We start from the raw sequence: 274,164 nt of genomic DNA, 5'->3' as shown, positions 1-274,164 counted from the left end.
CGTGCACTGTGGGACTCCTTAGCTGAAGAGTTTTTACTAGAGCCCACAACAGAGAGGTGGATTGAAATTTCAGAAAAGTTTCAACAGATATGTCAGTTTCCAAACTGCTTGGGCGCTGTGGACGGGAAACATATCCGCATTGTAAAGCCAGCTGGATCGGGATCGGAATATTTCAATTACAAGAAATATTTTTCAATTGTCCTCATGGCCATCGCTGACGCGGAATACAAATTTATTGCTGTTGATATTGGGGCCTATGGCCGCTCCAATGACTCTCAAGTTTTCAAACTGTCTGCCATGGGGCGTAAACTGTATGGAAACACCTTCCAGTTCCCACCCCCTAGACCGCTGCCGCAAACATCTGGTCCACCTATGCCATTTGTCTGTGTAGGGGATGAAGCCTTCCAGCTGTCAGAACACCTTTTGAAACCGTACGGTAGCAGAGGATTGTCAAGAACAAAACGCATTTTTAATTACCGCCTCACAAGAGCAAGAAGAATGGTTGAATGTACCTTTGGTATTCTGACAGCCAAATGGCGGGTCCTATTGACTGTGATCAACCTCAAGACAGAAACTGTGGATGAGGTGATCAAAGCTTGCGTGGTACTCCACAATTTTGTTATCTGCAAGGAACCCATTTCCATTGAGGACACCTCTGAAGAAACCACCTTGCAAGATTACCATGACATTACCACTAGAAGTTCTGTGACGGTTTCAGTAATGAGGGACAATTTTGCACTATACTTTATGTCACCTCAAGGCAGAGTACACTGGCAGGATGACAGAGTGTGAAAGATTTGTGCCCTAACCAAACTTGTGTACCTTCTGGACCAACAGTATATACCTTTGCCAACCAAAGTTGGCTATCTTGTCATGGTCTCTATTTTTAGCTTTAGGCCACAGGTGTGTACCTGGTTGTGTTTTATGCAAAGTATTTCACCTTGTAACAAAAGTTGTGTACATTGTTAGGAAATCACCAACAATAAACACAACTTTTTAGGTGAAATACTTTGCTTCAAACACAACCAGGAACACAACTGTGGCAAAAAGCTAAAATTTACCCACAGTTATATACCTGGTTTTGAATACCTTTTTACCTTTTAAATACCCTGTATTTAACCTTTTTTTTAAACATATTTCGCCGCAGAAAGAAATGACAGACAACCATTGTAAAACGATAATTTAACTTTTATTTTATTTTTTTTTGTAAAATGTTTTTAAAGTTAAAAAAACTTTTTTAATAAAGGTTTGAAACCAACTGGGCATTTTTATTACAAAACACACATTATAAATCGGTGTAGTGTGGGGTGGAAATACTGCTGGAGGGGCTGCGGGACACTTCGACACTGGGAGTGTGGAGAGAGGACTGGGATCGTGGTGGGGAAGGAACAGTTAGAGGTGAAGGTGTGGAAAAAGCTACAGAATGGGTGGACATGTGGGAGGCAGAACAGGTGGTGGGTGGTGGAGTGGAGGGTTGGGCAGGGACTGTAGGAGCAGATGATGTTGATGAAAAGTTGTATGGGGAAGGAGTTTGGTACGGGGAAGGAGTTTGGTACGGGGCAGGTTGCTGGAAGTGGGGAGATGTCTGGTACTGGGGAGGTTGCTGGTACTGGGGAGGTTTCTGGTACTGGGGAGGTTGCTGGTACTGGGGAGGAGGCTGGTATGTAATAGGAGGGGGAGGATGGAAAGTGGCTGGAGGGGGTGCAGGTGGAGGAACTACTGGGGTGGGAGGAGGAGGTTGGGAGGTAACGTGCTGGAGAGCACCGTGGCACGAATGCATTACATGCATCTGCTGGCTAGGAGAGAGCGTTTCCATGCGCTCCACAAGAGACCTGAAAAAGGTGTGGTTTGGCGAAGATCTTGCTTCTGAATGCATGGTTTGCAGAAGTGTCTTCACCTCCAGAATGCTGGAGTTGATCTGCTGAAAGCCTGCGAAGATTTGCTCTGACAAGACTTTTAGACAGTTCTGGAAAGATGCATTCAGATGCAAGAACTCTGGCGCATAAGTCTTTTCCTGACCCCTCTGCCGCTGCCGCCCAGTACCCGCAGGTGTACTAGAGGTGGCAGGGGCAGAAGGGTGGGGTAAAGGGAAAGCGATCTCCTCACCAGCAGCTTCATGTAATGTAGGCGGCCACGATGCTCCTGTGCTGGTGGATGGGACAGATGGGTTGAATGTGTGGGAAGGCTGGGAAGGTGCAGATGTACCGGGGCGGTCGAAGTGTCCCTCGGTGCCGGTCTCCTCAGGGATCGCCTCAGAAGGGTCCAGTCGTGCAGGCTCCCGAGTGCTGCTCACCGTGCTGTGGAATAAAGAGAAAAAAAACAATTAAAATAGTGACATGGCATGGCCCTGGCTGAAAAAAAAATGTTACATCTAAACATTTTTTTTTCACATGTGCTGTGTAATATTTACCTTCTGGTGACCATTGTATCCCGGAGGAACGACAGGGCTCGTGCGTACTTGTACTTGCTCCTGCGTCCTCCAGATCCACTCGGGGCCCGCATCTCTTTATTGAACTCCTTCTTGAAACGATCCCTCACAGACCGCCACCGCTTCACAATTCTGTCCCCTGAAACGAGAAAGGACAAAGTGGTTAGTATACAACATCAGTGTTTCCCAAACTCCAGTCCTCATGGTCCCCAGGGGTCATGTTTTCAGGATTTTCATAGTAAATAGAAATCCTGAACACATGATCCGTGGGGACCACGAGGACTGGAGTTCGGGAAACATTGGTTTACATCAAGCAACCGGTACTGTATATACTTACGCTCTTTAATCTGGGCCCGAGAATCGAGGTCCTCCCAGCGGCCCACAAGGAGCGAACAGATTTCCTCCCAGAGTCGTCGGGTAACAATCAGGTCAGCATGGCGGCGGTCAGCCATATTCCATAGCGGCTCCCTTTCTCAGACGAGATCGATGAGGTGGTCCACATCAATTCCTCCATCCTCACCGTCCGAGTCGGAAGCACGCTGTGAAGGCTGTTAAAGTAAAATAGAAAAATAGCAAAATTAGTCACCACACTTTAAGACATGAAATAAAAAGTGTACCAAAATTTAACTTAAATATTATACTTACACGCTGGTGACCGCCGCGTTGCTGTCGCCGACGACCCTGGGAGGCACTGCGAGGACCTCTTGGCCGAGCACCAGATTGGGAAGACTAGAGAAGAAAAGAAAAAAATTTATGTGTTTGGATGTTGGCATATTTGTTTGCTGTGTGATGTCTGCGGTACATTGTTTTCTATGTGTTGTGTGTAGTGTGATGTTGTGTTTCTGCGTTTGATGCCAAAAACTTACCAATTGTGAGCCCACTCCAGGTGTCTGTCCACCCCTTCCTTCTTCTTCTGGGAGCTCCTCTTCAGCTTGTGACTCCTGTTTTGAAATAAAAGCCAATGAATAGACATATATTACAGAGATGATGGATTTTGGAAATAAAAACTTACCGTCAAACGCTGACGATGCGAGGGAGGGCTCCCAGAAGAAGATGTGCTGTCCTGTTGCTGGCCAGACTCCATGGCTGTGGGTGCTGCTGCTGCTGCCAGTGCCGCTGCTGCTGCATCTCTTGGGCGGCTGTTGAATAAAGAGAAACAAAGGGCCAATGAATATCTTGATATTCCTTGGCCCTAGTTTTGAGGAATGGGGGATTTGATAATTACCGTCTCTCATCTGCTGCTGGACTCCCCTCCCGTTGTTGAGCATGTTCCCTTTGCTGCTCCATTTGGGGTGGTGGTGCTGATGGTGCTGCAGTGGTCTCCTGCCTTTTCCTGCGCCTGGTTGCTGTCTTGGGTGGCATGTTGGGTGTGGCTGAGGGTCCCACTGTCATGCTTTTATATATGTGTGCTGTGGGCAGAGCTACTGAGCATGCTCAGACCCAAAAAAACGGGTCCGGCCACCGGTTCTGGTTTTCGCCGGTTCCGGTGCATTGCGGTGCTCATAGACTTTCATTGTGTGAAAAAGCCGGACGCGCCGGATCCGGCGGGTCCAGCTTTTTCGCCGGAGACAAAAAACGTTACAGTAGCCATTTTTTCCAGACGCCGGATTGCGACACATTGCCGGATCCGGCGAAAACCGGATGAAACGCATGGCCATCCGGCGCGATCCGGCGCAAATGCAAGGCAATGGGGGAGAAACCGGATCCGGCATTGCATTTCGCCGGATCCGGTTTTTGTCAAAAGAGCCGGATCGTGCCTGACGGCGAAAACCTGATGTGTGAAAGAGGCCTAAAGGTGACAGGAGCGATGAGGCCGCACAGTGTGCTGTGCCGTGTCTCCTGAGTGCCGATACCCCACAGGCTCGGAAGGGAAGGGGTGCTATTGTGGCTGGGATAGACGGCGGACGCCGTGTGACGTGTGAAGAGCTCTGACACCAAAACAGCAGAGACCCCACAAGTGGCCCCATGTTACCCCCTCCACCTCTGGGGGCTCATCTAGGGGGCAGGGAGGATTATTAGCCCTCAGTGGGTCACAGAATTGTGTAACATTGAGCGGAGGAATGAAATGTTCCCACTAAAATGTCGCTCCGTCCCCAAGTCTGTAATTATAAAACGGGAGAAGAGGAGAAAACAGAAACCACTTGTTCCACAATTTCCCCTGAGTGCCGATACCCCATAAGGGGCCGGAAACTCCTCAGGAGGGAAGGAGCGCCGTCTGACAGGGCAGATTCTGCTCTTATGGTGTTAGGGGCCATGTCACATTATCAGAGCCCCCAATAAGAGGCGCCATGTTACACCTCTCAATTACTCATCTTTCTCCCAGAATTTCATACCATTGGGCGAAGAAGAAAAAATAATTACATTTCACCACAAAAAAATAGTTTTCTCCCCAGAGTTTACCTTTATACAAGGGGAAATAGGTAAGAATGGCCCCAAAATGTGTCCGACAATTCCCGATGACTGTCCAGCGCTTCATGCCCACCCGGCGAGGCTTGGGAGGGAAGACGCTATTGGATTCCTGGAGAACACATTTTCTTAGGGTACAGTAGGGAGAATAAGTCTTTGATGTTCTGCCGATTTTCCAAGTTTCCCCCTACAGAGAATGGGGAGTTCGGTAATTGTTATTGTAGGAATACTTCACCTTTGAGAGACAGAATCTAACAATTAAAAATCAGAAAATCACATCCTATGATTTCTAAGGAATTAATTTGCATTTTATTGCATGAAATAAGTATTTGACACAGTAGACAAACAGGATTTTTGGCCCACTCCTCCATACAGATCTTCTCCAGATATTTCAGGTTTCGAAGCTGTCGCTTGGCAACATTGAGTTTCCGCTCCCTCCAAAGATTTTCTGTTGGGTTCAGGTCTGGAGACCGGCTAGGCCACTCCAGGACCCTGAAATTCTTCTTTAGTAGCCACTCCTTAGTTTCCCTGTCTGTGTGTTCCGGGTCATTGTTCTGCTCTAAGACCCAGCCTCGACCCATCTTCAATGCTGTTACTGAAAGAAGGAGGTTGTTGGCCAAAATCTCCCGATACATGACCCCATCCATCCTTTCTTCAATACGTTGCAGTTGTACTTTCCCCTTTGCAGAAAAGCACCCCCAAAGTATGATGTTTCCCCCACTAGGCTTCACGGTTGGGACTATGTTCTTGGGGTTGTACTGGTCCTTCTTGTTCCTCCTCACATATGTATGGAGTTGATACCCAAAAATTCTCTTTTGGTCTCATCTGACCACTTGACCTTCTCCCATGCCACCTCTGGATCATCCAGATGGTCATTGGTGACCTTCAAATAGGCCTGGACATGTGTTGGCGTGAGCATGGGAACCTTGCGTGCCTTGCAGGATTTTAATCCATGACAGCGTCCTATATTACTAACTGTAATGTTTGAGACTGTGGTCCCAGATCTCTTCAAGTCATTGACTACGTCCTCGTCCCATGTAGTTCTGGGATGTTTCCTGACCTTTCTCAGAATCATCCTTACTCTACGAGGCGAGGTCCTGCATGAAGCCTCAGACTGAGGAAGATTGACAGTCATCTTGTATTTCTTCAATGTTTCTAATAATTGCACCAACAGTTGCCTCACCTAGCTGTTTGTATATTTTCCTGTAGCTCATCCCAGCCTTGTGCAGGTCTACAATTTTGTCCCTGGTGTCCTTACACAGCTCTTTGGACTTGGCCATTGTGGATAGGTTGGGAGTCTGATTGAGTGTGTGGACAGGTGTCTGGTATACAGGTAATGAGATTAAATAGGTGCAATTAATACAGGTAATGAGTGCAGAGTAGGAGGCTTCATAAAGAAAAACTAACAGGTCTGAGAGCCAGAATTCTGGCTAATTGGTCGGTGATCAAATACTTCTTTCATGCAATAAAATGTAATTTAATTATTTAGAAAATATACAATGTGATTTTCTGTTTTTTATTTTTACATTTTGTCTCTCACAGTTGACGTGTACCTGCAATAAAAATTACAGACCTCTTCATTCTTTGTAGGTGGGAAAACTTGCAAAATTGGCAGCATAACAAATACTTATTTTCCCCACTGTAGTTTGTGGACTCCATATACAGTATGTGGGCCGTGCTATATACTATGTGGGCTGTGCTATATACTATGTGGGCTGTGCTATATACTATATGGGCTGTGCTATATACTATGTGGGCTGTGCTATATACTATGTGGCTGTGCTATATACTATGTGGGCTATGCTATATACTATGTGGACTGTGTTATATACTATGTGGGCTGTGCTATATACTATGTGGGCTGTGCTATATACTATGTGGGTTGTGCCATATACTATGTGGGCTGTGCTATATACTATGAGGGCTGTGCTATATACTATGTGGGCTGTGTTATATACTACGTGGCTGTGCTATATACTATGTGGGCTGTGCTATATACTATGTGGGCTGTGCTATATACTATGTGGGCTGTGCTATATACTATGTGAGCTGTGTTATATACTATGTGGGCTGTGCTATATACTATGTGGGCTGCGTTATATACTATGTGGGCCGTGCTATATACTATGTGGACTGTGTTATCTACTACGTGGGCTGTGTTATATACTATGTAGGCTGTGCTATATACTATGTGGGCTGTGCTATATACTATGTGGGCTGTGTTATATACTACGTGGCTGTGCTATATACTATGTTGGCTGTGTTATATACTACGTGGCTGTGCTATATACTAAGTGGGCTGTGCTATATACTATGTGGGCTGTGTTATATACTATGTGGGCTGTGCTATATACTATGTGGGCTGTGCTATATACTATGAGGCTGTGTTATATACTATGTGAGCTGTGCTATATACTATGTGGGCTGTGTTATATACTATGTGGGCCGTGTTATATACAATGTGGCTGTGCTATATACTATGTGGGCTGTGTTATATACTATGTGGACTGTGCTATATACTATGTGGGCTGTGCTATTTACAATATGGGTTGTGCTATATACTATGTGGGCTGTGTTATATACTATGTAGGCTGTGTTATATACAACATGGCTGTGCTATACTATGTGGGCTGTGCTATATACTATGTGGGCTGTGCTATATACTATGTGGGCCGTGCTATATACTATGTGAGCTGTGCTATATACTATGTGGGCTGTTATATACTATGTGGGCCGTGTTATATACAATGTGGCTGTGTTATATACTATGTGGGCTGTGTTATATACTATGTGGACTGTGCTATATACTATGGGCTGTGCTATATACTATATGAGTTGTGCTATATACTATGTGGGCTGTGTTGTATACTATGTAGGCGGTGTTATATACAACATGGCTGTGCTATACTATGTGGGCTGTGTTATATAGTATTGGGGGGTATATTATATTCTATGGGGGAGGCTGTGTTATATAATATGTGGCTGTGTTATATACTATGGGGAGTACACTATATTCTATGGGGGAGGCTGTGTTATATACTACGGGGGCTACATTATATTCTATTGGGGGCTGTATTAGATTTTATGAGGTAGGATTGCTTCATACTCTTTGGGGCTACATTATATACTATGGGGAGGTAGTCTGTATTATATTCTATTCAGGTCTACATTATATTCCATGGGGGCTGTATTATATTTATTATATTCTATGAGGGGTGATTGCATAATACCCTATGAGGGGGGCTACATTATACTATATGAGGAGTGCTGCATTATATTCTATGGTGGGTTATATTATACTCTGTGGGGTGGTTGCATTATACTCTGTGGGGTGGTTGCATTATACTCTGTGGGGTGGTTGCATTATGCTCTATGTGGTGACTGCATTATACTATATGTGGGCTGCATTATACTGTATCGAGGACTATGGGGGAATACATTATACTATATGAAGAACTATGGGGTGCATTATACTATGGGAAGTGAATTGTACTACATGGATGACTATGGTGGTACGTTATACTATATGGAGCACTATGAAGAGTGTATTATACTATGTGGAAGACTGAGGAGTGTATTTTAATATATGGAGGACAATAGGGAGTGTATTATACTATATAGAAGACTATGGGGCACATAATAATATATGGAGGACTATGGGGTGTGCATTTTACAATATGGAGGACTGTGGTGCACATTATAATATATGTCGGACTATGGGGTGTATTATACTAAACAAGCAAAATGCTGCATATTCATCGAGTGATTGGATTGTTTATGCTGGAAGAAAAATCATTGTTCTCGGCAGCAAATCGCTGGTGTAAACTGTAGATATGCTGCTGATAACATCATACTGTCTGGGGACAGATTCATCTAATAGTCATTGTTCCGTTCCCATCATTATTCCTCAGCCGGTGTAAAGAGGCCGGGTAACAAGTGTGGAACGATTTCAATATTGTCGTTCACGCCTCTTTAGCGTCCTGAACTCAGCAGATGTAACTACAACCGAAATGCTTCTGTGTGATGTGCAATATGTCAGCATTTGGGCCCCATTTTAAACTTTGCCTAGGGACCCACTTTGCCTAAAACCGGCCCTGCATGTCATTTTAAGTTTGTAAAACCATTTAGCTCCAGATAATTGTAAAAACAGGTCAGGTATAAGGGGTAAAGGATAGGGAAGGTGACCCGTGATTCACAGGCACAGCCCTCCATCCTTCTACCAACCCCCCCCCCCCCGGTGACTGGAGAGGTGCATGGCCGCATATGAGCCTTAGCTGGATTCTGGAAGGGAGGAAATAAACGAGATTTGGGCATTTTAGTTTCAATAAATTTGTATTTAGAAACTTATTAAACCAAGTCCAAGTTATGAACTCCCATGCAAGGGAGCGTAAACTAACAATTTAACATTCAATAAACTTCAAATAAGATAAGGGGAGACAGGACATAGACAGGGGTACTGAAAGGCACAAAGGATATAATTATACGATATCCAATAATCTATAATGGTATCATCAATAACCAATCCAGGGCGATTAAAGCGGTTATGCAACCCACTATTGTAGGATCATATATGAATCCCGTCCCAGGCCGTGACCAGTTCTCAATTGGCTACAGAGAGAGCCTCCGTGCCTGATCCAGTCGAGTATCTGAGTGAAGCTCCATCCAGGGATGCCAAACCCTGAAGAAAGAATCCCACCTGTCGGTTCTAGTTGCTTCTATTCTTTCATATAACATAATGTCGTTCATCTTCTCTTTTCACCATAGATATTGACAGTGAGGGCGACTTCCACTTAGTGGCCATACATAAGTAGTTTACTAGCTTCTGAAAGCTTTTTGGAAGCCAGGAAGGCCTGGTTCCCAGTAAAAAGCTGGAAGGTTCCAGAACAACCAGTCCACCATACATCTGTGCTATCAGACGCTTCACCTGGTGTGCCACCTAGCACGTATCAAGCCTTGGACCTTGGCGTGCCCATGCACACACCTTGCTATGTTTCACTTTGTCCTTGTAACTATGTCTTGTTCCTGACTAAACCCTGGGACCACGCTTTATTGAAGAAACACTGTGACCACGCTTTGTTATGTCTTGTACCCTGCACGTTCCCTGTTGCCAGACACTCACACCTGTGTCTTCCTTGAGTCGGCCGTCTGGTTCCAGCAGTCGTGGTGGATCACCCCCTTGGTCTTGCCCCTGACACTCCCTGTATAGGGGGTGATCCCTCACAAGGTCAGCTAGCCCTAGGTGGGTGGGTGCCACTCTAGAAATCGACTCAGCTGAAGCTGACTCCGTCACAGTATACAGTACGTCACCTCACCCTATATACTGAACTTTGGGGTACATGTTTTTTCTATTAGTCACCAACTGACTAACCTTAAGGGGGTGAATTATGGGTATAGTTTTACATTTGGAATTAATAAAGTTAAGTTTTATCCTTTTGTCAGCAAACATGAGAAATGACAAGAGACAACCCATTTAAGAAGATTATATTTTGGTTAAAACATTATGAACATTATGAACATAAAAAAGGCTTCTCCCTTTATGACGTGTCTGATGTTTATTAACAGTTGATTTCCAAGCAAAATATTTCCCACATTAAGAAAATGCAAATGGCTTCTACTCTGTGTGAGGTTTCTCATGTCTAACAAGAATCGCTTTCCGGTTAAAACATTTCCCACATTCTGAACAGGAAAAAAGGCTTCTCCCCTGTCTGCGTTCTTTGATGGTGATCTAGATCTATTTTCCATTTAAAACATTTCCCACATTCTGAACATGAATATGGCTTCTCTGCTGTGTGAATTCTCCCATGTGTAACAAGACTTGAAATCTGAGTAAAACATTTCCCACATTCTGAACATCAAAAAGGCTTTTCTCCTGTGTGAGTTCTTTGGTGCTTAGCAAGATCCCCTTTCTGGTTAAAACATTTCCCACATTCTGAACATGAAAAGGGCTTCTCTCCTGTATGAGTTCTTTGGTGCCTAACAAGATCCCCTTTCTGGTTAAAACATTTCTCACATTCTGAACAGGAAAAAGGCTTCTCCCCCGTGTGAGTTCTATGGTGATCAACCAAACATGATTTCCGGTTAAAACATTTCCCACATTCTGAACAGGAAAAAGGCTTCTCCCCTGTGTGAGTTCTATGGTGAGTAACAAAATGTGATTTATCTGCAAAACATTTCCCACATTCTGAACAGGAAAAAGGCTTCTCCCCTGTGTGAGTTCTCTGGTGTTTAACAAAATGTGATTTCTGGTTAAAACATTTCCCACATTCTGAACAGGAAAAAGGCTTCTCCCCTGTGTGAGTTCTTTGGTGCTTAACAAGATCCCCTTTCTGGTTAAAACATTTCCCACATTCTGAACAGGAAAAAGGCTTCTCCCCCATGTGAGTTCTATGGTGATCAACCAAATTTGATTTTTGGCTAAAACATTTCCCACATTCTGAACAGGAAAAAGGCTTCTCCCCTGTGTGAGTTCTCTGGTGGTTAACAAAATGTGATTTCCGGTTAAAACATTTCCCACAATCTGAACAGGAAAAAGGCTTCTCCCCAGTGTGAGTTCTCTGGTGATCAACCAAATTTGATTTCTGGTTAAAACATTTCCCACATTCTGAACAGGAAAAAGGCTTCTCCCCTGTGTGAGTTCTATGGTGAGTAACAAAATGTGATTTCTGGTTAAAACATTTCCCACAATCTGAACAGGAAAAAGGCTTCTCCCCAGTGTGAGTTCTCTGGTGTTTAACGAAATTTGTTTTCTGGTTAAAACATTTCCCACATTCTGAACAGGAAAAAGGCTTCTCCCCTGTGTGAGTTCTATGGTGAGTAACAAAATGTGATTTATTTGCAAAACATTTCCCACATTCTGAACAGGAAAAAGGCTTCTCCCCTGTGTGAGTTCTCTGGTGTTTAATGCAATTTGATTTATTGCTAAAATATTTCCCACATTCTGAAGGTGAAAAAGGCTTCTGCCCTGTGTGAGTTCTCTGGTGTTTAACGAAATTTGATTTCTGGTTAAAATATTTCCCACATTCTGAACAGGAAAAAGGCTTCTCCCCTGTGTGAGTTCTATGGTGAATAACAAAATATGATTTATCTGCAAAACATTTCCCACATTCTGAACAGTAAAAAGGCTTCTCCCCTGTGTGTGTTCTCTGGTGTGTAACAAAATGAGATTTCTTGTTAAAACATTTCCCACAATTTGAACAAGAAAATGACTTTTTTGCTTTAGGAGCAGTTTGTTTTTTAATGCCTCTTTTGTGACTTTGATTTTCCTTAGTAGTTAGTAATGAATCAGAAGATGGGACCTGTTTCATAGGATCAGATGACCGATCTTTACTGTGAATGGATGATGATATATCTGGATTAATAGCAATCACTTCAGTCGTATTTTGTAGGATCTCAAGATCATCAGATTTAAAAATTAAAGATGTCAGCTGTCCCTCTGATCTCCTGGAGCAGTCATCTGCCAAGACAAAAAACAATTTTCTTTAATAAAATATCATTGAGTTTTATATTTTTGAACATTTCTACTTAAAGAAGTTGTCCACTACTGTAACTTTTTTTCATAAATCTTGCTATTATGTGCCAGTAAAAACATCCACTGTGTTTATTTTAGCAATATTACCTTTTATCATGCTCTAGCAACACATTTTCAGTGCTGGCTTCAGCTCTCATCGGGTTAATCGACAACTTCCTTTCTCCTAACTTACTGTGCTCTAATACTACAAGTTCCATGATGCATTGCACTGGCCTGTAAGCCAGCACCTAGCACACCCACTCCAAAACACACCCAAACCCCTCCCTCCTCTCTCTTCAATCTGAAGCATCTTATTGTAAGGGTCTGTGCACACATTGTGGATTCTACTGTGGATCCGCAGCAGATTCTCCTGCATTGTACAGTACCATTATATTCAATGTAAAACAAAAACCGCTGTGCACATGGTGCAGAAAATCAGCAGCATAAACGCTGAGGGTTCATTTCTGCAGCATGTCAATTCTTTGTGCAGATTCCGCAGCATTTTACACCTGCTCCATTATAAGAATCCGCAGGTGTCAAAACGCAGGTGAAAGCCGCACAAAATCTGCAGAGAATCTGCTGGTAAAACACCGGTCATTTTACCTGCGGATTTAGCAAAATCCGCGCGGAAAAATCCGCAGCACAATCCGCCACGTGTTCACATAAAACACATTGCAAGCATCATGAGCGCACACACACAGGAGCGCGCACAGACACAGACGTTCTTAATAATAAGTCCCCATGTACACACCGTTATAGTGCTGAGAGCTATAAGGCTGTGTGCACACCAGGCGGATTCCAGGGCGGATTATTTCACACAGAATCCGCAGATCTTGGCAGAAAATGCAGGTGCGTTATTGATGCGTTATTGATGCATTTTTTATGCGGTTTTTGCTTGTGAATTGTATGCGTTTTTGTATCCTAAATAAAGATATGTTATTTGACAAAAAAAAGATTTGTGATGTAATTTCTGTCCGACCTCCTCTTTTACACTTGTCCAACCCACACTCCATTACACACATAGATGGATAGAAATATAGATTGATATGGGATAGATAGATATTGGATAGATAGATAGATAGATCTATCTATAGATATATCCATAGATATATCCATGGATATTTCCATAGATATTTTATTTCCATAGATCTTTCCATAGATATATCCATAGATATACTGTATCTATAGATATATCCATAGATATATCCAGAGATATTTCCAGATATTTCTATAGATATTTCTATAGATATTTCCATATCCATGTTTATTAATGAACGTTTCATTTTAAAAAATAAAAAAAATGGCGTGGGCTCCCGTGCAATTTTCTGTGCCAGAGGGGGAAAGCCAACTGCCGGGGGCCAATATTTGTAGCCTGGGAATGGGGCAATACCCATGGCCCTTTCCCAGGCAATGAATATCAGCCCGCAGCTTTCTTCATAGCCTTTACTGGCTATTAGAATAGGGGACCCCCCAAAAAATGACATGAGGGTCCCCTAAATTTTATAGCCAGAAAGCTGCTGGCTGATATTCATAGCCTAGGAAGGGGCCATGGATATTGGACCCCCCGGCTACAAATACCAGCCCGCAGCCACCCCAGAAATGGCGCATCTATAAGATGAGCCAATTCAGGCACTTAGCTCCTCTCTTTCCACTCCCATGTAGCGGTGGGATATGGGGTAATAAGGGGTTACTGTCACCTTGCTATTGGAAAATGACATTAAGCCTGGTTAATAATGGAGAGGCGTCAGCCTCTCCATTATTAATCTTATAGTAATAAAGGGTTAAAAAACCACACACATAAGAATAAAGTATTTTAATGAAATAAAACACAACACCGATATCATATTTTTGTTGCACTCCCAGATCCAAGCGACGCCCTCAGTCTCCTGTAATAAAAAGTAAAAAAATAAGCAAACCGTATATTCCCTGTCTGACACATTCCTATTAATAACGAATGTCCCACGACGATCTCCCCTATATGTCACTGCTCTTTAGGGCCTCCCAGTGATGAACTGACAGGAGACAATGGCTCCTGCAGTGCATCACTGAGGTTACATGAGTTCAGGCTCTCACTTTACAGCAATGCTGCGTGAGAAATAGGGTTAGGGCTTGGGTTACGGTTACGGGACTTCTTTCCCGGTGGCGGAGGGATACACAGCGGAGGATTACCTCCGCCTATCATTTCATTGCTGGGGCCCCTGGAGAGCGGTCGCATCAGCTGATGCGGCTGCTCTACACGGGAGATCGTCGTGGGACCCTCGTTCTTATCTGGACTACAGCGGAAAGGTGAGTATAGGTTGCTTTTTATTTTATTTTTATTACAGGAGATTGATGGCTTTGGGGAATTAGGTGATTGGTAAGTATGTACTGTAAGTATGTTATGTGTTGTATGCACTTCAGGCGTTTTCTGTTTTAAAAGAATGCTTTGCGTCTAACCCAATATTGATTCAGCCTGATCTAGACCGCCCCTTTGTTGTAGAGGTTGATGCCTCTGAGGTTGGAGTAGAAGCAGTGCTATCACAAGGCACGGCATCCCTCACTCAACTTCGTCCATGTGCCTTCTTTTCCCAAAAATTCTCTTCCACTGAGAGAAATTATGATATAGGGAATGGGGAACTGTTGGCAATAATATGGGCCTTCAAGGAATGGCACCACTTCCTCGAAGGTGCGGAACATAAGATCACAAGAACCTGACCTACTTGGAATCAGCAAAAAGACTGAATCTGTCACGGGGTTACCGCTACAGAACAGAGCCAGAGAACCGCAGCGTCTTGCGGCTCCTGCATTGCCGCTGAGAAGAAGCACTTCTCCGGCGTATTAAGGGTGTTTGTTTCTTTCAGCAGGACAGGGGTTAATCGGTCATGTGGAGATCCCTGCTTTCAGCTGTGTGGTTTGCACGCTTGGAGATTCCTCATCCATTCCTGCATTGTTTTCTTCCCCCATCCTTCACACCCTGGTGTATACCTCTGTTGCTTGTGAGAGTATTATTTGTGAGTGGAATTTTCTTTTACCCTTGTCTCATTCCCCTGTCTGTCGGGTTGGTGTACTTCGGTACACGGTAGCGCCTCTCTTCCCCGGGAGGGGGACAGAGGCAGGTCTAAGCTAGGAGACAGGGCTAGGGCGGAGGCCCCGGCATCCTCGCCATCTGAGGTATCCCGGGGAACAGGGCGAGTAGAGTGCCCCCTAGTGTCAGGGCCAGGAAAGGTGCCCCTGGTCTCAGTTTACTCGCCAGTCCAATCGTGACATTATCTCAGACCTTAAACCTTTTTCTGATCCATGATGGATCCCATCACAGCGCTGACAAGGAAGTTGCAGCAGCTCAGTTTTGAGGTGGCGGATTTACGCACAGTGGTTTCACAGCCCCCTGTTACAACTGGTGTGGGGATTGCGTCATCCAGACAAATCATTGTTGAACCCAAGGTCACACTGCCAGACAGGTTCTCTGGTGGGCGGGACAAGTTTGTTGTGTTCCGTGAGGCCTGCAAACTTTATTTCTGGCTGCATCCGGTGTCCTCCGGTACGGAGGAGCAACAGGTGGGGATTGTTATCTCGCTCCTGCAGGGGGACCCGCAAGCAAGGGCATTCTCTCTCCCATCTGAGTCACACCCACTCCAGACAGTAGAGGATTTCTTTCAGGCTTTTGACTTGGTGTATGACGACCCTGATCGCGTCTCCTTGGCTGAGTCATCTCTGCGCCAATTTCAGCAAGGAGACCGTCTAGCTGAGGAATACTGCTCCGAGTTCCGGTGGTGGGTCACCGACACTAGGTGGAATGACCCGGCCCTCCGTAGTCAGTTCTGTGAGGGTCTCTCTGAGAGGGTAAAAGATGCCTTAGCTCACTATGAGACTTCTAACTTCCTAGAGGCGGCCATGTCTCTGGCGATCCGGGTTGATCGTCGTCTTCGCCAGAGAAAAAAAGGAGTCACCTCTGGGGATGGGAGGTCCAAGTTTGAGCGTGGTCTGTACAGATCCCACTGTGGAACCCATGCAGGTGGGTGTGGCTTCCCAACCTAGCAAACATACAGTAGTTCGGTGTAAGGGGGAGTGTGTTTCTGTTGTGGCAAAAGAGGTCATTTTGTTAACACATGTCCCACCCATCATTTGTTTAAACAACCGCCGGAAAACTAGAGGGCCCAGGTTGCGGGGAGGTTGGTGTGTACTCGCAACCTCGGTGGGAAAGACGCAGTTTTTTCTTCCAGCTATTTTGTACATGGGGAAAAAAGGTAGACGTATCTGCCTTCTTGGACAGTGGGGCAGGGTTTAATTTGATAGACGCCAAGTTTGTCTGGGACCAAGGTCTTGTCCCACATACCTTGTCCAGACCGATACCATTATAGCCATCGATTCCGGCCCTCTAAGGCAGGGGCATTTCACGCAGGTGGTCCATGACTTGCGACTACAGGTGGGAGCCATACCTTCTGAGGTGTTAAGCTGTTATGTGCTTTAGGGCCTGCCCTCACCTGTAGTACTGGGACTTCCTTGGTTCGCCGAGCACAATCCGGTAATTGATTGGCAGACACGGGAGGTGATAAAATGGAGTACTGTCAAGGACACTGCTTGGGTATCCGGTTGGCAAGGGTATGTACTCCGTCCGTGCACCATTACCTGTCAGACTTCGAGGATGTTTTCAGAGCAGGGGAGCCAAGAGCTTCCTCCTCATCGTCCTTATGACTGTGTCATTAATCTGGTCCCTGGTGCCAAGCTGCCCAAGAGCAGACTTTATAACATCTCAGGTCCAGAGAGGCAGGCCATGAAGGACTATATTAAGGAAAGCCTGGCTAAGGGTCATATCAGACCATCCTCTTCTTCCCTTGCTGCAGTGTTTTTTTTGTCAAGAACAATGGGGGGGATACATCCTTGCCTGGATTTCCGGGAACTGAATGCTATCACTATCCGTGATCCGTATCCGCTACCTCTGATCCCCGACCTTTTTAATCAAATTGTGGGAGCAAAATGGTTCTCTAAGATGGACCTCAGGGGGGCATACAACCTCATCCTCGTTAAGGAGGGGGATGAGTGGAAGACTGCGTTCAATACGCCAGAGGGGCACTACGAGTGTCTAGTGATGCATTTTGGATTGGCGACTGCGCCCGCCGTATTTCAGCACTTTATTAATGACATCTTCAGTCACCTAGTAGGCAGGTTTGTGGTTATTTACCTGGATGATATCCTTGTATATTCACCTGACCTTGAATCACACCAGCAACATGTCAGGCAAGTTCTCCACATTCTACATGACAATAAGTTGTATGTCAAACCGGAGAAGTGTATGTTCTCAGTTGAAGAGATCCCTTTTCTTGGATATGTATTATCCTCCACCGGTTTCGCATGGGTCCAGCGAAGGTCCGGGTCGTATTGGAATGGGATCGTCCTGAGAACTTGAAGGCCTTACAAAGGTTTTTAGGTTTCGCCAACTAATACCGAAAATTCTTAAAAAACTTTTCGGTAGTAGCCAAACCACTCACTGATATGACCAAAAAGAGGACAGACTATTCCAAGTGGCCCAGTCCAGCCAGAGAGGCGTTTGACACACAGAAGAGGTGTTTTGCTTCTGCGCCGATTCTTATTCAGCCTGATGTCACTCGGCCTTTTAGCGTAGAGGTGGATGCATCCGAGGTGGGAGTGGGGGCTGTTTTGTCGCAGGGTGTGTCTCCTGGTAAATGGCAACCATGCGCATACTTCTCTAAAAAACTTTCGCCAGCTGAGAAAAACTATGATATTGGTAATAGAGAACTCTTGGCTATCAAATTGGCATTTGAGGAGTGGCGTCATTTTTTGGAGGGAGCGGTTCACCCTGTGATGGTGATCTCTGATCATAAGAATCTGGTTTACTTGGAGTCGGCAAAACGTCTTACACCGCGTCAGGCAAGATGGGCGTTATTCTTTACCAGGTTTAAGTTTTTTGTTGCTTTTAGGCCGGGGAGCAAAAATGTTAAAGCAGATGCTTTGTCCCGCTGCTTTCTGGGGGGAGGCGATAAGTGCAAACCGGTACCTATTCTACAAAAAGGGGTAGTGATGGCATCAATATGCTCTGATCTTGAAAGAGAGGTTGCTGATGCTCAGGGGGACGCCCCTGCTACCTGTCCTCTGGGTAAACTATTTGTGCCGTTCAATCTTCGTCTAAGAGTCCTCAGTGAACACCATGATACAGTGCTGGCTTGACATCCGGGGAATAAGGCCACCGCAGATCAACTTACTAGGCGTTTTTGGTGGCCAGGTGCTCATAAGGATGTTCGGGAGTATGTGGCCGCCTGCAATGTCTGTTCGCGTTCTAAGACTTCGCATGCGCGACCATCTGGGGCTCTCCAACCATTGGAGATCCCCAACAGACCTTAGACTCACTTGTCGGTTGATTTTATTACTGACTTAGGCCTGTTTCATACCTCCGTCGGCGGCGGTCAGCTGAAATCCGCCAAAGGATGAAAGAAACTGATCCGTCTCCGTTTAGTGATGTCGGATGACATTGGACCACGTAGGAGAACGGATCCGTGGAGCGGCGTGATTTAAAGGGACCGCAGTCGTCATGGCGGCTAGCGGGAGGTCGGTGGTGAGATCGGTGGCCGCGATCTCACGGGAGGTCGTTGGTGAGATCGGCGGCAGCGATCTCGCGGGAGGTCGGTGGTGAGATCGGCGGCCGCGATCTCGCGGGAGGTCGGTGGTGAGATCGGCGGCCGCGATCTCGCGGGAGGTCGGTGGTGAGATCGGCGGCCGCGATCTCGCGGGAGGTCGGTGGTGAGATCGGCGGCCGCGATCTCGCGGGAGGTCGGTGGTGAGATCGGCGGCCGCGATCTCGCGGGAGGTCGTTGGTGAGATCGGCGGCCGCGATCTCGCGGGAGGTCGTTGGTGAGATCGGCGGCCGCGATCTCGCGGGAGGTCATTGGTGAGATCTCGCGGGAGGTCAGTGGTGAGATCGGCGGCCGCGATCTCGCGGGAGGTCGGTGGTGAGATCGGCGGCCGCGATCTCGCAGGAGGTCGGAGGTGAGATCGGCGGCCGTGATCTCGCGGGAGGTCGGAGGTGAGATCGGCCTCGTGGGAGGTCGGTGGTGAGATCGGCGGCCGCGATCTCGCGGGAGGTCGGTGGTGAGATCGGCGGCCGCGACCTCGCGGGAGGTCGGTGGTGAGATCGGCGGCCGTGATCTCGCGGGAGGTCGGTGGTGAGATCAGCGGCCGCGATCTCGCGGGAGGTCGGTGGTGAGATCGGCGGCTGCGATCTCGCGGGAGATCGGAGGTGAGATTGGCGGCCGTGATCTCGTGGGAGGTCGGAGGTGAGATCGGCCTCGTGGGAGGTCGGTGGGGAGATGTCACAGGAGAGGTGACATCGCGGGAGGTCGGAGGGGGACATTGGCGGCCGCAAAATCGGAGAGAGAGAGAGAAAGGTATTTTATGGTTAAAAGAGCTTCCGGCCGGGCATGCGCAGCTACAAATAGCGGTCCGCCAAGCCAAAAAAAGTTGCAGGGTCCCGTTTCATCCACTCGGGAGCCGCTAAAATTTTGGCGGATCCGTCAAAAAGCGGGTGAGACGGACAACCATCAGTCACAATCCGCCACTAATGTTAGCCTATGGAGGAAAAAAATGTATCCGCCCCTTTTTGGCGGATCCGTTTTTTTAAAAAAATTGGCGGATTTTGACTGATGACAAAAACGGAAGTGTGAAACAGGCCTTACATGCGTCTGCAGGGAACACTGTAATCTTGGTGGTGGTAGATAGGTTCAGTAAAATGTCTAATTTTATTGCGCTACCAGCCTTGCTTAACGCCAAGACTCTGGCGCAAGTCTTCATCAGGGAGATAATTAGACTGCATGGGGTTCCTACCGATATTGTCTCAGATCTGGGGGTGCAGTTTGTCTCCAAATTCTGGAGGGCGTTTTGCAACCGTCTTGGGCTCCATTTGTCAATCTCGTCGGCTTTTCACCCGCAGTCTAACGGGCAGACTGAACAGACTAATCAAAATTTGGAAACATATCTAAGACGTCTTGTGTCTGAGAATCAGAAGGACTGGGTGACCTACTTACCGTTGGCTGAATTTGCAGTTAATAATCGCTGTCAAGAATCAAGCGGTAAGTCCCCGTTTTTCGGGGCATATGGGTTCCATCCACAGTTTTGTTCGTTTAATGGTGAGCACCTCTCTGGTTTACCAGAGGAGGAACGTTTTTCTTCTATATCTACCATATGGCAGGGGGTGACTAATAATTTGCGAAAGATGGGTTCCAAGTATAAGAGTGTGGCTGATCGGAGACGTATGGTGGGTCCGGACCTGTGTGTTGGTGACTGGGTGTGGTTGTCCACAAAGAACATTAAGTTGAAGGTTCCATCTTGGAAATTGGGCCCCAGGTTTATTGGTCCCTATAAAATCTTAGCCGTCATCAACCCGGTAGCATTCCGCCTTGCTCTGCTACCGACTTTCAAAATTCATAATGTTTTTCAACGCTCACTTCTCAAGAAATACGTGACATCGGCTGGACCTTCACCCCTGCCACCTTCTCCTGTTATGGTCGATGGTAATCTGGAGTTCCAGATTGCTGAGATCTTGGACTCTCGTTTTGTTCGCCGATCACTGCAGTACTTGGTGCATTGGAGGGGTGGTTTGTACGCTTGGAGATTCCTCATCCATTCCTGCTTTGTTTTCTTCCCCCATCCTTCACACCCTGGTGTATACCTCTGTTGCTTGTGAGAGTATTATTTGTGAGTGGAATTTTCTTTTACCCTTGTCTCGTTCCCCTGTCTGTCGGGTTGGTGTACTTCGGTACACGGTAGCACCTCTCTTCCCCGGGAGGGGGGAGGGGGACAGACGCAGGGCTAAGCTAGGAGACAGGCCTAGGGCGGAGGCCCCGGCATCCTCGCCATCTGAGGTATCCTGGGAAACAGGGCGAGTTAGGGTGCCCCCTAGTGTCAGGGCCAGGAAAGGTGCCCCTGGTCTCAGTTTACTCGACAGTCCAATCCTGACAGAATCCTAGACAGGCAAGGTGGGCCCTGTTCTTCTCGAGATTTGACTTTGTGATCACGTTCCGACCAGGTATTAAAAATGTAAGGGCTGATGCCCTCTCTCAAAGTTTTTGCCCCTCACAGGCCGAGGACTCTGAACCAGCTCTAATATTGGCCAATGGGATTGTTGTTTCAGCTGTGTCCTTGGATCTTCTGGAGGAGATCCGTAGATCCCCAGAACAAGCCCCTGACACTACGCCTCCCCAAAAATTGTTTGTTCCGGCCACATTCTGCCTGCAAGTTCTGAAGGAATCACATGATTCCGTCCTTGCAGGGCATCCAGGTATAAATAATACCATCAGACTGGTGACCAGGAATTTTTGGTGGCCAACTGTAATAAAGGATTGTAAGGACTATGTACTGGCTTGTGAAATCTGTGCTCGCGCTAAGTCTCTCCATAATTGCCCTGCCGGCTGGCTACAGTTCTTGCCTAACCCTGAGGGTCCATGGACCCACATCTCCATGGACTTTATTACTGACCTACCGCCCTCAGAAGGGAAGACATGTACCTGGGTGGTGGTGGATAGGTTCAGTAAGCAGTGTCATTTTGTTCCTCTGTCTGGACTACCTAATTCCGAAACCCTAAGTAAACTGTTCATTATTCATGTTGCACGACTGCATGGCGCTCCTGTGAATATTGTGTCCGACAGGGGTACCCAGTTCGTTTTGAAATTTTGGAGGGCGTTCTGCAAACGCACTGGTATTGAATTGTCCTTCTCCTCTGCCTACCACCCTGAAACCAATGGTCAAACCGAGCGCACCAACCAAGCTCTGGAACAATATCTCCGTTGTTATGTGTCTGAGCATCAGTCCAATTGGGTGGAACATCTGCCGTTAGCAGAGTTAGCCCTGAATAATCAGTACCAGGAGTCCATCAAGACTACCCCTTTCTTCTGCATTCTTGGGCTGCACCCACGCTTTGGTTCATTCTCTGCTAAGATGTCAGAGCTCCCTGGGATAGAAAGATCTATACATCAGTTAAAGACGATTTGGTCAGAAGTGAACACAAACTTGAAAGGGGCTCAGGTTAGACAAGCTTCGGCTGCTAGCAGACGGCGATCCGGCCGCACCTGGGAGTTGGAGACAAAGTCTAGCTTTCTACCAGGAATATTAGGCTTAAAGTGCCGTCTGCAAAACTGGGTCCCAGGTTCATTGGTCCGTACGAAATTATTGAGGTGATTAACCCTGTAGCTTTTCGTCTAAAACTCCCTCAGTCATTCAAACTGCCAAATGTTTTCCACAAGTCTCTCCTCAAATTGTACCGCTCCCCAATTTGTCCTGTCCGGTCCCCTCCTCCTCCAGTTTTGGTTGGGGGTGCCTTGGAATGCGAAGTCCAGGGTATCCTTGACTCCCGCTTAGTGAGAGGGTCCGTGCAGTCTCTGGTGCACTGGAAGGGCTACGGTCCGGAGGAGAGGTCCTGGGTCCCTGCTGGTGACATTCATGCAAAGGGGTTGATCAGGAAATTTCACCTCCTTCACCCTAACAAACCAGGTTTTGAGGGTCCAGAGGCCCCTCTTAGAAGGGGGGGTACTGTCACATCGCCGTCAGATACAGGGACTGCTGTTCCTGCCACGGCCACTGGGAGGCGCCGGACTGTCACGTCGCCGTCAGATACAGGGACTGCTGTTCTGGTCTCAACCACTGGGAGGCGCCGGGTGGTCACGTCGCCGTCAGATACAGGGACTGCTGTTCCAGTCTCAACCACTGGGAGGCGCCGGGCGGTCACGTCGCCGTCAGACTCGGGGACGGCTGTTCCTGCCTCGGCCAATAGGAGGTGCCGTGGTTCCCCCGTGGGTGGTGGTGACAGAGAAGGGGTTCCTGAGCAGACATCTGGTGGGCGCAGGCTCCGCTCCTCTGTCAGTCATGAAAGGGTTGGTGCATCACCATCTGACCTGGTCCTGGGGGCGGTCCTAATGACATCATCAGACTGTGAGCCTGTGAGGGATAGCCTGATCCTTCAAATACCTTGGGGCCTGTCTTGCAGGCCGCCAGATATAGTCTTGGTTTCCCCTGTGTGCTAGTTTGTTATTTGCTTTCTTTGACTCTGACCTTTGCCTGGATTTCTGACTCTGTTCCTGCCTGACTATTTTGTACCTCTGCCGCCCTCCTGGTTTACGACTCTGACCTTGGCCTGGATTTCTGACTCTGACCTTGGCCTGGATTTCTGACTCTGACCTTGGCCTGGTTTCTGACGCTGCGACTGCCTAACGATTTTGTACCTCTGCCTCCCTCCCGGTTTATGACTCTGACCTTGGCCTGGATTTGACTCTGCTACTGTCTGCTGTTTTTGTACCTCTGCTGCCCGCCTGGTTTAGACTTGGATTCCTGACTACGCTTTTAGTCCCGTCTTTTAGCCCCTTTCTGGCGACCGTCCTGCTCTGGTCCGCTGCTCTTATTCAGACAGCACCTCCTGGGCTCTGCTGTAAATCCAGATCCCTGTATAGGGGGAAAGGGTATCGGGGTTGCTCTGGGTGCTGTCTTACTGCCGCCCAGACTCGCAGACGGACGTCACAGTAATAAAACAACTTTACTTTCCGTTTGTCATCAGTGGGGGCCACTGTGAGATCCACATACAGTGTAAACTCTTCCTTCCAATGTCTACAAGTCTGGGACAGATTACATGAAGTGATATCCAGTCCCTGAGGGGGCTTCAACCCAGTCTCCATGTTGCAGTAATGTCAGGGAATCTGTACTTACAGGTGCTGGGATCCTCTGTCCAGTCCCAGCCTCACACAAGCTCTGAGGGTTTGCAGGTTCTGTGCCCAGCTGCCACCATGATCTGTTAGTTGTTTCCTGTCATGGATCGCACTCTGTGGATATCTCCAGGCTTTTTATTACATGAGAGGCAATCCACCATTACAAGATGTCTCCTAACAACTAACCAACAAGATCCAAAGCTCTATAGTACACACATAACGTAGTGAGACCCCTAGAGGCCACATCATCATGTAACATATTGCTACAATACCCGCTATTATTACCCACAATGCCCATCATTGCCAGCCTTATGCCTCCATGACGGCTTTACAATCTTCCACACAGAACCACGTTTTTGAACTGTTTTGACATTCAAGCATTTGGTTTATTTAGTGACAGACACATTTGAGTAGAGCTGATGTAACAATTTCCGGGGGTAGGTGGGGGGAGGTCTCCAGAGACACAAGCTGGGCACAATATATTGGGCACTACAATGACATTTTTGCTGTGAAACTTCTACTATGAGTTTCTGGAAATCATCCATGTAGTGAAAATGGTCACTATATCCATAGATGAATTCCCAGAGGGGTGTCATTTCCAAAATGGGGTCACTTCAGGGGGGATTCTGTTATTCTGCCACTTAGCGGCTCTCTAAAGTGCCACAACAGCAGAATCCCCCCTGAAGTGACCCCATTTTGGAAATGACACCCCTCTGGGAATAGGAAATGACCCCCCTCTGCAATTTCATCTATGGGTGTAGTGACCATTTACCTATCTACCTATTTTCCAATGTAAAATCTGGGATTAAAACAATATTTTAGTGGTAAAAATGTACGATATTTCTCGGACTATAAGATGCACTTTTTCCCAAAAAAATTTGCGTCTTATAGTAGGAATATACTTACAAATGCTGCGGTGTAGCTCTGTGCTGTGTGGAGGGCTCTGCCGGCATTTTGTCAAAGCCCGGAGACCCCCACAGTTCCATTGCTGCGATGCGCTGAGAATGTCTCATGCTCAGATTCAGATCTCGTCCCGAGATCTCGTTGCCGAGATCTGAATCTGAGCATGTTCCGCCCCCAGCTGCCATCGCATCACAGTAATGGAACTGCAGGGGCCTCCGGCTTTGACAAAATTGCGGTGGAGCCTCCTACGCAGCACAGAGTGCTGCCTCCCCAGCACAGAGCGCTGCTGCCACCTCAGGTGGAGCGCTGCCACTCCAGCACAGAGCGCTGCTGCCCAAGCACAGAATGCTGACGCCCCAGCACAGAGCGCTGCCACTGCCCCAGCACAGAGCTCCCCTGCCGCACCACCCTGGGATGGGATTTTCCGGAGGCCACCGCCCAAGCCTGGACTACCGAACAACCTGTGTGACTACTCTTGCACCTGTGCTGATCCCCCCCGGTAAGCTGAATTCGGACTGTAAGACGGACCCCCATTTGGCACATTTTCTTCCCCTATTTTCCTTTTGAAAATTTGGGGTGCGTCCGAAAAATACAGTAATTATTTTTTCTTCACTGGCCAATGGTATAATTTTCTATGGAACAGCAGTGGTGTCAGTATGCTCACTGCACCACTAGAAGAATTCATTCAGGGAAGTATTTGGTAAAATGCAGTCACTTTTGGGGTCTTATGTTTTTCTGGCACCTCAGGGGCTCTGACAATGTGACATGTCACCCACAAACAATTCCAGCAAAATCTGCTCTCCAATATGGCGCTCCTTCCTTTCCAAGCTCTGCCGTGCACCAAAACAGTAGTATTCTCCCACATATGGGGTATCGGCGAGCTCAGGAGAAATTGCACAACAAATTGTATGGAGCAATTTCTCCTGTTACCCTTATGAAAATGCAAAATATGGAGCTAAAATGATTTGTGAAAAATGTTATTTATTTCCACGGCTCTACGTTATAAACTTCTGTGAAGCAGCTGTGGGTTCAAGGTGCTCAATACACATCTGGATAAGTTCCCTAAGGGGTCTAGTTTCCAAAATGGGGTCCCTTGTTGGGGGTTTCCACTGTTTAGGTACATCAGGGGCTCTCCAACATGGCAACCACTAATTATTCCAGCATATTTTACATTCATAAACTCAAATGGCGCGCCTTCCCTTAGGAGCCCTGCCGTGTGCCCACATATGGGGTATCGGCGTGCTTAGGAGAAATTGCAAAACAAAATGTATAGTCCATTTTCTCCTGTTACTCTTGCGAAAGTAAAAAAAATTAGGTCTAAATGAAAGTTTGTGTGAAAGAAAAGTAAATGTTTATTTTTTCCTTCCACATTGCATTCATTCCTGTGACGCCCCTGAAGGGTTAATAAACTTCTTGAATGTGGTTTTGAGCACCTTGAGGGGTGCAGTATTTATAATGGTGTCTCTTTTGGGTATTTTCTGTCATATTGACCCCTCAAACTCACTTCAAATGTGAGGTGGTCCCTAAAAAATGGTTTTGTAAATTTTGTTGTAAAAATGAGAAATCGCTGTTTAACTTTTAACCCTTATAACTTCCTAACAAAAAAAAATTTGATATAGTTGACATAGATGCTACTGCGCAGGCGCCACCATCGCCGGTGACATTTTGCTGGATGTAATTTTTTTCTACGCCTCACAATATCCACAATATTATAGGCATTATCAACAATAATATCAATGCTATTATATGCATTACGTAATAATGGGGGCAGGTCAGTGAGGGGTCAGTGACCTGTCATAAGCCAATACAGATGAATATGTAATCAGAGCACCACATAAAGCCCCTCCCACAGCCCCACCCACAGCCCCGCCCCAGAGCACGAGAATCTCATTAACTGAAAACTACAAATACAGATTACACAACAGTAAACCAGAGTTGCCCTCATTTATGGTGGACCATTGGAGCTACTATGGATCCTGAGCAGAAGATTAGAGAAAATAATATTGCTCCCCATTTCAGGAGAGATTGTGCAGTAATCTGAATTCCTTAGGATCAAAAACAATGTAATTGGTTGTAAGTTCTATAGAAAAGGGCTTTCACTGCCCAAAGTCATTTGAACAGTTTTGGGTGGAGGAGAATGTTGTGGTCTAGAGGCAAAATGGTGATCATGGTAATACGGCCGGACTACACCACCGATAAAGCAGCCACAGCCGGTGACTGAGAGGAATCTGTGACTTCTCTGCATTCAGTGGTTACTACTCACCTGGGTAGTCATATGTGGGAATCTCCTCGTTACACCACTCATCACCCCTCACATATGTCTCTGTAGTATTAATATGGGTCAGATCTTCACCCTGAAACAAATATTGTAAAAGTCACAGACAGATGGAGAAGTCCCATCTATGATCAGCCCTAATCCTGCCATCTCCACCGCTCTCATTACACAAGTGTAAAACATATAATACTGGTGGATAAAACAAGACTGAGCACAAGACCTTCACAGCCGTCTACACATCACAGGCGAGATCTCCTGACACCTTCTCTCCATCTACCTGATGATCCTGAGGAGCATTGGGATCTTCTTGGTTACAGTCCTGTGGAAGAAGAGGATGGGGACATCTCTCTGGTGTTGTCCTCTTACTGGATAGATCTGGAGGAAACACATACAGGGACTGAATTCATTCTCTACATACAGATAATTATAGGCCGTGTGTATTTAGTCCTGTCTATTACCTGGAGATGTGAGGGGCTGGGGAACCTCCATTATGACGTTCTTGTAGAAATCTCTGTGTCCTTCTAAATACTCCCACTCCTCCATGGAGAAATAGACAGCGACATCCTGACACTTTATAGGAACCTGACACATACAATGATACCGTAACATAGTAACATAGTTAGTAAGGCCGAAAAAAGACATTAGTCCATCCAGTTCAGCCTATAAAATTCTGTCAGAATAAATTCCCAGATCTACATCCCTCTAAAGAACCTAATCACTGTAAGATACAATATTGTTATGCTCCAGGAAGACATCCAGGCCTCTCTTGAACCCTTTGACTGAGTTCGCCATCACCACCTCCTCAGGCAGGGAATTCCAGATTCTCACTGCTCTAACAGTAAAGAATCCTCCTCTATGTTGGTGGAAAAACCTTTTCTCCTCCAGAAGCAGAGAATGCCCCCTTGTGACCGACACCTTCCTTGGTATAAACAGATCCTTGGAGAGATATTTGTATTGTCCCCTTATACACTTATACATGGTTATTAGATCGCTCCTCAGTCGTCTTTTTTCTACACTAAATAATCCTAATTTTGCTAATCTCTCTGGGTATTGTAGTTCCCCCACCCCCTTTATTAATTTTGTTGCCCTCCTTTGTACACGCTCTATTTCCATTATATCCTTCCTGAGCACCGGTGACCAAAACTGTACACAGTACTCTATGTGCGGTCTAACCAGAGATTTGTACAGAGGCAGTATAATGCTCTCATCATGTGTATCCAGACCTCTTTTAATGCACCCCATGATCCTGTTTGCCTTGGCAGCCGCTGCCTGGCACTGGCTGCTCCAGGTAAGTTTATCATTAACTAGGATCCCCAAGTCCTTCTCCATGTCAGATTAACCAGTGATTTATCGTTCAGTGTGTAATGGTGATATGGACTCCTTCCCATGTGTATAACCTTACATTTATCATTGTTAAACTGCATCTGCCACCTTTCGGCCCAGGTTCCCAACTTATCCAGATCCATCTGTAGCAGATCCCTTCATAGTGTTACTGTATAATGTCCCAGCATTCCCAGCAGTGTCACCTCTCCAGTCAGCAGCTCAATCATCTTGTAGAGGAGTTCTAATATCTTCTGGTCATTGATGTCCTCATGGATCAGGGGGTGAGGTGGAGGCCCCGCGATTGGGCTCAGGGGTCTTCCCCATCCCTCAGACACAGGGTCCTGACAGCGATCACTAGAGGTCTTTTTCATCACTGTGTAATCCTGGTTATGGAGAGACACATTAATAAATCTCACTACAGACATTTCCAGAGTCCTCACCTCTCCAGTTCTGTCCATCTGTTATTCCCATAGATAAGAATGATGTAATGTGACGTCATCAGAATCTCTCACCTCTCCAGTGAGACGGAAGAGGATCTCTAGGGTGAGGTGTAACATCCTCTCCGCCATCTTGTCTCTGTCCATATCCATCCTTGATGGGTAAATCAGGAAAATTCTCTTATGTAGAAGATCTTCACTGAGAGGATCCGATATTGTAGAGACCTGAATGAGAAGAAGATGATCCGATGTAACATCATAAGAATCCTGTGTAATAATACAATTACTGGAGATAATAAGGGAAACATATGAGGAGATTTATTATCTTACAGGGTTTAGTTTTCTCCCCTGACATCTACTAATAAAACCTATATATTTAGGCCACAGACAACAAGCAGTTTCCTCCTCGGAGTCGGCAGCTGAACACGTTCCTCATAGACTCATCTTCCATAACGCTAATTCTCGTCTCATTACCGACACTGGAATCGGCATTAGCAATACTGCAGGAGATATTCATTACACGCGACATGAGAAATAACTCCTTCATGATGAGGACGACATCTTCATCTTCTACTACGGCTCTAGAGACAGATTTGGCCAGAGTCGGTCACTGCCTCCATCCCCACCGGCCGTCTATATGAAGGTTTCCCGTCTTCCCCGCACTGGAATCTTCTATCACGTTAGATCTCAGCTCTGAGTCACACACAGAAGTTTGAGGGTTTTAGAAAAAAATTTTTGTTTCCACAAACACAACGGACAGAAATGATCTGATGCCAAAGTCTCCATGTACAGTGATTTATGGGGATTATTTCTGGCCTTAGGCTTTCCTATATTACAAGAAAAACTCCAGAAAAAGCCGATATTAAAATGTTTCTAAAGAAAATTGGCTCCAACAATTCTTGTAAGAAGAAAAAAATATGCAAAAAGCAGAAGACACATTGTTTAATTTTTAACATGTTAAACATTTATTAAAAAGAAATGAATCTTTTGTGCCCCAGAACATAGATGTACACCGCAGGGACGACACAGATGAGGCTTCACAAAACCACTTGCTGCTGTAAAAAGCAAACATGACATCTAAGGCCTGTTTCACACTTCAGTTTTCTGCGTCAGTCAAGGTCCGCTGTTTTGACGGAATGACGGATCCGTTGTAATTATTGAAAAAATGGATGCAAACGCATACAACTGTCAGTCATGTCCTGCTTTTCAATTTGGCGCGGCTTCCTCAGCGTTCATTTCTTTTTCTCGCTCCTGCGCTGTAATATTCTGACATCATCACAGGTCCTGCTGCACCACTGCTCTGCTGAGCTCCGCCCCTCCTGGTCACATGGTGCTGATGACATCACAGGTCCTGCTGCACCACTGCTCTGCTGAGCTCCGCCCCTACTGGTCACATGGTGTCACATCATGTGATGTCATAGGATGGGTAGCGCTAACTGTGCATGCCCAAGAAAAAATATTACAGCGCAGGAGTGAAAAAGAAATGAACGCTGAGGAGGCTGCGCCAAAATCAAAAGCAGGACATGACTGACGTATGTGAGGCATCTGTGTCCGGGGGGAAAGACCTAACCCACTGTCAAACTTCAGATATGTCTGACCAATGTTAAAAACGATTATTTCGGCAGTGGAAGGGACGCTAAACAAAAGAGCCACCATGACAGAATGCTACATTAGTGCTGGACAAGGTGGCTCTTTTACTTAAAAACACCGGGGGGGGGGGGTGTGACAGGATCCCTTTAATCAGTTGTACCCGCTTTTTTTCCATCAGTTTATTCCATTTTTGTAACGGATCCGTTGAAACAGCAGATTTTGGAATGGAAAGGGACACGATGAGAGAGAGTGAGAATTTCGTTTGGTGCCAGAAAGGCTTCTGGGATTAAATTAAAGGAACAGAAGTGAAACAACGGAATCCGACAACGGATCCGTTTTTGAACGGACAGGGACTGATCCGCCGCCCATAGGTGTCCATTCTACCAGCCGACGGACGGGGACGGATCCGTCATCGTCCGCCTTTTTGACGCAGACAAAAAAAGTTACTATGGATGTTTTTTTTCCTGACGGATCCGCCGCATGACGGACACAACGGAAGGCCATCCATCACAATCCGCTGCCAATACAAGTCTATAGGAGAAAAAACGGATCTGCCAGGCAAATCTGTCAGATCCGTTTTTTTCCCCAAACGCCGAATTGTGACATGCCTGAAAACAGAAGTGTGAAACAGGCCTAAGAAGATGTAAGTGAATTAGAGTCAGTAATGAGCGGTCATAGAGGAGCGCTTAGGAAGCAACCCAGGGGCAGATTAGAATGTCAGGTCTCCACCGCAGCTCCAGCCGAAAACCTCCAATGGAGGATAGGAGCAATGAGAAAATGGAAAACAGCCTTAGGACCGCAGGAAAGAGGCCCAGACGAGAGATGAGGTTAAACCACAACGCGTTTCGATGGAGAATCTGTCTTCGTCAGGTGGATTTTTATTAATGACATAGGGGATGGGGTATTTAAATGGGAAGCAGCCTATCACAATAGTCACATGTTACAATGATAGCCACATGTTGCAAAAAGAAAATGACATCATATATTACAATCAAAAAGAAGATAAAAACCACCCATATAAAACATAAGATAAAACAACATGAGCTAACCATGTTTTAAGTGTATAAAATATGCAAAAAGGAGCAAAAAATAAATATAAACAAATAGATAAACATTAATAGCAGGTTAGTAGACCAATAAAAGACCAATAAAAAGCGAAGATGTATATCTTTGTACCGTGTTAGCCAGTAGATAGAAAAATATTCAGAATTGAGAGTCCTCAGTGGTTGATACCTTTTAATGGCTAACTGAAAAGATGGTAACACATTGCAAGCTTTCGAGACTACTCAGGTCTCTTCATCAGGCTAGACTAATACACAATCTGAAGAGTCACATATTTATGCACAAACAACACAGAAAAAATGCAATAGATAAGACAAGTGATGTGAAGCAGAACTATTAATATGGGAGAGGGAGAAACATAAATATTGGACCAGTACATAGATAAGGAGTCCGGATGTTTTACAGTCCTCTAATTGGGGTATCCTAATGTGTTGTGATGCCCCCACAAGGTCTTGTGTTATGATTGAGTCACCATAGGAGGCAAAAACAGAAATGCTAGCTAAGTCCAGAAAACCAGAGAGGTTGGCAGCTATCAGATTGCAGACCCCTGAACCTATCAACACAACTAGCAGTAGCCGTGGGGGGTTCCTACGATGCCCTAGACCCCTCAATCACAGCCGGAGAACTAAATAGCCTAAAGACAGAAAGGGAAATCTAAACTGCCCCAGAGCAGACCCCAAAGCAAAAGGCAGCCCCCCACATATAATGACGGTGAAGCCAGAAGAAAGAACACAACACAGACAGAAAGATAGACTGAGCAAAGACGGGGCCCAAGCTAACTAGATAGGAAAGGACAGGAAGGCTGCTGTTTGCAATCCGTGAAAAACCCTATGAAAATAAGAGCCAACAGACTGACAGTGAAAAAGGCCCTGAAGACACTAGGCTTCAAAAGACTATGTCAGTACTCAGGAATATTCTGAAGACAGAGCAACCGGCAAAAGGAGATTCAGCTCACCCCAGCAGGGAATGGCAGAATCCAGAAAAGCAAGGCAAACAAAAACAAAACACAAATGCTAAAAGGCAAAGCAGAAAACTTAGCTTTAGGGAGCAGGAATCAGACTGGTCTCCTAGAAGTCCACAGAGAAATCACCCGCAGGGCAGAAGGGCGTCGGCAGCCTTATATCCAGTCCGTGACTCCACTCAGCCAGTCATCATCATTAGGCTCAGGTGCCTGATAATCAGGCTCATTACCTTCCTTTACCAGAATAGGGAGTTCACCAGACCTCAGTGATGAAGGGGAAAATGAACTCACAACAGTCTTGGAAGCAAATTCCTTAATTGATGTAAAAGGACATAAATCCATGCGACACATTCATTCCAGCACTTTATTAATAATAAAAGCATGTAAACAATAGCACATAAATAAAATGCACTGATGATAAAAAAGGCAAATAAAGTTATCTGGTCACCTTACCAATAGTTAAATTCAAACCTTCAGGGGCAAGTGTGCCAAGCTTGAATATCCAAAAGCTTTCTCTATTGATTAGGCTATTGAAGCGATCAGCCACGGTATCAGGTATGTGGTCAATAATCGTTAGTTTCAAAGTTTTTAGATTTTTTTTATGCACAGCTAAAAAATGTTTAGAAAGACTGTGCCAGAGAAAGCCATTTCGGATATTCTGTCGATGCTTGTTCAGTCTAGCATGCATCGTTTGTATGGCTCGACCTACGTACTGTAGGCCGCAACCACATTCAATCAAGTATACCACAAAGATGGATTGACAGTTAAGATAAGATAAGATAATCCTTTAATCGTCCCACCATGGGGAAATTCAGTTGACATGAAAATTGATTTTGTATGAGGTACCTATAGTGTTGGATTTAAATTCATGTACACCATTTAAAATGGAAGTGCAGCAAAGACATTTGGGGGCTCTACATTCATAGCACCCAGGGTTCAAAGAAATTGGGAGAGAGGATAGGGAACCTGTACTCAAGGTGGTGGTGCTTGGTGCAACAAGGTTCTGTAACGTGCGGCTACTCCGGAATACCGTTCTAGGTCGGGGGGGAATATGCTTGGACAAAACTGCGTCCCCTTTCAGGATAAACCAGTACTTGGTAAGGAGATTCTTAATCAACCCATAGGATTGGTTGAAAGTGGGAACGAAACTCCATCTACCTAGATCTGTACCAGAACAACAAGCGGTTTTAATACTCATAATTCTACTTATACAGTCTTTCTGGGTGAAAGCTTTGGCTCTCTGGAATGCTTCTTGAACCAATTTTTTAGGGTACCCTTTCTGCTGAAACCGCTGTTTCAAAATTTTTGCCTCATCAATGAAATCAGTGTCCTCTGTGCAATTTTTTCGTATACGCCAATATTGCTCATATGGGATGTTCTGAATCCACTTGGGTAGATGACCACTGCTGAAAGTGAGGTAGCTGTTCACATCAACTTCCTTAAAATGTGTGGTGGTGAAAACCCGGCCCAATTTGTCAACATGTACCAACAGGTCCAGAAATTGGATGGACGCAGTGGAGGTATTAGCTGTGAAGCGGAGGCCCCAGAAATTCAAATTTAGATTGCGGATGAATTCAAGAGCTTCCTCCTCAGTGCCGGTCCAGATGATGAACAGATCAACTATAAAGCGTCTCTAAAAGACTATTTTGCCCGACACCAGGTCGGACTGCGCGATGAAGAGAGATTCAATTGCCCCCATGAAGAGATTAGCATAACTGGGGGAGAATCTCGTCCCCATCGCGCAGCCCTTGACCTGGCGGAAGAAGGAACATTCAAAAGAGAATACATTATTATTAAGCACAAAACGAATAGCATTTTTTAGAAATTCCCTTTGGAGAGGGGGCAGTAATGCGTCAGTGGAAAGAAATTGGTCTACTGCCTCTGTGCCTCGATCATGAGATATATTCGTATAGAGTGCTTGAACATCCATTGTGACAAGAAGGCAATTAGGAATAGGCGGTAATCTTTGAAGGGAATCAATGAGGTGGGAGGATAACTTTTATTATGACTCATGGATATGTAGAACGTATGGTGCCTGGATAGACCTCTCTTTCTGGGCCCTTTCCGTATCGACCTGTACTCACGTTCATACCGATTAATCAGACAGCTTAACTCAGCCACGATCTCATGTAAGAAGACTCCAGGAAAAGAGGGATGCTTTAACTGAAATTCTTGTATTATGATGAAAGCAGCAGGTAAAAAGGAATATTCTTCAGAGGACATGTAACAGGATGCATACAGATGGAGGGGCGATCACAAAATGGAGAATAAAGGAGGGAACAAACATACATCACAAGACTACAGGGAGAGAGTTCTGCCTAGCAACAGAGATGCAACATAAACAATGCAAATATTAAATGATTTCCCAAGTCGTGGGACATGACACTCCTCGTCTGAAATCCTTGGATTTCACGATGTCCGTAATTCTTCAAAGTTGTTCGAACCTGAAAAACAAGAGAAAAGAGAAAAACATGTATGCAATAATAAACATCAAACATTTTTAAAGTCCAACTCGTTGCTGTTGACCCGTAGATCACACCGGAAGATAAGTCCAAGACTATAAACCTATCTTCGGATTGGGGAAGCCGGAAACATGCCAACTCTTCCACCAACCCAGCAATCCAATGGAAAATGTCAATGTTCAATAAAAAACTGGGGAATGAGGAGGAATGCTCCCCGCCGTGAGCAACGTCCAGGGGCAATGTTCAGTTCATGTGACGTCCTCCTTTGGCAGTAGCAGCACGAGATCGGTGACCGGACGGAGGAAGGTTCGGGTAGAGCCCCCTTTTGTCACCTTAACTTCTGTCTTACGAGTCTTTCCGTCCTCGCTGGGTATGACCTTGGTGATAAGACCCATTGGCCAGTCGTTACGATGAGCCTCTTTGTCTTTTAAGAGAACAAGGTCTCCTTCTTGGAGATTGGGACTGGGTGTCTGCCATTTGTGACGGTTTTGAAGCAGGTGCAAGTATTCGGTCTTCCAACGGTGCCAAAACACGTTGGCTATGTGTTGTACTTGCTTCCACTGACGTTTGTAAATGTCCTTGTTATCGAAATTCCCGGGAGGAACTGTAGCAGCTCCAATCTTCTGTGTAAGAAGTGTAGCTGGGGTAAGAATCATTGGAGAATAACAACGTGGGACTTGGAGTTGCTCTAAGAACTTCAAGGACTTCTTCCATGTCTCCCACCTTTGCTGTTTCTGAGTCGGAAGAGGGGTGTCCCAATCAGTGTTCTCGGCAGTGAGCTGTCTTAACAGTATCTTGCCTTGAATAGTGATGGATGCTACAAACCCGAGAGGATCGTAGATGCTGTTTATGACAGATAGGACTCCTCGTTTGGTAAAGGGTTTGTCACAGGGCGACACTTGGAAGGTGAAGGTGTCCTGTTTGATATCCCACAGTAGACCAAGGCTGCGCTGTGTGGGAGGAACATCAGAACCTAGGTTGAGGTCCTTTAGGTTCGTGGCATGGTCCTCAGATGGAAACGCGCTCATTACTTCTTGACTGTTAGAGATGATCTTGTGGAGTCTGAGGTTTGATGTGGATAGCATTTCCTGTGTCCTGGAGAGTAGGTCAATTGCCTCTTCACTTGTGGGCAAGGACTTGAGCCCGTCGTCTACGTAGAAGTTCTTCTCTACGAATTGACGAGCATTGGATCCGTACTCTCTCTCACCTTCCTGGGCTGTCCGTCTCAGTCCGTAGATCGCCACAGCAGGTGAAGGACTGTTGCCGAAGACATGGACCTTCATCCGGTAGTCTATGACTTGATTGTTGACATTGTTGTCTTTGTGCCATAGGAACCTAAGATAGTTTCTGCTGTCTTCCTTCATGATGAAGCAATGAAACATCTGCTGGATGTCGGCCATTATAGCAACAGGTTCTTGTCTGAAGCGGATCAATACTCCAAGGAGGCTGTTGTTCAGGTTGGGTCCAGTTAGTAGCAGGTTGTTGAGAGAAAGGCCTTCATACTGAGCACTGGAGTCAAACACCACTCTGATCTGGTTAGGCTTGCGAGGGTGATAGACACCAAAGGATGGAAGGTACCAACATTCTTCTCCTTCCTTCAGTGGTGGCGCAGGTTCAGCATGATCTTTGTCAAAGATGTTCTGCATAAAGTCAATGAAATGCTTCTCCATCTCTGGTTTCCTCTTTAGGGTACGTTTTAAGGATGAGAACCTTGCAGTTGCTTGCTGCAGGTTGTTTGGCAACCTCGCTCTTGGGAAACGAAAGGGAAAAGGAGCTACCCAACTGTTGGAGTCATCTTGAACAAATTCTTTGTCCATAACCTTTATGAATTCTTTATCTTCCCTTGTGGGTGCTAACTTGTTGTCTTCACTTGTGGAATCGAACACTGTTGACCCGAGGTTTTCATCCCAGGGCTGGAGCATGTTCATGTTGTTGAAGGATTCCTGTTGCCTCTTGGTGTTGCTCACTTTCTCTTTCACCCAGTAATGATGTGGACATGGCTGAAAATGAGTGCTGTGACCATTTGGCAAGATGTGTGTTTTGTAAGAGGAGATGTTATTAGGTCTCTTCATCTTGTGTATGCAAACATCGCCTATAATTACCCAGCCTAGATCAAAGCGTTGGGCAAATGGTGCGTCGTGTGGTCCATTAATTTGCTGACGTACCTTGTGCAGCCGGAGAATGTCTCTGCCAAGCAGAATCAGGATATCTGCGCTGTTGTTGAGGGCTGGTATCTTGTTTGCTATCCCCTTGAGATGTGGGTGATGAAGAGCAGCCTCTGGCGTTGGGATCTCTTCTCGATTGGATGGAATCTGGTTGCACTCGACAAGTGTGGGTAAGGGTATCTCCACGGTGTTGTCGAGGGATGTCGCTATAAGACCACTGGCCCTTCTCCCAGAGACCTCTGTAACACCGCTGCAGGTACCTAAGGTGTAAGGGTAAGCATTTCCCTTTAAGTTAAACATATCAAAGAGTTCTGACCTTGCAAGTGATCGGTTGCTCTGATCATCCAAGAGGACGTACACCTTCGCGGCTTTCTCTGGGTGACCGTTGGGATATACGTTCACCAGGCAAATCTTCGCACAGGACTTGTCCCAGAGACCTTCTCCGCAGACTTCTGTGCATGAAGAAGATATTGTGCTATGACTTGCAGTTTGAGCTGCGTCCTCCCCGCCATGGCTCGTGGTGGGGGAAGGAGTACGTGTAGAGTCAGGACGGTATGGGTGGAGTGCTTTTACGTGATCCTCACTGTCACACTCCATACACTTAATTGTAGTTTTACAGTCTTTAGCAAGGTCCTCAGTAGAAGCACAACATCTGTAGCATACCCCGAACTTCTTTAGAAGTTCCTTGCGTTCTTGGAGTGGTTTCTTCCTGAAGCCGATGCACTTTTTTAAGGGATGTGGCTTCTTGTGGATGGGACACTCACGATTTGGGTTCTCTATCTTTTCACCCTTGTTGCTCTTGCCTGGGGCTGATGTTGGTAAGGGAAGAATATCCGTCTTCTTCACTGACACTGGACCCCTGCGGTTTCTGTCATTCGAGCGTGTGCTCACGTATTTAGAGGGAGGTGAAGCTGGGCCACTGGATTCTCCGTAGGAAAAGCTTGGGTTGTTCTTACACTCTGCAATGTCTTTTATAAACTCAAAGAAGTAGGAGAACGGAGGAAATGACACTTGATGGTCTTTCTTGTATTTTGACCCTATTGCAGTCCACTTCTCTTGTACATTGTATGGTAGCTTGGAGATAATGGGGTTTACTCCACGAGCAGTGTCCAGGTAGCTAAGGCCAGGTAGGTGGGTGTCTGCCTTGGCCAGCTGGAGCTCTAACAGCAGGTCACTGAGCTCTAGGAACTTTGAACTGTCCTTGCTGGATATCTTTGGAAAACTCTGTAGTCGCTTGAACAGTGCATCCTCTATGGCTTCTGGACTGTCAAACTTTCTCTCTAGTCTTTCCCATGCAGCCATGAGACCAGCCGTTGGATTACTGATATGTACAGACCTGAGTCTCTTGACACGCTCTGTGGATTGTGGTCCTAACCATTTGATTAGCAGGTCCAGCTCTTCCGCAGCAGTGATGCCGAGGTCACCAGTTACGGTTCTAAAGGCACTTTTCCAACCTCTGTAATTTTCAGGTTGGTCGTCGAACCTTGTGAGACCGGTTTTAGTAAGTTCACGGCGAATCATGTACCTTGCGAAGTCGGACATGTCTGTTCTTTCTGACTTAGGATGCACAATTGTAGGCTGAGCGGTGTTGTACATAGAGGTGGAGACGTCTTGGCCTTGAAACATGGGGAAGTATGGAGTGGCATATGCATTTAGTCCAGCAACTGGTTTGGTGGGTATAGTTTCTGCTACATGTGGAGGTGGCACTGTGTGGTTGTCGAGGGTATAATGACCTTGAATGCAGGATTCTGTAAGTGGATCGGCATCCTGGTGCTCTAGAGAAGCGTCAACACCATCAAGAGTGTTAGTGATGATCTGCGGTTCGCCATCTTGGCTTAGCACGTAGTCTCTTGTGCGTTCAATAGGGTCTTCTGCCTCCATTTCACACAAACTGACGCTGTCTCTTTGACTCCCACTGACAGCCTGCTTGAGTACCTTTAATTCTGCCATGGCTGTTGCATGCTCACATTCCTTCTCTAGAGCTTCCTTTTCTGCTTTCACGCGTGCCGCTTCTGCATCCATTTCTGCTCTATTTTGTGCAGCAGCTGCATCCATTTCTGCTCTCTTTTGTGCAACAGCTGCGTCCATTTCTGCTCTCTTTTGTGCAACAGCTGCGTCCATTTCTGCTCTCTTTTGTGCAAAGGCAGCTTGTACCTTAGTAGTTTCAGCCTTAGCACGTGCTCTTATAAGCTGCTCAGTAAGAGTAGAATATTTTGATGAACTTGACCTAGATGAACGTTTTGAGTGCTTACACGATTTGGATGAGCGAGTTGATGCATCTGGTGTTCGTGCGATTCTAGCCTCTATCCTGGCTTTAATGTCACGTACAGTGCAGTCTCTTTCAGAATTAAGCTGCTGGAAACCTTGCAATTCGTTTAAAGTCTATGGGAGATTCAGTTTCTTCAGGAGAATAATGTATTGGTCACTCTTCTCCATATACATTTGGTATGCTGTGCATAATTGTTCTAGGACTCCCTCTGGTGGTAACTCATGAGAAGCAGGCCTTGATGCAGTGTCTATATGACTCAGCACTTTCTTCCATACTGAAGACACATCACTATATAATTCACATTTTGCAGTCTCTAAATTCTCCATGACTTTCCATGTGGGTTTGACTGTACGTTTTCCCCTTTCGCTAGATGGTGGATGGGGGTCTGGGTCTCTTTCCTGTGCTTGTAAGTCTGGTAGGGACATTGTATTCCTTGCTTCAGACATGATTAGATTGCAGGCAGGAAGAGGGATGCTTTAACTGAAATTCTTGTATTATGATGAAAGCAGCAGGTAAAAAGGAATATTCTTCAGAGGACATGTAACAGGATGCATACAGATGGAGGGGCGATCATAAAATGGAGAATAGAGGAGGGAACAAACATACATCACAGGACTACAGGGAGAGAGTTGGAACAAAATACAGGGAAAGGCAAACTTCTGCCTAGCAACAGAGATGCAACATAAACAATGCAAATATTAAATGATTTCCCAAGTCGTGGGACATGACAACTTTATTTGCCTTTTTTTATCATCAGTGCGTTTTATCTATGTGCTATTGTTTACATGCTTTTATTAATCTGCTTTTTATTATTAATATGGGTTCTTGCTTGTTATTGGTCTTTTTATTGGTCTACTAACCTGTTAATAATTTGTATTTTTTTTTTATCTATATTTATTTTTTGCTCCTTTTTGCATTTTGTATACACTTAAAACATGGTTAGCTCATGCTATTTTATCTTATGTTTTATATGGGTTGCTTTTAGTTTCTTTTTGATTGTAATATATGATGTCATTTTTTTTTCTAACATGTGACTATCATTATAACATGTGACTGTTGTGACTATTGTGATTGGCTGCTTCCCATTTAAATACTCCATCCCCTATGTCATTAATAAAAATCCACCTGATGAAGACGGATACTCCGTCGAAACGCGTAGTGGTTTAACCCCATCTCTCGTCTGAGTCTCTTTCCTGCACTCCTAAGACCGTTTTCCATTTTCTCATCTAAGAAGGTGTGACAGAGTTTGGTTGAATGCCCCCCCGCCTCCAAGTACTCGATAGTATGGGGCGGCCTAGTTACTCCGATACTTACATGCCTAATAATGGGGTCTGGGCTGCAATGTATGAAGGTCTATTAGGCCGGGCCAGAGGCAGCATCCAATAAGTTACCTTTTAAAGCCCCCATATACATTAGGTTAAAGTTCCATGAAAGCACTGATTTCGGGGGGTTTGGCCGACCATATAATGTATTTGGGGGCCTCCCGACAGATGATGTCAGGGCAGAGAAGGATCCGGCATCCTGAATTTCAGAGGATAATCCGTTTGTTCTTCCTGTAGATAATCCTCCTCTAGAGGAGTCTGGAGGCGACTCTCTCATACAGACCACAGGAAAGCTGGAATATTTGTGTGTATGGGGGAGTCAGGAGAGATCGCCGTCTGCCAAATGACCGTTCAGCAAAACTCTGATCTCATGTGTATGGGGCCGTTAGTATTACACTGACAGGCAGTGATGATACACGGCACTACAGTAGTACAGGGCATCACCGGAGCCATCAGAGGCTTGTATGTTGTATGATCGCACTGATCAGAGGGGTTTAAAAAAGGTTTAAAGTGAAAAAAAAATCACAGTTTCAGCAACAAGAAATATCCATCACAATATGGAAAGCAGAGTCACTGCACAATGTTCGTTATGTCACGGCCATAACTACTTTATTATACTCTATTATCCTGTACCCAGTGGAGTAGATAGAAATCACAGGTCCCACAGCAATAGCTGGAATTGGACCCTCCAACGTAAAGAAAAAAAATCTATCTATCTATATACACTGTTCAAAAAAATAAAGGGAACACTTAAACAGCAGAAAATAACTCCAAGTAAATCAAACTTCTGTGAAATCAAACCGTCCCCTTAGCAACACTGATTGACAATCAATTTCACATGCTGTTGTGCAAATGGAATAGACAACAGATGGAAATTATTAGCAATTATCAAGAAACCCTCAATAAAGGAGTGGTTCTGCAGGTGGGGACCACAGACCACATCTCAGTACCAATGCTTTCTGGCTGATGTTTTGGTCGCTTTTGAATGTTGGCTGTGATTTCACAATCGTGGTAGCATGAGACGGACTCTACAACCCACACAAGTGGCTCAGGTAGTGCAGCTCATCCAGGATGGTATATCAATGCGAGCTGTGGCAAGAAGGTTTGCTGTGTCTGTCAGTGTAGTGTCTAGAGGCTGGAGTCGCTACCAGGGGACAGGCCAGTACACCAGGAGACATGGAGGGGGCTGTAGGAGGGCAACAACCCAGCAGAAGGACCGCTGTTATGAATGAGTCACCGTAGGAGGCAAAAACAGAAATGCTAGCTAAGTCCAGAAAACCAGAGAAGTTGGCAGCTATCGGATTGCAGACCCCTGAACCTATCAACACAACTAGCAGTAGCTGTGTGGGGTTCCTACGATGCCCTAGACCCCTCGATCACAGCCGGAGGACTATATAGCCTAAAGCCAGAAAGGGAAATCTAAACTGCCCCGGAGCAGACCCCAAAGCAAAAGGCAGCCCCCAACATATAATGACGGTGAAGCAAGAAGAAAGAACACTAACACAGACAGAAAGATAGACTGAGCAAAGACGGGGCCCAAGCTAACTAGATAGGAAAGGACAGGAAGGCTGCTGTCTGCAATCCGTGAAAAACCCTATGAAAATAAGAGCCAACAAACTGACAGTGAAAAAGGCCCTGAAGACGCTAGGCTTCAAAAAGCTATGTCAGTACTCAGGAATATTCTGAAGACAGAGCAACCGGCAAAAGGAGATTCAGCTCACCCCAGCAGGGAATGGCAGAATCCAGAAAAGCAAGGCAAACAAAAACAAAACACAAATGCTAACAGGCAAAGCAGAAAACTTAGCTTTAGAGGAGCAGGAATCAGACTGGTCTCCTAGAAGTCCACAGAGAAATCACCCGCAGGGCAGAAGGGCGTCGGCAGCCTTATATCCAGTCCGTGACTCCACTCAGCCAGTCATCATCATCAGGCTCAGGTGCCTGATAATCAGGCTCATTACCTTCCTTTACCAGAATAGGGAGTTCACCAGACCTCAGTGACGAAGGGGAAAATGAACTCACAACAGACCGCTATGTACGTCCAGCTTTGTGCAAGGGGAAAAAGGAGCACTGCCAGAGCCCTGCAAAATGACCTCCAGCAGGCCACAAATGTGCATGTGTCTGCACAAACGGTTAGAATCTGACTCCATGAGGATGGTCTGAGTGCCCGACCTCCACAGATGGGGGTTGTGCTCACAGCCCAACACCGTACAGGACACTTGGCATTTACCACAGAACACCAGGATTAGCAAATTCACCACTGGCGCCCTGTGCTCTTCACAGATGGAAGCAGGTTCACACTGAGCACGTGTGACAGACGTGACAGAGTGTGGAGAGCGATCTGCTGCCTGCAACATCCTTCAGCATGACCGGTTTGGCAGTGGTCAGTAATGGTGCGGGGTGGCATTTCTTTGGAGGCCGCACGATGTTGGGCTGTGAGCACAACCCCCATGGGGACACAATTGTGCCTTTACCTGGAGATAAATTCCCAGTGGGGGCAATTTCCAAAATGCAATAACTTAAGTGGGGAATTCAGCTCTTTTCACACTTAAGGGATCTGTATATGGAGTCTACAGACTACAGTGGGGAAAATAAGGATTTGTTACGCTGCCAATTTTGGGGTAAAGTCACATTTTTGTGAGGAAAAAAAGTAAAATTGTCATTTTTTCCTTCCACATTGCTTAAATTCCCGTCACACTATCCGGATTCAGATATTGTCCTGGTCAGAAAGGAGAATACAGGGAGCGAAAGGGTTAATAGGACTCACAGGAGGAACCGGCCCAGAAAGCAGAAGATCCAGGAGTGTCCGCCACATATATGGCTGCTCTGTGCACACAGGACCTGTGATGAGGTCACAGGAGGGGAGGAGTCAGGGGTCACATGATCAGGGGCCTCAGTGTGTGCAGTTCTCAGTGTGCTGGAGCGCTCCCGATAATCAGCTGCGTGTGTCGCGCTGTGTGATAGTCACAGCACCTGCATGGAGGGCGACACATGCAGCTGATTATCGGGAGCGCTCCAAGGATCCGGGGTCCCGATGCAGCTATTCGGTAAGTGATATTAGCCAATAACAACTTCTCCGACGATATTCGCTCATCTCTAGTAATAACAGCTCAAAGAAATTCACCAAACTTTTCATTAAGTTTAATAGCGACACCCTATTAAATAATGAGCACCAGCGGGACGAAGCATTGACAGCGGCATGTAAAAGTGTGGGCGCCCCTGGTCAAAATGACCGTTATTGTGAGCAGTAGTAAGATGAAGATGAAATGATCTCTAAAAGGCCGAACCTCTAAGGCTAGTTTCACACTAGCGTTTTTTGCCAGCAGCAAAGCCCCGCCCCCTCCAGTCATCTCCGCTTAGTATCGCACACGGCTGCATGCGATCTGCACACCCTATTTTTAGCATAGGGTGTGCAGACCGTGCGCTGACCGTGCGCTAGTAGAATTTTGCGTGCGCTGCGCCCTTTTGACGGTGCTCCGAGCGCGCCAAAATGCAACATGGTGCGTTCGGCGCACATCGGCGTACCGTCAAAAGGGCGCAGCGCACGCAAAATTCAACTAGCGCACGGTCTGCACACCCTATGCTAAATATAGGGTGTGCAGATCGCATGCAGCCGTGTGCGATACTAGGCGGAGATGACCGCAGGGGGCGGGGCTTAGTGGCAGCGTGCGCTGCTGGCAAAAAACACTAGTGTGAAACTAGCCTAAGATGACACATGTCCTTTGTATTTTAGGCAAAAATAATAATAAAAATATATATATAGACTTTTTTACAATTTTATAATTGCAAAAAGGAAAAAGGGGCGATGCAAAACTTTGGGCACCCTTGGAGATTTGTGTACTGAGATAATTTTGACCAAGATTTCACACTTTAAATGGCTTGTTAGGGTAATAAGATAAGATAATCCTTTAATCGTGCCACCATGGGGAAATTCAGAGCATTACAGCAGCAAGACAGGAACAAGTACAGATACAGATGCATAAAAGGCATCACACTGACATTATATTGACATTATATTTACATATACGAAAAAAAAAAAAAAAAAATGTAACCGGACTGTCACAACTTTGGATTTATGAGTTCTGTGTTTGGGTCGTTCTCCGTTTTGGACAGTGCTGGTTATACAGCCTAACTGCAGCAGGAAGGAAGGACTGTCGATAGCGCTCCCTCTCACATTTAGGATGAAGTAGCCGGTCACTGACAGTACTGCACATCTTTGTCACGGTCTCATAAATGAGATGGGAATCATTCTGCACCACGTAGCTCGCCTTGGCCGGTATCCTCCTGTCGCCTACTTCTTGAACTGGGTCAAGGGGGCATCCCAGGACAGAGCTGGCCCTTCTAATCAGTTTATGGTGAGATCACATGGTGACCAGGAGCTACAGTCTGAGGAAAGGGCTAAAAAGTCTTCACTAGACCCCTGTACAGCTGTATAATGAGGACCAGGCTTTATAGTGAAGGGACAGGAGTGAGGGTCTGTTCCCAGGAGCTACAGTCTGAGGAAAGGGCTAAAAAGCCTTCACTAGACCCCTGTACAGCTGTATAATGAGGCCCAGGCTTTATAGTGAAGGGACAGGAGTGAGGGTCTGTTCCCAGGAGCTACAGTCTGAGGAAAGGGCTAAAAAGTCTTCACTAGACCCCTGTACAGCTGTATAATGAGGCCCAGGCTTTATAGTGAAGGGACAGGAGTGAGGGCCTGTGCCCAAGAGCTACAGTCTGAGGAAAGGGCTAAAAAGCCTTCACTAGACCCCTGTACAGCTGTATATTGAGGCTCAGGCTTTATAGTGAAGGGACAGGAGTGAGGGCCTGTTCCCAGGAGCTACAGTCTGAGGAAAGGGCTAAAAAGCCTTCACTAGACCCCTGTACAGCTGTATAATGAGGCCCAGGCTTTATAGTAAAGGGACAGGAGTGAGGGCCTGTTCCCAGGAGCTACAGTCTGAGGAAAGGGCTAAAAAGCCTTCACTAGACCCCTGTACAGCTGTATAATGAGGCCCAGGCTTTATAGTGAAGGGACAGGAGTGAGGGCCTGATCCCAGGAGCTACAGTCTGAGAAAAGGGCTAAAAAGCCTTCACTAGACCCCTGTACAGCTGTATAATGAGGCCCAGGCTTTATAGTGAGGGGACAGGAGTGAAGGCCTGTTCCCAGGAGCTACAGTCTGAGGAAAGGGCTAGAAAACCTTCACTAGACCCCTGTATAGCTGTATAATGAGGTCCAGGCTTTATAGTGAAGGGACAGGAGTGAGGGCCTGTTCCCAGGAGCTACAGTCTGAGGAAAGGGCTAAAAAGCCTTCACTAGACCCCTGTACAGCTGTATAATGAGGCCCAGGCTTTATAGTGAAGGGACAGGAGTGAGGGCCTGTTCCCAGGAGCTACAGACTGAGGAAAGGGCTAAAAAGCCTTCACTAGACCCCTGTACAGCTGTATAATTAGGCCCAGGCTTTATAGTGAAGGGACAGGAGTGAGGGCCTGTTCCCAGGAGCTACAGTCTGAGGAAAGGGCTAAAAAGCCTTCACTAGACCCCTGTACAGCTGTATAATGAGGCCCAGGCTTTATAGTGAAGGGACAGGAGTGAGGGCCTGTTCCCAGGAGCTACAGTCTGAGGAAAGGGCTAAAAAGCCTTCACTAGACCCCTGTACAGCTGTATAATGAGGTCCAGGCTTTATAGTGAAGGGACAGGAGTGAGGGCCTGATCCCAGGAGCTACAGTCTGAGGAAAGGGCTAAAAAGCCTTCACTAGACCCCTGTACAGCTGTATAATGAGGCCCAGGCTTTATAGTGAAGGGACAGGAGTGAGGGTCTGATCCCAGGAGCTACAGTCTGAGGAAAGGGGAAAAAAGCCTTCACTAGACCCCTGTACAGCTGTATAATGAGGCCCAGGCTTTATAGTGAAGGGACAGGAGGGAGAAAAGTGGGGAAAGGAGCAAGAAGAGCCGGACTGCCCATCACTAACCTGCAGAGCCACACTCCACATATATGGCTGCTCTGTGCACAGGACCTGTGATGAGGTCACAGGAGGGGAGGAGTCAGGGGTCACATGATATCCGGAGTGAAGACGCTCCATGGAGCCTTCTCCTCAGTCAGTGACATTCCCGCCATTATTTGCCCCTCACTACTGGCACAATTACCCCGCGCCGCCTTCTCTACACAGTGTTATGTGTGGAATGTAACGTGTGATTTCTCTGGAGGGAAATAGACCCCACACAGGAGGGATTTCTCACCAGTTACCGGCCGTCTACTATATGGCGGCATATGATTGTGCTATCGACTCCACACCAGGAGCTAAAATGCCCAAATCTCAGTTATTTCCCCCCTTCCAGAGTCCGTCTGAGGCCGGGGTCACACTTGGGAGAAACTCGCCCGAGTCTCGCTCCTCAGTGCCTTGTGGATTAACCTCTGTAGGGGAAACGACACCGGCTGTCAGGGACAGGGGGTCCCAACATAAATCCAATATTCGTTGTAAGAAAACCCAACCTGATGCTGCCATTCGGGGTAACCAATGCTCCGGCAGTCTGTGACAATGTCAGTAATTATATTTTTTTCTCACTGATTGGTAGATTTGTGGTAATTTTCCTGGATGATATAGTGAGTTACTCGCGTCCTCTGGAGGAGCATGCTGAGCATGTCAGACAGGTTCTCCAGGTTCTACGTGACAACTATTTATTTGGTAACCTGGAGAAATGCCAATTTGTGGTCCAGCAGGTCCAGTTCTCAGGACATGTGGCTTCTGCATTGGGGTCTCAGATGCACCCCGTTACGGTGCCAGCAGTCCCTTCATTGGTTTTATCCAAGTAACCTGAAAGTGTTACAGAGATTTCTTGTAGTCGAGATACTGAGGAACAAACAAGCGAAAAATAGGGTCTTACCTCATAACCAGATGTAATGAGAGTAGGGGAGTATTACACTCACCTGATGGAGTGGCGCCTTTACACCATGCTCAATGCATAAATCAGCTGCTGCAGGACCCGGGGCCAAAGACCGAGCAGAAGAGCTGATCCGGGTATAATGTGTCTGTACCTGCGCTGCTGATGGAGACGATCGGAGATGGAGAGTTTCATTAAAAATGTTTATTCAAACAGGTTTTCAAAGTCAACGCGTTTCACAGTCACGCAGGACGTCTTCCTCAGGACGAAACCTGAGAGCGGATAAACATGTCAAGCCTGGAACGTTTTAAAAGCAGTCTTTAAAATAATAATAATAATAATTTTTATTTTTATATAGCGCCAACATATTCCGCAGCACTTTACAGTTTGCACACATTATCATCGCTGTCCCCGATGGGGCTCACAATCTAAATTCCCTATCAGTATGTCTGTCGAATGAAAAAAAACCCACCAACAAAGCACAATACGTCAAAGTTCATGAGAAAGTCCGTCACACAAAGATAAATTATAGTTCATGTAAAAACAAAACACGACTTCCGGTTCCGGCGCCGCCATGTGCAAACACATGTGAGGGAGCTCCTGCTGACTGCCGCAAATACTCTGCATTTACACAGAGCCCTGACTCACAAAAGATACTGGGATAATCGTGAGACCATCCGGGACCGTCCACAACATGGATCGGTTTGTCATGAGAGGCGCAGGGAAGGAGCAGAGGGAGGAGGAGGTCAGAGGAGGCCGGCAGAGAGGGAGCACAGTCATGGCGACGGAGACACAGGCACAAACAGGGCAAGCACATGAGGAGATAGAACGGGAGGAAGAAGCCCCAGAGAAAGAAGGAAATTTCAGCCAGGGGGAGACAGTGGAGACAAGAGGCACACTGGAAACACAGCTACATGCTCATGGCTTATTAAACTTTAAACAGCTAGCAAAAGAAATGGCATCATACCTTGCTGAAGACTTTAAGCAGGCAGTGGCGGACATGATCCAATCTACCACTAAAGAGCTGCAAAGCAAGATGACTCATCAGGAGCAGAAACTGCAGGAAGTCGAGCAGAGAATCTCTGAGGCGGAGGACAGTTATTCAGCTAGAAAAACAAGTCAGTGACTTAAAGAAACAAGCCTCCTACACTGTGGATAAACTAGAGGATCTGGAGAACAGGTCCCGCAGAAGTAATCTGAAAATGATAGGCCTCCCAGAGACAATAAACACATAGCAGATAAATGATATCTATGAGGTGGAATTGCCAAAAGCACTGGGACTGTCCTATAACTGCAGAGTGGAGCGTGCACACAGGATAGGCCCCCCAGAGAGGCATCCGAGGCTGAGAGGGGCAGGAATAAGCAGAATAGCAAGGAAGCTCAGAGACCAGCCAGGCAGCGGCAAAGTACTTGAACTAAAGATAAGGAAGAAATACTAATTGCTTATAAAGGAAGAAGACGACCGCTGATAATTCAGGGACATAAAGTCCTTTTATTTGGAGACTATTCAGCAGAGGTGACACGGAGAAGAAGGGCATTCAGCGAAGCATGCACTCTGCTGTTTAAACGCAACATCAGATTCCTGCTAAACTACCCAGCAACTCTGCATGTTAAGACAAGAGATGGTGTGATGAGGTCATTTACAGATCCCAAGGAGGCCATGAAAATTATGTCCCAGCAGCAACCTTCATCTGACCAACAATCACCTGAAAATACCAGCCCGGCGAGAGAGGAGACAGGGGGAGATGCTGAGGACGAGATGGGGAGACCCTATCTGTATAGCCTGAGGTCGGATTTGCATTTGGAAGGAGATAATGAAAGAGAGACAATGGCTAAGGAACAAAGAACCCCAATGACAAGGGCGTTCAGGAAGAACCTAACAAGACAGAATACTAAGTGACCTAATGCTTATGAGATTGTGTCAAGATATATCCTGGGGTCAGCATAAGTGAAAAGTATGACTGGAATACCTCACATGATAATATGAAGATGGAAGGGAGAAATTTTTGTGGTCCAGGTTGAGCTACAGAAAGACTACTTACACTCCCAATCACCTAAAATAGGAAGACGTACAGTAATAAGGGATATCATCTGTGAACCACATGGTCGTGGACTTGCCACAACAGGGCGGGAAACAGCGGGGGCGGCTGTATGCGACCATATGAGGGGAGCGGTCACCGGTGGCTCTCAGGTCTCACGTGTCAGTGAGTCCGCAGCTTTCCTTTCACAGGCCCCTGTCGGTTTCTCCACAACACACCGTCCGCTCCCTCGGTTCTCTCTGTCTCACACGGCTCCCTGTCTGCTGTCCGGCTCTCTGTCAACTGCCACTTCAGCGCGCCCCCTGCTCCCTTTAAACTTGCCCCGCCCACTGTTTCCCTGACAACTTCAGTCAAGTCTTTCCTTTTACTGCCCTCCCAGTATCGTTTCCCTGGGTACCTGCCCATTTACTGTTTGGGAGTCCTCTTCCCCACACTCCCCCGCCCTGTAAGCTCGCCAGTCCTCGGGCAAGGGCCTTAGTCTATTGAGCTAGGTCTGTAGGGGTTTCAATGTTCGTTGCCATATGAATTGATCTTGCTCATATCGTTCGGGGGGTTTGCCGGCTGTTGACCGCTCGGAGCATCTAAGTTCAACTGGGGTAGAGTCGTCTGGGGTGGTGGACATCGGTGGGCTGGTTGGTGCGGGTAGGCTAATTGTGTCAGATGATTCATTACTGCGTGGATAGCCTCCGGATCCTGGGAGACAATCTTCGTCGTCGTCCGGGTCCCATCATGCGGAAGATGGTTCGGATGTCGACGGGGTAGGCTCCGGTTGCTTCGGATCGGAGGAAGTACATGGGCGTAACATATTACGATGCACAACACGAGTGGGCAGTGTTTCATCCTCCTCAGGTCGTATTTCGTACACCGGTCCGTCTGGATGGATACGGCGTAAGACCAGATAAGGACTTTCTTCCCAACGTGGCTCCAGTTTGTTTTGGGGGCGTTGATCTAGCACAAGCACCCGGTCCCCGCTTTGGAGGTGAGGAGGCAGGGTTGTATTCTTCCCTGGGTGCTCCCAGTCTCGGAGCTTGGTGTGTACAATTTGGTGAAGAGTTTGCAGCCGATGACGATGATTTTGGACCCAAGACGACACCCCAGTCCAGGGCTGAGGTTCTTCGGGGTCTAACTCCACCTCTGTGATCCCTTTACCTTCTCGCCCAAACTACAGGGAATAGGGGGTCCATGCTTTCAGAACGGTGTCTCGGTCTTCGAGGTTAACGCAGCGTACCAGGACGGCTCCTTTTTGCATGGAAGCCAGGGAATGGGCCACCAGTATGCCAGGAGGTAAGCTCTCCGAGTGACACGGCTCCACCTGCACCTCCACACCCTCCAAGGGTATCGAGGCTCAAATGGGCAGGGCCCCCACAGTCTGTCCAGGAGGTAACACAAGCAGGGGAGTCGCTGGCGTGATGACCTTACTCAGAGCCTCGCCCTCCTGGCGGTCCTGATGTACCCGTGCTCCCCGCACCAGCTGCTGGAATACCTGTCCCTGGGCTGTGCGAGAACTCCACTGCTTCAGTATCCTCTGTGTAGGTTGCCAAACTCGAACATTCATGCCTAGGGTGACGGGGTGTTGCCTATCAGCTTCTCCTTGAGTCAGTACCACCCCTCTGCGACCAAGGGATTTACCGCACAGCATCACTTGCACCCACACCACCCCGGCAACTGGGACCGGCAGTTGGTTGGCAGCTACTAGTCTGATCACGGGCCCCCACTGAGGCCTTGCTGCTTCCGGGAAGTTCTGTTGAAAGTACGTTGCAGGCATAGTGGTTACTTGTGACCCCGTGTCCACCAGGCACCGGACAGCCCGGCCCTCCACTTCTGTCCAAACCACCGGATATTTTGCTACCAAATCTTCGGGACTTCCACCACCCCTAGTTGTGGTTTTCGGCTCCGAGCGGCGTCCCCCCAGCCCGGAGCCCTTTAGTTTAATGGCCGCCGGGGTGGGTATCTCCCACACCGTGGACACTCTCGGGCAAAGTGGCCTGGTTCTCCACACTCAAAACACCGGGCCTGTGTTGGCTGACCACCCCGCGGGGAGCGTGATCCCCAAGAGCCGGGGTTAAAGCTAGGTCGTCCAGTCCCAGTCTCAGTTCTTCTCTTTACTTCGGCCAACTCACCCTTAATACTTTTCAGCTCTTGCTTCATCTCTTCCACCCACTGAGGCTCCTCGACTACACTCGCGGAGGCCTCCACACTTCGGACTTTCCCCACGGGGACCGCCATCCCCTGCTTCTGCTCTCGAGCACGTGCCTGACTCCCCACCTGTGAAAAATCTATTCGGGGATTCATTCTGATCTGTTCCCGCAGTGCCTGTTTGACTAATGGATCTCGCAAACCAGTCACCAGTAGGTCACGTAGGGTAATGTCAACAGGTCCTGCCCCTACCCTGTCCTTTCTTTCTATAGCCATATGCAATTCTTGAAGGACATTCATATACTCTGTGATCGTCTCCCCCTCTATTTGCATCCGACTAAACAAATCGGTTCTTAACTCTCCCACATTATTAGGGTCCCCATGGGTCTGTTCTACTATCTGTAACACTTTTTCAAAAGTGTTGCGGTACCCCGGAGGTTTCAACATCACTGACCTCCGCGCCTCCCCATCCAGTGCCATGAGTGCCACCTTGGCCTCCAGATCAGGGGTCATTGGGTGCACCCGAAAGAGCCCCCCCATCCACTCTATCCAGCTCCATAACATAGTATTGGAGCCAGAAAATCTAGGCAGGTTGTTCAGCATGGCCCCCAATGATATGCTGGTACGGGGACCCTCATCATTTGTTGACTTTACAGCTCTACCCTGATCTGGGGCACCACTGTCTGCGCTCGGAGACTGCATCCTGCCGACTAAGCCACATGTAGGGTTCAGCAGGTTCGCAGGATGCAGTGACGAGACACGAGACTGAGCGTGGTTTGTGGAATACACTTTTATAAAACTGTAGCCGCTGGGGCTATATTAAGCAAACCAAAAGTGTTAACAACAAACTAGTCCACGCAGGGACTCAACAATCCTAACAGCACTTCCTTATTGTAATGCGATTAACCCGGTTTGCCCCGGTGCTATAGGCCACGTATGACCAAACTACGGGTCCTTATCTCCTATATTAAACTTATCCTTCCAGGGTGTCTGTTAGGATCATCACAAGCGTGGCCGCGTAGGGGTCGCTGATGCGGCTGCCTTGATGCCTCGATATTCCGGGACGGAACTGGGCTCGACAGGCCCTGAAGAGACGATGCCGGTGGGGCCAAAAACAATTTTGAAGAATGGGCAGAAAAAAGAGAGCAATTACATAGAAATCACTGGGTGGTAGAATTAAATAGGTATGGTGACAAAGCAGGGAGAACACTGGCTAATTTGTATAGGGGAAGATATGTGGGTACATCTATAATGGCAATTAGAGATAAAAAAGGACAGCATAGTAACATAGTAGCATAGTTTTGAAGGCTGAAGGAAGACCTTATGTCCATCTAGTTCAGCCTATTTTTAGTGCAGCTGTTCTGCATTGTTGATCCTGGGGAAGGCAACAAAAACCCACATAGTAGAAGCCAATTTTCTCCATAGGGAAAAAAATTCCTTCCCCTAAGCTGGGTCAACCATCTACGTATAATATTCTGTTATTCGTAACCTTCTATACTGTTACTCACAAGAAAAGCATCCATTCCTTTCTTAAATTCATTCAGTGAGTTGGCCATCATCACTTCCTCAGGAAGAGAATTCCAGAGCCTCACTGCTCTTACCGTGAAGAACCCTCTTCTATGCTGGTGCAGAAATTGTCTTTCCTCCAAACAAAGAGAATGCCCCCTTGTTCTTGTCACAGTCCTTGGTACAAACAGTTCATTGGCGAGATCTCTATATTGCCCTCTGATATACTTGTACATATATATTACATCTCCCCTAAGTCTGACTATTCCCAAAGATATAAACAGAGTACTGGGCAAATTCTATGCTAGGTTATACAAGGATGAGGATCATCAAGATGTAGTGGGAGAGACGTGGCTGAGTAGAGTTGATATCCCTAAACTGACAGAGGAGGAATTACAGGATTTAAATGGTTGCATCACGGAGGAAGAAATTAGTATGGCAATAAAAGGACTGGGGGCCAATAAGGCTCCAGGGCCCGATGGATTTAATGGTTCATTTTATAAGGCGCTGAGTGAGAAAATAGTCCCCACGCTTAAAGATTTATATAATCACATTTTGCATGGGGAAGCTATGTCAGAAGGGATGAATACGGCCTACATAAAGCTTCTCCCGAAGGGAGGGAAGGATTTGAAAGACCCTTCGGGATATAGACCGATATCATTAATAAATCAAGATGTTAAACTTCTCTCAAAAACAATGGCAGACAGGCTGGCTAGGATACTGCCTAGATTGATATCAAAGCAACAAACAGGTTTTGTGAAGGGAAGATCAGCCGTTACTAATATAAGGAAAGCCATGTTACTGCTAGACAAGATTAGAGGGAAGCATCTGGATAAGGGAGAGGATCCAGCTATGGTCACACTGGACGCAGAAAAAGCCTTCGATAATGTGAGGTGGCCATGGCTGGGTCAAGTGTTGGATAAAATAAATCTGGGAGGTCCGTTTAGACAATTTTTGGCGGTTCTATATCAGAATCGCAAAGCAAGGGTATACACGCCGGGGTTTCTCTCAGATGCCTTTGAGCTGAAAAAGGGAACGAGGCAGGGGTGCCCGCTTTCCCTTACTGTTTAATTTGGCAATAGAACCTATGTCAAGATATTGAAGTGATTGCAGTTCCTACAAAGGGATAAAGGTGGGAAATGAGACAGTCAAAAATGCCCTATTTGCAGATGACATAATTCTGTTCATGAACAACCCAGAGGAAGATCTCCCTATGTTGCTGCTTGAAGTTTGGAAAATTCTCAGGCTTTCGTTTAAACAAGTCTAAATGTGAGATTCTGTTCACGAGGAGTGAGGTAAAACGTGGCCAGGAGAGTAATATAATGGGTATCCCGAAAGCGACAACATCTATAAAGTACTTTGGAATTTATTTGGGGAGAACGCTGAAACAGATTTATGATCTCAATTATAAGCCTATCATAGACAAAATAGAGGAGTTGGAGAGGTGGGGAAATCTACCCCTCCCGCTGCTGGGTCGCTATCACCTAATCAAGAGGACAAGCTCTGCGGGATTACTGTACCCAATGCAAACTATCCCAATGTTAATTTGTCACGCAGATGTTCTCAGATTAAACAGTGCCTTTTCTAATTCATCTGGAGGGATAAAAGAGCGAGATTGGCTATAAGAACTCTAATGCACACAAAGGAGGGAGGGGGAGTGGGATTGCCAAATATTAGGGGATATATTTATCGTGTTTAATGAGGAATGTAATAGACTGGATTAAAAAAACGGGGAGATATACTGACTACAAATTGGAAACGGAATTTTGTGGTTTGTGGGACCTGACGGCGCTGCTACATACGCCGCTGTCACACATACCGCCTAACATTAAATATACGGTAATATGTAAAGATACCTGTAACGGGGTCATCCAAGCTGGGGTATCTCTTTCAGTACCACCCCGTGTTTTCGGAGGTCCACTCTGCGTTGGCTGGAGTCTGAATGAAGGACGCTGGCTGGAATTCCTCTGAGTGCATGGGCGCATATAAGAGATCACTGCTTCTCCACGTATTTCCAGTCTGACAACACTTTACTCACAGGACACAGAATATATCACACAGATATAGAGGGCCGGCCAATAGACAAGCATCAGGCCAGACATGCATTACAAAAGCCGCAGGTGGCCGGAGCCTGCGGATGTTTACTGTAGGAATTACAAAGGTGGGGGGAGGGCGGACACTGCTGATACATTAGGGACATGCATCTCACATGGAACCTATTATATATACTTATAACTGCACAACATATTCTGGGTGCTGAGTGGTTCTGTAACACGGCTCCCCCTTTTCAGCGACGCGTTCGGCATACACAGTCTGATCCTCAACGGATCGGTTTGGGGATGACCGAAGTTTATGGGGTTGGTACGAGTTCCGTTTGTCGACTTAGTCCATCGGCGTTACCATTTTGTTTGCCGGGTCTGTGGTGGATGGTGAAGTCCAGAGGTTGTAGGGCTAAACTCCACCGCAGCAATCTGGCGTTGTCTCCGGAGACCCGATTAAGCCAGACTAGAGGATTATGGTCCGTTAGGAGGGAAAACTGTCGTCCATACAAATATGGTTGCAACTTCTTGAGTGCCCATACTACCGCCAGGCACTCCTTCTCGATGGCCGCATAGCTTACTTCACGGGGCAGTAGTTTCCGACTCAGGTAAGCTACCGGGTGTTCTTGGCCGTCTGGCCCGACTTGGCTCAGTACTGCCCCCAATCCAAACATAGAAGCGTCTGTGTGAACCAGGAAACGTTTAGTTGGATCGGGTGCAGCCAATACAGGGGTATTGGTGAGGGCGTCCTTTAGTTGGCGGAAGGCTTCCTCACACTCTGGGGTCCAGGTTACCTGGCGGGGTTGGTTCTTACGGGTCAAATCAGTGAGGGGCTTGGCTACGCTGCTGTAATTGGGAACAAATTTTCTGTAATATCCCGCTGTCCCTAAAAACGCCATGACCTGGGTTTTAGTGCGTGGGATGGGCCATTTGGCTATGGCCTCAATCTTGACTGGTTCTGGTCGCTGTTTCCCACTTCCCACCCAATGCCCTAAATACTGAACCTCTGCTTTGCCCACGTGACACTTGTTTGGGTTCAGGGTGATTCCGGCCTGGTGGATCCCGTCCAATACTGTCTCTAGGTGATTTAGATGCTCTTCCCATGTCGCACTGTAGATGGCGATGTCGTCCAGGTAGGCACAAGCATAGTCCTGGAGACCATCCAGAAGCTGGTCAGCTAGCCTTTGGAAGGTCGCCGGGGCATTCTTCACCCCGAATGGCATAACTCGAAACTGGAATAAGCCGAACGAGGTGACAAATGCCGACTTGGGAATAGCGTCAGGACTAAGGGGAATCTGCCAGTAGCCTTTGCATAGATCGATGGTGGTCAAATACTTTGCCCCCGCCAGCCGGTCTAACAACTCATCCACACGCGGCATGGGATATGCATCCGTCACTGTTTTCTCATTGAGTTTACGATAGTCTACACAAAACCGTGTAGTCCCATCCTTCTTGGGCACTAACACTACGGGGGATGCCCAGGGACTGACTCTTCAATGACCCCTAAACGCAACATCTCTTGTATCTCTTGTCGCATCCCCTCTCGTACAGACTCAGGGACGCGGAAGGGGTTTTGTCGCAGGGGGGTCTGATCCTGGGTCTCAACCTTGTGTTGTGCCAGGCGAGTGTACCCCGGTCTCTCTGAAAACATCCTCTGTCGCAGCCTCAACAACGCCTCCGCCTGCTGTCTCTCCCGGGAGCCTAGGTCTTCACCCAAGTGTACCTGGTCCCATGTTTTAGACTGTCCTTTCCCCTAAGACATCCGGCAAGGGAAGTCCGGCTAAATCCTCTGCTTCAGGTGCACAGATGGCCACTACCTCTTCAGGGTGCTCCCGGTAGGGCTTCAGCATATTCACGTGGAACATGCGGATAACCCTGGGATCGTCACAATCGGCGACATTATAGGTTGTGTCGGCTATTTTCCCCACTACCTGGTAGGGCCCCTGCCATGCAGCTTGGAACTTGTTCTGCTTAGTGGGCTCTAACACCAGGACCTTCTGTCCTATTTCCAAGGTGCGCTCTCTGGCCCTCCGATCGTACAATACGTGCTGGCGCCACTGGGTCGCCAGCAGGTTCTCACGTACAACCTGGGTCAGCTCCTGTAGGCGGTCCCGGAATTCCAGCACATAGGGTACAATAGGTATCCCTTCTATGAGGCCCTCCCCTTCCCAGTGTTCCAGCACTAAGTCTAGGGGTCCCCTTACCCGTCTCCCGTATACCAGCTCGAACAGGGAGAACCCCGTGGATTCTTGGGGCACCTCCCGATAGGCAAACAGGAGGTGTGGCAAGAATTTCTCCCAGTCCCTGTAGGTCCGGGTAAAAGTCTCGATGAGCTGTTTTAATGTCCCGTTAAAGCGTTCACACAACCCATTGGTTTGTGGGTGGTACGGGGCGCTTCTAATGGACTTTACACCGCACAGCTTCCACAGTTGGTTGGTCACCTCTGCTGTAAACTGGGTACCCTGGTCCGAGATAATCTCCTGGGGAAATCCAACCCGTGAGAAAACCTGGAGCAGGGCGGCTGCCACCATCTCTGCCAGTATGTTAGGTAACGCAACCGCCTCTAGATACCGTGTGGCATAATCTACCACTGTCAATATATACCTTTTCCCTGACGGACTGGGTTTGGCTAACGGCCCTATCAGATCGACCGCTACTCGGCTAAATGGTTCCTCGACAATGGGGAGGGGGCGTAATCTGGCCTTGCATGGATCCCCCCTCTTTCCAATGCGCTGGCAACTGTCACAGGTGTGGCAGTACTGACAAACATCATAGGTTACCCCCGGCCAAAAGAAGTTTTGTGTCAGACGATGCCTGGTGCGACTGACGCCGAAGTGCCCGGCCAAGGGTATATCATGAGAAATTCGCAGTAACTCCTGCCTATACTTCTTGGGAACTACCAGCTGTCGTTTTATAGTGGGACTCGTCCCTGTGTGGTGCTGCTCTGTGATCCTGTAGAGGAGTCCCTGCTTCCATACAAACTGTTCCCCTTCCAGTATCCCTCTCCCCTCCTGTGCCTTCCCACGATATCCCTCTAATGAAGGATCCTCAAGTAACTTCCTCTTAAATTCATCTGGGGTGGCCCAAGAAATGTGTCTGGCTATGGGAATACGTGTAGGGCTGGAATGTCTTACCTGGGCCTCTGAGTGTGATTCCGCCTCCGCAGCTCGAGCTTGTCTCCGGGTGGTCACAGGATATGTCTCAGCCAGAGGGGCCACCGAGAATGCAGACAACATGGACCCCAAGTCATTTCCCAGCAAGACGTCTGCAGGCAAATCCTCCATCAAGCCGACCTCAACAAGGCCATCCCCGACTCCCCAGTTCAGGTGAATCCTGGCAGTGGGTAGTCGATGTATGTCTCCCCCTGCTACACGGACTGCCTCTGTCCGGTCCATCTTCTCTTGGTCCCGGACGAGATGAGGCTTCACAAGGGTCAAATTTGCCCCGGAATCTCTTAGTCCCTGCATACGTTTCCCATTAACCCACACGACCTGTCGATGCTGTTGTCGATTATCTGCCTAGGCTGCCTGCACGGGGTCTACTTCATGCAGCACTTCCTCCATCTCTTCCACCCCTTGGTTAATCGTAGCCCCAATGCCGGGTCAGCGTCGCCTTGGTAGCAGTGTACAGCAGCCTGGCTGAAGGTAGCTGTTCCCGCCTTTGGCAACTGGGTATGCTGAGTCCGGTTGGGGCATTGTCTTTGCAGGTGGCCCAGCTGACGACAGGTGTGGCATCACGCCCCAGGGGGACTGTAGTAGGCCAGGTTTCTAGCTGGTCCCCTTACAATCTTTGGTGGTTTGGGGCCCTCCAGGTCCATGGGCGGGCACCTAGTGACCACTTTTGATCCGGACAACTGCGGCCTCCTGGCATCATGATGTTCATCGGCCAGACGAGCGGCTTCCTCAAGAGTCGTTGGCCGCCTGTCCCGAAGCCATTCCTGTGTCTCGGGGTTTAGTCCATTAAAGAATCGTTCTAATAGGAAGAGCTGGAGGACGTCCTCCTTAGTGGTTGCTTGGCTCCCTTGTACCCACTGTAGCAGTGACCGCCGTAATTTACAGGCCCATTCAGCGTGGGTATCGGTTACGCGTTTTATAAGTCTGCGGAACTTTTGGCGGTAGGCCTCTGGTGTCAGCGCATACCGGGCCAAGATCACTTCTTTGATCCGCTCATAGTCCATACAGTCCTCATCAGGTACCGTGCAATAGGCGTCCGCTGCCCGGCCTGTCAGCTTGCTGGCCAGAATCTGAACCCGTTCCTCCGGCTTTACTTGATGAAGGGCACACTGCCGCTCAAAGTCCTGCAGAAAGCCATCAATGTCTTCCTCTGCCTCCCCCCAACTGTCGGAAGGCATTGTACTGGATCTTTTTGTGGCTTACTGTTGAAGGTACCTGGTCGAAGGCCAGAGCTCCCCCTGCTCGCTGACTCTCCTCTCTCCGCTCTGCCATCTCCATCTTGGCCAGCTCCACTTTGGTCCGCTCTGCCATCTTCATCTTAGCTAGCTCTATCCTGGTCCGCTCGGCCATCTTTTCCTTCAGATCAGTACGCACATCAGCCATCACCTCTCATATGATCTCTACTGCAGGGTTTGGGCCATAGAACGCCAGTCTGTTCTTTACCTCCCTCTGGAATTCGGTCTCCTCCACATTCACATTGGGGGGAGCTGCACTGTCGTGTTCCATGATGGCTGCTATCAAATCCGCTTTTGTTTTGTTGCTGGCGATCAACCCTCGGGCTTCCATCAGGTCTTTTAATGTAGTCCTCTTTAACTTCTGATAATTATTTTCCATTCATTCCTTTCCTCCTGTAGAAGGGGTGTCAAATCCCACTGGCTGCCACCAGTGTAATGGGGGTCATCCAAGCTGGGGTACCTCTTTCAGTACCACCCCGTGTTTTCGGCGGTCCACTCTGCGTTGGCTGGAGTCTGAATGAAGGACGCTGGCTGGAATTCCTCTGAGTGCATGGGCGCATATAAGAGATCACTGCTTCTCCACGTATTTCCAGTCTGACAACACTTTACTCACAGGACACAGAATATATCACACAGATAAAAAAACTTAAAATGTCGTGGAGAGTGTCGAAACACCTGAATCCTTGGGCATCTCCTGCCTTTAGATTAGGAAGAGAAAATAAATTATACACAGAGTGGTTGGGGAAAGGTATACAGACATTAGGGGACTTACTACATCTACAAGAAGGCCGCTGGTTGATGGGATTGGAAGGGATAGACAAATCTGAGCTGCCGAGATTTCATTTGATGTTATGTAGTCAATTAAAGCATTATGTATTAGACCTCCTTCAGGATGTGAGGAAGGAAATCGATTCAGAAATATGGGAGGACTTGGTTACCAAAGACATCGGAGAAATATCTATCACCTCAATATATGGGATGCTGAGGGACATATTACGCCCTTCAGGGAAGGGCAAAATATTTCACAAATGGGAATGAAGAACTTGAGCATAAGATTCTGCTGGGCTGGGAATTGGTAAGAAAGCATATCATCAATGAACAATGGAGAGATAGTCAGTTCAGAATAATGCATAAAACAATAGGTGGCTTCAATATACCTCCGACTCCGCAGAATCCTGATAGGCAGACAAGCTGCCCAAAATGTACAATGCCCAAACAGACACAGAACATGGATTGTGGTCATGTCCCAGGACACAAGAACTCTGGTTAAAAGTCCAGGATATGTATCTGAAGATCTGTGGGATACGGGTAGAAGTAGATCCATTGTGTTGGTTGTTTCACTTTACGACGGGTAAAACAAGAGGCGGACGGCTTCATGACTTGTTTCACACCATTGCAATGGTGACAAAACGTCTAATTCTGCAACACTGGCTAGCTAAAACACTCCCAGGGATAAAGAGATTAAGGAAGGTTTAACATCGGTCTTATTTTTGGAAAAAAGAGAAACAAAAAGAAATAAAGATAAAATGACGAAAAAAATGTTTTAAAAACGTCACTGACCACCAGAGAAATTCAAGATTTAATGAGCACCTTTGTGGATTCGGATTGGTATCTATTAGAGGATTTGAGTGGTAATCTGGGAAAACTAAAATGTGTTATAGGAGCTATATGGAGGATAAGGTGGAGCTGGAGATAGGGTGTCCGATTTCAGTCAATGTAATCTATGAAAATGTGGACGTAAGGGGGTTTGATAATTTTATATTTGTTGAGTTTATTTTTGCTTCTATTCAGGCTTAGGTGATAAGCATGTTTAAATATGTTCTTTGTAACAATTCAATGCAACGTTTATAACTTGTAATATGCAACTTCATTACAAAATCAATAAAAATGATGTTTCAAAAAAAAAAAAAAAGATACAATGCTGTATATCTTCACAATGCCAAAAGTAAAAAAAAGTTTTTAAAAATATTAAAAAAATATAAAAGTTCAAAACACCCCCCTTTCGCCCCTTTTAAAATAGAACAATAAAAAAATCAAACATACACATTTGGTATCGCCGCGTTCAGAATCGCCCGATCTATCAATATAAAAAAGAATTAGCCCGATCGCTAAATGGTGTAATGAGAACAAATGTCAAAACGCTAGAATTACTTCTTTCATTAAAATGCAATAAAGGATGACAAAAAAAAATCACATCTGCACCAAAATGGAATCTATTAACCCCTTCACCCCCAAGGGTGGTTTGCACGTTCATGACCGGGCCAATTTTTACAATTCTGACCACTGTACCTTTATGAGGTCATAACTCTGGAACGCTTCCATGGATCCCGGTGATTCTGACATTGTTTTCTCGTTACATATTGTACTTCATGTTAGTGGTAAAATTTCATTCAAATAACTTGCGTTTATTTGTGAGAAAAACGGAAATTTGGCGAAAATTTTGAAAATTTCGCAATTTTCCAACTTTGAATTTTTATGCCCTTAAATCACAGAGATACGGCACACAAAAAACTTGATAAGTAACATTTCCCACATGTTTACTTTACATCAGCACAATTTTGGAACCAAAATTTTTTTTGTTAGGAAGTTATAAGGGTTAAAAGTTGACCAGCGATTTCTCATTTTTACAACACCATTTTATTTTTAGGACCACATCACATTTGAAGCCACTTTGAGGGGTCTATATGATAGAAAATACCCAAAAGTGACACCATTCTAAAAACTGCACCCCTTAAAGTGCTCAAAACCACATTCAAGAAGTTTATTAACCCTTTAGGTGCGTCACAGGAATTTTTTTGAATATTTAAAAAAATGAACATCTAACTTTTTTTCATAAAAAAAATACTTCAGGTTCAATTTTTTTTATTTTACCAAGGGTAACAGGAGAAATTGGACTGCAAAAGTTATTGTGCAATTTGTCCTGAGTACACAGATACCTGATATGTGGGGGGGAACCACTGTTTCGGTGCATGGCAGAGCTCAGAATGGAAGGAGCGCCGTTTGACTTTTTCAATGCAAAATTGGCTGGAATTCAGATTGGACGCCATGTCACGTTTGGAGAGTCCCTGATGTACCTAAACAGTGGAAACCCCCTACAAGTGACCCCATTTTGGAAACTAGACCCCCCAAGGAACTTATCTAGATATGTGGTGAGAACTTTGAACCCACAAGGGCTTTACAGAAGTTTATAACGTACAGCGGTACAATTAAAAAATCATATTTTTTCCACAAAAATGATCTTTTCACCCCAAGTTTTATTTTCCCAAGGGTAACAGGACCCTAAAAGTTATTGTGCAATTTGTCCTGAGTACGCTGATACCCCACATGTGGGGGTAAACCACTATTTGGGCGCATGGCAGAGCTCGGAAGGGAAGCAGTGCCATTTGACGTTTTTGGCTGGAATTGAGATCGGACACCATGTCGCGTTTGGAAAACCCCTGATGTACCAAAACAGTGGAAACCCCCCACAAATGACACCATTTTGGAAACTAGACCCCCTAAGGAACTTATCTAGATGTGTGGTGAGAACTTTGAACCCCCATGGGCTTCACAGAAGTTTATAACATAAAGCCATACAATTAAAAAATCATATTTTTTCCACAAAAATGATCTTTTCACCCTCAATTCTTATTTTTCCAAGGGTAACAGGACCGTAAAAGTTATTGTGCAATTTGTTCTGAGTACGCTGATACCCCACATGTGGGGGTAAACCACTATTTGGGCGCATGGCAGAGCTCGGAAGGGAAGCAGCGCCATTTGACGTTTTTGGCTGGAATTGAGATCGGACACCATGTCGCGTTTGGAAAACTCCTGATGTACCAAAACAGTGGAAACCCCCCACAAATGACACCATTTTGGAAACTAGACCCCCTAAGGAACTTATCTAGGTGTGTGGTGAGCACTTTGACCCCCCCAGTGCTTCACAGAAGTTTATAATGCCCGGGCGTGAAAATAAATAATTCGTATTTTTTCCACAAACATGATCTTTTAGTCACCATTTTTTTTATTTTCCCAAGGGTAATAGGAGAAATTGGACCCCAAAAGTTGTTGTCCAATTTGTCCTGAGTATGCTGATACCCCATATGTGGGAGAAAACTACTGTATGGGCACACGTCGGGGCTCGGAAGGGAAGTAGTGACGTTTTGGAATGCAGACTTTGATGGAATGGTCTGCGGGTGTCATGTTGCCTTTGGAGAGACCCTAATGTACCTAAACAGTGGAAACCCCCCACAAATGACACCATTTTGTAAACTAGACCCCCCAAGGAACTTATCTAGATGTGTGGTGAGCACTTTGAACCCCCCAGTGCTTCACAGAAGTTTATAACGCCCGGGCGTGAAAATAAAAAATTCGTATTTTTTCCACAAACATGATCTTTTAGTCACCATTTTTTTATTTTCCCAAGGGTACCAGGAGAAATTGGACCCCAAAAGTTGTTGTCCAATTTGTCCTGAGTATGCTGATACCCCATATGTGGGAGAAAACTACTGTATGGACACACGTCGGGGCTCGGAAGGGAAGCAGTGACGTTTTGGAATGCAGACTTTGATGGAATGGTCTGCGGGTGTCATGTGCGTTTGGAGAGCCCCTGACGTACCTAAACTATTGAAACTCCCCACAAGTGACCCCATTTTGGACACTAGACCCCCCACGGAACTTATCTAGATGTGTGGTGAGCACTTTGAACCCCCAAGTGCTTCACAGAAGTTTATAACACTCGGAGGTGAAAATAAAAAAATCATTTTTTTCCACAAAAATTATATTTTTGCCCCCAATTTTTTATTTTCCTAAGGGTAACAGGAGAAATTGGACCCCAAAAATTGTTTTGCAATTTGTCCTGAGTAGGCTGATACCCTATATGTGGGGGTAAAACACTGTTTGGGCGCATGGCAGAGCTTGGAAGGGAAGGAGCACCATTTGACTTTTTCAACTCAGAATTGGCTGGAATTGAGATCAGACGCCATGTTGCATTTGGAGAGCCCCTGATGTGCCCAAACAGTGGAAACCCCCAATTATAACTCCAACCCTAACCCCAACACACCCCTAACCCTAATCTGAGCCCTAACCCTAAGGCTGTGTGCACACGCTGCGGATTTTGCTGCGGTTCCGCAGCGGTTTTGGCTGCTGCGGACCTGTACAGTACCATGATTCCCTATGGAATGTCATTTCTTTCTGCGGATTCTTCTGCGGTTTGCCATCTCCACTATTGAGGAGATGAAAAACCGCAGGACAAAACCGCAGAGCAATCCGCAGGTAAAACCGCAGGTCTTTTGACCTGCGGTTTCACCTGCGGATTTTACAAAATCCGCGCGGATGAATCCGCAGCGTGTGCACACAGCCTTACCCTAACGGGAAAATGGAGATACTTTTTTTTTAATTTTATTATTTTTCCCTACCTAAGGGGGTGATATCGGGGGGTTTGATTTACTATTTATGGCGGTTTTTATGTTTGGCAGCTGTCATACGCTAAAAGACGCTTTTTATTGTAAAATAGTTTTTGCATCACCACATTTTGAGAGCTATAATTTTTCCGTATTTTGACCCACCGAGTCATGTGAGGTCTTATTTTTTGCGGGACGAGTTGACGTTTTTATTGGTACCATTTTCGGGCACGTGACATTTTTTGATCGCTTTTTATTCCTATTTTTGGGACGCAGAATGAACAAAAACCGGCGTTTCATGAATTTCTTTTGGGGGGGTGCATTTACACCGTTCCGCGTGCGGTAAAATTGATAAAGCGGTTTTATTCTTCGGGTCAGTACGGTTACAGCGATACCTCATTTAGGTCGTTTTTTTATGTTTTTGTCGGTTTTATGCAATGAAAACTATTTTATATAAAAAATAATTATTTTTGCATCGCTTTATTCTGCGAGCTATAACTTTTTTATTTTTTCGCTGATGATGCTGTGTGGAGGCTCGTTTTTTGCGGGACAAGATGACGTTTTCAGCGGTACCATGGCTATTTATATGCGTCTTTTTGATCGCGCGTTATTACACTTTTTGTTTGGCGGTATGATAATAAATCATTATTTTTTGCTTCGTTTTTTTTTATTTTTTAAGGGGTTCGCTAAAAGGGTTAACTAATGGGACAGTTTTATAGGGAGGGTCGTTACGGACGCGGCGATACCTAATATGTGTACTTTTATTGTTTGTTTTTTTTATTATTTCCAAAAAATGGATTTATTGGGGGAATATTTTTTTTTTTTTTTCTAATTTATTTGGCGATTTTTTTAAAATTATTTTTACACTTTTTTTTACTTTATTAAATAGTCCCAGGTGGGACATCACTGTCCTGTGACAGATCGCTGATCTGTCACATCACAGATCACTGTGACAGATCAGCGATCTGTCACAGGCAGTGCACAAGGCTTCCTCATGCCTGCGCTTTGCAGGCACTGAGGAAGCCAGCTTCCTCAGGCCCCCGTCGCCATCTTGGATTCGGGGGCCTGGAGGAAAGGAGTCCCCCGCAGCAGCGCTGCACATTGCGCTGCCGTGGGGGGCTCAGGGAAGCACGGAGGGAGCCCCCTCCCTGCCGATGCTTCCCTTTAACTCCCGGTACACCACGATCATGTTTGATCGCGGTGTACAAGGGGTTAACGTGTCGGGGGCGGTCCGTGACCGCCCCTGACACATAGTGCCGGGTGTCAGCTGTGATAATCAGCTGACACCCGGCCGCGATCAGCGGCGTTCACCATGTGGGCGCCGCTGATCGCATCCGACGTACTATCCCGTCCATGGGCATAGGGGCCCAGGTCCCATGGACGGGATATACCGTCGGATGTCGGGAAGGGGCTAAAAACGTCAGCTCGGCACGCAAAAAATAAGCCCTCACCCAACCTGAGATCATGAAAAATGGAGACACGACGGGTATCGGAAAATGGCGCAATTCTTTTATACTTTACCTAATAAAGATGAGTTATTTTTACTGATACAGTGGGTATGGGAAGATTTCAGAACCTTTTATATATTTCACTCTTTGTTTCATCGCAGCCATTTGGTAAATTCAAATTCATACTATCTATTCCTGACACGGGACGAGCTTATAAACTTATGAAGTATATAGTTTGAGGTCTGGGATCTGCCAATATGTGGCTAGTTTTCTGACTGTTTCGGATAATACATGATTTTAGGTTTTTTTTCCCTTTAGTCTCGTTCGAATATAGGTCAATATTAAATAGTCTCCTGATGTGTTGCCTTTGGTGAGGACGATGAAACCCATAGAAATGAGAGGCTTGGAGAATGAGTGTGTATACGTCACCTCACCCTATATACTGAGATGTGGGGTATATGTTTTTTCTATTAGTCACCTTCTGATTAATCTTCAGGGGGTGAATTATGGGTATAGATTTACATTTGGAATTAATAAAGTTTAGTTTTATCCTTTTGTCAGCAAACATGAGGAATGACAAGAGACAACCCATTTAAGAAGATTTAATTTTGGTTAAAACTATTCCAAAATTATGAATATAAAAAAGTCTTCTCCCCTATGTGACGTCTCTGATGTTTATTAACAGTTGATTTCCAAGTAAAATATTTCCCACATTAAGAAAATGAAAAAGGTTTCTCCTCTGTGTGACTGCTTTGATGGTGTTCAAGAAGCGCTTTCTGGTTAAAACATTTCCCACATTAACATGTAAAAGGCTTCTCCCCTGTGTGGATTCTCTGGTGCTTAACACAATTTGATTTCTTGCTAAAACATTTCCCACATTCTGAACATGAAAAAGGCTTCTCCCCTGTGTGAGTTCTCTGGTGCGTAACGCAATCTGATTTATTGTTAAAACATTTCCCACATTCTAAACAGGAAAAAGGCTTCTCCCCTGTGTGAGTTCTCTGGTGCTTAACACAATTTGATTTCTTGCTAAAAGATTTCCCACATTCTGAACATGAAAAAGGTTTCTCCCCTGTGTGAGTTCTCTGGTGCGTAACGCAATCTGATTTATTGTTAAAACATTTCCCACATTCTGAACAGGAAAAAGGCTTCTCCCCTGTGTGAGTTCTTTGGTGGATAACAAAATATGATTTCTGTGCAAAACATTTCCCACATTCTGAACAGGAAAAAGGCTTCTCCCCTGTGTGAGTTCTCTGGTGGTTAACAAAATGTGATTTCCATGTAAAATATTTCCCACATTCTGAACATGAAAATGGCTTCTTTGCTTTACGAGCAGTTTGTTTTTTATTGCCTCTTTTGTGACTTTGATTTTCCTTAGTAGTCAGTAATGAATCAGAAGATGGGACCTGTTTCATAGGATCAGATGACAGATCTTTGCTGTGAATGGATGATGATATATCTGGAGTAATGGCAATCACTTCAGTTGTATCTTGTAGGATCTCAAGATCATCAGATTTAAAAGTTGAAGATGTCAGCTGTCCCTCTGATCTCCTGATACAGTCATCTGCTAAAACAAAAAAACAATTTTTTTTATAAAATATCCTTGAGTTTTATATTTTTGAATGTCTCTACTTAAACGGTCCATAAAAATGGCAAGCTATGTAAAAAAACTTTAATTATTTACCAAGGCAATGGCAGTTCACAGTCTAATAGAAAACCTTGTTGGATGAACCAGTAGTGTGTGGTGTTCAACTGTTTGTTCATTCTGCCTCCCAAATATCGAACAAAAAGAAACCAATCAATGTTATGTAGGCGAAAATAATACCAATTCTCATCTCACAAAAAACAAGTCCCCACTCAGGTCCATCATCTGTCAATGGAAAAGTAGAGGTTCCCACACTATTAGTGGCTCAAATGCTGTTGAAAAGCAACAAGGTTTCTATAAAACAATCCAGCAAAATCCGCTCTCCCTTCGGAGTCTTGCAGTGTGCGCAAACAGCATTTTGGATCCCTGTATTTAGCAATATTACAGTGAGAAGAATCCACTTAATTTTTGGTGTTTGTCTCCTGGAGCACAATCTGGGCACTATGTGCTGGGTAATGACATGGCAAATGTGTAATTTTCACTCTCCAACATCCACTGCGTGTTAATTTCCATAAAGTGGCTGTGGAGTCAAAATATTCACTCCTCCTAAGGATTATAACCCTCAGTGAATTAATTTATAACATGGAATCACTTTATGGGGATTTCGACTATTCTGGTTTTCTGTCATTTAGTTATATTAGGGCTTCTGCATATGGTGTGTCCAATCTCATCTGGGATCTGTTCCTGCTGCCCAGCTGGAGTAATCTGCTCCCTCCTTCAGCCAATTGGAAAGTACCACACCCTACTAAAGCTCAAAGCACATGGCCGGAATCTGCCAGATACAGCGCTGTTCTCCTCTGGTTCAGTCCTCTGTGCTCAGCTTGCGGCTTGTGTATTTGTTTCCTGCTGTGACCGTGGCCCGTTTACTGACTACTCTTGTGTCTTCTGATTCTGTCCTTCTGGTTCTGACCCAGCTACCTGGCTATTCTTCTTGCCATCGAACACCACAGAATAGCAGGTAACACCATGGTCCAAGCCTAGGGGTCCCAGTGTAAGTCCCGATCCATGTAATGGTGTTATAGGGCGATGAGCAAGGCAATCCTTGGGATATGGAAAGCATAGAATGTTAATGGTGGACATCTTTTGATCTGCCAGGTGACCATGAACAGTGCTCCCAATACATTCAAAGAAAAAAAAAGGGGGGTTTCCAGCTTCCAAATGTACAAAAAATTTATTAAAGGCATACGTTCTCCACGTGTTTGCGTGGGTTTCCTCCGGGCACTCTGGTTTCCTCCCACACTCCAAAGACATACTGATAGGGAATTTAGATTGTGAGCCCCATCGGGGACAGTGATGAAATGTGTGCAAACTGTAAAGCGCTGCGGAATATGTTAGCGCTATATAAAAATAAAGATTATTATTATTATTATTATTACGAACAGAGATAAACGGACATGCCCCATAATGGCGGAAAGCAGAGCAACGCGTTTCAAACAATACGTTCTTTTTGAGCTTGAAAAAGAACGTATTGTTTGAAATGCGTTGCTCTGCTTTCCGCCATTATGGGGAATGTCCGTTTCTCTCTGTTCTTATACCTTTAATACATTTTTTGTACATCTGGAAGCTGGAAACCCCCCTTTTTTTTCTTTGGATGTATCTCACGTTTGGCTTGACTGAAATCCAAGCTTCCATGCACCACTATTAGCCGGGACAGGTGAGCTGGTTACTCTTTTTTCATTATACTCCCAATACATTGTGTCTGCAAACTATTCCACCTAGATCTGCATTCATATAGCTAAATGGCGCTCCTTCCCTTCTGAACACTGCCATGTGCCCAGACAGTAGTGTACAACCGTATATAGGGTACAGTGCGAAGCTGGAAAATAATTTGTAAGATCCATTTGTTTTCTATTATCCTTGGTGAAGAATTCCAAACTTACCACCACATAAAGTGACACACGTCAGATATTAATAATGGGGCCTGATTAGGAACTACTGAAATGATCAAACTCCACAGTCTCCATCAGTAATAAATGAGTAACTAGTGGTGAAACCTCTCTGGGGTAATTAGCATATGGGGCTCGGAGACTTCACAATCTATACTATCCTAAGCTCCAATATTTTCTGTCAGATGAGTTTCAAGAAGAAATATTAGGCATTTAAAGAGAACTGTGTATAAGGCCGGTGTCACACGTCCTGATATTTCCGGTACCGGAGATGTCCATGTGTGTAATACTTGTGGCACATGTGTGACAACCATGTCCCGCCCGAGTGCAGCATCAGTATCACATGGACGGCCGGCAGGGAAGAAGCACTACAGTAAGCGCTATTCCCCGGTGGCGGATGCTGAAAACGCTCTCATCATTCTCCCCTGCTGTGCCGGCAGGGAGAATGATAATCGTTAATAAAGTCAGAATGATGATAGTAGGTGCGGGCGTTTTGGACTATTACTACCATCAACCTGCACCCACTGCTGCTAAGAACAATGACAGCAGGAGTGGATTACGGGAGTATTCCTCACCCACTGCCTGTGCTATAACTAAATAAATGAATGAAAAAAACGGTGTGGGTTTCCCCTATATTCTATAACCTGTCTGGCAAAAATCACAACTGGGGGCTGCAACCCTCAGCTGTCAGCTTCAGCAAGGCTGGTTATCAAGAATAGAGGGCTTCCCACACTGTTTTTTTATTTATTTAAATAAATAATTTAAAAAAACGGCGTGGCGTCCCCCCATTTTTGACAACCAGCCTTGCTACAGCTGACAACTGGGGGGCTGGTATTCTCAGGCTTGTAAGGGGCCATGGATACTGACCCCCCAGCCTAAAAATAGCAGCCCTCAGCTGCCCATCTATTAGATGCACCAATTCTGGCGCTTTACCCGGCACTTCCCACTTAGGTGTTAGTTGAGTATAACTGTGTTTGTTATTTTTGAAAAAGGAAAACTGTTTTGTTTTATTTCTAATAAAATACTTTATTCTGACTGTGTGTTTATTTACCATGTAACTATGGGGTTAGTAATGGATAGACACCTTTCCATTACTAAGCCATGGGCTTGATGTCACCTGACAATACAAAAGTGACATCAACCCTCCAAATATGAACCCCACTTGCCACCACTACAGGGCAAGTGGGAAAAGCCGGGCAAAGCATCGAAATTGGAGCATCTAATAGATGTGCCTTTTCTGGGCAGCTGCGGGCTGGTTATTGTTTAATCTGTATTTGTAGTTTTCAGTTAATGAGATTCTCGTGCTCTGGGGCGGGGCTGTGGGTTGGGCTGTGGGCGGGGCCTTATGTGGTGCTCTGCGTACATATTAATCTGCATTTGCTTATGACACTGATCCTTCAGTGACCTGCCCCCTATTTTACATAAAAAAATTACATCCAGAAAAATGTCACTGGCGATGGCGGTGCCTGCGCAGTACCATCTATAAGTAAGAGATAGAGGCTACTGGACAGGTGCCGCCAGTGTCATGTGTCATTTTTTTTTTCTAAGCCTCACAATAGCCACAATATTATAAGCATTATCAACAATAATATCAATACTATTATATGCATTATGTAATGGGGGCAGGTCAGTGAGGGATCAGCGACCTGTCATAAGCCAATACAGATGAATATGTAATCAGAGCACCACATAAAGCCCCGCCCACAGCCCCACCCACAGCCCCGCCACAGAGCACGAGAATCTCATTAACTGAAAACTACAAATACAGATTAAACAACAACAAGACGGATTTCATCACCAGGTATCATTGTAATCAGTATAACGGCGCCGACCTGAGCACAATCCTGCTGACAGGTTCCCTTTTATATTTAGATCTTAGGCATTTGGAAGCGGCAATGGAGAGCTTTTTTCCAAGACTATCAGGGAGTTATAGACTCACATTAGGCAGGAAGGCCGATCCCACCACAATCAAACTCTCGTACAGAATGAACAGGTTAAAAAAAAAAAGACATAGAATAAAAAAATATGTTACATCCCCAACAACGTATGTACAAGGGGAGAACACTAAACTGGAGCTGCACTCATTTATGGTGGACCATTGGAGCCACTATGAGTCCTGACCAGAAGATTAGAGAAAGTATTAGCGCCCCCATTTCAGGAGACATTGTGCAGTAATCTGAATTTCTTAGGTTGGAAATCATAATGTAATTTATGACGTGGAGTGAATCCATGAAACCAGGGCTGGAGCCAACACATCTCCTGCAGGCGGGAATAACTGTATATTACAGCCATCAGCCACGCACAGCTTAGAGATCTATCATGGCACAGGTGGAATGTTTGTCCTGTAGATTATCACAATCCTCCTTGAAGTTAGTTGGTTTTAAAAGAAATTGAAATTTCAGGCTAAAGGGAAACTGTTATTGTACAGAAAATTCACACTTGCCATATTTTTTGGACCATAAGACGCACCTAGGTTTTAGAGGAGCAAATTAGGAAAAACAAATTGAAGCAAAAAATGTGGTCAATTCTGTACTTAATATCCCCTATCCTGGTATATATGGCCCCCTCACCCCCATCCTGATACAAATGTCCCCCTCATCCCTACCCTGGTATGCAAGGCCACCTCATCCCTATCCTGGCATGCATGGATCCCTCATCCCTATCTTGGTATGCATGGCCCCATCACTATCCTGGTATGCATGGCCCCATCCCCATCCTGGTATGATTGGCCCCCATCCTGGCATGCATGGCCCCATCATCCCTATCCTGGTATGCAGGGCCCCATCATCCCTATCCTGGTATGCAGGGCCCCCATCTCGTCCTAGTATGCATTCCGCCTCATATCTATCCTGGTATGCATGGCCCCATCATCCCTATCCTGGTATGTAGGGCCCCCATCTTGTCCTAGTATGCATGGTTCCATCCCTATCCTGGTATGCAGGATCCCCTATCTCATCCTAGTATGCATGGTACCATCATCCCTATCCTGGTAAGCATGGCCCCATCCTTATCCTAGTATGCATGGTCCCATGTCGTCCTGGTATGCATGGCCCTGTATGAGGAAGGACCGGAACAATAAAGGCAACAGTGTCTCTGGGCCGTAACCATTGGGTCTGCCACTGGTGTGGCAGGGGGACAGAGAACCTGACCGGGACAGACCTGTGACCTCTACTGCAAAGGGCAAGTCTGATATAAAAAGTGGGGTGCGCCGGAACCTGGGGCTTCTGGCGGGAAGACAGGAGGTGCAGCGGAGGAAGGTTTGCTCCCTCCCTGCGGATAACACTACTGACGACAGACTGCGCTTGAGTGCGCACCCCCCAACATCCAGCAACAGCACCAGTGACTGCTTACCGCTGCCGGACACCGACCCTACGCAACCGCAGGCAGGAAGCGCTGACCGTACTCTGCAACGCTTGACAGCAAACAGTGTAGAGTGCATGGCTCCCATCGGAGACTTTGACTTTACATCCATGGCTGCGGCCTTAATAGCAGAACCCTCCGCCTCATCCGCTGAAACAACAGCCACTGGTACCCGGACATAGAGCAGCCCACCAAAAGGTCCCGGACTCTTCTTCACCGCTAAGAGACAGTGCCTCCGGTACATCCAGGATCGCTTCCTCAATGTGACGCGCCGTCTGCGGCGCCATCGTGGAATCTTCCAACCACCTCCCTTCGGATGACAGAGTCTGATAAGTTGAACCCTACGTTTTTTCCTCTCCCGTCGTTAGCAATTCTTTTTTCATTGTTACCATTGTTGACAGCTGAAGTCAAGCTGTCACTGCATAATATTGAACTTCCACTTATTTGTCCGCGCAATACTTCTGTGCATCTTGTACATATTAACTCCCTGCATGGAGAAAGCGTTATCTTTTTCTCTGGTTATAAAAAGACACCCGTTAACACTTGCTCTGCCCCCTGCTAGTCACTGCATCCAACGCACCTGCTAGTAACCTAAAATTGGTGTAGTTGGCAGGATGCAGTCTACCAGCACGGTGGCGGCAGACCAAGGACTTGGGGACGGCCCAAGGTCCAGCATATCATTGAGGGCCATGCTGAATAATCTGCCAAAGTACACCTGTAGTAACACCATGCTGCGGAGCTGGACAAAGCGGATACGGGGCATGATGAGAATGCACCCGATGACCCCTGCTTTAGAGGCTGAAGTGGCCATTATGACCTTAGATGGGGAAGTCCGGGACTTGGTAATGTTATGGACCCCTAGGTAACGCGATACCTTCGGCAAGGTTCTGCAGATCCTAGAGGAGACTCATGGGGACCCGACTGATGTAGAGGAACTGAGGACTCACCTATTCAGCCGTATGCAGAGGGAAGGTGAAACAGTGACCCAACATATGAACGCTCTGCAAGAACTTAATACCGCCACTGTTATAAAGAACAGTGTGGGAGTGGGCCCCATAGACATAACTTTGCGAGACCTCTTAGTGACTGGACTGCGTGATACCCTGATGAAACAGGCCTTGCGGGAGCGCGTACGGGTGAATCCTCGCCAGACGTTTTCCAAAATAGGGAGTGAGGCGCACACACGGGAGCAGGAGCAGGGGTGGCAGTCCCAGTGGGGAAGGCTCAGTGCACTAAAGCATCTGTGAGTGCGGTGGCCAAGCCCCAATGGGTTGAAGAGATGAGAAAAGAACTGCAGGACATAAAAGGAGAGTTGGTGAAAGTTAAGAGAAAGGCTGAAGCTGCTGTGACTCGCTCTGGGGCAGAGCCCTGCCATGATTCCAGAATGTACCGACAACAGCGACCCCTCACCTGTTATGAATATGGGGAAACAGGACAAATGTCCAAGGCGAGAAACCAACCTCGCCGCCCGTTAAACTAGAGGGCTCTGAGCCGGGGGGACTCTGCTTGGAGCCAGAACAGATACGGGGGAGTAGTGGAAGTCCCACAAATTTAGTGTCTACGTCCCCGTTGATCTGGGCAGAATTCGAGGGGCGTGCTGTGCAATGTTTGGTGGATACAGGGTCCCAAGTGACTACCATGCCTGAGGCCTATTTCCAGCAACACTTCCCTGAAGCTATGAGACCTGAATGGGGAACCGTGATAAAATTGATGGTTGCCAATGAGTTGCCAATCCTGGTTGCAGGGGTAGCTTGGATGCAGGTTTCTCTCTGTGGCAAAGACCTAGGACGGAGGGGTGTGGTGCTGACTAAAGGGGAGGAGTGCTAAAAGAGTTCGGAAGTCTCCTTTTCATTGAGCCCTCCCAAGAAAGCCTGAAGCAATGGAGCTCCCACACCCCCCTCAGAGGAAAATCTTCCAACAGCTGGTGCGGGTAGCCCAAGCCCAGAAGTCGTGCCGAGAGGGAGAAGTACTGGGGAAAGTGATTGCACCCTCGTCAGCGAAGCTAGTGTTACTACCCGGACAAACATTAATCTCTCTGCCCGTCCGGGGTCGCATTCCCTTGGAAGGGGTGGAGATACAGATTGAGCCTTCTTTCTCAGAGCAGTTACCCTCAGGATTCTTGGTAGCCTGCTCTTTGGCTACAGTAAGAGGCGGGGCTGTTCCCATTCCGTGTGTAAACCTAGAAGATCGAGATATCACCTTGTGGCCCCGAAGTGAAGTGGCCAAGGTAATGGGTTTGCCTGAAGACATTCTGCCCTCCTAGATATTGCAACTGGAAGCTTGTTGGGGGACCCCTGGACAGTGACAGTGATTTCAACCATGGCTACAGAGCCGGAAACTACCATAGAGGGGCAAGTAATCCTGGAGCAGATGTGGGCCGAGCTCTTGGAGCTCACTCTGTCTCAGGTGCAGCAAGTAAAAAACTTTTTGGGACGATATAGAGAGGTGTTTGCCTGTCATGAGGATGATTTCGGTTGTACCACGGCCATTACTCACGAAATTCCAACTGGAGACTCCGCACCCATTGGGGAACGATACCAGCAAATTCCCCCACAACTGTATCAGGTGAAGACGATGTTGGGACAGATGTTGCAAAAGGTTGTCAACCGAGAGAGTCAAAGCCCATGGGCAGCTCCAACCTTTCTAGTGAGGAAAAAGGACGGCACTCTGCATTTCCGCGTGGATTATCGGAAGCTTAATGCCTGTACCATAAGGGATTCGTATCCGCTTCCCAGCATTAAAGAGTCCCTGTCTGCTCTAGGAAGAGCAAAGTACTTCTCCATGCTCGACCTGGCCAGCGGATACTGGCAGGTGCCCATGTCAGATCAGGATCGGGCGAAGACAGCTTTCATACTACCCATGGGGTTATTTCAGTTCAATCGGATGCCCTTCGGCTTGGCCAATGCCCCCGAGAAGTTCCAACGGCTGATGGAGAGATGCCTGGGCAACCTGAACTTTGAAGCCACCTTGATCTAGCTGGACGACATCATTGTGTATGCGGCTTCATTAGAAGAACATCTATGACGCAGAGAGCAGATACTCAGTCGTCTCCAGAAACACGGATTAAAAGTAAAGCCGCAGAAATGCCATCTATTTCGTACCCAGATCGAGTACCTGGGGCATGTATTCTCAGCAGAAGGCGTGAGGCCATCACGGGAAAAGATCGCAGTCATACAGGACTGGCCTACTCCAGAAATGGTGAAGGATGTTCATGTATTCTTTGGCTTGACAGAATACTACCGTCGATTTGTGAAGAACTTTGCCCACCGAGCCCAGCCACTGCTGGATTTATTCAAAGGGGCGCCGTCCAGTGCAAAGAGTTGGAAGATCCACTGGCAAGAACGGCAAGAGAAGACTTTTCAAGATCTCAAGAAGGCATTAACCGAGGCCCCTGTCTTGGCTTACGCGGATTTTACTCAACCGTTTATTCTCCACACTGACGGGAGTTTGCACAGACAGGGAGCTGTGTTGTCTCAGGTGCAGGGCGGAAGAGAGAGGGTGATCGCATACGCTAGTCAGTCCCTTCACGATTCTGAACGTAATCCTGACATCTACAGCTCCTTTAAGTTGGAGCTGCTCGCGTTGGTGTGGGCTATGACAGAGAGGTTTGCGGAATATTTGTCTAAGTCATAGTACACATGGACCTCAACCCATTGGCACATCTAGAAAATGTCAAATTATGGGCATGAGAACAGCGATGGGTGGCCAGAATGGGCAATTTAGGTATAAAATCGCCTACAAGAGAGGAGTAGAGAACAGCCATGCCGACTCTCTTTCCAGGATCCGCCATGCTGCCCCTGGACTGAGCAGAGATGAGGAGTTGGAAAATGAAGAGATTCCATGTTTCATGGAGCCCACCAGGACTATAGTGGCGACGCAGGAACAGCTGCGAGCAAAGACAACGGAAGGCATTTTGGGTCAGTCTAGGGACGAATGGGTTCAGTTACAGCACAAAAATACGGAGCTCACCCTACTGCGACGGTGTGTAACTCAAGGAAGACTTCCCAGTATGGCCCAGAGGGGTGCTCTCTCCACCGGAACCCTCTGGATCCTTCGCCAGTGGGAGTTCCCACAGATGAAGAAGGGGCTATTTGTCATGATCTGCTGTTTGTGTGATCAGGTAGTTCAGAGGTTAATCTGGACAGCCTCACTCTGAGACTCTGGGAGGTTTCTTATAGCCTCATTGTGGGCTCACTCCTTGTCGCTTATACTCAGACCCTTGGCCGAGTGTGTGACCCTAGTGTGCTTTGTGACTCTGATACTTTGTGCTTGCTTGGTTTTGATCCGGTTCTGTCCCTGTTACGAGTTCTGCCTGTTCCTTTTGTATTGCTCTGATATTCCCGTGTATGACTCTTTTGCTTTGGACCTGACTATTCTGACTGCCCCCTTGTACTGCGTTGCTATCTCTGTGCATGATTCATTGCTTACATTTTGACTATTCTCTGCTTGTCCCCCTGGTACTGCGCCGCCCCCTCTGTGAATGACCCTCCGTTTGTCTGATCTGAGTTTTCCTAGCCTGTACTCCAGGATTCCTGTAATAGAACTCTATTGCCATCACCAGCAGCAGGATGCTAAGCCACGCCCCCTGTGGTCACATGATCGTAGGTCCTGGTGCTGCTAAACTACTTTCAGTAGTGTCGCAGGTCCTGGTGTCAGAATTTTCCCTGCAGTATCGGACCCCAGGTCCCCCCGTAGTCTGGGTGAGTTATCCTGTTCAGCCGCAGCAGTCCGCCAGCACTGACAGGATCCTGGTACTATTATATCGGAAGATACAGCTCCAGACGGAGCTGGCTGCCACATGGCAAGTAGTAACACCTGAAACCCTACTTCCTGAAATTGCCCGTGAAGCACATGAAGGAGGAGCACATTTTGGCCCGGAGAAAACTTTCCGGTGGTTACAATGATTCATCTACCACCCTCGACTGCGGACAGAGGTTGAGAAGGCCTGCAGGAAATGCCGGCTGTGTGAACTGGTGAAGCCGCCTGAGCAAAGGGCTCCCGTCCAAACCATAGTGACATCCGCCCCCTGGAACTCCTGATGATAGATTATCACACCATTGGCCCAGCTCACCAGGGTGACCACTTCACAGTTTGCCGTGGTGACTCCCACTCGTGACCAAACCGCAGAGTCCGCCGCTTACTCCATCTGTAAGAATTTTATTCAGATCTACGGCTGTCCCAAACGGATTCATTCGGATCGAGGTGTCTGCTTCTTGGGGAAGGTAATGGAGCAGTTGCATCACCTGTATGGCATAGACATGTCTCAGACCCCTCCGTACCACCCGCAGCTTGTGAGAGATTCAATCGGACTCTGATTCAAATGCTTCGAACCCTAGAGGAAGACCGAAAAGCCCGTTGACCTGAATATGTCTCCAAACTGGTTTGGGTGTACAATAATTGTGTACATCGAGTTACTGGCTACACCCTGCTGTTCAGTCGTGAAGGAAAAGAGATCACCGAGCTGGAATTGGATCCTGAAGAAAAATATCCAGTCCAGGAGAGGGGGGTCTCTTCTTGGTCCGAGATCACCGGCATTGTTTACAGACACTGCATCGGCTGGTGCAAACAAGACTACGGGAGCTAGAACACTCAGTCAGGCCCCTTGCCAGGCAGCTGAGCTTCAAGTAGGAGATCGAGTACTGGCGAGAGAGAAACGTCCTCAAAACAAACTGGAACACCGTTGGGAGAAGGAACCTTATTGGGTGAAGTGACGAGTCAGTTCTGAGGGACCTGTTTACGAAATCCAGAAACCCTGTTTACGAAGTCTAGAGACCCGATTTGACCAGAGGAGGTTCCCGAGGCCCTGGAGCCGACTCCAGCAGTTCTAGAAGAAAAAGAGGTAGAGGACGTCCTCACACCAAGTGACGGCCCTCCAGAAGAGTACATCTCTGCATCCCCCATCATACAGCCGGATTCCACCTCCCCAGAGAGCTCCACTATTCCTCCCAGCTTACGACGCTCCGAATGGTCAACAGCTGGCAAACCCCCCCCGAACGTTATGAGCAAGACCAATTCGTATGGCAGAAGCGAATCCAGAGAAGGAAAAAGTTTTCTAACGCTCCCCGCAAATCTTCACCCGTGGAATGGCGTTGAAGGGGGACAGAGAACCTAAGCGGGACAGACCTGTGACCTTTGCTGCAAAGGGCGGGTCTGATATAAAAAGGGGGGTGCGCGGGAACCTGGGGTCTCTGGCCAGAAGACAGGAGGTGCAGCAGGGGAAGGTTTGCTCCCTACCTGCGGGTAACACTACTGACGGCAGACTGCGCTTGAGTGCGCACGCCCAACATCCATCAACAGCACCAGTGACCGCTTACCGCTGCGGGACGTCGACCCTACGCAACCACAGACAGGAAGCGCTGAACGTACTGTGCAACGCTCGACAGCTGACAGTGTAGAGTGCACGGCTCCCGTCGGAGACTTTGACTTTACAGCCGCGGCTGCGGCCTTGATACAGGAACCCTCCGCCTCATCCGCTGAAACAACAGCCACCGGTACCCGAACATACAGCAGCCCACCAAAAGGTCCCAGACTCTTCTTCACCGCTAAAAGACAGTGCCTCCGGTACATCCAGGACCGCTTCCTCAATGTGACGCTCCATCTGCGGCGCCATCGTGGGATCTTCCAACCACCTCCCTCCAGAGTCTGATAAGTTGAACCCTATGTATTTGTCCGCGCAATACTTCTGTGCATCTTGTATATATTAACTCCCTGCGTGGAGAAAGCGTTCTTATCTTTTTCTCTGGTTATATAAAGACACCCGTTAACACTTGCTCTGCCTCCTGCTCGTCACTGCATCCAACGCACCTGCTGGTAACCTACAGCCCCATTTCGTTCTGGTATGCAGGGCCCCATACTTATAAGTGGCCCTCCAAGACCATTGGCGTGGAATGCAGTGAATATTCATTTCTCTTTAGCAGCGGGAACAGGAGTTAGCCGCAGCCACCTGCTCCAGCCTCCTGTGACCCGCTGCTCCGTTGATGCCATTCCCCCACCTCCCCACCACAGCCAGAGCCGGTACATCCGGATAATAAGACACCCCCCCCCCCATTTTCTTCAAGCATCTTATAGTCCGAAAATTACGGTAGTTTAATTGAAAAGTGAGGATAAAGGGAAATTAGTTATTGTACAGAAATTCACACTTGGCCTCACTGCAAATTTAATGTTGTCGCTCATAAAAGCAAGGTTTGACTGGAACGACTGGACCTGGTCTTGTACGGACCATGAGACATTCAGCAGCACAGAAGGGAGAGAAGATTCATCCGATAAGATCTCAGGGATCTAGGAAGCATCATTACCCTCCGCTTTCTCTTACAGGCCCAGCATAATATTCTTCTTCAAGTGATTTTCTAACCTGTTAGCACATTCTACGTACGCTGTCATTTGACTTCCAGGGAGTAGGTGGATCTACCAGGTTGTAAATTCTATAGAAAAGGGCTTTCAATGCCCAAAGTCATTTGAACAGTTTTGGGTGGAGGAGAATGTTGTGGTGTAGAGGAAAAATGGTGATCATGGTAATACGGCCGGACTACACCACCGATAAAGCAGCCACAGAATCTGTGACTTCTCTGCATTCAGTGGTTACTACTCACCTGGGTAGTCGTATGTGGGAATCTCCTCTTTACACCGCTCATCACCCCTCACATATGTCTCTCTAGTATTAATATAGGTCAGATCTTCACCCTGAAACAAATATTGTAAAAGTCACTGACAGATGGAGACGTCCCATCTATGATCAGCTCTAATCCTGCCATCTCCACCGCTCTCATTACACAAGTATAAAACATATAATACTGGTGGATAAAACAAGACTGAGCACAAGACCTTCACAGCCGTCTACACATCATAGGGGAGATCTCCTGACACCTTCTCTCCATCTACCTGATGATCCTGAGGAGCACTGGGATCTTCTTGGTTACAGTCCTGTGGAAGAAGAGGACGGGGACATCTCTCTGGTGTTGTCCTCTTACTGGATAGATCTGGAGGAAACACATACAGGGACTGAATTCATTCTCTACATACAGATAATTATAGGCCGTGTGTATTTAGTCCTGTCTATTACCTGGAGATGTGAGGGGCTGGGGAACCTCCATTATGACGTCCTTGTACAGATCTCTGTGTCCTTCTAAATACTCCCACTCCTCCATGGAGAAATAGACAGCGACATCCTGACACCTTATAGGAACCTGACACATACAATGATACCGTCATCCTCCGATCCCTTCATAGTGTTACTGTATAATGTCCCAGCATTCCCAGCAGTGTCACCTCTACAGTCAGCAGCTCAATCATCTTGTAGGTGAGTTCTAGAATCTTCTGGTCATTGATGTCCTCATGGATCAGGGGGTGAGGTGGAGGCCCCGTGATTGGGCTCAGGGGTCTTCCCCATCCCTCAGACACAGGGTCCTGACAGCGATCACTAGAGGTCTTCTTCACCACTGTGTAATCCTGGTTATGGAGAGACACATTAATAAATCTCACTACAGACATTTCCAGAGTCCTCACCTCTCCAGTTCTGTCCATCTGTTATTCCCATAGATAAGAATGATGTAATGTGACGTCATCAGAATCTATCACCTCTCCAGTGAGACGGAAGAGGATCTCTAGGGTGAGGTGTAATATCCTCTCCGCCATCTTGTCTCTGTCCACATCCATCCTTGATGGGTAAATCAGGAAAATTCTCTTTTGTAGAAGATCTTCACTGAGAGGATCCGATATTGTAGAGACCTGAATGAGAAGAAGATGATCCGATGTAACATCATAAGAATCCTGTGTAATAATACAATTACTGGAGATAATAAGGGAAACATATGAGGAGATTTATTATCTTACAGGGTTTAGTTTTCTTCCCTGACATCTACTAATAAAACCTATATATTTAGGCCACAGACAACAAGCAGTTTCCTCCTCGGAGTCGGCAGCTGAACACGTTCCTCATAGACTCATCTTCCATAACGCTAATTCTCGTCTCATTACCGACACTGGAATCGGCATTAGCAATACTGCAGGAGAGATTCATTACACGCGACATGAGAAATAACTCCTTCATGATGAGGACGACATCTTCATCTTCTACTGCGGCTCTAGAGACAGATTTGGCCAGAGTCGGTCACTGCCTCCATCCCCACCGGCCGTCTATGTGAAGGTTTCCCGTCTTCCCCGCTCTGGAATCTTCTCTCACGTTAGATCTCAGCTCTGAGTCACACACAGAAGTTTGAGGCTTTTAGAAAAGATTTTTAGTTTCCACAAACACAACGGACAGAAATGATCTGACCACAAAGTCTCCATGTACAGTGATTTATGGGGTTTATTTCTGGCCTTAGGTTTTCCTATATTACAAGAAAAACTCCAGAAAAAGCCGATATTAAAATGTTTCTAAAGGAAATTGGCTCCAACAATTCTTGTAAGAAAAAAATATGCAAAAAGCAGAAGGCACATTTTGTTATATTTCAACAAGTGAAACATTTTTTTTTTTTACAAATTAACTCTTTTGGGAACCATAACATAGATGTACACCGCAGGGACAGCACAGGAGCGGCTGCAACAAAAACCCTGGCAGTTTAAAGGGAAGGTGCCATCAAAGCCGGATGTGGCGTTGGCGCGCGTTCCACTTGCCGGATGTGGCGTTGGAGCGAGTTCCACTTGCCGGAAATATTAGGCTGTGGACCGCGCACCATCAAGCCAAATTGGTTGCATATTCTACTTCTATGTGGTTCAAGAAACCGGAAGTTATTTTGGCGTGCATTCCACCTAGCGGAAACACTAGGTTGTGGAGCGCACGACTCGGCCTCATTGGACACAATGGGTGTCGGATTTTTTTCCTTGCGGCTCACGAGCCTTTATGGGTCACTAGCGTGCGTCTCAACCACCGGACGTACCATGGTATGTTTTTCATACCCCCCCTTCTCTGGGGTAACACGTGTCTGTAGGATGCTCTATTGATTGGAGACATAATGGTCTGCACACCATACGTTCAATGTTAACACCTGTGGGAAATCCTAATGGGAAGTGGTAATTCATTTCTCCTCATCTCTTTAGTTAACCCTTTTTGTCCCCTCCCATTCCTCACAGCTTCAGACAGGGAGTGTAAGGGATCCATTCCTCTCTAGCTCAGCACTATGGCACCTCACCTGCTATCACAAGGATAAGTCCCCTGATGACTCAGCTTGGAAGAAACGCGTTGGGCCCTTCCATGGGGGGTGCAGGGCTTGTTTAGCACAGGGGGAGCTGTGGACTGTCAGGGGGGAGATTTGGGGATAGACTATTGTTCGCCCTTTAGGGTCTTGTAGGGCATTTTCTTCCCCTTGTCCTGTATGGATCATCCTGGACCCAGGATCTCCTTTTCCTCCCGCACCGGCTTCATGAAATGCTGAGCTTGTGCCTTTCTCTCACTTATTGCTCTGGCATATTTCGGGTGGTAACTCTATTACTGTCATCCAGATTCCAGTCATTACTGTTATATGCAGCCAGAATCTGTCAGTCGCTGTTTGCAGGTTCTGTGGGATTCTCCCAGATCCACAACGAGAGATTCTGGGACTTGCTGGTTGCAGTTCAGCCATTGCAAGTGGGAATTATTCCTCCTGATCGGGCTGTGCTCCTCACACCTTTATTTGTGACTTCACCCAAACATTTATATTCATTCACTCTGGGGGACACAACATTGTATTTATTCTACTATCTTACTAAAGGGTATGTTTTATCTCCCGTCCACCACACACCAGCTCTGCCCCCGTCCACCACACGCCAGCTCCGGCTCCGCCCCCGTCCACCACACGCCAGCTCCGGCTCCGCCCCCGTCCACCACACGCCAGCTCCGGCTCCGCCCCCGTCCACCACACGCCAGCTCCGGCTCCGCCCCCGTCCACCACACGCCAGCTCCGGCTCCGCCCCCGTCCACCACACGCCAGCTCCGGCTCCGCCCCCGTCCACCACACGCCAGCTCCGGCTCCGCCCCCGTCCACCACACGCCAGCTCCGGCTCCGCTCCCGTCCACCACACGCCAGCTCCGGCTCCGCCCACCACACGCCAGCTCCGGCTCCGCCCCCGCCCACCACACGCCAGCTCCGGCTCCGCCCCCGCCCACCACACACCAGCTCCGGCTCCGCCCCCGCCCACCACACGCCAGCTCCGGCTCCGCCCCCGCCCACCACACGCCAGCTCCGGCTCCGCCCCCGCCCACCACACGCCAGCTCCGGCTCTGCTCCCGTCCACCACACGCCAGCTCCGCCTCTGCTCCCGTCCACCACACACCATGCTCAGCCTCTCCCCCCCCAGACTGGCAGCCTCTGCCTGTTCCCCCATGCGCAGTCTCTGCCCCCACACTTTGCCCCTCCATGCTCAGCCTCTACCCCCCATGCCCAGCCTCTGCTCCTCCCCACGCCCAGCCTCTGCTCCCCCCCACGCCCAGCCTCTGCTCCCCCCCACGCCCAGCCTCTGCTCCCCCCCCATGCTCAGCCTCTGCTCCCCCCCCCATGCTCAGCCTCTGCTCTCCCCCCCATGCTCAGCCTCTGCTCCCCCCCCCATGCTCAGCCTCTGCTCCCCCCCCATGCTCAGCCTCTGCTCCCCCCCATGTCCAGCCTCTGCTCCTCCCCATGCTCAGCCTCTGCTCCCCCCCATGCTCAGCCTCTGCTCCCCCCCATGCTCAGCCTCTGCTCCCCCCATGCTCAGCCTCTGCTCCCCCTCCCATGCTCAGCCTCTGCTCCTCCCCATGCTCAGCCTCTGCTCCCCCCCATGCCCAGCCTCTGCTCCCCCCCATGCCCAGCCTCTGCTCCCCCCCATGCCCAGCCTCTGCTCCCCCCCATGCCCAGCCTCTGCTCCCCCCCATGCCCAGCCTCTGCTCCCCCCCATGCCCAGCCTCTGCTCCCCCCCATGCTCAGCCTCTGCTCCCCCCCATGCTCAGCCTCTGCTCCCCCTCCCATGCTCAGCCTCTGCTCCCCCTCCCATGCTCAGCCTCTGCTCCTCCCCATGCTCAGCCTCTGCTCCCCCCCATGCTCAGCCTCTGCTCCCCCCCATGCTCAGCCTCTGCTCCCCCCCCCATGCTCAGCCTCTGCTCCCCCCCCCATGCTCAGCCTCTGCTCCCCCCCCCATGCTCAGCCTCTGCTCCCCCCCCCATGCTCAGCCTCTGCTCCCCCCCATGCTCAGCCTCTGCTCCCCCCCATGCTCAGCCTCTGCTCCCCCCCATGCTCAGCCTCTGCTTCCCCCCATGCTCAGCCTCTGCTCTCCCCCATGCTCAGCCTCTGCTCCCCCCCATGCTCAGCCTCTGCTCCCCCCCCCATGCTCAGCCTCTGCTCCTCCCCATGCTCAGCCTCTGCTCCCCCTCCCATGCCCAGCCTCTGCTCCCCCCCATGCTCAGCCTCTGCTCCCCCCCATGCTCAGCCTCTGCTCCTCCCCATGCTCAGCCTCTGCTCCTCCCCCCCCCCCCATGCTCAGCCTCTGCTCCTCCCCCCCCCCCCATGCTCAGCCTCTGCTCCTCCCCATGCTCAGCCTCTGCTCCCCCCACACTCTTCCTCCCCCTCCACACACCGCCAGCCTTCTGTCCTCTGCGGGGTGTCGCCGCTCCCTCCTCCGGGCTTCTCGGTGTGTTGTGTCGCGCTCTTCCCCGCTGACAGCTCCGCTCCTCTGCTGCGCGCTCTCCACACTTCTCTCCTATGGTGAATGCTGGACAGTGTGGGCGGGGCCACAGCTTCCTCCTGTCTGCTCTACTCTATGGAGGAGGAGGCACCACCCCTTCTGGTCACATGGCATGACGTCACCACAGGTCCTGTGCACAGAGCTGCCAGATATGTGGTGGACGCTCCTGGACCTTCTGCTTTCTGGGCCGGTTCCTCCTGTGAGTCCTATTAACCCTTTCGCTCCCTGTCTTCTCCTTTCTGACAGGACAATCTCTGAATTCGGACAGTGTGACAGGAATTTCAGCAATGTGGAAGGAGAAAATGACAATTTTACTGTTTTCCTCACAGAAATGTGACTTTCCCCCAAAATGTATCATTGTCCTAAAGGTGACAGGAGCGCTGAGGCCGCACAGTGCGCTGTGCCGTGTCTCCTGAGTGCCGATACCCCACAGGCTCGGGAGGGAAGGGGTGCCATTGTGGCTGGGATAGACGGCGGACACCGTGTGAAGAGTAGAGTTGAGCGAAACGGGTCGAAAAAATTCAAAAGTTGCCGACTTTCGCCAAAGTCGGGTTTCAAAAGATGCTTTAGCGCCCTTTTTCAGCCATTCAGAAAGAACGGACACTGTGGGCAACGTGATGACACAGGCAGCGGTTACCACCATCTTGGAGAAGGGCATGCAAGTGATTGGCTTGCTTTGTGTGGCGTCACAGGGGCTATAAAAGGGCGTGCACGCCGACCGCCATGTTACTCATGCTGATCTCAGAATAGGGAGAGGTGCTGCTGCTGATTCTGTAGGGAGAGCATTAGGAAGGCAAAAAGAAAAAAAAACCGCTTCTGCTGATAGCACTTTTCACTGTAGTTACTGTGCAGTGAAAGGGGAGGATTTTTGCTTTTGTGCAGCAGCGCTGGTGGTGATTAGCCTGCCTTTTAAGGCTACCTGCATTGCTGTGTGCACACTGGTGTTCAAACTGCTTTTTTAAAAGCAATCCAAATTGTATTGTTTTGTCCTGGTGAGGTAGTGAGCGTTCATTTTTTCACACACCGTACAGCGGTGTACGCTCCTCACACAGCACCGTGTACCGGCTGTTATCACGGCCAAATTGAAGCTCTCTGTGTGTGACTCTGTAAGGAAAAGCCGAGGAGTTTGTCCGTTCTTACAGACCTACCCTCTAGGGAGATTCCAATTCTATATACACCTTGTAGTTTGTCATACACAAGGCAATTTCTGACTGTGACATTGTGGTGTAATATACACAGGGCCTGAAAGAATCCAACTGTGTCCTGAAGTCTAGAGAGATTCCAATTCTCCCCAGTCCTCTATACACCTTTCTTACACCATCCAGAATCTGCCTGTCATGTTGCGTTGTAATATAAGCAGGGCCTGACAGAATCCAACTGTATCCTGAAGTCTTGAGAGATTCCAATTCTCCCCAGCCCTCTATACACCTTCCTTACACCATCCAGAATCTGCCTGTCACATTGCGGTGTAATATAAACAGGGCCTGACAGAATCCAACTGTGTCCTGAAGTCTAGAGAGATTCCAATTCTCCCCAGTCCTCTATACACCTTTCTTACACCATCCAGAATCTGCCTGTCACATTGCGGTGTAATATAAACAGGGCCTGACAGAATCCAACTGTGTCCTGAAGTCTAGAGAGATTCCAATTCTCCCCAGTCCTCTATACACCTTTCTTACACCATCCAGAATCTGCCTGTCACATTGCAGTGTAATATAAACAGGGCCTGACAGAATCCAACTGTGTCCTGAAGTCTAGAGAGATTCAAATTCTCCCCAGTCCTCTATACACCTTTCTTACACCATCCAGAATCTGCCTGTCACATTGCGGTGTAATATAAACAGGGCCTGACAGAATCCAACTGTGGCCTGAAGTCTAGAGAGATTCCAATTCTCCCCAGTCCTCTATACACCTTTCTTACACCATCCAGAATCTGCCTGTCACATTGCAGTGTAATATAAACAGGGCCTGACAGAATCCAACTGTGTCCTGAAGTCTAGAGAGATTCCAATTCTCCCCAGTCCTCTATACACCTTTCTTACACCATCCAGAATCTGCCTGTCACATTGCGGTGTAATATAAACAGGGCCTGACAGAATCCAACTGTGTCCTGAAGTCTAGAGAGATTCCAATTCTCCCCACCCCTCTATACACCTTTCTTACACCATCCAGAATCTGCCTGTCACATTGTGGTGTAATATAAACAGGGCCTGACAGAATCCAACTGTGTCCTGAAGTCTAGAGAGATTCCAATTCTTCCCAGCCCTCTATACACCTTTCTTACACCATCCAGAATCTGCCTGTCACATTGCGGTGTAATATAAACAGGGCCTGACAGAATCCAACTGTGTCCTGAAGTCTAGAGAGATTCCAATTCTCCTCAGTCCTCTATACACCTTTCTTACACCATCCAGAATCTGCTTGTCACATTGCGGTGTAATATAAACGGCCTGACAGAATCCAACTGTGTCCTGACGTCTAGATAGATTCCAATTCTCCCCAGTCCTCTATACACCTTTCTTACCCCATCCAGAATCTGCCTGTCACATTGCGGTGTAATATAAACAGGGCCTGACAGAATCCAACTGTGTCCTGAAGTCTAGAGAGATTCCAATTCTCCCCAGTCCTCTATACACCTTTCTTACACCATCCAGAATCTGCCTGTCACATTGCGGTGTAATATAAACAGGGCCTGACAGAATCCAACTGTGTCCTGAAGTCTAGAGAGATTCCAATTCTCCCCAGTCCTCTATACACCTTTCTTACATCATCCAGAATCTGCCTGTCACATTGCGGTGTAATATAAACAGGGCTTGACAGAATCCAACTGTGTCCTGAAGTCTGGAGAGATTCCAATTCTCCCCACCCCTCTATACACCTTTCTTACACCATCCAGAATCTGCCTGTCACATTGCGGTGTAATATAAACAGGGCCTGGACAGAATTCAACTGTGTCCTGAAGTCTAGAGAGATTCAAATTCTCCCCACTACTATATACACCTTGTACCTTGTTTTACAGTACCATATAGTTGGTGGTTTTTTGGGTACATTTTCCCCAAAAATGAGGAAGTGTCGTGGAAGAGTCCGTGGAAGTGGGCAGGGGTTGGCAGCTGCTAATGTTGGTGGTGGATCTGCTGGTAGTGGCAAAATAGCACCTAATGCAGGAGGTGTTGAGCCTGCGTCATCGTCTGGCTCCACAAGGCCTCGAAGGCTCCCTTTTCTGGGAGTAGGCAAACCGCTTTTAAAGCCGGAGCTTCAAGAACAAGTTTTGGCTTACATTGCTGACTAATCCTCCAGCTCTATCGCCTCCTCTTCTGAAGTTTTAAAAAATAAAAGCACTGAGTCGTCATTGGAGGCTCATGGTCATGAACCACACCTTTCCTTGTGTCCTTCACCCCAACCAAAATTAAAGGATGCGGCAAGCCACACTACAGATTACTCCATGGAGCTGTTTTCACATACCATGCCTGGGTTATCAAGTCAAATCGTGAATACCCCAGTCCAAGATGATTCTGACATGGAGTGCACTGATGCACAGCCACTGATAGATGATTCTGCTGGTACATTCACTCAGAGCACTACATTGTCCTCGCAGTGTACTGAGCCAGAATCTGACCCTGATGAAACTCAGGTGCCCTTTCCCGCATACTATACCACCAGACACGGTGACACAGAGGAAGATGCACATGACATTGAAGAGGAGGTGATGGATGACCCAGTTGTTGACCCAGATTGGCATCCATTGGGGGGAGAGGGTGCCGCTGCCAATAGCTCAGAAGAGGAGGAGGAGCATCTGCAGCGGGCATCGACATCACAACAGCTGTTATCTGGCAGGCCCGGAGCAGTCGAAAAATGGGTTACAAAAACCAAAAGAATTGCAGGACAGCTTGGCCAGACGGTCAAAATAGCACAGCGTGCAAGGCCTCAAAATGTCTTCCATAGTAGGAAGAGTGCAGTGTGGCACTTTTTTGAACAAAATACTAATGATCAGGCAAAGGTTATCTGTAAGAAGTGAGCAAAGACCTTTAGCCGAGGGAAAAATCTGAGAAATTTGAAAACCAGTTGCATGCTAAGACATTTAACCACCATGCACTTGCAAGCGTGGACGGACTACCAAAACTCACGTACCACATGTGCTACTGCTCCCAAAGAAGGTAGTCAGCAACACTACATAGTTTCCCCCACTGTAAGCCCACCGGTTAGCACACCACTAGCAGCAAATGTTGAGTTGTCGTCGCAAGGGCAAATCAGTCAGGGAATCCCACTGTTATTGCAACGAAAGACTGAATCTAGGCCATCAGAAAGAACACCAACTCCATCACCATCATCAACCCTCTCTCAGTCCGCCATGTCCACCGCTAGTTCGACCATATGCAGCTCTCAAAGTCCCGCTCACCCTACCAGAGACTATGAGTAGGAAAAGAAAGTACTCATCCTCTCATTCGCGTACACTGGGTTTGAACGCCCACATTGCCAAACTAATCTCGTTAGAGATGATGCCCTATCGGTTGGTTGAAAGCGAAGCTTTCCGCGAACTCATGGCCTACGCATGGGAGCTAAATTCTCCCCATCCCTGGCTAATTTGTACATGAACTGGTGGGAGTCGAAATTTATTTATTCTGAATTTAATCCTTATTCAGATTATATAGAACAATATTTACGATTCATAGATGATATTTTGATAGTGTGGAAAGGCTCAAATGATTTAGTGTCTAGTTTTAAAGATTACATTAATGATAATAATTTAAATTTGTCCTTCATAGTGGATACTAATAGGGATATGATTTCCTTTCTCGACATACAATTGATTGGTGATAGTTTAAACAAAAAAGTAGATTGTCAGCTTTTCCGTAAAAAAATTTCAGGAAATTCCATTTTGCATGCTTCTAGTGAACACCCACAACATGTGATCAGGAATATCCCCACAGGGGAATTCATCAGGGCTCGTAGGTGCTGCACCGATGATAGAAAATATAAGAAAGAATGTGATAATATAAAAAAAGGCTACAACATAGGGGTTATAATTATAAAATGGTCAAAAAAGCTGAAATAAAGGCTAATGAAAAAAGTAGAGATCAGTATTTACTTCAGTCAAAAAAATCACATAGGAAAGATTTTTCCAATGAAATGATTTTTTCCACTACATATCATAGTAATTACTACAAAGTAATCAATGTTGTTCGAAAACATCTACCATTATTAACTACTGATAGTACGCTGAGGGAAATTCTAAAAAATGGTTGTAAATTTGTTCCAAAAAACAATAGGAAATATAATCTCTCCCAGTGAACTCAGTGAGAACACAGGTAAAACAGGTTGGACATGGTTATTTACGAAAGGCTCATTCAGATGCGGGCAGAAGTCATGTGGTTTATGTAAATTCATGATAAATAATAATAAGTCTGTTACAAGCAATGAGGGTCAAGTATTTAATCTCAAAACTTTTATGAATTGTGCTACTGACTACCGTGTTTATATTATTTTTTGCACGATATGCAGAAAACAGTATGTAGGATCCACTAGTCGTAGTATAAGAAGAAGGTTGTCGGAACACATTTACGACATCAATAATATCACTACCTGCAGTCTTTCGGGGGCTTCTAAGCATTTTTTGCATAAACATAAGAGAATTAAGCAGCCTGCGAGTAAGTGCTTTGGAATTTGTTCCTGCTCCTCGGCGTGGTGGTGATAGAATTAAATTACTCCAGATGATTGAAGCTCGATGGATTCTAAAACTTAACACCAGATATCCAGCAGGATTAAATTTGAAGCATGAATTGATGTATTTATACTAAAATAGTTGGAAACATAGAGATACATTGAAAGGAAGAGGAGGGGAAGGGAAAAAAGAGAAAAAAAAGAAAAAAAATTTTTATTAAATTTTTTTTTTCAAAGGATTATTAACCCCTTACCTACAATTGACATAATATTCCATCCATGTGACCATGGACCTAATTACCATAGACGGAATATTACGTCATCGCGATCAGCGGCGCCCACGTGGTGAGCGCCGCTGATCGCGGCCGAGTGTCAGCTAATTATCATAGCTGACACCCGGCACAATGTGTCAGGGGCGGTCACGGACCGCCCCCGACACGTTAACCCCTTGCACACCGCGATCAAACACGATCGCGGTGTACCGGGGGTTAAAGGGAAGCATTGGCAGGGAGGGGGCTCCCTCCGTGCTTCCCTGAGCCCCCCACGGCAGCGCAATGTGCAGCGCTGCTGCGGGGGGCTCCTTTCCTGCAGGTCCCCGGATCCAATATGGCGACGGGGGCCTGCAGGAAGCTGGCTTCCTCAGTGCCTGCAAAGCGCGGGCATGAGGAAGCCTGTGCAGTGCCTGTGACAGATCGCGGATCTGTCACAGTGATCTGTGATGTGACAGATCAGCGATCTGACACAGGACAGTGATGTCCCACCTGGGACATTGTAATAAAGTAAAAAAAAAATAAAAAAAAAGTGTGAAAATAATAAAAAAAAAATCGCTAAATAAATTAAAAAAAAAAAAAAAATATTCCCCAATAAATTCATTTTTTGGAAATAAAAAAAACAAAAAACAATAAAAGTACACATATTTGGTATCGCCGCGTCCGTAACGACCCGTCCTATAAAACTTTCCCAATAGTTAACCCCTTAAGCGAACCCCTTAAAAAATAAAAAGCGAAGCAAAAAATAATGATTTATTATCATACTGCCGAACAAAAAGTGCAATAACGCGCGATCAAAAAGACGCATATAAATATCCATGGTACCGCTGAAAACGCCATCTTGTCCCGCAAAAAACGAGCCGCCATACAGCATCATCAGCAAAAAAATAAAAAAGTTATAGCTCGCAGAATAAAGCGATGCAAAAATAATTATTTTTTATATAAAATTGTTTTCATTGCATAAAAGCGCCAAAACATAAAAAAAGACCTAAATGAGGTATCGCTGTAACCGTACTGACCCGAAGAATAAAACCGCCTTATAAATTTTACCGCACCCGGAACGGTGTAAACGCACCACCCAAAAGAAATTCATGAAACGCTGGTTTTTGTAAATTCTGCGTCCCAAAAAACGAAATAAAAAGCGATCAAAAAATGTCACATGCCCGAACATGATACCAATAAAAGCGTCAACTCGTCCCGCAAAAAATAAGACCTCACATGACTCGGTGGGTCAAAATCTGGAAAAATTATAGCTCTCAATATGTGGTGATGCAAAAACTATTTTTACAATAAAAAGCGTCTTTTAGCGTGCGACAGCTGCCAAATATAAAAACCGCCATAAATAGTAAATCAAACCCCCCGTTATCACCCCCTTAGTTAGGGAAAAATAATAAAATTAAAAAAAGTATTTATTTCCATTTTCCCATTAGGGTTAGGGCTAGGGTTAGGGATAGGGTTAGGGTTAGGGCTAGGGTTAGGGCTAGGGTTAGGGTTAGAATTGGGGGTTTCCACTATTTTCGCACATCAGGTGCTCTCCAAACGCAACATGGCGTCTGATCTCAATTCCAGCCAATTCTGCGTTGAAAAAGTCAAATGGCGCTCCTTCCCTTCCAAGCTCTGCCATGCGCCCAAACAGTGTTTTAGCCCCTCATATGGGGTATCAGCCTACTCAGGACAATTTGCAAAACAACTTTTGGGGTCCTATTTCTCCTGTTGCCCTTAGGAAAATAAAATTTTGGGGCAAAAATATCATTTTTGTGGGAAAAAAAATTTTTTTTATTTTCACGCCTGGGCGTTATAAACTTCTGTGAAGCACTTGGGGGTTCAAAGTTCTCACCACACATCTAGATAAGTTCCTTGGGGGGTCTAGTTTCCAAAATGGTGTCAATTGTGGGGGGTTTCCACTGTTTTGGTACATCAGGGGCTTTCCAAACGCGACATGGAGTCCGATCTCAATTCCAGCCAAAAAAGTCAAATGGCGCTGCTTGCCTTCCGAGCTCTGCCATGTGCCCAAATAGTCATTTACACCCACATATGGGGTTATCAGCGTACTCAGGACAAATTGCACAATAACTTTTAGGGTCCTGTTACCCTTGGGAAAATAAAAATTGGGGGTGAAAAGATCATTTTGTGGAAAAAATATGATTTTTTAATTGTACCGCTGTACATTATAAACTTCTGTGAAGCCCTTGTGGGTTCAAAGTTCTCACCACATATCTAGATAAGTTCCTTAGGGGGTCTAGTTTCAAAAATGGGGTCACTTGTGGGGCGTTTCCACTGTTTACGTACATCAGGGGCTCTCCAAACGCGACATGGCGTCAGATCAGAATTCCAGCCAATTTTGCATTGAAAAAGTCAAACGGCGCTCCTTCCCTTCTGAGCTCTGCCATGCGCCGAAACAGTGGTTCCCCCCCACATATCAGGTATCAGCGTGCTCAGGACAAATTGCACAATAATTTTTGCAGTCCAATTTCTCCTGTTACACTTGGTAAAATAAAAATAATTGAACCTGAAGTAATTTTTTTTGTGAAAAAAAGTTAAATGTTAATTTTTTTTAAATATTCAAAAAATTCCTGTGACGCACCTGAAGGGTTAATAAACTCCTTGAATGCGGTTTTAAGCACCTTAAGGGGTGCAGTTTTTAGAATGGTGTCACTTTTGGGTATTTTCTATCATATAGACCCCTCAAAGTGGCTTCAAATGTGATGTGGTCCGTAAAAATAAAATGGTGTTGCAAAAATGAGAAATCGCTGGTCAACTTTTAACCCTTATATCTTACTAACAAATAAAAATTTTGGTTCCAAAATTGTGCTGATGTAAAGTAAACATGTGGGAAATGTTACTTATTAACTTTTTTGTGTGCCATATCTCTGTGATTTAAGGGCATAAAAATTCAAAGTTGGAAAATTGCGGAATTTTCAAAATTTTCGCCAAATTTCCGTTTTTCTCACAAATAGACGCAAGTTATATGAATGAAATTTTACCACTAACATGAAGTACAATATGTCACGAGAAAACAATGTCAGAATCACCGGGATCCATGGAAGCGTTCCAGAGTTATGACCTCATAAAGGGACAGTGGTCAGAATTGTAAAAATTGGCCCGGTAGTTAACGTGCAAACCACCCTTGGTAGTGAAGGGGTTAATTTTATTTTTTTTTTAAGTTTTTTTTTTTTAAGTTTTTTTTTTTTTTTTTCCCGCTGGGTGCAGTGATGTGCGCCTGTAAGGCTGGTTTCACATTAGCGCATTTTCAGCGTGCGCACGGCCGGGGGTAGCTCCGCCCCCGAGCCGGCTCTCTGCCCGGCGTGCCCGCCCCTTCCTTGTAGCGCCGCCTCCTAGCGGACAGCGGCGCCTGCGATCGGCGCACCCTATCTTTAGCATAGGGTGTGCCGATCGTGCGCAGGCCGTGCGCTAGTTGCGCTTTGACCTGCGCTGCGCACTTTTGACGGTGCGCCGTGCGCGCCAAAATCAAACTTTTCGGATTTTGGCGCGCACGGCGCACCGTCAAAAGTGCGCAGCGCAGGTCAAAGCGCAACTAGCGCACGGCCTGCGCACGATCGGCGCACCCTATGCTAAAGATAGGGTGCGCCGATCGCAGGCGCCGCTGTCCGCTAGGAGGCGGCGCTACAAGGAAGGGGCGGGCACGCCGGGCAGAGAGCCGGCTCGGGGGCGGAGCTACCCCCGGCCGTGCGCGCGCTGAAAATGCGCTAATGTGAAACCAGCCTAATTCCATCCTTTCCTGATGAATTTATATATATAAAAATTTGGTTAAAAAGTGACTAAACCATTAGGTTATCACTAAGTGAGAATTCACATTGTAACATGTTTGTATAAGATGGATGCATCATAGGGTTAATCCAGTGAGGAACTATTGCTAACCTTGAATTAGTGATGCTGGTATTACAGCTGATTCTGGTGGGTGTTACCCAAGGCAGCTTTCTTTGGTTGCTTTTCCTTGATAAGTGCTACATTTATCCAGTATTTTATGCTATGATTAAGGGTCAAATATGATCCGAAACGCGTAAGCCTACACATGCTTTTATTACATTTGGTATTGTAATTTTTAATGATGGACTAAATAAAGGCTTTTTTTAATTTTCCTATATTGTGTGCTGGAACTACAAAAGTTTTTTTTTCACCTAGGTGAGTGGCCATATACTAATCTCTCAGTCCTGAGGCATGACAGTCAAGTGAGACAATGTTTACAGCCAGAGAGTGACGCAGACAGGGCTTAGGCGCTGCACTGTGCCAGCCATTTGTTTCCACATCATCCAAAAGCACTGAGGATGATATGAAAAGAAATGGCTGGCACAGTGCAGCGCCTAAGCCCTGTCTGCGTCACTCTCTTGCTGTAAACAATCCCTCCCCCCGGCCCGGTGGACAAGTGAGTGCTCCATACAGTACCCGGCTCAGGCTCTCTCTCTCTAACATATGAGATCCCATCTTGCCTGTCTCGCTCTCACATGCTGCCGCTCCATGCGCCGCGGCAGCATGTGACAGAGAGAGGCAGGATCTGGGATGATCATCTCTGTTAGAGTGAGAGCCGGATACGGAGCACTGATGTGCCGCCGCCGCTTCTCTATCCTCCCGCAGAGTCCTGAATGATTACCTCCTACTGAGGTGACATGCTATAAGCTGATCGCTGGAAATGAGGTCAGCAGTCTTTCCGGCGGTCAGCTTACAGCACGTCACTTCCGGTGGAAATACAGAGTGCTGTATTTTGCGGTCATACACCGCGATCGCGGGATAGAAAGCTTCCCGACCGGGACGGCGGGATATGGACCCAAAACCAGGACTGTCCCGCGGGAATTGGGACGGTTGGGACCTATGCCAGGGTGGCATACAGCATTGGTGCAACCAGGCCAGATGCACAGGGTCACAGTAGCTCATGTGGCAATTAGCAACTCTTTAAACAGTTTTTGCTAGGCATTATGAGGAGCTTGGGGACAGGGTAACATTCTCTCAGGGTCTAACAGTGGGTCCAAAAATAATATACATGCCACAAGAGCCCAGTATCAGAAGGACAGGATGGGGGGGCCTACTTGTAAAATAATTTTTTTGATGGCAGGTAATTTGACATACATAATTTATGGGCACTTATGTGCTGCTGCTCCTCACGTGGCCGATCACCAAAATCAGGGAACATTTGGCAACAAATGCGCCTCCATGCAGACGCCTTTCTTGCCCGGTCGGCATAATGTGCATCCCGTTGGTCCCATAATTCCGGGCGATCCTGCACAAGAACAATTAGCATCTCCACATTCAGATTCAGGTAGGGTGCCATGATGCTGTACTCCGTGGAGGCGTACTTCCTGGATGTCTGGAGCGCTTTTTGAGCTAATTTGCATGTCTAAGTTTCCTGATGATGGATTGGACGATTTCCTGTCACCAGATATTTCTCGCAAGTCACACGTGTGATCCATGTGTAATGCGTTTTTTTGCGCACCCATAGACTTGCATTGGCGTACTACGGGCGTAGTACGCAGACAATCGCAGCATGGACCATATAAAATACGCAAGAAAAATACGGCTGATGGGAGCTGCCCCATAGAGAATCATTGGTCCGTGTGTAATGCACTTTTTAACACCTCTCACTCGTCCGTATTCCTCTCTAGTGTGACGCCGGCCTTATTGTTATAGTGGTGTGTGTGATGATGGCTGTATGAGACAGGTGAATGACTCATTATGACTCCCCTCCCTCGGTTGTGTATGAGTTAGGGTCACAGAGTTAGAGTCAGCACCTAGTACTGGTACTGCCTAGTGCCACAGTGCATTCAGTCTCTCGTCCGTTAGCGCCAGTCAGCACAGGCATCACAGTACCGCTTGTGTAGCAGTGTCCGTCTGTACGGCGCCGTGCACAGATAGTGTGCTTTCCAGCACCAAGCTCAGGCTGGTTAGTGGCGACTGTAAGTGCAGAGGCAGTACATGCTCAGAGCGGCAGTCTAATGTGTGCTGCGCCCTGTGACGGTTAACAGGGCACAGCGTTCCAGGGGGAACCTTCCCTGGCTCCGCAGTAGCGGTTCCGGGCTAATGGGTCTAGAGGGGCACACTCCTCGTGTCTCGGAAGCAGTGTCCTTTGCCCTCACGCTAGCGCTCCTCTAGCCATAGTACACATAGTACTGACACTATTAGTCACTGACATCTATAAATCTAATGGTTCTGCAATGGTTTATTGTATGTAAACTATGTCTCCTATCCTGTCGGGTTCTGTAATGATTTTACAGAATTATCGGCGATTCTGCCATCTATATCTGTATGAACTATAAAGACCTATAATATTTCAGGCCATGGATCAGTCAAATGTCCATTTTGCAGTAAAATCTCGCCACACGGACACTTTGATGTGAGGAGATCGCATCCTCGCTCTGCACACGGAGGACACACGGATCACTGATCAGGGAACATTTCTGTGATTCTCGGCCCTGAAACACCGACCGATTGTTGTATACGTTATGTGTGACCCCGGCCTCAGCCGGACTCTGGAAGGAGGAAATAACCGAGATTTGGGCATTTTAGCTCCTGGAGTGGAGTCGATAGCACAATCATATGCCGCCATATAGTAGACGGCCGGTAACTGGTGATAATTCCCTCATGTGTGGGGTCTATTTCCCTCCAGAGAAATCACACGTTACATTCCACACATAACACTGTGTAGAGAAGGCGGCGCGGGGTAATTGTGCCAGTAGTGAGGGGCAAATAATGGCGGGAATGTCACTGACTGAGGAGAAGGCTCCATGGAGCGTCTTCACTCCGGAGATCATGTGACCCCTGACTCCTCCCCTCCTGTGACCTCATCACAGGTCCTGTGCACAGAGCAGCCATATATGTGGAGTGCGGCTCTGCAGGTGGAGGTATGTGGAGATTCCCCCCCCCATTACTGAGCATGGGGGACATTAACCCCTTCTGCACTGAGACTCTTTGTAAGAATCATCACGTTTCTGTGCTGTTTCCTATAATAGATACATACGACCCAACTATGGGAGACAGGCAGTGAGGAGACGGAGTGTTCTCATAGTACAGGGCCCCTTTCTTGGCCCCACACAGTGTAATGCCCCCATTATGCCCCTGTAAGCAGGGTTCTGCCCCACAACCAGCTGCCTCGGGCACTTTACCATGGCCGGTACCTCAGATTCCTCCCCGCACCCCTTTTCTTTTGCTTGGCACCAAATCTGTGTCACGCCGCCGCCTCTCCATGTCACACCCCTCTATATAGTATAATGCACTCCCCATAGGCAGCCTCTATAAAGTAATGCATCCCCATAGGCAGCCTCTATAGTGTAATGCATCCCCATAGGCAGCCTCTATAGTGTAATGCATCCCCATAGGCAGCCTCTATAGCATAATGCATCCCCATAGGCAGACTCTATAGCGTAATGCTTCCCCATAGGAAGACTATATAGTATAATGCACCCCCATAGGCAGACTCTATAGCATAATGCATCCCCATAGGCAGACTCTATAGTGTAATGCAACCCCATAGGCAACCTCTATAGTGTAATGCAACCCCATAGGCAACCTCTATAGTGTAATGCATCCCCATAGGCAACCTCTATAGTGTAATGCATCCCCATAGGCAGACTCTATAGTGTAATGCATCCCCATAGGCAACCTCTATAGTGTAATGCATCCCCATAGGCAGACTCTATAGTGTAATGCATCCCCATAGGCAACCTCTATAACGTAATGCATAACCATAGGCAGACTCTATAGTGTAATGCACTTCAAATAGGTAGACAATAGTATTATGCACCCCCATAGGTAGACTATATAGTATAATGCACCCCCATAGGCAGCCTCTATAATGTTTCCAAAGTAAAAAGGTCGCACTCTGCGAGATAATAGTGAAGATTTATTGACACATAATTACATGTCACGTCGGGGATGTGATAACAAGAGTGTCAAATGGCTGACAACGGCCGTTTCACGCTACTCACTCCCTGCACTCTGATACATGTGAAGTACAAACGCCAGCCCTGACAGTAGCGTAGCTCCGGGTGGGCCCCCTCAGAACACAGGGCCCGGGGCGACCACCCCCTCTGCACCCCCGGTAGCTACGCTACTGCGTGTAAAGAATATCTCCTGCAGTATTGCTAATGCCGATTCCAGTGTCGGTAAATGAGCCGAGAATTAGCATTATGGAAGATGAGTCTATGAGAAAAGTGTTCAGCTGCCGACTCCGAGGAGGAAACTGCTTGTTGTCTGTGGCCTAAATATATAGGTTTTATTAGTAGATGTCAGGGAAGAAAACTAAACCATGTAAGATAATAAATCTCCTCCTATGTTTCCCTTATTATCTCCAGTAATTGTATTATTACACAGGATTCTTAAGATGTTACATCGGCTCATCTTCTTCTCATTCAGGTCTCTACAATATCGGATCCTCTCAGTGAAGATCTTCTATAGAAGAGAATTTTCCTGATTTACCCATCAAGGATGGATATGGACAGAGACAAGATGGCGGAGAGGATGTTACACCTCACCCTAGAGATCCTCTTCCGTCTCACTGGAGAGGTGAGAGATTCTGATGACGTCACATTACATCATTCTTATCTATGGGAATAACAGATGGACAGAACTGGAGAGGTGAGGACTCTGGAAATGCCTGTAGTGAGATTTATTAATGTGTCTCTCCATAACCAGGATTACACAGTGGTGATGAAGACCTCTAGTGATCGTTGTCAGGACCCTGTGTCTGAGGGATGGGAAAGACCCCTGAGCCCAATCACGGGGCCTCCACCTCACCCCCTGATCCATGAGGACATCAATGACCAGAAAATCCTAGAACTCACCTACAAGATGATTGAGCTGCTGACTGGCGAGGTGACACTGCTGGGAATGCTGGGACATTATACAGTAACACTATGAAGGGATCGGGGGGATGACGGTATCATTGTATGTGTCAGGTTCCTATAAGGTGTCAGGATACCGCTGTCTATTTCTCCATGGAGGAGTGGGAGTATTTAGAAGGACACAGAGATCTGTACAAGAACGTCATAATGGAGGTTCCCCAGCCCCTCACATCTCCAGGTAACAGACAGGACTAAATACACACGGCCTATAATTATCTGTATGTAAAGAATGAATTCAGTCCCTGTATGTGTTTCCTCCAGATCTATCCAGTAAGAGGACAACACCAGAGAGATGTCCCCGTCCTCTTCTTCCACAGGACTGGAACCAAGAAGATCCCAGTGCTCCTCAGGATCATCAGGTAGATGGAGAGAAGGTGTCAGGAGATCTCCCCTATGATGTGTAGACGGCTGTGAAGGTCTTGTGCTCAGTCTTGTTTTATCCACCAGTATTATATGTTTTATACTTGTATAATGAGAGCGGTGGAGATGGCAGGATTAGAGCTGATCATAGATGGGACTTCTCCATCTGTCGGTGATTTTTACAATATTTGTTTCAGGGTGAAGATCTGACCCATATTAATACTACAGAGACATATGTGAGGGGTGATGAGCGGTGTAACGAGGAGATTCCCACATATGACTACCCAGGTGAGTAGTAACCACTGAATGCAGAGAAGTCACAGATTCCTCTCAGTCACCGGCTGTGGCTGCTTTATCGGTGGTGTAGTCCGGCCGTATTACCATGATCATCATTTTGCCTCTAGACCACAACATTCTCCTGCACCCAAAACTGTTCAAATGACTTTGGGCATAGAAAGCCCTTTTCTATACAACTTACAACCAATTACATTGTTTTTGATCCTAAGGAATTCAGATTACTGCACAATCTCTCCTGAAATGGGGAGCAATATTATTTTCTCTAATCTTCTGGTCAGGATCCATAGTAGTGTAGGGAAGGTGACCTGACGAACGGACTGACTGGTCAGATTTCAGAAGGGAAAACAGCTAGGAAAGTGTAGGTGACGTGCAGTACCTTGGGTTGACCATTAGAGGGCAGGGAGGAGTGTGAGCATAGGACTTGACATCAGCTTAGGGCTAAGAAACCGTTGATCAGGGGGGGCGGGGTTACAGGGAACCGGGAAAGCTATAAATTTGACAGGAGGGTTCCAGAAAGTTCCAGTCCCCAGGGGGAGCTCAAGTGACAAGAAGACTGACAGTTGGTGCGCTGTGAGGAAAACCTAACCAGGGGACTGAGGAGAAAGAAAGACCAGGGGGGTGGTCCTGACACGAAGTATCGCAGTATAGACGATACTCCGGGTGTGGGACACCGTATTGGAACGACGTTTGACCGGTAAAATTACTGTTGGCGTATAGGCCTACGGTAGCCACAGTGACGGAGCTGTCAGAGCGTCACTGAGTGTAAAGGGGAAGGTACGTATATATACGTCCCTGGAGAAAGTACGGTGTCACAATGTGTTCTGTAACCGGAGAGCTGTGAAGAAAAGTGCGGTGTACTGTGAGGCTGTCTGGCGGACGGCGAGAGAAAGAATAAACTTGGACCTGTTGCACCCGAAACTTGCCTCCAGCTTGTGTCTGTACGTTACTGCGCTGTATACAGAGGGACCACCCCCAGCCCGGCCCTCCGACCCTACAGTAGCTGCAATGGTCCACTGTTATGAGCTCATTTTCTGCTCCACCAGTTGAGAGTTCTCCTTCCTTTCTCCCTCTGGTGGTGACAGGAGGTAGTGAGGTTGGTTTAATTGGTAGTGATCTGCCACCTGGTGAGGAGGATAACGATTGGATCTCTAAAGTATCAGACTGTATATAAGACAGCCAACGCCCTATCCTGGTGCTGGTGATTCAGTCTGCTTCTCAGGTCTTGGACTCAGCTCTGTTCTAGTCTTCTCAAGTTAAGTTTGTTTTTGCTAATGTTCACACTTGCTCTTGTTGGTCAATTCAGTTTTTTGTGTGGTCAGCCAGCCCGACTGGGCTGTGCTGAATTTCCACTCTTATTTATCTGTATTTGCCAATTTGCTTTTTTTTGTCCCTTACTAGATTGGTCTCTTTTTGCTTTGTCTCAGAATTTTTCAGAGTGCTGATATAGTGGGAGAAGTCTTGTGACTTCAGGGTTAATTTTGCTATCAGATGTGTTGGACATTATTTTTGGTAGTGTTTTTGGCAGATTGCAGACAGTGTCTTTCCTTTCCTGTCCTTTCTAGTTAGTTTGGCCCCATCGTTTGCTCAGTCTACTTTCCTGCCTTTGTATGTGTTTTCATCTTGTTTCACCGTCAATACATGTGGGGGGCTGTTTTTCCTTTGGGGTCTGCTCTGGGGCAGTTAGTTTTCCTCTTTTCCTACTTTAGGCTTATTTAGCTCTCCGGTTGTGACGAGGCGTCTAGGACCAACTTAGGAACGCTCCACGACTGCTGCTAGTTGCGTGGTTAGAATCAGGGATCTGCAGTCTGCATAGTTACCAACCTCTGGTTTTCTGAGACTTAGCTTGTGTTGTTTTTTTTCCTCGGCGACCCATTCATAACAGTCCACCATAAATGAGTGCAACTCTGGTTTACTGTTGTGTAATCTGTAGTTTTCAGTTAATGAGATTCTCGTGCTCTGGGGTGGGGCTGTGGGTGGGGCTGTGGGCGGGGATTTTATGTGGTGCTCTGATTACATATTCATCTGTATTGGCTTATGACAGGTCGCTGATCCCTCACTGACCTGCCCCCCATTATTACATAATGCATATAATAGCATTGATATTATTGGTGATAATGCCTATAATATTGTGGCTATTGTGAGGCTTAGAAAAAAAATTACATTCAGCACAATGTCACCGGTGATGGCGGCGCCTGCACAGTAGCATCTATATCAACTATATCAAATTTTTTCCGTTAGGAAGTAATAAGGGTTAAAAGTTGAACAGCGATTTCTCATTTTGACAACAATATTTACAAAATCATTTTTTTTAGAGACCACCTCACATTTAAAGTGAGTTTGGGGTCAATATGACAGAAAATACCCAAAATTGACACCATTGTAAAAACTTCACCACTCAAGGTTCTCAAAACCACATTCAAGAAGTTTATTAACCCTTCAGGTGCTTCACAGGAATGAATCAAATGTGGAAGGAAAAACTAAACATTTACTTTCACACAAATTTTCCTTTACACCTAATTTTTTTACTTTCGCAAAGGTAACAGGAGAAAATGGACTATACATTTTGTTTTGCAATTTCTCCTGAGCATGCCGATACCCCATATGTGGGGGAAATCTACTGTTTGGGTGCACGGCAGGGCTCGGAAGAGAAGGCGCGGCATTTGACTTTTTGAATGTAAAATATGCTGGAATAATTAGCGGTTGCCATGTTGCGTTTGGAGAGCCCCTGATGTGCCTAAACAGTGGAAACCACCAACAAGTGACACCATTTTGGAAACTAGACCCCTTAGGGAACTTATCCCGATGTGTATTGAGCACCTTGAACCCACAGGTGCTTCACAGAAGTTTATAACGTAGAGCCTTAGGAAAAAAAACAAAAAACATTTTTCACAAATCTTTTTAGCTCTATATTTTGCATTTTCATAAGGGTAACAGGAGAAATTGCTCCAAATAATTTGTTGTGCGATTTCTCCTGAACACACCGATACCCCATATGTGGGAGAATACTACTATTTGGGCGCATGGCAGAGCTTGAAAGGGAAGGAGCGCCATATTGGAGAGCAGATTTTGCTGGAAGTGTTTGTGGGTGACATGTCACATTGTCAGAGCCCCTGAGGTGCCAGAACAGCAAAAGTGTCTGCATTTTACAAAATACTTCCCTGAATGAATTCTTCTAGTGGTGCAGTGAGCATACTGACACCACAGCTGTTCCATAGAAAATTATACCATTGGGCAGTGAAGAAAAAATAATTACTGTATTTTTCGGACTATAAGACGCACCCCAAATTTTCAACAGAAAAATAGGGGAAAAAATGTGCCAAATGAGGGTCCGTCTTACAGTCCGAATTCAGCTTACCAGGGGGGGGGATCAGCACAGGTGCAAGAGTGGTCACACACAGACGATGTTCGGTGATCCAGGCTGATGGGTGGTCTCTGGAAAGTCCCATCCCAGGCTTTTGAAGCGGCAGTGCTCTGTGCTGGGGTGGTGGCGCTCTGTGTTGCATTGGGGGGTTCCACTTCCATTTTGTCAAAGCCAGAGGCCCCTGCAGCTCCATTGTTGCGATACAGTGGCCTCCGGGAAAATGGCAGCTGAATCTGAATCTGAGCATGCGCCACCCACAGCGGCCATTTTCCCGGAGACCACTGCATCGCAGCAATAGAACTGCGAGGGTCTCCAGGCTTTGAAAAAATACAGGCAGAGCCCTCCACGCAGCACTGAGTGCTGCCGCCGCCGCAGCATTTGTAAGTATATTCCAACTATAAAACGCACCCTCATTTCTCCCCCAAAAAATTTTTGGGAAAAAGTGCGTCTTATAGTCCGAAAAATATGGTACATTTTTATCACTAAAATGTTGTTTTAACCACAGATTTTACATTGGAAAATTGGTAGATAGGTAAATGATCACTACACCAGAGTGGTGTCATTTCTAATTCCCAGAGGGGTGTCATTTCCAAAATGGGGTCACTTCAGGAGGGATTCTTCTGTTATGACACTTTGGAGAGCCACTAAGTGCCAGAACAGCAGAATCCCCCCTGAAGTGACCCCATTTTGGAAATGACACCCCTCTGGGAATTCATCTATGGATATAGTGACCATTTTCACTAGATGGATGATTTCCAGAAACACGTAGTGGATGTTTTAGAGCAAAAATTGCAAAAATGTAGTGTCCAATTGCCCAGCTTGTGTCTCTGGAGACCTCCCCCCACCTACCCCCGGAAATTGTTAAGTCCGCTCCACTCAAATGTGTCTGTCACTAAATAAACCAAATGCTTGAATGTCAAAACAGTTCAAAAACGTGGTTCTGTGTGGAAGATTGTAAAGCCGTCATGGAGGCATAAGGCTGGCAGTGATGGGCATTGTGGGTAATAATAGCGGGTATCATGCCTCATTCCTCTCTAGGAACATACACAACATCTTCTCTGGGGGTTCTTTCTTGTTTCAGTTACTGGGATGAGTGCAATAAAATGTCGCTCAGTGAGTCTTCTGACATCTTCAGATTCCGAAGGATTGGCGGGGACAAAATTGTCAGAAACAAGATTTTCAGTGACCTTTTCCTGATAATCAAGGAAAGTGTCTGCATTTCCGGCTTTTTTGTATAACACAAAAGAATTATATGTGGCCACCTGAAACAAATACATGAGTAACTTTTTATACCAGGTATATGATTTTCTTGATCCCTGGTATGGCTGTAGAACCTGATCTGCAAGGTCCACACCCCCATATATTTGTTGTAGTCAATGACAGACACAGGTTTTGGAGTAGTGGATCCCTGTTGGTCTGCAGTGGCCCTTGTGGCATCTGTGTGGATCGAGCTCAGGATAAAAATATCTTTTTTATCCTTATACTTAAGGACAAGCAGCTCTCCATTGTGTTAAGCCCCTGACTGCCCCTTTTGGAACTTTTTGTTGACCAATGATTGTGGAAACCCCTGATGGTTTTTGCAAATGGTTCCACAAACCCCTATGTTATGTTCAACCAGATTTTTAAGTAGGGGTATGCTGGTGTAGTAGTTGTCAACATACAGATTGTAGCCTTTTTGTAAAAATGGAGTTATCAGCTCCCAAACCATTTTTCCAGATGTCCCCAGATAAGTAGGGCCTCCTGGTGGGTTTAGTTGGCTCTTTCCCCTCATAAATGTGAAAAGCTGATGTGTATCCGGTTGAACTCTCGCACATTTTATAGAGCTTTATTCCGAACCTTGCCCTCTTAGAAGGAATAAATTGCTTGAGGTGCAGTCTTCCTTTTAATTTTACAAGGGACTCATCAATGGAAATGTTTTCTGTTGGGGTGTAGAGCTTTAAGAACTTTTCTGTCAAGTCTTCGATGATGGGTCTGATTTTGAATAGTCTGTCATGTTCTGGGGCATTTCTGGGCAGGCATTGACTATTGTCATTATAATGTCAAAATCTCATGAGCATCTCATAACGGGTCCTAGGAAAAACGGCAGAAAACATAGGGGTGGCTTGAACAGGGCGTTTGGACCAATAGGACCAAAAGCTCATTTCTTTAACAAGCCCCATAGCGAATGTAAGTCCTTTAAAATTTTTCATTTCTAGGACATTAGTTGGTGTCCATAAATTTGACCTAGCATAATAGGATCGTGGATTCTGGCTGATGAATTGGGACACATATAAATTTGTAGGACAATATGCTCTAGCAAGCTATCTGTCAGAAACAAATTAAAAAAATAAATTAATTGGTCCAAAATGTTCCACCTCCACATTTATACCAGGAATGGCATTAAAATGAGGGATGAATGGAGTAGCCGAATCCGAAGCCTCCCATCTGGGAAATGCTACAGTAAGAGGCAAAGCCCCTTGGACATTGTTGTGCGCCAATTCACGAGCACTAGGGACAGCGCTAGTACTGGGCATTGTTCCCTGAGTTGGAGACATTTCTCCAGAAGCGCTATTTGTCCTTCTTGTTGTACTGGTCCTTGTGTGTGAGGATGGACCAGAATCACTGCTCATTTCTGAGCTATCACTGTCGCTGCTACTAAAGCCCTCGAAATCCACATCGCCATCTGACACTGCGCTTTCTTCGCTGTCAGAACATAAAAGTGTATAAGCCTCCTCTGCACTATAATACTGACCGGCCATTTTATTAGTTTTTATTTTTTTTCCCGTAAATAGAAAACTCTGACGTGACTAAATAATTGGGGAGACAATTGAGAAAAGCCTAATTCTTTAGACTACCCCTAATTTTAGCCTAACACTAACCTTAACTATAGCACTAACCCTAACCTGCCTTATCTGTTTTTTTACTTTATAGCACAATCGCTGACTGACACAGCTGTTGGCAGCAGCACTTGTAACACTGTTTCTCCTCTAATCTCTCACTGACAGGAGATCTGAGGAGAAGCAGCGTTTTTATTTGGCAGATCGCCAGGAAAAGTTCGCTGCTACAACAAACTTTCCAATGATTTGTCTCATTGGCTGGTGTGACGCTGACGTCATCAGGACCTGAACCAATCAGGTATCGTTGAGGTCAGGGGTCACAGGAAGTGTTGTGCAGCGGAATCCCCTAGTTATAAGGTACGTGGGGTCCTGATGAGCAAAAAACCACCGACCGTAGACAAATGTCGGCATTGCATAAAGCCCTGCTAGCGACGACGTTTATCTTCCATTGGCAGTCATGAAGCGGTTAAGTTAAGGGTACCATCATTTCTGTCCAGGCCTATTTCATGAGTTTTATTTTTTTAAATTCTGTGGAAGCATGGTTGAAAAGCAATGTCTGACTTTCATTTGTTCATTTTCATAGATTTTTGATTTATTATTACTTTTGTCAGATTAAAGTTATTTCTGTGACCATTGTGGGTTTTTCCGTCATTAAACGAGGGGCACCAACAATTTAGACCACGTGTGTAGGAGGAGTGAATATTTTGACTCCACAGCCACTTTCCAGAAATTAACACACAGTGGATGTTGGAGAGTGAAAATTACACATTTGCCATTTTCTTACCCAGCACATAGTGCCCAGATTGTGCTCCAGGAGACACCGCAAATTAAGTGGGTTCTTCTCACTATAATATTGCTAAATACAGGGATCCTAAATGTTGTTTGCGCACACTGCAAGACTCCGAAGTGAGAGCGGATTTTGCTGGATTGGTTTATAGAAACCTTGTTGCTTTTCAGCAGCCTTTGAGCCACTAATAGTGCGGGAACCTCTGTTTTTCCATTGACAGATGATGGACCTGAGTGGGGGCTTGTTTTTTGTGAGATGAGAATTGGTATTATTTTCACCTACATAACATTGATTGGCTTCTTTATATTCGATATTTGGGAGGCAGAATGAACAAACAGTTGAGCACCGCACACTACTGGTTCATCCAACAAGGTTTTCTATTAGACTGTGAACTGTCATTGTCTTGGTAAATAATTAAAGTTTTATACATAGCTTGCCATTTTTATGGACAGTTTAAGTAGAAATGTTCAAAATTATAAAACTCCAGGATATTTTATTAATAAATAATAACTGTTTTTTTTTATCTTAGCAGATGACTGTACCAGGAGATCAGCGGGACAGCTGACATCTTCAATTTTGAAATCTGATGATCTTGAGATCCTACAAGATACAACTGAAGTGATTGCTATTACTCCAGATATATCATCATCCAATCACAGCAAACATCTGTTATCTGATCCTATGAAACAGGTCCCATCTTCTGATTCATTACTGACTACTAAGGAAAATCAAAGTCACAAAAGAGGCATTAAAAAACAAACTGCACCTTTAGCAAAGAAGCCATTTTCATGTTCAGAATGTGGGAAATGTTTTCACAAGAAATCTCATTTTGTTACACACCAGAGAACTCACACAGGGGAGAAGCCTTTTTCATGTTCAGAATGTTGGAAATGTTTTAACCAGAAAGCGCTTCTTGTTAGACATCAGAGAACTCACACAGGGGAGAAGCCTTTTTCCTGTTCAGAATGTGGGAAATGTTTTAACCAGAAAGGGAGTCTTAATGAACACCATAGAATTCACACAGGAGAGAAGCCTTTTTCATGTTCAGAATGTGGGAAATGTTTTGCACGTAAATCAAACTTTGTTACTCACCATAGAACTCATACAGGGGAGAAGCCTTTTTCGTGTTCAGAATGTGGGAAATGTTTTAAAGAGAAATCACATTTTGTTAGACACCAAAGAACTCACACAGGGGAGAAGCCTTTTTCATGCTCAGAATGTGGGAAATGTTTTAACCAGAAAGGGAGACTTGATGAACACCATAGAACTCACACAGGAGAGAAGTCTTTTTCCTGTTCGGAATGTGGAATATGTTTTGCACGTAAATCACTGCTTGTTGCTCACCATAGAACTCACACAGGGGAGAAGCCTTTTTCATGTTCAGAATGTGGGAAATGTTTTAACCAGAAAGGGAGACTTGATGAACACCATAGAACTCATACAGGAGAGAAGCCTTTTTCCTGTACAGAATGTGGGATATGTTTTGCACATAAATCACTGCTTGTTACTCACTATAGAACTCACACAGGAGAGAAGCCTTTTTCATGTTCAGAATGTGGGAAATGTTTTGCACATAAATCAAATTTTTTTACTCACCAGAGAACTCACACAGGGGAGAAGCCTTTTTCATGTTCAGAATGTGGGAAATGTTTTGCACATAAATCAAATTTTTTTACTCACCAGAGAACTCACACAGGGTAGAAGCCTTTTTCATGTTCAGAATGTGGGAAATGTTTTATCCAGAAAGTGCTTCTTGTTAACCATCAGAGCAGTCACACAGGAGAAGCCTTTTTCATTTTCTTAATGTGGGAAATATTTTACTTGAAAATCAACTGTTAATAAACATCAGAGACGTCACATAGGGGAGAAGCCTTTTTATGTTCATAATGTTGGAATAGTTTTAACCAAAATTGAATCTTCTTAAGGGGTTGTCTCTTGTCATTCCTCATATTTGCTGACAAAAGGATAAAATTAAACTTTATTAATTCCAAATATAAAGCTATACCCATAATTCACCCCCTGAAGGTTAGTCAGTAGGTGACTAATAGAAAAAAAATGTACCCCAAAGTTCAGTATATAGGGTGAGGTGACGTATACACACTCACTCTCCAAGCCTCTCATTTCTACAGGTTTCATCATCCTCACCAAAGGTGACTCATCAGGAGACTATTTAATATTGACCTATATTCAAGCGAGACTAGACAAAAAAACTAAAATCACGTATCATGTTATCCAAAACAGTCAGAAAACTAGCCATATATTGGCAGATCCCAGACTGCAAACTATATACTGTGTAAGTTTATAAGCCCCTCCAGTGTCAGGAATAGATAGTATGTGAAAATACAGTATAATTCTTGTGATTTTCTCCTATAGGGACTGCCCTAGTTTGGTAATGTAACTGCTGTTAATTAGTAGTGCAGACAAATTGTCCTAGACTAAACTCAGTTTTCAGACGGCCCAATATGTACCACTCAGGGAAAACTTACCTGCTCCAAAGATCATTAGCAGCTTCTAACTAATGGCCATGCTGCGGTCTGTCAGGGAATGAGTGCAATATCGTTATAAAGACTAGGGATATGTGCAATCATAATGTCTGGGAGATCTGTGCCATTATTTAGTATGAATATGGAAATTATCTCTGAAAGGTAAGTGTTCCTGAGCGGTATATACTGTATTGTCACATACTATCTATTCCTGACACTGGAGTGACTTATAAACTTACACAGTATATAGTTTGAGGTCTGGGATCTGCCAATATGGGGCTAGTTTTCTGACTGTTTCGGATAACATGATACATGATTTTAGGGTTTTCTTCGTCTAGTCCCTCGTGAATATAGGTCAATATTAAATAGTCTCCTGATGAATGAATGAATCCAATGAATATTCATTTCTCCTAAGTAGAGGCACACGTGACCGCCGGCAGCAGCAGGAAGCCGGTGGCTGACACTGCGCTACTGAAGACCAATGAATACTCGCTGCTCTCTCCGGCAGCTGTGCTCTGCTTGTGAGCAACACATGACGTCCCTGCCAGGTGCTGCTTACAAGCATAAACCATTTGCTGGCACCGGAGCAGGATGCAGCGAAGGAGCGCTGGGTAGGTAAGTGTAATTTTTTTTTATGTTTTCTGATGGGCCATGCATACCAGGATGGGGGTGGTGGCCAATTATAAGGATTGGGCCAATCATACCAGAATAGAGATGGTGCCCTGCATACCAGGATAAGGATGGGGGCCCTGCATACCAGGATAGGAATGAGGGATCCATGCATACTTTTTTTATATTGATAGATCGGGTGATTCTGAAAGCGGCAATACCAAATATGTATATGTTTTATTTTATTTTTATTTTGACTGTGGCGAAAGGGGGGTGATTTGAACTTTTATATATATTTTTAAAAACCTTTTTTTCTACTTTACGTGGCAAATACAGGGTGATTTGGCATATGGAGGTTGTGCGTGGCATATTCAGGGGTGAGCTGGCATACGGAGGTTGTGCGTGGCATATACAGGGGTGAGCTGGCATATGGAGGTTGTGCGTGGTATATACAGGGGGAGCTGGCATATGGAGGTTGTGTGTGGCATATACAGGGTTGAGCTGGTATATGGAGGTTGTGCGTGGCATATACAGGGGGAGCTGGCATATGGATGTTGTGCGTGGCATATACAGGGGTGAGCTGGCATATGGAGGTTGTGCGTGGCATATACATGTGTGAGCTGGCATATGGAGGTTGTGCGTGGCATATACAGGGGTGATCTGGCATATGGAGGTTGTGCGTGGCATATACAGGGGAGATGGCATATGGAGGTTGTGCGTGGCATATACAGGGGTGAGCTGGCATATGGAGGTTGTGCGTGGCATATACAGGCGTGAGCTGGCATATGGAGGTTGTGCGTGGCATATACAGGGGGAGCTGGCATATGGAGGTTGTGCGTGGCATATACAGGGGAGATGGCATATGGAGGTTGTGTGTGGCATATACAGGTTGAGCTGGTATATGGAGGTTGTGCTTGGCATATACAGGGGTGAGCTGGCATATGGAGGTTGTGCGTGGCATATACAGGGTTGAGCTGGCATATGGAGGTTGTGCGTGGCATATACAGGGTGAGCTGGCATATGGAGGTTGTGCGTGGCATATACAGGGTTGAGCTGGCATATGGAGGTTGTGTGTGGCATATACAGGGTGATCTGGCATATGGAGGTTGTGCGTGGCATATACAGGGGGAGCTGGCATATGGAGGTTGTGCGTGGCATATACAGGCGTGAGCTGGCATATGGAGGTTGTGTGGCATATACAGGGGTGAGCTAGCATATGGAGGTTGTGTGTGGCATATACAGGGGTGAGATGGCATATGGAGGTTGTGTGTGACATATACAGGTGTGAGCTGGCATATGGAGGTTGTGTGTGGCATATACAGTGGTGAGCTGGCATATGGAGGTTGTGTGTGGCATATACAGGGGTGAGATGGCATATGGAGGTTGTGTGTGGCATATACAGGGGTGAGATGACATGGAGGTTGTGCATGGCATATACAGGGGTGATCTGGCATATGGAGGTTGTGCGTGGCATATACAGGGGAGATAGCATATGGAGGTTGTGCGTGGCATATACAGGGGTGAGCTGGCATATGGAGGTTGTGCGTGGCATATACAGGGGTGAGCTGGCATATGGAGGTTGTGTGTGGCATATACAGGGGTGAGCTGGCATATGGAGGTTGTGTGTGGCATATACAGGGGTGAGCTGACATATGGAGGTTGTGTGTGGCATATACAGGGGTGAGATGGCATATGGAGGTTGTGTGTGGCATATACAGGTGTGAGCTGGCATATGGAGGTTGTGTGTGGCATATACAGTGGTGAGCTGGCATATGGAGGTTGTGTGTGGCATATACAGGGGTGAGATGGCATATGGAGGTTGTGTGTGGCATATACAGGGGTGAGATGACATATGGAGGTTGTGTGTGGCATATACAGGGGTGATCTGGCATATGGAGGTTGTGCGTGGCATATACAGGGGAGATAGCATATGGAGGTTGTGCGTGGCATATACAGGGGTGAGCTGGCATATGGTGGTTGTGTGTGGCATATACAGGGGTGAGCTGGTTTATGGAGGTTGTGCGTGACATACAGGGGTGAGCTGGCATATGGAGGTTGTGCGTGACATATGCAGGGGTGATCTGGCATATGGAGGTTGTGTGTGGCATATACAGGGGTAAGCTGGCATATGGAGGTTGTGTGTGGCATATATAGGGGTGAGCTGGCATATGGAGGTTGTGCGTGGCATATACAGGGGTGATCTGGCATATGAAGGTTGTGCGTGGCATATACAGGGGTGAGCTGGCATATGGAGGTTGTGTGTGGCATATACAGGTGTGAGCTGGCATATGGAGGTTGTGTGTGGCATATACAGTGGTGAGCTGGCATATGGAGGTTGTGTGTGGCATATACAGGGGTGAGATGGCATATGGAGGTTGTGTGTGGCATATACAGGGGTGAGATGGCATATGGAGGTTGTGTGTGGCATATACAGGGGTGAGATGGCATATGGAGGTTGTGTGTGGCATATACAGGGGTGAGATGACATATGGAGGTTGTGCATGGCATATACAGGGGTGATCTGGCATATGGAGGTTGTGCGTGGCATATACAGGGGAGATAGCATATGGAGGTTGTGCGTGGCATATACAGGGGTGAGCTGGCATATGGTGGTTGTGTGTGGCATATACAGGGGTGAGCTGGTTTATGGAGGTTGTGCGTGACATACAGGGGTGAGCTGGCATATGGAGGTTGTGCGTGACATATGCAGGGGTGATCTGGCATATGGAGGTTGTGTGTGGCATATACAGGGGTAAGCTGGCATATGGAGGTTGTGTGTGGCATATATAGGGGTGAGCTGGCATATGGAGGTTGTGCGTGGCATATACAGGGGTGATCTGGCATATGAAGGTTGTGCGTGGCATATACAGGGGTGAGCTGGCATATGGAGGTTTTGCGTGGCATATACAGGGGTGAGCTGGCATATGGAGGTTGTGCGTGGCATATACAGGGGTGAGCTGGCATATGGAGGTTGTGCGTGATATATACAGGGGTGAGCTGGCATATGGAGGTTGTGCGTGGCATATACAGTGGTGAACTGGCATATGGAGGTTGTGCGTGGCATATACAGGGGTGAGCTGGCATATGGAGGTTGTGCGTGGCATATACAGGGGGAGCTGGCATATGGAGGTTGTGCGTGATATATACAGGGGTGAGATGGCATATGGAGGTTGTGTGTGTCATATACAGGGGTGAGATGGCATATGGAGGTTGTGTGTGGCATATACAGGGGTGAGATGGCATATGGAGGTTGTGCGTGGCATATACAGGGGTGAGCTGGCATATGGAGGTTGTGTGTGGCATATACAGGGGTGAGCTGGCATATGGAGGTTGTGTGTGGCATATACAGGGGTGATCTGGCATATGGAGGTTGTGTGTGGCATATACAGGGTGATCTGGAATATGGAGGTTGTGTGTGGCATATACAGGGGTGAGCTGGCATATGGAGGTTGTGTGTGGCATATACAGGGGTGAGATGGCATATGGAGGTTTGTGTGGCATATACAGGGGTGAGATGACATGGAGGTTGTGCGTGGCATATACAGGGGTGAGCTGGTATATGGAGGTTGTGTGTGGCATATACAGGGATGATCTGGCATATGGAGGGTGTGCACTAATCCAGGCAAGGGGAGTAACTCTGGGGTAAAGTGGGGGTGTTTCTAAAGGAATTGGGGCTGTTCCCCGGTCACATCTATGGAACACATGATTGAGTCGGCCAATGTCAGCCGATCACATTGGTGGTTATTGTTTATACTGGCCCTTTCCTTTCCAGGTTCATGTTATTGGCGTGACACCTAATAGTGGTTGGGACATACCCCTGATGGCTTATTGGTGTAAACCGAGCGACCTGGGGCAAATGCCAGAGGTCACAGGGAGCGAGTATACCCCACGTGGGTACATGCATCTATGACGCCCCCGGGTGGTGTGTCACGTGCGGGATCCAGGAAACAGCGTCACACGCCATCCCAGGTAACTCCACCTCTGGGCATCTCCGATTGGATGGTGTCACCGAGTGACCGGAATGACGCTGGATGGACTCGTTGACATGGTAACCGGACGGGCCCACACCACACGAGCGTTCAGCATCCCCAGAGAAGCAGGAGGTTCAGGATGAAAACCTGTTGGTCAGGCTGGTTTCACACTTGCGTTTTTTCCCCTATCTTTTACATGGGTGCGCATAGGTGCGCATACACATGCGTTTGTAAGCATTTGTATGCGCATCCGTTTTTTTGTAGTGTGTGCTCGGGCGCACAAAATGCAACCTGTTGCATTTTTTGTGCGTCTGGCTTGCCCCAAAAGAACGCATGCGCAAGCAATGCGTTTTTTTTACAGCCAACACCCATTATAGCCTATGGGTGCACATATGTGCGCATGGTAATGCGCACGTATGCGCAAAAAAACGCACCAAAACCCACAAAAAAACGCACACAAAGGCAAGTGTGAAAGTAGCCTAAGACCAAGATGAATAATGCTGCATAGAGCCATCTGGTAGCGATCAGTCAGGTGAAGTGATAGTGAGGGGGGTCCGGAAACAAAACAATGCATGTGAAAAGGGCCAAATGTGACCCCACCAAGTGACCAGTGAGAGTGCAACTGTGCAACGGGTAAGAAAAGAGAATAAACAGTGATATGGTAAAGATATAAAGAGAAAAGCAGCTTAATAACAGTGATGGATAATAAAATCTATGGGAAGTGTTTGTGGTGAAGTGTATACACTCCTAGAAATGTTTCCTCTACAATATAGAGATATAAATGATCAGTATTAGGACGTGTAACAAAGAGGAATCTGTTATTTTATAGAGAGAATGTAATGAGCAATAAATGACGGGAATAATCGGGAATGAAATTGTTATTAATAATATAATGAGATCCCAGCACCTGACACTTCCCGGGATATATGGGCTTATATTAGAATCCCAATTACCAACTGGAAAGATAAAAACAAAGGAAAAGGGCGGAACAAAAAACAAGCCCCAAACACCTCTTAACCCACAATGTAAGGGCAGAAAAATACCGGAAATATAAGTGTCTATTCACACTGCAATATTAGTCACCTGTGATCTGTGTCTCTCCCAGAAGAAAAGTCATCACAGCGTCATTCCCCGTAATAACCGTATAGAGGAGGAAATGATCGCGGAGAGAGCGTCCATTGTTAGAATAGTGGGGAGACACAGATGGGATCCAATGCTCCTGACTGTCCGGATGTCTAGAGGATCGTCACCATCGGAGAGTAAAGTGCAGATCGGTGATCTTGTGACCGTTGTATTATGGGGAAATAAGAAACAAATAAGACACATTGAGATCAGATAAAACTGTTTTATGTAATAAAGAGTGTAGAGAACGAATTCCACCAAACCCCCTATAGGAAAGGGGAGAAGCGGAGAACTTCATCTACACCATTGGGATGTAAGGGATTTAATTGCCGGATCCATTTAAATTCTGATTGTGACCAGATCTTTCTCCAGTCGCCCCCCTATTGGTAACCAGGACCCTATCGATGCCAGAGACACAGCGGAAGCCAACTACAGCAAAAGAAACCCTAAAAAATAACTTTTATTAATTATATAAAAACTATCAAATTTTACCAGCAATAACCAAGAAGAATCTTTCCAATGTAAAGCAGTAATGGGGGTCCGGTGGTGGTAATGGGGGGTCTGGTGGTGGTAATGGGGGTCTGGTGGTAGTAATGGGGGTCTGGTGGTGGTAATGGGGGGTCTGGTAGTAATGGGGGGTCTGGTGGTGGTAATGGGGGGTCTGGTGGTAGTAATGGGTCTGGTGGTGGTAATGGGGGGTCTGGTAGTAATGGGGGTCTGGTGGTAGTAATGGGGGTCTGGTGGTGGTAATGGGGGGTCTGGTGGTGGTAATGGGGGTTTGGTGGTAGTAATGGGGGTCTGGTGGTAGTAATGGGGGGTCTGGTGGTGGTAATGGGGGTCTAGTGGTGGTAATGGGGGGTCTGGTGGTAGTAATGGGGGGCTGGTGGTGGTAATGGGGGGTCTGGTGGTAGTAATGGGGGGTCTGGTGGTAGTAATGGGGGGTCTGGTGGTGGTAATGGGGGGTCTGGTGGTGGTAATGGGGGGTCTGGTGGTAGTAATGGGGGTCTGGTGGTAGTAATGGGGGGTCTGGTGGTGGTAATGGGGGGTCTGGTGGTAGTAATGCCGGTCAGCTGGAGTCACCAAGATACAATAATAACGGATTGGTTTAGCACTAATTATATAACACAGAGGAAATATCTCGGGAAGATAGGTTGTGCATGACCCTATGTAGATGTCCCTTCCTTACAGCGGAGGTTGGCACCCTGGGTAGTGATTTGGCACCTCCGCTCCACATCCACTGACCCTTATTGACCCTCAGCAGGACTCCTTACCAAAAACCACCGCCAAACACCTATAACAAATAAAGTGCTAGTGGGGCAAAAAGTACAACTGACCCATTGTGCTTAATGTGCACTGAGCACAGATATGGCTCCATGTTACAGAGAAGATGCCGCATCCATATATCCTCCGTATGTCTAATATCTTGTAGTGATAGAGAAATAACAAGATGTCAGAGACAAAAGACATCGATCATATAGACCTACTGCTCAAACGCAAGACGCCTATAATAACGAAGCAGAAGGCCCAAAAGGAAATCTATCATTCTCTGCAGCAACTGAAGATCTAATGTGTAAGCATGTAACATCCGTAGCACAATGGATGATCTAAAAAGCACAAGACCGTGCCCACAATACAGGCCACACTTCTGCCTTTATATGGCCCCAGTAGCATCATATTATATAAGCAGGTGTCGCCTCAATAGCACAAGGGATTCTTCATAGCACAGAAACATGCCCAATATACAGGAACGCCCTTATATTGGGGGGCTAATACCCCATCCTGTATATGCAGATAAATGGCCCAATCAGCAGAGAGGAAAACATCAGAAGCCACGCCCATAGGAGGTGGACACTTATCTCCAAAAATGAAAAAGGGCAGGTACAGACTGGGACTGAATCCAGCCCTGGCATGGGCAATCATACAGGCCCATGTTGTCCCCGTCTCCAAGCACCAGATGGGATATATTACTAATATTACCCTGGATGGAGGAAGGAAGATTTACTACAAGACCAATATTTCTTGTGATACCTGTGGCCGCTGGGGTAAGTGACGGAATCAGCGACTTTGTGCTCCATCACAACTGTTAACAGTATGGGTGTTGTGGTGTAATGACCACTGTGTCCACTAGGGGGTGCTGTGTGGATGACCCAAGAGTGTGAGTGGTTGAAGAGCCATTATGTATCTCAAGGTGGGTGACCTTGAGATAGAGACATATGTATGTTTATGAACGCTATTGTAAAGTATATATGTCTGTGTGAAGGACCTGTGGTGAGGTCATAGTCATGTGACCCGGTGGGCGTGGCTATGGACCATATAATGTGGCCAGGTTAGGTCACATGTAGTTGAATGCTGGGACCTGATTGGTCCAGTTTGGAAGGTCCCGTGAGGAGATGGATCTCCTCACTAACAGCCTGTGGAGCGGCTGTGTGTGTAATGGCGGCCAGCGTCTGAGAGTCCCTGGTCCCTGAGGAATGAGTGGATGTCTGCAGCCTGGAAAAACAGCCAGATGGGAACTCTGACATGGGTGAGATAACCCTGGGGCTAAATAGCCTGTATAATGGACGCTATGCTGTAATGTGAAGCTATATAATGGACGCTACGCTGTTGTATATTGCTGCTGTGGTTTATGATGACAAATAAACCTCATGGACTGTTATGGCTTATGAAAACCCGAGCTGGATCTGATTGTGTGGCTGCCAAGCGAGTGTCCCCCAACCTTGAATGACAGCGCTACCTCACATTGTCTTGAGAACACGGATTCAGTTAACAACTTAGCAGACAGGGCAGCCCACAACCAGACAGGCCCTACTGGCTTTTGCCAGATAGCCAGTGCGGCCCTGGAAAAGGGGATAGGGAACGGGAGAAGTCAGCTCACCATCTGCAGTCTCTTTCCAAGAATGAGTTCCACACACGGAGTCGCCTGGGCGTGCAAGTTCCAAAGAATGAAGAAAAAAGGTTCTCCAGCATAGAAAAATATAAAATTTCATCTTTATTGAAAAAAATTCATGAAAACAGGCACAATGCAGAGAACATATAGATCCCAGAGAGCGAGCAACCGACGCGTTTCACCTCTCCGGCCTTAATCATGGTTAGTACATGATGTCAGACTGGAGGCTGAAAAACCTTTCCTGAAGCAAACAGGTGAGGAAGTCAGAGCTAATTATTAATTAGATCACAAGGTGAGTAGATTTAACTCTGTGACAGCACTTCAACAACATGCATGTTACCATATGCAATAAAAGCAACACATCATGAAAAGACAATATGCAGACACAAGATAATTACTACCATGTATAGCCAAACTAATGAGAAATCAGACACGGAAAAGGCAAACGGAGGGGAAAACTCTATGCAACCACAGGATAATTATTACCATGGATGAGACAGACTCTTATTCCTATGCAAATTCAGACTGATGAGAAATCAGACACGGAATAAACACATTAAACAGAAAAAAAATTATAGATCGTACTGAAGTGTGAGATCTTGTCGCACGTTCAGACCTTGCGGAATCCTTGTCTGTAATTTGAATATCCAGTATGCCTCCCTATTTACCCTATTTTTCAGACTATAAGATGCACTTTATCCCTCAAAAAAATTTGGGAGGAAAATGGGGGGTGCGTCTTATAGTGCGAACGCAGGCTTACCGGGGGGTTGCGGCAGTGGTGTAGCAGTGGAATCAGTGGCGGCAGAGGGGTGGTGATGCTGTGGCAGTGGGCGGTGCAGAGTGCACCTGAGCAGGGTCCATTCCTCAGGATGCCAGGGGCAGAAATGTGTCCGCACCGCGGTCCGGTGTCCAAGGCGAACAGAGCAGAGTGCATCACCGGTTTCCCTGCAGCCATCTTCCTGAAGTCGTGGGCCACTGGAAGCTTCAGGACAATGGTCGCCGGAGGCAGCACGTGCGCAAATTGAGATCTCGGTGGCACTCTGCTTCAGAATAATGGCCGACGAGATCTCAATATGCGCACGCGTGGCCTACGGCAGCCATTTTCCTGAAGCTTCCAGCGGCCCACGGCTTCAGGAAGATGGCCGCAGGAAAACCGGTGATGCACTTTGCTCTGCTCGCTGCCGACACCGCACCCGCAGCATTACACCCCGGGACTGCAGCATTGCGCCACTTCTGCCACTGCCAGCTTCCTGAGGAAGGGACCATGCCTTCTGTGATCCCGCTGTACCACCGCCGGCCCTCTAGTAAGATACCTTAAATTCGTACAATAAGATGGACCTCCATCTTATAAAAATCTTTTTTCTGCTATTTTCCACCCCAAAATTTGGGGTGCATCTTTTGGTCTGGTGCGTCTTATAGTCCGAAAAATATGGTAATAGTTCTCTTCTCATATCTCCACCTCTGAACGGTCTGATGACTTTTTCTATACCTATAACTGACAAGGAACTGGGGTTACCCCATGTGTGTTTTTACAATGTTTGGATACCACAGATACATTGTGTGCAGTCTGACTGCTGGCATCAGAAATATGTCTCCTCACTCGCTTCTTCACCTGCCCTATAGAGCACACACATGTGCCCTCTATTAGGTAGACAACACCTACTGTGTTGCGGTTTATATAACTTTTTTTTAACTATTTTTATTAATTTACCAATTTTAACAACTAGGAAAAGGTACAGACAGTTATAGTATATTTATGACATTAAGCCAAAATCCCACCTTTTCCTCCCCCCCTCCCCTTCCTACAATCGTCATCATTTGAAAGGATTCCTTAAATTGGTGTATGTCCATTGATGCTTTGTAGCAGGTACAATCTGGTACTCTCAAATTGCTTCTTAAGTCTGTTCCTAGATTCTGTATCCAAGGATGGAACAAAATACGACCATCTGGTGAGGAACTTCTCTGTTAGTTTCCAACCAGTCCATTTTAAACAGAAAATGAATTAACGATTATAAGATAACGAATATTAACGATTTTGACGGAACATTTGAGTGTAACCATTGATGTAATATACTTTTCTTTACTGCTGAGGCCCAAATCACTAACATGGCCTTGGTGTGCTTTGGCAATACTCTTTGGGTCTCCTCCAGGATATTAAAAATAGCCCATTGCGGGGTAAGAGGGAACTCAAAACCACTCAATTGATGCAACTCAGAGTGGATATCACACCACAACTTTTGAATTTTTGGACAACCCCACACATGATGGAAAATGTCAGTATTATGTAGACCACATTTTACACATTGATATGAATTTGTGGGAGACATTCTGGATTGGACATACGGGGTAATATAAGCCCTATGTAGCAATAATATGGCCATATCTGTATAACTATTATATGGAATAACTTTCCTTTGTGTCTCAGTAGCTTCTAATATATCTCCCACCTCCAGACCTTCCATGTCCCGTACCCATCTAGCCGGACCCGAGGTTTTGGCCTCCCAAGACCATTCCTTCGGCAGTGTGGAATATATGGTACTAGTTGACACCAAGTGAGCCCTGCCCTTTCTGAGGATATCCAAATTATCGCTCAACCCCTCACTCTGTCTGCTAACTATAAACCTAAGACCCAGACTGCGTGCTTGCAGGAATAAGAACGGCCGTCCTTCAAATATGGGATAACGGGATACCGCCTCGTCAAAAGTGATCATAGAGAAACTATGGTCTAATAGATCCACCCCAAGAACGCATTTTTGTTGCGCCATAGTTTTATAAATTTTTGGCAGTTTACCTTTCAAAAACAATGGGTTACCCAGAAAAGGCTGGAAAGGTGACAGTCTACCCTTCAAATTACACAATTTCCTCCCTCTTCTCCAAGACAGAATAGTTTGCCACAATATTGGATGATCTCTAATTTCATCAGGGAGTTCCTTGTTGGTCACCACTCACCTGACTAAAATATTTAACCTCTCTCTTTCTTCAGGTATATTTCTCTCCTCATTTAAACATGCCATCATAACCCCTTTACTTAAAAAGCCATCCCTGGAGCAGAACTGCACTGCTAACTACAGACCTGTCTCTAACCTTTCCTTCATCTCTAAACTCCTGGAACGCTTGGTCCACTCCCGTCTAATCTGCTGTCTCTCGGATAACTCTCTTCTCGACCCCTTACAATCTGGTTTCCGCTCTTTACACTCTACTGAAACTGCCCTCACTAAAGTCTCTAATGATCTAATGATCTAATAACAGCTAAATCGAAAGGTGATTGCTCCCTGCTGATTCTCCTGGATCTCTGCCACATTTGACACTGTGGATCACCAGCTCCTCCTCACTATGCTCCGCTCTATAGGCCTCAAGGACACAGCCCTCTCCTGGTTCTCCTCCTACCTCTCTGACCGCTCCTTCACTGTATCTTTTGCCGGCTCCTCTTCCTCTCCTCGTCCCCTTACTATCGGGGTCCCACAGGGCTCAGTCCTAGGCCCCCTCCCCTTCTCTCTATACACTGCCCCTATTGGACAAACAATCAGCAGATTTGGGTTCCAGTATCATCTCTATGCTGATGACACCCAATTATATACTTCTTCCCCTGACATCACCCCTACCCTAATTCAAAATACCAAAGATTGTCTGTCTGCTGTCTCTAACATCATGTTCTCCCGCTATCTGAAATTAAATCTCTGCAAAACTGAACTTCTTGTGTTTCTCCCCTCTACTAACCTCACTCTACCTAACATCGAAATAACCCTAGAGGGTTCAACCATGACTCCCAAGCAGCATGCCCGCTGTCTTGGGGTCATATTCGACACTGAACTTTCCTTTACTTCCTATATCCGATCACTCACTCGCTCTTGTCACCTGCATCTTAAAAACATCTCCAGAGTCCGACCTTTTCTCACCTTTGAAACTGCTAAGACTCTTACTGTCGCTCTTATTCATTCTCGTCTGGACTACTGCAACTCTCTTCTGATCGGTCTCCCTCTTACCAAACTTTCTCCTCTCCAATCCATCTTGAATGCGGCAACCAGGGTCATATTTCTGTCCAGCCGCTTCACCGATGCCTCCATCTTGTGCCAGTCATTACACTGGCTACCAATTCGCTACAGGGTCCAGTATAAACTCATCTCTCTCACCACAAAGCTCTCCACTGTTCTGCACCTCCTTATATCTCCTCTCTCATCTCTGTCTATTGCCCTACACGTGCCCTCCGTTCTACAAATGACCTAAGACTAACATCCCCCGTAATCTGAACCTCGCACCTCCGTCTCCAAGACTTCTCTTGTGCTGCTCCAGCTCTCTGGAATGCACTTCCCCAGACTATCAGACTGATGCCTAGCCCCGACCTATTCAAGCGCACTTTGAAAACCCGTCTCTTCAAACAAGCCTACCACAACAACTACTCAGTAAACTAACTTTGCCCTGTTCCCTCCTTCCAAATATTATTCTGAATCTGCACCCTACTATTCATCTGTCTCCACACCCTCCATGCACATGATAACTGCACTTGATACTTGACTATTGCACTTAAACACACGGGCTGATGACCGGATCATGCAGCTTTATATGAAAATCCCTATTTTAATTGCCAGACCTGAATTAACAAGCACTTTCCACCTGCTGTGTCCCCCCATTTCCTTGTAGATTGTAAGCTTGCGAGCAGGGACCTCACTCCTAATGTCACTGTTTAAATTGTCTTAACTTGTATTGAATTTATTGTCTGTACATGTCCCTGCTTAATTGTAAAGTGCTGCGGAATATGTTGGCGCTATATAAATAAAAATTATTATTATTATAGCCAGATGTAACAAGGCCATTAATGAAATATGTGGGTAAATCTGCCCCTCTAGGTGAGTATTAGCGAAGTGGGATGTCCCCCGCATCCAATCTATTACATATCATAAATTGGCCGCTTAGTTATATCGGACAATATCGGGGAAGTTAATGCCCCCCTCAGATCTTGGGAGTTGTAACTTACATAACCCAATATGTGAACGACCCCCCACTCCCCATATAAAATCTCAAAATGTCCTATTCAATAGGTTAATGTCCGATTTGGATAACAGAAGTGGTAATGTTTGAAATAAATATAATAATTTAGGAAAAATTATCATTTTCATTAAGTGACATTTCCCAGTAAAAGACAAAATGAAATGTTTCCAGGAGTTGAGGAGGCTAGTAACCTTAATGGGTCTATAATTAAGGCAATACAATTTATGTGGATCCGCTGGGAGTCTGATGCCCAGATATCCAATAGACTCACTCCTCCCGCCCTGAATATCGCTAATGCTTCTGACATTACAATTCATTTTAAAGCGAGTAAGATGTCCAAATTATTCGATTGTCGAAATTAAGGTTGGGATAGCTTGTGTAGGGTTGGCAATAAATGATAAAATATCATCGGCAAAAGCCAATAATTTTGTTTCCGTGCTCCCTGTAGGAATCCCATGGAAATCTGGCATAGTTTGAAGAGTTCTCAACAAGGGATCTAATGCCAAGTTAAACAATAATGGGGACAGTGGGCATCCCTGCCTCGTGCCCCTCCGAATGGCAAAGGTCTCTGATAAAGTGTTGTTTATAAAAAGCCTAGATGTGGGGTCCCTATATAATAATTTAATAGCATTGCAGAACCATGACCCAAACCCTCTGGCCTCTAACAGCTTATATAAATAATTCCAGGAAACTCTATCAAAGGCCTTATCTGCGTCAAGACCCACCACTATGCTTCTCCTGCCTTTATTGACTCTACAACTGCCTGTCGCTGTTCTTATATTATAGGCTATTGATTTCCCGTGTACAAACCCCGTCTGATGTGGTGAAATTAGCTCAGGAATAATTTGCTGAATCCTGGTTGCCAATATTTTTGTCAAGAGTTTAATATCTGCATTGAGCAGTGAGATTGGGCGGTATCCCTCCACCTGCAGTGGATCCTTCCCAGGCTTAGGAAGCATATTGATGCAAGCCTCATTAAATTAAGTCTGGAATATAACCTTTTTCCATAATTCCATTAAATAACTCAACTAGATGTGGACCTACCCATGGGCCTAAGATTTTATTATATTTTCCACTAAACCCATCTGGACCCGGTGCCTTAGAAATCTTAAGAGTAGAGATGACTGACAGGACCTCCGTAATAGTAATAGGTGAATTAAGCAAGTTTCTCTGCTCCTCCGTAATACTAGGAGCCACCAATCCCCGAAGAAACCCGATGCCTCCGAAATCTCCTCTCCCCCATCTGCATACAAGGACCCAAACAATTGTATGAATTCCTCTTTTATTTGTCCATTATCCGTTATGGCTATGCCATTTTGGTTACAAATCCTGGTAATCCTAGTTGCTTGTCTGAAAGGTTTAGTGAGAGAGGCCAGTAACCTCCCCGGCCTGTTCCCCCATTTAAAATATTTGTGTTTTTGATAGTCTAGACCATGGGTCCTCAAACTACGGCCCGCGGGCCACATGCGGCCCGCCAAGGACTTTTATCAGGCCCCCCGCCAGGCCGACAATGAACTCATGAACTGCACTGCAGTTCAATGCCGGCGGGCCCTGTAATCGCGGGCGGGACGAGGCGCCGAGGAAAGGCGTTACGCAGCCCTCCGTATGCAGCAGAGCACAGTGCACACAGACGGCGTGATTGTCATCACGCCGCCTGCGCGGCCTGATAACGTCACGCCGCCTGTGTGCCTGTGCAGGAAGAAGACTGAGATGAGCGGACGCCTCTTCAGAGCAGCGGAGGACATAGGTGAGTACTTTCTTTTTTTTTTTAACGCCGGGTCCTATTGGGGTCATTTACCTTCCTAATGGGGACATTTACCTGCCAATTGGGGACCTGTGCTGCCTAATGGGGACCTGTGCTGCCTAATGGGGACATTTACCTGCCTATTGGGGACCTGTGCTGCCTAATGGGGACATTTACCTGCCTATTGGGGACCTGTGCTGCCTAATGGGGACCTGTGCCGCCTAATGGGGACATTTACCTGCCTAATGGGGACCTAATGGGGACATTTACCTGCCTAATGGGGACCTATGCTGCCTAATGGGGACATTTACCTGCCTATTGGGGACCTGTGCTGCCTAATGGGGACCTGTGCCTCCTAATGGGGACATTTACCTGCCTAATGGTGACCTAATGGGGACATTTACCTGCCTAATGGGGACCTGTGCTGCCTAATGGGGACATTTACCTGCCTATTGGGGACCTGTGCTGCCTAATGGGGACATTTACCTGCCTATTGGGGACATTTATCTGCCTAATGGGGACATCTACCTGCCTATTGGGGACTTGTGCTGCCTAATGGGGACCTGTGCTGCCTATTGTGTGCACAGGAATTTATTCATAATTTTTTTAAAGTATATTCCGGCCCTCCAACGGTCCGGGGGACCGTAATCTGGCCCCCTGTTTAAAAAGTTTGAGGACCCCTGGTCTAGACTATACAGCACTCTCTCATGCTCAATGTTTTTGGCTGCCTCTTTGACCTCTATGAATTTCTGTTTATTTGTGGGGGTATTAAAATGTTTAATAACATTTTTATATGCCTGGGTCAATTCTTCCTGAGCTGCCAAAGCGGCCTCTAATAATTTTTTATGTTTATTCCCAACATAAGAGATTACTTGTCCCCTTAAAACTCCCTTAGAGGCAGCCCAAAATGAATGAGTGTCAGTACAATGCTCCCTATTGTCCTCTTTGTATGTATTCCATGACATCTGCAAAAAGGCCTTAAAATCATCGGACGATTATAAATAAGAGGGGAACCTCCATCTCTTCTCCTTGCCGGAATTACCAATCTAGATTTGAAAACCACCGGGGCTTGGTCAGATATCTGAATATCCAAGATATCTGTCGACAGAACAAGAGCCACCATAGATAATCCCAATAACCAATAGGCTAATCTTGCATGTGTGTTATGAACATGAGAGTGGTGCGAGAAATCCTTATCAGTGGGATGCTGCCACCTCCATACATCTGTCAGCCCCAAGTGGTCCATCAGCCTCTTGAGACCTTCATGCATTGTAGCTCCATGATTGTGTGAACCTGATCTATCCATAGATATATCATGTGCCTCATTAAAATCTCCCCCAATTATCAGATTGGTTGTGTCCCAACCCGCCAATTTAGAGAGCAACTGTGTTGTGAGCTCATTTTCGGGTTTGCCTCTGGCTTCTGGTGAGGGTTATGGAGCTGGCTGTGCTGACAGAGGAGTAGTGAGTTCTCTATCTGGACTCCCTCTGTTGGTGAAGGAAGGTAATGAAGCTGATCTAAATGGCAGGGACCAGCCACCTGAGGAAGAGGACTGTGATTGGATGTCAGGAGTTTCAGATTGGATTTAAGGCAGCCGACTCCCTGGTTTCTTGCTGGTGATTTTTCCTGACTGTGGCTTCTGGTTTCCAGTTTGGTTCCTGCCTTCTTAAAGCTAAGTTTTCTCTGCTATTGTTCATATGAGTTTTTGTCTGGTTTACTTAGTTTTTGTGTTCAGCCAGCCCTGGCTGGGACTGGTGTTATGATGAGTCACTGAAGGAGGAAAAAACAAAATACTAGCTAAGTCCAGAAAAACCAGAGAGGTTGGCAGCTATCGGATTGCAGACCCCTGAACCTATCCACAACAACTAGCAGTAGCTGTGGGGGGTTCCTACGGTGCCCTAGACCCCTCGATCACAGCCGGAGAACTACATAGGCTAAAGACAGGGGAAAAACTAAACTGCCCCAGAGCAGACCCCAAAGCAATATGCAGCCCCCAACATATAATGACGGTGAAGGAAGATGAAAACACTAACACAGATAGAAAGATAGGTTGAGCAAATGATGGGGCCCAAGCTAACTAAATAGGACAGGATAGGAAAGCCGCTGTCTGCCATCCGCAAAAACCCTATCCAAATTGTGCCAACCGACTGATAGGAAAAACAGGCCCTGAAGTCGCTAGGCTTCAAAAGACTATATCAGCACTCAGGTGTATTCTGAAGACAGAGCAAAAGATCAACAGATAAGAGACAAAAATGGAATTCAGCTCACCCCCAGCCGGGGATGGCAGAACTCCCAAAAAACAAGGCAAAACGGAAGTGTACAAAGCAGAGCAGAAAAACTTAGCTTTGAGACGCAGGAATCAGACTGGTCTCCGAGAATCCAGCAGGATCACCAGCAAGGCAGAAGGGCGTCGGCTGCCTTATATCCAGTCCTCAATTCCAGCCACCCAGTCATCATCTAGCTGCCCAGGTGTTTGGTAATCAGCCTCACTACCTTCCTTCACCAGAGGAGGGAGTTCATCAGACCTAAAACGGTGAAGGGAAAAATGAACTCACAACAGACTGGGCTGAATCCCCATTTTGTCTCTGATCAGTTGATCTCTTTTGCTCTGTCTTCAGAATATACCTGAGTGCTGATATAGTGATTTTTAAGTCTAGTGACTTCAGGGCCTTTTCTATCAGACGTGTTGGACATTATTTTTGGCAGGGTTTTTACGTGATTGCAGACAGTTACTTTTCTTTCCTGTCCTATCTAGTTAGTGAGGGCCCCATTGTTTGCTCAGCCTGTCTTTCTGTCTGTGTTTGTGCTTTCCTCTGTTTTCACCGTCAATACATGTTGGGGGCAGTCTATTGCTTTGGGGTCTGCTCTGGGGCAGTTTAGATTTTCCCTTTCTTTCTTTAGGCTTATTTAGTTCTCCTGCCGTGATGAGGCGTCTAGGACCACCGTAGGCACGCTCCACGGCTACTGCTAGTTGCGTGGATAGGATCAGGGGTCTGCAATCCGCTAGTTACCAACCTCTCCGGTTTTCTGGGCTTAGCTTGCATTTTGTTTTTTCCTCCTCGGTGACTCATTCATAACAGAAATACCAGCCATACCGCAGATTCTAGGGTACTCAAAAGCAGGATAGAATTGTAAAAAAAAAAAAAAAGAAAAGTGTCAGGTTTTTATATATATACACTCACTGGCCACTTTATTAGGTACACCATGCTAGTAACGGGTTGGACCCCCTTTTGCCTTCAGAACTGCCTCAATTCTTCGTGGCAGAGATTCAACAAGGTGCTGGAAGCATTCCTCAGAGATTTTGGACCATATTGACATGATGGCATCACACAGTTGGCGCAGATTTGTCGGCTGCACATCCCTGATGCGAATCTCCCGTTCCACCACATCCCAAAGATGCTCTATTGGATTGAGATCTGGTGACTGAGGAGGCCATTTGAGTACAGTGAACTCATTGTCATGTTCAAGAAACCAATCTGAGATGATTCGAGCTTTATGACATGGCGCATTATCCTGCTGAAAGTAGCCATCAGATGTTGGGTACATTGTGGTCATAAAGGGATGGACATGGTCAGCAACAATACTCAGGTAGGCTGTGGCGTTGCAACGATGCTCAATTGGTACCAAGGGGCCCAAAGAGTGCCAAGAAAAAATTCCCCACACCATGACACCACCACCACCAGCCTGAACCGTTGATACAAGGCAGGATGGATCCATGCTTTCATGTTGTTTACGCCAAATTCTGACCCTACCATCCGAATGTCGCAGCAGAAATCGAGACTCATCAGACCAGGCAACGTTTTTCCAATCTTCTACTGTCCAATTTCGATGAGCTTGTGCAAATTGTAGCCTCAGTTTCCTGTTCTTAGCTGAGAGGAGTGGTACCCGGTGTGGTCTTCTGCTGCTGTAGCCCATCTGCCTCAAAGTTCGACGCACTGTGCGTTCAGAGATGCTCTTCTGCCTACCTTGGTTGTAACGGGTGGCAATTTGAGTCACTGTTGCCTTTCTATCAGCTCGAACCAGTCTGCCCATTCTCCTCTGACCTCTGGCTCACTGGATTTTTTTTCTTTTTTGGACCATTCTCTGTAAACCCTAGAGATGGTTGTGCGTGAAAATCCCAGTAGATCAGCAGTTTCTGAAATACTCAGACCAGCCCTTCTGGCACCAACAATCATGCCACGTTCAAAGGCACTCAAATCACCTTTCTTCCCCATACTGATGCTCGGTTTGAACTGCAGGAGATTGTCTTGACCATGTCTACATGCCTAAATGCACTGAGTTGCCGCCATGTGATTGGCTGATTAGAAATTAAGTCTTAACACACAGTTGGACAGGTGTACCTAATAAAGTGGCCAGTGAGTGTATATATATATATATATATATATATATGTATGTATATTTTCTCCTCTTTTTCTCTGGGGCCGTAGGAGGATTCTTTTTTTTCTTTCTCCTTGATGGAGATTAAGCAATTGTCTGATCGTGTGGAGCAGCTCGCTGCTGAAGTGCGGGGAATTTCCGCCTATCTTACTCATTCACATGCTGTTGAACCAAAGATCCCTACTCCTGATGTGTTTTTTGGGGATCGGTCTAAATTTTTGAATTTTAAGAATAATTGTAAATTATTTCTTGCCTTGAAGCCTAACTCATCGGGGAGCTCTGCGCAGCAGGTTAAAATTGATATCTCCTTGCAGCGCGGCGATCCCCAGGATTGGGCGTTTTCTTTGACACCTGAAGATCCTGTTTTGACTAATGTGGATGCATTTTTTCAAGCCTTGGGGTTGTTATATGATGAACCTAATGCTATTGATCAAGCTGAGAGAGCCCTATTGGCATTGAACCAGGGTCAGGATCCTGCAGAGTTATACTGTCAGAAATTCCGAAGGTGGGCGGTCCTTACTACATGGAATGATAGTGCATTGGCAGCTCTTTCGGAAGGGTTTGTCTGAAACTTTAAAAGATACTATGGTGGGATTTCCTGTTCCCTCTGGTCTTGACGATTCTATGTCATTAGCCATTCAAGTTGATCGGCGTTTACGTGAACACAAGACTACACGGGAGGCGCTGCCACCTTTAGAACAAATGTCTGAACCTATGCAATGTGATGGAGTTTTGTCTAGGGTGCAACGTCAGGAGTTTAGAAGGCATAATAAGCTGTGTTTTTTCTGTGGAGATGGCTCTTATGTTATTTCTGTCTGCCCTAAACGAGAGAAACGTTTTGCACACACATTTGCTGTGGGTGGTGTACAACCTAAGTTTCTTTTGGCAATTACTCTGATCTGCTCCTTATCCACATTTTCCGCGAAGGCTTTTGTGCATTCAGGAGCGGCCTTGAATCTGAAGGACTTCGATTTTGCTAAACGTTGTGGTTTTCCTATGGCACCTCTGCGGACGCCTATTCCTTTGAGGGGTATTGATGCTACTCCTTTGGCGAAGAATAAACCTCAGTTTTGGACCCAGGTGATAATGCGGGTCGCCCCAGACCACCAAGAAAATTGCAGATTTTTGGTGTTGCATAATTTACATGATACCATTGTTCTGGGTTTTCCCTGGTTGCAAATCCATAATCCGGTTTTGGATTGGAAATCTGTCTGTGGTGAGTTGGGGTTGTCGTTGTGCTCTTGGCGACACTCCTGTTTTCTCCACCTCTCCCCAGTCGCATGATGTTCCTGACTATTTGTCTGATTTTTATGATGTATTTAGTGAGAGCAAGTGATGTGGATTTATTTTTGATTTGGGTAGATTTACCCCTGTGCGTACTGTGGCCTGTCCTGATTAGACAGAGTCTTATTGAGCGCTCAAAGGAAAAGAGGGAGCTACACTTAGTTAGCAACAACTCATTCCAGCAGAACTCTGGAAACTTTATTCATATATGGTCTTTTATCAGTTCGTATAAAGGAGTGGTTATTCATTAACATAAAGGCTTTACTTCTTAGCTAATTGGTCAGTTTAAATGCATGAACATATATGGGTGTCCGACCTGGGGTTATTTAGACACCACGTGATTTATTGTCCGGAGTCTTGCACTTGACAGCAAGTCTCCAATATCGGCCGGACCACCTGGCCTAAGTTCCTCATTCCCTATGTCTGCTAGATATTTCTCATGTCACAAGATAATGAGATGACTGGGTAGCAGGTTATTTCCACCAACTAGTTACAAGGTTCAAACTGTGAATATGTATCTGTGTGCAGTATATATGAGTATATAGCAGTATATAGCCTATATAAAAGTACATGAGTATATAGCCTATAGCAGGCAAGTGAGATCTATATGAAATACATATATATTTCCATAACACAAGTCTGCGTCTTTGCCTCCTCATAGGAGTTATGACTGTGCAATTGAGTTGAAACCTGGGTGTAAATTTCCCAAGGGTCGACTTTTCAATTTATCTGTACCCGAACACGAGGCTATGCGATCTTATATTAAGGAGTCGTTGGAGAAGAGTCATATTAGATCATCCTCTTTGCCCTGGGTTTTTTATCGTGGCCAAGAAAGATGGTTCATTAAGGCCTTGTATTGACTATCGTTCCCTTAACAAAATTACGGTTAAATATCAGTATCCGTTACCCCTGATTTCTGATTTATTCTCCAGAGTTAAAGGTGCTTGCTGGTTTACTAAGCTTGACCTCAGGGGGGCGTATAATCTTATTCGCATCAAGCATGGGGATGAATGGAAGACGGCGTTTAATACTCCGGAGGGACATTTTGAGTACCTGGTGATGCCTTTTGGGCTCACTAATGCCCCTTCTGTCTTCCAATCCTTCATGAATGATATTTTCCGGGACTTTGTGGATAAGTTTTTGATCATCTATCTGGATGATATTTTGATCTTTTCCAGGGATTGGGATTCTCATGTGGAACATGTTCGGACTGTGTTCCGGATTTTGAGGGAGAATTCCTTGTATGTTAAGGGATCGAAGTGCCTTTTTGGTGTACAGAGGATTTCATTTTTGGGATTTATTTTGTCTCCGTCAACTATTGAAATGGACCAGGCCAAGGTACAGGCCATTTATGATTGGGTTCAACCCACTTCTTTGAAGGCTCTCCAGGAGTTTTGGGGTTTTGCTTATTTTTATCGTAAATTTATAGCTAATTTTTCTGGCATTGCTAAACCACTGACTGATTTAACTAAGAAAGGTGCTGATGTGCTGAATTGGTCTTCAGAGGCTGTTTCGGCCTTTCAGGAGCTGAAGCGGAGGTTCACTTCTGCTCCGGTTTTGCGGCAACCTGATGTCTCACTTCCTTTTCAGGTGGAGGTAGACACTTCAGAGATTGGTGCAGGAGCTGTTTTGTCCCTAAAAGATCCGGTGACGTCTAAAATGAATCCCTGTGCCTTCTTTTCCCGAAAGTTCTCCCCATCTGAACGCCACTATGATGTGGGGAATCGGGAATTGTTAGCCATGAAATGGGCATTTGAGGAGTGGAGACATTGGTTGGAGGGAGCTAGACATCAAGTTGTGGTCCTCAATGACCACAAGAATTTGATTTACCTTGAGTCGGCCAAACGCTCGAATCCTAGACAGCCTAGGTGGGCCTTGTTTTTTACGTGTTTTGATTTTGTGGTCTCCTTTCTTCCAGGCACTAAGAATGTTAAGGCAGACGCCCTTTCTAGGAGTTTCTTTGCTGATTCTCCTATTGTGACCAAGCCTACTACCATCCTAGGTGAGGGGGTAGTTCTTTCTGCCATCTCGCCCGATTTGAGACGTGCTCTGGAAGAATTGTATGTTCCTGACCAGTGGAGGAAGAGTGATGTCTAAAGTTCATTGCTCCGCATTGGCTGGTCATCCAGATATTTTTGGTACCAGAGATTTGGTGAGTCGGTCTTTTTGGTGGCCTGCCTTATCTCGTGATGTCAGGAATTTTGTGCAGTCCTGTGGGACTTGTTCCCGGTCTAAACCCTGTTCTCGCTCTAGTGGGTTGTTGATGCCCTTGCCTGTGCCTAAGAGGCCATGGACCCATATTTCAATGGATTTTATTTCTGATCTTCCTGTCTCTCAGAGAATGACTGTTATCTGGGTGATTTGTGATAGACTCTCTAAGATGGTCCATCTTGTACCACTCGCAAAGTTGCCATCTTCCTCAGAGTTGGTACCCTTGTTTTCACAAGAGGTGGTTCGGTTGCATGGGATTCCTGAGAACATTGTATCGGACAGAGGAGTTCAGTTTGTTTCCAGATTCTGGAAAGCCTTTTGTTCCAAGCTGGGAATTCAGTTGTCCTTCTCCTCTGCGTTTCACCCTCAGACCAATGGGCAGACGAGAACAAACCAGACTTTGGAGTCCTATTTGAGATGTTTTATATCTGCTGATCAAGATGATTGGGTTTCATTTTTGCCCTTGGCCGAATTCGCTTTAAATAATAGAGCTAGTTCTGCCACCTTGATGTCCCCCTTTTTCTGTAACTTTGGGTTTCATCCTCGATTCTCTTCAGGGCAAGTGGAATCTTCAGCCTGCCCAGGTGTTGACACTGTGGTAGAGAGAATGCAGCAGATTTAGGACCAAGTAGTGGATAAGTTGTCTCTCTCCCAGGAAAAGGCCCAGCGGTTTTCTAACCAGCATAGGACCATTGGTCCCCTGTTTAAAGTGGGTGATATGGTTTGGTTGTCATCAAAGAATATCTCTATGAAGGTGGCTTCTCCAAAGTTCATGCCAAGATTTATTGGACCTTACAAGATTTTGGAGATTCTTAATCCGGTTTCTTTTCGATTGGCTCTTCCTGTTAGGTTTAAGATCCATAACGTGTTTCATAAATCGCTGTTGAAGAGATATGTTGAGCCAGTAGTTCCTATGGCAGCACCTCCTGACCCTGTATTGGTTAAAGGTAATGTGGAATATGAGGTAGAGAAGATACTGGATTCTCGTCTGGCTAGACGGAGACTCCAGTATTTGGTCAAGTGGAAGGGTTATGGCCAGGAGGACAATTCTTGGGTCTCTGCCTCTGATATTCATGCCGATAGATTGGTTCGTGCTTTTCATCGGGCCCATCCTGATCGGCCCGGTGGCGTGGATGAGGTTCGGTGACCCCTCCTCAAGGGGGGGTACTATTGTGAGCTCATTTTCGGGTTTGCCTCTGGCTTCTGGTGAGGGTTATGGAGCTGGCTGTGCTGACAGAGGAGTAGTGAGTTCTCTATCTGGACTCTCTCTGTTGGCGAAGGAAGGTAATGAAGCTGATCTAAATGGCAGGGACCGGCCACCTGAGGAAGAGAACTGTGATTGGATGTCAGGAGTTTCTGATTGGATTTAAGGCAGCCGACTCCTTGGTTTCTTGCTGGTGATTTTTCCTGACTGTGGCTTCTGGTTTCCAGTTTGGTTCCTGCCTTCTTAAAGCTAAGTTTTCTCTGCTATTGTTCATGAGTTTTTGTCTGATTTACTTAGTTTTTGTGTTCAGCCAGCCCTGGCTGGGACTGGGCTGAATCCCCATTTTGTCTCTGATCAGTTGATCTCTTTTGCTCCGTCTTCAGAATATACCTGAGTGCTGATATAGTGAATTGATGTCTAGCAACTTCAGGGCCTTTTTTTATCAGACATGTTGGACATTTTTTGGCAGGGTTTTTTGCGTGATTGCAGACAGCAGCTTTTCTTTCCTGTCCTTTCTAGTTAGTGAGGGCCCCATCGTTTGCTCAGCCTATCTTTCTATCTGTGTTTGTGTTTTCATCTTGTTTCACCGACAATACATGTTGGGGGCTGTCTATTGCTTTGGGGTCTGCTCTAGGGCAGTTTAGATTTTCCCTTTCTTTCTTTAGGCTTATTTAGTTCTCCGGCTGTGACGAGGCGTCTAGGACCACCGTAGGCACGCTCCACGGCTACTGCTAGTTGTGTGGATAGGATCAGGGGTCTGCAATCCGCTAGTTACCAACCTTTCCGGTTTTCTGGTCTTAATTTGCTTTTTGTTTTTTCCTCCTCAGTGACTCATTCATAACACAACTGGGTTTGAAACTGCTAGTCTGGACAATTAGGTGCGTAAATATTTACCAAATTATAGCAAACTCCTTCTATTTTTATATTGACTATTAAAATTCTCCCCATTGGGTCCTCCCAGGTGTCCAAAATATCATAATTAAGACATTTATTGATAAGTATCGCCACCTCCCTGTTTTTTGGAATATGATGCCTCAGCCCACAATGTGTATTTTTTACTAAATAAAGATGGATGCTTATCCCTCAGCCAATGGGTTTCCTGTAAAAAGACTATATGAAAGTTAAAGCGTTGCAAGTAGTGCATAACCTTTTTCCTCATGACTGGAGTGTTTAGGCCATTCACATTCCAAGAGCACCAATATAATGAATGCATTGTGGACAAAGAAGTACTGCTATTATATATCATTTAACCTATACCAGAACGTGGTGTAATCTTCCCAAATAATATCAGATACGTATGAACCCCACACCCATCCCAGCGAGTGGGCATAGAGGCCACATCAACAAAAAGGTGCGATGAACATATGTAGGAACTCAACCACCCCACCCTTAACAATCTAACCCCGCCAGGAACCATGCTCAAAGGAGATATGAGCGTAAATCTGTTAGGAGAAAGGAGATTAATATTTCAACAAAATAAAACACAACACTAAGCGTCAAAGACAACAAAAGCGAACAAAAGCGAAGCCACCCTGCTAGGTGACAAAGTGGTGAAAAACGTCAATTGCATTCATCAGGTCTTGTCTGAGGTATGCACTGCAGCTTGACTATCTGCTTGAAGAAGCTGAAAAGCCTTTTCTGGCTCTGTAAAGATCCAGTTTTCTCATTCAAAGAAAAGTGTAGAATTGCAGGGAATTGGAGCCCAAAACGGATACCTTTATCCACCAACATGGCACATGCGGGATGAAAAGCTTTACGTTTGGCTGCCACCGCAGCCGAGTAATCCTGGATGAGAAACAGTTTATGATGCTCATAGGATAATGGTTGCTTCTTCCTGTATGCCAATATCAATCTGACTTTATCTTGGAAATCCAGGACCCTGAAGATTACCGGACGTGGCCTGGAATCTATATCATTCCTAGGAGGGCCCAGGCGATGAACTCTCTCGATCTTCAGGGCACCTGAGGGCAGTGGTAAATTTAGTGCCTTTGGGAGCCATTCTGACAATATCCCCATCAAATCAGGCATTTTGATCGATTCGGGGAGACCAACAAGCTTCAGATTATTACGCCGAGATCTGTTCTCTAGATCCTCGACTTTATCCAGAAGAAATGTGACATCTTTATCCCTCCGTTCTAGCTTCCCGGAGAGCTCTGTAACTATGTCCTCCAGATCTGACATTCTTTGTTCTGCAGCTGTTATGCGTGCCCCTTGTGTGTTAACCTGAGCGGTGATAGCATCCAAAGTTGACTGAAATGCCACCAGTCTAGAGTCTATTTTTGGCATTAAAATATCCATAATGGCCTGAGCAATAGATTGCGTATCCTCCCGTTCTGCATCAGCGGTCATCTTAGGTGGGGAGGTAGTATTCTGGTGCCTAGTCGAGGGTCTATTGGATTTTCCAGATTTGGCTACGAATTCTTCCATAGTGAAAAAGAGACCTGATGAGCTTGTGTAGGTTTGGCAGTGGCGTCGCTATTGAATATCTGCCTCACATGTAACTGCCCCAGTTACCTTGCAATCCGGTGATGCAGTGGGGAACACTCCAGCGTGTGCCCCATGTATTGGAATCCACGTTTCGCGTGAATGTCAGCAGTGCCTGCGCCTAGGACCTCCGGGATTCCCGGAGAGCTGGTCCCGCTATCATGGGAACCTTGCCCAGGCCTTATCCCTGCTGCCTGCTCAGTGCTGCGGTGTGATGGCAGCGGATTCAATCTGCCGTCAGGGAGCTCTATTAAAATGCGGCAATCTTCAAGCTACGCCTCCCGAAGGCCCCGAGAGTCAAGTTTTACTTAACAGACACCTGCCCTTTAAATGTCCGGGCGATCAGTAAGGGTTATATAAAGAATTATGTGACGAGATTTCAGCAAAATTATATATCGAGAGTTCAGTAAAAGTTATGTAACGAGAATTCCATGAAAGTTATACAACTAGAGATGGGTTTTGCTTAATAGCTCGAGGGGATTATGTTTGATGCTGTATTTCTCTTAAGGCCAATGTGCGATTATTCAGATAGCACAGCGTTTGTTGTCTTACTGTCTCAGCGAGGACAGCTCGAGTACAGGACTGCCGTGCACTTCAATCCTTCTGTTACAGCTGCTGCAGCTCCGTGCCTTTAGTGTTTGGAGAGCGGGTGGCAATGTGTTCCTTTGTATCTCAGCCTTGCCTGCTGATCTGTTGTCAGTGTCTTCACCCTGTTGGCCCCCCAGCCCTGAGCTCCCCTGTGTTTCTCTGCACGCGGTGAGTCTTGTGATTTATAAGTGTCCCTTTATGTTCTTTTTAATTTTAAAAGATAGCATTGGTAAATTTATAAGCAACAAAAATCCGAAGGCAGAAATTATTGCCATATTATTAGAAAATCCTAATAAGAAATTTTTGTGGAGCACCAAAAATCTTTATAGTTTTTTAAATAAAGATAATACCTTCCATAGAAACTCGTATATGGTCAAGTGGGAATCAGAACTAAATATTCTATTAAACACGAACAATGGGAAAACGCTATCAGAAACTCATATTCGTCCAATATTTCTATGATCCTTCACGAGGCTTCCTATAAAACCCTCGTTAGATGGCATTACACCCCTTCCCTGCCTAGCTCATATTGACCAAAAGAACTCACCCTTATGTTGGAGAAATCGCGGACTACACGGTAATCTTCTAAAGTTAAAAGCCTGTGGAAACAGATATCGATATATGGACTCCCTTCTCAAGAGGCATTACCCGTCAACTCCAAAGGCCGCTCTTCTCTCTATTGACCTTGAAGAGTTCGACCCTTCAATAAGGTTTGTTATAATACATATTTTCCTGGTGGTTAGGAATTCCCGGGCATTGTACTGGAAAAGAGTGGATGTGCCAACGTTTTTAGACATTTTGGAGAAAATCTCTTTGCACTACTCTTTGGAACTACGCTTCGCTATTATTAATAATAGCTTAAAGAAACACGCAAAGAAATGGGACAAATGGAAATCAATTCCTGTTAGGGCTTAAACCAAAGATATACTTTAATGTCCAAATAATAAACAACATCTGCGCTATGGTACTGTGAAGGGTTAATACTAAAATCAGAGCTTAAGTTTCACTTCTCCATTTCTCTGTAAGGTTTCGTTTCTTAATTTTTGTTGTTGTAAGATAAATTTTTGTAATTGGCATGGGCTGTCATGAAACCAGACTGCTCCCATCTGTATAAGATAAGGGAGGCGGGGGTGTAAAACTCTGAAGAATATGCCATTATACTACTTTCTACACTATTTAGGTACGGACATTTATGTAGTTTCCGGTTTTCTTGCAATATTATTGGCTTATAAAGTGAAATGATGCTATTGGTACTTGAGAACCTTGCATAATTAAGCAAAAGATTATAAAACAAGTGACTAAAATAAAGGGGCTTAGTGATCTGTCTCGATCCTCCCGTACAGAGACCCCCATCTCCGTGTGGTCATTTGAGTTGCTAGCAACACTGGAATAATTTGGAAATCACTGGATCAACCGTGAAGGGTTAATTTAGCCCTCCCTAAATAGCTACCTCGACAGTGGTGCCCAACGTGGGGCCCCCGAACAGGGATGCCTCTGCCCCCGGAGGACAACAAGACAAAGGACCCTCGGAGCGGACACAGATGCTGGAAAATTGGGCCTGATCACCCCCCCATGACCACGGTAAGTTGGCAGTTATACTGTTCAGACTGACCGTTGGTGTGGTTTTCCTGTGCTTGTTGCTGCAAAGAGGATCTGAGGTTTGTCCCCTGGTGGGGTGATTCATGGGTGGAATCATATAGAGGTGTAGTCCCGTTGGGGGCCCAGTGCTCGAACCGTACCTCATAAGGGACGGACACCCCGGATTGACCAGTGATTGTGACTCTCTTTATAGTCAAAATATCCTGAAGTCCTGATCACTGTTAGTTATCAGGCGTGGTCATGTGATCGAAGATGGGTAGGATACGTAACTCAGGTATATATAGATAGATATATATAACCAGAGGTGTCCGGAGGGATAGTCTGAGACGCCCTCCTCCTTTCACTGAGTACCGCGAATTTTGGGCTTCCCAGAGGGGGTTGACCCTGTGGAACAAAACGGAGACGGCTGCTCCAGTATTGTGCACAATTTGTCAGGATATTTAGCTCTAAAGGAGAGAATTATGTTTCTGTGGAAGAAAAAGAAAAGTTTGGAATTGTGTGAAGGATCAGATACTGTTAGTCTTATGATTCAAAGATGAGGAAAGAAATCTGTCAGGAATGCAGGAAAAATATTTTCGATTCTGGGATTTCCTAAGGGCGGGAGGTTGCAGCCTACGCTATTGGATGAAGGAGTTAAAAGGTTGACTGATGATGGATTACTTAAAGGCACTGAGGAATTCCGTGGCTTGGCACATGAATTGTATAATGAAGGTTATGTGGAAATTGAACAGCAAGTGAATTCTGATTGTTTTTATTGCTATGTGGAAAAAAGGAAAATTGTCTAACACTGTGAAAAAGACTGAAAGTGTTGTGGTACAGGAAAAAATTGAGAATGTGATTGGTTAAGAAGGAACTAATATTAATGTGTCAGGGAAATAGATAAAAGTGATGATTTGAAACAAGAGGTCTCCCTGCTAGATGACAATCGTACAAGGAGACCGAGAGTCGCAGCCCCCACCTTTGCTGACGGTACCTATTATCCGCAGCCAGCCTCAATCCCCGTTCACCCGATCCAGAGGAAAAAAAAAGTTTTCAGAAGACTTTAACCTGCTCTGTTCAGGAGTGAGAGAGAGAAAAAAAAAAAAAAGCAAGCTAGCAGCTGCAGCTGCTTCATTACCCCCTCCCATCTTAGCCCACAACATATCCCCCTTCACCCCCACCGCAGCTGCGAGCACACAGCCAGTCTCTTATCAGTATCATTGAGTATCATTGGAGCACACAGCAAACTCCCCCCCCCCTCAGACTTCAGCTAGTGGGAACCCTGCTCCTCAGCCCCTCCCTGCTAATTCTCATTACTATTCAGTTCGTGATCTCTCTCACATGTCCTGTAAGTTTACTGGGGGTAGATTTATTGTCACAGTTCCGCTCCAGAATACAATTCCAAGATGGTGGTCAGATGGTTTTTTTTTGTTATATAATCCCTATGTAGATGAAGACAGTGAAGATAAATCTGTATTTTGCATGCCTTTCCCACAGTTATGATGGCCCTGATAGGCCCAGATCCACCCCCAATATTGCCTGAGGATCAATGACTCACCCCACACCTCTCAGAGATACCATCTAAACTCTGGTCAAAAGGGCCAAATGATATAGGGAAAATGCCTGTAGAACCAGTAAAAGTGTTTCTCAAACCTGGTGCCTAATCCTCATACTCTTTTGTCCCAAATACCCCAGGATGCTGCTTAGTTTACAGTTATTGATCTTACCAATGCTTCTTTAGCATTCCATTACACCCAGACTGCCAGTTTCTATTTGCATTCACTTAGCAGGACCACAGTTAATATGGACAGTTATGTCACAAGGGGCCCAAAACAGTCCCAACCAGTTTTCAAAAAAAAATATGAGCAGGTGTCTTTTGCCATTGCTGCCACTGTTAGCCTCCTTAAAGCATCTGGCAGCACTGAACTGTCGGGTTTCGGCCTTGAGACTTCAGTTCTGCCTTGGTCAAGTGATATTCTTGGGTCACTGTCTCCTTCAGGGTGCCAGACACCTCGCAGAAGATAGAAAAATAGCTGTCAGCTCCCTTCCTTTCCCAAAAGATGAAACTAGATGAAACTGAACTCCAGCGTTTTCTTGAACTGTGCACTTATTTTTGTCAGTGGATACCGGATGCAGCCCGCATAATGCAACCCCTTTACAACGCCTTGAAAGACGGCATAATGAGCTACAAGGAAAGATCACCAGTTTGTATGGAAAGCCTTCATCATGCCTTCTCTGAATTGAAGTGGCTTATTGCTTCCGCCCCTGCTTTGGGCATCCCGGACTATACTCGACCATTCCATTTGTATGTGTCTGAGAATGAAGGACACGCAGCAGGGGTGCTCACACAATCACATGGCAACAGGCAACGACCAGTGGGCTATTATTCGGCCCGCCTCGACCCAGTGGCCCGAGCATCACCAAGTTGCATGAGGGCAGTTCACGCCACTCACTCGTTGCTTGACAAGACTGCAGACATAATTCTTGGACATGAAACGCATATTTTTGCTCCGCATGATATTGCAGCAATACTGAGCCTTCAGCAACCAAGACATTTGACTGTGCAACAACACTTACGGCTGCAGTGTTCACTCCTTTTGCCTGATTATGTCAAGTTGCATCGCTGTACTACAATCAACCCCGCTACTTTACTGCCGGTCCCCAAGAAAGATGGCAGTGATGAGGATTTTCTCCAACATGATTGTTCCCAACTTCTGACTGAAGAAACAGCTACTCCACCAAATGTCAGTGAGAATCCACTCCCAAATCCTGATCTGGTGTTATACATGGATGGTTCAAGATATGCTGACGAGTTTGGTAGATTCCACACGGGATATGCTGTTACCACAGAGGACACTGTAGTGCACGCAGCTGCACTCCCGCCCACACAGTCAGCACAAGAAGCAGAACTCCAGGCTCTATCTACTGCATGTACTTTGGCCAAGAACAGACGGGCTAATATATACACGGACTCACGGTATGCATTTGGTATTGCTCACGATTTTGGGGCTCTATGGGCCAATCGAGGGTTTATTACTACTGCCGGAACCCCAGTGAAAAATGCTGAAGCTGTTAAAACCCTCATGGACTCGATCAAACTACCTACTCAGGTGGCCATTATCAAAGTTAAGGCGCACGGTCCTAGGACCAGTCCACAGACTGTTGGCAACACATTTGCGGATATGCAAGCAAAAGCCGCCGCTCTTACCCGTTGAACCAACCATACCAACTATGGTGACCACACGCTCTAAGCGTAAACAGTTACAAGAAGCACTGACCCTACAAGAACCTGAGGATCTACAACAGACTGAAGTTTTCTGTCAAACCCTGCAAGACCACTTAATGACAATGCAGAGAATGTCTCCAAAGGAAGAGGTGAAGCAATGGAAGACTGATGGGGCACGTATGGCTAATGGTCTCTGGAAAAAGGACTGACTTGTGTGTCTCCCTAAGCGGATGTACCCTGCTATTGCCACATGGAGCTACACATCGAGGAAAGAATCAGGCCCTCGCACTGGTGCAAAAATTCTACTGGGCCCCGGTTCTCCAGTTGGCCGGAAGCATTCCCTGTTACCAACATGACTGCAAAAACTACAGCGAAGAAACTGGTGATGGAAGTTATATGCAGATATGGGGTTCCAGAAGTTGATGAAAGAGATCAAGGTCCGGCCTTTTCTTCTCATGTGTACCAAGAAGTTCTGACAATGCTTGGATCCACTGTAACCCTACATACTCCGTACCACCCACAATCCAGTGGAAAAGTTGAGAGGTTGAATGGCACACTGAAGGGACAATTGACCAAAATGATGCAGGAGACTACGGCTCCATGGCCAGAGCTCCTACCCATTGTACTATACCACATTCGTACTACCCCTATTGCAAAACATGGCCTGTCCCCATATGAGATATTGTTTGGTACTAGGCCCCTAATTGCAATTTCCAGCCTCAGCAGTTATCAGAAGAAACTGACCGTGTTGTTCAGTATGTTATTCAGCTTAGTAAAAATCTTGCTAACACCCATGTTCTAGTTTTCTCTTCTTTTCCAGATTCAGCAGAAACCGACACCTGTTATAACCTGAAGCCTGGTGATTTGGTAGTCGTGAAGAGGCATGCCAGGAAGCACAGACTAGAACCTTTGTATTACGGTCCCGATCAAGTCATCCTCATCACCCAACAAGCCAATAGCAAATAAAGGGACATAATGTTTTGGTTTTTCGCATTTTCCATATTATTATTGGTAGAAGTTAAAGTTAAAGTTAGAAGATATCCAAAGACTCAGAGATCAATACGATAAAGACAATGATCGTAATAAGGACAGTTGGTGGTCAGACACTTTCTCCTTTCTCAATCCAGCCAATTAGTTTAAGGGAATTGGGGGCTGGATAGCTGGGATCTTACAAAGCTTGTTACACATTGCTGCCTGTATCCTTGTTGTATATGTGATACTAAAACTTGCCCTTTGGTGTATTCCTGCATGTATTAGGAAATTCTACACTAAGCCAGCTAATGATGATACCAAAGGTGTCATTGCCCCTGCTCTTCTCTGCACCGATCTCAAAAGGCTACTTGATGAAGATGTTGAAGCCTAGCACATGCCTACCTACAAAAGATCCCCACCACCGTCATCAAAAATTGTTATTCGTGAACTGCAGTATACAGGGAGGACAGGTGTGCCGCGACAGCCATGACTGGTAACAAGGCATCAGTCATGTGAAGACCAGTACCCCTCAAGCTGTTAGCTTGGGATAGCACCTCTGATGCTGCATATGTGTTAAAAAAATTTATCTAGGGGGGAATGTGAAGGGTTAATACTAAAACCAGAGCTTAAGTTTCACTTCTCCATTTCTCTGTAAGGTTTCGTTTCTTAATTTTTGTTGTTGTAAGATAAATTTTTGTAATTGGCATGGGCTGTCATGAAACCAGACTGCTCCCATCTGTATAAGATAAGGGAGCTGGGGGTGTAAAACTCTGAAGAATATGCCATTATACTACTTTCTACACTATTTAGGTACGGACATATATGTAGTTTCCGGTTTTCTTGCAATATTATTGGCTTATAAAGTGAAATGATGCTATTGGTACTTGAGAACCTTGCATAATTAAGCAAAAGATTATAAAAGATGTGACTAAAATAAAGGGGCTTAGTGATCTGTCTCGATCCTCCCGTACAGAGACCCCCGTCTCCGTGTGGTCATTTGAGTTGCTAGCAACACTGGAATAATTTGGAAATCACTGGATCAACCGTGAAGGGTTAATTTAGCCCTCCCTAAATAGCTACCTCGACAGTACGGCTGATGGAATACTCCCACAGATCTGGTCAACATATAACCTTTTTTTTTATTATACTGATCATTAAGTTGCTACAGTTTTTTTATGATATAAACTTATGTTAGATAAAGCTTATACAGTTTACATCTGCATTAATTTCATATACAAAGCTATGGAAATGTATATTTGGAGTTTTCTAGTTTTTATTGTCACCCCATTTCCCTTTTCTCCCCCTCTCCTTATTGTACCCCCTCCCCCTTTTCCTAAAACCTTACATTTCCCTCCTCACTCCTCCCCTTATTAAAACTTCCAAATCAATAAAAACAGTTAAATACATATAAAAAATAAAAGAAAAATTTCCCACATTCTGAACATGAAAAAGGCTTCTCCCCTGTGTGAGTTCTCTAGTGGCCATCCAGATGCGCTTTCCGGTTAAAACATTTCCCACATTCTAAACAGGAAAAATGGCTTCTCCCCTGGGTGAGTTCTCTGGTGCTTAACAAAATTTGATTTCTGTGTAAAACATTTCCCACATTCTGTGGGTGCACGCATCCCCTCAGCAAAGCATCCCAGCAGCTAAACATCTAGAAGAAGCAATTAATCCATGGCAGGGAATTAACATCCATCTTCTGTCTTCACACAGGTCCAACCTACTTGCTGTTCTCTGCTGTTTATCATCCTGCAACATTTCTTTTAATGGTACAACCTCTGCTTGCTGTCATCGGCTGTTTATCGTTCTGCAACATTTCTTTAAATGGTACAACCTCTGCTTGCTGTCCTCTGCTGTTTATCATCCTGCAACATTTCTTTTAATGGTATAGAACATAGAACTCTGCTGTCTATCAACTACTGCCTAGTTAACCTGTAACAACTTTAATGGCATATAACATAGAACTCTGCTTGCTGAATTATTTCTATAATTCATCTGTTGCATTTTACTCAATACTCACTGCTGTTCATCCATGGCTGGGGTCATTGTAGATATTATCTTGGGAAAGGTGTTATAGCATAGAGATAGTGCCAGGACAAGTGTTTTTGATCATCTAGCCACCCCCTGGTGTTGGAACAGCTGCTAAATTATCCCAAATGAGCTCCCACAATCACTTTCCTGACCCTGTAGTGTGGCCTATAAATTTAGAAGCATTCTAAGGTGTGCACGCAGTGTGGGGTGCACGCATCTCCTCAGCAAAGCATCCCAGCAGCTAAGCATCTAGATGAAGCAGTTAAACCATGGCAGTTAGTCAGGGCAGGAGCCAGGTAACTCACACTTTGCTCTCCCTTTTAGCCATGTGCTTTATTTCTATCCCCCTGTGTTCCCTTGCCATCCACATTCATTGCCCCATCCCCCCTCCATCAAGACTCATAAACATCAGCCCCTCCATACTTCCCTCTCCCATGTACAGCTCCCATGCAATTCTCACCTTTCTGAAAAACCTCAGCCCATCTTGCCTAAACACATCGCACAAAAAAACTTCTGACAATTCCAATAACTACTTGCTCTTTATCTTCCTGCTCCTACTGATTTTAGGGGACATCTTGTCCAACCCTGGTCCACCATCCTTCAACCCCTACCCTACCTCACATCGAAACCTTACTAACCTTATCAATATTAGTTGCACTCCCTCATTTCCTTCTTTTAATTGTGCCCTCTGATATCCACGGTCTGTATGTAACAAACTTGATTTCCTGCAAAATTACTTTCTGAATAACTCTCTTAATCAGTTGGTCCTCACAGAAACCTGGATTCAGGATTCTGACCCTGTCTCCCCTGCTGCCATTTCCCATGGTGGCTTACAATTCTCCCATTCCCCAAGACCCACAAACAGACTTGGTGGTGGAGTCGGCATACTTCTGTTCCCACAATGAACTTTCCAGGTCATCCCCCCAGTTCAATCACTCTCATTCCCTTCTTTTGAGGACCACACCATCAGGCTCTTCTGTCCCCTCTCCCCCAGAGTAGCGGTCATATACCAGCCCCCAGGCTCATTCACCCACTTCCTGGACTGTTTCTCTGCCTGGCTGTCGCAATTCATGTCTTCAGAACTACCAACCCTTATGCTTTGAGACTTCACCATCCCCATTAACAGCCCCACTTCAAATTTATGTTAAGATCCTATAACTCTGCCCTTCACCTCGCCAAACAGCCAAACAGACCTACTTCACCACCCTGATCTCCTCACTATCCGACAACCCCAAGAAACTTTTTGACACCTTTCACTCCCTCCTCAGGCCAAAAGCACAAGCCCTTATCACAGACATTTGTGCTGATGACCTGGCCTCCCACTTTACAGAGAAAATAGATAATATCTACAGGAAATCCACTCCCAGACACCAGGTGCTGTCTCATCCCTCCCTGCATTTCCCCTGGCTCATGCTCCACATTTGATCCCATCACAGAAGAAGTCTCCAGGCTCCTCTCTTCTTGTCCAACTACGTGCTCTACTGACCCCATTCCCTCACATCTACTTCAGTCTCTTTCTCTAGTCGTCACAACCCACCTAACTAAAATCATTAATCTCTCCCTCTCCTCGGACATTTCCCCTCCTCTTTCAAACACACTATCATTACTCCATTATTAAAGAAACCCGCTCTCGACCCATCCTGCACAAACAACTACAGACCAGTCTCCAATCTCCCCTTCATCTCTAAACTCTTGAAGCGCATGGTCTACTCCCACCTTACCTGTTACCTCTCCATTCACTCCCTCCTAGACCCTTCACAGTCCGGCTTCTGCCTCCTACATTAGACAAAAACTGCACTCATTAAAATGACCAATGACCTTCTGATGGCAAAATGTAACGGTGACCACTCTCTGCTCATTTTTCTTGACTTTTCTGCAACTTTCGACACTTTTGACCACCATCTCCTACTCTCTAGGCTCCAGTCACTAGGCATTAAGGACACTGCTCTCTCCTGGTTCTCTTCCTATCTCTCTGACTGCTCCATCAGTGTTTTGTTTGCTGGCTCCACTTTATCTCCTCTTCCTCTCACTGTTGGGGTACATCAGTGCTCAGTACTTGTCCGCAGTCTCCAACATCATGTCCGCTCTCTATCTGAAACTCAACCTTTCCAAAACTGAACTTCTTCCGCTCCCGTCGTCTACTAAACTCCCTAACTCTGACATTTCCCTCTCTGTGGGTGGCACCATAATTATACCCCGGCAGCAGGCGTGCTGTCTGGGTGTTATGCTTGACACCAATCTCTTCTTCACATCCCATACACAATCTGTTGCCCGCTCGTGCCGCTTACACCTAAAGAACATCTCTAGAATCCACCCTTTTCTCACCATGGAACCAACAAAAACCCTCACTGTCGCCCTGATACACTCCCGCCAGGTCTACTGTAATACTCTATTAATTGGCCTCCCCCTCACTTGACTTTCCCTCTCCAGTCCATCCTTAATGCAGCAGCCAGAGTCGTCCATCTGGCTAATAGGTACTGGGACACGTCTGCTCTTCGCCAGTCGTTATACTGGCTGCCCTGTTGTGAGCTCATTTTCTAGTTCACCTTTGGTGTCCGATGAACTCCCTCTGCTGGTGAAAGGAGGTGGTGAAGCTGATTTGGATGGGAGAGACCTGCCACCTGAACAGGTGGATTGCGATTGGACATCAGGAATCTCTGAGTGGATATAAGGCAGCCGACGCCCTGTAGGGTTGCTGGTGATTTTCTCCTGCTCTGAGGTCTGGCCTCCAGTTCAGTTCCTGTCTTCTAAAGCTAAGTTTTGCTCTGTTATTGTTCCATGAGATTTTGTCTGATTTACTTAGTTTTGTGTTCAGCCAGCCCCGGCTGGGGCTTTGCTGAATTTCCATTTTTGTCCTTGATCGGTTTAATCTCTTTTGTTCTGTCCTCAGAATATATCGGAGTGCTGATATAGGGATTTTGAAGTCTAGTGACTTCAGGGCCCTTTTTCCTATCAGACATGTTGGGACATTTTTGGTAGGGTTTTTGCAGATTGCAGCCAGCATCTTTTCTGTCCTGTCCTATCTAGTTAGTTGGGCCCCATCGTTTGCTCTGCCTGTCTTTCTGTCTGTGTTTGTGTTTTCATCTTTTTTCACCAACAATACATGTTGGGGGCTGTCTATTGCTTTGGGGTCTGCTCTGGGGCTGTTTAGATTTCCCCTTTCTTTCTTTAGGCTTATTTAGCTCTCCGGCTGTGACGAGGCATCTAGGATCATCGTAGGAATGCGCCACGGCTACTGTTAGTTGTTGTGAATAGGATCAGGGGTCTGCAATCTGCTAGTTACCAACCTCTCTGGTTTTCTGGACTTAGCTTGCCTTTTTGTTTTTTCCTCCTCCAGTGACTCATTCATAACACTGCCCATTCATTATAGGATCCAATTCAAAGTACTTGTCCTCACCCACAAAGCTCTCCACAGTGCAGCACCCCCTTTCATTTCCTGCTTCATTTCTGTCTATCGGCCTAGCCGATCGCTGTGCTCTTTAAATTACTTTTGACTAACCTCTGCAGTAATCCGTACCTCCCACTCCCGACTCCAAGATTTCTCCCGTGTTGCGCCAATCCTCTAGAATGCTCTACCACAAGAAATTTGGACCAGCCACAACTTGCCCAGTTTTAGGCATTCCCTCAAAACACATTTGTTCAGAGCAGCCTATCACATTCCCTAAACAAAAAACATTTTATTTGTAAATGTGCGTATGTAGCCAATTCACTATCTCCATCTATCTGCCACTCCCTCAAGATGACTGGACTATCATTGTAAATACACACCTGTACTTTGTATCTCCCTCACCTCATTGTACAGGGTGGACCATTTATATGGATACACCTAAATAAAATGGGAATGGTTGGTGATATCCGCTTCCTGTTTGTGGCACATTAGTATATGGGAGGTGGAAAACTTTTCAAGATGGGTGGTGACCATGGTGGCCATTTTGAAGTTGGCCATTTTGGATCCAACTTTATTTTTTTCTATGAGAAGAGGGTCATGTGACACATCAAACTTATTGAGAGTTTCACAAGAAAAACAATGGTGTTCTTGGTTTTAACATAACTTTATTCTTTCATGAGTTATTTTCAAGTTTCTCTTTGTTTACAGCCATTGACATGTTGCACAGGTTAACACGTGAGGAGTGGATAGAAATTATGTTGATGTCTGTTGAACGCAGTACCCAGGTCATTGCAGCAGATTTCAGTGCAAGACACCCTAAGCAAGAAATCTGTCACCATTCCTGTTTTATTTAGATGTATCCATATAAATGGCCCACCCAAAAAAGTTTGCCTCATTACTGAACATAATGTTCTGCGTAAACTAAGGGTCCTGTTCCAATTTTTGTTTTGCCCATTCTGCAAATTCAGCACGCCGACCTGGGTCACCAAGCATTCCCATTTTATTTAGGTGTAGCCATATAAATAGCCCACACTGTAGATTGTAAGCTCTCATGAGCAGGGTCGTTTTATTTTGCTTTAATTATTGTATTATTGTTAACCCCTTAACGACCGCCGATACGCCTTTTAACGGCGGTAATTAAGGGTACTAAAACCACAGCGCCGTTAATTCACGGCGCTGTGATTTAAGTGAATAGCGCCCCCCAGTGTTGGATTTTCTCCGGGGTCTCGGCTGCCAGGGGTAGCCGAGACCCCAGAGAACATGAATCGGTCGGTTTTTACCGACCCCCGCTTTTGCGATCGCCGTTATTAACCCTATAACGGCGACCGCAAAAAAAAAAAAGCCGCGATTTTACATTTAATTTCTCTCTCCTCTGATGTGATCGCACATCAGAGGAGAGAGAAATAGGGTCCCTGATCCCCCCCGGTACCTCTCCGTGGCCCTCCGTCCCCTCCCGGTGGTCCCACGTCCCGCCAGCATCCTCCGATGGGCGCCGCCATCTTGAAAATGGCGGGCGCATGCGCAATGCGCCCGCCGGGAATCTGCCGGCTCCGGCTGGCAGATTCCATTCATTATTTTGATCACTATGATAAACGATCATAGTGATCAAAATAAAAAAAATAGTACATAACCCCCCCGTTTATCACTCCCTTATATAGGCCAATATAATGAAATAAAGAAAATATTTTTTTTTTCAGTTTTCCATTAGGGTTAGGGTTAGGGCTAGGGTAGGGTTAGGGTAGGGTTAGGGCTAGGGTTAGGGTAGGGTTAGGGTTGGGCTAGGGTTAGGGTTGGGCTAGGGTTAGGGTTGGGCTAGGGTTAGGGTTGTGCTAGGGTTAGGGCTCGGGTCACGACTAGGGTTAGAATTAGGGTTAGGGCGAACTAGAATTAGGGTTAGAATTAGGATTAGGGTTGGGATTAGGGTTAGGGTTTGGATTAGGGTTAGGGGTGTGTTGGGGTTAGGGTTTCCACTATTTGCCAACTTTGGGGGTCTAAAAATTGGGGTCTAAAAAATCACTTTTGTGGAAATAAAAAAAGACTTGATTTTCACGGCTCTGCGTTTATAAACTTTTGTGAAGCGCTTGGGAGTTCAAAGTGCTCACCACACATCTAGATAAGTTTATTAGGGGGTCTAATTTCCAAAATGGGGTCACTTGTGGGGGGTTTCCACTGTTTAGGCCCATCAGGGGCTCTGCAAGCGCAACATGATGCCCGCAGACCATTCCATCAAAGTCTGCATTCCAAAATGGCACTCCTTCCCTTCCGAGCTCTCCCATGCGCCCAAACAGTGGTTCCCCCCCACATATGGGGTATCGGCGTACTCAGGACAAATCGCATAACAACTGTGCGGGTATGATTTCTCCTGTTACCCTTGTAAAAAATAAAAATTTGGGGGCGAAAAGATCATCTTTGTGGAAAAAAATAGATTTCTTATTTTCACGGCTCTACGTTATAAACTTCTGTGAAGCCCTTGGGGGTTCAAAGCGCTCACCACACATCTAGATAAGTTCCTTAATGGGTCTAGTTTCCAAAATGGGGTCACTTGTTGGAGGTTTCCACTGTTTAGGCACATTAAGGGCTCTCCGAACGCAACATGACATCCGATCTCAATTCCAGCCAATTCTGCGTTGAAAAAGTCAAACGGCGCTCCATCCCTTGCGAGCTCTGCCGTGTGCTGAAATAGTGGTTTACCCCCACATATAGGGTATCGGCGTATTCAGGAGAAATTGTACAACAAATTTTGTGGTTGATTTTCTCTTTTAACACTTGTGAAAATAAAAAAAATTGGTTCTGAAGTAAATTTTTTGCAAAAAAATGTTAAATATTAATTTTTTCCTTCCACATTGCTTTAGTTCCTGTGAAGCACTTAAAGGGTTAATAAACTTCTTGAATGTGGTTTTGAGCACCTTGAGGGGTCTAGTGTTTAGAATGGTGCCACTTTTGGGTATTTTCTGTCATGTACACCCCTCAAAATGACTTTAAATATGATGTGGTCCCTAAAAAAAATGGTTTTGTAAATTTTGTTGTAAAAATGAGAAATCGCTGGTCAACTTTTAAACCTTATAACTTCCTAACAAAAAAAAAATTTTGCTTCCAAAATTGTGCTGATGTAAAGTAGACATGTGGGAAATGTTATTTATTAAGAAATTTGTGTGACACATCTCTCTGATTTGAGGGCATAAAAATTTAAAGTTTTAAAATTGCAAAATTTTCGCCATATTTCCATTTTTTCCATAAATAAACACAAGACTTATCGAAGAAATTTTACCACTAATATGAAGTACAATATGTTACGAAAAAACAGTCTTAGAATCAGCGGGATCCATTAAAGCGTTCCAGAGTTATAACCTCATAAAGGGACAGTGGTCAGAATTGTAAAAATTGGCCTGGTCATTAAGCTGCAAACTGGCTCTGTCGCTAAGGGGTTAATGTTGTTACGACTGTTGTGTTTGAAACTGTTAAACTGTCAACTCTGCGGAATATGTTGGCGCTCTATAAATAACGATTATTATTATGAACAGGAAAAAGGCTACTCCCTTGTGTGAGTTCTCTGGTGCCTAACAACATTTGATTTATGTGTAAACCATTTCCCACATTCTGAACAGGAAAAAGGCTTCTCCCCTGTGTGAGTTCTATGGTGATTAACCAAATCTGAATTCTGGATAAAACATTTCCCACATTCTGAACAGGAAAAAGGCTTCTCCCCTGTGTGGGTTCGCTGGTGCTTAACCAAATCTGAATTCTGGTTAAAACACTTCCCACATTCTGAACAGGAAAAAGGCATCTCCCCTATGTGGGTTCGCTTGTGAATAACTAGACTTGATTTCTGGTGAAAACACATCCCACATTCTGAACAGCAAAACGGCTTCTCCCGTGTGTGAGTTCTCTGGTGATTAACAAAATCTGATTTCTGTATAAAACATTTCCCACATTCTGAACAGGAAAAAGGCTTCTCCCCTGTGTGAATTCTCTGGTGCTTAACCAAAGATGATCTCTGGTTAAAATCCTTTCCACATTCTGAACAGCAAAAAGGCTTCTCCCCTGTGTGAGTTCTCTGGTGTCTAACAAGATTAGATTTATGTTTAAAATATTTCCCACATTCTGAACAGAAATAAGGCTTCTCTCCTGTGTGAGTTCTCTGGTGGTTAACAAGTTGTGATCTACGTGCAAAACATTTCCTACATTCTGAACAGGAATAAGGCTTCTCCCCTGTGTGAGTTCTCTGGTGTATAACAAGATTAGATTTATATTTAAAATATTTCTCACATTCTGAACAGGAAAAATGTTTCTCTTCTGTGTGAGTTCTCTCATGCCTAACAAGGTTTGAATTCCTGTTAAAGCATTTCCCACACTTGGAGCAAGAAAATCTTTTCTCCGTTGTTTGATTTTTTTGATGGTTAAGAAACGACTTTTTGAGGGGAAATCGATTTCTATATTCTGAATGTGAAAATGACTTATCTTCTTTAGGAGCAGTTTCTTTTTTGATGCTTATTTTGCTACTTTCATTTTCCTTAGTAGTCAGTAATAAGTCAGAAGACAGGTCCTGTTTCACAGGATCAGATGACAGATCTTTACTGTAAAGGGATGCTGGTATATCTGGAGCATTGGCAATCACTTCAGTTGCATCCTGTGGGATTTCGAGATCATCTGATTTAAAAATTGAAGATATCAGCTGTCCTGATCTCCCGTTAGAGTCATCTGCTAAGAAAAAAAACAATTATTTTGAATAAAATATCCTTGAATTTTATATTTTTGAAAATGGCTACTTAAACTGTCTGTAAAAATGGCAAGTTATGTAAAAATATTGAATGACTGACCAAGTGTCAATGACAGTTCACAGTCTAATAGAAAAAGTTAGAGGATGAACCAGTAGTGTGTGGTGTTGAACTGTTTGTTCATTCTGCCTCCCAAATATAATAAATAAAAAGTAACCCATCAATGATATGAAGGCGAAAATACCACCAATAAAAACTCCTACTCAACTCACAAAAAACAAGTTCCCACTCAGGTCCATCATCTGTCATAGAAAAAACAGATGTCCATATTATTAGCGGCTCAAAGACTCTTGAAAAGCAACATGGCTTTCATAAACAAATCCAGCAAAATGCACTCTTTCCAAGTCAAATCTCCCCCTCGCTTCTGAGCTTTGCAGTGTACCTAAACCACATTTACCATCCATGTATTTGGCATCACTGTAATGAGAAGGACCCACTTAGTTTTCTATGTGCGTGTCTAGTGGAGCACAATCTGGGCATTATGTGCTGGGCAATAATATGGCACATTTGTAATCTTCACTCTCCAACATCCCCTGTGTGCTAATTTCCACAAAGTGCCTGTGGAGTCAAAATAGTCACTACTCTTATAGATTAATTGACCGAGGGTTATAATTTCCAAAATGTAGTCACTTTATGAGGATTTCTGCTGCTCTGGATTTCTGACATTTTGTCATATTGAGACTTCTTCAAACGGTATGTGTCATTTTCTCCAGGATCTGCTCCGGTGACGTCTGCTTCTGTCACCAGGTGCCATCTTATTCATTCTGCAGGCAGCACCGGTGATGGAGGCGATGTTAGAAACAGAAGCTGTAGGCGGCACAGGCACTGTTCAGCCACTAAGATTAGGATGTCTGGGACCAGTAGTACCGTCCAGTCTGGCAGTATATGTGTGTGTGCTGTCCAGATGAAGTAATCTGCTCCCAGCTTCAGCCAATTGGAAAGCACCGCACCCTACTAAAGCTTGAAGCATATTACCGAAAGCTGTCAGATACAGCCTTGGCCTTCTCCGGTTCAGTCCTCAGGGGTCAGCTCCCAGCTTGTGCATTTGCTTCCTGTTATGAAGCCGCTCTGTTTACGGACTACTCTTGCATCTTATAACTTTTTATTTTCTCTCCTCTCCCAGTTCTAACTTGACTATCTATTCTTCTTGCTATTTCTCAGCACAAAACAACAGGTAACACCATTGCCCAAGCCTAGGAGTCTTTGTGTAAGTCCAGATCCATGTAGAAGGGTTAAAGGGTGATGAGCAAGACAATCCCTTGGATCTGGAAAATGTAGTAGATAGCACCAAGCCTCTTCATGGTGGACATCTTTTGAGCTGCCAATTGACCATGAACAATGCCCCCAATAAATTTTGTCGTCGAACTATTCCAGCAAAATTTGCCTTCATACAACTAAATGGCGCTCTTTCCCTTCTTAACCCTGCCATGTGCCCAGACAGTAGTGTACAACCGTATATAGGGTTTTGTCGTATTCAAGAGAAGTTGGAAAATAACTTGTAATGTCAATTTGTTTCCTATTATCCTTTGTGAAGAATTTCAAAGTTATCACCACATAAATTGTCATACGTCAGATTTGAAAAATGGGGTCTGATTACGAAGGCAAAACTGGCTGCAAGAAGTGGTTAAATCAGCATTTTCGGCACTAACTACTGTAGTTGAAAACCGAAGATTGATCATTTCAGTAGATGTATTATAGTCTAACTCAACAGTCTTCATCAGTAATAAATGAGCAGCTAGTGGTGAAACCTCTCTGGGTAATTAGAGTATGGGGCTCGGTGACGTCACAATCTAAACTATCGTAAGCTCCAATATTTTCTGACAGATGATTTTCTAGAAGAAATATTACACATTTATAGAGAACTGTGTATAATAGTGCAGAGCTGAGATGTCTTGAATTTAGATCTCAGGCATTTGGAAGAGGTAATGGAGACCTTATTTTAACCCCTTTCTGACATCAGACATACTATCCCGTCCATGGGACCCGGGCCCCTATGCCCATGGACGGGATAGTACGTCTAGCGCGATCAGCGGCACCCACGTGGTGAACGCCGCCGATCACGGCCGGGTGTCAGCTGATTAACCCCTTGCACACCGTGATCAAACACGATCGCGGTGTATCGGGGGTTAAAGGTAAGCATCGGCAGTAAGGGGGCTCCCTCCGTGCTTCCCTGAGCCCCCCCCCACAGCAGCGCAATGTGCAGCGCTGCTGTGGGGGGGCCCTTTCCCTGCAGGTCCCCGGATCCAAGATGGCGACGGGGACCTTCGGGGGCTTGTAGGGAGCCGACTTCCTCAGTGCCTGCAAAGCGCAGGCAAGGAGGAAACCTGCACACTGCCTGTGACAGATTGCTGATCTGTCACAGTGATCTGTGATGTGACAGATCAGCGATCTGTCACAGGACAATGATGTCCCCCCTGGGACAACCTAATAAAGTTAAAAAAAAAAAGTGTAAAAATAATTTTAAAAAAATCGCTAAATAAATTTAAAAAAAAAGGAAAAAATATTCCCTAATAAATTCATTTTTTGGAAATAATAATAATAAAAAAAACAATAAAAGTACACATATTTGGTATCGCCGCGTCCGTTCCGACCTGCCCTATAAAACTGTCCCATTAGTTAACCCCTTTAGCAAACCCCTTAAAAAATAAAAATAAAAAACGAAGCAAAAAATAATGAATTATTATCATACCGCCGAACAAAAAGTGCAATAACGCGCGATCAAAAAGACGCATGTAAATATCCATGGTACCGCTGAAAACGTCATCTTGTCTTGCAAAAAACGAGCCACCATACAGCATCATCAGCGAAAAAAATAAAAAACTTATAGCTCGCAGAATAAAGCGATGCAAAAATAATTATTTTTTATATAAAATTGTTTTCATTGCATAAAAGCGGCAAAACATAAAAAAACAACATAAATGAGGTATCGCTGTAACCGTACTGACCCGAAGAATAAAACCGCTTTATCAATTTTACCACACATGGAATGGTGTAAACGCACCCCCCAAAAGAAATTGATGAAACGCTGGGTTTTGTTCATTCTGCGTCCCAAAAATCGGAATAAAAAGCGATGAAAAAATATCACATGCCCGAAAATGGTACCAATAAAAACGTCAACTCGTCCCGCAAAAAATAAGACCTCACATGACTCTGTGGGTCAAAATATGGAAAAATTATAGCTCTCAATATGTGGTGATGCAAAAACTATTTTTACAATAAAAAGCGTCTTTTCTCGTGTGACAGCTGCCAAACATAAAAACCGCCATAAATAGTAAATCAAACCCCCCGTTATCACCCCCTTAGTTAGGGAAAAATAATAAAATTAAAAAAATGTATTTATTTCCATTTTCCCATTAGGGTTAGGGCTAGGGTTAGGGCCAGGATTAGGGCTGAGATTAGGGTTAGGGGTGTGTTGGGGTTAGGGTTGGAGTTAGAATTGGGGGGTTTCCACTGTTTGGGCACATCAGGTGCTCTCCAAATGCAACATGGCGTCTGATCTCAATTCCAGCCAATTCTGCGTTGAAAAAGTCAAATGGTGATCCTTCCCTTCCAAGCTCTGCCATGCGCCCAAACAGTGTTTTACCCCCACATATAGGGTATCAGCCTACTCAGGACAAATTGCAAAACAACTTTTGGGGTCTTATTTCTCCTGTTGCCCTTAGGAAAATAAAAAATTGGGGTTAAAAATATCATTTTTGTGGGAAAAAAATATGATTTTTTTATTTTCACGCCCGGGCGTTATAAACTTCTGTGAAGCCCTTGGGGGTTCAAAGTGCTCACCACACATCTAGATAAGTTCCTTAGGGGGTTTAGTTTACAAAATGGTGTCATTTGTAGGGGGTATCCACTGTTTAGGTACATCAGGGGCTCTCCAAAGGCATCATGACACCCGCAGAGCATTCCATCAAAGTCTGCATTCCAATACGTCAATAATTCCCTTCCGAGCCCCGACGTGGGCCCATACAGTAGTTTTCTCCCACATATGGGGTATCAGGGTACTCAGGAAAAATTGGACAACAACTTTTGGGGTCCATTTTCTCCTGGTACCCTTGGAAAAATAAAAAAAATTGGGGACTAAATGATCATGTTTGTGGAAAAAATAAGATTTTTTTATTTTCACGCCCGGGCATTACAAACTTCTGTGAAGCCCTTGGGGGTTCAAAGTGCTCACCACACATCTAGATAAGTTCCTTAGGGGGTCTAGTTTCCAAAATGGGGTCACTTGGGGGATTCCACTGTTTAGGTACATCAGAGGCTTTCCAAATGCCAAATGGTGTCCGATCTCAATTCCAGCCAAAAAAGTCAAATGGCGCTGCTTCCCTTCCGAGCTCTGCCATGCGCCCAAATTGTGGTTTACCCCCACATATGGGGTATCAGCGTACTCAGGACAAATTGCACAATAACTTTTAGGGTCCTGTTACCCTTGGGAAAGTAAGAATTGAGGGTGAAAAGATCATTTTTGTGGAAAAAATATGATTTTATAATTGTACGGCTGTACGTTATAAACTTCTGTGAAGCCTTTGTGGGTTCAAAGTTCTCACCAAACATCTAGATAAGTTCCTTGGGGGGTCTAGTTTCCAAAATGGGGTCACTTGTGGGGGGTTTCCACTGTTTAGGTACATCAGGGGCTCTCCAAACGTGACATGGCGTCCGATCAGAATTCCAGCCAATTTTGCATTGAAAAAGTCAAACGGCGCTCCTTCCCTTCTGAGCTCTGCCATGCGCCGAAACAGTGGTTGTCCCCCCACATATCAGGTATCAGCGTACTCAGGACAAACTGCACAATAACTTTTGCAGTCCAATTTCTCCTATTACCCTTGGTAAAATAAAAAAAATTGAACCTGAAATATTTTTTTTGTGAAAAAAAGTTAAATGTTAATTTTTTTTTAAATATTCAAAAAATTCCTGTGAAGCACTTGAAGGGTTAATAAACTTCTTGAATGTGGTTTTGAGCAACTTGAGGGGTGCAATTTTTAGAATGGTGTCACTTCTGGGTATTTTCTATCATATAGACCCCTCAAAGTGACTTCAAATGTGATGTGGTCCGTAAAAATAAAATGGTGTTGCAAAAATGAGAAATCGCTGGTCAAATTTTAACCCTTATAACTTCCTAACAAAAAAAATTTTGGTTCCAAAATTGTGCTGATGTAAAGTAAACATGTGGGAAATGTTACTTATTAAGTTTTTTGTGTGCCGTATCTCTGTGATTTAAGGGCATAAAAATTCAAAGTTGGAAAATTGCGAAATTTTCGCCAAATTTGTTTTTTTCACAAATAAACGCAAGTTTTATGAATGAAATTTTACCACTAACATGAAGTACAATATGTCGCGAGAAAACAAAGTCAGAATCACCGGGATCCATGGAAGCTCCAGAGTTATTACCTCATAAAGGGACAGTGATCAGAATTGTAAAAATTGGCCCGGTCATGAACGTGCATAGAATCATAGAATCGTAGAGATGGAAGGGACCTCCTGGGCCATCTGGTCCAACCCCCTGCTCAAAGCAGGATTCGCTAAATCATCCCAGTCAGATGTCTGTCCAGCCTCTGTTTGAAGAATTCCATTGAAGGAGAACTCACCACTTCTTGTGGCAGCTTGTTCCACTCATTGATCACTCTAACTGTCAAAAAGTTTTTTCTAATATCTAATCTGTGTCTCCTCCCATTCAGTTTCATCCCATTGCTTCTAGTCTTTCCTTGTGCAAATGAGAATAAAGGTGATCCTTCTACAATCTGACAGCCCTTTAAATATTTGTAGACAGCTATTAAGTCTCCTCTCAGTCTTCTCTTTTGCAAAATAAACATTCCCAAATCCTGCAACCTTTCCTCATAAGACAGGGTTTGCAGACTGGTCACCATTCTGGTCGCTCTTTTCTGAACTTGCTCCAGTTTGTTGATGTCTTTTTTAAAATGTGGTGCCCAAAACTGGACACAATATTCCAGATGAGGTCTGACCAAAGAGGAGTAGAGGGAAATAATGACTTCACGTGATCTAGACTGTATGCTTCTGTTAATACATCCTAGAATTGCATTTGCCTTTTTTGCTGCTGCATCACACTGTTGACTCATATTCAGTCTGTGATCTATTAGTATACCCAAGTCTTTTTCACATGTGCTGTTGCTTAGACCTATTCCTCCCATTCTGTATATGCTTTTTTCATTTTTATTGCCCAGATGTAGTACTTTGCATTTTTCCCTGTTAAAACCATTCTGTTAGTTGCTGCCCACTTCTCCAGTCTATTTATATCTTTTTGAATCCTCGCTCTCTCTTTTCTAGTATTAGCTATCCCTCCTAGCTTTGTGTCATCAGCAAATTTAATCAGTTTACCCTCAATTCCTTCATCTAAATCGTTGATAAAGATGTTGAACAATACAGGGCCCAGGACAGAGCCCTGTGGTACCCCACTTGAGACATTCTTCCAACTGGATGTGCAGCCATTTACGACCACTCTTTGGGTCCGATCACTAAGCCAGTTATGAATCCACCTAACAGTTGCCTTGTCCAGTCCATACTTAGTCATTTTTCAATAAGGATTGTATGAGATACTTTGTCAAATGCTTTGCTGAAGTCAAGATATACTATATCTACAGCATTTCCTTGATCCACCCAATCAGTGATTCCATCGTAGAAGGAAATTAAGTTAGTCTGACATGACTTATTAGTTACAAACCCATGCTGACTCTGTTTAATCACTTCATTCTTATCCAGGTACTGACATACATGTTGTTTAATAATTTGTTCAAAAATCTTTCCTGGTATAGAAGTCAGACTCACCGGCCTATAGTTGCCTGGGTCCACCTTCTTCCCCTTTTTGAAGATAGGAACAACATTTGCTCTTCTCCAGTCTTCTGGGACTTCTCATGTTCTCTAAGAATTTTCAAAGATTGTGGAGAGGGGTTCAAAAATTTCTTCTGCTATCTCCTTCAGTACTCTGGGGTGTAATTCATCTGGACCTGGAGACTTGAATTAATTTAGGTTAGCTAAGTGTTTCCTCACTATCTTTCTGTTTATAGATATCCTGGATTCTTCTATTCCCTTAATAGGACAGTGAAGAACAGTTGATGTTACATTTCCTTTCTGAGAGAAAACAGATGCAAAATAGGAATTTAAAAGTTCGGCCTTCTCAACATCCTGTCTTACCATTTCATCATTTTCATCCTGTAAAAATCCTATAGCATCTTTGACTTTTCTATTACTTTTGACATATCCCCAAAATCCTTTATTATTGCTTTTGACATCTCTTGCAAGCCTCAATTCATTGTCAGCTTTAGTTGATCTGATTTGTGCCCTGCAGGTTCTGCAGACAGCATTATATTCTTCTTTAGATATGCCTCCCTCTTTCCATTTTATAAACATTTTTTTCTTCCTTTTTAGCATGTGCTTAAGTTCTGTGTTCATCCATCCTGGCTTCCTTAAATGCTTCCTATTCTTCCCTCTTTTCGGAATTGTTAACAATTGTGCATTGAGAATTTCATTTTTCAAGATTTCCCATCCTTCCTGGACATTTTTGTCTTTAAGGATATCCAGCCATAGGATCCCTCCAATTCTCTTTCTGAATCCCTTAAAATCTGCCTTTCTGAAATCTAACCTTGACGTCTGAGTCTTCACAGGTCTTCCGCCTCTAGTTATCCAAAATTCTAAAATAGCATGGTCGCTACCTCCTAGGGTCCCAGCCACTTTTACCTCCTCAACCATTTCCTCCTTGTTTATAAGGATTAGATCCAAGGTAGCAGTTCTCCTTGTTTTCTCCCCTACCTTTTGGAAGATAAAGTTGTCAGCAAGAGAGGCTAAGAATTTCCTTGACCTTTTAGTTTTGCCTGAGAGAGATTCCCAACAAATGTCTGGATAGTTGAAATCTCCCATGACAACTATGTCATATTTTTTGGAGAACTTGGCCATTTGATGCATAAAGAGTTCATCCATATCTTCAGCTTGCACAGGCGGCCTGTAGTAAATGCCTACAATGGTGTCCTTTCCATTGTTCTGTCCTTGTATTCTTACCCAAACAGTTTCCACAGAACTCCCAGTCTCTGAAGCTTCAATCTCTGTGCAGATATACGCGTTTCTAACATACAATGCGACACCTCCTCCTCGTTTATCAAGTCTGTTTCTTGCAAATAAGTTGTATCCTTCTAGTCTTGTATTCCAATCATGTGTATCGTCCCACCAAGTTTCATTGATTCCAATGACATCATATTTTTAATTTCCTGTGTTAGTAGTTCCAATTCTCCTTGTTTGTTGCCCATGCTTTGTGCATTCGTATAGAAACATTTTAGTTTGTGATTGGTTTCTCTTTCTCCAATATTTTTATTAATTAGATTCTCTTGTCTTTGTTCTTCCATTCCACTTCTAATAGCAGAGTTCTCAATAGCATTTGTCAGGTGTATGGCTTTTTCTGGTCTTTTGCTTCCCTTCCCACATTGTTCTAGTTTAAAGCTCTCCTTACAAGTATAGCAAGGCGACTTCCAAATACATGTTTTCCAGTCTTCGTAAGGTGCACCCCATCTCTAGCAAGTAGTCCATCGTAAAGGTAATTCACTCCGTGATCCATAAATCCAAATTGTTGCTGACAGCACCATCGACGTAGCCAGTTGTTCACCTGCAGAATCTTATTCCACCTCCTTGCTCCATGGCCATCCACTGGGAGGATGGAAGAGAAGACCACCTGCGCTCCCAGTTCTTTCACTTTCTTGCCTAAGTCTTCAAAGTCTCTGCAGATGGTTTCCAGGTCGTTTCTTGCGGTGTCATTTGTCCCCACATGTAGTAGCAGGAATGGGTAGTCATCTGTAGGTCTGAAGAGTCCTGATATCCTGTCAGACACATCTTTAATTTTTGCACCTGGAAGACAGCACATTTCTCTTGAAGTTATATCTGGTCTGCAGATAGCGGCCTCTGTTCCTCTCAACAGGGAATCCCCCATGACCACCACTCTCCGTTTCTTCTTCACAATGTTTTTCTTTCTCCATCCAGGAGGACTCTGAAGGCATACAAGGTTGCTGTTTGTGGGCAAAGTCTTATCCTGATGTATTTCTTCATCGTTTTCCTGCGTGAGAGCCTGGTACTGGTTCCTGAGAAGTATGGGCGCTGACTGCCTCCCGATCCTCCCGCTTCTCTGGGTCACATGTCTCCATTCCTCTGTTTCTTCAGGTGCACTTCGAATTTCCTCTCTTTCTGTAACATGAAGAGATAATTCTGCTCTAAGAACTCTTCACCTTCCTTAATGATCTTCAACGTAGCTAACCTCTCTTCAAGATTTTGCAACTTTTCCTCCAACAGGGACACAAGCTTGCATTTGTGGCATGTGAAGTTTGGCTTTTCCACTGGTAAGTCTGTGAATATGTAGCAAGAAGTGCAGCTCACCAAATGGCTCCTGGCCTCTTCCATATTGCGATGGATTTTCGGATTTTGGTTTTCCGATTTCCTCTTTTCAGCTGCAACGGCCAAAACCCAGTGATCGTTGAGCTCGCGGAGACTCTTCACTTATCCCAGAAGGCACTGGGAATATGCAAATGATCTCCTCAAGACTCTTCCCCTGGTGCAAACCACCCTTGGGGGTAAAGTGGTTAAAGACTACCAGGGAGTTACAGACTCACATACGTGAGGCAGGCCGATCCCACCACAAATCATACAAAACGAAGAACTGTAACCTAATCAGCAAAGAATAAAAAATATTTTACATCCCCAACAACAGTAAACCAGAGTTTCCCTCATTTATGGTGGATCATTGGAGCCACTATGAATCCTGAGGAGAAGATTAGAGAAAATAATATTGCTCCCCATTTCAGGAGAGATTGTGCAGTAATCTGAATTCCTTAGGATCAAAAGCATAATGTATTTTATGACATGAAGTGAATCCATGAAACCAGGGCTGGAGCCATGCCAACACATCTCCTGCAAATCAACAGCCGCGGAGACACCATCACATGTTTCTCAACGCAGGCAATTACTAGCCAGGTCTTTCCCCGGGAAGGAACAACCACGGGAAGGGCAGTCTCCAATGAAGGAAACCACCTATGCCAAAACATGGTATCCATCCACACAGCAGAAGCTTTGTCACTAGAGTTGAGCGATACCAGCCGATACTTGAAAATATCGGATCGGAATGGATCGGCCAATCTTAAAAAAAAGTATCGGTATCGCCGATTCCGATACCGGGAACCAATGCAAGTCAATGGGGCCAAAATATCGGAATTAAAAAAAACCCTTTCTTTCCTTGTAGGTTAATTCTACATGAAGAAAAACAACTAAGAATAATGTAGAATGTATTGTGGGAGGTGGAGGAGACATTAAAGCCATAGAGGTTTAGCCCAATCAAATGGAATAGCAGGAATTAAACTTTTTTTTTAAAGACGTTAGGAGTTACAAAGATATTGACTATGTTAGCCTCATTTATATTTTGCCAGACATGTGTGTCTTCTTCTTCTTTCTTCTTTCTTCTTCTTTCTTATTCTTCTTCCTTTTTTTACCTTCTTCTTCTTATTATTATTCCTTTTTTTACATTCTTCTTCTTCTTCCTTTTTTTACATTCTTCTACTTCCTTTTTTTACATTCTTCTTCTTATTCCTTTTTTTACATTCTTCTTCTTCCTTTTTTTAAATTCTTCTACTTCCTTTTTTTACATTCTTCTTCTTCTTCCTTTTCTTACATTCTTCATATTCTTCTTATTCAACAATTATTATTCTACATATTCAACTTCTTCATCTTCTTCCTGTTTGTGTCAGGCATTCCTGTAGTTGTTATCTAGAAAAGTTAGAAGTTTACACCTTCCGTTCTGCCTGTCACAAAAGATTTACAACAGGATTTGTCCGCGTTCAGTTTGGCCTGCAGCAGCAGGCCTTTTCCAGGGGCACCACGAGGAGGAACGGACTCACCCCCATACACTGCTTAGTCTTCTTCTGCTTATAAATAAGATAATATCATTTGCTCAGAGTATTAGTCTTATGCTTAATGTTCTTCTGCTTTGTTTTTTTATGCTTCTTTGTCTTCTCTCTCTTGTTGTTCTGCATCTTGGTGGTTGTCTTCCTGTTCTTTGTCCTCTTGAACCAGCTAACGGTACTGGCACCCGGAGGGGCAGCAGAAGGAACAAGAGCCAATGGCACTACCGAGGACCAGCTGACGGTGCTGGAACCCGGTTACTAAGCAGGAGGTACCTGTGCTACAATGCACTACCACGGACCAGCAGACGTTGCCGGAACTCGGATACCGAGATGGAGGCACCTAGGCCAAAGGCTCTGATGAGAACCAGCTGATGGTGCTGGAACCCGGAGGGGTAGCATAAGCTGCAAGAGCAAATGGAAATAGCGAGGACCAGCTGACAGTGCTGGCACCCGGAGGGGCAGCAGAAGGAATAAGAGCCAATGGCACAACCGAGGACCAGCTGACGGTGCTGGAACCCGGTTACTAAGCAGGAGGTACCTGTGCTACAAAGCACTACCAAGGACCAGCAGACGTTGCCGGAACTCGGATACCGAGATGGAGGCACCTAGGCCAAAGGCTCTGACGAGAACCAGCTGACGGTGCTGGAACCCGGAGAGGTAGCATAAGCTGCAAGAGAAAATGGAAATAGCGAGGACCAGCTGACAGTGCTGGCACCCGGAGGGGCAGCAGAAGGAATAAGAGCCAATGGCACAAACGAGGACCAGCTGACCGTGCTGGAACCCGGTTACTAAGCAGGAGGTACCTGTGCTACAAAGCACTACCAAGGACCAGCAGACGTTGCCGGAACTCGGATACCGAGATGGAGGCACCTAGGCCAAAGGCTCTGACGAGAACCAGCTGACAGTGCTGGAACCCGGAGGGGTAGCAGAAGTTACCCCTGAAAAGCAAAGTTGGCATGCCGCAAGCTGGCCGCAGTTACCGAATCACACAGTCCTACAGGGGGTGCTTGTCCTACTGGCACTACGGAACAAGCCTTTCTTACCAGAACCCGCAGTCCACATAGGAAGCACCTAAACTGCTGGCACCCTAGCCTCGGCTAACCCAACCGCAACACGACATGGCAACTTGGGGTGGCAAACTGACATTGACACTTCCCGGAAACAGCAGGCAGGGCTGGAACCAAGCTGGGCAGGAGTGAGTACCCGTGCCAAAGTCAGTTATGAGCAGCAACTGGCGATGTTGGAGCCCAGGGACAAGCACTTAGCAGGCTGAGGCCTGATGTGCTGTCAATTGGGAGGCAGCAGGACAGATTGTCATCAAAACAGCAGGGGAACAGCTGACGTTACTGAACCCCACAAACACAGGAGCTAGTGTTTTACTCTGTGAAGACGGCACTTCCGAGCAACAACTGGCTGTGTTGAAGCCCAGGGACAAGCACGGAGCAGGCTGAGGCTGCATTGAAGAAATTTTAAGATCGGTTGTAGACTTCTACTAATTTTAACCAAGCTCCACTTAGGCCTGTGGCTTCACTGATTTTCGTATTTCCCCTGTCCTCCAACCCCGCCAGTTACAGCTCCGAAGTGGCGTCTGCACAATCCACACTTGTTCCTGTGTAACAGGTGTTCAGTCCGGTCAGTTAATCCCCTGATGTGTGTCCGGCAATGTCGCCTGCTCTGTCCACATTCCCATAACTAGAGCAGGGGATCAGCTGACGTTACTGAACTAGTTATGGGAATGTGGACAGAGCAGGCGACATTGCCGGACACACATCAGGGGATTAACTGACCGGACTGAACACCTGTAACACAGGAACAAGTGTGGATTGTGCAGACGCCACTTCGGAGCTGTAACTGGCAGGGTTGGAGGACAGGGGAAATACGAGAGACAGTGGAGCCACAGGCCTAATTGGAGCACGGTTAAAAATCAGTAGTGGTACGACTGTGTAGGCAGCAGGAGACTTTGCCATCCACACAGCAGGGGATCAGCTGACGTTACTGAACCCCACTGAGACACGGGAGCAAGTGTCTCTTTCCGTGTGGACGGCACTTCCGAGCTACAACTGGCTGTGTTGAAGCCCAGGAAATAGGAGAGTGTAGGCAGAGGCCTACTGTATTTGGAATGTGGAGACAGCGGGAGAGACTGCCATCCACACAGCAGGGGATCAGCTGACGTTACTGAACCCCACTGAGACACGGGAGCAAGTGTCTCTTTCCGTGTGGACGGCACTTCCGAGCTACAACTGGCTGTGTTGAAGCCCAGGAAATAGGAGGGTGTAGGCAGAGGCCTACTGTATTTGGAATGTGGAGACAGCAGGAGAGACTGCCATCCACACAGCAGGGGATCAGCTGACGTTACTGAACCCCACTGAGACACGGGAGCAAGTGTCTCTTTCCGTGTGGACGGCACTTCCGAGCTACAACTAGCTGTGTTGAAGCACAGGAAATAGGAGGGTGTAGGCAGAGGCCTACTGTATTTGGAATGTGGAGACAGCAGGAGAGACTGCCATCCACACAGCAGGGGATCAGCTGACGTTACTGAACCCCACTGAGACACGGGAGCAAGTATCTCTTTCCGTGTGGACGGCACTTCCGAGCTACAACTGGCTGTGTTGAAGCCCAGGAAATAGGAGGGTGTAGGCAGAGGCCTACTGTATTTGGAATGTGGAGACAGCAGGAGAGACTGCCATCCACACAGCAGGGGATCAGCTGACGTTACTGAACCCCACTGAGACACGGGAGCAAGTGTCTCTTTCCGTGTGGACGGCACTTCCGAGCTACAACTGGCTGTGTTGAAGCCCAGGAAATAGGAGGGTGTAGGCAGAGGCCTACTGTATTTGGAATGTGGTGACAGCAGAAGAGACTGCCATCCACACAGCAGGGGATCAGCTGACGTTACTGAACCCCACTGAGACACGGGAGCAAGTGTCTCTTTCCGTGTGGACGGCACTTCCGAGCTACAACTGGCTGTGTTGAAGCCCAGGAAATAGGAGGGTGTAGGCAGAGGCCTACTGTATTTGGAATGTGGAGACAGCAGGAGAGACTGCCATCCACACAGCAGGGGATCAGCTGACGTTACTGAACCCCACTGAGACACGGGAGCAAGTGTCTCTTTCCGTGTGGACGGCACTTCCGAGCTACAACTGGCTGTGTTGAAGCCCAGGAAATAGGAGGGTGTAGGCAGAGGCCTACTGTATTTGGAATGTGGAGACAGCAGGAGAGATTGCCATCCACACAGCAGGGGATCAGCTGACGTTACTGAACCCCACTGAGACACGGGAGCAAGTGTCTCTTTCCGTGTGGACGGCACTTCCGAGCTACAACTGGCTGTGTTGAAGCCCAGGAAATAGGAGGGTGTAGGCAGAGGCCTACTGTATTTGGAATGTGGAGACAGCAGGAGAGACTGCCATCCACACAGCAGGGGATCAGCTGACGTTACTGAACCCCACTGATACACGGGAGCAAGTGTCTCTTTCCGTGTGGACGGCACTTCCGAGCTACAACTGGCTGTGTTGAAGCCCAGGAAATAGGAGGGTGTAGGCAGAGGCCTACTGTATTTGGAATGTGGAGACAGCAGGAGAGACTGCCATCCACACAGCAGGGGATCAGCTGACGTTACTGAACCCCACTGAGACACGGGAGCAAGTGTCTCTTTCCGTGTGGACGGCACTTCCGAGCTACAACTGGCTGTGTTGAAGCCCAGGAAATAGGAGGGTGTAGGCAGAGGCCTACTGTATTTGGAATGTGGAGACAGCAGGAGAGACTGCCATCCACACAGCAGGGGATCAGCTGACGTTACTGAACCCCACTGAGACACGGGAGCAAGTATCTCTTTCCGTGTGGACGGCACTTCCGAGCTACAACTGGCTGTGTTGAAGCCCAGGAAATAGGAGGGTGTAGGCAGAGGCCTACTGTATTTGGAATGTGGTGACAGCAGGAGAGACTGCCATCCACACAGCAGGGGATCAGCTGACGTTACTGAACCCCACTGAGACACGGGAGCAAGTGTCTCTTTCCGTGTGGACGGCACTTCCGAGCTACAACTGGCTGTGTTGAAGCCCAGGAAATAGGAGGGTGTAGGCAGAGGCCTACTGTATTTGGAATGTGGTGACAGCAGGAGAGACTGCCATCCACACAGCAGGGGATCAGCTGACGTTACTGAACCCCACTGAGACACGGGAGCAAGTGTCTCTTTCCGTGTGGACGGCACTTCCGAGCTACAACTGGCTGTGTTGAAGCCCAGGAAATAGGAGGGTGTAGGCAGAGGCCTACTGTCTTTGGAATGCGGAGACAGCAGGAGAGACTGCCATCTCCACAGCAGGGGAAAAGTTGGCAGTGCTGAACCCCACTAACACTCGAACGAATGTGTTTGGCTCTGAGGAGATGACACTTCTGAACACCAACTGACGCTGTTGGAGCCCAGGATTAGGCGAGGAGCAGGCTGGGGCCTGTTGCTTTTGGCAGGTGAAGTCAGCATGAGACTTGCCATCTCCACAGCAGGGGAACAGCTGGCAGTGCTGAACCCCACTAACACTTGAACGAATGTGTTTGGCTCTGTGGAGATGACACTTCTGAACACCAACTGACGCTGTTGGAGCCCAGGATCAGGCGTGGAGCAGGCTGGGGCCTACTGGATTTTGGCAGGTGTAGGCAGCAGGAGACTTGCCATCTCCACAGCAGGGGAACAGCTGGCAGTGCTGAACCCCACTAACACTCGAACGAATGTGTTTGGCTCTGTGGAGACGACACTTCTGAACACCAACTGACGCTGTTGGAGCCCAGGATTAGGCGAGGAGCAGGCTGGGGCCTGTTGCTTTTGGCAGGTGAAGGCAGCAGGAGACTTGCCATCTCCACAGCAGGGGAACAGCTGGCAGTGCTGAACCCCACTAACACTCGAACGAATGTGTTTGGCTCTGTGGAGATGACACTTCTGAACACCAACTGACGCTGTTGGAGCCCAGGATCAGGCGTGGAGCAGGCTGGGGCCTACTGGATTTTGGCAGGTGTAGGCAGCAGGAGACTTGCCATCTCCACAGCAGGGGAACAGCTGGCAGTGCTGAACCCCACTAACACTCGAACGAATGTGTTTGGCTCTGTGGAGATGACACTTCTGAACACCAACTGACGCTGTTGGAGCCCAGGATTAGGCGAGGAGCAGGCTGGGGCCTGTTGCTTTTGGCAGGTGAAGGCAGCAGGAGACTTGCCATCTCCACAGCAGGGGAACAGCTGGCAGTGCTGAACCCCACTAACACTTGAACGAATGTGTTTGGCTCTGTGGAGACGACACTTCTGAACACCAACTGACGCTGTTGGAGCCCAGGATTAGGCGAGGAGCAGGCTGGGGCCTGTTGCTTTTGGCAGGTGAAGGCAGCAGGAGACTTGCCATCTCCACAGCAGGGGAACAGCTGGCAGTGCTGAACCCCACTAACACTTGAACGAATGTGTTTGGCTCTGTGGAGACGACACTTCTGAACACCAACTGACGCTGTTGGAGCCCAGGATTAGGTGAGGAGCAGGCTGGGGCCTGTTGCTTTTGGCAGGTGAAGGCAGCAGGAGACTTGCCATCTCCACAGCAGGGGAACAGCTGGCAGTGCTGAACCCCACTAACACTCGAACGAATGTGTTTGGCTCTGTGGAGATGACACTTCTGAACACCAACTGACGCTGTTGGAGCCCAGGATCAGGCGTGGAGCAGGCTGGGGCCTACTGGATTTTGGCAGGTGTAGGCAGCAGGAGACTTGCCATCTCCACAGCAGGGGAACAGCTGGCAGTGCTGAACCCCACTAACACTCGAACGAATGTGTTTGGCTCTGTGGAGACGACACTTCTGAACACCAACTGACGCTGTTGGAGCCCAGGATTACGCATGCCGCATGCAGAGGCCAATGGGCAGCGGTTTTTATGGAGGTTGTTGACTACTACTGATTCTAACCATGCTCCACTTAGGCCTCTGGCTCCACTGTCTCTACTATTTACCCTGGCCTCCAACCCCGCCAGCTACATCTCTGAAGTGGCGTCAGCACAATCTACACTTATTCCTGTGTTACTGGTGCTCAGTCCCGTCAGTTGATCCCCTGATGTTTGTCCGGCAAGTTCGCCAGCTCTGTCCTCATTCCCACTACTGGTTATGGGAATGTGGACAGAGCAGGAGACCTTGCCGGACACACATCAGGGGATAAACTGATGGGACTGAGCCACAGGAACAAGTGTAGATTGTGCTGACGCCACTTCAGAGATGTAGATGGCGGGGTTGGAGGTCAGGGGAAATAGTAGAGACAGTGGAGCCAGAGACCTAAGTTGGGCACGGTTAAAAATCAGTAGTGGTTTGAATGTTGATGGAGCTGGTGACTTTGCCGTCCACACAGCAGGGGATCAGCTGGCGTTACTGAACCCCACTAACACAGGAGCTAGTGTGTTTCTCTGTGCAGACGACACATCTGAGCGACAACTGGCTGTGTTGAAGCACAGGGATTATAGTTCAGGTGGTAGAAAAATGAACACACCAGCAGACCTGGATACAGTTGCCAACCACTAATTTAGTGTGTAAGAGGAATGGCAAAGTCTTTGGAGATCCAGGCCTTGTTCATTTTCAGAAAAGTCAGCCGGTCAACATTATCGGAAGATAGTCGCGTGCGACGGTCTGTTAGTACACCACCTGCGGCACTAAAGACACGTTCCGATAATACACTGGCAGCAGGGCAAGCCAGCACCTCCAATGCATACTGGCTAAGCTCTGGCCATGTATCCAGCTTAGAGACCCAAAACTTGAAGGGGGAAGAGCCATCTGGGAGTACAGTGACAGGGCATGACATGTAGTCTGACACCATCTGACGGAAGCGTTGCCTCCTGCTGACTCGAGGCGTCGCTGATGGTGTAGACAATTGTGGTGGACACACAAAACTTTGCCACATTTGGGCCATAGTGGTCTTGCCTTGTGCTGCGGCGCTGCCTCTGCTCCCTCTTTGTGCAGAGTTTCCTCCACTGCCTCGACGCACAGAGCTGCTTTGTAAAGCACTAGCAACAATGCTGTCGGGTGGAATGGAAAACATTATGGACTGCACCAGTGACTCTTCGTACTCCCGCAGTTTACGCTCCCGGTTCAACGTTGGTATGAGCCTTTGTACGCTGTCCCGGTAGAGAGGATCTAGGAGGGTGTACACCCAATAATCAGCCGAGACGAGAATGTGGGCGATGCGGCGGTCGTTTCTCAGGCACTGCAGCATGAAATCAACCATGTGCTGCAGACTCCCAACTGCCAAAGAACCGCTGTCCCCTGTTTGAGGCGTGACCTCAGCCTGCTCTGCATCACCCCACCCTCGCTGTACATACTGAGTAGAGGTTTGTGTACCTCCCTCCTCTGGAGAGATGTCTTCCTCCTCCATCGACTCCTCCTCATCCTCCTCACAAAGTGTCCCCTGCCTAGGCCTTTGTGAGGAAACACGTAGCGCAGACTGTCCAGAAGCAGATGGCATTTGGGATTCCTCATCCTCCACCTCTTCCGAAACCTCATCCCTTAGTGCTTGCAGTGTTTGTTGAAGCAGGCAGATAAGGGGGACAGTCATGCTGACTAGTGCATCATCTGCACTCGCCATCCTCGTGGATTCATCGAAGGCACGCAAAACGAGGCAGATGTCCTTCATAGAGGCCCACTCAATGGTGCTGAAGTGTGAACGGCGCACAGTGCGACTTGTTTGCGCCTGATGCAGCTGGTACTCCATGACTGCTGCCTGCTGCTCACACAACCGCTCCAACATATGTAACGTTGAATTCCACCAGGTGGGTAGGTCACATATGATGCGATGTTCCGGAAGGCCAAATCGTCGCTGCAGAGCAGCGAGGCGCGATCTTGCCGTGCTGGAACGCCGCAAGTGAGCGCACTCTATGCGGACCTTGTGCAACAGTGCATCAAGATCCAGATAGTCCCTCAGAAAGCTCTGCACGACCAAGTTAAGCACATGTGCCAGACATGGGATGTGTGTGAGGTTGCCTAGGCCAAGAGCTGCCACCAGATTTCGGCCATTGTCACACACTACCAAGCCCGGCTGGAGATTCGCTGGCCCAAACCACACATCGCTCTCCAGCTTGATAGCATTCCAGAGCTCCTGCGCTGTGTGGCTTCGATTCCCCAAAGAAATTAATTTGAGTACAGCCTGTTGACGTTTGGCCACGGCTGTGCTCATATCGGTCGTAACAGGCTCCTGCTCTGCTGTTTCTGAGGAACTTGAGTAGGAGGAGGAGTCTATGTGTACAGACTGGAGTCCTACAATCCGTGGCGTTGGAAGAACACGTACAGCGCCACTCTCCAGATCTGTACCCGGCTCCACAACATTGACCTAGTGGGCAGTGAGGGAAAGGTATCGTCCCTGTCCATGGTTACTGGTCCACGCATCGGTGGTCAGGTGGACCTTGCTACTAACGGCGTTTAGTAGCGCATGTTTTATTTTGCCCTCAACATGTTTCTGCAGGGCAGGGACGGCTCGCCTGCTGAAATAAAAGCGGCTGGGCACGTTGTATTGGGGGACTGCCAATGCCATTAAGTCCCGGAAGGTGTCAGTGTCCACCAGCCTGAATGACAGCATTTCAACTGCCAGAAGTTTGGCAATGCCAGCATTCAGAGACTGTGCTCGGGGATGGTTTGCCGAGTAAGGGCGCCTTTTATCCCATGCCTGTGCTACCGATGGCTGTGATGGATGGGAACGTGCTGCTATGGGTGGAATATGACAGGGTCTCTGGACAACAGTGGCAGAGGTTCTTCCTTGGCGATCCTGTGAGGAAGCCGAACCAGCAGTGTGTGAGCTGGAGGAAGAGGCCCCAACACGAACTGAAGAGGTGGTAGGTGGTGCTGTACGTTGGCCTACGTCTTCAGGGTGTCTCTGCAACTCCAACTCGTGCTTGGTGCGCACATGTTTTCACATATTTGTGGTATTGAGGTTGCTGACATTTCTCCCTCTTTTGACTATCTGATGACACAGCTTGCATTTGACAAAGCAAATGTCATCTGCAACTGTGTCAAAAAAGGACCACGCACTGCAACTCTTGGGAGCGCCCGTTTTGCCTTTGGAATGAGGAATGCTCCTAACGGGTGCCGAAGTGGAGGGTACAGGCAACCAAGTCTTCCCCCTCCCTCTGCCTCCTGTTTTGGCCGGTAGGGGAATCTCTTCCTCCGAGCTGCTCCCACCACCTTCCTGTTCCTCACGCCATGATGGGTCAAGGACCTCATCATCTTCCCTCCCCTCTTCAAACAGCTGCTTCTCCGGGGTTGTCTCGCCAGCACCGTACGCACCAGAAAGTGGCAACTGAGTCTCGTCATCATCTGATGCGTACTGAGGTGTGCTGACCATAGGCACTGGCCCACTCGCCTCTTCAGATTCAGAGGGACAAAGAAGTTGCGCATCACTACATACTCCCTCTTCTTCACATTCAGGAATGCTGCTTGGCTGGCCCCCTCTTTCCAAGCCAACAGATTCCGAGAACAGAAGTAGAGACTGTGATGGCTCCTCTCCATGTCTCTCTGACTGCCTGGGCACTTTGGCAGGTGGTGAAGAGACAGATGGTTGCTCTTCGGTGCTCTGGTCCTGAGAGGCTGTGGAAGTAATTGAAGTCGATGCGTTAGCTGCCATCCATCCGACAACGGCTTCAATTTGTTCCTCCCGCAGCTGCAGTGGGGTACGTTGAGGTCCTACAAAGCTGCGCATAAAGGACTGTTGCCTGCTAAAACTGGGGGATGCTGATCCACTGGTGCCCGCAGCAGGCCCAGAATCCCCACGTCCTCTACCTGCAGAATCCCCACGTCCTCTCCCTGCAGAATCCCCACGTCCTCTCCCTGCTGAAACTCCACGCCCACGCCCACGCGCCTTACTCCCTGCCTTCTTCATCTTGCCAGACTGCTTAAGATAGGCAGAAAAGTACAAAGGGGGGCCTTAGTGTGCTTATTCCTGAACAGCTGGTTACAGGTACAAGAAACACTAATTTTATGAAGTGTGTGTGTGTGGACTACACTTTAATAGGAGCTGATGTGGCCTACACAAGTTCCAAATGTAGTGTTTGGTGAACTTTTTTTGTGGTTTCTTTGTTGGAAACAAACTCAAAGTATGTGAACAAAGAATTGAAACTGATAGTATCACCAACTTTTTGGAGCTATTACAATGCAGGCAGGTAACCTACAATGCAAAAGATGAGGCTCCAAAAAAATTGGGTAATACTAATCTGGCTGCGCCGGCAGGGCACAGGCCAGAAAAAAAGGCTCCTTTATCTACTCCTATATAGTGTTTGCAACCAACCAATGTTGATGGATACGGATGGATGCACACTAATAGGAGAAGAAAAAATGAGCTGCACTCAAAGACAAATATGTGTGAGGCAGTGACGCACGTTGAGCGTCCTACAACCAGACGTAGCTGCAGGACACTCTACTCTGCGTGAGCTGCACTCACACACAGTCAGAGACCTCTCAGACAGCCGTGAACTGTGCAGCTAAGTGGGCACTGGCACTGACAGGCTGTAGAAAGGCTCCACTGTGTACTCCTATATAGTGTTTGCAACCATCGTAGATGGAGACGGATGGATGCACACTAATAGAAGAAAAAATGAGCTGCAATAAAAGAAAAATGTGTGAGGCAGTGACACGCTGAGCGTCCTACAACCAGACATAGCTGCAGGACACACTACTCAGCGTGAGCTGCACTCACACACAGTCAGAGACCTCTCAGACAGCCGTGAACAGTGCAGCAAAGTGGACACTAGCACTGAAAGGCTGCAGAAAGGCTCCGCTGTCTACTACTAGTGTTTGCAACCAACGTATATGGATACGGATGGAAGCACACTAGATTGAAATTATGTAAAAAATGCAGCTCAAAAATTAAAAGATGTATGAGGCAGCAGTGATCACACTGGGTGGCCTACAGCCTGATGTGGCTGCAGGACCCACTCCACAGCTTGAGCTGCACTCACACAGCCCTTGCAGACAGCTGTGAACACTGCTGCTAGGGCAAAGAAGGCTACAGTGGTGGTTTATGTAGCCTGGGTAAAGCACTAGATGTTTGGTGGAATCGCTATTTCTAACTGTCCCTCACAGTCTTCTACAGCAGCCTGTCCCTAACTGAATTCACAGCAGAGTGAACCAGAAATGGCGGCTGCGGTGGCTTTTATAGTGCATCATGACATCATTTCGGCAGCCAATCACAGCCATGCCAATAGTTAACATGCCTACATGCCTAACAGGATGTGCCCACACTTCGGAGGATTCCCATTGGCTTAATCAAAGCAAGCAGGCTCATAGCATGATGGGAACTTCCGATTCCGATTCCGGAATCCGATATTACAAAAGTATCGGAAGTCAGTATCGGAATTCCGATACCGCTAATATCGGCCGATACCCGATACTTGCGGTATCGGAATGCTCAACACTATTTGTCACATAACAGATTACATCAGTGACTGCCATCCCCTGTGCATATTAGAAGCTGCAGACCCCCATCACTGGCCATCACACAGTCTGTTCTCACTGCTGCCAGCAGCCTGGGACAGTGAGGGAAGGAATTACTGATAATGAGTTATGCATTGTAATCATGGAGTGGCCCAGAATACAGGATGATTTTCCCTCCTCACTAGTTTCACTTTCCATAGATAACTGTTCAGTGTGTGTCTGGGGAAGGAGCAGCTCTCTTCTCTCTGCACTGAGGCTGCTGGAGGGGAAGAATTCGTTACTATGTGATGAGGGCTGCTTCATGTGGACGGGGAGGGCCTGTAGCTATGGAGGGTGGGGTTGTTGCTATAGAGGGCATGTTTGGAGTAAAGTAGAAGGTTACGACTAGTTCTCATTTCAATGCCATAACACACCCCCCCCTTGGACGTGTTTTGGTCAGAATATCTAGAAAACCATGCAAACTAGTGACAGAAAGTAAATTACTTATTGTCATAATTCTGCAGCCCAGATATGTACTGAGATTATGTGAAAAGCCCGGACAACCCCTTTAATGTTCTCGATCATATAAGTGAAATTTGAGCAGAAAGACTGGACCTGGTCTTGTAGGGACCATGAGACATTCAGCAGCACAGAAGGGACAGAAGATTCATCTGATAAGATCTCAGGGTTCTAGGAAGCGAACAGCATCATTACCCTCCGCTTTCTCTTACAGGCCCATCATAATATTTTTCTTCAACTGATTTCCTAACCTGTCAGCACATTCTACGTACGCTGTCATTTGGCTTTATAGGTTACAGATCTGGGCAGGTAACGGTCAGCATCTCCTAATCCTAGGGGGTAGGTGGATCCTCCAGGTTGTAAGTTCTATAGAAAAGGGTTTTCAAGGCCCAAAGTCATTTGAACAGTTTTGGGTGGAGGAGAATGTCTAGAGGCAAAATGGTGACCATGGTAATACGGCTAGACTACATCACCGATAAAGCAGCCACAGCCGGTGACTGAGAGGAATCTGTGACTTCTCTGCATTTAGTGGTTACTACTCACCTGGGTAGTCATATGTGGGAATCTCCTCTTTACACCACTCATCATCTCTCACATATGTCTCTGTAGTATTAATATGGGTCAGATCTTCACCCTGAAACAAATATTGTAAATGTCACAGACAGATGGAGAAGTCCCATCTATGATCAGCTCTAATCCTGCCATCTCCACCGTTCTCATTACACAAGTATAAAACATATAATACTGGTGGATAAAACAAGACTGAGCATAAGACCTTCACAGTCGTCTACACATCATAGGGGAGATCTCCTGACACCTTCACTCCATCTACCTGATGATCCTGAGGAGCATTGGGATCTTCTTGTTTACAGTCCTGTGGAAGAAGAGGATGGGGACATCTCTCTGGTGTTGTCCTCTTACTGGATAGATCTGGAGGAAACACATACAGGGACTGAATTCATTCTCTACATACAGATAATTATAGGTCGTGTGTATTTAGTCCTGTCTATTACCTTGTGATGTGAGGGGCTGGGAAACCTCCATTATGACGTTCTTGTACAGATCTCTGTGTCCTTCTAAATACTCCCACTCCTCCATGGAGAAATAGATAGCCACATCCTGAAACCCTATAGGAACCTGACACATACAATGATACCGTCATCCCCCGATCCCTTCATAGTGTTACTGTACAATGTCCCAGCATTCCCAGCAGTGTCACCTCTCCAGTCAGCAGCTCAATCATCTTGTAGATAAGTTCTTGGATCTTCTGGTCATTGATATCCTCATGGAACAGGGGGTGAGGTGGAGGCCCCATGCTTGGGCTCAGGGGTCTTCCACATCCCTCAGACACAGGGTCCTGACAGCGATCACTAGAGGTCTTCTTCACCACTGTGTAATCCTGGTTATGGAGAGACACATTAATAAATCTCACTACAGACATTCCCAGAGTCCTCACCTCTCCAGTTCTGTCCATCTGTTATTCCCATAGATAAGAATGATGTAATGTGACATCATCAGAATCTCTCACCTCTCCAGTGAGACAGAAGAGGATCTCTAGGGTGAGGTGTAATATCCTCTCCACCATCTTGTCTCTGTCCATATCCATCTTTGATGGGTAAATCAGGAAAATTCTCTTTTGTAGAAGATCTTCACTGAGAGGATCCGATATTGTAGAGACCTGAATGAGAAGATGAGCCGATGTCACATCATAAGAATCCTGTGTAATAATACAATTACTGGAGATAATAAGGGAAACATATAAGGAGATTTATTATTTTATACATATTCCCTGGTACTATTAATATAGGTCAGATCTTCAACTGGAAACAAATATTGTAAAAGTCACAGACAGATGGAGAAGTCCCATCTATGATCAGCTCTAATCCTGCCATCTCCACCGTTCTCATTACATAAGTAAAAAACATATAATATTGGTGGATAAAACAAGACTGAGCACAAGACCTTCACAGCCGTCTACACATCATAGGGGAGATCTCCTGACACCTTCTCTCCATCTACCTGATGATCCTGAGGAGCACTGGTATCTTCTTGGTTACAGTCCTGTGGAAGAAGAGGACGGGGACATCTCTCTGGTGTTGTCCTCTTACTGGATAGATCTGGAGGAAACACATACAGGGACTGAATTCATTCTCTACATACAGATAATTATAGGCCGTGTGTATTTAGTCCTGTCTATTACCTGGTGTTGTGAGGGGCTGGGGAACCTCCATTATGACGTTCTTGTACAGATCTCTGTGTCCTTCTAAATACTCCCACTCCTCCACAGAGAAATAGACAGCGACATCCTGACACCTTATAGGAACCTGACACATACAATGATACCGTCATCCCCCCGATCCCTTCATAGTGTTACTGTATAATGTCCCAGCATTCCCAGCAGTGTCACCTCTCCAGTCAGCAGCTCAATCATCTTGTAGGTGAGTTCTAGGATCTTCTGGTAATTGATGTCCTCATGGATCAGGGGGTGAGGTGGAGGCCCCGTGATTGGGCTCAGGGGTCTTCCACATCCCTCAGACACAGGGTCCTGACAACGATCACTAGAGGTCTTCATCACCACTGTGTAATCCTGGTTATGGAGAGACACAGTAATAAATCTCACTACAGACATTTCCAGAGTCCTCACCTCTCCAGTTCTGTCCATCTGTTATTCCCATAGATAAGAATGATGTAATGTGACGTCATCAGAATCTCTCACCTCTCCAGTGAGACGGAAGAGGATCTCTAGGGTGAGGTGTAATATCCTCTCCGCCATCTTGTCTCTGTCCATATCCATCCTTGATGGGTAAATCAGGAAAACTCTCTTTTGTAGAAGATCTTCACTGTGAGGATCCGATTTTGTAGAGACCTGAATGAGAAGATGAGCCGATGTTTCCAGGATTTTTCTTGTGGGAATTGGCTGTGATATCCCCTGTGCAATATATTTCTAGTATTAATGTGCTCAGTAATGGGGAATCTCCACATACCTCCACCTGCAGAGCCGCACTCCACATATATGGTGGCTGCTCTGTGCACAGGACCTGTGATGAGGTCACAGGAGGGGAGGAGTCAGGGTCACATGATCTCCGGAGTGAAGACGCTCCATGGAGACTTCTCCTCAGTCAGTGACATTCCCGCCATTATTTGCCCCTCACTACTGGCACAATTACCCCGCGCCGCCTTTTCTACACAGTGTTATGTGTGGAATGTAACGTGTGATTTCTCTGGAGGGAAATAGACCCCACACATGAGGGAATTATCACCAGTTACCGACCGTCTACTTTATGGCGGCATATGATTGTGCTATCGACTCCACATCTCGGTTATTTCCTCCCTTCCAGAGTCCGGCTGAGGCTCATATACCGCCATGCTCCTCTCCAGTCACCGTGGGGGGTTTGGTAGAAGGATGGAGGGTTGGGCCTGTGAGTCACGGTTCACCTTCCCTATCCTTTACCCTTTATACCTGACCTGTTTATCCAATTATCTGGAGCTAAATGGTTTTAAAAACTTAACGTGAGAGGGGAATATAACCTTTTAAGTGTACGTCAGGGTGACAAATGGAAGACCGCATTCAATACACCTGAGGAGCAGATTGAAAACCTGATGCTGCCATTCGGGGTAACCAATGCTCCGGCAGTCTGTGACAATGTCAGTAATTATATTTTTCCTCACTGATTGGTAGATTTGTGGTAATTTTCCTGGATGATATAGTGAGTTACTCCCATCCTCCGGAGGAGCATGCTGAGCATGTCAGACAGGTTCTCCAGGTTCTACGTGACAACTATGTATTTGGTAACCTGGAGAAATGACAATTTGTGGTCCAGCAGGTCCAGTTCTCAGGACATTTGGGTTCTGCATTGGGGTCTCAGAAGGAACCCGTTACAGTCCCAGCAGTCCCTTCATTGGTTTTATCCAAGTAACCTGAAAGTGTTAAAGAGATTTCTTGTAGTCGTGATACTGAGGAACAAACAAGCGAAAAATAGGGTCTTACCTGATAACCAAATATAATGAGAGTAGGGGAGTATTACACTCACCTGATGGAGTGGCGCCTTTACACCATGCTCAATGCATAAATCAGCTGCTGCAGGACACGGGGCCAAAGACCGAGCAGAAGAGCTGATCCGGGTATAATGTGTCTGTACCTGCGCTGCTGATGGAGACGATCGGAGATGGAGAGTTTCCTTAAAAACATTTATTCAAATAGGTTTTCAAAGTCAACGCGTTTCACAGTCACGCAGGACGTCTTCCTCAGGACGAAATCTGAGAGCGGATAAACATGTTAAGCTTGGAACGTTTTATATGCAGTCTTTTTGAAAAGACAAACTCCAACAAAGCACAATATGTCAAAGTTCATGAGAAAGTTTGTCACACAAAGATAAATTATAGTTCATGAAAAAACAAAAAACATTTGCATACATTAATTATATTAAAAAGCACTAAGTATTACGTGAGGTCACGTAAAAGAATGAATAAACATGTATGTGAAATGAATGAAAAAGTTCTTGCCCGTAAATAAATCATTTATAAATGGTGGTATTTCGTTGTGTCAGTAGTTTCCTATATGAGATGTGAGCTGGTGTTCTGTAAGTTTCTGAAGTCACAGGTATAGTGGTGTAAAGCTGTGCACCACTAGTGAGCTTGATGGATCAGCATCGGACTGAAAACATAGGATTATTGAAAAAGAAACCATTGAACTAGAAGACAAATACGTAACCCAATGGGTAATCCATATATATATAAAAACAAATGTATGTATGTGTGTGTATGTGTGTGTATCAAGCCCTGCCCCTCATTATCATGTCACTAGCTGAAGAGCCCGGCGTTGCCCAGGCATAGTAAATAACTGTGGCTAGTTATAACAAATTGTAATGATTATCCGCCATCCCATAGTCCAGTGCCCATATACCGATCATACATATCTTCCATCCCATAGTCCAGTGCCTTTATACCCATCATACATATCCTCCATCCCATAGTCCAGTGCCCATATACCCATCATATATATCCTCCATCCCATAGTCCCGTGCCCATATACCCATCACACATATCTTCCATCCCAAAGTCCTGTGCCCATATACCCATCATACATATCCTCCATCCCATAGTCCAGTGCCCATATACCCATCATACATATCTTCCATCCCATAGTCCAGTGCCTTTATACCCATCATACATATTCTCCATCCCATAGTCCCGTGCCCATATACCCATCATACATATCTTCCATCCTGAAGTCCTGTGCCCATATACCCATCATACATATCCTCCATCCCAAAGTCCTGTGCCCATATACCCATCATACATATCCTCCATCCCATAGTCCAATACCCATATACCCAGCATACATTTCCTCCATCCCATAGTCCAGAGCCCATATACCCATTTTATCGTCCATCCCATAGTCCAGTGCCCATATACTCATCATACATATCCTTCATCCCAAAGTCCTGTGCCCATATACCCATCATACATATCCGCCATCCCATAGTCCAGTGCCCATATACCCATCATACATATCCTCCATCCCATAGTCCAGTGCCTTTATACCCATCATACATATTCTCCATCCCATAGTCCCGTGCCCATATACCCATCATACATATCCTCCATTCCATAGTCCAGTGCCCATATACCCATCATACATATCTTCCATCCCAAAGTCCTGTGCCCATATACCCATCATACATATCCTCCATCCCAAAGTCCTGTGCCCATATACCCATCATATATATCCTCCATCCAATAGTTCAGTGCCCATATACCCATCACGCATCCTTCATCCCATAGTCCCTTGCCATATACCCATCATACATATCCGCCATCCCATAGTCCTGGGCCCCTATACCCATCACAGGCTCCCAGTATCCATTGTTTCAGATGCTGCACATCTCGTATCTTCACAACATAGACAATTGCCTTCACATGACCCCAAAGATAAAAGTCTAAGGGGTCAGATCGGGAGACCTTGGCGGCCATTCTGTGGTGCCCCTGAGGGTTCAGTTGCCACAGAGATACTGCACCTCCTCCTGAGGTGTGGTACCCCACCATCCAGGTAAGGTGGAGACACCTGACCACACTCCAACACCTGCATCCCACACAACATAGTAGTGTAGCAAAGCACCTTTGGTGGCTCCCTGCTTGGAACACGAAGAGTGCTGGGAGGTGCGTGGAGCTTAATCTGCACCAGAGAGCGGGAGAGGTTAGGATTCAGGCAGTCTGACTCAGGGAGTCTGAGGCAGAGGGTCTGTGATGAGAGTTGGTCTGAGGAGATCCCCGGAGTGGGATGGAGGAGGGAAGTGCTGCAGCAGACCTCAGTGACCTGGGTCTGCTGGCACAGGAAAGAGACATATTCAGAAAGCCTGATTCTCCATAAGAAAGATAGTTTTGTATGGAACGTAAGGAGAAGGAGAGGACTAAGGACTAGGGTTAGAAAAGAACCCTTCCCCAAGTTCTGAGCGCAAGGCCGGGGTCCGGTCCCTGAGGTTGTATGGTGGATACTAATGGTCCTGCAGCAGACACCGGAGGAATAGAAGTTGTCACCACTTTATTCCCACACAAGACTTGGGGGCACAACAGCATCGTGAGTGAGCCGGGACTTAGTAGCAAGGAGTCCTCAAAGCATGCTACAGCTGTCTGCTGTACAAGTAGAGTTCATAGGAACATCTGAAAGAAGGAACTCCAGTGTAACTCAGTACTGTGAGTACTTTACCTAGGGGCTAAGAGGGAGACGTTCAGAAAAGGCACATGTTGGTGGAGTGTTGGAACGGAGTGCTTCACCTATCTTGGAGGGTGACTGAGCCCCTGACCCGGAGGACACGGCATGGATGCGGGTACCTGTATGCCCAACAGACTGTGAGTAAAGCTTTGGAACTACATTCCCTGGTATCCTCCAGTTATTCCTGCGCCAACATGCTCAGCACTGCTACATCTCTGTGCCTGGCACTGTACCATCTATATTTCTCCCCTATCACTTGACTATCTCTTCATCTACACTGCCCTGGGACTACAGCCCTACCTGTTATGAATAAGTCACCGGAGGAGGAAAAAATAAAAATGCAAGCTAAGTCCAGAAAACTGGAGAGGCTGGTAGCTAGCGGATTGCAGACCCCTGATCCTATTCACAACAACTAACAGTAGCCGTGGAGCGTTCCTACGGTGGTCCTAGACGCCTCTTAACAGCCAGAGAACTAAATAAGTCTAAAGAAAGAAAGGGGAAATCTAAACTGCCCCAGAGCAAACCCAAAAGCAATAGACAGCCCCCAACATGTATTGTCAGTGAAAACAGATGAAAACACAAACACAGACAGAAAAACAGGCAGACAAAGTGATGGGGCCCAACTAACTAGATAGGAAAGGACAGAAAAGATGCTGGCTGCAATCTGCAAAAACCCTACCAAAAATGTCCCAACACGTCTGATAGGAAAAACGGCCCTGAAGTCACTAGACTTCAAAATCCCTATATCAGCACTCCGATATATTCTGAAGACAGAGCAAAAGAGATTTAACTGATCAGGGACAAAAATGGAAATTCAGCAAAGCCCAAGCCAGGGCTGGCTGAACACAAAACTAAGCAAATCAGACAAAATCTCATGGAACAATAACAGAGCAAAACTTAGATTTAGAAGACAGTAACTGAACTGGAGGCCAGAGCTCAGAGCAGAGAAATCACCATCACCAGCAACCCTACAGGGCGTCGGCTGCCTTATATCCACTCAGAGATTCCGGATGTCCAATCGCAATCCACCTGTTCAGGTGACAGGTCTCTCCCATCCAAATCAGTTTCACGACCGCCCTTCACCAGCAGAGGGAGTTCATCGGACATCAAAGGTGAATGAGAAAATGAGCTCACAACAGTACCTCCCCCTTGAGGAGGGGTCACTGAACCCTCATCCACGCCACCAGGCCGATCAGGATGGGCCCGATGAAAAGCACGAATCAATCTTTCGGCATGAATATCAGATGCAGAGACCCAAGAATTATCCTCCTGGCCATAACCAGGCTAATAAGGCTAATAAGTCATGTCAGACTAACTTAATTTCCTTCTATGACGGTATCACTGATTGGGTGGATCAAGGAAATGCTGTAGATATAGTATATCTTGACTTCAGCAAAGCATTTGACAAAGTCTCTCATACAATCCTTATTGAAAAAATGACTAAGTATGGAATGGACAAGGCAACTGTTAGGTGGATTCATAACTGGCTTAGTGATCGGACCCAAAGAGTGGTCGTAAATGGCTGCACATCCAGTTGGAAGAATGTCTCAAGTGGGGTACCACAGGGCTCTGTCCTGGGCCCTGTATTGTTCAACATCTTTATCAACGATTTAGATGAAGGAATTGAGGGTAAACTGATTAAATTTGCTGATGACACAAAGCTAGGAGGGATAGCTAATACTAGAGAAGAGAGAGAGAGGATTCAAAAAGATTTAAATAAACTGGAGAAGTGGGCAGCAACTAACAGAATGGTTTTTAACAGGGAGAAATGCAAAGTACTACATCTGGGCAATAAAAATGAAAAAAGCATATATAGAATGGGAGGAATAGGGCTAAGTGACAGCACATGTGAAAAAGACTTGGGTATACTAATAGATCACAGACTGAATATGAGTCAACAGTGTGATGCAGCAGCAAAAAAGGCAAATGCAATTCTAGGATGTATTAACAGAAGCATGCAGTCTAGATCACGTGAAGTCATTATTTCCCTCTACTCCTCTTTGGTCAGACCTCATCTGGAATATTGTGTCCAGTTTTGGGCACCACATTTTAAAAAAGACATCAACAAACTGGAGCAAGTTCAGAAAAGAGCGACCAGAATGGTGACCGGTCTGCAAACCCTGTCTTATGAGGAAAGGTTGCAGGATTTGGGAATGTTTAGTTTGCAAAAGAGAAGACTGAGAGGAGACTTAATAGCTGTCTACAAATATCTAAAGGGCTGTCACATTGTAGAAGGATCAACTTTATTCTCATTTGCACAAGGAAAGACTAGAAGCAATGGGATGAAACTGAATGGGAAGAGACACAGATTAGATATTAGAAAAAACTTTAAGACAGTTAGAGTGATCAATGAGTGGAACAGGCTGCCACGAGAAGTGGTGAGTTCTCCTTCAATGGAAGTCTTCAAACAGAGGCTGGACAGACATCTGACTGGGATGATTTAGCGAATCCTGCTTTGAGCAGGGGGTTGGACCAGATGGCCCAGGAGGTCCCTTCCAACTCTACGATTCTATGATTCTATGATTCTATGATTCTAACCCTTCCACTTAACCAAATACTGGAGTCTCCGTCTAGCCAGATGAGAATCCAGTATCTTCTCAACCTCATATTCCACATTACCTTCAACCAATACAGGGTCAGGAGGTGCCACCACAGGAACTACTGGCTCAACAAACCTCTTCAACAGAGACTTATGAAACACGTTATGGATCTTAAATGTAACAGGAAGAGACAATCGAAAAGAGACCGGATTAAGAATCTCCAAAATCTTGTAAGGTCCAATAAATCTAGGTTTAAACTTTGGAGAAGCCACCTTCATAGAGATATTCTTTGATGACAACCAAACCATATCACCCACCTTAAACCGGGGACCAATAGTCCTATGCCAGTTGGAAAACTGCTGGGCCTTTTCCTGGGAGAGAGACAACTTATCCACCACTTGGTCCCAAATCTGGTGCATTCTCTCCACCACAGTGTCGACACCTGGGCAGGTAGAAGACTCCACCTGCCCTGAAGAGAATCGAGGATGAAACCCAAAGTTACAAAAAAAAGGTGACATCAAGGTGGCAGAACTAGCTCTATTATTTAAAGCAAATTCGGCCAAGGGCAAAAATGAGACCCAATCATCCTGATCAGCAGAGATAAAACATCTCAAGTAAGACTCCAAAGTCTGGTTTGTTCTCTCCGTCTGCCCATTGGTCTGAGAAGGACAACTGAATTCCCAGCTTGGAACAAAAAGTCCTCCAAAATCTAGAGACAAACTGAACTCCTCTGTCAGATACAATGTTCTCAGGAATCCCATGCAAGCGAACCACCTGTTGCAAAAACAAGGGCACCAACTCTGAGGAAGATGGCAACTTAGGGAGTGGTACAAGATGGACCATCTTAGAGAATCTATCACAAATCACCCAGATAACAGTCATTCTCTGAGAGACAATGTATATGAACTTGGCACACACCCAAACGAATGTTGTTGCAAAATTGGTGATTTTAATAAAAGGCAGTACATACATAAACGTTTCGGTCTATGACCTTCATCAATGTACGTTAGAATGTACTGTGAGCACTTTGTGAATAGGTTTCAAGGAAAACCAATGCTGAAGGGAGGTAACTATCGCCGTCCGTGCAATGCTACAGCGTGTGGATGCGGTATCCGCCGCAGATCCTATGGCGCTCATAGGATCTGCGGCGGATACCGCATCCACACGCTGTAGCATTGCACGGACGGCGATAGTTACCTCCCTTCAGCATTGGTTTTCCTTGAAACCTATTCACAAAGTGCTCACAGTACATTCTAACGTACATTGATGAAGGTCATAGACCGAAACGTTTATGTATGTACTGCCTTTTATTAAAATCACCAATTTTGCAACAACATTCGTTTGGGTGTGTGCCAAGTTCATATACATTGATAGTCACGGATTGGGATCCTACTTGTGCACCATTCCGGTATCTGTAGGGTTGTGCCAACGGTCTCTGTTCATATTCTCTGAGAGACAGGCAGATCAGAAATAAAATCCATTGAAATATGGGTCCATGGCCTCCTGGGCACCGGCAAAGGCATCAACAACCCACAAGAGCGAGAACAAGGTTTAGACCGGGAGCAAGTCCCACAGGACTGCACAAAATTCCTGACATCACGAGATAAGGCGGGCCACCAAAAAGACCGACTCACCAAATCTCTAGTACCAAAAATACCTGGATGACCAGCCAATGCGGAGCAATGAACTTCAGACATCACTCTCTTCCTCCACTGGTCAGGAACATACAATTTTCCAATGGGACAACGCTCAGGTTTGTCCTCCTGAAACTTTTCCAGAGCACGTCTTAAATCGGGCGAGATGGCAGAAAGAACTACCCCCTCACCTAAGATGGTAGCAGGCTTGGTCACAATAGGAGAATCAGCAAAGAAACTCCTAGAGAGGGCGTCTGCCTTGACATTCTTAGTGCCCGGAAGAAAAGAGACCACAAAATCAAAACGTGTGAAAAACAAGGCCCACCTAGCGTGTCTAGGATTCAAGCGTTTGGCCGATTAAAGGTAAATCAAATTCTTGTGGTCAGTGAGGACCACGACTTGATGTCTAGCTCCCTCCAACCAATGTCTCCACTCCTCAAATGCACATTTCATGGCTAACAGGTACTGATTCCCCACATCATAGTTGCGTTCAGATGGGGAGAACTTTTGGGAAAAGAAAGCACAGGGATTCATTTTAGATGTTACCGGATCTTTTGGGGACAAAACAGCTCCTGCACCAATCTCAGAAGCGTCCACCTCTACCTGAAACAGGAGTGAGACATCAGGTTGCCGCAAAACCGGAGCAGAAGTGAATCTCCGCTTCAGCTCCTGAAAGGAAGAAACAGCCTCTGGAGACCAATTCAGCACATCAGGACCCTTCTTAGTCAAATCAGTCAATGGTTTGGTAATACCAGAAAAATTAGCTATAAATTTACGATAAAAATTAGCAAAACCCAAAAACTTCTGGAGGGCCTTCAAAGAAGTGGGATGAACCCAATCATAAATGGCCTGTACCTTGGTCGGGTCCATTTCAATAGTTGATGGAGACAAAATAAATCCCAAAAATGAAATAATCTGTACACCAAAAAGGCATTTCGATCACTTAACATACAGGGAATTCTCCCTCAAGATCCGGAACACAGTCCAAACATGTTCCACATGAGAGTCCCAATCCCTGGAAAAGATCAAAATATCATCCAGATAGATGATCAAAAATTTATCCACAAAGTCCCGGAAAATATCATTCATGAAGCACTGGAAGACAGAAGGGGCATTAGTGAGCTCAAAAGGCATCACCAGGTACTCAAAATGTCCCTCCGGAGTATTAAACGCCGTCTTCTATTCATCCCCATGCTTAATGCGAATAAGATTATACGCCCCCCTGAGGTCAAGCTTGGTAAACCAGCAAGCACCTTTAACTCTGGAGAATAGATCAGAAATCAGGGTTAACGGATACTGATATTTAACAGTAATTTTGTTGAGGGAACGATAGTCAATACAAGGCCTTAATGAACCATCTTTCTTGGCCACGAAAAAAAAAACAGCACCCAAGGGTGAAGAGGATGGTCTAATATGACCCTTCTCCAACGACTCCTTAATATAAGATCACATAGCCTCATGCTCGGGTACAGATAAATTGAAAAGACGACCCTAGGGAAATTTACACCCAGGGCTCAGCTCAATTGCACAGTCATAACTCCTTTGAGGAGGAAAAGACGCAGACTTATTCTCACTAAATACATCATAAAAATCAGCCAAATAGTCAGGAACATCATGCGACTGGGGAGAGGTGGAGAAAACAGGAGCATCACTAAGAGCACACCGACAACCCCAACTCACCACAGACACAGATTTCCTATCCAAAACTGGATTATGGATTTGCAACCAGGGAAACCCCAGAACAATGGTATCATGCAAATTATGCAACACCAAAAATCGGCAATTTTCTTGATGGTCTGGGGCGACCCGCATTACCACCTGGGTCCAAAACTGAGGTTTATTCTTCGCCAAAGGAGTACCATCAATACCCCTCAAAGGGATAGGCGTCCGCAGAGGTGTCATAAGAAACCCACAACGTTTAGCAAAATCCAAGTCCATCAGGTTCAGAGCCGCTCCTGAATCCACAAAAGCCTTAGCAGAAAATGTGGACAGGGAGCAGATCAGAGTAATTGCCAGAAGAAACTTAGGTTGTACACCACCCACAGCAAATGTGTGTGCAAAACGTTTCTCTCGTTTAGGGCAGACAGAAATAATATGAGAGGCATCTCCACAGAAAAAACACAGCTTATTACGCCTTCTGAACTCCTGACGTTGCGCCCTAGACAAAACTCTATCACATTGCATAGGTTCAGACATTTGTTCAACAGGTGGCAACATTTCTCGTGTAATTTTACGTTCACGTAAATGCCGATCAACCTGAATGGCTAATGACATAGAATCGTCAAGACCAGAGGGAACAGGAAATCCCACCATAGTATCTTTTACGGTTTCTGACAAATCCTTCCGAAAGAGAGCTGCCAAGGCACCATCATTCCAAGTAGTAAGGACCGCCCACTTTCGGAATTTTTGACAGTACAACTCTGTAGACTCCTGACCCTGGTTCAATGCCAACAGGGCTTTTTCAGCTTGATCAATAGCATTAGGTTCATCATACAACAACCCCAAGGCTTGAAAAAATGCGTCCACATTAGTTAGAATAGGATCATCAGGTGTCAAAGAAAACGCCCAATCCTGGGGATCGCAGCGCAGCAAGATGACAATTTTAACCTGCTGCGCAGAGCTACCCAAAGAGCTAGGCTTCAAGGCAAGAAATCATTTACAATTATTCTTAAAATTCAAAAATTTAGACCGATCCCCAAAAAACACATCAGGAGTAGGGATCTTTGGTTCAGCAGCATGTGAATGAGCAAGATAGGCGGAAATTCCCCGCACTTCAGCAGTGAGCAGCTCCACACGATCAGACAATTGCTTAATCTCCATTAAGAAAAAATCCTCCTACGGCCCCAGAGAAAAAGAGGAAAAAATATACATGAAAAAAAAAAAATTCTGACACTTTTTTTTTTTTTTTACAATTCTTTCCTGCTATTGAGTACCCTAGAATCTGCGGTATGGCTGGTGATTCTGTTATGAATGAGTCACCGGAGGAGGAAAAAACAAAAATGCAAGCTAAGTCCAGAAAACTGGAGAGGTTGGTAGCTAGCGGATTGCAGACCCCTGATCCTATTCACAACAACTAACAGTAGCCGGGGAGTGTTCCTACGGTGGTCCTAGATGCCTCTTCACAGCCGGAGAACTAAATAAGCCTAAAGAAAGAAAGGGGAAATCTAAACTGCCCCAGAGCAGACCCAAAAGCAATAGACAGCCCCCAACATGTATTGTCGGTGAAAACAGATGAAAACACAAACACAGACAGAAAGACAGGCAGAGCAAACGATGGGGCCCAACTAACTAGATAGGAAAGGACAGAAAAGATGCTGGCTGCAATCCGCAAAAACCCTACCAAAAATGTCCCAACACGTCTGATAGGAAAAATGGCCCTGAAGTCACTAGACTTCAAAATCCCTATATCAGCACTTCGATATATTCTGAAGACAGAGCAAAAGAGATTTAACCGATCAGGGACAAAAATGGAAATTCAGCAAAGCCCAAGCCAGGGCTGGCTGAACACAAAACTAAGCAAATCAGACAAAATGTCATGGAACAATAACAGAGCAAAACTTAGCTTTAGAAGACAGTAACTGAACTGGAGGCCAGAGCTCAGAGCAGAGAAATCACCAGCAACCCTACAGGGCGTCGGCTGCCTTATCTCCACTCAGAGATTCCGGATGTCCAATCGCAATCCACCTGTTCAGGTAACAGGTCTCTCCCATCCAAACCAGTTTCATGACCTCCCTTCACCAGCAGAGAGAGTTCATCGGACATCAAAGGTGAACGAGAAAATGAGCTCACAACACCTACCTGTGGAGGGCCACAACATCATTGCTGCACCACACCATCTGTCCCAGAGGATCTACTTGCAGCGTCGGCTTAACACCTCCCTTGCCGAACACCACAGGTGGCATCACGAATCATTCACTCATAAACTTTAATCATCATTACTAGCACACTTAACATTCCCCTTTTAAAATGGACGCCCAGATCGACGGGCCCAGTACCGAGTACCCCCACCAGCCCTGGCGGGCATTGCATTTTAACTGGCCCACGACGACCAATCCACTTTCCAGGAAACTGTTCATGTAGGAATGCTTGGACCTGACACCCATAATTGATGGTATGGTGTGGTATATGGGGTACAAAGATAGTGGGGCCATTCTCCATCAATGGAAACCTCAGTGCCACTGGATATCAGAAATTGCTCCATGATGATGTGTTGCCCTCTTTATGCTCTTAAGATGGCGCTTTCCCTGAGGTTTTCCAGCAAGATGGTGCACCACCGCACTATGGGTGTCAGGTCTGAGCATTCCTACAAGGAATCTGACTCCCTTAGACTAGCATTTCTTCTGCAGTGTTGCTATCAGTGTGTCAAGAGTGGGAGAAGAGGGCTGCATTGACAATCCAATACAGTGGGCAGCACTTTGAACACATTTTATAAGTGGTCATAAACTTGTAAATAACTCATGAAAGAATAAAGTTACATTAAAACCAAGCACACCATTGTTTATCTTGTGAAATTCTCAATAAGTTTGATGTGTCAAATGACCCTCTTCCCATTGGAAAAAATAAAGTTGGATCCAAAATGACCGACTTCAAAATTACCGCCATGGTCAACACCCATCTTGAAAAGCTTCCCCCCTCCCATATACTAATGTGCCCCAGAAAGGAAGTTGATATCACCAACCATTCCCATTTTATTTAGGTGTATCCATATCAATGGCCCACCCTGTACAAGCCAGGAGAACGGATGGTTCCAAAACGACATTCTGTCTATCTGCAGTCACCACTAGAGGGAGCTTAGGAGCTCATGGCATCAATACTATACAGTGAGCTCCTTCTAGTGGTGGCGACAGGGGATTTGGAACTTTGCATCAGGTGAAAAAAGAAGCCATGACCACAATAAAGTTTTATTAAGAAATTAAATCAGCACACACCTACTTGGAAAAATAAAATAGTGTTCAAGAATGGACATTCACGTGACCGTACACGTTATATATGATGGCTGCCAGTAGAAGTTAGAAGAAAACTTCGGCCCTCAAATCAGCAGATAAGGTGGAAAATGTTATATAGGTGAACTGAGCCATGAACTACAGAAATGAGCCAACGTTTTGGCCACGCAGGGCCTTTATCACGGTAGTCACTGTGCCCTGAGCGATGCGGATGATAGTTGCACCATGGCTCAGTACTTGTTATATATGATGGATGTCAATAGTATACAGCTGCATGGTCCATAAAAACTAACGCACTTATTATGGTTCTCCCCTTAGCTTAGCCCGTGGTGAAGGGCCCAGTGGGCGATACGTTGCAGGGGAAGGCCGCTGCGTAAGGCCCCGTGATGGAGGTACTGTCGGAGTGGAAGTTTTCTTCTGGGTGATTGTGCTGGCAGAAGGGGATCTTTTGGGGGTAGTGGAAGTTCTGCTTGTTGTGAGTCTAACAATAGGTGAAGTAGAGGATTTCTTCCAAATGTAAAACAAAATATTCAATGAACAGAAAAATCGTGGAAACGAAAATAATAATGTTATGAAGAATGACTCAGCTAGATGAAGAATTAAAAGTGCAATCCTTGGGGTTCCATGGAGCGACACCCTCCAGCCCCAGAAACAAACAATGATTCCACAGATGGTAACAATCTGAATGGTTCTCGCCAATGGAAATCTGTTCTACCAAATAATAAAACCTTCATGGGATGACCCAGGCATGTCAAAGTGAGGAGACTTATACGCCATGCATGCTCCCCTGGGAAATTAAATATGGAAATTGCCTCTTCAGAGAAGAAGAGGACTTGAACTCTAGTGCCACCTATTGGAAGGAGCAATCCTAAAAGTGAATATCGACCCTTTAACGAGCCTTGCCATATGACTGAGGATAAAAGCCAAAACAGACTCTCTCTGTTGCCCCTCATCAGTGCAAGTATGACACCTGATTTGGCTAGGTGAGAGGCTTAAGACTGAGATTTAAGGGGTAACATTTCTCCTTGTGGAGAGTACCTTCCAGACATAAGAAGTACCAGTATGTCCTACTCTGAGTGCGGTTGAATGTAAGGTTTCTGCAGGGACTGAACTTGCCACAATTTGTAACCCCTTCCTGACTGAAGAGCCATATTTTTTTCATTCCCTCATTAATTTTATAGAGGGGACTCCACAACTGAGCTCACTCCATACACAGCGGGTTTGTGCCGGCTGTGTTACACAGTCGGCACCTGTCTCCTACAGCACCGATCGGAGAGCGCTCTGATTGCTGCTGTTTAACCACCTAAATATCACTGTCAGTCTCTGACAACTGAATGTACATGGTGTGGTGCCGGTAGGGCTTCCTTTGTGGCACCCATCAGGCCACGCAGTCAAGGGGTACGAATTGCTTCTCATGACAGCCAGGGACCTACTGATGCCTCTCATAGCTGTAATCTTTGTCCTCTCATTCACAGGACATTGTGATTTGCACTACATACTACAAAGATTAATTATTGCAGTATACAGAGACGCCGCTAGTAAGGAAGACGCCTGGAAGCCATGTGAGGAGTGTTAAGGGCCAAGGTGAGATAGTATAGAAGTACTGGCCAGCAGATGGAAGGCTTTGCCTTCCTGAGAGTCCTCAGAGAGTGGGAGTCAGGACTTCTACTCTCACCTCTCCTTTCTCTGGGGCGTCACGTTCATGCTTCTCTTGTTAGGAGTCTGAGTTCTGCCATACCTATGCAGAGATCCAGATCCTCACATTTATCTCCAGAGGCTGTCCTTTGCATGCTCACAGGACGAGTTCCTATTGGAGTTCCGGAGTCAGGTGCTCAGGTCCTGCTGTGAATCCTATTGGCTCCTTAGGGAGTTCTGGAGATTTCCGGCAGGTCCTGTACGCTATAAAAAGCACGCATGGCTGTTCCGCCATGCGCTAGTATAGTCATACTTGCTGCAGTGTGTATGTTGATGGATGCATGGACTGGTGACTGACTCATTTGAAACCCCCATTCCTTGGTTATTACGAATGTGTGAGAGTTTGAGTTAGAGCCAGTACTAGCGCCAGCGCGCCAGCGCGCCATTGCTCCAGCGCTCAGCAGCTAGCATCAGCTTGCGCCTGCTTGACAGCAGCGTTTCTACAGCGGCTTAGTTAACGCCGCGCTGCAGTAGCAGCTCTAGGTGCGTTCGCACTTGCAACGCCCTATTTCCCAGATGTACACGGTAGGTCTAGATGGAGTTGGTGCCGTCAGCTAGGGCGACTCCTGTGACCAGATACCGCGTCTGTGTCGCTGAGCACCTGTGACATTCAAACAGACTTAGCGTTGTTGCACATGTGTTTATGCTTGCAGCTCTGTGTGTGTAACAGAGCTTGTGTATACTTGCAGCTCTGTGTGTGTAACAGGGCCTGTGTATGCTTGCAGCTCTGTGTGTGCAACAGAGCGTGCGTACACTTGCAGCTCTGAGAGTGAAACAGAGCACGCTGCAGCCTTATCTGTTCATGTGCTTATCCTTGCAGCTCTGTGAGTGCAACAGAGCTTGTTCAGTGCTCTCGGGTGAAGTCTGAACCCTGTGCACTCTACCGCCAGATACCTCTGCCACCACCTAGCAGTAGTCTTACCATCTACCACACGGTGGACCCCGAGCGGTGAACGCACTTTATTTATAATTTTATTTAGTGCATTCCATCGCTCCTAACATTATACTAGCGCCAGGGTCTGGCTAGGGATGGCAGAACAGCAGCAACTCCTGCAGTGCATTAAGCAGCTTGGCGACCGGGTGGCCGCTCTTGAGAAGTCTCTCTCTGCTGCTCAAGCCACTGATGCTGCTGTCAAGGCTTTAACCGATGCGGTAGCGCATCTGTCCGTGTCCACCCTTGCGCCGACAGTTACCCGCCTCCCGTTGCCCGATAAATTTTCCGGTGATGGCGCTTCCTGTAGGGGTTTTATCAGCCAGTGCTCAATCCATCTGGAGCTGCTGGCTGAACAATTCCCTACGGAACGGGCCAAGGTGGCATTTGTTATATCCCTACTGTCGGGCAAGGCTCTGGAATGGGCTACGCCTTTGTGGGAGCGTGGCGATCCAGATATTCGGACCGCAGCTCACCTGCTGATAGCCATCAAGCAGGTGTTCCTCGGACCACGGGTCACGCACGACACCTCTCTACAGCTTCTCACGCTCACCCAGGGATCCCTCTCGGTAAGCCAGTATGCCGTTTGTTTTCGGACACTGGCGTCCGAGTTGGAGTGGTCTGATAGGGCCCTCATCCCTGTCTTCTGGAGAGGGTTAGTGGAGCATGTCAAGGATGCTCTCTCTACGAGAGAAATCCCTACCAGCCTGGAGGAGTTAATATCGATTTCCTCACGCATTGACCTCCATTTTTCTGAGAGCGGTTTGGAGCGTGCCCACTCCAAACGGAGAGGTACTCCGGCTCCCGAATTTTTTCTGCCTCTGGAATTGCCTGAACCAGAGGTTCTACCCCCAGAGCCCATGGAGGTGTCTCGTGCCACGTTTGATACACCTTCGGCTAAGGAGTCCGTTTGCGGCTGTTACCGTTTGCACGCTGCTTCCCAGGAAGACAGTGCCCCACAATCCTCGGATTCCATGCCGGGCGACGAGACCTTTGTCCCTCCTCATCTCCGGCCTAAGATTCACGCGTGGGCACACGCGTCCAATGCGCACAACCATCGTGGATATATGCAAACCACAAAGCTGTTGGCTGGTGCGTATTGGTGGCCACACAGGGCTCGGGATGTTAAGAGGTACATTCAGGCGTGCGCCTCATGTGCCCGGCATAGCCTTCCTAGGCAGAGTGTGGCGACGACCGTCGAAACACGGCGGCGTTCCGCTATCACTCCCGCTCCTGCCATCTCCCAGGTGTCCCTTCTGAAACCTGGTGACCTTGCCTCCACCAATGCCTTCCACGTGTCCCGGGTTGACATGCCATCTACCAGGACACCAGCCTCGCCTTCGGACGAGTCTAAGACCTACGCCACTGTTGGGCACAGGCTTGTGGGTCAGAAGGCTCAGGGAGGGGGGCCTTAGGAGGGGGGTAATGTTAGGAGTCTTAGTTCTGCCATACCTATGCAGAAATCCAGATCCTCACATTTATCTCCAGAGCCTAAGTCCTTTGTGCCAGCTTCTGAGCATGCTCACAGGACGAGCTCCTATTGGAGTTCCGGAGTCAGGTGCTCAGGTCCTGCTCTGAATCCTATTGGCTCCTTGGGGAGTTCTGGAGATTTCTGGCAGGTCCCGTACGCTATAAAAAGCGCGCATGGCTGTTCCGCCATGCGCTAGTATAGTCGTATGTTTGTTGATGGATGCATGGACTGGTGACTGACTCATTTGAAACCCCCATTCCTTGGTTATTACGAATGTCTGAGAGTTTGAGTTAGAGCCAGTACTAGCGCCAGCGTGCCATTGCTCCAGCGCTCAGCAGCTAGCGTCAGCTTGCGCCTGCTTGTCAGCAGTGTTTCTACAGCGGCTTAGTTAACGCCACGCTGCAGTAGCAGCTCTAGGTGCGTTCGCACTTGCAACGCCCTATTTCCCAGACGTACACGGTAGGTCTAGACGGAGTTGGTGCCGTCAGCTAGGGCCGCTCCTGTGACCAGATACCACGTCTGTGTCGCTGAGCACCTGTGACATTCAAACAGACTTAGCGTTGTTGCACATGTGTTTATGCTTGCAGCTCTGTGTGTGTAACAGAGCTTGTGTATACTTGCAGCTCTGTGTGTGTAACAGGGCCTGTGTATGCTTGCAGCTCTGTGTGTGTAACAGAGCGTGCGTACACTTGCAGCTCTGAGAGTGAAACAGAGCTCGCTGCAGCCTTATCTGTTCATGTGCTTATCCTTGCAGCTCTGTGAGTGCAACAGAGCTTGTTCAGTGCTCTCGGGTGAAGTCTGAACCCTGTGCACTCTACCGCCAGATACCTCTGCCACCACCTAGCAGTAGTCTTACCATCTACCACACGGTGGACCCCGAGCGGTGAACGCACTTTATTTATAATTTTATTTAGTGCATTCCATCGCTCCTAACATTATACTAGCGCCAGGGTCTGGCTAGGGATGGCAGAACAGCAGCAACTCCTGCAGTGCTTTAAGCAGCTTGGCGACCGGGTGGCCGCTCTTGAGAAGTCTCTCTCTGCTGCTCAAGCCACTGATGCTGCTGTCCAGGCTTTAACCGATGCGGTAGCGCATCTGTCCGTGTCCACCCTTGCGCCGACAGTTACCCGCCTCCCGTTGCCCGATAAATTTTCCGGTGATGGCGCTTCCTGTAGGGGTTTTATCAGCCAGTGCTCAATCCATCTGGAGCTGCTGGCTGAACAATTCCCTACGGAACGGGCCAAGGTGGCATTTGTTATATCCCTACTGTCGGGCAAGGCTCTGGAATGGGCTACGCCTTTGTGGGAGCGTGGCGATCCAGATATTCAGACCGCAGCTCACCTGCTGATAGCCATCAAGCAGGTGTTCCTCGGACCACGGGTCACGCACGACACCTCTCTACAGCTTCTCACGCTCACCCAGGGATCCCTCTCGGTAAGCCAGTATGCCGTTTGTTTTCGGACACTGGCGTCCGAGTTGGAGTGGTCTGATAGGGCCCTCATCCCTGTCTTCTGGAGAGGGTTAGTGGAGCATGTCAAGGATGCTCTCTCTACGAGAGAAATCCCTACCAGCCTGGAGGAGTTAATATCGATTTCCTCACTCATTGACCTCCATTTTACTGAGCGCGGTTTGGAGCGTGCCCACTCCAAACGGAGAGGTACTCCGGCTCCCAAATTTTTTCTGCCTCTGGAATTGCCTGAACCAGAGGTTCTACCCCCAGAGCCCATGGAGGTGTCTCGTGCCACGTTTGATACACCTTCGGCTAAGGAGTCCGTTTGCGGCTGTTACCGTTTGCACGCTGCTTCCCAGGAAGACAGTGCCCCACAATCCTCGGATTCCATGCCGGGCGACGAGACCTTTGTCCCTCCTCATCTCCGGCCTAAGATTCACGCGTGGGCACACGCGTCCAATGCGCACAACCATCGTGGATATATGCAAACCACAAAGCTGTTGGCTGGTGCGTATTGGTGGCCACACAGGGCTCGGGATGTTAAGAGGTACATTCAGGCGTGCGCCTCATGTGCCCGGCATAGCCTTCCTAGGCAGAGTGTGGCGACGACCGTCGAAACACGGCGGCGTTCCGCTATCACTCCCGCTCCTGCCATCTCCCAGGTGTCCCTTCTGAAACCTGGTGACCTTGCCTCCACCAATGCCTTCCACGTGTCCCGGGTTGTCATGCCATCTACCAGGACACCAGCCTCGCCTTCGGACGAGTCTAAGACCTACGCCACTGTTGGGCACAGGCTTGTGGGTCAGAAGGCTCAGGGAGGGGGGCCTTAGGAGGGGGGTAATGTTAGGAGTCTTAGTTCTGCCATACCTATGCAGAAATCCAGATCCTCACATTTATCTCCAGAGCCTAAGTCCTTTGTGCCAGCTTCTGAGCATGCTCACAGGACGAGCTCCTATTGGAGTTCCGGAGTCAGGTGCTCAGGTCCTGCTCTGAATCCTATTGGCTCCTTGGGGAGTTCTGGAGATTTCTGGCAGGTCCCGTACGCTATAAAAAGCGCGCATGGCTGTTCCGCCATGCGCTAGTATAGTCGTATGTTTGTTGATGGATGCATGGACTGGTGACTGACTCATTTGAAACCCCCATTCCTTGGTTATTAAGAATGTCTGAGAGTTTGAGTTAGAGCCAGTACTAGCGCCAGCGTGCCATTGCTCCAGCGCTCAGCAGCTAGCGTCAGCTTGCGCCTGCTTGTCAGCAGTGTTTCTACAGCGGCTTAGTTAACGCCGCGCTGCAGTTGCAGCTCTAGGTGCGTTCGCACTTGCAACGCCCTATTTCCCAGACGTACACGGTAGGTCTAGACGGAGTTGGTGCCGTCAGCTAGGGCGACTCCTGTGACCAGATACCGCGTCTGTGTCGCTGAGCACCTGTGACATTCAAACAGACTCAGTGTTGTTGCACATGTGTTTATGCTTGCAGCTCTGTGTGTGTAACAGAGCTTGTGCATACTTGTAGCTCTGTGTGTGTAACAGAGCTTGCGTACACTTGCAGCTCTGTGAGTGAAACAGAGCTCGCTGCAGCCTTATCTGTTCATGTGCTTATCCTTGCAGCTCTGTGAGTGCAACAGAGCTTGTTCAGTGCTCTCGGGTGAAGTCTTATCCCTGTGCACTCTACCACCAGATACCTCTGCCACCTCCTAGCAGCGGTCTTACCATCTACCGCACGGTGGACCCCGAGCGGTGAACGCACTATATTTATAATTTTATTTAGTGCGTTCCACCTCTCCTAACATCTCTTGATCATGTGCTGCAACAAAAAAAAATTTACTTGTAGATATTTTCTTTAGGGATTTCATGCAGTACCAGTCCTCGGCCATGAAGGTGCGGCCATCTCCTACAGGCAGTGGTGGTAGTTCTTAAAAAATCAGCCTAAAACTGTTGGATCATACCATATCCTGACAAGAAGACCTGCTCACTTTTCATGGGGTAACCAGAAAGTCTTCCTTGACAGAGGTCCATGCTGTGCTCGTCCACAGCTTATTTGGTCCATCCTTCATTTATGGCTAAAGGTTGCCATATTCCTTTATTCCTACTGACCTCCCTTACACATATATATGTAGTTTGGCCACTGGTGGACTAACTTTTCTAAGAGTAAATGAATCAGTTGTTAAGACTCAACATGCCCGATCCTTCTTTCTCCTGACACTATCTATTTGAGGATTGTCAGTAGGCCTCAGGACAGGACTGTAAAAGAAAATGATGGTTTTGGCCGATTTTGCTGTAGTGTGCATGGGGGTTGATGCATTAACCATCATACCTATTAGCATATCCCACTGTCAAAAATCAAAACCATCTTACCAAAGCTCCTCACCCATAAATATGATCCAGATCTTCTACTAGAATAATAAGGGGCCATGTATGCCGCACCAACCTTGTGAGTTGTACGAGAACTCAGACATTTAGATACATACGTCTTCAGAGAACTCACAGAAATGCTGAATGTTTCTCCATAACTGAGTTCTAGACTAATTACAGAAGACCTCCACCAGGTCAAAGGTGGACAGTTTTTGCTCCTATTTTACTTCCGCTGCTCCCCTGAATATGCAGGGTTTTTTATTTTTATTTTTTTTAATTCGCCAAAATGGTTCCAGAGATTTTGGTCTTTTTATTCAGTGCAAAATATGGTCTTTATCAAATGGGTATGGCTCACAGGGTAACATTCCATAGCAGCCTAAAGACATGTCCTTAGAGAATCCTGTGAGACACGCACCCTTGGGAAAGATACAAAAATTAGCAGTAAATGAAGAGGCCCCTCCATTTGGAACCGTATGGCGGATTTAAGCAAAACAGAAAAATGGACTATTCAATAAAATAAGAGCAAAACTGGCTGCTTTTGATCTGGTGAAGGGTCCTTTTTAGTAATGTGAATGAGTATTGTGGCAGGGCTAAGGGTCGTGTAATCGATGGGAGATATGTGTCTCATAAATGGCTTGTCTCTATAATGTAAGGCAGAAGTAAAGCATAACAGATATTGTTATTGTTTTTGTTTGAAGGACCTGTGGTGAGGTCACAGTCAGCTGCTGGGAACGTGGGTGTGGCTACAGCCTTATAATGTGGCCTGCTCCTGAACCAAGGAGTTGTGTGTGGGGAGGACTAAGCCTCCCATGTGTGCTGAGACTCCTGCTCTGAGTCTACAACTACGGACATTGGGTTATTTTGCCTGAGCTAAAAGGCTATTTGTTTGCTGTTACGTTGCCTTGTGCGTTTATGCCGTGAATAAACTGCAAGCACTGTGGAAGAACCTGTCTCACATTTGTCTCCCGCTGCACCTAAGCGAGCCACATCCCCACAATTGGTGGTACACGTGCGGGCAGCGGTCCCAGCAGAGACTTGAGACAGTTGCTGCATGTCCTGGGTGAAGTTTGCAGCGGGGCAACAAGCATTGCCGGGAATCATGGAGGACCTCATGAAACACCTGGTCCAGTCCCAGGCACTGCAGCAGGAAACCAACAAGCTGTTGTTACAGCAGATCCAGCAAAGCCAGCAGGAGCAGCGGCAGCAGTTCCAGCAAAGCCAGCAGGAACAACGGCAGCAGATGCAGCTTCTGGCAACCGCCATCCAGGAGGGCAGGACGAGCGCCCCAACACCAGGTCGGGCTGATGCCACCGACGTCGAGAAGGCGGTAAGACGCGCATTACAAAAAATGACCCCTGAGGATGATGTGGAGGCCTTCCTGACGGTGTTTGAGAGGGTGGCTGAGAGGGAAAAACTTCAGCCAGAGCGGTGGGCGGAGGTACTGGCCCCTTACCTAACGGGGGAGCCCCAGAAGGCGTACTTTGACCTGACGGTACAAGATGCCAGAGAGTATCCCAAATTAAAAGCGGAAATTCTCGCCCGCTTGGGGGTAACAATGACTACCAGGGCACAGAGAGTGCATCGTTGGGCCTATCACCAGGACAAACCCCCGCGCTCCCAAATGTTTGACCTGTTGCACCTGGTCCAGAAATGGCTGCAGCCAGAGTCGGCTTCCCCTGCACAGATGGTAGAGCGAGTTGTGATGGATCGGTTTGTGCATTCTCTGCCGAGACCTCTACAGACTTGGGTTGCCCAGGGTGATCCCCAAAATGCTGATGAACTGGTTGGGCTGGTCGAGAGATACCAGGGGATGGAAGGTTCCTTGGGGAAGCAGCCCATTCCATATTGGGGGTCCCAGCAGGGGGCGGAGTCACAAAAAGGGGTGGTGCGTCCAAGGTCAAAAGGGGCGGGGGAGGCGGTGCCCAAGGTCCCCTCGGGTGTTATTTGCTGGAAGTGTCATGGGCCAGGACATATAGCGGCCCGTTGTCCCCAGACCACCGAGCAGATTGACTGCAGCATGGGACGCCGTAGTTCATACTACGCATATCCAGCTTGCAGTGTGAACTCGCTACCTAACAAGGGGCCACAAGCGTGTCCCGTGAAGGTGAACGGTCGAGCAGTAATGGCGCTTCTGGACTCCGGGAGCTTGGTGACCCTTGTGAGGGCCAGTTTTCCTCTAAACATACTCCCGGGTAAAAAGATTGGTGTTCGGTGCATACATGGCGATGCAAAGGACTACCCTATGGCTAGGGTGAAGATTGAAACGGCGCATGGCACCGAGTCGCATGAAGTTGGCGTTGTTCGAGACTTGTTGCATCCCATAATTATTGGCCGGGATTTCTGTCTGTTTTGGGATCTGTGGGGGATGGGTTCTGAGTGTGCTAGCAAGAGCAGGGAACCAATCCACCCCACTGAGGTATCGCCACCACCAGAGGCAGACGAGTTCCCTTTATGTGTCCTTGTTGGGGATGAAGAGGAAGGGTCCCCTGTACCTGACATCCCGGAGTTAGGGGTGGCCGGGGAGAATTTTGGGACTGCCCAACATAGGGACCCCACACTAAGGGAAGCCTTTAACAATGTCACCGTCATTAATGGGGTTGCACAAGAGCCGGGAGCAGACACAAGGTTTCCCCATTTTATGTTGAGTGGGGAATTGTTGTACCGGGTCACGAAAATAAGGGAGGAGGTGGCAGAGCAGTTAATAGTACCAGGCCCCTATAGACGAAAAGTGTTGGACATGGCCCATTCACACATCTTGGGGGGACACCTGGGGGTGGAAAAAACCCAGGAACGGATTGTACAGAGGTTCTATTGGCCTGGGTGTCACCGGGAAATAGTAAACTATTGCAGGTCCTGACCGACATGTCAGTTAACTGCCCCCACATCTCATTTTCGGAACCCTCTTGTGCCACTGCCCATTATTGAGGTGCCATTTGAGAGAATTGCCATGGACTTGGTCGGTCCCTTAGTTAAATCAGCTCGGGGCCATCAGTATATATTAGTCATCCTGGACTATGCCACACGCTATCCTGAGGCCATTCCCCTGAGAAACTCCTCTGCGAAGAGTATAGCCCGTGAGCTGGTCCATGTGTTTTCCCGGACGGGTTTGCCGAAGGAGATCCTGACCGACCAGGGGACACCTTTTATGAGCAAGGTGATGAGAGAATTGTGCAGAGTCTTGCAAATTTCCCAGCTGAGGACTTCAGTGTACCATCCACAGTCAGATGGCCTTGTTGAGAGGTTTAACAAGACCCTGAAGAGCATGCTGAGAAAAGTCATAGAGGAAGATGGTAGAGACTGGGATTGTCTCTTACCGTATTTACTGTTTTCTATCCGTGAAGTTCCCCAGGCCTCCACGGGGTTCTCCCCCTTCGAGCTTCTGTACGGCCGGCATCCGCGAGGTCTCCTAGATATAGCCAAGGAAACCTGGGAAGCCGAAGTCACGCCCCACAGAAGCGTCATTGAGCATGTGGCACTGATGCAGCAGAGGGTTGCAAAGGTGATGCCCATTGTTAAAGAACATCTCCGCCAGGCACAAGAGGCTCAGGCCAGGGTCTACAACCGGTCAGCCAGAGTGAGGCAGTTCAATCCGGGAGACCGAGTTCTCGTGCTAATCCCGACGGTGGAAAGTAAGTTCTTGGCCAAGTGGCAAGGGCCATATGAGGTGGTGGAGAAACTGGGAGACGTAAACTACAAGATCCACCAACCCGGAAGACGGAAGCCATACCAGGTTTACCATGTTAACCTTATCAAGCCGTGGCAAGATAGAGAGCCAGCGGTAACTCCGTGCTTGCTGGGCAACCTAGAAGGGGAGGTTGGAGCCGTTACCATAGCGGAGACTCTATCGAAGGCCCAGAAGCAGCAGTGCCGGGAGTTACTCCAGAAAAACCGGGACCTGTTCTCAGAGTTGCCGGGGTGCACGAAGGTGGTGGAGCACGAAATTCTGACCGAGCCACATGTGCGGGTGAACGTGAAACCATATCGTATTCCTGAGGCCCGGCGAGAGGTAATCTCCAAGGAGGTGCAGCGTATGTTGAAGCTCGGGGTCATTGAGGAATCCAAGAGCGGCTGGTCGAGCCCGATTGTCCTGGTCCCAAAACCTGATGGTGAATGGAGGTTCTGCAACGATTACCGGAAGCTGAATGAGGTCTCCAAGTTCGACGCTTATCCCATGCCACGCGTTGATGAGCTCATCGAGAGACTTGGACCTGCCAGGTACATAACCACTTTGGATCTGACCAAGGGATATTGGCAGATCCCCATGGCACAGGAAGCCAAGGAGAAGACGGCATTCTCCACACCAGACGGGTGCTTCCAGTATGTCCGGATGCTGTTTGGCCTACAGGGAGCTCCAGCAACCTTCCAGAGGGCGATGGATAGAATCCTTGCACCTCATAAGCTATACGCTGCTGCATACCTGGATGATATCGTCATCTTTACCCCGGACTGGGAGACTCACCTGGAAAAGGTCCAAGCAGTGTTTGACGCTCTAAGAGAGGCAGGGTTTACAATAAACCCGAAGAAGTGTGCCTTGGGGAGAGAAGAAGCCAAGTACCTCGGATATGTAGTGGGGCGTGGCGAGATCAAACCCCAAATCAATAAAGTGGAGGCAATTCAAACATGGCCGAGACCTCTGTCAAAGAAGCAAGTTAAAGCCTTCCTGGGGATTGTGGGATATTACAGGAGGTTTATCCCAAACTTCGCCACAATGGCTGCACCTCTAACTGATCTGCTTAAAGGGACAAAGTCAGTGATGGTCAGCTGGTCCGAAGAAGCAGAGTCAGCCTTCCAAGAAATGAAGGGAGCGCTTTGTAAGCAACCCGTTTTGGTGGCCCCAGACTTTAAACGTGAATATGTCCTCCAGACAGATGCCTCAGATGTCGGGGTAGGAGCTGTCCTTTCCCAAGAGATACGTGGGGAGGAGCATCCTGTTCTCTACTTGAGTAGGAAGTTGACTTCTTGTGAGAGAAATTACTCAGTTGTAGAGAAGGAGTGTTTGGCCATAAAATGGGCAGTGGACACATTACGGTACTACCTGGTGGGACGGAAGTTTAGGTTAATATCCGACCATGCCCCACTCAGGTGGATGAGGGAAACCAAGGGCAAGAATGCTAGGGTCACCCGCTGGTTCTTAGCCCTACAAGACTTCAGCTTCCATGTAGAGCATAGGGCCGGGAAGCTACATGGGAATGCCGATGCCCTCTCCAGAATCCCTTGCCTGGTATCATAGAATCATAGAATCGTAGAGTTGGAAGGGACCTCCTGGGCCATCTGGTCCAACCCCCTGCTCAAAGCAGGATTCGCTAAATCATCCCAGTCAGATGTCTGTCCAGCCTCTGTTTGAAGACTTCCATTGAAGGAGAACTCACCACTTCTCGTGGCAGCCTGTTCCACTCATTGATCACTCTAACTGTCAAAAAGTTTTTTCTAATATCTAATCTGTGTCTCTTCCCATTCAGTTTCATCCCATTGCTTCTAGTCTTTCCTTGTGCAAATGAGAATAAAGTTAATCCTTCTACAATGTGACAGCCCTTTAGATATTTGTAGACAGCTATTAAGCTATTAAGTCTCCTCTCAGTCTTCTCTTTTGCAAACTAAACATTCCCAAATCCTGCAACCTTTCCTCATAAGACAGGGTTTGCAGACCGGTCACCATTCTGGTCGCTCTTTTCTGAACTTGCTCCAGTTTGTTGATGTCTTTTTTAAAATGTGGTGCCCAAAACTGGACACAATATTCCAGATGAGGTCTGACCAAAGAGGAGTAGAGGGAAATAATGACTTCACGTGATCTAGACTGTATGCTTCTGTTAATACATCCTAGAATTGCATTTGCCTTTTTTGCTGTTGCATCACACTGTTGACTCATATTCAATCTGTGATCTATTAGTATACCCAAGTCTTTTTCACATGTGCTGTCACTTAGCCCTATTCCTCCCATTCTATATATGCTTTTTTCATTTTTATTGCCCAGATGTAGTACTTTGCATTTCTCCCTGTTAAAAACCATTCTGTTAGTTGCTGCCCACTTCTCCAGTTTATTTAAATCTTTTTGAATCCTCTCTCTCTCTTCTCTAGTATTAGCTATCCCTCCTAGCTTTGTGTCATCAGCAAATTTAATCAGTTTACCCTCAATTCCTTCATCTAAATCGTTGATAAAGATGTTGAACAATACAGGGCCCAGGACAGAGCCCTGTGGTACCCCACTTGAGACATTCTTCCAACTGGATGTGCAGCCATTTACGACCACTCTTTGAGTCCGATCACTAAGCCAGTTATGAATCCACCTAACAGTTGCCTTGTCCATTCCATACTTAGTCATTTTTTCAATAAGGATTGTATGAGAGACTTTGTCAAATGCTTTGCTGAAGTCAAGATATACTATATCTACAGCATTTCCTTGATCCACCCAATCAGTGATACTGTCATAGAAGGAAATTAAGTTAGTCTGACATGACTTATTAGTTAGAAACCCATGCTGACTCTGTTTAATCACTTCATTCTTATCCAGGTATTGACATACATGTTGTTTAATAATTTGTTCAAAGATCTTTCCTGGTATAGAAGTCAGACTCACCGGCCTATAGTTGCCTGGGTCCACCTTCTACCCCTTTTTGAAGATAGGAACAACATTTGCTCTTCTCCAGTCTTCTGGCACTTCTCCTGTTCTCCAAGAATTTTCAAAGATTATGGAGAGGGGTTCAAAAATTTCTTCTGCTATCTCCTTCAGTACTCTGGGGTGTAATTCATCTGGACCTGGAGACTTGAATTCATTTAGGTTAACTAAGTGTTTCCTCACTATCTTTCTGTTTATAGATATCCTGGATTCTTCTATTCCCTTAATAGGACAGTGAATAACAGTTGATGTTGCATTTCCTTTCTGAGAGAAAACAGATGCAAAATAGGAATTTAAAAGTTCAGCCTTCTCAACATCCTGTCTTACCATTTCATCATTTTCATCCTGTAAAAATCCTATAGCATCTTTGACTTTTCTTTTACTTTTGACATATCCCCGAAATCCTTTATTATTGCTTTTGACATCTCTTGCAAGCCTCAGTTCATTTTCAGCTTTAGCTAATCTGAATTGTGCCCTGCAGGTTCTGCAGACAGCATTATATTCTTCTTTAGATATGCCTCCCTCTTTCCATTTTATAAACATTTTTTTCTTCCTTTTTAGCATGTGCTTAAGTTCTGTGTTCATCCATCCTGGTTTCCTTAAATGCTTCCTATTCTTCCCTCTTTTCGGAATTGTTAACAACTGTGCTTTGAGAATTTCATTTTTCAAGATTTCCCATCCTTCCTGGACATTTTTGTCTTTAAGGATATCCAGCCATTGGATCCCTCCAATTCTCTTTCTGAATCCCTTAAAATCTGCCTTTCTGAAATCTAAACTTGACGTCTGAGTCTTCACAGGTCTTCCACCTCTAGTTATCCAAAATTCTAAAATAGCATGGTCGCTACCTCCTAGGGTCCCAGCCACTTTTACCTCCTCAACCATTTCCTCCCTGTTTATAAGGATTAGATCCAAGGTAGCAGTTCCCCTTGTTTTCTCCCTTACCTTTTGGAAGATAAAGTTGTCAGCAAGAGAGGATAAGAATTTCCTTGACCTGTTAGTTTTGCCTGAGAGAGATTCCCAACAAATGTCTGGATAGTTGAAATCTCCCATGACAACTATGTCATATTTTTTGGAGAACTTGGCCATCTGATGCATAAAGAGTTCATCTATATCTTCGGCTTGCACAGGCGGCCTGTAGTAAATGCCTACAATGGTGTCCTTTCCATTGTTCTGTCCTTGTATTCTTACCCAAACAGTTTCCACAGAACTCCCAGTCTCTGAAGCTTCAATCTCTGTGCAGATATACGCGTTTCGAACATACAATGCGACACCCCCTCCTCGTTTATCAAGTCTGTTTCTTGCAAATAAGTTGTATCCTTCTAGTCTTGTATTCCAATCATGTGTATTGTCCCACCAAGTTTCAGTGATTCCAATTACATCATATTTCTTTTCCTGTGTTAGTAGTTCCAATTCTCCTTGTTTGTTGCCCATGCTTTGTGCATTAGTATAGAAACATTTTAGTTTGTGATTGGTTTCTCTTTCTCCAATATTTTTATTAATTAGATTCTTTCGTCTTTGTTCTTCCTTTCCACTTCTAATAGCAGAGTTCTCAATAGCATTTGTCAGGTGTATGGCTTTTTCTGGTCTTTTGCTTCCCTTCCCATGTTGTTCTAGTTTAAAGCTCTCCTTACAAGTGTAGCAAGGCGACTTCCAAATACATGCTTTCCAGTCTTCGTAAGGTGCACCCCATCTCTAGCAAGTAGTCCATCGTATAAGTAGTTCACTCCGTGATCCAGAAATCCAAATCGTTGCTGACGGCACCATCGACGTAGCCAGTTGTTCACCTGCAGAATCTTATTCCACCTCCTTGTTCCATGGCCATCCACTGGGAGGATGGAAGAGAAGACCACCTGCGCTCCCAGTTCTTTCACTTTCTTGCCTAAGTCTTCAAAGTCTCTGCAGATGATTTCCAGGTCGTTTCTTGCGGTGTCATTTGTCCCCACATGTAGTAGCAGGAATGGGTAGTCATCTGTAGGTCTGAAGAGTCCTGATATCCTGTCAGACACATCTTTAATTTTTGCACCTGGAAGACAGCACATTTCTCTTGTAGTTATATCCGGTCTGCAGATAGCGGCCTCTGGTAGGTGAAAGTGCCAAGCCCCACGGCTTTAGGCAGAGGGGGGAGGTATGTGGCAGGGCTAAGGGTCGTGTAATCGATGGGAGATATGTGTCTCATAAATGGCTTGTCTCTATAATGTAAGGCAGAAGTAAAGCATAACAGATATTGTTATTGTTTTTGTTTGAAGGACCTGTGGTGAGGTCACAGTCAGGTGACCAGTCAGCTGCTGGGAACGTGGGTGTGGCTACAGCCTTATAATGTGGCCTGCTCCTGAACCAAGGAGTTGTGTGTGGGGAGGACTAAGCCTCCCATGTGTGCTGAGACTCCTGCTCTGAGTCTACAACTATGGACATTGTGTTATTTTGCCTGAGCTAAATGGCTATTTGTTTGCTGTTACGTTGCCTTGTACGTTTATGCCGTGAATAAACTGCAAGCACTGTGGAAGAACCTGTCTCACATTTGTCTCCCGCTGCACCTAAGCGAGCCACATCCCCACAGTATGTATGGTGAGTAGTGATGAGCGAGCATGCTCGCCACTTGAGTACCCATCGAATATTGCTGGTGCTCAAGAGCCACGCTCAAGTCCCCACCCCGGGGACTGATAAAGAGCCAGAAAACACGCAGGGATTGTCTGCCATACATGGGCAATCCCTACATGTTTATTGGCTGCCTAACAGCCACGAGACATGCGAGGGTGGGACTTGAGCAGGACTCTTGAGCACCAGTGATATTCGATGGGCACCCGAGCACCCGGTGATCGCTCACGTGGCGAGCATGCTTGCTCATCACTACAGGTGAGCCCTGTCTATGGGATGTGGGTGTGTTGGATATTGCTATGACTTGCTCCATTGATCCGTCTAACTGGAGCTTAGACATGACATAATTTATACATTGCTGTTCACACTTAAGTGTTTTTTTTTAAATAGGAAGCCAAAGCATGTGAAGCCTCAGAAAATAGCCATTAACACCAAAAAGACAAAGCCGGTGGGATCACTGCCAAAATGAAATAAAACAAAAGTTGCATTGTCCTCTGACATCAATACAAATGAGTCGACTTCAAAAACTTGGAGGACGCAGGTGACTGCCTCTCCTCTACACTGCACATTATGCAGCTTCTCTGTCTCCCTCATAGACATGTATGAATTACCGTCACTGACAGCTGTCAGTAGGATCTGTGCCTTCTGATACCAAGAATATGGCTCCAAGTACCAACCATTTTCTCCATTTTTTATCATTGCATGTCAAGATCCACACTTTTTTTTAAATCTTTTTTCAATATAGCTTTATTTACTTGTGTTTTTTTATTATACTTTTTGGCAGTCACCATTCATTTTGGCATCTAAGGGGTTACATGATCCTAGACCAATTTGGACTCCGATCATTGTAAATGCTCAAGGCTGCAAGCATCAGCCTGAGCATCTGTACAGTGCAGGACACAGCGCTGTAGTCTTCTTCTGAAGCATCGTCCTGTAACACTGGTGCACTCATTAGAAGAACCCATAAGGTTTGTACAGCAGTAATTAAGGGTCTAATGATCCTGAATTACAGAAAGTCTGGTTGTAGTACATTTCTGCTGATTGCCCCTAAAACAGCTTACCATCTGTAGACAGACACATCCCTTGGTCCCTGGGTGGGCTAATCTAATGACTTCTGCTCTGCATTCTGGGAGAGATTATGTCACGGGATAAAGACTAAACTAGGACATTATATAAAACTTACCAGAAGGAGCTCGGTATTGACACAAGACAAGCAAATCTGAGCTACGGAGAGGAGAGTATATATAAGATATGCACATGACAAAATAATGTCCTTACAAAGTGACTTACAAGAGGGAATTTGTCATGAGATAAACTTTCCCCAGTCCCGCAAGCTCAATGCCTCGGGGTGATCCCCGACTCTGCCCTCTCTTTCAGGCCACATATCCAAGCCCTTGCCTCCTCCTGCTGACACAAATTCAAAAATATTTCCCGGATCCGTACATTCCTTGACTACAAATTAAAACAGTGAGGGTAGTATCCTAAAATAATTAATTATTAATGAAATATATATAATAAAAACTAAATATCAAAACAACCCCTCTGAAAAAATGGATGGCAGACCATCCGGTGAAAGGACCACTGTACACACTGGGTATGGTGGAAGATGAAATCGGCAGGGTATCAAAGGGATGTAATATATAAAGCAACACACAAAATAAATAAAGTAATCAGAAAAATAGCCTTTATTAAAATATAAAACAATAATGGGTGTACACTTTGAACAAATAAAAAGGCATCCCAAATATATACATGGTATTATAATTATATAATAGGCTTTATAATAGAGCTTTTTTAATAACCATGCCAAACTGGCTCAATAATGAACAGGTAAAAAATACATGTAATGGCCCCCAAAAAATAAATATAGTGCAATGTGTAGCAAAAGATGATGTTGGCGAAGGCCAACAATAGAAATAAAGTGCACAGATAATATGGACAATGAATGCCAATACGTGGTGAAGTGAAAACGCCACTCAATGGAAAAAAGTAAATGGTGCCTGGTAACGCGCCCCTTGACTACGAAGCCACAAAAGCACCGGTGCACGCGCTTATTATCTCCCACCTCGACTACTGCAACCTCCTACTCCCTGGCCTCCCCTCTAGCACTCTCGCACCACTCTAATCCATCCTACACTCTGCTGCCTGACTAATCCACCTATCTGTCTGTTATTCCTTAGCCTCTCCTCTATGCCAAGCTCTTCACTGGTTTCCTATTGTCCAGAGGCTCCAGTTCAAAACCCTATGACATACAGTGGGGAAAAAAAGTATTTAGTCAGTCAGCAATAGTGCAAGTTCCACCACTTAAAAAGATGAGAGGCGTCTGTAATTTACATCATAGGTAGACCTCAACTATGGGAGACAAACTGAGAAAAAAAAATCCAGAAAATCACATTGTCTGTTTTTTTTTTTTCATTTTATTTGCATATTATGGTGGAAAATAAGTATTTGGTCAGAAACAAAATTTCATCTCAATACTTTGTGATATATCCTTTGTTGGCAATGACAGAGGTCAAACGTTTTCTGTAAGTCTTCACAAGGTTGCCACACACTGTTGTTGGTATGTTGGCCCATTCCTCCATGCAGATCTCCTCTAGAGCAGTGATGTTTTTGGCTTTTCGCTTGGCAACACGGACTTTCAACTCCCTCCAAAGGTTTTCTATAGGGTTGAGATCTGGAGACTGGCTAGGCCACTCCAGGACCTTGAAATGCTTCTTACGAAGCCACTCCTTCGTTGCCCTGGCGGTGTGCTTTGGATCATTGTCATGTTGAAAGACCCAGCCACGTTTCATCTTCAATGCCCTTGCTGATGGAAGGAGGTTTGCACTCAAAATCTCACAATACATGGCCCCATTCATTCTTTCATGTACCCGGATCAGTCGTCCTGGCCCCTTTGCAGAGAAACAGCCCCAAAGCATGATGTTTCCACCACCATGCTTTACAGTAGGTATGGTGTTTGATGGATGCAACTCAGTATTCTTTTTCCTCCAAACACGACAAGTTGTGTTTCTACCAAACAGTTCCAGTTTGGTTTCATCAGACCATAGGACATTCTCCCAAAACTCCTCTGGATCATCCAAATGCTCTCTAGCAAACTTCAGATGGGCCCGGACATGTACAGGCTTAAGCAGTGGGACACGTCTGGCACTGCAGGATCTGAGTCCATGGTGGCGTAGTGTGTTATTTATGGTAGGCCTTGTTACATTGGTCCCAGCTCTCTGCAGTTCATTCACTAGGTCCCCCCGCGTGGTTCTGGGATTTTTGCTCACCGTTCTTGTGATCATTCTGACCCCACGGGGTGGGATTTTGCGTGGAGCACCAGATTGAGGGAGATTATCAGTGGTCTTGTATGTCTTCCATTTTCTAATTATTGCTCCCACAGTTGATTTCTTCACTCCAAGCTGGTTGGCTATTGCAGATTCAGTCTTCCCAGCCTGGTGCAGGGCTACAATTTTGTTTCTGGTGTCCTTTGACAGCTCTTTGGTCTTCACCATAGTGGAGTTTGGAGTCAGACTGTTTGAGGGTGTGCACAGGTGTCTTTTTATACTGATAACAAGTTTAAACAGGTGCCATTACTACAGGTAATGAGTGGAGGAAAGAGGAGACTCTTAAAGAAGAAGTTACAGGTCTATGAGAGCCAGAAATCTTGATTGCTTGTTTCTGACCAAATACTTATTTTCCACCATAATATGCAAATAAAATGAAAAAAAAACAGACAATGTGATTTTCTGGATTTTTTTTTCTCAGTTTGTCTCCCATAGTTGAGGTCTACCTATGATGTAAATTACAGACGCCTCTCATCTTTTTAAGTGGTGGAACTTGCACTATTGCTGACTGACTAAATACTTTTTTTCCCCACTGTACAAAGCCATCCACAACCTGTCTCCTCCATACATATGTAAAATGGTCTCCCGGTACTTACCTACATGCAACCTTCGATCCTCTAAAGATCTCCTTCTCTACTCCCCTCTTATCTCTTCTACACACAACCGCATACAAGACTTCTCCCGTGCTTCCCGCATACTCTGGAACTCTCTACCTCAACACATCAGACGGGAAACTAGGGGAAACTACCACGTAAACCTTCAAAAAGAACCTGAAGACCGACCTCTTCAGACAAGCCTACAACCTGCGGTGATCCTCAGTCTAGTCAACCGCCACACGACCAGCTCTACCCTCTCCTATTGTACCCTCACCCATCTCCTGTAGACGGAGAGCCCTCGCCGGCAGGGTCCTCTCTCCTTCTGTACTTGTGTGCACCTTCTTTTGCTCATGTTTATTGTACTTGTTTATATTTGCCCCTTTCACGTGTAAAGTGCCATGGAATAAATGGCGCTATAAAATGTATAATAATAATAATAATATTAATGAGATGAATTGAAGCATGAAGTCAGGTTTTTTTTCGGGCTGCATTATTGTACTTTGCACCAAATTTTCAGTGCTGCATGAAACGGTACAAACTTGGTGATTTTTTTTATGCGCGAAAACTGAAACAAAAGCCTCAATAAATTTCCAATGTTTCCTGTAAATTCTAGCTACGTGTAGCTATAAAACTGCTGTTCAATGTGAACCTGCATTGGAGTTCAGGTTTAGGGCTGTGTTATCATCACGTTTGGTGTATACGCATTGGTATACTTTCTTTTAACTTGTACAGAAAAGCAATGGAGACGCATAGCAACTAGACTTTTATTTTTCTGCAATAGAAGTCTAGTATGCTTTAAAGTTTCTATTGGTCGACAATGGTCATTTCTACCTTCACTACTTCTAACAACTGGATGACCCACTAGAGACAATGCAGAAGATCCACCTGACCTCGCAGCAAACTACCGTCCATCTATAAACAGTCTTTAGCTTCACATTTTCCACAGGATTGGTCATTGTGATTGGTGGGAGTCGGACAGATTGGATCCCCATAGATCCAGAGAACAGGACGATGAAACAGTTGTGGCCTCCATCACTCAGTTCTTTGCCTGGATGGCCGTCACATGCGTACAGCTCTACTTGATTCTCTCTAGCAATCCTATAGACAATACAAGAAGCGGTGGAACGCATGTGCCACCACCGCTCCATTCTGATGGCTCATTGCAGAACCCTGCTTTTAGTAGTTGGACCCCCACCGATCACAAAGTTATCATTCATGGACAAAAGTGTCTAAATGATAGCAGTATGCCACCCGCTTCAAGCTAACAGCGGCAAGCCATGCAGCCATGATGGGAGCCGTGAGTGTGTGGGGGGCGTGGTGTCAAGCAACATTGCCCTCCCTGTGCTGGTGGCTAAATTTCACCAGTATCTGCATCCGAGGCCAATACAGTGGAATTCAATGGTAGAACTGTATTCAGTCTGTAGATCTGAGTGTCAGTCAGAAGGCACAATGATGAGACTAGAGTGCGCCTGCACAGACGGGTGAAGGGCACTGGAGGAATTGGGCTGGGTGATAACATTTTTAAACAATTTTGTCAGTCAATTCTTTTGGAATGGAGCCAGCATGCTGAGTAGGAGCAATCATACTGTGTGTGCTGTGGATAGAATTGTGTGGGTCACCATACTGTGTACATAGTTATGGGGACATCATGCTATGTGTGGGGGCCTCAATTTTGTGAGAGGGGACTGTGTGGGTAATCAAACTATGTAGGGAACTGTGGGGGAATCATACTTTATATTGGAGGCAGCTGGGACCATCTTACGGTGTGTAAGACTTTGGGGGCCATCACATTGTGTATGGGGTACTGTGGGGGCCATCATACTGTTTTGTGGGGCTGTGGAGGCATCATACTGTGTGGGGGGATGTAGAAGATTCTTACAGTGTAGAGGCCTCATAATGTATGTGGGGGAAGACTGTTGGCATCATACGGTGTTGGGGGCACTGTTGGGACAACATACTGCACTGGAGGGGGCTGTTGCAGTATCATAATGAATGGGGTGTGCAATGGTCACATCATACTATGTTAGTGGTTGTGGGGGCATGATACTATGCTGTATACACGATTGCAGCATCATACTGTGCTAATGGTTCTGGGGGCATCATAATATGGTGTGCACACGGTTGCTGCATCATACTGCGCTAATGGTTGTGGGGGCATGATACTATGTTGTGGACACGGTTGCAGCATCATACTGCATTAGTGGTTGTGGGGGCATGATACTATGTTGTGGACACGGTTGCTGCATCATACTGCGCTAATGGTTCTGGGGGCATCATAATATGGTGTGGACACGGTTGCTGCATCATACTGTGCTAATGGTTGTGGGGGCATGATACTATGTTGTGGACATTGTTGCTGCATCATACTGCGCTAATGGTTGTGGGGTCATGATACTATGGTGTGGACACGGTTGCAGCATCATACTGCTTTAGTGGTTGTGGGGGCATGATACTATGTTGTGGACACGGTTGCTGCATCATACTGCGCTAATGGTTCTGGGGGCATCATAATATGGTGTGGACACGGTTGCTGCATCATACTGTGCTAATGGTTGTGGGGGCATGATACTATGTTGTGGAAATTGTTGCTGCATCATACTGCGTTAATGGTTGTGGGGTCATGATACTATGTTGTGGACACGGTTGCAGCATCATACTGCATTAGTAGTTGTGGGGGCATGATACTATGGTGTGGACACGGTTGCAGCATCATACTGCGCTAATGGTTGTGGGGGCATGATACTATGTTGTGGACATTGTTGCTGCATCATACTGTGTTAGTGGGGGCATGATACTATGTTGTGGACACGGTTGCAGCATCATACTGCATTAGAGGTTGTGGGGGCATGATACTATGTTGTGGACACGGTTGCAGCATCATACTGCATTAGAGGTTGTGGGGGCATGATACTATGTTGTGGACACGGTTGCTGCATCATACTGCGCTAATGGTTGTGGGGGCATGATACTATGTTGTGGACACAGTTGCAGCATCATACTGCATTAGTGGTTGTGGGGGCATGATACTATGTTGTGGACACAGTTGCTGCCTCATACTGTGTTAGTGGTTGTGGGGGCATGATACTATGTTGTGGACACGGTTGCAGCATCATACTGCGTTAGTGGTTGTGGGGACATGATACTATGGTGTGGACACGGTTGCTGCATCATACGGCGCTAGGGACACTGTAGAGTCATCCTACTGTGCACGTGTTGGGTATTGTATGGGCACATTGTGTGAGGAGTATATGCCACACACAACCTCCATATGCCAGCTCCCCCTGTATATGCCAGCTCACCCCTGTATATGCCACACACAACCTCCATATGCCAGATCACCCCTGTACATGCCATGCACAAACTCCATATGTCAGCTCACCCCTGTATATGCCACGCACAACCTTCATATGCCAGCTCCCCCCTGTATATGCCACACACAACCACCATATCCCAGCTCACCCCTGTACATGCCAAGCACAAACTCCATATGCCAGCTCACCCCTGTATATGCCACACACAACCTCCATATGCCAGATCACCCCTGTATATGCCATGCACAAACTCCATATGCCAGATCACCCCTGTATATGCAACGCACAACCTTCATATGCCAGCTCCCCCCTGTATATGCCACACACAACCACCATATCCCAGCTCACCCCTGTATATGCCATGCACAAACTCCATATGCCAGCTCACCCCTGTATATGCCACACACAACCTCCATATGCCAGATCACCCCTGTATATGCCATGCACAAACTCCATAAGCCAACTCCCCCCTGTATATGCCACACACAACCACCATATCCCAGCTCCCCCCTGTATATGCCACACACAACCACCATATCCCAGCTCACCCCTGTATATGCCATGCACAAACTCCATATGCCAGCTCACCCCTGTATATGCCACACACCACCTCCATATGCCAGCTCCCCCTGTATATGCCACACACAACCTCCATATTCCAGCTCACCCCTGTATATGCCATGCACAAACTCCATATGCCAGCTCACCCCTGTATATGCCACACACAACCTCCATATGCCAGATCACCCCTGTATATGCCACACACAACCTCCATATGCCTGCTCACCCCTATATATGCCACACACACAGCCTCCATATGCCAGCTCACCCCCTTATATGCCACGCACAATCTCCATATGCCAGATCACCCCTGTATATGCCACGCACAACCTCCATATGCCAGTTTATTCCTGTATATGCCACGCACAACCTCCATATGCCAGCTCCCCCTGTATATGCCACGCACAACCTCCATATGCCAGCTCACACCTGTATATGCCATGCACAACCTCCATATGCCAGATCACCCCTGTATATGCCACGCACAACCTCCATATGCCAGTTTATTCCTGTATATGCCATGCACAACCTCCATATGCCAGCTCCCCCTGTATATGCCACGCACAACCTCCATATGCCAGCTTATTCCTGTATATGCCACGCACAACCTCCATATGCCAGCTCCCCCTGTATATGCCATGCACAACTTCCATATGCTACTTCCCCCCTGACATATACCATCAACCACCTCTCATATTTTTGCCTCTGTACAAAAAGCAGTTTTCCTGGCCCTTCACCTCTGCAGCCCTGATAGTTACCAATGGATGATGTCACCACCCCACTCCCTTCATTGCTGCAACACACCTGGTATACAGCAGGTCATCTTGTCTCCAGCAGCTCATCGGGTCTACAGCAGGCAGCAGCTCGTCGGGTCTACAGCAGGCAGCAGCTCGTCGGGTCTACAGCAGGCAGCAGCTCGTCGGGTCTACAGCAGGCAGCAGCTCGTCGGGTCTACAGCAGGCAGCAGCTCGTCGGGTCTACGGCAGGCAGCAGCTCATCGGGTCTACAGCAGGCAGCAGCTCGTGGGGTCTACAGCAGGCAGCAGCTCGTGGGGTCTACAGCAGGCAGCAGCTCGTCGGGTCTACAGCAGGCAGCAGCTCGTCGGGTCTACAGCAGGCAGCAGCTCGTCGGGTCTACAGCAGGCAGCAGCTCGTCAGGATTCCAGGAACTCGTCCAGTATCCTGTCCTGATCTCCTGCAGCTCCTCCGGTAGGTGCAACGTGACCATCCAAGACCTATTATGCTGGAAGTGAACAGTACAGCATCCGGCATAATAGGGCTTGTGATAGAGTGTAAATGGAGCTCAGGGGATAGCGCTGGCCTCTAATAAAATGGCGTCTGGCCACACATACAGCTGTGAATTGAGCAGCCCACAGAGGCGTACCCAGGTCACAGCTGATGTGGCTGCAATGTTAGAGATAGGGTCAGTGTCCGACTGATGTCTGCTATGCCCAGGGACTGCCGTATTTGAGGATGGAAAGTGTCGTTCAGCAGCCATTACAGACCTGCAAGGTAAAATGGCAGCGCCCAGTGGCTGCACTAAAACAGTCAGCAAAGAAAAAACATAAACATAACAGAGTCAAGCTTAGATGAAAACATCTTTTTAGATAATTTATTGTAAAAATGAAAATTATCAAAAATCACGGCACCTTCCCTTTCATCTCATTTCCACCTCGATAGTGACACTCAATGGCGGATCTTAATAGGGGCGAATGGGGCGGTCGCCCCGGGCCCAAGGTTTTTTGGGGGCCCAGGGCACTGGCGTAGCGTGGTGGGGGGGCGGTCCGCCCCATGCGGCATGTGTGTGGGGGCGGCGCGGCAGCAGCAATTCCACCCTGCAGTGCAGTGCAGCGGCGGGCAGGGAGCGATGCGATCACGGCAGCTCCGCTGCCTGCAAGAGTGAATAGCAGGAGCGGAGCGGCAAGGGTCCGTCCTGCTTCCTGCCCGGAGGCCGCGCTTCCTGTTTCACACAGAGGAGCGCCGCTGAATGACGTCATCATTCAGCGGCCGCTGCTGTGTGAGGGAGGAAGCTCGGGCGATGCTGCGGACAGGTGAGAGGAGAGAGGTGGTGTCTTGTGTGTATGTATGTATGTCTGTGTGTGTGTGTGTGTATGATGGAGCAGACAATGATGGGAGTGATGGTCTAGAAGGCAGTGATGGGGTGAAGGAGCAGACAATGATGGGGTGATGGAGCAGGCAATGATGGGGGTGATGGAGCAGGCAGTGATGGGGTGATGGAGCAGGCAATGAGGGGAGTGATGGGGTGATGGAGCAGGCAGTGATGGGGTGATGGAGCAGGCAATGATGGGAGTGATGGGGGTGATGGAGCAGGCAATTATGGGGTGATGGAGCAGACAATTATGGGAGTGATGGAGCAGACAATGATGGGAGTGATGGGGTGATGGAGCAGGCAATGATGGGGGTGATGGAGCAGACAATGATGGGGTGATGGAGCAGGCAATGATGGGGGTGATGGAGCAGGCAGTGATGGGGTGATGGAGCAGGCAATGATGGGAATGATGGGGGTGATGGAGCAGGCAATTATGGGGTGATGGAGCAGACAATGATGGGGGTGATGGAGCAGGCGGTGATGGAGCAGGCAATGATGGGGTGATGGAGTGTGATTTTGTGCGTATTGGCCGTAGGCCTACAGCTTATGTGCAACGTCTTTTTAGGCCATGTCCACACGTGGTGGAATGGTGGCGGGTTTTCCGTATGGACCCGCAGCAAACCAAGTGCTGCGGTCCGTACGGCTGTCAATTCCCGCACGGGGACCGCAGCGCTCAGGTGGGAAGGGGGGTACAGGGGCCCAGGTTTTATGAACAGCCCCGGGCCCATAGTCCACTTAATCCGCCACTGGTGACACTCTCTTAGGATACATGTTACTCTATGATGGCACTTTTGCACATAGCCACTAGATGGCGCTACATCTGACATTTGCCTGAATTTTTATATCTACACATGGTTTGCACAAATTATGTTTTCTTGTTGTAACTACATACTATTTACCATTAGAAGCTGTGTATTCTTGTAATTATTTGTATGTATACATGATTGATTACCAATTCTGTCTCTGTAAAAACAATCCCCTTTAACCCCTTTCCAACATCAGGTGTAAATGTATGCCGATGTCAGGCCCCCTCCCTTTGATGTCTGCTCCAGCGCTGAGTCCACATCTTTTCTGGCACATGCCAGCAAGCGTGCCGGAAATCCCGCCCTTCAGTGACCCGTCACATGATTGTGGATCACTGATGGGTTGGCATGACAACCAGAGGTCTCCAGCAGAAGTCTATTTCTATGAGCGCTGCCCGCTAGCCGAAAATGCATGGACCAGGGATCGTCCGGCCAAACTCCCCCTCTCCTTTTAACATGGTCAAAATGCTACTCAGGCAACAGAGTGAAGGTAAAACAGTGTGGGCAATGCTTTACTGAGCCACAAAACAGGCAGATAACACATAGAACAGTCCCAGCACAGTACCCAAGATGGGGCACATTAGAGTCACACCCTTCTACTGACCCACCGGGATAATAGCAGGTGTGACTACAGATTTTCCAGAGTCACTACCTCACCTATGGCATGCACATAGAGGAGGTAATGACAAGCGTAAGAAGATGACAGTCCATACAAGACCAGTTGATCCGAGGATCACAACCTGGCTTCTCCAAACGTATCTATGGTTCAGCGATGGTCAATGCAGCAGATCTGTATTCTTCCAGTCGAGGCTGAAAACCCCTAGGTTGTTTCCTGTAGAATCATAGATCTGTGTCCCTCGTAATGGTGCCATGATCTAAAAAGGCTGCTGTCCTGTCTCTGGTCCTTTTGAGATGTATAGATGTCTTGGCAGAATCTCTCTGGCTGTCTCTCTCTCTGTCTCTTTATACAGAGGCATGTCACCTATTTTTAGACTTAACAAGTGTCCCTCATTCAGTATTTACATAAAGGGTAAGAATGGAGATGAGATTATTATAGCATTACTTAGTTTTTCCCTCTCTGCTTTAGAAGTCATCAAACTGGCTCCATAATGCAATGTATAATTAGCATATCAGCAATCATCACTAGTGATTAAGGATAAGCGCACAATAAAAGTCAATATTACCGGCTTACACAAACAAAAGTCTGTTTTCTTGACCAACCAGAAATCAACACTTAAATTTAAAGCCAACATACAGATAACATTCTATTATTCTTCGTTTGATAAAAATAGTCATCTGGTTAATTAAAATACAATGCTGTATGTCTTCACAATCCCAAAAGTAAAAAATGTTTTTAAAAATAATAAAAAAATAAAAAAATATAAAAGTTCAAATTACCCCCATTTCGCCCCATTCAAAATAAAACAATTAAAAAAAAACATACACATATTTGGTATCAACGCGTTCAGAATTTCTTGATCTATCAATATAAAAAAAAATTAACCTGATTGCTAAATGGCGTAATGAGAAAAAAAAGTCAAAACGCCACAAAGAGGTATTCTTGGTCTTTCTACTGTTGCATTGCCGGTGGAGTTAAAACGACCTGAAAACGCCTGGTGGTGTGAGTACGAGTTATACAATTATCTAAGAAGCTGATAGTTAGAACCCTTGGGATTCACAGCCAGCAGGAAGAGTCAGAATACTGCCGCTGATTGGGTGCAGGGCTCGTGTGATGTAACAACCTCACATAAGCCCCGGGACAGTGAGTATCGACATCACTGAAGTGGAGCCGGCATGCCAGCGGAGTATGAGTGTTTTTATTTTAATGAGGCCAAACATGAGGACTGAGCTCACTGAGAAAAAAAGATATATATACCGTATTTTTGGGACTATAGGACGCACCTAGGTTTTAGGAGGAAATTAGGAAAAAAATTGAAGCAAAAAATGTAGTAAATTCTGTACTTAATATCCCTACCCTGGCATGCATGGCCCCCTCATCCCTACCCTGGTATGCATGGCCCCCTCATCCCTATCCTGGCTGGAATTATCACCCTCATCCTATACTAGTATGCATGGCCCCATCCCTATCCTGGTATACAGGGCCCTCATCTCATCCTGGTATGCAGGGCACCCATCCCTATTCTGGTATGATTGGCACCCATCTCGGTTCTGGCATGCATGGCCTAATCCTTATAATTGGCCACCACCCCCATCCTGGTATGCATGGCCCCATCAGAAAACATTAAAAAAACCAAAATATTACACTTACCTATCCTGCGCTCCCTCACGGCATCCTGCTCCGGTGCCAGCAACTGCTTTATGCTTGTAAGCAGCACATAGCAGGGACGTCATGCGTTGCTCACAAGCAGAGCACAGCTGCCGGAGTACTCACCGGAACGGTTCATTGCAGAGAGCAGTAAGTATTCATTGCTCTTCAGTAGCACGCAGTGTCAGCCACTGGCACGCCAGTGGAGTATGTGTGTTTTTATTTTAATGAGGCCAAACATGAGGAATGAGCTCACTGAGAAAAAAAAATAAATATACTGTATTTTTTGGACTATAGGATGCACCTAGGTTTTAGAGGAGGAAATTAGGTAAAAGATGTAGTAAATTCTTTACTTAATATCCCCTATCCTGGTATATACGGTCCCCTCTTCCCTACCCTGGTATACATGCCCCCTCATCCCTATCCTGGCATGCATGGCCCCCTCATCCCTACCCTGGTATGCATGGATCCCTCACTCATCCCTACCCTGGCATGCATGCCCCCTCATCCCTATCCTGGCATGCATGGATCCCTCATCCCTACTGTGGTATGCATGGCCCCCTCATCCCTACCATGGTATGCATGCCCCCTCATCCCTATCCTGGTATGCATGGCCCTCTCATCCCTATCTTGGTACTGTATGCATGGCCCTCTCATCCCTATCCTGGTACTGTATGCATGGCCCCCTCATCCCTACCCTGGTATGCATGGCCCCCTCATCCCTATCCTGGTATGCATGGCCCCCTCATCCCTACCCTGGTATGCATGGCCCCCTCATCCCTACCCTGGTATGCATGGCCCCCTCATCCCTACCCTGGTATGCATGGCCCCCTCATCCCTACCCTGGTATGCATGGCCCCCTCATCTCTACCCTGGTATGCATGACCCCCTCTTCCCTATCCTGGTATGCATGACCCCATCCCTATCCTGGTTTGCATGGCCCCCTCATCCCTACCCTGGTATGCATGACTCCTCATTCCCATCCTATTATGCATGCCTCCTCATCCCTATCCTGGCAGTAATTATCGCCCTCATCCCTATACTATTATGCATGGCCCCATCCCTATTCTGGTAAGATTGGCCCCCATTGCGGTCCTGGTATGTATGGCCCCATCCTTATAATTGGCCACCACCCCCATCCGGGTATGCATGGCCCCATCAGAACACATAAAAAAAAAACCCATTACACTTACCTATCCTTGCGCTCCCTCACAGCGTCTGCTCCAATGCCAGCAACTGCTTTATGCTTGTAAGCGGCACATGGCAGGGACGACATGCGTTGTTCTCAAGCAGAGCACAGCTGCCGGAGTACTCTCTGGGACTGTGTACACAGAGAGCAGTGAGCATTCATTGCTCTTCAGTAGCGCGCAGTGTCAGCCACCGGCTTCCTGCTGGCATGAATATTCACTGGATTCATTCATTCATCAGGAGACTATTTAATATTGAACTATATTCAAGCGGGACTAGACGAAGAAAGCCCTGAAATCATGAATCATGTTATCCGAAACAGTCAGAAAACTAGCCCCATATTGGGCGACCCCAGACCTCAGACTATATACTGTGTAAGTTTATAAGCCACTCCAGTGTCAGGAATAGATAGTATGTGAAAATACCGTATATACCGCTCAGGGAACACTTAACTGTCAGGGATAATTTCCATATTCATACTAAATAATGGCACAGATCTCCCAGACATTATGATTGCACATATCCCTAGTCTTTATACCGATATTGCACTCATTCCCTGACAGACAGCAGCATGGCCATTAGTTAGAAGCTGCTAATGATCTTTGGAGCAGGTAAGTTTTCCCTGAGTGGTACATATTGGGCCGTCTGAAGACTGAGTTTAGTCTAGGACAATTTGTCTGCACTACTAATTAACAGCTGTTACATTACCAAACTAGGGCAGTCCCTATAGGAGGAAAACACAAGAATTATACTGTATTTTCACGTACTATCTATTCCTGACACTGGAGGGGCTTATCAACTTACACAGTATATAGTTTTAGGGTTTTTTTTGTCTAGTCTCGCTTGAATATAGGCCAATATTAAAGAGTCTCCTGATGAGTCGCCTTTGGTGAGGACGATGAAACCCTCAGAGATGAGAGGCTTGGAGAGTGAGTGTGTATACGTCACCTCACCCTATACACTGAACTGTGGGGTACATATTTTTTCTCTTAGTCACCTACTGATTAACTTTCAGGGGGTGAATTATGGGTGTAGTTTTACATTTGGAATTAATAAAGTTTAGCTTTATCCTTTTGTCAGCAAACATGAGGAATGACAAGAGACAACCCATTTAAGAAGATTCAGTTTTGGTTAAAACTATTCCAACATTATGAATATAAAAAGGTTTCTCCCCTATGTTATGTCTCTGATGTTTATTAACAGTTGATTTCCAAGTAAAATATTTCCCACATTAAGAAAATGAAAAAGGCTTCTCCTCTATGTGACTGCTCTGATGTCTAACAAGAAGCACTTTCCGGTTAAAATATTTCCCACATTCTGAACATGAAAAAGGCTTCTTCCCTGTGTGGGTTCTCTGGTGCTTAACCAAATGTGATTTCTGGTTAAAACATTTCCCACATTCTGAACATGAAAAAGGCTTCTTCCCTGTGTGAATTCTCTGGTGTGTAACAAGAAGCACTTTCCGGCTAAAACATTTCCCACATACTGAACATAAAAAAGGCTTCTCCCCTGTGTGAATTCTTTGGTGTTGCTCAAGATTCCCTTTATGGTTAAAACATTTCCCACATTCTGAACATAAAAAAGGCTTCTCCCCTGTGTGAGTTCTTTGGTGTTGCTCAAGATCCCTTTTATAGTTAAAACATTTCCCACATTCTGAACATGAAAAAGGCTTCTCCCCTGTGTGGGTTCTTTGGTGATGCTCAAGATTCCCTTTATGTTTAAAACATTTCCCACATTCTGAACATGAAAAAGGCTTTTCCCCTGTGTGGGTTCTCTGGTGCTTAACCAAATGTGATTTCTGGTTAAAACATTTCCCACATTCTGAACATGAAAAAGGCTTCTTCCCTGTGTGAATTCTCTGGTGTGTAACAAGAAGCAGTTTCCGGCTAAAACATTTCCCACATACTGAACATAAAAAAGGCTTCTCCCCTGTGTGATTTCTTTGGTGTTGCTCAAGATTCCCTTTATGGTTAAAACATTTCCCACATTCTGAACATAAAAAAGGCTTCTCCCCTGTGTGGGTTCTTTGGTGTTGCTCAAGATCCCTTTTATAGTTAAAACATTTCCCACATTCTGAACATGAAAAAGGCTTGTCTCCTGTGTGAGCTCTCTGATGGTTCACAAAATATGATTTATGTGCAAAACGTTTCCCACATTCTGAACAAGAAAAAAGCTTGCTTCCTGTGTGAGTTCTTTGGTGTATAACAAGATGCCCTTTATGTGTAAAACATTTCCCACATTCTGAACAGTAAAAAGGCTTCTCCCCTGTGTGAGTTCTTTGGTGCCTATCAAAATGTGATTTCCATGTAAAACATTTCCCACATTCTGAACATGAATATGACTTCTTTGCTTTAGGAGCAGTTTGTTTTTTAATGCCTCTTTTGTGACTTTGATTTTCCTTAGTAGTCAGTAATGAATCAGAAGATGGGACCTGTTTCATAGGATCAGATGACAGATCTTTGCTGTGAATGGATGATGATATATCTGGAGTAATAGCAATCACTTCAGTTGTATCTTGTAGGATCTCAAGATCATCAGATTTGAAAATTGAAGATGTCAGCTGTCCCTCTGATCTCCTGGGACAGTCATCTGCTAAGATAAAAAACAATTATTATTTTCTAATAAAATATCCTTGAGTTTTATATTTTTGAACATTTCTACTTAGCTTGCCATTTTTACAGACAGTTTATGTAAAAAACTTTAATTATTTACCAAGACAATGACAGTTCACAGTCTAATAGAAAACCTTGTTGGATGAACCAGTAGTGTGTGGTGTTCAACTGTTTGTTCATTCTGCCTCCCAAATATCGAATAAAAAGAATCCAATCAATGTTATGTAGGTGAAAATAATACCAATTCTCATCTCACAAAAAACAAGTCCCCACTCAGGTCCATCATCTGTCAGTGGAAAAACAGAGGTTCCCACACTATTAGTGGCTCAAAGACTGTTGAAAAGCAACAAGGTTTCTATAAACCAATCCAGCAAAATCCGCTCTCACTTCGGAGTCTTGCAGTGTGCGCAAACAACATTTAGGATCCCTGTATTTAGCAATACTATAGTGAGAAGAATCCATTTAATTTGCGGTGTCTCCTGGAGCACAATCTGGGCACTATGTGCTGGGTAATAAAATGGCAAATGTGTAATTTTCCCTCTCCAACATCCACTAAGTGTTAATTTCCGGGAAGTGGCTGTGGAGTCAAAATATTCACTCCTCCTACACACGTGGTCTAAATTGCTGGTACCCCTCATTTAATTACAGAAAAACCCACAATGGTCACAGAAATAACTTGAATCTTACAAAAGTAATAATAAATCAAAAATCTATGAAAATGAACAAATGAAAGTCTGACATTGCTTCCACAGAATGAAAAAAAATTAAACTCATGAAATAGGCCTGGACAGAAATGATGATACCCTTAACTTAACCGCTTCATGACTGCCAACGGTAGAAAAACGTCAGCACTAGCAGGGCTTTGTGCAGAGCCGACATTTGCCTATGGTCGGCGGTTTCATAGAATCATAGAATCGTAGAGTTGGAAGTGACCTCCTGGGCCATCTAGTTCAACCCCCTGCTCAAAGCAGGATTCGCTAAATCATCCCAGTCAGATGTCTGTCCAGCCTCTGTTTGAAGACTTCTATTGAAGGAGAACTCACCACCTCTCGTGGCAGCCTGTTCCACTCATTGATCACTCTGTCAAAAAGTTTTTTCTAATATCTAATCTGTGTCTCCTCCCATTCAGTTTCATCCCATTGCTTCTAGTCTTTCCTTGTGCAAATGAGAATACAGATGATCCTTCTACAATGTGACAGCCCTTGAGATATTTGTAGACAGCTATTAAGTCTCCTCTCAGTCTTCTCTTTTGCAAGCTAAACATTCCCAAATCCTGCAACCTTTCCTCATAAGACAGGGTTGCAGACCGGTCACCATTCTGGTCGCTCTTTTCTGAACTTGCTCCAGTATGTTGATGTCTTTTTTAAAATGTGGCACCCAAAACTGGACACAGTATTCCAGATGAGGTCTAACCAAAGAGGAGTAGAGGGCAATAATGACTTCACGTGATCTAGACTGTATGCTTCTGTTAATACATCCTAGAATTGCATTTGCCTTTTTTGCTGCTGCATCACACTGTTGACTCATATTCAGTCTGTGATCTATTAGTATACCCAAGACTTTTTCACATGAGCTGTTGCTTAGCCCTATTCCTCCCATTCTGTATATGCTTTTTTCATTTTTATTGCCCACATGTAGTACTTTGCATTTTTCCCTGTTAAAAACCATTCTGATAGTTGCTGCCCACTGCTCCAATTTATTTATATTTTTTTTGAATCCTCTCTCTCTCTTCTCTAGTATTAGCTATCCCTCCTAGCTTTGTGTCATCAGCAAATTTAATCAGTTTACCCTCAATTCCTTTATCTAAATCGTTGATAAAGATGTTGAACAATACAGGGCCCAGGACAGAGCCCTGTGGTACCCCACTTGAGACATTCTTCCAACTGGATGTGCAGTCATTTACGACCACTCTTTGGGTCCGATCACTAAGCCAGTTATGAATCCACCTAACAGTTGCCTTTCGTGCTGATCGGGAACCCCACGCACCTTATAACCAGGGCTGGCGTTAGGGGCAGGCAGACCAGGCATCTGTCATGTCGGACGCTGTTCACACCACAGCTTCCGGCAGGCAGCGGTAGTTCCATCTCCGTCCACTATAGCTTCAGTGGCGCCGGCTTGATTTTACTCAGGTTATCTGGGGTTAATCTAGCTGGAAATCAGGTGGGATGTTTGGTCACGCCCACGGTCTTTAAATAGTCGTGCTGGCCTGTGGGCGTCGCCGATTATAGCTTGTGTTTTGTGCCAAGTGGTTCCGGTCTGGAGTGGAGGTGTTGGAGAGAGAAATTCATATCTGGTGTCGTATGATCAGTTGTTACCTTTTCGCCTTCCTATATTTGTGCTTTGTTTTGCCCTGTTCACATTATAGTATTGTCCTGTGTGTATGCGGCGCGGTGCGGTTTGAGTTCTCCCTGTCTGTCATTACTGTGTGGGTTTTGGTGGTTTGACAACTCACTGGGTGGAGGGTGGAGGGTTCAGCTTAGGGCTGAGCAGGAGATAAGGAGAGGCTGGAGGCTCAGGCATTTGCACCTTTAGCAAAAACCCTGGGTTGAGGGTCAGACAGGGTTTTCCCTAGTTTGAGGGACTCCGCAGGGGCCCGGGTTTGTCAGCCTCCTTTGACCTAAGCCTCGCATAACAGCATCTTCCTAGGGCCCCCGTTCCCCCAGGGGCCCCCAGCTAGCAGCACATCACACAGACGCTATGGGGCCTGTGAGGCAGGGGAGCCCGCCAGCTGCCAGCACTGACCCCCCGCCACCACCACACTGAACTATACCAGCATCTGTTGGTACAGTTCAAAGCAATGCTGGAGGAGAGAGTGTTAGCTGATGCTCCCTCTCCCATCATTCCCCGCTCTGCCTCTGACACTGCGGGTGCGCGATGATGTCATCGTGCACTCACTGTGTGCCAGGCAGCGCACCGGCAGCTGCTGAGACAAGAGCCAGGAGCAGCGCAGGCATGAGAGGTGAGGATAGTGTTTTTTTTACTATAACAGTGACTACTGGACTTTGGGGCCATTCTCGGGGGGGGGGGGGAGATGTGGGCTGTGCTATATACTATGCGGGCTGTGTTACATACTGTGCGTGCTGTGCTATATACTATGCGGGCTGTGCTATATACTATGCGGGCTGTGCTATATACTATGCTGGCTGTGCTATATACTATGCTGGCTTTGCTATATACTATGCAGGCTGTTCTATATACTATGAGGGCTGTGCTATATGGGCAGAGCTATATACTATGCGGGCTGTGCTATATACTATGAGGCCTATGCTATACACTATGTGGGCTGGGTTATATATGTGGGCTGGGTTATATACTATTGGGGGTATATTATATTCTATGGGGGGAGGCTGTGTTATATACTATGGGCGGTATATTTTAATCTATGGGGAAGCTGTGTTATATACTATGGGGGGCTACATTATATACTATATGGAGGAGGGCTGTTTTATATTCTATGGGGGCTACATTATATTCTATTGGGGCTGTATTAGATTTTATGAGGGAGGATGGCATCATACTCTTTGAAGGAGCTACATTATATTCTATGGGGAGGTGGGCTGTATTATATTCTATTTGGGGCTACATTATAGTCTATGGGGTGCTGTATTATATTTATATTCTATGAGGGGTGATTGCATCATATTCTATAAGGGGGGTACATTATACTATATGAGGGGGGCTGCATTTTTTTTTCTATGGGGGGTTACATTATACTCTGTGGGGTGGCTGCATTATGCTCTATGGGGTGACTGCATTATATTATATGTGGGCTGCATTACACTGTATCAAGGACTATGGGGAATACATTATGCTATATGAAGAACTATGGGGTGCATTATACTATGGAAGTGAATTGTACTACATAGATGACTATGGTGGTGTATTATACTATATGGAGCACTATGAGGACTGAGGAGGACTGAGCAGTGTATTTTAATATATGGAGGACTATGAGGAGTGTATTATACTATATGGAGGACTATGAGGAGTGTATTATACTATATGGAGGACTATGAGGAGTGTATTATACTATATGGAGGACAATGGGGAGTGTATTATACTATATGGAGGACTATGGGGTGTGCATTTTACAATATGGAGGACTGTGGTGCACATTATAATATATGGCGGACTATGGGGTGTATTATACTAAACAAGCAAAATGCTGCATATTCATCGAGTGATTGGATTGTTTATGCCGGAAGAAAAATCATTGTTCTCAGCAGCAAATCGCTGGTGTAAACTGTAGATGTGCGGCTTGATGCCATACATGATACTGTCTGGGGACAGATTGATCTAATAGTGATTGTTCTGTCCCCATCATTCTTTCCCAGACGGTGGAAAGAGGCCGGGAAACAAGTGTGGAACGATTTCTATATTGACAATCACACTCATTTAGCATCCTGAACTCAGCGAATGTAACTACAACCAAAATGCTTCTGTGTGATGTGCAATATGTGAGCATTTGGGCCCCATTTTACACTTTGCCTAGGGCCCCACTTTGCCTAAAACTGACCCTGCTTATAACGAGGGGATTCTGGCGCCAATGGCGGATCTTAATAGGGGCGGATGGGGCGGTCGCCCCGGGCCCAAGGTTTTTTGGGGGCCCAGGAGCAGGGGCGGGCTGGGCCGGGTGGCAGAGAGGCAAATGCCCCCCGGACCGCTCCCCCAGCACCTGTACAGGGCCGGCCGTGCCCTGTGCTGTGACGCAGCAGACAGCCGCCCGCGTCACATTCTATGAGGGGCCGGGAGCTGTGCACGGCCGTCACCTTGACGGCTGCTCAGCTCCGGCTGTACTTCCGGGTCAGATGTCGGGCGTGCGCGATGACGTCATCGTGCACGCGCCGATATGTCCCGGAGGATGCTGAAAGCAGAGGCGCTGCTGGGGAGCGAGCCGGCTGTGAGGTAAGTATGGGGAACTTTTTTTATTTTTTTTTATTTATAAAATGAATTAAATGGGGGAGGGGGTGAGTGGGGGCTGTACACAATGAAGGGGGGGTGACTGGGGCCTGTATATGATGAAGGGGGGTGACTGGGGCCTGTATATGATGAAGGGGGGGTGACTGGGGGCTGTATATGATAAAGGGGGGTGACTGGGGGCTGTATATGATGAAGGGGGGTGACTGGGGGCTGTATATGATGAAGGGGGGGTGACTGGGGGCTGTATATGATGAAGGGGGGGGTGACTGGGGGCTGTATATGATGAAGGGGGGTGACTGGGGGCTGTATATGATGAAGGGGGGGTGACTGGGGGCTGTATATGATGAAGGGGGGGGTGACTGGGGCCTGTATATGATGAAGGGGGGGGTGACTGGGGCCTGTATATGATGAAGGGGGGTGACTGGGGGCTGTATATGATGAAAGGGGGGTGACTGGGGCCTGTATATGATGAAGGGGGGGTGACTGGGGGCTGTATATGATGAAGGGGGGTGACTGGGGGCTGTATATGATGAAGGGGGGTGACTGGGGCCTGTATATGATGAAGGGGGGGGTGACTGGGGGCTGTATATGATGAAGGGGGGGTGACTGGGGGCTGTATATGATGAAGGGGGGTGACTGGGGTTGTACAGGATGAAGGGGGTGAGTGGGGGCTTCACAGGATGAAGGGGAGATGAGTGGGGGCTTCACAGGATGAAGGGGGGATGAGTGGGGGCTTCACAAGATGAAGGGGGGATGAGTGGGGCTGCACATGATGAAGGGGGGGTAAGTGGGACTGCACATGATGAATTAAGGGGTAAGTGGGACTGCACATGATGAATTAAGGGGTAAGTGGGACTGCACATGATGAATTGGGGGTAAGTGGGACTGAACATGATGAATTGGGGGTAAGGGGGACTGCACATGATGAATTGGGGGTAAGGGGGACTGCACATGATGAATTGGGGGTAAGGGGGACTGCACATGATGTGGGGGTAAAATTAACTGCACATGATGATGGGGGAGTGGGGCTGCACATGAAGTTGGGGGGGAAGGGGACTGCACATGATAAAATGGAAGGGGGGATAAGGGGCTGCAAATGATGAAGCGGCACTGCAGATGAAGTGAGTGGGTGATAGGGGACTGCAATGGATGAAGTAAGGGGACTTCAAATTAAAGTGGGGACATTAAAGTGGATCCCCTATGGCCAGGATCACGTTGGGCGATTTTGTGCGTATTGGCCGTAGGCCTACAGCTTATGTGCAACGTCTTTTTAGGCCATGTCCACACGTGGTGGAATGGTGGCGGGTTTTCCGTATGGACCCGCAGCAAACCAAGTGCTGCGGTCCGTACGGCTGTCAATTCCCGCACGGGGACCGCAGCGCTCAGGTGGGAAGGGGGGTACAGGGGCCCAGGTTTTGTGAACAGCCCCGGGCCCATAGTCCACTTAATCCGCCACTGTCTGGCGCACAACGCTTCCTGTGACCCCTGACCTCATCGAGACCTGATTGGTACAGGTCCTGATGACATCAGCGTCACACCAGCCAATGAGACAAATCACTAGGAAAGTTTGTTGTAGCAGCGAACTTTCCCGGGTGATCTGCCCCATAAAAACGCTGTTTCTCCTCAGATCTCCTGTCAGTGAGAGATTAGAGAAGAAACAGAGTTACAAGTGCTGCTGCCAACAGCTGTGTCAGTCAGCGATTGTGCTATAAAGTAAAAAACAGATAAGGCAGGTTAGGGTTAGTGCTATGGTTAGGCTAAAGAATTAGGCTTTTCTCTATTGTTTCCCCAATTATTTGGTCACGTCAGTCACGTCGTAGTTTTCTATTTCCGGTAAAAAAATAAAAATGAATAAAATGGCCCGTCAGTATTATAGTGCAGAGGAGGCTCAGGCTGGTTTTACACTTGCGTTTTTTTGCGCTGCTTTTTAGTGCAAAAAAACGCATGCGTTTTTCCCCTATACTTTAACATGTATGCGCACGTACGCGTTTGTATGCGCATGCGTTTTTTTTGCAGTGTGCGCTCGGGCGCACAAAATGCATCCTGTTGCAATTTTTGTGCGTCCGACTTGCCCCCAAAAAACGCATACGCACGCAATACGCTTTTTTACAGCAAAACATCCATTAAAGTCTATGGGTGCGCATACGTGCGCATTGTAATGCGCACGTATGTGCAAAAAAACTCATGCGGTTTTTTTTTAAAAAATGCACCAAAACCCACAAAAAAACGCACACAAACGCATGATGCGTTTTTTCATGCGTTTGTGTGCACAAAAAACACGCAGCAAAAAAACGCAAGTGTGAAGGTAGCCTTATGCACTTTTATGTTCTGACAGCGAAGAAAGTGCAGGGTCAGATGGTGATGTGGATTTCGAGGGCTTTAGTATTTTTACCCTGAGCTCGATGCACACAGATACTACAAGGGCCACTGCAGACCAACAGGGATCCACTACTCCAAAACCTTGGTCTGTCATTGACTACAACAAATATATGGGGTGTGGACCTTACAGATCAGGTTCTACAGCCATACCAGGTATCAAACAAATCATATATCTGGTATAAAAAGTAAGTCATGTATTTGTTTCAGGTGGCCACATATAATTCTTTTGTGTTATACAAAAAAACCGGAAATGCAGATACTTTCCTTGATTATCAGGAAAAGGTCACTGAAAATTTTGTTTTTGAAAATTTTGTCCCCGCCAATCCTTTAGAATGTGAAGATGTCAGGAGACTCACTGAGCGACATTTTATTGCACTCATCCCAGTAACTGAAACAAGAAAGAACCCCAGAGAAGATGTCGTGTATGTTCCTAGAGAGGAATGAGGCATGATACCCGCTATTATTACCCACAATGCCCATCACTGCCAGCCTTATGCCTCCATGACGGCTTTACAATCTTCCACACAGAACCACGTTTTTGAACTGTTTTGACATTCAAGCATTTGGTTTATTTAGTGACAGACACATTTGAGTAGAGCGGACTTAACAATTTCCGGGGGTAGGTGGGGGGAGGTCTCCAGAGACACAAGCTGGGCACAATATATTGGGCACTACAATGGCATTTCTGCAATTTTTGCTCTGAAATTTCCACTATGTGTTTCTGGAAATCATCCATGTAGTGAAAATGGTCACTATAATAATAATAATAATCTTTATTTTTTATGTAGCGCCAACATATTCCGCAGCACTTTACAGGTTGCACACATTATCATCACTGTCCCCGATGGGGTCACAATCTAAATTCCCTATCAGTATGTCTTTAGAATGTGGGAGGAAACCGGAGTACCCGGAGGAAACCCACGCAAACACGGGGAGAACATACAAACTCCTTGCAGATGTTGTCCTTGGTGAGCCACCGTGCCGCCCCCTGTCCATAGATGAATTCCCAGAGGGGTGTCATTTCCAAAATGGGGTCACTTTAGGGGGGATTCTGTTGTTCTGGCACTTAGCGGCTCTCCAAAGTACCATAACAGCAGAATCCCCCCTGAAGTGACCCCATTTTGGAAACGACACCCCTCTGCAAATTCATCTCTGGGTATAGTGACCATTTACCTATCTACCTATTTTCCAATGTAAAATCTGGGGTAAAACAACATTTTAGTGGTAAAAATCTCATTATTTTTTCTTCACTGGCCAATGGTATAATTTTCTATGGAACAGCGGTGGTGTCAGTATGCTCACTGCACCACTAGAAGAATTCATTCAGGGAAGTATTTGGTAAAATGCAGTCACTTTTGGGGCTTATGCTGTTCTGGCACCTCAGGGGCTCTGACAATGTGACATGTCACCCACAAACAATTCCAGCAAAATCTGCCTCCAATATTGCTCTCATTACCTTCCAAGCTCTGCCATGCACCCAAACAGTGGTTTACCCCCACATATGGGGTGTCAGAATACTCAGGCCGAATTTCACAACAACTTTTGGGGTCCAATTTCTCCTGATACACTTTGAAAAAAAAATGGAGGGAAAAAAGATCATTTTTTTGTGGAAAAAATATGATTTTTTATTTTCTCGGCTCTACGTAATTAACTTCTGTGAAGCACTTGGTTGTTCAAAGTGCCCACCACACATTTCCTTGGGGGGGGGTTTAGTTTTAAAAATGGGGTCACTTGCTGGAGGGTTTCCACTGTTTAGACTCATGGCTATTTTGAGATTTAGAAAAAAATGAAATCCAGCAAAATGTCACCGGTGATGGCGGCACCTGCGCAGTAGCATCTATAAGTAAGAGACAGAGGCTACTGGACAGGGGCCGCTGGTGTCATTTTGCTGGATGTAATTTTATTCTAAGCCTCACAATAGCCACAATATTATAGGCATTATCACCAATAATATCAATGCTATTATATGCATTATGTAATAATGGGGGGCAGGTCAGTGAGGGATCAGCGACCTGTCATAAGCCTATACAGATGAATATGGAATCAGCACACCTCATAAAGCTCCGCCCACAGGCCGCCACAGCCCCGCCCCAAAGCACGAGAATCTCATTAACTGAAAACTACAAATACAGATTACACAACAGTAAACCAGAGTTGCCCTCATTTATGGTGGACCATTAGCGCTACTATGGATCCTGAGCAGAAGATTAGAGAAAATAATATTGCTCCCCATTTCAGGAGAGATTGTGCAGTAATCTGAATTCCTTAGGATAGAAAACAACGTAATTTATGATGTGGAGAGAATCCATGACACCAGGGCTGGAGCCAACACATCTCCTGCAGGCGGGAATAAATGGATATTACAGCCCTCAGCCGCGCACAGCTTAGAGATCTATCATGGCACAGGTGGAATGTTTGTCCTGTAGATTATCACAATCCTCCTTGAAGTTAGTTGGTTTTAATACAAATTGAAAAGTCAGGATAAAGGGAAACTCTGCTGTTATTGGACAGAAATGGTGTCTTCCCCTCATCCTTCAAACATGCCTCAATCACACCCATCCTCAAAAAGCCCTCCCTTGACCCATCCTTTGTGTCTAACTATCGCCCAATATCTCTCCTCCCTTACGCCTCAAAACTACTGGAACAGCATGTATATCTTGAACTGTCCTCCCACCTCTCCTCCTTTTCCCTCTTTGACCGGTTACAATCTGGCTTCCGACCGCATCACTCAACTGAAACTGCCCTAACTAAAGTCACTAACGACTTACTAACCGCCAAGAGCAAGCGACACTACTCTGTCCTACTTCTCCTGGACCTGTCTTCTGCCTTCAACACCATGGACCATTCCCTGCTGCTACAGATTCTCTCATTTCTTGGCATCACAGACTTGGCCCAATCCTGGATCGTGTTGCATTTTGGTGTGCTCGGCGCACCCTCAAAAGGACGCATGCGCCAGCAAACACATACCTGCGCATGGCCTGCGTACCCAATGCTAAAGATAGGGTACGCAGGTCACATGCAGCGTCTTGAGCCCATAGGCGGAGCAGCCAGGAGGAGGCGCGGCCTGGGTTGGAGCTTAGCGGCGGCCGTGCGCAGACCGACGCAGGTCAGTGAAACGCTAGTGTGAAACTAGCCTAAGTCAGTTCTATACCAAAATGGCGTCTGTGTCTTCAGGCAACACCCTGGAAGGAATCCTTGGAATGCAGAAGCTGAGATACTGGATACCATATATGGAAGTGAAGCTGAAATGGACCTATCATAGACTGACACTGGCTACTCAGAAGATGGTGTGACACCCATTTCCCGTCTCTTTGTCTTGAGAATAAACTTCAGTTGTGTGCAAGCCTTTGCTGAGAAAGGAGTAGACATCTAACTCTGTGTTCCGTGTGACTCTTTAAGCGTGCACTCAGCCTATATTGGGTCAGGTACAAGCAATCATATAGATCCCGCTTTAAGGGATCACCCTCACACTAATACCAGGGGGTAGGTAGCTCCTCCAGGTTGTAAGTTCTATAGAAAAGGGCTTTCAATGCCCAAAGTCATTTGAACAGTTTTGGGTGGAGGAGAATGTTGTGGTCTAGAGGCAAAATGGTGATCATGGTAATACGGCCGGACTACCACACCGATAAAGCAGCCACAGCCGGTGACTGAGAGGAATCTGTGACTTCTCTGCATTCAGTGGTTACTACTCACCTGGGTAGTCATATGTGGGAATCTCCTCTTTACACCGCTCATCATCTCTCACATATGTCTCTGTAGTATTAATATGGGTCAGATCTTCACCCTGAAACAAATATTGTAAAAGTCACAGACAGAAGGAGAAGTCCCATCTATGATCAGCTCTAATCCTGCCATCTCCACCGTTCTCATTACACAAGTATAAAACATATAATACTGGTGGATAAAACAAGACTGAGCACAAGACCTTCACAGCCGTCTACACATCATAGGGGAGATCTCATGACACCTTCTCTCCATCTACCTGATGATCCTGAGGAGCATTGGGATCTTCTTGGTTACAGTCCTGTGGAAGAAGAGGACGGGGACATCTCTCTGGTGTTGTCCTCTTACTGGATAGATCTGGAGGAAACACATACAGGCACTGAATTCATTCTCTACATACAGATAATTATAGGCCGTGTGTATTTACCGTATATACTCGAGTATAAGCCGACCCGAGTATAAGCCGACCCCCCTAATTTTGCCACAAAAAAACTGGGAAAACTTATTGACTCGAGTATAAGCCTAGGGTGGGAAATGCTCCATAGATTATTCCCCCATATGCTGCCCCCATAAGAAGCTCCATAGATTATTCCCCCATATACTGCCCCCATAAGAAGCTCCATAGATTGTTCCCCCATATGCTGTCCCCATTAGAAGCTCCATATTGTTCCCCCATATACTGCCCCCATAAGAAGCTCCATATTGTTCCCCCATATACTGCCCCCATAAGAAGCTCCATATTGTTCCCCCATATGCTGCCCCCATTAGAAGCTCCATATTGTTCCCCCATATACTGCCCCCATTAGAAGCTCCATATTGTTCCCCCATATACTGCTCCCATAAGAAGCTCCATATTGTTCCCCCATATGCTGCCCCCATTAGAAGCTCCATATTGTTCCCCCATATACTGCCCCATTAGAAGCTCCATATTGTTCCCCCATATACTGCTCCCATAAGAAGCTCCATATTGTTCCCCCATATGCTGCCCCCATTAGAAGCTCCATATTGTTCCCCCATATACTGCCCCCATTAGAAGCTCCATATTGTTCCCCCATATACTGCCCCCATTAGAAGCTCCATAATGTTCCCCCATATACTGCCCCCATTAGAAGCTCCATATTGTTCCCCCATATGCTGCCGCATGTAAAAATAAAGAAAATGACATACTCACCTCTCCGTCACTGGGTGTCAGATACTCACCTGTCCTGCGTCCATGGCTGCTCACCGCTATCTGCAACGTCATCAGTCAGTGACGTTCAGACTGCAGGGGGCGCGGCGCGCACTAATCACGTCACCGTGCCCTCTGCTGTCTGAAGTCACTGACCGATGACAGACAGCAGCAAGCAGCCATGGACGCAGGACAGGTGAGTATCGCTATACTTACCCGTCCTGACGCTGTGTCTTGAGCCCCCCAGCTTCTCCGCGCTCTCTCTTCCTGCCTTCAGCGGTCACGTGGTGCCGCTCATTAAAACTCATGAATATGCGCATATTCATGAGTTTTAATGAGCGGCACCACGTGACCGCTGAAGGCAGGAAGAGAGAGCACGGGGAGAAGCCGGGGGGCTCAAGAGACAGCGTCAGGACGGGTAAGTATGACCTGACATCCCCGCCCCCCCCTCCCCCTCTGACCCCCCCGGTGTGTATGACTCGAATATAAGCCGAGAGGGGGACTTTCAGCCCAAAAAAACGGGCTGAAAATCTCGGCTTATATTCGAGTATATACGGTAGTCCTGTCTGTTACCTGGTGATGTGAGGGGCTGGGGAACCTCCATTATGACGTTCTTGTACAGATCTCTGTGTCCTTCTAAATACTCCCACTCCTCCATGGAGAAATAGACAGCGACATCCTGACACCTTATAGGAACCTGACACATACAATGATACCGTCATCCCCCGATCCCTTCATAGTGTTACTGTATAATGTCCCAGCATTCCCAGCAGTGTCACCTCTCCAGTCAGCAGCTCAATCATCTTGTAGGTGAGTTCTAGAATCTTCTGGTCATTGATGTCCTCATGGATCAGGGGGTGAGGTGGAGGCTCCGTGATTGGGCTTAGGGGTCTTCCCCATCCCTCAGACACAGGGTCCTGACAGCGATCACTAGAGGTCTTCTTCACCACTGTGTAATCCTGGTTATGGAGAGACGCATTAATAAATCTCACTACAGACATTTCCAGAGTCCTCACCTCTCCAGTTCTGTCCATCTGTTATTCCCATAGATAAGAATGATGTAATGTGACGTCATCAGACTCTCTCACCTCTCCAGTGAGACGGAAGAGGATCTCTAGGGTAAGGTGTAACATCCTCTCCGCCATCTTGTCTCTGTCCATATCCATCCTTGATGGGTAAATCAGGAAAATTCTCTTACATAGAAGATCTTCACTGAGAGGATCCGATATTGTAGAGACCTGAATGAGAAGAAGATGATCCGATGTAACATCATAAGAATCCTGTGTAATAATACAATTACTGCAGATAATAAGGGAAACATATGAGGAGATTTATTATTCTACAGGGTTTAGTTTTCTCCCCTGACATCTACTAATAAAACCTATATATTTAGGCCACAGACAACAAGCAGTTTCCTCCTCGGAGTTGGCAGCTGAACACGTTCCTCATAGACTCATCTTCCATAACGCTAATTCTCGTCTCATTACCGACACTGGAATCGGCATTAGCAATACTGCAGGAGAGATTCATTACACGCGACATGAGAAATAACTCCTTCATGATGAGGACGACATCTTCATCTTCTACTGCGGCTCTAGAGACAGATGTGGCCAGAGTCGGTCACTGCCTCCATCCCCACCGGCCGTCTATATGAAGGTTTCCCGTCTTCCCCGCACTGGAATCTTCTATCTATATGTAATATATGGGTACAACCCCAAGAACACAGGGCCTAGTGGGGGAAACATCATACTTTGGGGGTGCTTTTCTGTAAAGGGGACAGGACAACTGCAACGTATTGAAGGAAGGATGGATGGGGTCTTGTATATGGAGATTTTGGCCATCAACCTCCTTCTCTCAGTAACAGCATTGAAGATGGGTTGAGGCTGGGTCTTCGAACAGAACAACGACCCGAAACACAGAGACAGGGAAACTAAGGAAAGAATAACACAGGGGGTGAAAGGGTTAATAGGACTCACAGGAGGAACCGGCCCAGAAAGCAGAAGATCCAGGAGGGTCCACCACATATATGACTGCTCTGTGCACAGGACCTGTGATGAGGTCACAGGAGGGGAGGAGTCAGGGGTCACATGATCAGGGGCCTCAGTGTGTGCAGCACTCTGTTTGTCATGGTGCTGGATGAGGGAAGTTTATGTGTGCAGCCACATCATTGCAGGCTGTGGAGCATCTATCTGGACAGTGAGCATGGCGGCTCAGTTCAATGGGGGTAAAATAGCATCCCAGGCGGGACGCGGGAAGGGGGTGTCAAAAACGGGACTGTCCCGCGGGAATCGGGACGGTTGGGAGCCGCGTGTGTATGAGGTGTACGGAGCGGAGCCCTGTGTGTACGAGGTGTACGGAGCGGAGCCGTGTGTGTACGAGGTGTACGGAGCGGAGCCGTGTGTGTACGAGGTGTACGGAGCGGAGCCGTGTGTGTACGAGGTGTACGGAGCGGAGCCGTGTGTGTACGAGGTGTACGGAGCGGAGCCGTGTGTGTACGAGGTGTACGGAGCGGAGCCGTGTGTGTACGAGGTGTACGGAGCGGAGCCGTGTGTGTACGAGGTGTACGGAGCGGAGCCGTGTGTGTACGAGATGTACGGAGCGGAGCGTGTGTGTACGAGGTGTACGGAGCGGAGCCGTGTGTGTACGAGGTGTACGGAGCGGAGCCGTGTGTGTACGAGGTGTACGGAGGGGAGCCGTGTGTGTACGAGGTGTACGGAGCGGAGCCGTGTGTGTACGAGGTGTACGGAGCGGAGCCGCGTGTGTACGAGGTGTACGGAGCGGAGCCGCGTGTGTACGAGGTGTATGGAGCCGTGTGTGTACGAGATGTACGGAGCGGAGCGTGTGTGTACGAGGTGTACGGAGCGGAGCCGTGTGTGTACGAGGTGTACGGAGCGGAGCCGTGTGTGTAGTGTGTACGAGGTGTACGGAGCGGAGCCGCGTGTGTACGGAGCGGAGCCGCGTGTGTACGAGGTGTACGGAGCCGTGTGTGTACGAGATGTACCGAGCAGAGCTGTGTGTGTACGAGGTGTTCATGAGCGGATCCGCGTTTGTGTGGACCCCTCTGTGTACTCCCAGCTTCGGTCACAGACACCCGGTGTACACTGTATACACCCGTATACCCCCAGCTTCAGTCTCAGACCCGTGTGTACACTGTATAAACCCATATACCCCCAGCTTCAGTCTCAGACCCCTGTTTGTATGCTGTATACACCCGTATACCCCCAGCTTCAGTCACAGACCCCTCTGTGTACGCTGTATACCCCCAGCTTCAGTCGCAGACGCCTCAGTGTACGCTGTATACACCCGTATACCCCCAGCTTCAGTCTCAGACCTCACAGTGTACGCTGTATACATCTGTATACCCCGAGCTTCGGTCGCAGACCCCTCTGTGTATGCTGTATTACACCTGTATTCCCCCAGCTTCGGTCGCAGACCCCTCAGTGTGCTCTTTATACACCCGTATACCCTCAGCTTCAGTCGCAGACGCCTCTGTGTACGCTGTATACACCCGTATACCCCCAGCTTCTGTCGCAGACCCTTGTGTACACTGTATACACCCATATACCCCCAGCTTCGCTCACAGACCCCGCGTCTCTCACACTGTATACACCCGTATACCCCCAGCTTCAGTCTCAGACCCCTGTGTGTATGCTGTATACACCTGTATACCCACAGCTTCTGTCACAGACCCTCTGTGTTCTCTGTATACACCCGTATACCCCCAGCTTCGGTCCCAGACCCCTCTGTGTACTCTGTATACACCCGTATGCCACCAACTTCGGTCGCAGACCACTCTGTGTACGCTGTATACACCCGTATACCCCCAGCTTCGGTCACAGACCCCTGTGTTCACTGCATACACCTGTATATCCCCAGCTTTGGTCGCAGACCCCTGTGTACACTGTATACACCCGTATACCCCCAGGTTCGGTCGCAGACCCCTGTGTACGCTGTATACACGTGTATACCCCCAGCTTTGGTCACAGACCCCCCCTGTGTGCGCTGTATACACCCCTATACCCCCAGCTTCAGTCGCAGACCCCTCTGTATACACCCGTATATCCCCAGCTTTGGTCGCAGACCCCTGTGTACTCTGTATACACCCGTATACCCCCAGCTTTGGTCACAGATCCCCCTATGTATGCTGTATACACCCGTATACCCCCAGGTTCGGTCGCAGACCCCTGTGTATGCTGTATACACCCGTATACCCCCAGCTTTGGTCACAGACCCCTCTGTGTACTCGGTATACACCCGTATATCCCCAGCTTTGGTCGCAGATCCCTCTGTACGCTGTATACACCTGTATACCCCCAGCTTTGGTCACAGATCCCCCTATGTACGCTGTATACACCCGTATACCCCCAGCTTCGGTCGCAGACCCCTGTGTACTCTGTATACACCCGTATACACCCGTATAACCCCAGCTTTGGTCACAGACCCCTGTGTACTCTATATACACCCGTATACCCCCAGCTTCGGTTGTAGACCCCTGTGTATGCTGTATACACCCGTATAACCCCAGCTTCGGTCACAGACCCCGCATATCTCACACTGTAGAACTGACGCCGGACGCACACGGTAAAACTGCGGTCGTCGGTCTCTCATCTCTCGCACTTATACTGAAAACATAAGATGGAGTCAGACGAACCCTCCTACAAAACGTGAGAACAAAGTCATTACTACAGGACTGTATGAGAAAGGGATTTATTCCACAAGAAACGCTGGGGCCACAAATGAGAATAACATAATGTCGGTCATCTTCTCTTTCACCATAGATATTGACAGTGAGGGCGACTTCCACTTTGCTGCAATGTGGATTTTAGTGGCCATACATAAGCAGTTTACTAGCTTCTGAAAGCTTTCTGGAAGCCGGGAAGGCCTGGTTCCCAGTAAAAGGGTAGAAGGTTCCAGATCAACCGGTCCACCATACATCTGTGCTATCAGACGCTTCACCTTCTCCCAAAGCCCAGAAGCCACCGTACAAGACCACCAAATATGTCTCATGTCACCAGATATTCCACAGCCCCTAAAACAGTCTCCCAAGATTTTAGGAAAAATGCTGTGAACTTTTTCCTGTACATAATAGACTCTGTGCAATAGTTTTAAGGAGGTCTCCACAAGAGAAGTCTGGTGACTACCTCTTGATAGGGTGTCACAGCTACGATACCATTCATCAATTGACTGTTCAAGCCTCAGATCCTCTTCCCACTGTAAGTTATACTTCAATTTTTTATCATTTTGTGGAGAATTTCTAGCATAGTAGATCAATGAGATCGTTCCCCTGCTCAAAGGGTCATTTAGACATTTTTTTTCAAAAATAAAACTGGTTGCCCTGAGAGTAGTACCGCTCGGAGGATCTGCTTTCCAAAGTGGAAGATCTGGTTCAATCGCATTCCCTCCCTAACTGGAGGTTCAAATATTTGAACAAATTCCTGTCTGTCAAGTAAGATATTAAATGGGGAACACAAATGTTTAAGTATATGAATACCTTTCAGCTTCTACCAAGAAAACATTTGTGGCTCAAGGCCTGGCGGGAACATGGGGTTCTGTAATATAGCTGTCAGGGGAGAAGGGCTTGATTGTAAGTTATATTTAAACCGGACTTTCCTCCAAAGAAGCAACAAGTGGACTGTAAAAGGAGCCACATTCATTAACCCCCGTGGAAGTCGGTCTGTGGTCCACAATAGGCCTGATAAAGAGAATGGTTTGGATAGAAATGATTCCAGAATAACCCATCTCGGACTATTGGGATATGAACATGCACTTATTAATGGAGCAAATTAGGGAGGGATAAACCCCCTTCTTTTCTGTGATGGAACATAAGTTTTTGCACAATTCTGGGTTGTTTTCCTAGCCAAAGAAACTTAGACATCATAGAGTGTAACTGAGTGAATGTTCTGGCTGGTACCATAATTGGGAGGGACCTAAATAGATATAAGAAGCGAGGCAGTGACAACATTTTTAATGCATGTATTCTGCCGAGTCAGGATAACTTTGAGGAAGCCCATCTATCCAGGTCCCTCTGGAAGTTTTGGATCAGTGGAGTGTAATTCCACCTAAACAGAGGTGACCTGTTGGCTGTTAAGTTAATACCCAGATATGTTAGATAATGTTCTTTGTGTATAAACCCAAAATGGGAGGCTATATTAGTTTGCTCTTAGGAAAATTTACAAATAATGCTTTGGATTTATCAATGTTAATCTTAAACCCTGAGATCTTCTCAAATTTATGAAGGAGGGAAAACAAGTGAGGGAGTGTAGTGTGGGGACGTATTAATGTTAGCAGGAGATCATCCGCAAAGAGGCTGACTTTATATTGGTCTCCCATATTCTCAGGGCCCAGGATATTCTGATCTCTCCTTATTGCTTCCACAATGGGTTCCATTGCAAGTGCAAAAAGATCCGGAGATAGCGGACAGCCCTGCCTGGTACCCTCTGAATATTAATTGGAGGGGGATGTGGTGACGGGAGTTTTACATAAGCGATAGGGCTATCATATAACAATTGGAGGCACTTTATAAGTTTAGGGGAGAATCCGACTTCCGATAGAACCGTAAAAAGATATGTCCAGGACGCCGAATCGAAAGCCCTCTCAATATCTAATGCAAGCAGGAGAAGTCGCTTTCGCTGTAGGTTAGTTGTATGAATAATATCGCTCTCCTAATATTATCTGGGGCCTGTCGCGCTGGTATAAAACCAACCTGATCCCGATGGATGAGGGGAGGGAGGATTTTATTGGTCCTGTTAGTCACAATGGATGTAAAGATTTTGAAGTCAATGTATAAGAGGGATATAGGTCTATAATTTGTTGTGAGATGATCTTTCTTAGGATTAGGGATTACGGTTACATGCGCCACGTAGAGCTCAGGGGGCAGCTGTGAGCCATTTAGTAGTGAATTACAGAGGTTTTTATATGTGGTGTCAGCACATCGCTGCATTTTATAATATATTGCTGTAAGACCATCCGGCCCCGGGGACTTTCCCTTATTAGTTTTTTGATTGGTGAAACTATTTCCTCCTCAGAGATGTGTAAATGGAGTTGTTGTGCCGCGGACTCAGTCAGGTTAGGTAGATGTAGTGTGTGAAGGAATGACTCCAGTAGTGAGGGGGGTGATTGTGGGGGGAATACAAACTCTGGGGGTATTCATTATAAGTGCTATACATGACATCGGGGTGGGCTGAGGTCTGACCCTTAGGGTCTTTTATAGAGGAGATTATATGCAGTGACTCTCTCATTCTGAGCTTACGAGCGGCATCTTATTAGGCTTATTGGCATGGTGATAAAACGCGGCTTTACTCCAAGTTAGCGCCTCTCCGTTCTGGTGGTGAGAATGGCGTCTAATTGTCATTTCCTATCTTGTATTTGTGTAGAGAAGTATAGGGGTGAAGATCGCTGATTGGCCAATTCTCACTCCTGCAGTTTCTCCTCCAGTCTGGGCTGTAATTCAGACCTTTCTTCTTCCTTTTGGCCGATAACTTAATCACAGAACCGGGAATAGATTTTCTGTGCGCGAGTCACATTGCTCCAAGTGAGGCCTCCTCCGCTGTGTGAGTTTACGGGAAATTTGTTCTATCTTCTCTTATAGCGGTTACATTAGAGATTTGGGCATTTTAGCTCCTGGTGTGGAGTCGATAGCACAATCATATGCCGCCATATAGTAGACGGCCGGTAACTGGTGAGAATTCCCTCCTGTGGGGTCTATTTCCCTCCAGAGAAATCACACGTTACATTCCACACATAACACTGTGTAGAGAAGGCGGCGCGGGGTAATTGTGCCAGTAGTGAGGGGAAAATAATGGCGGGAATGTCACTGACTGAGGAGAAGGCTCCATGGAGCGTCTTCTCTCCGGAGATCATGTGACCCTGACTCCTCCCCTCCTGTGACCTCATCACAGGTCCTGTGCAACGAGCAGCCATATATGTGGAGTGCGGCTCTGCAGGTTAGTGATGGGCAGTCCGGCTCTTCTGGCTCCTTTCCCCAGTTTTCTTCCTCCTCTCCCTTCACTATAAAGCCTGGGCCTCATTATACAGCTGTACAGGGGTCTAGTGAAGGCTTTTTAGCCCCTTCCTCAGACTGTAGCTCCTGGGCACAGGCCCTCACTCCTGTCCCTTCACTATAAAGCCTGGGCCTCATTATACAGCTGTACAGGGGTCTAGTGAAGGCTTTTTAGCTCTTTCCTCAGACTGTAGCTCCTGGGCACAGGCCCTCACTCCTGTCCCTTCACTATAAAGTCTGGGCCTCATTATACAGCTGTACAGGGGTCTAGTGAAGGCTTTTTAGCCCTTTCCTCAGACTGTAGCTCCTGGGAACAGGCCCTCACTCCTGTCCCTTCACTATAAAGCCTGGGCCTCATTATACAGCTGTACAGGGATCTAGTGAAGGATTTTTAGCCCTTTCCTCAGACTGTAGCTCCTGGGATCAGGCCCTCACTCCTGTCCCTTCTCTATAAAGCCTGGGCCTCATTATACAGCTGTACAGGGGTCTAGTGAAGGCTTTTTAGCCCTTTCCTCAGACTGTAGCTCCTGGTCACCATATGATCTCACCATAACCCTAACAAGCTAATTAAGGTGTGAAATCTCGGTCAAAATTATCTCAGTACACAAATCTCCAAGGGTGCCCAAAGTTTTGCATCGCCCTTTTTCCTTTTTCCAATTATGAAATTGTAAAAAAGTCTCTATATATATTTATTTTTTTAGTATTATTTTTGCCTAAAATACAAAGGCCATGTGTCATCTTAGAGGTTCGGCCTTTTAGAGATCATTTCATCTTCATCTTACTACTGCTCACAATAACGGTCATTTTGACCCGGGGCGCCCACACTTTTACATGCCGCTGTCAATGCTTCATCCCGCTGGTGCTCAATATTTAATAGGGTCTTGTTATTAAACTTAATGAAAAGTTTGGTGAATTTCTTTGAGCTGTTATTACTAGAGATGAGCGAATATCGTCGGAGAAGTTGTTATTGGCTAATATCGCTTACCGAATAGCTGCATCGGGCCCCTGGAGCGCTCCCGATAATCAGCTGCATGTGTCGCCCTCCATGCAGGTGCTGTGACTATCACACAGCGCGACACACACAGCTGATTATCGGGAGCGTTCCAGCACACTGAGTCCTGCACATACTGAGGCCCCTGATCATGTGACCCCTGACTCCTCCCCTCCTGTGACCTCATCACAGGTCCTGTGCACAGAGCAGCCATATATGTGGTGGACCCTCCTGGATCTTCTGCTTTCTGGGCCGGTTCCTCCTGTGAGTCCTATTAACCCTTTCACTCCATGTTTTCTCCTCTCTGACAGGACAGTATCTGAATTTGGATATTGTGACAGGCATTTAAGTAATGTGGAAGGAAAAAATGACAATTGTACTTTTTTTTCCCTCACAAAAATGTGACTTTAGCCCCAGAATTGGCAGCGTAACAAATCCTTATTTCCCCCACTGTAGTTTGTAGACTCCATATACAGATCCCTTAAGGGCGAAAAGAGCTGAATTCCCCACTTAAGTTATTGCATTTTGGAAATTGCCCCCACTGGGAATTTATCTCCAGGTAAAGGCACAATTGTGTCTCCATGGGGGTTGTGCTCACAGCCCAACATCGTGCGGCCTCCAAAGAAATGCCACCCCGCACCATTACTGACCACTGCCAAACCGGTCATGCTGAAGGATGTTGCAGGCAGCAGATCGCTCTCCACGGCGTCTCCAGACTCTGTCACGTCTGTCACATGTGCTCAGTGTGAACCTGCTTCCATCTGTGAAGAGCACACGGCGCCAGTGGCGAATTTGCCAATCCTGGTGTTCTGTGGCAAATGCCAAGCGTCCTGTACGGTGTTGGGCTGTGAGCACAACCCCATCTGTGGACGTCGGCCACTCAGACCATCCTCATGGAGTCGGTTTCTATCGGTTTGTGCAGACACATGCACATTTGTGGCCTGCTGAAGATCATTTTGCAGGGCTTTGGCAGTGCTCCGCCTGTCCCTCCTTGCACAAAGGTGGAGGTAGCGGTCCTGCTGCTAGGTTGTTGCCCTCATACGGCCCCCTCCACATCTCCTGGTGTACTGGCCTGTCTCCTGGTAGTGCCTCCAGCCTCTGGACACTACGCTGACAGACACAGCAAACCTTCTTGCCACAGCTCGCATTGATGTGCCATCCTGGATGAGCTGCACTACCTGAGCCACTTGTGTGGGTTGTAGAGTCCGTCTCATGCTACCACGAGTGTGAAAGCACAACCAACATTCAAATGTGACCAAAACATCATCCAGAAAGCATTGGCACTGAGATGTGGTCTGTGGTCCCCACCTGCAGAACCACTCCTTCATTGAGGGTGTCTTGATAATTGCCAATAATTTCCATCTGTTGTCTATTCCATTTGCACAACAGCATGTGAAACTGATTGTCAATCAGTGTTGCTTCCTAAGTGGACAGTGTGATTTCACAGAAGTTTGATTTACTTGGAGTTATATTCTGTTGTTTAAGTGTTCCCTTTATTTTTTGAACAGTGTATATAGATAGAAAAATAGATAGATTTTTTTTCCATTATGTTGGAGGGTCCAATTCCAGCTATTGCTGTGGGATCTGTGATTTCTATCTACACCACTGTGTACAGGATAATAGAGTATAATAAAGTAGTTATGGACGTGACATAACTAACATTGTGCAGTGACTCTGCTTTCCATATAGTGATGGATATTTCTTGTTGCTGAAACTGTGATTTTTTTCCACTTCAACCCTTTTTTAAACCCCTCTGATCAGTGCGATCATACAACATACAAGCCTCTGATGGCTCCGGTGATGCCCTGTACTACTGTAGTGCCGTGTATCATCACTGCCTGTCAGTGTAATACTAATGGCCCCATACACATGAGATCAGAGTTGGCTGAACGGTCATTTGGCAGACGGCGATCTCTCCCGACTCCCCCATACACACAAATATTCCAGCTTTCCTGTGGTCTGTATGAGAGAGTCGCCTCCAGACTCCTCTAGAGGAGGATTATCTACAGGAAGAACAAACGGATTATCCTCTGAAATTCAGGATGCCGGATCCTTCTCTGCCCTGACATCATCTGTCAGGAGGACCCCAAATACATTATATGGTCGGCCAAACCCCCCGAAATCAGAGCTTTCATGGAACTTTAGCCTAATGTGTATGGGGGCGTTATAAGGTAACTTATTGGACGCTGCCTCTGGCCCGGCCTAATAGACCTTCATACATTGCAGCCCAGACACCATTATTAGGCATGTAAGTATCGCAGTAACTAGGCTGCCCCATACTATCGAGTACTTGGAGGCGGGGGGCATTCAGCCAAACTCTGTCACACCCTCGTTGATGTCATGTTTGCTTTTCACAGCAGCAAGTGGTTAAACTGCCAGGGTTTTTGTTGAAGCCTCATCTGTGCCGTCCCTGCGGTGTACAACTATGTTCTGGGGCCCAAAAAGATTAATTTCTTTTTAATAAATGTTTAACATGTTAAAAATTATAAAATGTGTCTTCTGCTTTTTTATGTTTTTTTTCTTCTTACAAGAATTGTTAGAGCCAATTTTCTTTAGAAACATTTTAATATCTGCTTTTCCTGGTGTTTTTCTTGTTATGTAGGAAAGCCTAAGGCCAGAAATAAACCCCATAAATCACTTGTGGTGTAGTGACCATTGTGTCCGCTAGGGGGTGCTGTGTGGGTGTCCCAGGACGAACGGATAGCCTTGTCCAGAGTGGTAACAGGAGCAGGGTGCTAAAGGATCGTTATGTATCTCAAGGTGGGTGGCCTTGGGATGGAGGCTTGCTTATGTGCTGATCAGCAGAGCTGATCTTTTGTTCCAGTGTGTCAGGGAGAAGTCTCCAGGAAGCTGGTGAGACAGGCTGGGCCAGTTACCTACAAACCCACCCAGGCGGTGTGTTTAACAACGCTAATGTAAAGTGTGTATGAGTGGTTGAAGGACCTGGGATGAGGTCATGGCCATGTGACCCAGTGGGCGTGGCTACTGACCATATAAGGTGGCCAGGGTAGGTCACATGGAGTGAATGCTGGGACCTGGTTGGTCCGTTTTAGAAGGTCCCATCTGAGAGAGATGGGGCTGTCTTCCTGACAGCAAGTGAACGCTGTGTTAATGGCTGCAAGTGCTTGATAGTTCCCTGGAGGGAATGAATGCAGTATGGAGAAGCAGCCTTGAGGTAAATCCAGAGAGGGGATATAACTATGAGGCTAAGAGAGCCTGTGTGCTGGACATGGCACAACCTGTGTGACCACAGGATAAGCAGAGTGAAGCTCTGTCATGGACGCTATACTGTTAATATGAACGTTATGTTGCTGGTCATGGTTTATGATGCCTAAATAAACCGCATGGACTGTGATTGTTTTATGGAAAACCTGTGCCAGATGTGATTTATTGGCTGCCAAGCGAGTATCCCCTACCCAAATGACAGCGCTACCTTACACACTGTACATGGAGACTTTGGGATCAGATAATTTCTGTCCGTTGTGTTTGTGGAAACAAAAAATCTTTTCTAAAAGCCTCAAACTTCTGTGTGTGACTCAGAGATGATATCTAACGTGAGAGAAGATTCCAGTGCGGGGAAGACAGGAAACCTTCATATAAACGGCCGGTGGGGATGGAGGCAGTGACCGACTCTGGCCAAATCTGTCTCTAGAGCCGCAGTAGAAGATGAAGATGTCGTCCTCATCATGAAGGAGTTATTTCTCATGTCGCGTGTAATGAATATCTCCTGCAGTATTGCTAATGCCGATTCCAGTGTCGGTAATGAGACGAGAATTAGCGTTATGGAAGATGAGTCTATGAGGAACGTGTTCAGCTGCCAACTCCGAGGAGGAAACTGCTTGTTGTCTGTGGCCTAAATATATAGGTTTTATTAGTAGATGTCAGGGGAGAAAACTAAACCCTGTAGAATAATAAATCTCCTCATATGTTTCCCTTATTATCTGCAGTAATTGTATTATTACACAGGATTCTTATGATGTTACATCGGATCATCTTCTTCTCATTCAGGTCTCTACAATATCGGATCCTCTCAGTGAAGATCTTCTATGTAAGAGAATTTTCCTGATTTACCCATCAAGGATGGATATGGACAGAGACAAGATGGCAGAGAGGATGTTACACCTCACCCTAGAGATCCTCTTCCGTCTCACTGGAGAGGTGAGAGATTCTGATGACGTCACATTACATCATTCTTACTGGAGAGAACTGGAGAGGTGAGGACTCTGGAAATGTCTGTAGTGAGATTTATTAATGTGTCTCTCCTTAACCAGGATTACACAGTGGTGATGAAGACCTCTAGTGATCGCTGTCAGGACCCTGTGTCTGAGGGATGGGGAAGACTCCTGAGCCCAATCACGGGACCTCCACCTCACCACCTGATCCATGAGAATATCAATTATCAGAAGATCCTAGAACTCATCTACAAGATGATTGAGCTGCTGACTGGAGAGGTGACACTGCTGGGAATGCTGGGAAATTATACAGTAACACTATGAAGGGATCGGGGGGATGACGGTATCATTCTATGTGTCAGGTTCCTATAAAGTGTCAGGATGTCGCTGTCTATTTCTCCATGGAGGAGTGGGAGTATTTAGAAGGACACAAAGATCTCTACAAGAACATCATAAGGGAGGTTCCCCAGCCCCTCACATCTCCAGGTAATAGACAGGACTAAATACACACGGCCTATAATTATCTGTATGTAGAGAATGAATTAAGTCCCTGTATGTGTTTCCTCCAGATCTATCCAGTAAGAGGACAACACCAGAGAGATGTCCCCGTCCTCTTCTTCCACAGGACTGTAACCAAGAAGATCCCAATGTTCATCAGGATCATCAGGTAGATGGAGAGTGTTAGGTGTCGGGTTCCGGGTGCTGCACAGCGGGAATCCCAAGCCTTGCCGTCAACAGTCTTCCATTCTTCTTCGGCTGCAGTGGAGCCTGCTCAGCAGACTCCTCGATCCCGGCGTTCTGCTCACACCAGCAGTGTGAGTTCGGTTGCTGCTGCTACCTCTGGTCCAGTTATGACAATGCAGCCCGGCCAGCAGCAAAAGACTCCAGACTCTAAGTCCTTCCGTCGCTGCACTGAGCATGCTCATGGGACGAACTCCCATTGGGGATCGGGAGTTACATGCTCAGGTCCTTGGGCGTCGGCCAGTACTGGCCTCTTGGACTACTGCTACCGCAGCGTCCGCCAGAGCAGCGCCATGTGCTGTATGTGCGCTTTCCAGCACCGTTCTTAGGCTGGTTAGTGGCGTCCGTCAGGGCGGACATTGCACCCGCTTCAAGCGGTGGTTCACATTACTGTGATCTGTGACGTTAACAGGTTGTGGTCGTTCGCCGGCTGGCGCAAATTACGTGAAGTAACAGAGTTCGTTCCTGCTAGCACCGAGTTAGTGGTTATCCACCGGTGTCCGGCTTTCCCCTACACGCCTTCTCCTCATTGTTTAGCTGCAGTTGGTCACATCTGCATGGTGGGCCCCGGGCTGTAAACACACCTCATATTGTTCCATTTTTATTATTTGGTGCGTTCCGCCAGCCCGTAACAGGGAGAAGGTGTCAGGAGATCTCCCCTATGATGTGTAGACGGCTGTGAAGATCTTGTGCTCAGTCTTGTTTTATCCACCAGTATTATATGTTTTATACTTATGTGATGAGAACGGGGGAGATGGCAGGATTAGAGCTGATCATAGATGGGACTTCTCCATCTGTCGGTGACTTTTACAATATTTGTTTCAGGGTGAAGATCTGACCCATATTAATACTACAGAGACATATGTGAGTGGTGATGAGTGGTGTAAAGAGGAGATTCCCACATATGACTACCCAGGTGAGTAGTAACCACTGAATGCAGAGAAGTCACAGATTCCTCTCAGTCACCGGCTGTGGCTGCTTTATCGGTGGTGTAGTCCGGCCGTATTACCATGATCACCATTTTGCCTCTAGACCACAACATTCTCCTCCACCCAAAACTGTTCAAATGACTTTGGTCATGTAAAGCCCTGTTCTATAGAACTTATAACCTGGAGGATCCACCTACCCCCTGGTATTAGTGTGAGGGTGATCCCTTAAAGCGAGATCTATATGATTGCTTTTACCTGACCCAATATAGGCCGATTGCACGCATAAAGAGTCACACCGAACAAAGAGTAAGGCCGGAATCACACTACTGTGTGTGATGCAAGAAACTCGCACGAATCTCTCGTAATCACCATCCGGCGCTGCCGCCGGTACTCAGGACCGGAGCTGCGGCTGCATAGAAATACATGGCTGTTGATGCGACAGACTCGTGCGAGTTTCTCACATCACACACAGTAGTGTGATCCCGGCCTTAGATGGCTACTCTTTTCTCAGTAAAGGCTTGCACACAACTGAAGTTTATTCTCAAGACAAAGAGAAAGGAATTAGCCATTCTCTCCTTCACATTAGGAGACACTGACCGTTACCTGCCCAGATCTGTAAACTATAAAGCCAAATGACAGCGTACGTAGAATGTGCTGACAAGATAGAAAATCACTTGAAGAAAAATCTTATGCTGGGCCTGTAAGAGAAAGCGGAGGGTAATGATGCTGTTGGCTTCCTAGATCCCTGAGATCTTATCGGATGAATCTTCTCTCCCTTCTGTGCTGCTGAATGTCTCATGGTCCCTACAAGACCAGGTCCAGTCTTTCTGGCCAAACTTCCCTTTTATGAGCGACAACAGTAAATGTGCAGTGAGGCCAAGTGTGAATTTCTGTCCAATAACAGCAGAGTTTCCCTTTATCCTGACTTTTCAATTTGTATTACAACCAACTAACTTCAAGGAGGATTGTGATAATCTACAGGACAAACATTCCACCTGTGCCATGATAGATCTCTAAGCTGTGCTTGGCTGAGGGCTGTAATATACGTTTATTCCCGCCTGCAGGAGATGTGTTGGCTCCAGTCCTGGTGTCATGGATTCACTCCACGTCATAAATTACATTGTTTTCAATCCTAAGGAATTCAGATTACTGCACAATCTCTCCTGAAATGGGGAGCAATATTATTTTCTCTAATCTTCTGCTCAGGATCCATAGTAGCTCCAATGGTCCACCATAAATGAGGGCGACTCTGGTTTACTGTTGTGTAATCTGTATTTGTAGTTTTCAGTTAATGAGATTCTCGTGCTCTGGGGTGGGGCTGTGGGCGGGGCTGTGGGCAGGGCTTTATGTGGTGTTCTGATTACATGTTCATCTGTATTGGCTTATGACAGGTCGCTGACCCCTCACTGACCTGCCCCCATTATTACATAATGCATATAATAGCACTGATATTATTGTTGATTATTCCTATAATATTGTGGCTATTGTGAGGCTCAGAAAAAAAAATTACGTCCAGCAAAATGACACCAGCGATGGCGGCGCCTGCGCAGTAGCATCTATAAGTAAGAGATAGAGGCTACTGGACAGGCGCCGCTGGTGTCATTTTACTGGTTGTAATTTTTTTCTAAGCCTCACAATAGCCACAATATTATAGGCATTATCACCAATAATATCAATGCTATTATATGCATTATGTAATAATGGGGGCAGGTCAGTGAGGGGTCAGCGACCTGTCATAAGCCAATACAGAGGAATATGTAATCAGAGCACCACATAAAGCCCCGCCCACAGCCCCACCCCAGAGCACGAGAATCTCATTAACTGAAAACTACAAATACAGATTAAACAACAACCACAAGACGGATTTCATCACCAGGTATCATTGTAATCAGTATAACGGCGCTGACCTGACAGTGTCTGTAGGTTACTGAGCACAATCCTGCTGACAGGTTCCCTTTAAGACATCTCCGCTCTGCACTATTATACACAGTTCTCTATAAATGTGTAATATTTCTCCATGAAACTCATCTGACAGAAAATATTGGACTTTACGATAGTTTAGATTGTGAGGTCACCGAGCCCCATACTCTAATTACCCACTAGCTGCTCATTTATTACTGATGGAGACTGTGAAGTTTGATCATTTCAGTAGATGATATTGTCTATAGTCACAGTGTGTGATTACAGTAGTGTCCAAAATACTCTGATTTAACCTCTTCCTGCAGCCAGTTTTGTGTTCCTAATCAGGCCCCATTATTAATATCTGACGTGTGTCACTTTATGTGGTGATAAATTATTCACAAAGAATAATAGAAAACAAATGGATCTTACAAATTATTTTCCAGCTTCGCACTATAACCTACATACGGTTGTACTCTACTGTCTGGGCACATGGCAGTGTTCAGAAGGGAAGGAGCGCCATTTAGCTATTTGAATGCAGATCTAGCTGGAATAGTTTGCAGACACAATGTATTGGGAGCACTGTTCATGGTCACCTGGCAGCTCAAAAGATGTCCACCATGAACATGCTTGGCTCTATCTTCTGTGCTTTCCATATCCCAAGGATTGCCTTGCTCATCGCCCTTTAACGCTGTTACATGAATCTGGACTTTCACTGGGACCCCTAGGCTTGGACCATGCTGTTACCTTCAATTCTGTGCTATTAGATGGCAAGAAAAATAGTCAGGTAGCTGGGTCAGAACCAGAAGGACAGAACACAGAATCAGAAGACACAAGAGTAGTCAGTAAACGGGCCACGGTCACAGCAGGAAACAAATACACAAGCCGCAAGCTGAGCACAGAGGACTGAACCAGAGGAGAACAGCGCTGTATCTGGCAGATTCCGGCCATGTGCTTTGCGCTTTAGTAGGGTGTGGTACTTTCCATTTGGCTGAAGTAGGGACCAGATTACTCCAGCTGGACAGCAGGAACAGATCCCAGATGAGATTGGACACACCATATGCAGAAGCCCTAATATAACGAAATGACAGAAAAACACAATAGTCGAAATCCTCATAAAGTGATTCCATGTTATTAATTAATTCACTGAGGGTTATAATCTATACACACGGGGTCAAAATTGTTATTACCCCTCGTTTAATGACAGAAAAACTCACAATGGTCACAGAAATAACTTGAATCTGACAAAAGTAATAAATAAAAAATCTATGAAAATGAACAAATGAAAGTCAGACATTGCTTTTCAATCAAGCTTCCACAGAATTTTTTTTTTAAAAATAAAACTCATGAAATAGGCCTGGACAGAAATGATGGTACCCCTGAAAATAATGTGATAAAAGGGACATGTTAAATCCCGGTGTGTTCACTAATTATCATCATGTCGCGGTAGCTATTTTGGGAGGGCTAAATTAACCCTTCACGGTTGAGCCAGTGATTTCCAAATTATTCCAGTGTTGCTAGCAACTCAAATGACCACACGGAGACTGGGGTCTCTGTACAGGAGGATCGAGGCAGATCACTAAGCCCCTTTATTTTAATCACATCTTTTATAATCTTTTGCTTAATTATGCAAGGTTCTCAAGTACCAATAGCATCATTTCACTTTATAAGCCAATAATATTGCAAGAAAACCGGAAACTACATATATGTCTGTACCTAAATAGCGTAGAAAGTAGTATAATGGCATATTCTTCAGAGTTTTACACCCCCGCCTCCCTTATCTTTGTACCTGATGAGAACAGTCTGGTTTCATGACAGCCCATGCCAATTATAAAAATTTATCTTACAGCAACAAAAAACGGAGAAACGAAACCTCCAGAGAATGGATAAAACGAAACTTCAACTCTGATTTTAGTATTAACCCTTCACATTGCCCCCTAGATAAAAATGTTTTAACACATATGCAGCATCAGAGGTGCTATCCCAAGCTAACAGCTTGAGGGGTACTGGTCTTCACATGACTGATGCCGTGTTACCAGTCATGGCTGTCACGGCGCACCCGTCCCCCCTGTATACTGCAGTTCACGAATAACAACTTTTGATGACGGTGGTGGGGATCTTTTATAGGTAGCCATGTGCTTGGCTTCAACATCTTCATCAAGTAGCCTTTTGAGATTGGTGGAGAGAAAAGCAGGGGCAACGACACCTTTGGTATCATCATTAGCTGTCTTAGTGCAGAATTACCTAATACATACAGAAATACACCAAAGAACAAGGTTTAGTATCACATATACAACAAGGATACAGGCAGCAATGTGCAACAAACTTTGTAAGATCCCAGCTATCCAGCCCCCAATTCCCTTAAATCAATTGGCTGGATTGAGAAAGGAGAGGGTGTCTGACCACCAACTGTCCTTATTACAATCATTGTCTTTATCGTATTGATCTGAGTCTTTGAATATCTTCTAACTTTAACTTTAACTTCTACCAATAATAATATGGAAAATGCGAAAAACCAAAACATTATGTCCCTTCATTTGCTATTGGCTTGTTGGGTGATGAGGAGAACTTGATAGGGACGGTCATACAAGGGTTCTAGTCCGTGTTTCCTGACATGCCTTTTCACGACTACCAAATCACCAGGCTTCAGGTTATGACAAGTGTCGGTTTCTGCTGAATCTGGAAAAGAAGAGAAAACTAGAACAAAGGTGTTAGCAAGATTTTTACTAAGCTGAATAACATATTGGACAGCACGGTCAGTTTCTTCTGATAACTGCTGAGGCTGGAAATTTGCAACTGGGGACCTAGCACCAAACAATATCTCATATGGGGACAGGCCATGTTTTGCAATAGGGGTAGTACGAATGTGGTATAGTGCAATGGGTAGGAGCTCTGGCCATGGAGCCGTAGTCTCCTGCATCATTTTGGTCAATTGTCCCTTCAGTGTGCCGTTCAGCCTCTCAACTTCCCCACTGGATTGTGGGTGGTACGGAGTATGGAGGGCTGCAGTGGATCCAAGCATTGTCAGAACTTCTTAGTACACTTGAGAAGAAAAGGCCGGACCTTGATCACTTTCAACAGCTTCTAGAACCCCATATCTGCATATAACTTCCATCACCAGTTTCTTCGCTGTGGTTTTTGAAGTCATGTTGGTAACAGGGAATGCTTCCGGCCAACTGGAGAACATGTCAACAACCACCAAACAGTATTCATACCTTCCAGACTTAGGCAATGTGATATGGTCCACCTGGAGCCTTTGGAAAGTATAGTCAGGCTTAGCAAGATGCTTCGGGGGCACACGTTGAAGTTGACCGGGATTACAGGTCTGACAGATATTACAGGCACGGTTGAGCGCTGTCAAAACTGTGGAAATTCCCGGGGCCCAGTAGAATTTTTGCACCAGTGCGAGGGCCTGATTCTTTCCTCGATGTGTAGGCCCATGTGGCAATAGCAGGGTACATACGCTTAGGGAGACACACAAGTTGGTCCTTTTTCCAGAGACCATTATCCATACGTGCCCCTTCAGTCTTCCATTGCTTCACCTCTTCCTTTGGAGACATTCTCTGCATCGTCATTAAGCGGTCTCGCGGGGTCCGACAGAAAACTTCAGTCTGTTGTAGATCCTCAGGTTCTTGTAGGGTCAGTGCTTCTTGTAACTGTTTACGCTGAGAGCGTGTGATCACCATAGTTGGTATAGTTGGTTCAACGGGCAAGAGAGCGGCGGCTTTTGCTTGCATATCCGCAAATGTGTTGCCAACAGTCTGTGGACTGGTCCTAGGACCGTGCGCCTTAACTTTGATAATGGCCACCTGAGTAGGTAATTTGATCGAGCCCATGAGGGTTTTAACAGCTTCAGCATTTTTCACTGGGGTTCTGGCAGTAGTAATAAACCCTCGATTGGCCCATAGAGCCCCAAAATCGTGACCATACCAAATGCATACCGTGAGTCCGTGTGTAATAATTATAGGGGATAACTCAGGAGTCTTTGTGCATGGAACAAGATGACTACAGGACACAGCTTTATAAGTGATAAAGTCTATATTAACACACGGTGATACAACAGATGCAGAAAGAAACTCAAGTCCATAACACTTGGAGAAAATATAAGAAGCAGCTTAGCAGTCTATAGGAACTTTAGAGGAAGATGCAATCAAGCAAAAAGTCTATGAAGCACAGTTATTTCTTGAGGATACTTGGCATGAATAAATCCTTGTCTTAGTCCAGACACAGATAGGTAAGCTTAAAAGGCAGTTCAAATCTTATCTTAGCTTGACCAGGAAAATAGTCTCAGGCTCTTGCAGAGCAGGAACAGCTTACATGTCCAGCAAATGCAGATGGAAGTGAAACACGAGCAGCAGAGGAAGAAGAGTTCTGGAAACTGGAGTATGCAGCATAGTCAAAGATAGCCTGAATCTTACCGGATTCCATGTTCAGCCCCTGGGGAGAGATGATATACCCTAAGAACTGTATCTCAGAACGATGGAACTCGCATTTCTCCGGCTTAATATACAGATGGTTCTCTTTCAGACGTCTTAAAACAGTCTTGACATGTATTTCATGTTCCTGTAGAGAGTCAGAAAAGATTAGTATAACGTCCAAATAGATCACCACAAACTGGTCCAACAAATCTCTGAAAATGTCGTTAGCAAGGTGTTGAAACGTTGCAGGGGCGTTACAAAGGCTGAAAGGCATCACAAGATATTCAAAGTGTCCATACCGGCATCTGAATGCTGTCTTCCACTCATCCCCTGGACGAATACGCACCAAATTATAAGCCCCACGAAGATCTAGTTTAGAGAACACTTTAGCATGGCGGACTCTTTCCAGTAATTCGGGAATCAGAGGCAAAGGGTAACGATTTCGTATGGTTACCTTATTAAGTTCCCGATAGTCAACACAGGGTCTCAGGGTCCCATCCTTCTTCTTTACAAAAAATATAGGTGCCCCTGCTGGTGAGGAAGAAGGACGTATGAAGCCTTTCGCCAGATTTTCATCAATATACTCCTTTAAGGCTTGAAGCTCAGGTGCCGCCAAAGGGTATACGTTACCAAAAGGAATAGCTGCCCCAGGAAGCAGCTCAATGGGACAGTCATAATGCCTGTGTGGAGGAAGCTGATCTGCATTCTTCTTGTCACAGATGTCAGAGAACTCTTTATATGCTGAAGGTAAAGTAAATACCTGTACATGTGGTTCTATGGCTATGGACTCAGGGACAGCTTCTGTTAATGCTGCGTTGCTCCTTGTTGGAAAGATGATCTCCTTGGTTTCCCAGTTGATACTTGGGTTCTGAGAACGCAACCAAGGAATGCCTAAAATCACATGAAAATGAGGAGAAGAAATTAGCAAGAAAGAAAGTTGCTCCTGATGACTAGGCTCCAACAAAATTTCAAGGGGTACGGTCTCCTGATCCACAGGCCCAGAGATTAAAGGTGACCCATCCACTGTTTCCATGGTAAGTGGAGAGGCTCTTTGCTGAATTTTAATACCATGTTCCTTGGCAAATGCGATATCCATGAAATTGCCACCTGCACCAGAGTCAATCATAGCTGCACTGGAAATCCACTCTCCTGAACACAGGATCTTAATAGGGAGAGAACAGTGAGAGTTCTTCTCCTTCAGCTCCTTGGGGGGTGAAGTCATAGAAAGTGAATGAAATACAGCGTTTAGAGGCAGGCTACATTCAGAGATGTCAGATTCATCATCACAGTTGTCATATTCTCCTACTGCTGCTATCACCTTATTAGGCCGCTTGGGACACTTGGGACAGTTGATTAAAAAGTGGTCAGACTGACCGCAGTAGAAACATAGACTCTCACGAAGGCGATGCTCCCGGCGCTCATTACTCTCGCGCCTCTGAACGGAATCAATTTGCATGGGCACCTCCTCCCCCTCCCGAGAGGTTTTACCTGCAGGCTCTTTGGAAGGAAGGGAAAAGTTAGAAATACGGTTATATGCAGCAAATTTCTCCTGCCTACGCTCAGTAAGGCGAATGTCTATGCGCACACAATGCTGTATAAATGTCTCTAGCTCTTGTGGTGACTCAGAGCAAGCTAGTTCATCCTTTACAACACTAGACAGACCCCTCTTAAAAATAGGCAATTGTGCATAACTGTCCCAATTGGTATCTACCGCTAATCTCCTGAATTCAGTGGCATACTCAATAACAGAACGTTTAGCCTGGCGTAAAGACAACAAAGCAGATTCGGCGGTTGCACGGCGATTAGGGTCATCAAACATTAATGCCATAGCGGCCAAGAAATCATCCAAGTTATTTAACCGTGGGTCACGAGACTCAATCATTGGATTCGCCCAGGCGAGCGCTCGTGAGGTCAGTAGCATTATTACACACAATACCTTGGATCGATCAGTAGGAAAACGGTCGGCATGCACATCAAAATATAGCATACATTGATTCACAAAGCCACGAAATTTGTCGCGATCACCATTAAATCTGAATGGGGGCAACTTGGGTGGGCTAGCTGGTGGCGGTTGCCCAGCGGGTAAAGTTACTTGTGCAGCTATTTGCGTGCTTATGTCCTGAAAAGCCCGTCCATACTGGGACTCTATGCCAGCAAGTTTGTTTTCCTGGGCTGCCATGCGGTTGCTTAAGTCCTGCAAAGTCTGTCCAAACACTTGTTGTTCAAAGCTTGCAAACGTCTTTTATAGACCTTCCACATCTTTCTGCAGTGATCTAATTATGGAAAACACCTGCTCTAGTCTGCTTTCTGCAGTCATTGTTCCAGCAGTCTCCTTTTTATATGGCTTGAGTATCCTGTAATAATTATAGGGGATAACTCAGGAGTCTCTGTGCATGGAACAAGATGACTACAGGACACAGCTTTATAAGTGATAAAGTCTATATTAACACACGGTGATACAACAGATGCAGAAAGAAACTCAAGTCCATAACACTTGGAGAAAATATAAGAAGCAGCTTAGCAGTCTATAGGAACTTTAGAGGAAGATGCAATCAAGCAAAAAGTCTATGAAGCACAGTTATTTCTTGAGGATACTTGGCATGAATAAATCCTTGTCTTAGTCCAGACACAGATAGGTAAGCTTAAAAGGCAGTTCAAATCTTATCTTAGCTTGACCAGGAAAATAGTCTCAGGCTCTTGCAGAGCAGGAACAGCTTACATGTCCAGCAAATGCAGATGGAAGTGAAACACGAGCAGCAGAGGAAGAAGAGTTCTGGAAACTGGAGTATGCAGCAGGAACTCAGAGCAGAGCAGCAGGATCACCACACAGGTTCACAGGAGCCGGTATATAGCCAGGGAGCAATCAGCAGTCAGGAGCTGGATGCAAGGCAGAATACTCAAGCACAGACTGAAGGCTGGGGTGGAGTTTTATAGCAGGAGGACACAATGCACATGAGACCAAGGACACCATCTTGGAAAAGGGCAGTAATGCAAAAAGGTAAAAATGTTCAGAGTCCTGACACCGTGTATATATTAGCCCGTCTGTTCTTGGCCAAGGTACATGCAGTAGACAGAGCCTGGAGTTCTGCTTCTTGTGCTGACTGTGATGGCGGGAGTGCAGCTGCGTGCAATACAGTGTCCTCTGTGGTAACAGCATATCCCGTGTGGAATCTACCAAACTCATCAGCATATCTTGAACCATCCGTGTATAACACCAGATCGGGATTTGGGAGTGGATTCTCACTGACATTTGGTGGAGTAGCTGTTTCTTCTATCAGAAATTGGGAACAGTCATGTTGGAGGTAATCCTCATCACTGCCATCTTTCCTTATAGTTCATTATGCCGTCTTTCAAAGCGTTGTAAAGGGGTTGCATTATGCGGGATGCATCCGGTATCCACTGACAAAAATAAGTGCACAGGAAAACGCTGGAGTTCAGTTTAATCTTTTGAGAAAGGAAGGGAGCTGACAGCTATTTTTCTTTCTTCTGCGAGGTGTCTGGCACCCTGAAGGAGACAGTGACCCAAGAATATCACTTGACCAAGGCAGAACTGAAGTTTCGAGGCCGAAACCCGACAGTTCAGTGCTGCCAGATACTTAAGGAGGCTAACAATGGCAGCAGTGGCAAAAGACACTTGCTCATATTTTTTTGCAAACTGGTTGGGCCCCTTGTGGCATAACTGTCCATATTAACTGTCGTTCCTGCTAAGTGAATACAAATAGAAACTGGCAGTCTGGGTGTAAAGGAATGCTAAAGAAGGCGTGGGTAAGATCAATAACTGTAAACCAAGCAGCATCCTGGGGTATTTGGGACAAAAGAGTATGAGGATTAGGCACCACTTGAGTTTCCAGAATAGTAGCAGTATTAACTGCCCGTAGATCTTGTACCAGCCGGTACACAGGGGCTGGCTAGGTGGGGTCTTTTTCTTAACGGGAAACAAGGGCGTATTACATGGAGAAACACAGGGTACCAGAGCACCGTTATCAAGTAACGTTTGTATTTGTTCCTGAAGGCCCCGCTCCTGATCATGTTTCAAAGGATATTTATGGACTTTGGGAAAAGGGGCACCAGGTTTGAGAAACACTTTTACTAGTTCTACAGGCATTTTCCCTATATCATTTGACCCTTTTGACCAGAGTTTAGATGGTATCTCTGAGAGGTATGGGGTGAGTCATTGATCCTCAGGCAATATTGGGGGTGGATCTGAGCCTATCAGGGCCATCATAACTGTAGGAAGGGCATGCAAAATACAGATTTCCTCACTGTCTTCATCTGCATAGGGATTATATAACGTAAGAGCCATCTGACCATCATCTTGGAATTGTATTCTGGAGCGGAACTGTGATAATTAATCTACCCCTAGTAAATTTACAGGACATATGAGAGTGATTACAAACTGAGCAGTAACGAGAATTAGCAGGGAGGGGCTGAGGAGCAGGGTCCCCACTAGCTGAAGTCTGATGAAGGGGGGCGAGAGTTTGCTGTGTGGGCTGAAGGGCACACTGTGTGCTCACAGCTGCGGTGGGGGCTGGAGGCTGCTGTTTGCTCTCTTTTTTTTTTTCACTCTCTCTCTCTCTGCTGAACAGAGCGGGTTAAAGTCTTCTGAAAACTTTTTTTTTTTTCTTCTTTGGATCCCCATAACCACTAGCAATATTAGGCATAGCGGGGACTGAGGCTGGCAGCGGTGGCTGATAATAGATACCGTCAGCATTCAACAAAGGAAAGGTGGGGGCTGCTGCACCCGGTCTTCTTGTGCCACAATTATAACAGACCTCTCTCCACTGAGGATTAGTAACTACACATACAGCACAGATCCACCTGGCAGGATCATAGGGTGGGGGCATACTGAGTTTCGGTAGTCCAGGATACATCGGTGCCTTAGGGTTAAAGGGCACAGAGCTTACAGTCGGGAGGAGAGGCTTGATTTCCTGGGGAGGGACCTTATCATCTAGCAGGGAAACTTCTTGTTTCAAATCATCACTTTTAACTATTCGACTGCCTGACACATTGGTATTAATCTTAATTCCTTCTTAACCAATCACATTCTCACACCACAGTCACTTGCTCTAACCACAAAACATCCCGTCCCTGTCATAATAGACAATTTTTCCTTCTTCAACATAGCAATCACTGGTCAATCTGGGGTGTCCGTCCCTTATGAGGTACGGTTCGAGCACTGGGCCCTGTTGTGAGTTCATTTTCCCCTTCGTCACTGAGGTCTGGTGAACTCCCTATTCTGGTAAAGGAAGGTAATGAGCCTGATTATCAGGCACCTGAGCCTAATGAGGATGACTGGCTGAGTGGAGTCACGGACTGGATATAAGGCTGCCGACGCCCTTCTGCCCTGCGGGTGATCTCTCTGTGGACTTCTAGGACACCAGTCTTATTCCTGCTCCTCTAAAGCTAAGTCTTCTGTTTTGCCTGTTAGCATTTTTGTTTTGTTTTTTGTTTTCCTTGCTTTTCTGTATTCTGCCATTCCCTGCTGGGGTGAGCTGAATCTCCTTTTGCCTGTAGCTCTGTCTTCAGAATATTCCTGAGTACTGACATAGCTTTTTGAAGCCTAGCGTCTTCAGGGCCTTTTTCACTGTCAGTCTGTTGGCTCTTATTTTCATAGGGTTTTTCACGGATTGCAGACAGCAGCCTTCCTGTCCTTTTCTATCTAGTTAGCTTGGGCCCCGTCTTTGCTCAGTCTATCTTTCTGTCTGTGTTAGTATTTTCATCTTGCTTCACCGTCATTATATGTTGGGGGCTGCCTATTGCTTTGGGGTCTGCTCTGGGGCAGTTTAGATTTCCCCTTTCTTTAGGCCTATTTAATTCTCCGGCTGTGATCAAGGGGTCTAGGGCATCGTAGGAACCCCCCACGGCTACTGCTAGTTGTGTTGATAGGTTCAGGGGTCTGCAATCCGATAGCTGCCAACTTCTCTTGTTTTCTGGACTTAGCTAGCATTTCTGTTTTTGCCTCCTATGGTGACTCAATCATAACAGGGCCCCCAACGGGACTACACCTCTATATGATTCCACCCATGAATCACCCCACCAGGGGACAAACCTCAAATCCTCTTTGCAGCAACAAGCACAGGAAAACCACACCCACGGTCAGTCTGAACAGTATAACTGCCAACTTACCGTGGTTGCCGTGGGGGGGTGATCAGTCCCAATTTTCCAGCACCCGTGTCCGCTCCGAGGGTCCTTTGTCTTGTTGTCCTCCGGGGGCAGAGGCATCCCTGTTCGGGGGCCCCACGTTGGGCGCCACTGTCGAGGTAGCTATTTTGGGAGGTCTAAATTAACCCTTCACGGTTGAGCCAGTGATTTCCAAATTATTCCAGTGTTGCTAGCAACTCAAATGACCACACGGAGACTGGGGTCTCTGTACAGGAGGATCGAGGCAGATCACTAAGCCCCTTTATTTTAATCACATCTTTTATAATCTTTTGCTTAATTATGCAAGGTTCTCAAGTACCAATAGCATCATTTCACTTTATAAGCCAATAATATTGCAAGAAAACCGGAAACTACATATATGTCCGTACCTAAATAGCGTAGAAAGTAGTATAATGGCATATTCTTCAGAGTTTTACACCCCCGCCTCCCTTATCTTTGTACCTGATGAGAACAGTCTGGTTTCATGACAGCCCATGCCAATTATAAAAATTTATCTTACAGCAACAAAAAACGGAGAAACGAAACCTCCAGAGAATGGATAAAACGAAACTTCAACTCTGATTTTAGTATTAACCCTTCACAATCACAGGTGTCTACAATCTTGGAATCAGTGATTGGCCTGTATAGGGGCTACAGATACTCACTGTGCTGTTTGGTGACATGGTGTGTATCACACTCAACATTGACCAGAGGACGTGAAGGAAAGAGTTGTCTCAGGAGATTAGAAAGAATATTATAGACACATGTTAAAGGTATAAGACTTCCAAGCAGCTTCATGTTCCTGTGAGTACAGTTGCACATATTATTCAGGAATGTAAGCTCCATGGGACTGTAGCCAACCTCCCTGGACGTGGCCGCAGGAGGAAAATTGATGACAAATCAAAGAAACGGATAATACGAATGGTAACAAAAGAGCCCAGAAAACTTCTAAACAGATTATAGGTGAACTTCAAGCTCAAGAAACATCATTGTCAGATCACACCATCCGTCGCTGTATGAGCCAAAGTGGACTTCATGGGAGACGACCAAGAAGGACACCATTATTGAAAATAATCATAAAAAAGCCAGACTGGAATTTGTCAAACTACATGTTGACAAGCCACAAAGCTTCTGGGAGAATGTCCTATGGACAGATGAGACAAAAATGGAACTTTTTTGGCAAAGCACATCAGCTCTATGTTCTCAGATGGAAAAATGAAGCATATCACGAAAAGAACACTGTCCCTAATGTGAAACATGGAGGAGGCTCTGTTATGTTCCTTGGATACTTTGCTGCATCTGGCACAGGGTTTCTAGAATGTGTGCAGGGAACAATGAAATCTCAAGACTGTCAAGGGATTCTAGAGAGAAATGTGCTGCCCAGTATCAGAAAGCTTGGTCTCAGTCGCAGGTCATGGGTCTTGCAACAGGATAACAACACACACATAATACACAGCTAAAAACAAGCAAGAATGGCCTTGAGGAAATCATTGGACTATTCTGAAGTGGTCTTTTATGAGCCCAAACCTAAATCCTATTGAGCATGTTTGGAAAGAGCTGAAACATGCCATCTGGAAAAGGCAACCTTCAAAGATGAGGCAACTGGAGCAGTTGCTCTTGAGGAGTGGTCCAAAATACTTGTCGAGAGGTGCAGAAGTCTCCTTGACAGTTGCAGAAATCATTTGATTGCAGTGATTGCCTCAAAAGGTTGTGCAGCAAAATATTTTAGTTAAGGGTACCATCATTTCTGCCCAGGCCTATTTCATGAGTTTTATTTTTTTTAAATTCTGTGTAAGCATGGTTGGAAAGCAATGTCTGACCTTCATAATTTAAATTTCATAGATTTTTTATTACTTTTGTCAGATTCAAGTTATTTCTGTGACCATTGTGGTTTCTTTTGTCATCAAACGACAAGTATCAACAACTGTGACCACGTGTTTAGGAGGAGTGAATATTTTGACTCTACAGCCACTTTCCGGAAATGAACACGCAGTGGATGTTGGAGAGTGAAAATTACACATTTGCCATTATATTACCCAACACATAGTGCCCAGATTGTTCTCCAGGAGACACACACCACAAATTAAGTGGATTCTTCTCACTATAATATTGCTAAATACAGGGATCCTAAATATTGTTTGCGCACACTGCAAGACTCCGAAGTGAGAGCGGATTTTGCTGGATTGGTTTATGGAAACCTTGTTGCTTTTCAACAACCTTTGAGCCACTAATAGTGTGGGAACCTCTGTTTTTCCATTGACAGATGATGGACCTGAGTGGGGACTTGTTTTTTTGTGAGATGAGAATTGGTATTTTTTTCGCCTACATAACATTGATTGGTTTCTTTTTATTCGATATTTCGGAGGCAGAATGAACAAACAGTTGAACACCACACACTACTGGTTCATCCAATAAAGTTTTTTATTAGACTGTGAACAGTAAAGTTTTTTACATAACTTGCCATTTTTATGGACAGTATAAGTAGAAATGTTCAAAAATATAAAACTCAATGATATTTTATCAAAAATTAATTGTTTTTTATCTTATCAGATGATTGTACCAGGAGATCAGAGGGACACTTGACATCTTCAACTTTTAAATCTGATGATCATGAGATCCTACAAGATACAACTAAAGTGAATGCTGTTACTCCAGATATACCATCATCCATTCACAGGAAAGATCTGTCATCTGATCCTATGAAACAGGTCCCATCTTCTGATTCATTACCGACTACTAAGGAAAATCAAAGTCACAAAAGAGGCATTAAAAAACAAATTGCTCCTAAAGCAAAGAAGTCATTTTCATGTTCAGAATGTGGGAAATGTTTTAATCTTAACTCAAACTTGGTTAGGCACCAGAGGAGTCACACTGGGGAGAAGCCTTTTTCCTGTTCAGAATGTGAGTCATGTTTTAATCAGAAATCAGACCTTGTTATTCACCAGAGAATTCACACAGGGGAGAAGCCTTTTTCCTGCTCAGAATGTGGGAAATGTTTTGCACGTAAATCACATTTTGTTACTCACCATAAAACTCACACAGGGGAGAAGCCTTTTTCCTGTTCAGAATGTGGGAAATGTTTTAACCAGAAATCACATTTTGTTACTCACCAGAGAACTCACACAGGGGAGAAGCCTTTTTCCTGTTCAGAATGTGGGAAATGTTTTGCACGTAAATCACATTTTGTTACTCACCATAGAACTCACACAGGGGAGAAGCCTTTTTCCTGTTTAGGATGTGGGAAATGTTTTAACCAGAAATCATATTTTGTTACTCACCAGAGAATTCACACAGGGGAGAAGCCGTTTTCATGTTCAGAATGTGTGAAATGTTTTAATAAGAAATCAGAGCTTGTTACTCACCAGAGAACACACACAGGGGAGAAGCCTTTTTCTTGTTCAGAATGTGGGAAATGTTTTGCACTGAAAGCAAGTTTTGTTTCCCACCAGAGAACTCATACAGGGGAGAAGCCTTTTTCCTGTTCAGAATGTGGGAAATGTTTTGCACATAAGTCACATTTTGTTACTCACCATAAAACTCACACAGGGGAGAAGCCTTTTTCCTGTTCAGAATGTGGGAAATGTTTTAACCAGAAATCACATTTTGTTACTCACCAGAGAACTCACACAGGGGAGAAGCCTTTTTCCTGTTCAGAATGTGGGAAATGTTTTGCACGTAAATCAAATTTTGTTACTCACCATAGAACTCACACAGGGGAGAAGCCTTTTTCCTGTTCAGGATGTGGGAAATGTTTTAACCAGAAATCAAAGCTTGTTATTCACCAGAGAACACACACAGGGGAGAAGTCTTTTTCTTGTTCAGAATGTGGGAAATGTTTTGCACTGAAAACAAGTTTTGTTTCCCACCTGAGAACTCATACAGGGGAGAAGCCTTTTTCCTGTTCAGAATGTGGGAAATGTTTTGCACATAAGTCACATTTTGTTACTCACCAGAGAATTCACACAGGAGTGAAACTTTTTTCCTGCTGAGAATGTGGGAAACGTTTTGCAAGTAAATCACATTTTGTTACTCATCAGAGAACTCACACAGGAGAGAAGCCTTTTTCATGTTCAGAATGTGGGAAATGTTTTAGCAATAAATCAGATTGTGTAAAGCACCAGATAACTCACACGGGAAAAGTCTTTTTCCTGTTCAGAATGTGGAATATGTTTTAACCAGAAAGAGAGGTTTGTTACACACCAAATAACTCACACAGGGGAGAAACTTCTTTTATAGTGAATGGAAAATAAATCTTGATGGCCATCAGAGATCCCACACAGGGGAAAAGCCTTTTTCCTGTTCATAATGTGGGAAATGTTTTAACCATAAATGGAATCTTAATAATAATAATAATAATAATCTTTCTTTTTATATAGCGCTAACATATTCCGCAGCCGTTTACAGTTTGCACACATTATCATCGCTGTCCCCAATGGGGCTCACAATGTAAATTCCCTATCAGTATGTCTTTGGAATGTGGGTCGAAACCCACACAAACACGGGGAGAACATACAAACTCCTTAAAGATGTTGTCCTTGGTGGGATTAAACTCAGAACTACAGTGCTGCAAGGCTGCAGTGCTAACCACTGAGCCACCTCACCAGAGAACTCACACAGGAGAGAAGCCTTTTTCCTGTTCAGAATGTGGGAAATATTTTAACCAGAAAGTGCTTCTTGTTAGACATCAGACCAGTCACACAAAGGAGAAGCCTTTTTAATTTTTTTATGTGGGAAATATTTTACTTGGAAATCAAGTGTTAATAAACATCAGGGACGTCACATAGGGGAGAAGCCTTTTTTTATGTTCATAATGTTGGCATAGTTTTAACCAAAATTTAATCTTCATAAATGGGTTGTCTCTTGTCATTCCTCATGTTTGCTGACAAAAGGATAAAAATAAACTTTATCAATTCCAAATATTAACTATACCCATAATTCAACCCTGAAGGTTAGTCAGAAGGTGACTAATAGAAAAAAATATACCCTACATCTCAGTATATAGGGCGAGGTGACATATACACACTCTCCGAGCCTCTCATTTCTACGGGTTTCTTTGTCCTCACCAAAGGCGACTCATCAGGAGACATTATTTAATATTGATCTATATTCAAGCGAGACTAGACAAAAAAACTTAAATCATGTATCATGTTATGCAAAACAGAAAAATAGCCACATATCGGCAGATCCCAGACATCAAACTATATACTTCGTATAGTTTTTACATCACGAGGGACACGGATCTATTATTCGATAGGAAACAACCTAGGAGTTTTCAGCCTTGGTTGGAAGAATACAGATCTGCTTCATTGACCATCGTTGAACCATGGATACATTTGGAGAAGCCAGGTTGTGATCCTCCGATCAACTGGTCTTTTACCTTGTATGGACTGAATGGATTGTCATCTTCCTACTCTTGTTGTTACCGCCTCTCTGTGCGTGCCACAGGTGGGGTAGCGACAATGGGAGTGAATCAGCGGAAGGGTGAGACTCTGTAATGTGCACTCTGTTGGGTATTTTGCTGGGACTGTTCTATGTGTTATCTGCCTATTTTGTGGTTCAATAAAGCATTGCCACACTGTTTTACCCTCACTGTGTGTTGTCTGAGTAGCGTTATGCACATGTTAAAAGGGAGAGCCGGCTTTTGGTGGGACGATCCCTGATCCATGTGGTTTTGGCCAGTGGACGGGGGCGCCCGCTGACCACCCCATGTCTCCACAGGCATGCTTCAATAGTCTCAATGGGAGGCTAGAAGCTGCTATAACCCGATTGGCTCTGCTACATACAGGCAATGATCAGGTCAACTGTATGTAGCAGAGTTGTTCACTTGCTATGAGCGCCGACCACTGGGCAGCGCTCATAGGATCTGGCAGTGACAACCATAGAGGTCTTCTAGACCCATCGGTGACCCATGATCACGTGACAGGGTCACCGATGTGCGGGGTTTCTGGCCCATCATGTGCGAGAAAAAATGTGGGCTCAGCGCCGGGGCTCACATCAAAAGGAGATAGTCCGACATCAGCGTACATTTACACCCGATGTCAGTAAGGGGTTAAAGGGGATTGTTTTTACAGAGACCGAAGTGGTAATCAATCATGTATACATACAAATAATTACAGAAATACACAGCTTCTAATGTGAAATAGTATAGAGTTAAGACAAGAAAATATAATTTGTGTAAATCATGTGTAGATATAAAAATTCAGGCAAATGTCAAATGTTCAAAACCACAGCTAAAAGCAGAGATGCCGACCTGCCCAGACCTCCAAACAAATGCACTATCAGGGTGAGTGGGCCCATATAGTTAGGATGGGGGCAACACAGGTGCAAGAATACCGATGACACAACCACTCACAACTTACTAATGTATGGAGGGGGCGGTTGCTTGGTATATTAATGCACTATGAAGACTTGTATGCTCCGCTGTTCACACAATGGTAATGCACAGCATCCAGGCTAACAGCCTATTAGTTACGCCCATACTATTAGATCAGGTGGGCTGTCTAGTGCTATCCAAATGCATCCCATGTGAACAGACACCACAGTTTACAAGACTGAATGGGCCCAACTGCACCATGAAAAAAAAGTGCAAAAAACACATATAAAAAATATGAGAGGTATTAGTTAATATTTTGGCCAAAATACGTAAGCAAGTAACCTACGTCATGCGTTGGCCTAAAAAAAGTGTCAAAGGACTCCCAGAAATTGCTTCTTCTACTTCCACCACTGCTGCTGCTTCTCATGTTTTAACGTTGAAGAATTGACGGTCCGGAAGTTGGAAGTCTACAGCTGTGATGCGAATGGGTGTGCTTCACTGCTGTCTTGGGGAAAAGCTCTCTTAAGGTCGTGTAAAAGCGTGTTTCAATACTCCAGCATTCACTGTTCCCTTTCTAGGGCGGGAATCATCTGGCAAAATTTGGTTTTATAACGTGGATCTAATAAAGTGGCAACCCAGTAGTCAGCATTATTCCTAATCATAACTATATGGGGATCATGTTGCAGATAGTGCAGCAAGAAGGCACTCATATGTCGGGCTCTACCATGAGGTCCAAGCCCATGCTGTGTTGGTGGCTGTGTAACAATGAGGCTCATTTCCTCCGTCCCATCCCGCCAATCACGAACAACAGAGGGGAGTATTATCCTCTTCATCTGACAGTTACTCGCCCATCACCTCTTTCTCCTCCATTTGTTCCTCGGATCTTGCACCTTCGATAACAGCTTGTCTGCTATCACCAGCCCCCCTCAATCACAGTAATCCACCCTCCCTTGGCACCCACCTGTGTGGCGACAGTCTTGAACTTAGAGGCAATATTATCCATTCTGCATCCTCCTCTGCTTCCTCCTCTTCTTCTGAGACAACCATCTCTTCCCGCAGTCTATTCAAAGTCTGCTCCAGCATATAGATGACCGGAATAGTGATGCTGATGATGGCGGCATCAGTGATAACCATCTCAGTAGCCATTTCAAAACTGTGCAGGTGGTTGCAGAGGTCCTTAATCTGTGCGCACTCTGTAAATGTGGTCGAAGTACATGTATCATTGTACGGCAGTTATAACATGGCAGTTAGACAGGGCAGGAGACAGGTAAGACATTTATATACATCTACTCCCTGAACATTTGGATTACAACAAATATATACCATATGCATTTGTGTCATTTATATCCTGGCCGCTGCATTCACACACATCCAACGCCCTTGCATTAACTCTCTACACTCCATCCATATCGGCCCCTCGCTCCCTTCCTCTCC

The 274,164-nt window shown here is 46.2% G+C and overlaps 6 protein-coding genes across 13 annotated transcripts; 2 read left to right on the top strand and 4 right to left on the bottom strand.

Annotated features, from left to right (window-relative positions):
* Nucleotides 1-10,299: 10,299 nt before the first annotated feature.
* On the bottom strand, nt 10,300-29,517 carry LOC141094109 (uncharacterized). Its single transcript, XM_073579842.1, has 7 exons — nt 29,288-29,517; nt 29,033-29,182; nt 28,724-28,903; nt 27,656-27,779; nt 27,475-27,572; nt 27,186-27,276; nt 10,300-12,287 (listed from the first exon to the last, which is right to left on the bottom strand). The coding sequence occupies exons 2-7, from the start codon at nt 29,108-29,110 to the stop codon at nt 10,687-10,689; spliced, it is 2,172 nt and encodes a 723-aa protein (XP_073435943.1). The 5' UTR covers nt 29,111-29,182; nt 29,288-29,517; the 3' UTR covers nt 10,300-10,686.
* A 37,670-nt stretch (nt 29,518-67,187) lies between these two features.
* On the bottom strand, nt 67,188-86,245 carry LOC141094108 (oocyte zinc finger protein XlCOF8.4-like). Of its 3 annotated transcripts, none has more exons than XM_073579839.1 (7): nt 86,012-86,245; nt 82,067-82,216; nt 81,758-81,937; nt 81,552-81,675; nt 81,371-81,468; nt 81,082-81,172; nt 67,188-68,168 (listed from the first exon to the last, which is right to left on the bottom strand). In XM_073579839.1, exons 2-7 carry the CDS (start codon nt 82,142-82,144, stop codon nt 67,399-67,401), a joined length of 1,341 nt encoding a protein of 446 aa, XP_073435940.1. In that variant the 5' UTR covers nt 82,145-82,216; nt 86,012-86,245; the 3' UTR covers nt 67,188-67,398. The 3 variants fall into 3 exon arrangements, with proteins under 3 accessions (XP_073435940.1, XP_073435942.1, XP_073435941.1); XM_073579841.1 differs by having other exon boundaries at nt 67,188-68,165; nt 86,012-86,244; XM_073579840.1 differs by lacking the exon at nt 86,012-86,245 and adding an exon at nt 82,322-82,451.
* An 18-nt stretch (nt 86,246-86,263) lies between these two features.
* LOC141094106 (uncharacterized) lies at nt 86,264-110,373 on the top strand. Of its 3 annotated transcripts, none has more exons than XM_073579837.1 (7): nt 86,264-86,318; nt 100,408-100,557; nt 100,687-100,866; nt 100,950-101,073; nt 101,157-101,254; nt 101,453-101,543; nt 109,046-110,373. In XM_073579837.1, exons 2-7 carry the CDS (start codon nt 100,480-100,482, stop codon nt 110,215-110,217), a joined length of 1,743 nt encoding a protein of 580 aa, XP_073435938.1. In that variant the 5' UTR covers nt 86,264-86,318; nt 100,408-100,479; the 3' UTR covers nt 110,218-110,373. The 3 variants fall into 3 exon arrangements, with proteins under 3 accessions (XP_073435938.1, XP_073435939.1, XP_073435937.1); XM_073579838.1 differs by lacking the exon at nt 86,264-86,318 and adding an exon at nt 98,873-98,897 and having other exon boundaries at nt 109,049-110,373; XM_073579836.1 differs by lacking the exon at nt 86,264-86,318 and adding an exon at nt 98,873-98,897.
* Nucleotides 110,374-152,782: 42,409 nt separating this feature from the next.
* Nucleotides 152,783-218,934, bottom strand: LOC141094104 (uncharacterized). Of its 3 annotated transcripts, none has more exons than XM_073579831.1 (12): nt 218,764-218,934; nt 181,265-181,490; nt 179,950-180,099; nt 179,641-179,820; nt 179,434-179,557; nt 179,253-179,350; nt 178,762-178,911; nt 178,453-178,632; nt 178,247-178,370; nt 178,066-178,163; nt 177,777-177,867; nt 152,783-154,362 (listed from the first exon to the last, which is right to left on the bottom strand). In XM_073579831.1, the coding sequence occupies exons 3-12, from the start codon at nt 180,025-180,027 to the stop codon at nt 153,191-153,193; spliced, it is 2,295 nt and encodes a 764-aa protein (XP_073435932.1). In that variant the 5' UTR covers nt 180,028-180,099; nt 181,265-181,490; nt 218,764-218,934; the 3' UTR covers nt 152,783-153,190. The 3 variants fall into 3 exon arrangements, with proteins under 3 accessions (XP_073435932.1, XP_073435934.1, XP_073435933.1); XM_073579833.1 differs by having other exon boundaries at nt 152,783-154,359; XM_073579832.1 differs by lacking the exon at nt 218,764-218,934 and adding an exon at nt 194,738-194,824.
* A 76-nt stretch (nt 218,935-219,010) lies between these two features.
* Nucleotides 219,011-272,006, top strand: LOC141094105 (uncharacterized). Of its 2 annotated transcripts, none has more exons than XM_073579835.1 (7): nt 219,011-219,167; nt 252,126-252,275; nt 252,389-252,568; nt 252,652-252,775; nt 252,859-252,956; nt 253,856-253,946; nt 268,968-272,006. In XM_073579835.1, the coding sequence occupies exons 2-7, from the start codon at nt 252,198-252,200 to the stop codon at nt 270,404-270,406; spliced, it is 2,010 nt and encodes a 669-aa protein (XP_073435936.1). In that variant the 5' UTR covers nt 219,011-219,167; nt 252,126-252,197; the 3' UTR covers nt 270,407-272,006. The 2 variants fall into 2 exon arrangements, with proteins under 2 accessions (XP_073435936.1, XP_073435935.1); XM_073579834.1 differs by lacking the exon at nt 219,011-219,167 and adding an exon at nt 250,721-250,877.
* On the bottom strand, nt 237,922-240,402 carry LOC141094127 (gastrula zinc finger protein XlCGF66.1-like). The gene is made up of 5 exons (XM_073579863.1): nt 240,216-240,402; nt 239,907-240,086; nt 239,701-239,824; nt 238,219-238,316; nt 237,922-238,020 (listed from the first exon to the last, which is right to left on the bottom strand). Exons 1-5 carry the CDS (start codon nt 240,291-240,293, stop codon nt 237,922-237,924), a joined length of 579 nt encoding a protein of 192 aa, XP_073435964.1. The 5' UTR covers nt 240,294-240,402.
* Nucleotides 272,007-274,164: the final 2,158 nt, after the last annotated feature.

This window comes from Dendrobates tinctorius, unplaced genomic scaffold (genome assembly GCF_039654945.1).
Source record: "Dendrobates tinctorius isolate UK_male_01 unplaced genomic scaffold, ASM3965494v1 ptg000063l, whole genome shotgun sequence".
NCBI lineage: Eukaryota > Metazoa > Chordata > Amphibia > Anura > Dendrobatidae > Dendrobates > Dendrobates tinctorius.
Note: the sequence above shows the minus strand (reverse complement) of the source record. Positions and strands in the feature narration are given on the sequence as shown.

Coding starts and splice junctions, on each gene's coding strand:
- LOC141094109 (XM_073579842.1), bottom strand. CDS start 29,110: ATGGATATGGACAGAGACAAGATGGCGGAGAGGATGTTACACCTCACC. Junction 27,573..27,655: donor CCAGCCCCTCACATCTCCAG/GTAATAGACAGG, acceptor TGTTTCCTCCAG/ATCTATCCAGTAAGAGGACA. Junction 12,288..27,185: donor TCCCACATATGACTACCCAG/GTGAGTAGTAAC, acceptor TTGTCTTGGCAG/ATGACTGCTCCAGGAGATCA.
- LOC141094108 (XM_073579839.1), bottom strand. CDS start 82,144: ATGGATGTGGACAGAGACAAGATGGCGGAGAGGATATTACACCTCACC. Junction 81,938..82,066: donor TCTTCCGTCTCACTGGAGAG/GTGATAGATTCT, acceptor CTCCATAACCAG/GATTACACAGTGGTGAAGAA. Junction 81,173..81,370: donor GTGCTCCTCAGGATCATCAG/GTAGATGGAGAG, acceptor TATTTGTTTCAG/GGTGAAGATCTGACCTATAT.
- LOC141094106 (XM_073579837.1), top strand. CDS start 100,480: ATGGATATGGACAGAGACAAGATGGCGGAGAGGATGTTACACCTCACC. Junction 100,558..100,686: donor TCTTCCGTCTCACTGGAGAG/GTGAGAGATTCT, acceptor CTCCATAACCAG/GATTACACAGTGGTGATGAA. Junction 101,544..109,045: donor TCCCACATATGACTACCCAG/GTGAGTAGTAAC, acceptor TTTTTATCTTAG/CAGATGACTGTACCAGGAGA.
- LOC141094104 (XM_073579831.1), bottom strand. CDS start 180,027: ATGGATATGGACAGAGACAAGATGGCGGAGAGGATATTACACCTCACC. Junction 179,821..179,949: donor TCTTCCGTCTCACTGGAGAG/GTGAGAGATTCT, acceptor CTCCATAACCAG/GATTACACAGTGGTGATGAA. Junction 178,164..178,246: donor CCAGCCCCTCACATCACAAG/GTAATAGACAGG, acceptor TGTTTCCTCCAG/ATCTATCCAGTAAGAGGACA.
- LOC141094127 (XM_073579863.1), bottom strand. CDS start 240,293: ATGGATATGGACAGAGACAAGATGGCGGAGAGGATGTTACACCTTACC. Junction 240,087..240,215: donor TCTTCCGTCTCACTGGAGAG/GTGAGAGAGTCT, acceptor CTCCATAACCAG/GATTACACAGTGGTGAAGAA. Junction 238,317..239,700: donor CCAGCCCCTCACATCACCAG/GTAACAGACAGG, acceptor TGTTTCCTCCAG/ATCTATCCAGTAAGAGGACA.
- LOC141094105 (XM_073579834.1), top strand. Junction 252,957..253,855: donor ATGTTCATCAGGATCATCAG/GTAGATGGAGAG, acceptor TATTTGTTTCAG/GGTGAAGATCTGACCCATAT. Junction 253,947..268,967: donor TCCCACATATGACTACCCAG/GTGAGTAGTAAC, acceptor TTATCTTATCAG/ATGATTGTACCAGGAGATCA.